General features: G+C 47.0%; 1 protein-coding gene and 1 non-coding gene across 7 annotated transcripts; one reads left to right on the forward strand and one right to left on the reverse strand.

Moving 5' to 3' along the window:
- Positions 1–18098: 18098 nt before the first annotated feature.
- On the reverse strand, positions 18099–216886 carry CHD6 (chromodomain helicase DNA binding protein 6). 6 transcript variants are annotated; one of them, XM_055140900.1, is made up of 40 exons: positions 216754–216886; positions 176147–176254; positions 168616–168723; positions 156144–156199; positions 155473–155541; positions 150107–150627; positions 137101–137248; positions 134599–134748; positions 121050–121112; positions 119688–119746; positions 118454–118571; positions 114117–114203; positions 113822–113956; positions 111381–111502; positions 110510–110753; positions 109259–109435; positions 108167–108310; positions 104602–104857; positions 103453–103663; positions 94679–94874; positions 76940–77104; positions 75372–75551; positions 74269–74379; positions 72075–72277; positions 71199–71398; positions 70179–70338; positions 63948–64037; positions 61878–61981; positions 56412–56541; positions 54809–54869; positions 42081–42141; positions 41232–41448; positions 39191–39399; positions 36208–37788; positions 31746–31927; positions 31110–31316; positions 29225–29677; positions 26981–27172; positions 26034–26153; positions 18099–21432 (listed from the first exon to the last, which is right to left on the reverse strand). In XM_055140900.1, exons 6-40 carry the CDS (start codon positions 150592–150594, stop codon positions 20527–20529), a joined length of 8130 nt encoding a protein of 2709 aa, XP_054996875.1. In that variant the 5' UTR covers positions 150595–150627; positions 155473–155541; positions 156144–156199; positions 168616–168723; positions 176147–176254; positions 216754–216886; the 3' UTR covers positions 18099–20526. The 6 variants fall into 6 exon arrangements, with proteins under 6 accessions (XP_054996875.1, XP_054996874.1, XP_054996873.1 ...); XM_055140899.1 differs by lacking the exon at positions 168616–168723; XM_055140898.1 differs by lacking the exon at positions 155473–155541.
- Positions 65146–65276, forward strand: LOC129405461 (small nucleolar RNA SNORA84). Its single transcript, XR_008630600.1, has one exon. It is a non-coding gene; the product is annotated as a small nucleolar RNA SNORA84 (small nucleolar RNA).
- Positions 216887–288358: the final 71472 nt, after the last annotated feature.

A 288358-nucleotide genomic window follows, 5' to 3' on the forward strand; every position in this document is an offset into this window, starting at 1 on the left:
CCCACCCCACCTGCCCCACCCTACCCCACCCGAATTAGTATCCGTTATAAAGGATGGGTTCCTTGGGCTAAAGAACTTGGGTATTTTTTGCCTTTTGGGGTCACACCTGGCTCTGCACAGGGGTTACTCCTGGCTCTGCACTCAGGAACCACTCCTGGCGGTGCTCAGGGGACCATATGGGATGCTGGGAATCGAACGCAAGTTGGCCGCATGCAAGGCAAACACCCTACCCGCAGGGCTATTGCTCCAGCCCCTAAAGAACTAGTTTAAGAGAGATAGAGTTAAACAATTTACCTTGTATGCAGCTGACCCTGGTTAATCCACAGCACCACCCCTGAGCCCCTGAGCACTGCCAGGAGTGATTCCTGAGCACAGAGTGAGGCAGAAGTGCTGAGCACCCTCGGGTGTGGCCTAATCTCCCCTCCAAACCTTCAAAAAAAAATAATGGGGGTAGGTTCCTAGAGGATGAGGAAGAAGAAGAAGAAGAAGAAGAAGAAGAAGAAGAAGAAGAAGAAGAAGAAGAAGAAGAAGAAGAAGAAGAAGAAGAAGAAGAAGAAGAAGAAGAAGAAGAAGAAGAAGAAGAAGAAGAAGAAGAAGAAGAAGAAGAAGAAGGAGAAGGAGAAGGAGAAGGAGAAGGAGGAGAAGGAGAAGGAGAAGGAGAAGGAGGAGAAGGAGGAGAGGAGGAGGGAGGAGGAGGAAGAAGAAGAGGAGGAGGAGGAAGAAGAAGAAGAAGAAGAAGAAGAAGAAGAAGAAGAAGAAGAAGAAGAAGAAGAAGAAGAAGAAGAAGAAGAAGAAGAAGAAGAAAAGAAGAAGGAGAAGGAGAAGAGAAGAAAGAGAAGGAGAAGGAGAAGGAGAAGGAGAGGAGGAGGAGGAGGAAGAAGAAGAAGAAGAAGAAGAAGAAGAAGAAGAAGAAGAAGAAGAAGGAGGAGGAGGAGGAGGAGGAGGAGGAGGAGGAGAAGAAGAGGAGGAAGAGGAAGAAGAAGAGGAGGAGGAGGAAGAAGAAGAGGAAGAAGAAGAAGAAGAAGAAGAAGAAGAAGAAGAAGAAGAAGGAGGAGGAGGAGGAGGAGGAGGAGGAGGAGGAGGAGGAGGAGGAGGAGGAGGAGGAGGAGGAGGAGGAGGAGGAGGAGAAGAAGAAGAAGAAGAAGAAGAAGAAGAAGAAGAAGAAGAAGAAGAAGAAGAAGAAGAAGAAGAAGAAGAAGAAGAAGAAGGAGGAGGGAGGAGGAGGAGGAGGAGAAAGAAGAGGAGGAAGAGGAAGAAGAAGAGGAGGAGGAGGAAGAAGAAGAGGAAGAAGAAGAAGAAGAAGAAGAAGAAGAAGAAGAAGAAGAAGAAGAAGAAGAAGAAGAAGAAGAAGAAGAAGGAGGAGGAGGAGGAGGAGGAGGAGGAGGAGGAGGAGGAGGAGGAGGAGGAGAAGAAGAAGAAGAAGAAGAAGAAGAAGAAGAAGAAGAAGAAGAAGAAGAAGAAGAAGAAGAAGAAGAAGAAGAAGAAGGAGAAGGAGGAGGAGGATGAGGAGGAGAAGCATAAGGAGAAGGAGAAGGAGAAGAAGAAGGAGGAGGAGGAGGAGGAGGAGGAGGAGGAGGAGATGAGATAAGCGTCCACTGTCCCGGAAGCAGAGGTGGCAAAGGAAGCTAGTTCCTGACCTGGCCCATCCGAGCACCTTGGAGACCGCGAGCAGAGCCCCGGGATGGCACTTCCGCCCTCGGTGGGAACCGTCATAATTGATCCTGGCAGCTTGTTGATTTGACTCGGCCTTCACCAGCCTGCCTCCCCCTAGTCTTGGCTTGGCACTGCAGGGAACACATTTTCTTCTCTTGGTGGCCTGGAAATCCACTCTGCGCTCCTGTCAGGAGAGAGGTCTGGCACCGAGGGCTGCCTGCCTGGCAGGGAGCTTGGCCTGCAAGTTGGAGCCTTTGCAAACACCCTGAACTCATTAGTTCACTGTCTTCAAGCGGCCCCTGGGGAAGGGATGATTAGGCTCATTTCCTGGGTGAGGAAAAGTGAGGATCAGAGAGGTTAAGTGACTTGCCCGAGGTCACACAGTGGGTAAAGATTCCAACTCCGTGCCCCTGACTGCCAAAATCAGTCAGTGTTGGGTTATTCCTAACCAAACATGAAACTTCCAGACGCTGTAGCCTCATGGGTTTGTCTGCAACTGGCTGAGATAAAAAAGAATGAACTACGGTTTTAATTTCATCTTGAAGAAACATTTTCATTTCTTTTAAAGTTTAGGCACCCTCATTTACAAAGCTGTTGAAAGAGTGTTTCAGGCATTTGCGGTCCCAGCTCCAAACCCACCGCGGGTGTCAGCGTCCCTACACCAATCACCCAAGTTTCCCTCCGTCTCCCCAACCGCCAAGTTAGCTTCCTTACAGGAGGTTTTGTGTGCTCTACACTTGGGGGTGAAGAGCTTTTTGAAGGGGTCCTGGAACTCCTCGGGGGTAGGGCTTGCTATGGAAGACCCTCTGTCACTGTTCAATAGGTGAAAGTGAGGTGACAGGAAATGATTCTTCTGCTATTCAAAGAAATTGTCCTGGGTTTGGGTAAGTAAGAGCACATGACTAGTACGTGTGAGGTCCTGAGTTCAGTTCCTGGCACCATGTGCTCACCTAACCCCCTCATTCACATCCCCAGAAACATGGGGTATAGCTCTGGCAGCTCTTGAGCACTGCCAGGTCAGGACCTTGTGTCACAGGAAGTGACCTTGGGTTCCCTGAGCACTGCTGGGAGTGGCCCCGATATAAAAATAAAAACAGGGGGCTGGAGCGATAGCACAGAGGGTAGGGCTTTTGCCTTACACGTGGCTGACCCGGGTTCAATTCCCAGCATCCCATTAGTCCCCTGAGCACCACCAGGAGTAATTCCTGAGTGCAGAGCCAGGAGTAACCCCTGTGCACCGCCAGGTGTGACCCCAAAACAATAAATAAATAAATAAATAAAATAAAAACGAAAGACCTGGGAGACTGCTCGGAGGGCTGGAACACATGCCTTGCATTCATGAGATGCCAGTTTGCCCCCTGCACCCTGTGACCCTCTGAGAACGGCCAAGGTGGCCGTCCTGGGCCCGAGCAGCATTGCATCCTTGGGTGGGCCGGAGCACTGAATTACCAGACATGCACAGCTGGGCTGAGTATCACAGGAAGTAGCCTGCCAGCACCCCCCGAGCACTGTTTAGGAGTCCTACCCACAGAAGAAAAAGAAAATAGATAGAGCCTGGTGAAACAAACTGCAGGATGTTGATACACTCGCACAGGGCACGGGGACACACAGGAACAAAGTCCTGAGTCATGGAGGGACATAAGTCAACCCATCAGAGTATCTGATGGATAAGCTAGAGACACGGAAGAGCATCTGCTGGGCGGCCCTCTTCACAGGCAATTCTGGCCATGGCAGACCGTGGGCATTATTTGTCTAGGGGCCACGGGAAGTACTGCAGAGGTGGTGGCTTCAAACACAGACATTAGTTTTCTCACAGTTTCAGAGGCTGGAAAGTCCAAGACAAAGGTGCTGGTGCAGAGACCGTCTCTTACGAGGCCTCCACGCATGTGTGTAACTGTGTCCTCATCCCCTCTTTTCAGGACACAGGCACTGCAGGTGAAAATCCCCCGGCCAGAGAAATAGTCCACTGGATAGGCCGTTTGCCTTGCACACGGCCGACCCAGGTTTGATCCCCGGCATCCCATATGGTCCCCCAAGCACTGTCAGGAGTAATTCCTGAGGGCAGAACAAGGAGCAACCCCTGAGGATTTCTGGGTGTGACCCCAAAAGCAAAAAAAAAAAAAAGTCCCCTTTCCCAATGACCAAATTTTTTTTTCTTTTTGGGTCACACCCGGCAATGCACAGGGGTTACCTCCTGGCTTTGCACTCAGGAGTTACTCCTGGTGGTGCTCAGGGGACCATATGGGATGCTGGGAATCGAACCCGGGTCGGCCACGTGCAAGGCAAAAGCCCTACCCGCTGTGCTATTGTGGGTAATATGACCAAAATTTTGATTCAGTCACATCTTTGCAGACTTTGTCCAAAAAAGTCACAAATAAACAGGATACAAGTAAATTATGTCCAAATTCTGAGCTCCTGGGGGCTAAGCCTTTAGCAGATGAAGCCGAGGAGAACTGCAACCCCTCGAGGTCTGTGGGGAGAATGACTGTGAGGTGGTGGTCTCTTGGAAGTGGTGGTCATGGCCGGTGGTCATGGCCGGTGTTCTGGGGCTCAGGGGGAGCTGCATGTAATGACAGGGCAAGTGTTTGTCAGATTTCCTGGATCTGTGCATGTGAGACCAGTGGATTTTGTTTTTGTTTTTGTTTTTTGGGTCACACCTGGCGATGCACAGGGGTTACTCCTGGCTCTGCATTCAGGAATTATCCCTGGCAGTGCTCAGGGGACCATATGGGATGCTGGGAATCAAATCAGGGTTGATTGCATGCAAGGCAAACGCCCTACCCGCTGTGCTATGGCTCCAGCCCCCAAGACCAGTGGATTTCAGGGCTGGGAGGTGGCTCAGTGGGAGAGCTCTTGCCTTGAAAGTGTGAGGTCTGGCCCTGGGTTTGACTCCTGGCATGGTGTGGTCCCCTGAACACAACCAGGAGAGAACCCTGAGCATAGCTGAGTGTGGCCCAAAGCCAGAAGGGGGGAGGAGGAGTATTTCATCGTATGACAATTTTTCCTAAAAGAAAATGGAAATTTTTTTTCCTTTTTGGGTTACAACTGAAACGATGCCCAGGGATTTCTCCTGGCTCTGTGCTCAGGAATTATTCCTGGCGGTGCTCAGGGGACCATATGGGATGCTGGGGATGGAAACTGGGTCGATCACATGTAAGGCAAATGCCCTACCTGCTGTACATCCCTTTGGCCCGAAAATGGAAAATATTGAACTCAGGTAATTCTGCACAAGTGTAATGTTTAGGGATGCGGGATGTCTCCAAGTGAGGAACGAAAGAGAAGCAGCTGTACGTTGACATCTGCAGAAACAAGGAGGTGGGTGGTCACTGTCCAGTTCATCCAACTTTTCCATATGTTTGAGGATTTTCCCAATAAAAAGTTGGAGGGCAGGTGGGATAAAGCTCGGGGGGAGAACTTGTGTCTAGCAGGGCCTTGAGTCTGACCCCAGAGTGTTACTGGGTGTAGTCCTAGAAACCCTGAAACACTGCCAGAAGTGGCCCCACATCTCCGTTCACTGGTTGTGATTTTATTTTTAAAGACATATTTGAGGGAAAGGAGTAAAAATAAGTTTCTTAGAAGACAGAGAGATAGAAAAGGGATTAACGTGCTTACCTTGCATACAGCTGACCCTGGTTTAATTCCTGGCACTGCATGAAGTCCTCTGAGCACTGCTAGGCATAATCCTTGAGCACAGAGCCAGGAGTAGTCCCTGAGCACTGTTAAGGATGCCCTTTCTAAAAAAGTAGCCCCTTGAAATCGATTTTTCAGGGGCCAGGGCAATAGTATAATGGATGGGGCATTTGTCTTGCATGTGGCCAACCAAGTTTGGCCTGGGCACCCTATATAATCTCCTGAGCCTGCCAGGAGTGAACCCTGAGCACTGAGCCAGGAGTAAGCCCTGAGGATGGCCAGGTGTGGCCCCAAACCAAAACTAAATAAATAAGTAAATAAAATTTACTTTTCATTTGCAAACGTTAGTCAGCCCGTTTTCACCACCCCTCACTGGAGACCACGTGACCTCCTGAAGGGGTATCACACGCCCTGGCCCCCTGTTGCACTCGGTATCCACTCTCCTGAGCCAGGGAGGAAGGGCGGGAGGATCATTTAAGAAAGGCTGACGGTGCCAGGGAGCTTGAGGGGTGAGCTGAGATATTCTGGCGAGGATTTCCAGGATGCTCCAACCCCCCAGCTCTGCTGGCTAGGATCCAGGGCTATCGAGAAGTGTTTTCTTCTCTGTTTTGAGTTTTTGGGCCACCCCCAGGAGTGCTCAGCAGTTACTCCCAGCTCATTGGGAGTGCTCCCAGGGGTGCTCCCTGGGGTGCTCAGGCAGCCCCCATGCTTCCAGGGATCTGACCTGGGCCTCCTGCACATGAAGCATGCTCTCCAGCCCTTTTATTTATTTATTTGCTTTTTGGGTCACACCCGGCGTTGCACAGGGGTTACTCCTGGCTCATGCACTCAGGAATCATGCCTGGCGGTGCTCGGGGGACCCTATGGGATGCTGGGAATTGAACCCGGGTCTGCTGCGTGCAAGACAAACACCCTATCCGCTGTGCTATCGCTCCAGCCCCTCTCCAGCCCGTTCAGCATCTCCCAGCTGCTCCCTAAACCATGATGGGGAAATCAGGCCCGGGGGGTATTTGGGGGTGGCATGGGCCTGTCGTGGAGTTGGGAGCACCTCGTAGGCAAGCAAGAACTGAATATTCGAAGGCAACTGGCAACACGCCTTCCCGGATGGGGCCCTCAGGTGACCGTGCAGTTGCCTGTCCGGCGGGGGAGCCTGTCCGAGCTGTCGCCGTCCCGCTTACCTCTGGCCTGGCCTGAGATCACTTGAGCACTGGGCCCAGGAGAGGCTGCTTGCTCTCCGGGCTCCTGCATTGCCAGGGCGAGGGCGTCTTGCCACATTCTTAGGCGAGAGCACATCCAAAACAATTTCTTTCTCTCAAACCTCGGCCCTAACGGGTTCCAGATGGCCATTTGTTATATAATGGGGCTTGTTTTAATAGCGTCAACTTCCAGATGTGCAGCCTGGAATCAAGAAGCCCATGGGCCCCCTGAGGACACAGAGAGCCAAGCCGAGAGCAGCCCGGGGGAGAGGGGCAGACGGGTGTGCAGAACCGGCCTGGCAGAGGGTCGAGCAGCACCGGCCCTCTGCCTGCTGCGCCTTTCACCTGGGGAGACGGGAGTCTCTGGGTCAGCCCCAATTCTGGGTCAAGACTCCCCGGGGTGGGGGTGAAATCACTGAAAGACCCCCCGAGGGGCATACTGGGGATGCCGAACTGCACCAGTGCCTGCTCCTGGCCTAAGCTGCACTGGCCTCACTGTCCTTGCATGTCCAAGGGGTGGGGAGTGGGGTGGAGAGGAAGAGTCTCAAGTCATCTTGAAGGGTCATCGTGGAGAATGTATGGAGGCGGGGACACACAGGGAGGAGGGACGTGTCGGGGGGTCCGGCTTTCTCCTTGGTCAGAGTGGAAAGCTCTGGTGGCGCCAGCAATCCCCACTGCCCCGCCCCCCCGCATCAAGCCCCCAGCAGGGAGAGAGCCAGTTCCCTGGGGAACTGGAACAGCACCAAGGAGGGGTGTACTCAGCACCCCCCAGACTGTTCCAGGACCTGCAGGTAGAATGCTGGCCACTGGCTGCACCACGGGAGGTCATAGGCTGCCCCCGGGTTCCCTCCCCTCCCTCTCCAGGGGCTGTGGCGCTAGTGATGGAGGGAATGAATGAGGGAGTCTGGTCTGGAAGAGCGCAGATTAGAGAACCAGGTGGAATCCCAGAGCCCGCAGCTCCCCACGCCTGGAGAACAGGACCACAACCTCCCGACCCACCCAGAGAAACGACACAATTCCAACGAACTTGCAATCAAATGCAGGGGATCCTAGTAGGAAGTGCAGGTCCGAGAAACAGGACAGGGGTTAAGGAGCTCACCATGCACGCAGCCGACCCCGGTTTGATCCCCAGCACTGCATGGAAAACCCCCGAAAAGAAGAAACGAAAGGAAAGTGTTCCTCACTCTGACCCCCTTCATATGCTGACATACCAACCCCTGGTGGGATGGTGCTGGGGGACTAGGACAGAGGTCGGAGGGAGCGGCTGTCTTCACAAATACTTCCAGACCCCCCCAGGGAGCCCCCTTGCTGCTTCCCATCACATTCGGGCAGCATGGGTGGTCAGACTGGGCCTTCCTCTGACTTCCATTGGCTTGAGAACCCCGTGAAGAAAGTCTGAGAGTGGACACTGCCCTCTCGGAGAGTTCTGATGTCTGTGTAAGGGCAGTGCTAAGAATTCACCCTCCTGGTGGATCGACGCCGCAGAGAGATGCAAACGCCACGGTGCCTGCACCGGAATAACAGCAGAGAACGCCCAGAGACAGACCCTGGGAGAGGAACTTGGAGGAAGTGCAGAGGGAAGGTTTTCTGGCGCCTGTGGGCAGAGGGTGTGGTGCCCCAGCCGAGCCAGAGAAGTGTTTCCCTAAGGCGGCTCCAACCTACCTTTCGTGGCACCTTTTCAGAAAATGTTGACATTGGGGGCCATAGCCAGAGTCCAGCAGGGAAGGTCCTTGCCTTGCACACAGCTGACCTGGGTTCAATCCCCAGCACCACATATGTTCCCTTGAGACTATCAGGAGTTACCCCCAAGCACCACCCTCCCCAAAAAAGGCATAAAAATGTCAACATTATCCTGTGTGTGTGGCTTCCTTTCTGGTTTTCTTTTTTTGTATATATTTCTGTATTTACGAGAAGCCTAAGAGCTGCTATAACACTGACCACCATTGAGTGTGCAGCCAACTCTGAGGGTGTCCTGCTGAATTGGTGGTCTTGGGGGAAAAGTTCTGAGCCATCCCGTTAGTTCTGTGATATTGGGATGGTCCCATCTCACCTCCTTTTCTTCCTCCTCAATTTTTTTTCTTGTTGGGTCACACCCCGCGATGCACAGGGGTTACTCCTGGCTCATGCACTCAGGAATCACTCCCAGAGGTGCTCAGGGGACCATATGGGTTGCTGGGAATCGAACCCAGGTGGGGCGCGTGCAAAGCAAACACCCTACCCGCTGTGCTATTGCTCCAGCATGTTCCTCCTCAATTTTTTAAGATGACAAAGTTAACTTTAAAAATAGAGTAGAGAGGGGCTGGAGTGATAGCACAGCGGATAGGGCATTTGCCTTGCACACAGCTGACCCGGGTTCAATTCCCAGCATCCCATATGGTCCCCTGAGCACCACCAGGAGTAATTCCTGAGTGCAGAGCCAGGAGTAACTCCTGTGCATCACCAGGTGTGATGCAAAAAGAAAAAAAAAATGGAGAAGAAGGTCCAGAGAGATAGTACGGCAGGTAAGGTGTCTGCCTTGCATGTAGCTGACCTGGGTTTGATTCCTGGCACCTCAGATGGTCCCCTGAGCCTGGGAGAACTGATTCCTGAATGCAGAGCCAGGAATAAAGTCCTGAGCACTGCCAGGTATGGCACCCGAACGCAAAAATAAATAAATAAATAAATAAACAAATAAATAGAGAAGAGAGGACTGAATTATGAACCAAGTTAAGGAGCCAGTTTGGGAATGACAGATTCCTGGACAAATAGACACCTGGCTAACAATCTGGAAAAAAAAAATAGATTCCTACCTCACAGTCAAATAACCCTCACATGGATGGCTTCAAGATTTAAAGGTTAGGAGTTAAAAACCAGAGAAGAACCCTAGCATTAACACAATTTCAGGATTTGGAGCCATTTTCGGCAAAGACATCAAAAGACCAGAGATGACTGGATTTGACGAGAACATATATTGTTTCTTTTCATCCAAACACAGTAAAAGTCTTACTGAAAAAATAAATAAAATACAGACAAGATGGCTAAATAACAAAGAATCAGGAATTTCAATCGAGAGAGTACTGAGCAAGAATTCCTGCCCATAGGTTTTTTTTTTTCCCCTCTCTCTTTTGTTGGTGGGGGGGGGGTTGGGGAGCCACCCTGGGTGGTGCTCGGGGGCTACTCCTGGCTCAGTGCTCAGCGTGGAGACCGGATGCCAGGGCTTTTGCACGGAGAGCACTGAGCTAGCCTCCAGCCCACTGCACTTTCTCGTATTTTCTCAGCCCAAAGACCGACACCAGTGGGTCTCCGAGGCAGGGCGAAGGTGGTGGGGCCTGGGGCTGAGCTAGAGGTTCATGGAACAAACTGGGGGGGGGGCAGTGCTCCTGGCACATGGTATGTGCTCCCTGGGGGAGGGGTTCCCCAGTTGCCCTGGCATCCACAATCCCAGCAGTGCCAGTTTCTCCAGTGGCCTGACTGAGGCACGCCCCACCCTGCAGAATTCTGGGGCTCCCTCTCCTTGGCCCACCCTCTCTCATCTCTGCCAAAGGGGGGCAGCATCTGCCCCTTCAGGGCTCGGCCCCAGGTACCCTCTTCTGCAAGACCTTCTGTCTCTCCCTCCTGCCCTGGCCCTTCACAGAGCAGCCCAAGGCCCCTCAGGACGAGGCTTTCCAGGGGCCCTGCTCGCTCGGGGCCTGGCCAGGGCTGGGGGCCGGCCAATACTGTGGAACCGTGAATTGTGGTGACGGGGTGTCTGAGTGGACCCCACCCCACGCCACCTGAGCTTTGGCCCCCATCACGCTAGTTCTGGAAACAGTGCCGTTTTCTCCAGAGCGAGGGCGCGAGCCCCAGTGAGCTAATCTGAGAAGTGCAGGACGAGCAGAAGCCCTGGCTGAGCCGGGCCAGCACAGCCTCCCGGGGGGCGTAGAGCCAGGCGGGCCTGACCTTGAGAGACCCACAGTCTGGGAGGAGGGGGGCGCTGAGGTGGGGAGAGCGATGACAGGGCTGGAAGTGAGAGCTGGGCCCGGGGAGCTGGAACGATGTGTGGCCCCCACCAGGTCTGCAGGGAGCCCCTGGACCCGAGCCCCCGGAACCAGAGGCTTGTGTGTTGCATGCACATGCTGGTCGGTTTCTGGAGCACAGTAGGGCCACAGAAGCTTGTTGACCAGCTCAGCAGACAGCGCCCTGGAACAGGCTGTGGAGACGGTGTGGATGTCACTTCCGCTGGCGTCCCTGGGCTAAGTTTCCTTGAGCTACGAAGATGAAGTGTTCCCACTGAAGAGGGGGCCGGCGGAGGGCCAGCTCGGAGGGAGCAGAGGACAGGGGCAGGGAGCTCTGAGCGCATGAGGGCCTGAGGCAAGGACCACCAGGTGGGGGCAACGAGCAGGAAGGGGGTGTTGGCAGCAGCGCCCCTCGGGATGAGCTCGGGATGGTGCGTGCCAGCCAGAGCAGACCCCGTGGACGGTGGGCACCTAGAAGCGGATTTGTTCTGGGCTTCGGGTGCTGGGGCAGAGGCTGGGACCAGGTGGTCCAAGCAGGGGTGTCTTGGAGCCAGGCCTTAGTCACAGGTTTCTAATCCCAGGGCCTGGCCTTGTCGCTTTCGAAAAAAAGCAAAACCCGAAACAAAGACGCCAGCCACTGGCACCAGGCGGGCACGGAGGCCAGGGCCAGAGCCTGCTCTCAGGCTGGGTCAGTGCGGGCCCCAGGGCCGGGAGGAGGTCGGAACTACGACGGGATGCTCTGGACACGGGGCAAAGGTGGGAACCGGCCTCTGGGCTCCCTGCAGCCAGTCGGTGCCCCAGGCGGGTGGCAGAGCCTGTTGGCATCCCGGCTCCCTCACCCTCCACGCCTGGCCCTGCCTGACCTTCCTCCCCCGGGGCGAGGAACCGCCTGGCGCTGATCCTGGAGAGCGCTGCAGCTGCTCTGCGGCCAGCCCAGCAGACAAAGGCGCTTTCTTTCCCGCGCAGGCCTGCTTGCAGGCGCCTGGAGCCCATCGCTGCGACGGAGGAAGCCGTTCCCGACGGGTGTGTATGTGTGTGTGTGTGTGCGTGCCTGCGCGCTGGGATATGTATATGTGGTGTGTAGGCGTGTGTTTGTGTAGAGTGTGTGTGAGTGATGTGCAGATGTGGTGCCGTGGTGTATAAAGGAGTGTGTGTGTGGTGAGTGTATACATGCGTGTGTTATGTATAGATGTACTGTTGTGTGTATGCACATATGTATGTACATGTGTAAACAAGTGTGTGTGCATAAGTGTGTATATGAGTATGTATTATGCATGTATCTCTGTGTGTGTGTGTGTGTGTGTGTGTGTGTGTGTGTGTGTGTGTGTGTGTGTGTGTCTTTCCCTGGCCCTGGGAGTTGAATTTTCAGGGAGTTCGGGGAGAGGGTGTTTGCACGTGTGTCTGTGTTTGTGTGGGTGTCTGTGTGTAAACATGTTACAGCATGCACAAGTCTGCAGTGTTAGGGGAGCCTGTGCCCATTTCTGTGTGTGCCAGCATCCGTCCGTACACGCTTTCGGCTTGCCCGAAGGCTGTTGAGCCACTCGGTGCCCAGTGTGTGGGGGGTGTTTTGTAGGTGGGTCTACCTGAGAAGCCCGGCCCAGCCCCTCTCCGCTCTAGCCAAGCCTCCCCACCCCCCACCCCCTACCCCCTCTCCTGTTCGGGGGCTCTGCAGCTTGCAAGGCCTCCCTAAGTACCCCCTCCCTTTTTTCCACCCCCGAATCCAGCCTCTGCATTTGTCTAGGAACAACCTGGCCCCTTTCAGCTCGGGGTGGAAGACAGGTTTGTACAGCTTGGCTTGGCTCGAATCCGTTCCCAAAGTTCTGTGGCTTCCAGCCAAACTCTTTGGAAAAAGGCTCTTGGGGAATCGCCTAACCGGAAGGTGGAAACACTGTTGAGGGGGCTTGGACCTGCGTTCTGAGCAGAAGTGGGGGCACCGGCCGGAGGGGGCCCTGAGCTTGGGGCTCAGACTGCAGAGGCTCCACCCCCAAGGACAGGGCACCCGCAGGTGTGGGTGACTCTGCCCCTGCAAATACAGCGGCAGAGTCCCACTGCCCGCAGAGAAGAGAAGCTTGCCCCAGGGAGGCCCCAAACCCGCTGCCCGCCACCCCCAACCTGCAGGGGTCTGGACTGCATGCCAGTGGGTGATGTCACTGGGCCCGGCGACCTTCAGCCAGCGCCCACCTGACGGGCTCTGGGCTCTGCGGGCTGGTTTCTTCCAGCCCCATTACCACACAGGCCGCTCCCCTGCACTTGGGGCCTCACGCTGAGGGTGTGGGTAAACGGAGGTCCTGGGGGTGAGAGTCCCTGTGGCTGGGATGCTCAGGGTACACTGTGGCCACTCTCACCGCCATGGGACATATGAACTGCAGTGGACCCCTGCGGAGCCTGACACTGAGCAGACAGGGCCCTCCCCTCCCCCCTTCCAGAACTCTCTGCTTGTGAGAGGCCGGGCTCTTACTGCTCCTTCATGTCTTTGCTAGCAGCTGCCAGCTGTGCCCAGAACTCACCGGGCCCAGTTCAGGCCGGAGCCCTTCTGCCCGGCTTCTTGGTGGGGCGTATTTGACAAGGGATGGGCGGCAGGGGTGGGGTGGGGTGATGTCCTCTACCCCGGGGCTTCGTTCAGGCCTGTCACCCACCATAAAGAGCTGCACCCCACCCTGGCCCCTGCCAGAGGATTTCACTGGGCCTTGGCAGCTACTCTGGCTCCCGCCTGCCTGGAAAGTTTGGGATCCGTGAATGGAAAAGCCAGGAGTGGAGCTGGAGTGAGATGGCGGGAAGGCGAGGGCGGGAGGGGGGTGTCAGGCGTTTCCCTGGTCTGGTCTCCTCCTGCTCAGCGCCAGGAAGGAGGTTTAACACCTCAGCAGGCCCGAGTCCTCCAGGCCCAGAGGCGCTGCCCCTCGTTCTGTTCTCGGGGAGCCCAGCGGTACGGGGGACAGAGAAGGGTCCACTGCCATGCAGAGGGCGTGGCCAGCAGGCACACTCACCCAGCTGGCGAGGGGACCAGGGCGGTGTTGCACAGTGTCTAGACTGTCCGGTACTGGGCCCCGCGCCTCCCTGTGGGGCCCATGGCCCACTGCGGGGACTGCCCTGGAGACTGTGACTGAGGCTGTCCCACTGACCCTGGCACCCTGCTGCTTTGGCAGGAGATTCCCAGGATGCAGGGACACTTCGGCCCGCTGGGCCTCCCACCTCTCCTCTGTGGGTGGCTGCCACTGGTCCACATGGTGGGACCAGTGGATGCTTAGGGTACACTAGTGCTACACTCTGTGCCCAGTCCCAGGTGCAGACAGATGGGGTCTTCCTTGCCCAGGGCAAAGAGCGAGGAGAGGGGGAAGGTGCTCGGCGGGCATGTGGCTGACCCCTGCTCGATCCCGGGTGCTACCAGGAGTGATCCCTGAGCACCACCCGCTCTATGGCCCCAAAATTCCCCCTATCCCTAACAAATAAAACTCCAGTGGGTGGCCTTGGCCCACACTGCCCCGGGGAACTGACCGGCTGGGCAGCAGCAGGGGCCCGACCACCTTCGCTGGCCTTCACAGGCTCATGAATGACCCCAGTGTCTTCAGTGCAACCCGCCTTGCTTCTTCAATTCCCTCTGGGTTTGGCCATTCAGGCAGGGGCAGAGGCCCAGCTCTCCACCCTGCCCACCCCTATGGAAGACACCCAGAGGGGTTCCCGTGTCCATCAGTCACGCCCCAGCCCCTGCCCCCCCCCAGTGTGTGGCTTGCACCTGGTGAACTGCACTTCTTTCAGTGGCGTCAGGGATGGGGCCTGGCGCCCCCACGTAGGCTCCACTGCCAACTCGCCCTCTGCCCTTCAGGCTCGGTGTGGGGCGGGGCTGGACAGTCGGTGCCAGAGCCCACGAGGTGTGGCTGGCAGAATCATCTCTCCCGGACTCCTGTCCTGGCGCCCTCTTGTACCCTCCACCTGTCAGGACCCACGGGGGCTCCTTCCCTGCCCCGGGTGCTCGTGAGGGGCCCACACCATACGCGCCGGTGAGGCTGGGTACAAAGCATCGGCCCCTTGGGGGTCTGCATGCCTCTGCCTGGGGCAGTCGGGGCACCACCCAACAGGTGCCACACGGGCGCAGGTCCCTGCTCCCAGCCCCACTGCAGAGAGCACTGTGCAGGCAGCTCCCCGGTTGGGCCGATGAGGAGATGCCTGCGGCCGGGACTCCCTCACCCCTGGAGGTGCCATCCTCTGGGAACCCACTGCCAGGCGGCCCCGCTGCTGCCCAGCCCCCACTGTCTGAGCACCTGGCGGGAACCTCACTAATGTCAGCCCCTTTTCCTGGGGTGGACTTCAGAGGTCAAGTCCACGGCCGCCCACTGAGCCTGTCTCCATGGCCTCTTCCCAGCCCATGGGTACTTCTGCCTCCTTCTGACCGGGTCCTCTTTCCTGAGCCGCTGCCCATTTGGGTCCTTGCTGGGAAAACAAAACCCCCAAAAAAACCCACCTTTTCTCTCTTACCCGCATTCTGTCCTCCTGGTTCTTTGGGCCCAAACCAGGGTGTGGGGAGGGGGTGGCAGGGCAGAGCAGCTCCAGACTTTTCCTTCAGGGAACCTCCCCCGGGCAGGCCCCAGACCCAGCGTGGCTCTGCGTGTCCTTGTCCCATTTGTCACCTTGTCCCATTTTCTCTCTTGCACATACCCGAGCAAATGTATGTCAGACTTAAGACCAAACCATGTTTGAGATCATTCGAAAGATTTTAACGTGACGGGGTTTCATGCTGAATGTTCGATTAAGACGGATGCTTCGGGAGGCGGCAGAAATAGCTCAGTGGGTTGGCGTGCAGGCTTTGCATGAGGGAGGCTCGGGTTCGAGTGCCAGCACTGTGTGGGCCCCTGAGCACTGAGCCTGGAGTAGTCTCTCAGCATTGGCAGGTATGGCCAAGCCATTAAAAACAAAACAAAAAACCTGGGGCTGGAGCGATAGCACAGCGGGGAGGGCATTTGCCTTGCACGCAGCCAACCTGGGTTCGATTCCCAGCATCCCATATGGTCCCTCAAGCACCGCCAGGAGTGATTCCTGAGTGCAGAGCTAGGAGTAACTCCTGAGCATCACTGGGTGTGACCCAAAAAGCAAAAAACCAAAAAAACCCAAACAACCCCCGCCCAAAAAACCCAACAAAACACCTCCGCAAACCCTGCCCCCACCCCCCGCCCCAAGCCCCAGATGCCCTAGGTCAAGGGTCAGCAAACTTTCTCTGCAAAGGGCCAGGCAATAAATATTCCACTGTGCGGGCCGTATGATCCTTCGCAGTGGTGGGAAAGGAGTCACAGGCCCTACCCAGAGGAGAGTGGCTGGACGCCAGCGTAACTTTCTAGATGGTGTCCACAACCCGAACTTGGCGTGGTTTTCATGGGTCAGTTCTTACGATTTGCCCCGCGTTTAAAAGACACAAAGGCTGTAGCCTGCACAAAACGGATGGTGCTCATTGCTTGCCCACTCTGCTCTGAGATGGGGTCCGAGACCCTGCCTCTAAACTCTTGTTCTTCCACGGACTGTCCCCCAGGCCAGGCCCTCACTAGAGACCCAGCCTCAGGGGCCGTGTGCGGGGGAAGGCATTGCAGTTGGGGGGGGGTTTCCCTCAGGGGAAGGCGGGGCCGGGCCTGCCGCTGGGAGGAGCTTCCCCACACCCTCAGGGCACTCAGGCTGGCGGGAGTAGGGATCTGTGGACACTGTCCAGCTGAGGGGAAGGGCCTTCACACTACGAAGCTGGACTGCAGCTTTGAAGGGGGATTTCCGGTGCTTATTCCAGTTCCTCCCTAACACCTAAGGGCAGTCAGGCGCGGCCTTTCTGGGAAGCTCATTTCTCACAGGCTCTCTCGTGCCTCAGTTTCCTCACGGCCCACCTTCTGAGCGTCCACCCCGGCTCCCAGTGAAGCTGGGCTTTACGGAAAGGTGGCCTGCCCAGACCTCAGACTGGTCAGCCTATGCCCTGGGCTCTCTGGGCCCCCGGCTGTCACCACTGGGTCACGGTGAGCCTCTCTGGACCTTGGTTCTCTCATTGGCAAATCGGGTTACTGTGGATTATTGTGGGTACTGAGCCTAGGGCCCTGAGATCCTGCCCTGCTTGGCCGTGAGCACAACTCAGGCAAGGTCCTCAGAGACGATGCAGGACGCCCGATCCAGTTTCAATTCCGGACCAAAACAGCTTTGGTGTCACTACGTGGCAATACTGCACGTTTGTACCTATCGGAAATTCCAATTTCGTGGGGTGTCACCTTCCCTGCTAAATCTCAGGTGGCTTCCCAGCCCCAGCAGTCTCGCCCGTCTCCCTGCCCCGAAGGTTCCTGTGGAAAGGGCTCCTCCTTTCCCGGGGGCAGGGCTGGAGGGGCCCGTCAGGCCACAATACCTGCATCCTGAGTGGCTCCGGGGAGCAGTCGTCCTGATTCCCCTGCATCCTCCACGGGACGATCTGATCTTTCTCTAGGGAGACAGGCACTCGTCACATCTCACTGGTGACTCAAATCTGAGCAGAGAGATGGCTCAAGTCCAAGAGCTGTGTGACACGTGACATTGGTCATTCCAATCCACTGCACCAACAAACCTACAGGTCATCATTATCACGGAGGCTGGGTCTTCCCTCTGTCTACACTGGGCCACTCCTGCACCTGTCCTCATACTCTGGTGCTGAGGAGAGGGAAGGGGAAGGAAAGATTTGGCTGAAACTCACTATTTAGGCATTTGTGGTAATGAACCCAACACAATGCTTTCCTAGGCGCCAATGACTCTGCTTTCCCCAGCGCCCATTTTACCGAAGGCGATTCAGTGGGTCTCCTAGGCCCCTAAAATGATACCTCAAAGCTGGTGGGCTCCTTCGGGCGGTGGGGTGGGGCAGGGGTGGAGGGAAACAGGCCTATCTCAGCGCTGACCGCTGACTCCTGAAAGCTCTACCATCTTCTGGAGTTTCCCGTAGGCAGACTGGACGCCAGGGTCCCTTTATCCCATTCCCAAGCCTCAGCGACAGGAGGCAGCTTGTGACGATCACATGCAAACACCAGCCCAACGCACTGGGCTCCTTGCGCTTCTCTGCCCCCTAACTAGGAAGGAGAATCTACTGGGTCTGAGTCAGGAGGAAAACTAGGCCTCCGCCACTTCCTCTGCAGGCCCCTTAGTCGGACTGGCCCGCTACGAAGCTCGTCCTACATCCTCCTTTGAAATGCTGTCGCCGCTGTGCCCTCCTCCAGGGAGCCTCTGCTCATCCACGGGCCCTCACGAGGAAGGTCTCCTCCCTGAGACCTTCCTGCTGGTTTCTGCAGTAATATCCGAGACAGCCCTCCTGCAGCGAGCAGTGATGTTTCCCAGAGCCACGGGAGACCACAAAGCTACTTCTGCGGCATTCCTGGGTTTGGGGGTGAGGAGCCTGTTCCCATCCCCAGCCACAGCCCACCAGGATGCAGAATACTCCCCCTTCATCAGTTCCACTGACCCCCATGGAAGCCCAACAAACGAGGCCCCCAAAGGGCGCCCAGCACACATGGGGCACCCAGGAGGGGCCGGGGGGCTCTCCCAGACCACACACAGGGCACTTACACGATGCCCAAGCAGCAGGGGGGAGTTTACGTGCCACTGAACCCCTCAAATACAAACTGGATTTTCAGTCTTTTTTTTTTTTTTTTTTGCTTGTTTAAATCCAGGATCAAGACCACAGACAATTTATTATGTAAGACATGGGGTGAAGAATGATCAAGAAAAGTTATGGCTGTGAGTGACATGGAATTAGATGAAAAGGCTCAAAGTTTGCTGAAGAGTTTAAATTTGGCTTTTGCTCTTGGTAATGTCAAAATAATCATAAGAAGCACTTATGCCTTACAGAGCAAATAATCCAGAGTGTCATTTTCATTTTGCAAACAGGGACACAATAGCAGTCAATTATAAGCCTAAACACCCAGAAAGTTAACATACAGGTTCAATAAGAGATAACAAGGGGTTTAGCATGCTGGTGGGTTTTTAAAATCAGATCCATATTGAACCCTGTGACCTACTGGAGGTTCTAAGCGGAACCTGGGAGAAGCAGCTTTTCCATACAAAACAACAACAGGACAACGAAGCACCCAGGCTCTGCCGGGTGTCTATAATACTCTTTTGCAGTAAGGCTTTCAAGATACATGAATTTTTATAGCATTTGTATTTTAAGGATTTAGGGCAAATACATTTTTTTCTTCTACTTAATAAAAAGAAAATTAGTACTTAAAAGGTTCAAAAATATATCGATCGAGTGATTTTTTTTACATAAATAAATTATATTGATTTTTTCTTTTTTTTTTCTTTTTTCTTTTTTTTTTTTTTTAGGATTTAACAGCTGAAAAAACCTTTCTGCTTCCACTGGAGGCAAAACTGAACAAAATGTTAGTTAAATAGAGAAAGCAGCATTTCTAAGAAATCTGTTGTCAGCATTATAGAACATCTATGCCACAAAGATGTCATTAAATAGGATTTGTTCAATCACGGGATTCTTACATGATCTGCTCTAGAAGTTCTGATTTGTATTTCTGATTCATAAAACTGGGGCTCCACTTTTTTTGAAAATACACTGATTTTTCTCGGTCACGATTTAACAGACTTCTTTGAGATGCTCATTTTTAACATTTACATAATTTATAATTCCAAATGTATAAAAGACAATGACAAAAGCATCATAAATAAATAATGGAAACTGAAATAGTTATGTCAAACTTTGGACCTTTCGATAAATTAGCAAAACCGTAACAGAAAAAAAAAGTAAAAAAAAAAATACAGTAAATTGTGACAACAAAAAAAAGTGAAGCCGGTCCTAGGAACGCTTCTAACGTTTCCAATGTCCTGCACAGCCCGGTGACAGCCCCCAGGACTCGGCCCTGAGCTGGTCTCGGGCCTCATAGCCTCGAACGTCGGTCTAGACTGGAGTCGGGGAGGGAGAGAACGTGTGTGGGGAGCTGGGAAGAAAGTGGGTGAACGTGGCTCTGGCGAAAGCGGGCTGGGGAAACAAACTGGATTTGATCATCTGAAATTCGGGCCCCATTGGATCAACAGAGGCAGGGAACGGAGGGCAGGAGAAACTTCACAGTCGCATTAAAAGAAGGTGGCACACGTGCTTTTTTGACACCCTCCGATAACTCCCGACAGAAGGACCCAGCGAGGGTCCAAAGGGCGAGCGACTTATTTTCCTGCAGGGCCCAGGGAGAGCCCCACTCTTGCCGAGGGAAAACAGGGAAGAAAAATCTGCTAGGCCCAGGTAGAGGGGCAGTGAGGGCAGGGTGCCAGCCCGTGCTGGTCAGCTCTGCAGCTTCGGCCCTGTGGCACGCAGCACTCCGCTGTGTAAAGCTTTCTCCTACCGAGGGTGACCCAGACTGCAGAGAGGGTAATGCACGGGTAGAAAATAATGTCTACTCAGTATTTCGTCTTGCTGCGGTGGGTGGGTGAGTGGGTGGTGGTGGGGGCTGGAAAAAAAAAATGTGAAGGGGGAAAAATCATGTTACTACCAGCGAGATTTTGTTTTATAAAGAAAGGAATAATATATGCATTTCAACCATTAGTTATATACTCTGTCTATACTACGCGTTTAGTAATCATGATAAAATAGGGAACTATTTCAACTGAAAAAATATGCACCAGCACTTTCTTTGTCTGTGCTTTTTGGTTTCCCCGTTACGTTAGTCCTGTTGAACACAGCTCATGGAAAAAGAGAGCTACTCTTTGTCCGTTTTCAGCCTTCAAAGGCAAATCCCTAGATAGCTTCCTTTTGCCATTTGTTTTTTTTTTTTCCCCCTCCTCGAGCGGGAAACTTGGGAGAGAAGGTGGGGAGGGCGTGTCACCAAGTACTGTATTAACTACGATCGCTGGAATGAACAACTGGATAACAGAATGAGAATCCTGTGCCTCCTAGACCAGGTCGACACTTGGCTAAATGAAGTGGCAAGACCCTGCGACTATTAAGGTCTGTTACCATAGTTCTCAGACAGGAAACCAGGTGGATAATCGTTACTGATGGGAACACAGGTTTGGATGAAGGTGAAGTGAGGGAAGTAACAAACCGCTATGGGATAAGAAACTTACAAGTCACAATGATTTCTTAAATGAAAAAGTTTCTAATTGGTGTCACTGTTGGAGTCTTTGGGGCCCCCTTCCCTGGCCTGGCACGCATGTTCTCGATCTGGGGCGGCAGGGGCCCTGGACTCGGGGCCGTTGGGGTCACTGCCCGCCTCCTTTTCGGACGCAGAAGCAGGCTCGGGGTTGGGGTGGTCCCCTTTCGTTTTCTTCTTCTTCCTCTTCTGGCTCTCTAGACCCACGATCTCCGAGTGTCTGGCCTGCTGCATGGCCGGCAGGGCCATGCCCATGCCAGGGGAGAGGAACATGGACGGGTAGATGAGTCCGGGGGACACTCCCGGGAGGAGGAACGGGTTAAAAGCCACAGGACTACTTGTAGTTATTGCGGGTTCCGACTGATCAGAAAACGGGCCAGGGCCGGGCTTGTCTGCGGCCAGTGCGTCCGTGCTCACGTCGTGACCAGCCGGCTTGTCCTCGGCGGCCTTCTCTGAGGCGGCCGTGCCACTTTTCGTTGTGCTTGACAGAGGTGCCGCCGCCGCCGCCGCTGGCCCAGCTGAGGAGCAGGTGGGGGCCATGGGCGCGTTGAGGAGGCCCCCCACGCCGAACATCTGGGGCACGGCGGCCATGCCCGGCAGCATCATGGGCAGCATGCTCAGGGTGCTCTTGACCTCCTCACCGGTGGGCATGGCGGCAAAGCCGGCTGGGAAGCCCACCAGACCCGTGAGCGGGATGCCAGGCATGTTCCGCATGTTCTGCAGCGCCACCAGGTCCATGCCGGCGATGAGCCCGTTCATGAACAGGGGCCCCATCCCCGAGGCCGAGTCCGCCACCATGGCCGGCGCCTTCAGGAGCTCGCTTCGAGGCCGCCGCCCCCTCCGGCGTGGACCCGCGTCCCGAAGAGCCGGCTCCGGCAGGGAGTGGTTGAACTTGTTTTCTGGGAGAAAGCCCTGGAAGAGGACAGAGAAACACAAGGTGCTGAGAGAGGGCTGCAGACGGGGGCGAGGGGGGGGCGGGGGGACTGGCCGGGGACACTACCCAGGGCGCTGCACCGGCCAGGCCTGGCCCTGGTCCACCAAGGACCCTCTCCTGGCTTGCTGCGCCCCAAGCCCTTTCTCCTGGAGGGCCTGGGACCGCCTGCACGACGCCTGCTTGGCTACTTCAAGATGCAGCGGCTGCCTGTAAGCGAGCTGGACACTCAAGGAGGAGGTGCAGGTCTCAGCGAGCCCTTGTGGCCGTGGTCCCCTGACCGGCCCTCTGCACTCCCTTCTCACGCTGAGAAGAAGTAGAGAGGTTTTTTTTGTTTGTTTTTGGTGGTGGGCACTTGGGGCCACACCTGGCCATGTTCACTGCTTACTCCGGGAGGCACTCGGGGGACCATATGGGATGCCGGGAACCCACACTGGCCACGGCGTGCAAGGCCCTAGCCACTGTACCACCTCCCTGGCACCATGCTGCTTTTAATCGAAGCAACAAGCAGAGCAGGTTTTGGAGCAGACAGGCCGAGTATCGACCGAGCTCGGAAATCCCCTGGCTGTGTGCCTCCACCAAGCCAGCTGACCTCTTGGCGTTCTGATATGAAGGGACACTGAAAGATAGATATGACGATGACGTGATGGTACTCAGGAAGGGGGGGGCTCCCCACCTGGGTGCACGAGCCCCACTCCCCCTGGCCACGAGCACTGACTTGACCTGTGAGTCTGCTGGGAAGGGAAGGCTTCTTTCCCCAAGGGAGATGATCTCGTGTCCCCCTGCTCCCTGGACAGCGGCCACCCAGGCCTTAGCACTGCACCTGTTTTCGGGTCAGCTGGTTCAGTTACAGAGAGACCAGGGGGCCAGTGAACTCGGTCAGCAGGTGGCGCGGAGGGGAACATGCTGCCCGGGGTGGGCTCATTGAGGGCCACACGCCCCGCCCTCGGGATGGGCTCAGGAGCTTCAGGGAGGGAGAACTTGCTCTCTGGGGCCCCACCGCCTGCTTATGACCCTGCAGCTGCCCATCACCCAGACTCTAGACGCCCAGGCCCGGGGGAAGGCTCTCCGGGGAGGAAACCATTCCCACAGGAGAGACTTCTGCCGGGACCCACGCTGCGGGACTGTACACCCCTTTCTTCTCCCCACGGATCAAGCCTGGCACCACGTGGCCACAGCACTCGGGGGGACACATGTCTGCTGCTCAGCGGCCCGTGTTCAAAGCACAGGGAGCACCTGGGGCAGTCCTGGGGAGTGAGCCTCCGTGACCCAGCTGGCGCTCCCCCCGCCTCTGCGGGGAACCAGGAGCACTGGCGAGGCCGAAGCAACTCCGAGTGGCTTCCAGGGACCTGCCGGAGCGTCAGGCCCCTGTGGGGACTGGAATGTGGAGTCCCAGGCAGGTCCAATAGTGGCTCCGTGGCTCGCCCCCCTTCGGGGTTCTTGCTCGGGCTAAGGCTGATCCTGCCTGCAGGTCTGCAGAGCGCAGCCGCACTCCTCAACAGAGCAAGACAGGAGGTGCGGGCCACACCGGGAGAAAGCAGAGCCCCCCGGGCAACTGCTCCCTCGAGCTCTGGGGACCAGTACCCGGGGAGCAACTCTGGCCTGGCTCCTGGTCCCAGAAACAGCAGGACTCCATGCACCAGGGGCAGTGCATTTCTTTCTGGAGCCCATCGACACCAACGGCCTCAATTCAGGAGTCTCAGTGCATTCCCGGCCCCCTGCTGGGCACCCCACACCCCCACCCAGGGCCTGGCAGAGGCCACCACAAGTCGACTGCAGTGCTTTCCTGCAGCCCACAAAGTTCCCTGCTAAGCCTCCCTGGAACGCTGCAGTGGGAGGGCAGAGTCAGTCTCAACAGGCTCTGCTGGGACAGAAACAAACCCAGGAACCAGGCCTCCGTCCTCCTCGAGAACCATCTGCTGGGAACTGCATGTGCTACTGGCCAGACGTAGCACCCAGCTCCCGGGGGCACTGGGGTCGGGGCCGGAGAGTCCCAGCCTGCCTTTCAGGGGACCCTTGCTCTCCCCTGGCCCTGGGGACTAAGTTCAAGTCACATTCCTCAGGCAGCGGGAGAAATGTCCCACCCTGTCTGTGCCGAGACCCACTGAGACGGAGAACGCCGGCCCTTGCAGAGCTGGGAACCTGCCCTTCAGAACCGGAGAGCAGGAGAGGGCCCCGGAGGTGAGAGTTCTCTTTCCATTCCCAGCAAAGAGGCGTGCTGGCAAAGGAAGTCAGCGTTCACCACTTCCTGCCCGGGGCAGGGGAGGGAGCGACTCCAGCTGGTGCCCACCCCGGCTAGGTGCCCCTTCCAGCTACTCGACGACCACACACAGTGGCGTAGTCAGACCTTGGCAGCTCTCCCTTGTGGTAATTACACCCTGGGAGCTAATCCGCTTCCTCTTCCAGGAGAGCCTGGGGCCAGGGCACCGCCAGCAAGGACAGGGAGATCCAGACATTCAAGCAACAGAGGCGGCGAAGCTGCTCTTTCCAGACCATTCCGTGGGCACTGCAGCCCAGGATGGCCGTCTTCAGGGGAGCACCGCAGCATCACCCCAGAGCCTGCACACTCTAACTCAGGCCCAAGTCCAGTGAGCAGACAGAGAAGCGGGCGGGGCCCTCTTCCTTCCTCCTCTCAGGAAGGTTAATCGGTCTCGCCAACAAATATTCACTGAGCAAGGCGAGATCCAACCAAAACCTGCGTGTGGATACCGGTTTTAAGACCCTAACAACAGGGCCGGAGAGAGTACAGAGCGAGGAAGGCACGAGCCTTGCATGCATGTAGCAGTTCAATCCCTGGGGCCACATAGGCGGCTCCTGTGTCAAGCTAGGAGCCCCCGCCCCCCAAAATTCTGCCTTCTGCTTTTGGGCCACCCCTCGCAGCACCCAGGTCGTACGCCTGGCTGGCTCTGTGCTCAGGGACTGCTCCTGGTGGGGCTGGGGAACCATTGGGGGGATGCCGGGGATTGAACCTGGGTAGGACCTGTGCACGGGAAATGCCCTCCCCGCTGTACTACCTCTCCAGCCCGTTCTGTTGTCTGTCTCTTGGAAGCCTGCTGTTAAGGACTGACCGCGCCGGTCTCAGCAGTTGTGAGTGCCTGTGCCCAGGGTAGCACAGCCTGCCGTGCTGTGGGGGGGGGGGGCGCTCCCCCCGGGGCCTGTACAAAGTCTCAGCCCATACACCCGGGGGCGGGGTCGCTCAGGAAAGGAGAGAGCAGCATAGCCTAGGGGCTCTCCCCTCCTCGACGTTAGGGTGCTGCGGGCCAGTCCAAAGAGGGAGACCAGTGCGCCCCCGCAGCTTCCACCTTTCTGCAGGAATGGGCCCCGGGAGGAGGGCCTGGGTCCACTGTGGGCTGGAGGCGGGTGGATACTGCAGGAGCGGTGAGGAAGCGGGCTTTTCGCCACCTCTGCCGGGGATCGAGGAGCATGCGTTTCCGGAGAACTCCAGGGAAGTTGTTAGACAGGAGAGAGGAGCGAGAAGTCCTTTCTCCTGCTTGGCCGAGGCTCCGAGGCCGGTGCTCAGACTACAGCAGAACAGGGCCGCGAGGTCTCTGCCGCACGGCTCAAGAGAAACGTCTGTGCTCGGATGAAAGGACAACGGGGGCAGCAGCTTGAAGAAAAGGGGCGGGAACGAGAGTTCTGCGTGGGCGCGTTTTCCCGCCGAGCTAGCCCCAGCCCTGCCCAGGCTGTGGCCCTGGGCGGCCCTCCCCGAGCTGCCCTGCTGTGCCGCCGAGGAGTCAGCAGGGAGCTCTGCACAGCAGGAGCCCCACGGCCTGGCTTCACTTGGGGGAGGAGGAATCGAGGGGCTGTGGCGGGTGGGTTTGGAGAGGTCAAGGCGAAACGCATGACGGGAAGAGGAAGGGCAGAAGGCAATGCGTCCCCAGGCTGGCGAGAGTTGCAGGCGCCCCAAAGTCCACCCCGTGGCTTCACAGGCCGGCCCAGAAGGGCCAGGGCCCGACAGGGTGCCGTGCGGACGCCCTGCCCAGGCAGAAGGGACGTCTGGAAGGTAAATGTTAACAGACCCCAGGCCAACGCGCTTGCGGTGGAAATGTTGTTACCGCCCCCTAGAGGTCCTACACTGTCGAGGCCGGGTTTGCACTCATCTGTAAACTATAATTAACTCAGATTTGTTACACTCGGAGTATTTTGCAGATGTCTTTGAAGTTTCTTCCAGGCGCATGATTCTATAATAGGAAAAGGGCCGAGCTCGGGCTCAGCTGTTTCCCATTGCCAGTGAGGATGGACTTGGAGGAAATGTCTTAAAACGGTAGCCAGAAAGACCAAGATTAGAAATGAAACTTCCTCAAACTGGTTTGTTCAACACTCAAAACGGAAGCTTGATGAGAGCGACGCTATCTTTTCCCTGGAATGCTCTGACAACGGGGGTGGGAAATTCAACTTGGGGAATGACCCGACCCGAGTACAGATAGCTTTGGCGGAAAAGGTCCAAGGCCCACGACCGGGGGACACCATATGCTGCTGAAGGTGGTGCCCCCAGTCACCTTCCCCTGTCCTGTCCTGTCCACTTGGCGCCCAGTCGCCACGTCCCTGGGGTGGGGATGGGGGGCACATCCCGCTCCCTTACCCTCAGTCCTGGCTCCTTGGGGACAGCAGGAACCCTCTCTTCCCCACTCAGGGAGCTGACGTCTAATTTTCCAGGTTCCTTACAGCGTGGTCTCCTCTGCTTTGGTTTGTCTGAAAAATTCTAGGAGGCAAATGGAAACCAGTATTACGAAACGGGGTCACAGTCTTCTGACGAGAGCGGGGCTTGTGGTCCAGGCTGCAGCTGCCTCGTCCACGCCCTCAGCAAGGCTCTCCGGGCAGCAGCATTTCTGCGGCGAGCAGAAGACAGGCCACTGGCCCCCCATGCCCCAGGGCCATTTCTCCCTCTCTTTCCCCTGTGACCCCACTACTGAGCTGTCCCACGGCGGTAGACACACTCTCCTTTTCTGGTGGGCCCCTAGCTGTCACGTCTCATTAATAAGTTGTCCCCCAGGGCAATGATGGTGGCAGGGGACAAGAGCAAATGAGAAGGAAACACCAAGGAAAGCCATCGGGGCCCAGGAAGACTGTGCCTGGGAGACGCCGGGCGGAGGCAGTGAGAGGCCTGGAGTAGCCCCAAGGCAGCAGCTGCCACACAAAGGGACTGGGACCCCCTCCCTGCAGAGCAGGACCACATCCACTTGGACAGAACACGGGTTGTCTGCATGAAGGCGGAGCGCGAGTGCAAACGGAAGGCCTGCTCCAGGCGTGCGTGCTGTTCTCTTATGGTGGTCCAGGGAGGAAGGGCAGAGCCCAGGCAAGGGCTGTCTTGAGATTCCACTTGTCTATTCTGTGCCCGCATTCTGATGGGGGCTCTTGTTTCTGATCCCAAAACGTTTCATCAGAATGGAGTTTTCCTCCTGAACCGTACAATAATATTCTCAGGTGTCTTCCCTGACTTGCCCTCCTGGACTCTCTCAGCACGGTCGACAGGGGGCTCCGAGCTTTCTGGAAAGAAGCACAGCTGTGGCCACCCCCACAAATACTTACTGCTCCAAATCCGGGGGCTTCCAGAGAGTAGTCGGCCTGCTGCCTCAGCCAGTCCAGCAGACTCTTGCTAGGAACGGGCTTCTCGGCCTGGGCGCTGGGGGCCGGGGCTGGCTCGGGGGCCAAGGGGGCAGGCACGGGACCCTCAGCGTGGGAGGCGCTCAGGGGGGCCTGTGCAGGGTCTTCGTGGACTTCCTGTATGAAGCAAGCACAAGGAAGCGCACTCAATCACGGCGGAACGAACTACAGCTTCTAAAAAAAGGCCACAGAGGTGGTCTCGGAATCTTTCCATCCACTCGCACCCTGTAATTACTCTGCTGGGGTGCTTGATTAAGAATCCTACACAAACCACTGAGCCACACATGTCAGCACTTAAGCGTGCTGGGTGTTCTCACCTGCGCACGCCCCTTCCCTTCTCGCCCCCTGGCAGAGGCTAATCCCACCCCATCTGTTCAGGCTCCAAGCACCCCTCCTTGCCAGCACCACTAACCGTCCCGGCAACACTGGCTGCCCGCCTCTGCGCGTCATCAAGGCACTCTGTTCACAGCCTTGAACGCAAGAGAAAACGCCACCCGGCAGTTGACTTCCCTCTTTCTCCCTCTCCTGTTCAAATACCTATCTTACTCAACTCCGGACAGCCAATGCCTGTAATGGGTCGACGGACAAAGTATAATGTTGGCGCTAAGTAAATTAAACTTCTGCAAAAGTTTGCAGGATTAGGCAGGGAAAGAACCTGCCACTTTAGCTTCCCAAATGACATACGGTATAGCTTAGCAATTGAGCTCACAGGCTCTAAGAGATCAGAGGATGTGGTTTGGATCCTACTTGGCCACTTATGTGTAGCATAATCTTGGGCAAATTATTTAAGATTTTAAATCTCACCTTGCTCATCGATAGTAACAGCACCCATTTTCATAGGATTGTTGGGAAGGTCAGATGGGATGAGCTTGTACAATCCTGAATACAATGCCTGGCACATAAAACTAAGCACTCAATGTCTTGGGGGTGGGGAGGGGGCACACTGGTGATGCTCAGACTTATTCCTGGCTCTGCACTCCTGGTTCAGCACCCCGGTGCTCAAGGGACCCAAGAGGGCGCTGGTGACTGAACGCAGTCAGCAGTCAGCAGTGTGCAAGGCAAGCACCCTCTCTGTGGTACCATCTCTCAAGCTCCACGGACTCAATAATTTTATTGAATGTTTACTCAACATTTTATGATTAAAAAATGACAAAACCAAAAAACATAATCCCTATTTTGGAGCTAGCTAAGTCAGTTTCCCAAGTTTATTTGGCCAACCACCAAATTTAAAAACAACAACAACACAGGGCTGGAGCAATAGCACAGCGGGTAGGGCATTTGCCTTGCACGCGGCCGACCCGGGTTCGAATCCCAGCATCCCATATGGTCCCCTGAGCACCGCCAGGGGTGATTCCTGAGTGCATGAGCCAGGAGTGATCCCTGTGCATCGCCGGGTGTGACCCAAAAAGCAAAAAAAACCCAAAAAACAAAAAAAAAACCACAACAACATACCAAGAAGTGTCCCCTGTTCACTTCTTTAAATGGTGCTATTTGCATCCCGTTCCCAGGGTGCAGTATCCCCCACTGGTCTAAGGGGAATCTCTGCTGGCCAGGTGTTCAACTTTTGATCTTTCCCGTTATTCACAACAATCTCCTCTGCAGGTAAAGGCTTTCAGCTGAATGCCTCTAAAACCAGAACTGTCCCCTATAGTCACTGCCGCCGTCCCACTGGACAGAGGAGTGACGCTCAGTGGACCCAGGAGTGACCCCTGGTCCTTCTCCCAAGCCCCAGGGCCAGAATAGCTAACCTGGGCAGTAACACCCAAACTTGCACCTGCCACCCAGCTCCAACATCAGGCACCAGTCTCTTAAACCCTGGAGAATCCGGGCTGTTTCTCTTGGAACGGTCGGCCCCGCTGGCTTGGTTCTCTGGGCTGCCATGCAGGTTTATGGGCTTTCATTTTTCAATTTTCTTTTTGGTTTTTGGGCCACACCTGGCAACGTTTGGGATTTACTACTGGCACTGCGCTCAGGGATCACTCCTGGCTGGGCCTGGGGGACCGTATGGGAAGCCGGGGATTGAACTGGGGTTCAACATAGACTTTTGAGAAGACTACTGGGATTGTAAGAAGAAAAGAGGGGCAGGGAAGGAGAAGAGCCCCAAACGTAAAGCTAGGAGGAAGAAGGGCTCGCCGGTCGGTGCTCTGACTGAACGGCCTCCATACCCACCAAGATTCCTGCCTGGAGTGTCTGCTCCTTCAGAAGGATGAGGTCCATGCCTCCCTCGACATGTCTCCGCCTCCCCCTCCGCCTCCTCAGGGCAGCGTCGTCTCTTCTGAGGCTTCCATTGACAATCTGCCCGGTCACAGGGTGGATCAGGCCGGCTTGGAGAATCCCAGATAAGTCCATACCGAGGGCTCCTTGAAGGGAACTGACGGCTCCAATCTTCGGGGTGCTGGCACTCACTGGGAAAGGAGACGTGCCTCCCGGGGACCCCTCTGACGTGCAGGAGAGGTCGATGGCCGACTCCCCATGCCAGCCATTGAGGATGATGGGGGGGTGTCCGTGGGTAGCAGAGAACTGTTCCAGGCTCCGGCCTTTCGCATCCCTGTCCACCTCAAACTCATAAGGACGCCTGTGTTTTTGTTCTTCCTTTGTGAATCCTGGACTCAGGAAGTTCTCCTGTAAACAGAGACAAGGCAAGAGGCGTCTGTGTGTGTGTGGGGGGGTCTAACTGCCACTTTGATGGCTGAAAGCCAGCTCCTTCTCTATGCTTTAATTCCCTACGCTACCATGATTTCTAATCAGCTTCTTATTCGTTGCTCTAGCTCAAGATTTCTCAAACCTAAGGACCAAACCACCTGGCTAGCAGGTTCCACTTTAGCGCGCTTGAGAATCTGCATTTGTAACTGGATTCCAGATGCTGCTGCTGAAGCCTCGAGTCCATCAACGGCATTTGGAATTATGAGACGAGAGTTTAGAGGATCTCAACCCCAGCTGGACATGGATGTCATTGCAGATTAGAAGGAAAAATGCAATACTCGGCCCCCAAGTCACACCAAGTGAATCAGAATCAGTAGCTTTTCGGGGGACACCAGTATCAGAGAGTCTAACAGTGTATCTCGAATTACGCTTGTTGAGTCGGAGAGACAACACAGGTGTTAAGGCACTTGCCTCGAACGCGGCCCATCTGGGTCAATCCCCGGCACCACGTATGGTCCCTCTGGGCAAAGCCAGGAGGGATTCCTGAGAGCAGAGCCATGAGTAGGCCCTGGGTACTTGCGGGTATGTCCCCCCAGACAAAAGCCAAAATGAAGTTTCGGGGTTCTGTTCTGGGGCTACACGCAGCAGTTCAGTGGGAACGGCAACTCCTGGCTCGGGGGGTCACTCCCAGTGTTGCTCAGACTGAACCAGGGGCTCCCATCTGCAAAACATATGCTCCAGCCTTCGGAGCCATCTCCCTGGCCCTACACAAAGAGTTTTAGACTCACAACGCATTCCAACTGTGATTTCCTTAACTCCCCTCAGCTGGCACTGTGCTAGCCGACCTCCACATGCTGAACGCTAATCCATCCCTGCCTCGCTCTCCTGATATATTAGTCATGAGTCCGGCCTGCCAATTCCACCCCGCGCCCCTTCCTTGCATTCACTCTGCCAATAACCTCTTCAAGAACCTGATCTCTTCATCAGACCACCACGTGGACCGCAGCCTCGGAGGCCCCTCCTAAGCCTTGTCTCCCGTGACCCATTGCAGCCCCGCCCACTGCGCGGCAAAAGCCCGCTTTGACCATCTGCCTGCTCCAAGGCCTTTTGCCTTGCTTGTGTCTGGGGCGCCACCTGGCAGTGGACAGGGCTCAGCTTGGTGCTGGGGACTGGACTGGGTGTCTGTCGCATGTCAGGAAAATACCTTAACCCCTGTGCTCTCTTGCCGACCCTGCTCCAAACTTTTAATAGCTCTCCACCGCTCCATGGGATCAAAATCTAAATTCCTCAATTCGTACTACTCTTGGCTTCAAAAGAGAAGGCTACCCGTCCAGAAAATATCTGCTGAATGAATGACCCAGTGAGAAAGGTGAAGTGTCACATCACCATTCTGTGTTTCTCATGCCCTCACCTTCGGGACCTGGGACGCCACGGCCGCGCCACCGCTGAAGCCGTGTTCTGAGGCCTCTGGCTCGGAAAGGCTGCTCCGAGAGCCGGCACTGCTGGTTAATGCAGGGGCGGGCAGCGTGCCTGAGGGTTCGTACTGCTGGCTGGAGGGCCACTTCCCCTTCAACACCACGTGGCAGATATTATCTAGGCGGTTGATTATCACGCGATCCTATTAAAAAAAAAAAAAAAAAAAGCAGAGCAATTCTGAGGAGTAAGTCCCACGTTACCAAACTCAGAGCCCTTGAGATCAAGAGCCAAGTTTTTTTTTTTTTTAACCAGAAGGAGCTAATTATGAAAGAGTACACTGAAATGTACTCACTCCATAATCCTTAAGATAAATTTCACAGTCAGAACAGCGAAAATTAAAGCCATAAGTGATGCAAATAATGGGAACAATCTGATACTTCTGTCTGACGGTCTCATTAGTTAAATGCCTTATCATTAGTGTTCGACTATTACACAGCTATTATCTTTGGAAGAATGGAAATATCCCCCTGTCTGAAGAAGGGTCTGTGAGTCAGAAACACTCTGAAATGTTCGCCTGGCGGGGTCCAAGCGGAGGGTGCGCGGGTTGGGGAACGCAGGCTCTGGGAGGTACCTTCGGCCACTCAGAGAAGGAATAGAGGGTCTTCTCTTGGAGCAGCTGAGCGATGGTGGGGGCGCGAGCCTCCTGGGGGTCGTCCCCGTCGCCTGTGATGCCTGATGCTGAGCTCTTGCTCTCCTCTTCCGAGTATTTCCCTGGGTAATCTGGGAGGAAAGGCAAACCAGGAGAAGCGTGACCTAGGAGATCAGAATAAAAATATTTAGATTCATTCCTTCTCCCCACCCAGGAGCCCCAGACTTGGCCTGAAGCACAGGGTCTCCAGGACAATACCGGCCACTGCTTGAGGGCCCCCGTCTTTCTTTTTTCTTGTCTTTTACCCCTGGCGGTAGTGGGGGAACCATATGGGATGCTGGAGATTGAACATGGGTCAGTTGTGTGTAAGGCAGATGCTCGCTCGACCCATGGTACTACTGCTCTGGCCCTTTGTATGGTTCTTTTAAACAAGTGTGCTGACACTAAATTCCTAATTTAAACAGTAATAATTACTGTAACTCCACTTTCTAGAAAAGGTGCATTGCGTTTGGAGCGATAGTACAGTGGCTAGCAAGGCAAGCTCCCAACCCTGGTTCTATTCTCCAACCCATATGGTCCCCTGAGGACCGCTAGGAGTAATTACTGATGGAGAGTCAGGAGTAAGGTCTGAGCAAAGCTGGGGGTGGCCCCCAAACAAACAAAAACATGCATCAATTAGGCTATGAAGACAAATCCTACTTAGGCTACCAAACTCATATGCGACAGCCTGCATCTTTGCTTCAGTATCACTGTCATCCCATTGTTCATTGATTTACGAGAGCGGGTACCAGTAACGTCTCCATTCGTCCCAGCCCTGAGATTCTAACAGCCTCTCCTTACTCGTTTTTCCCAACGACTGGAGGCTCTTTTCAGGGTCAGGGGAAGGAGGCTGATATTGTTACTGTATTTGGCATATCGAATACACCACAGGGAGCTTGCCAGCCAGGCTCTTCTGTACGGGTGGGATATTCTTGGTAGCTTGCTAGGCTCTCCGAGAGGCATACATGCATATTTCCTTTTATGATACTATGTCGCATAAAAAAATATAAAAAGAGAGAGAGCAACAGCTATGTTCATGGCTGACCCTGGCTCTGTGCTCAGGGAAAACTGCTGGTGGGATTCAGGGCCCACAAGGAGCCTCCAGGGATCAAACCAAGGTTGATGAAGTTCAAGGCAAGCACCTTACCTGTTGTACTATCTACCTAGCTGAACAAATTAATTTCTAACAGAAAATGTTGCTTAAAATCCACAATACTGAGGGGTTAAAGCACTTGTCTTGCATGCAGCTGACTCCTGTTCAATCCCTGGCATTGCACAGTTTCCAAGCAGCAGCAGGAGTGACCCCTAGGCACAGAGCCAAGCGTAAGCCCTGAGCACAGCCTGACAGATCCACTAAATAAAACTGACCACAGAGCCTTTGAGCACATGCCTAGCATGTGTGAGGCGCTCAGCCTGATGTCCTGCCCGAGCCCTGCTGGGTGTAAAGCTAGTTGCCCCTGGCCCCACTGTGGACGGCCCCTCCTCTAAGGCAGCCCTCTCGCTCACGCTGCAACCCTCACCAGAGCCCGGTGAACCCACTGCCTGTGCCCCGCTCAGCGAGGGAGCCCTCTCACCAAGAGCCTGCACCCCCCCCCCCCCCCCCGCAGCTTCCCTTCTTGGTGCTCAGCGGACCAACTGTGTCTTTCTGAATCACTGATTGTTTGGTGCAATTTCCTCCCTACCATGGTTCCGAAAGCCATGTGGGCTTCACAGCTCAACAACCCATGGTGCCAGTGTGGCTGGCCCGAGAACAGGCCTGGAGCAGCGGGGGCTCCCGGGTGAGGAAGTGAGTCCCTATTCCACTTCTCTGTCCTGATTCTAGCAAGGAGCTTAACCTGGATTCCAGACCCTCCCCAAGAAAGTGACGAATCACAATGACTAAAGCCAAGGGTGGAAGAATTGTCAGAGAAAGGGAAATTTAGGATCTACAGATCTGCAGTGCGCTTAGCTTCATCTCCTCCTCTTTCCTGTTTCTGGGGAGGAGCTGGCGGGGGCGGGGGTGGTGGAGAGGGCACTTCTTGGTTGGACCCTGTGCTGGATGGGGTGGGGCATGCAAAGGCCGATGGAACTCGGGGCCTGGTGCCCGGGCTCTCCACCCGTCCTGTGTAAGCTCTGTTCAGAGGAAGAGGTGCCGCTGTCTCATCCCTGGGCAGCCAAGTCCAGCGTCCGGCCAGGCAACAACAGGGGCTACTCCTGGCATGCAGCAGCTCCAGCCCCTCTGAGCTCCCGCCTGGCCCTGGCAGGAACTGTTAGGCTACTGCTTTCATGCTGATCATGACAAGGATTCAATGGAACTAATTTTGTTCACCCTATTCTCTTGGGTCAAACTTCAAATAACTGTTGGTAAGTTCAAAGCGATTTTAACTTACTCTGACTTAGGATCTCTAATCACTGTGTTTATACCTCTGCAGAGCCTTAAATAAAGCGTTTCAGGGGGCTGGAGTGATAGCACAGCGGGTAGGGCGTTTGCCTTGCATGCAGCTGACCCGGGTTCAATTCCCAGCATCCCATATGGTCCCCTGAGCACGGCCAGGAGTAATTCCTGAGTGCAGAGCCAAGAGTAACCCCTGTGCATCGCCAGATGTGACCCAAAAAGCAAAAAAAAAAAAAAAAAAGGCATCTCACAGTAACCTAGGCACTTAACTTCTGAGCTGGAGGGGGAAAGATACACCACCTAGGCTCTCACTCCCGGGGTACAGCAAGAACCAAAGCAAGGAAAAAGAAAGAACAGTGCCCACTGAGAACCCACCTCAGATTCTGACAACAGAACCATTACCAAGAAGGGAATCCTTGGTAGCTTGCTAGGCTTGATGGTGCGGTAACACTGTACCCCTAACACATGCATATTTATACAATGGAAACATTTACAATGTAAACCACTAACACCCGACAGGGACAAATGGAGATGTTACTGGCACCTGCTCGAGCAAATCAAAGATAACGGGAATACAAGTGAAGTGATATAAACCATTGTTACCTCAATTAAAACAACAACAACAACAACAACAACAACAACAAGAAAACATTCCTTCTAACTTGAGCCCCTAGATAAGACTTCCCTATGTAAAAAGATCAAATCTGGATCAGAAGGTACAGCAGGCAGGGCCCTTGACTGGCACAACAAGGGGTGGGTTAGATCTCTGGCATGACATATGATCCCCTGTTCCTGGCCAGGAGTGATCCCTGAGCACAGAGCCAGGAGTAAGCCCTGGGCATCCCCCCCCCCCCCCCGCGTGCTGACCCCTCCGAAAGATGAGCTCCACTTGCATTTTTGTGGAGCCAGTTGTTAACTATGTTATTTATTTGTTGTTATGGAAAGGAAGCCAATGAGAATGTGCCGGCATTGTATGAGGGGATTTCACTAATGTCATGAATGGGGCCACCACCTTTGCTCACCTTAATGATGACAAAAAGGTATATGCATTTGTGAAGAGTTCCTGGAAAATTTCTGGTGGATAACAGATGCCTGAGATCCCCAACCTGTCCCACTTACATCAGTTCGAAGTACCTCACCTAGTGGAAGGACCAATTATTTCCCCTTGCTGCTAAAGCCAGCATCTTCTGTAGAAAGCGAATTACCTGCCCAGCACCCAGGGTGGAAGTAGCCATGGGGCACGATCGCCTCCTGCCCGCCTCAGTTTTCAGGATAACTGCAGCTCATTCACTGCGGGCACTATTTTCAGCTTGGGTTTTAAGGATTTAAACAAATGCTTGACACCATAAAATGCTCAGCAGCACCCCCACCCACCCCACCCTGTGAGAACTGGCTGGTCTAAAAGGCCCCATGAGAATATTATGCAGCTGTTAGAAAAGATGAAATCATGAAATTTGCATAGAAGTGGATGGACATGGAGAGTACCACGCTAAGTGAAATGAGCCAAAGAGAGGGACAGACATAGAAGGACCGCACTCATTTGTGGAATATAAAGTAACAACAGGAGACTATCACCTAAGGATAGTAGAGATAAGGGCCAGGAGGATGGCTCCATGGCTTGGAAGCCAGTCTCACGTGCTGGGGGAAAGGGCAGCTGGGAGAGAGAAGGGACCACCAAGTAAATGATGCTCGAGGGCTCGCTCGGGATGGGAGATGCGTGCTGAAAGTAGACTATGGACCAAACATGATGGCCGCTTAGTACTTGTATTGCAAACCATAATGCCCAAAAAGACAGAGAAAGAGGGAATGTGCCTGCCACAGAGGCAGAGGGTGAGAAGGGTTGGGGATGGCGGGAGGGATACTGGGAACATCGGTGGTGAAGAACGGGCACGGGTGGAGGGATGGGTACTCGATCACTGTCTGACTGACACGTAATCATGGAAGTCTGTAAGTCTTAACTACATCTCACGGTGATTCATTAAATAAATAAATAAATAAAAATAAAACGCCCCACAACCACACACACCATACCTTGGCTATGGCAGTTTCCATCTCTCTCATAATCATCTTTGCTCTCGAAATCCATGTCTTCTGACTTGAGCTCGCTTCCTTCCGGGGGGTACGGAGGGAAACCCTTTTTGCCTTCGGCACTTTCTTTCCAAGGTTCCTTCAGAAGGTCAGCCTTCACTTTAAAGGGCTCCAAGGAAACGGCAGGGGACTCGCCCTCTGCCACAGGGTGGCTGGTCTGGCTTTTGTGCAGGTCTGGGCTATACGCCTTGGGTTTCTCCAGTTCGAACCCGTCACCATCGAAGCCCCGAGCCCACCGCTCCACGTGTTTGCAGGGACACTGATAGGCCGCGGGAGGGAAAGCATGCTGCGGCCCCGGGCCGAGGCTGAGCATGTCCGAGCTCCCTTTCTTGGCTTCACCGAGGGCAAAGTCGCGGCTCCTGTCCCCTGGCCCCCTCACTGCAGGCTCAGGGAGACGCAGAGCTTCAGGCCTGTCCCGGAGGCCTGCGGCCATGTCTAAGCTTTCCTCCTCGTTCTCCTCCTCCTCCTCCTCCTCGTCACTGTGGTTCTGACTCAAAGTCAATTTACTCTCTAAGCTTTTGCTCTCTATTAAGTCAATCAGCTGCTGCTCGGACGACAGGTTTCTTTTGGACTCGCAGACACTAAGACTGCACATGTCCACAAACCCACTCTCATTGCCTTGGTCCAAGGAAGGGGGAGCGAAGCATTTGGTTTCCAGCTGCCCAGTGCTCTCCGGCCGCGGCCGGCTTTCGTCGCAGCAGAGGTCCCCGTCCTTGGAGAGGGACATCAACAAATGCTTTCCATTTTTGAGGTTCATCTGAGCCACGCCTGCCTCCAAACTGCTCATGATGGAGGACCCTGAGGTGGCGTCTGCCTCGTGGCCGGCTGCAGGCTGGCAGTCCCCCTCACCGACGGCCGAGAGGGCCAGTGTGTCTTTCCGGGATTCTGGGTCAAGCCCTGGATTCTCCTGAAAAGAGCCCGGCTCCCGGCCGAGGGCCTTCTTACCGTACATGACACTCTCCAGGGACTCCGGCAGCAGACCGTCGTCGTGGCCGACGGAAATGACGTCCTGGACTTTCGAAATGAGGTTCTCGCAGGTCAGGTCGGCGAGGCTGCCCCCAGACAGCCCCAGGTCATCTCTGCCGTCGATTTTCACGAGATTCTCGGGCTCCCCTTCCAGGGCCTCCGAAGTCCTGCTCCCTGGGTGATAGGTGAGCGACTCGTACAGTTTGGAGTTGGTCTGATAGAGGCAGCAGAGGTCTGGCGCCTGGGGGTCGGGCCTCTTATGCTGCGCGTAGTTTCTGTAGGCGTCCAGGAAGGACAGCTGGGGGTCCGTCATGATGTAGTAGTCGGTGCGGTTCAGCCCGTGCTTGGCGGTGCCGATGAGCAGGTCGCGGTCGTGCTTCCCGCACTCCCACCAGACAGGGAGGTAGAGGCTGGGCCTGCACAGCTGCAGGCGCTCGTGCAGCTGAGGACACGTCAGCACCTGCTCTCGCACCTTCCGCAACAGTTCGATGCGGTACAAAGTTCTGGCAGCTCTCTCCTCGGGGATGGGTTCGACGTAGATGGTGGGATCTAGGGGGCCTGGAAAGGCAAGTGCGGAGCTGTCACTCAAGGGAGCACCCGGGCCCTCACTGTGCCCCCGAGCCCTCTCACGGTCTATCTCATCCCCTGGTTCCTCAGCATAGTAGTTTGGGGGGCAGATGGGGGTGGCGGTGGTGGTAGAGAGAGTGTGTGTGTGTGTGTGTGTGTGTGTGTGTGTGTGTGTGTGTGTGTGTGTGTGTGTGTGTGTGTGTGTGTGTGTGTGTGTGTGTGTGTGTGTGTGTGTGTGTGTGTGTGTGGTGTGTTCCCCAGCACAGCATTTGAGAGGGTGTGTGTGTGTGTGTGAGATCCCCCTGGTTCCTCAGCACAGCAGTGTATGTGTGTCTTTCTCTGCTAAACGAAGGGCTAAAAAAAGGAGACGTTCCTTTTCCCACAAAACGAGGCTAGACCAAGTGAGGGTGAAAGGAGAACAAACGGTTCCGCAGACAGTCCCCACACAATAGTAAACTGAGTCTTTGTGAGAATTCTCAAACACCACCACCCGCCCTGCCGTAAGGCTGACGGAGGCGGCTCAGAGAAGCCAACTTGCTCAAGGTGGTGGGAACAGAATTTAAATCTGGGTCATGTCAGCATTATTCGAAGGTCCAGATCTTTGACATTTATCTAGCTCCTTTGGCTTTAATTTTAAAAGGAAAAAATAAATAAATAAAAAAGAAAGAGCTGGGACATCTGTGCTTGCTGTCTTGCAGCCAGGACCCGCCAGTGTTTGTTTTAGCTTTCCTAAAACATAACCATACAACCCTGGTGCACGATCCATCTACAGATAGGAGGCTGAAGTGGGGAGCAAGAAAGAGTTTTGGAAAACTCCAACAAAAAAGCAATTTTCAAAGGTGTTAGCTACTAACTACATAGGTGCAAGTCAATGCATGAAAGAAAGAAAATGACTAAGATTTAACCTAACAAAGACTAAATCTCCCTATGACTTAAAGAAACAAAACAAAACTATTCTGGGAAAGGTAACAGCTCCACCTCAATATTTTTGTGAGGTTTAATCTGAATTTCAGCTTTTTGTCAGAGTGATGGCATTTTGGGAGTTTTTTTTTTTTTTTTGCTTTTTGGGTCACACCCGGTGATGCACAGGGGTCACTCCTGGCTCATGCACTCAGGAATCACCCCTGGCGGTGCTCAGGGGACCATATGGGATGCTGGGATTTGAACCCGGGTCAGCCGCGTGCAAGGCAAACGCCCTATCCGCTGTGCTATCACTCCAGCCCCAGTGGTTTTTTTTTTTTTTTTTTTCTTTAAATGAGGGAGATCCTGAGGATCGTCAAACCTACAGTCTTTCTGGGAATTCTGCAGCTAGACTCTGTTCTCCTAAGTGCAGCTAAAGCAACTCTCTCCCCTTCCTCGCCTCACGGGACTCTACCGACAGAGTCTTCCTCACCACCATCCATCCATGCAGGCAGGCGACAGACGTTTCGGCACATGGCTACAAAACTATAAAAATAATGTTCCAGGCTTTCGTCTGACTTCTTGTCCAAGCGTGAAATGATTCGGAACTGCGTCCAGTCGAAGGTTTTCTTCTCCTGGTCGTAAACAACGCCAAAGGAAGACACTGCTCTGCAGAAGTCTGCTTGCTCTCGTCTTGTCCACCTGAGATGGAACCAGACAGGGAGAGGGAGCGGTTTCACTCTTAAAGAACAAGCCAACCACGCTTATTCAGAGTCCAGCATGCTGAGAAAGAAGGAAGAGCCGATCTGTCTACTTTCCTGTGTGTGTGTGTGTGTGTGTGTGTGTTTTGTTTTTTTTTTGGTTTGTTTTGGGGCCAGACCCTGCAATGCTCAGGGATTACTCCTGCTTCAACACTCAGGAATTACTCCTGGCAGTGCTTGGGGACCATATGGGATGCCAGGGATCGAACCTGGGTTGGCTGCATGCAAGGCAAATGGAAAGGCTGTACTATCTCTCCAGCCCCTTACTGTTCATTTTTATTTAAGTTAAATTGGATTGAAAACCAATTTAAGACCATTTTAAAATCTTGCAAGGCTTTTTCCTTCTGGGTCTGATCTATTTGCTATCTCTTGATTCATCAACCTTAAAACAACGTACTTTCCTCTTGTGGGAGACAAAGATGTTGAAAATACTATATACATGCTTCACTATTTGGCCTTAGTTATTCCCCGCCTCTTGAGCAGAGAACCATGGAGGAAGCCCCAGACCGTTGAATTCACCTCAGCCTCTGGCCCAGAGAAGAGCCCCAGGTGCAGCCACTATAGGCTCGTCAGCTTTCCCCCTGGTGTTACACAGGCAAGTTGAACCTAGTGTCTTCTTGACACAAAGATTCTCTAGTTTTTACATCCTGCAGGGCAGAGACAATGACTTAAGGGCACCAGATTATTTATGAAGGGTTTTTGACAGGGTGTGGGCTGGAGTGATAGCACAGCGGTAGGGTGTTTGCCTTTCACGAGGCCGACCCGTGTTCAATTCCTCCGCCTCTCTCGGAGAGCCTGGCAAGGTACTGAGAGTATCGAGCTCCCACGCAGAGCCTGGCAAGCTACCCATGGTGTATTAGATGTGCCAAACACAGTAACAAATGTCTCACAATCGAGAGACGTTACTGGTGCCTGCTGGAACAAATTGATGAGCAACGGGATGACAGTTTGACAGGGTGCTCCCCACCCACAGAGGGAGTCCCATTTGCTGTGAGGTGGGGATGAGGGGTGGTGTCAATGGAAGAATGAGAAGCAGGGAAATGGGGGCTCTGAGAGTTCTTCTAAGAGGTTGGCTCAAACGGTTGGCGTGTGTTCACAGCATGCTGGAGTCCTGGGTTTGATCTCTGGCACAGTGCAGGCTACAGCCCCTGGATACTGCCTGCAAAGTATTTCTCAGAATCACCAAATTTCATACAGCCAGGAGTACAGAGAAATGAGTGAATTCATAAGGGGTCTTTTAACCTACTAGCTGCTACATCAGAAGACAGGTGGGACAAAGCGCTGCAGCTTTCCTGGTCTGTCCTGGGGGTCTCACACCTCACTAGTGCTGGCTTTCTGTGTCCAATTTTACCTCCATGCCCAGGTGGGCAAGTGACCACTTTATACTTTCCTTCTGAGCTGGCCCAGACTTTGTTCTCAAAGGCTTGGTAAGGGCTGGTAGTAAGAACAAGACAGCTTTAATGCACACTATTCACTCTGGCACTAAAAGCAGCACAGGTGGGCCAGCGTGGTGTCTGAAAACCACACCCCCAGAGACTGGGGTCCAACGGAGGGCAGTGGTTCCAGTTGGAAAATCGCAACTGTCTGGGCACTGCAGACAGGGACCCGAGCTCTCGTCACACACACAGCCAACACAGTACCGAGAGCCGGAGGGTGGGTTTAATGAGTGCTGGCGCCAACCTAACTTCAGAGGGAACATCAAATCCACTTGCGCTCCAGTGCTCACCTTCGCCCCGGATCCCATCTGCCCTGTAGGAGGCTCACGGCTCTTACCTCTTCTGGGCTTCCTTGTTGATAAGCTCCATCTCGGAGGTCCTCCTGAACATTTCTTCCTGGCCCCAGTACCCCTGGCTCCCTGGCCCCAGGATTTCAGGTCGACAGAGGTCCTTGCGGTTGCACCGCTGGTAAATGGTGACCAGACGCCGGAGACGAGCTGTGAGAGCAGACGGAACTGGCCAGGGCGATTTGTCTGAGTCGGAGCCATCCTGGGCTTCAAACATCAGTGAGGACATTAGTATTTACAAAGAGAACCCAAACAAAGGCGACTCAACAGCAGCCAGGGTACCTACTGCTCAACATAGGAAGGCTGCTTTGGTGTCACTCCAGGGTGCTGGGGGCTGTTATCTCAAATACAAGGGGGCCCTTCTGTGGCCTCAGCCCTGATCTGAAGACCCTGTGCTAAGGCAAGAGAAGACGCAGATGCTTTGGAGCCTTCTCCTGGCAAATCTGTGGGCTTGCGTGCAGCCGAGCCTTGTAAATGCCAACATCTTCCCGGAGTGTGAATTCAGAAAAGTAAAATAAACAAATCCAAATCCCCAACTTGAAAAAAAAAAAATCAAATAGATGGAAAAACTCGACCCCCTTTGCTCTCTCTGACTCCACCCTGATCCAGGAGAGTATTTCTTAAACTCCTGAACTCCAGTGGCAGCCGGGGGACTCCTGTTGCAGCCATGTGGAACAAAGTACCACATGTGATGTGACTCTAGCACAGAGTGAAGGCCAATTTACTCGGCTTTTTTAAAAGAGCTGCTCGAACAACCGGCATTCTATTGTACATGAACTCCAGAGTAACTACAACCTGGAGCCTTGTTTTTCTTTTGCCTTCAGAAGACACAGTCTCACCTGCCTGGCTGTCATCCTTCTTTTCACCAAAGATGCCATCACCTCCATCACTGGAGCTCTCCTGGGAAGACACGAAGCCATACGGTCAGCAAATGACACTGCGGACTGACCCCACACAGCCCGACACAGGAGGCGTCAACAGGAAGCCAGGCCACCTCTTCTGGCCCACAAGTACCTTAATGACCACAACCGCCCTGATAAAAAGAAAGATCTCTTCTCAAACACAAATGGGCCCTTCTGTAGTCACAGAACTCGCTTTGCAATTTTTTGTGGTTGTTGTTCTTGTTTTGGGGTCATGCCCGGTGATACTCAGGTATTACTCCTTGCTCTGTGCTCAGAGATCACTCCTGGTGGGCTTGGGGGACCATATGAGAGGATGAAAATCGAACCCGGGTCAACTGTGTACAAAGCAAATGCCCTATTTGCTATACTTCCACTCTGGCCCCCTGCTATGCAGTTTTTAAAAGAGCCAGAAAGCAGTTCACTTAAAATGAGCATTCTTTCCTGCCACCATGGGGAACGATTCTGTCTATAGAGAATTAGCTTAAAGAACCATCAGCTGGCATGCTCTGCCCAACAATTACAATTTACAAGCATTTTTTTTAAGCTGTGAATTTAAATATTTGCTTCACCATCACCACTTGCTATTTAATACTATCATCTCACAAATGCTGAGCCTGATTTTTTTTTCCCCCTGTGAGAAAGCATCATGCTTATGTTCATTATGGTTAGCTCACTTCACAGCAACAGACGCTATTTTCCTAAAACATGACTGCTCCAGACAGGAGACCTGATGGCTCAAAGCCCCAGGAATTTAAAATTAAAATCACGATCTGAGGCTTCCAGCAAATCTGGGGTAATATCACAGGCAGAGAGCTTATCCAAACGGGAGCATCTCTCAAGCTGGCTCTAATGGAACCCTTTCCTGGTCTCAGGCATGGAATTTTAAAAGCTCTGTATGTGTATAATGTGAACGTCTCACGGGTACAGGAGAGAGTGCTGTTTCTCAAGTAGACTCGAGCTTTTTCACAAGGGATCAATGTTCCTGATTCAAATCTTTCATTAATAGGGCGGGAGAACCCCAGTGAGTTAGAGCTTTGGCTTCGTTCGAGCACAAGGTCAGATTAGAATAAGGGTCAAATAGTTGTAGCAGCACACTGTTTCGTGTGTGTGCCTGCTCCTCAAATGAAAAATAAATCTCTTCTAATTATTTTTAAAGGACTAAATGATAAAAGAATAGGAAACACAATTAAATGTGTCCTGAGACTGATGTTTCTGCTCTGCTGCCTCCTAGACTAGCACATACCACATTATGGTTTTTTTTGTTTGTTTGTTTTATTGCTTTTTGGGTCACACCCAGTAATGCACAGGGGTTACTCCTGGCTCATGCACTCAGGAATTACTCCGGGCGGTGCTCAGAGGACCATATGGGATGCTGGGAATCAAACCCGGGTCGGCCGCATGCAAGGCAAACGCCCTACCTGCTGTGCTATCTCGATCCAGCCTCAAACATACCACACTATGAACGGTCAGCACGAACAGACACCCACAGCTAGCAACAGTCCAAAACACTGCCCTTGGCCTGGTGTCATGAAGAGCCTAACAGAGCAAACTCTGAAAAGATAAAGAGGAGCCGTGGTGCGTTTCCAGAGTGAACTAACTTCTCTTCCTAGCATACTGAGAATAGTTACCATCACTGAGATCTATGTGTTGGTAGCAAAACCCTTTATCTCAGTGGCTGAGAGTGTTGAGGACAGTGCTACATAGTCAGAATTGGAGAAGAAGAGCTTATTCTCCCCTCTTTGACTAAAACTGTTTCCAGCTATCTACTATCTAATGTCAGTGGATAACAGAAACACCTGCAGAGCTCCCAGACCACAGTATTCTAAGTAATAATTCCTTACTGAAAAACAACGAATTAGATCCGATCTCAGATAATTGGGAATCGAAAACTCAAATTACAGTGCTTACACATCTTTGGGAATAATGGGGAAACAAAGGAATTCACCTGCTCTCGCAGACAGGGACGGAAATCCAGAAAATTTAAACTCCAATAAAGCCTCTCGTCTCAGAGAGAAGCTCAAAGCAACTCTCCATGTAATGGTAATGGAAACAGAGCAATCAATGGAAGAAAAATTCAATCAGTTCAAGGATGAATTCATCTAGAGTATCAGAGAGTCTATACTAGTGGGACTGGGAGTTAAAGATATATAACAAAAAGCCACAGCAACAGAATTCAGGATGAAGAGACACAATATTAGCCATGAACAAAAATGAAATGGCAAAGAAAGGAAGAGTAAATCAATGGAAGAGAATGTAAGATTCCTACATAGCCATAGAGCCACAGAACCATGTAAGGATCTTACCCCCTATGTACTGTGGATGCCCTATGGATCTGGCCTCTCATTTCTTTTTTTCTTCTCTTTTTGGATCACACCTGGCAATGCTCAGGGGTTACTCCTTGCTCTGTATTCAGGAATTACTCTGGCAATGCTCAGGGAATCATATGGGATGCCGGAGACTGAACCTGTGTGTTGCCTGCATGCAAAGCAAACGCCCTACCCATAGTACTATTGCTCCGGCTGGCCCTGGCCCCTAGTTTTATTGGTGAGAAGCTGAATCCATTTCCTCTGAGATCAGGTACAACGCAAGGATGTCCACAGTCTCCACTTATATTTAACATACTATTAGAAGTCCTGGCTGCGGCAATCAGGCAAAAACAAAAGCAAAAACAAATCAAAGGGATCCAAATTGGAAAAGCAGTCAAATTATCATTATTTGCAGATGACATAATATACATAGAAGATCCTAAAAAATCCACAAAGAAAGTTCCTAGAAACAAACCAGTACAGCAAAGTAGCCAGTTACAAAGTCAATATACAAAAATTGGTCACATTTATATACATATTTTATGTACAAAGAATGAATCAGAGGAGAAAGTGATCAAGGAGTCTACCCCATTTTATTTATTTTATTTATTTATTTTTTTTGGGTCACACCCAGCGATGCACAGGGGTTACTCCTGGCTTTGCACTCAGGAATTACTCCTGGCAGTGCTTGGGGGATCATATGGGATGCCGGGGATTGAACCCAGGTTGGCCGCGTGCAAGGCAAATGCCCTACCCGCTTAAGAAAGAGACCGAAGAAGACCTTAGGAAATGAAAAAATATTCCATGCTTATAGACAGGAAGAATCAATACTGTTAAAATGACTATCCTACTTAAGCTAATATACAGATTCGATGAAATCCTTATCCAAATTCAGATGACATTCTTTAAGGACCCAGAAATAAAGTTTGTATAGAATCAGAAAAGACCGAGAACAGCCAAAGCCATAATAAAAATTAAGAAATTGGGGGGTATCTCATTACCTAATTTGTAACAATAAAGATAGTGATCAAAACTTTAAGGTATTAGAATAATGATAAGCCCTCTGATCAACGAGTCAGAATCAAATACCCAAGCACAAAACCCCTTATTTATGGACAGCTAATTTTCAATAAAGGCTGAGAACATTAAGTGGACTAAAGAAGAGTCTCTTCAGAAAATGGAGCTGGGAAAACTGGATAATTGTGTAAAAAAAATTAAAACCGGATCCATATCTCACACCTCATACAAAGGTCAATTCAAGGGGGATCAAAGACTTTGAGAGCGCAGATGGGGAAACTATAAAGTATACTGAGAAAAATATAGGCAGAATGTTCCAAGATTTGTACCTCAAGGTGTCTTCAGGGATATACCACTGGCAAAGACAACAGAATCAAAAATAAAGAAATGGGTGGATTGCACCAAATTAAAGAATTTCTGTGTGGCAAAAGAAACAAAGGCTAGGGGGTCAGAGCATCCCATATGGTCCCCCATGCACTGCCAGGAGTGGGTAGGGCATTTGCCTTGCACATGGCCAACCTGGGTTTGATCCTGGGCATCCCATATAGTGCCCCGAGCACCTCAGGAGTAATTTCTGAATGCAGAGGCAGAAGTAACCCCTCAGCATCACTGGGTGTGACCCAAAAAAGCAAAGGAAAAAAAAAAAGAAACAAAGACTAAGACTCAAAGACAGTTGTTTGTTTTGTTTTTTTGGGTCACACCTGGTGGTGTTCAAGGCTTACTCATTGCTCTGCACTCTGCACTCCTGACAGGCTCAAATGGCCATACGGGATGCCAGGATGGAACCTGGGTCAGCCAGATGCATGCAAGTGATCTACCCACTGTATTATTGCTCTGGCTCCCCAAAACAGCTAACGGAAGGGGAAAATATTCTCTCTCAACACATCAGATCAAGAGTTGATGTGTGGGATATATAAAGTGCTCACAGAGACTACCACCACCAAAAAATCCCTATCAAAAAATGGGGAGAGGAAATGAACAAACACTTCTCAGAGGAAGACAGATAGATGGTCAGTAGGCACATGAAAGCAGCATCATTTATCATTAGGGAAATCTAAATCAAGATGACAAAGAGATATCATCTCACATTGGTAAAAATGGCACATTATCAAAAGAGTAGAACAATCTGTATTGGTAGGGATGTAGTGAAAAAGAAATTCATCTACTGCTGGTGGGAATGTCTGGTTCAACTCTGTTGAAAACAGTATGAAGAGTTCTCCGTAAACTTAGAATTGAGTTGCTATTTGACCCAGCAATTCCACTTTTGGGCATGTACTCAGAACGCCCCCCTCCTGAGAAAAAAAAAAAAAAGCCCAACTAACAACCTCCCAAACACCCCAAAACATGCATTTGAAAAGACATATGCATACAATTATTCACTGCAGCACTTAGTACAATGGCTAGGCCATGGAATTAACCTAGGATCTCAATGACAGATAAATGGATTATACAGATGTAGTATGTGTATACAATGGAATACCAGCTGCAAGGAACGATCAAATTGTGCAATTTGCTGTGACCTGGTTGGAAGTGGAAAATACTATGTCAGGAAAAGATGGACAAACACAGGGTGATCTCACTTATTGGTGGTATACAGAATAATGGGATGAAGAAAGTGGGGATGCCTAGATCACCTTTGGCCCAAGAGTAAAGAGAGGAGGACAGAGAAGTAAAGAAATTGAGGAGGGAAGGAAGAATGTGAGATAGGGAAGTAAAGGGGGACCAGGGGTCAGGAGCTTCAGGTGTACTGCTGAGAGGGGAGAGAGGTAAAGCTGTATAACCAAAGCACAGACTTGGCTACACTGAAAACATGAGATTCATACAACTATGGAACTTTGAAATGTGCCTGTCAAGCTGGCAGGTGGGGGTGTGTGTGGTGAGGGGGTGGGGGAGCCAAGGAACACTGGTGAAGGGAAGCCGACGCTGGTGGTGGGACTGGTACTGGTGGAATATTGCATGCCTAAGACTCAACTATGGGTAACTTTGTAAATCGTGGTCATTTAATAATAAAGTTTTTTAAGAAATGTGTGCTCTTGGGGCTGGAGTGATAGCACAGAGGGTAGAGTGTTTGCCTTGCACGCGGCCGACCCGGGTTCAAATCCCAGCATCCCATATGGTCCCCTGAGCACCGCCAGGGGTGATTCCTGAGTGCATGAGCCAGGAGTGACCCCTGTGCATTGCTGGGTGTGACCCAAAAAGCAAAAAAAAAAAAAAAAGCAAAAAAAAAAAAGAAATGTGTGTTCTTAGGAAGACATTCTACCAGAGGGAAACAGCAGCCTACGGAAGCCCAGGTAAGTAAGCTGTCAAATACTGCAGTAAGTATTACCTACACTTTTTTCCCCCTTCCCATCCCCAAATGAACAAAAAATCCATCTCGCATAGGAGGCAACAGGCAGAGGGAGAGAGATGCTCCTGTCTAAGGCAACGCTACCTGAGGACGAACATCTAGCTCAGGCCTGACTGCGAAGGGTGAGCTCTAACCCTGCCCAGCAGAGCCTCTGCCCGGGGGCAGACACGCTGGCTGCACTGTCAGCAGCTATGAGCAAGCGGACGCCTTGCAAATGCCACTTCTCTCCAGGCTGTGGGGCCGTCCTTCCTCCTCTGAAAACAGGCAGGAGTGACTGTGAAGAGGGTGGCGGCGGCAGCACAGACTGCTTAGGCCTGGAAAGTTTCCTCTGTGCCCTTACTAAATGCTAGGGCCAATGCAGAAGGTGATGTGTGGTCTTCTTACACTTAGCCAAAACTGTCTCTTGGGTGTCACAGGAACTCGGCTAGGGTCAGACGCTCCAACGGCGGAAAAGAAGGAATTCCTTTTCTCTTTTTAAAATTTTACTGAATTACTGTGAGATAGTTACAAGCTTTCATGTCTGGGTTACAATCACACAATGATCACACACCCATCCCTCCACCAGTGCACATTCCCCACCACCAATATCCCGGGTATACCCCCCTTTCCCACCCTCCCCCTGCCTCCATGGCAGACAATATTCCCCATACTCTCTCTCTACTTTGGGGCATTATGGCTTGCAACACAGACACTGAGAGGTCATCATGTTTGGTCCATTATCTACTTTCAGCACACATCTCCCCTGACTGATTCCTCCAGCCATCATTTTCTTAGTGATCCCTTCTCTATTCCATCTGCCTTCTCCCCTCCACTCATGAAGCAGGCTTCCAGCTATGGGGCAGTCCCCCTGGCCCTTGTATCTACTGTCCTTGGGTGTCAGCCTCATGTGATGTTCATCTATGCTCCACAAATGAGAGCAGTCCTAAAAGAAGGAATTCTTACCCTTCTGGAGCTCTAGTCTGGCGCTGGTCTTCGAGACACAAGATTAAACATCAGCCATACTACATGACAAATTCTTCTTACTGTCATGGCCAATTCTGCTAGAATCAGACTAGTGGCTTGTATTTCATAATGAGGGATGCACTAGATAGGTCGGAAGGCTCCGTTCAGTGCTAAGATTCCTCCAGTCTATGGACTAGTTCCCATCTAGGACCACGCCTGATGGAAAGGAATTACCATAATTATGGCAAAAAAGGCTTTTCTTTTCCTTTTTCATTGGAGAGAGGTAGGGGTGTGTGTGTTTGTGTGTGTGTGTGTGTGTGTGTGTGTGTGTGTGTGCGCGCGCGCGTGCGCGAGTTGGGCTATCCTGGCAGTGCTCTGGAGGACCATTTTGTGATGCAAGGGATGTAACCAGCAATGTGCAAGGCAAGTGCCTTAACCCATGCACTATCCACCCCCTTTTTGTTTGACTCCCTGCCTTCTGGTCTGCCTGAGGACTGAGGTGGGGGATGGAGAAACCCCAGCCAGCATCTTTAGTGCAGAAGGTGAGGGGTGAGGGAGAAAAGAGCAGGTCTGGTCCAGATACTGGCTTTCTACACCTGCTTTTTTAGCTCATAGAAATATATTTATATTTATACTCTCCATAATTCACTTCAAAAATCTAGAAGCCATTCCTCAATCCATCTGCATTTCTGTTTGTTTTAGGGGCCACACTCAGTGATGCTCAGGGCTTACTTACACCTCTGTGCTCAGGAATCAGGGATATGGGATTCTGGGGATTGAACCAGGGCTGGCCACATGCAAGGCAAGTACCCTACCCTTTGTACTATCACTCCAGCACCTCCACCTGCGATTTTTTTTTCCTGCTTTTTTGGGTCATACCTGGCAATGCATAGGGGTTACTCCTGGCTCTGCACTCAGGAATTACTCCTGGCAGTACTCAGGGGACCATATGGGATGCTGGGAATTGAACCCGGGTTGGCTGTGTGCAAGGCAAATGCCCTACCCGCTGTGTTATTGCTCCAGCCCCATCCACCTGCAATTTAAAAAAAAATATTTATTTTGGTGGTGCTATATCCAGAGGTGATCAGGCATTACTCCTAGCTCTGTGCTCGGGGATCACTCAGTGGTGGTTGGGGGACATGTGGTGCCAGGGATAAAACCTGGGCTGTTCACGTGCAAGGCAAATGCCCTACCTGCTGTACTATCTGGCCCTTCTACTGCTTTTGATTATCGTTTACAGACTAGATTTTAGGGATCCTAAGAGCAATACAATTAACACAGGTATCAGTTTTGTTAATAATACAAAAGTGTTTCAGAGGCATTAAATCCTATAAAGAAACTGACTTCTTCGAAGGAAACAAGTTATTTTTACTGTAGCTGCAACAACTCAATGCCCAGATCTCTCCCAGCTGGAAGGCTGGTCAGTTCAGCATGTGAAGTTGAACACAAACAGCTTTGCTATTGGGGGGTAGTTGGGAGGTGGCCTGGTGGCTGCCTTCTCACAGGCGAGGCTGTTGTGAAGAGCGAGCAAGTATGTGCAGATGAAATACTGTCTACTTTATTGATGATAAAAAGAATACTTGAGAGAAAAAAAAATACTTCATTCTGACAGTCTTAATTCTGTCAACTCTCAGACTCTGAGTCTGAGAGTAAAAAAGTCCTTTCACTCTCATGGAACTGAGTCTCTTCAGCCCTCATGTGAGTGTTCGGGTCGTGAGATCTCCGGGGCTGAGTTGACACACTAAAGCAAACAGTGGCTGCAGCAAAAGGGCAGGGCTGAAAGACTAAGGCTGCGTGCAAGGATACACCACCACTGTCATTTCTTTTGGCATCTGAGTTGCTTCTATGGGAAAATACGCCCCATATTCCACACCATAAGCTCGACGAGGCTGGCAGAACTTGGGGCTTGTCAAGACCAAAACCCAATTTCCTTCAGGTCTAGGGTCTGAAGCTTATTTGCTTTCGCTTATCACTTCTTAATCCTCGAGGGGGGAGACCGAAATGTGTATTTGTGAAATAATTATCTTCTACTCGGGGAAAGTGATGTCATTGTTACTGTTAAAGAGAATCAGAGCTGAACGAAGCCAAAGTACACTTGAACCAACAGGGAAAAATCATTAACTTCTGGATGGTGCTCAGGAGAAGGGGAGAGATATCCTCTTAGCGGTGCTAGTTGGGGACAAAGCTGCAGTAAACCCCGGGACCCAGTATCCATTCTATTCTGATGGGCTCATTTGTCTCACTACTCAGGCAGCAAATGTGGTGAAATCGGTGCTGGGGCCCCAGGGTGGTTTCAGTCTGTTCATGCAGAGTTCCCGAAACCTCATTTGAAAACGCAACGCAGGCGGCTGCTCCCAAAAAACTACCCCGGTCCCTGGCCCTCAGTGCCAGGACATCGACTCCCCTCCCCCCTGCACATTATATGTAAGATAAATACGAGAAAACTCTGAAAAGGGAACAGAAAACAGACCAATTAAGAATCATCCTGGGACCTCAGAAAAGCCACAGTGGTGAGCAATAACCTGCTTTGGCTTTGTCTTGTTCGGACCTAAAGAAAATTATTAAAAGCAAAAAGTAAGGACCAGCAAGACAGCTCAACTGGAACACAGGCTCTGTGTGCAGGAGGTCTGGGTTCAATCCGTGAGCACCATTGGGAGCAGCCCCCGGGCAGGGCGGGAAAAGCCCCTGAAAACTGTCAGGTGTGGCCCCAATCCTCAACTTTCAATTTCTTTTTCCAAGTAACCCAGAGATAAGCAAGGAAAAAAAATAATTTAAAGGAAAAAAACAAACCCAACCCCAAATGGCATCTGAAGCCAAAGCACATCAATAACCACACTGAATATACAATCTGAACGCGTCAACTAGATCCTGGAGAGCAGCGATGTTAGAAAATGTGACCCAAATCCACCATCTTCAAATGATGGAAGTAGGCTGCAGGGAAAAAGGGTTGAAAAATTTGTATCATGCAGACATCAATCAATGGAAACCAGTAGTTACAAGATAAACTCAATAACGGGCCAGAGAAAGAAGTCGACCTGGAGTGATTCCAGCACCACATATGGTTCCCCAGCTCTTTCCAGGAGAATCCGAGCACAGAACTAGCATCGAGCTCTGAAGACAGCTGGGGGGGGGGGGCAAATTTATATTTATTTATTAATTATTAAAGTAACAGTTCTTTTTTTTTTTTTTTTTTTTTTGGGTCACACCCAGTGATGCACAGGGGTTACGCCTCGCTCTGCACTCAGTAATAACTCCTGGCGGTGCTCGGGGGACCATGTGGGATGCTGGGAATCAAACCTGAGTCAGCCGCGTGCAAGGCAAATGCCCTACCTGCTGTGCTATTGCTCCAGCCCCAACAGTTCTTTGTTTTTTAACTTAAAACCAAAACTCAATATAGTTAAGGTGTTCATTCTTCCTAATGTGACATAGGGGTTCAGTGCAATTTCTACAAAAATTTCACTAAGAATTTTTTTTAGCGGATAGATAAGATTACTGTAAAGGGCCAGAGAGAACTCAAAGGGCCGAGCGTATTCTTTGTACGGAGGTGGCCTAGGTTCTATCCCTACCATCACATAGTTCCTGAGTGTCACTGGTTATTGTGAGATTATTCTTGAAGGAAAGGAACAATAAAAACTAAAATAATTTTTTAAAAAAGATAAGTGGGGGAAGCAGCATGGTAGTATAGTAGGTAGGGCATTTGCCTTGTACACGGCCAACCTGGGTTTGATCCTGGGCATCCCATATAGTGCCCTGAGCTCCCCAGGAGTAATTCCTGAGTGCAGAGCCAGGAGTAACCCCTGAGCACTGCTGGATATCACCTAAAGAGCCAAAAAAAAAGGTATGCGGGAGGAATCAGTCTACCCACTCTTAAGACTGTATGCTACTGGCAAAACTAAGGATAATGGATATGGAACAGGAAGAGAAGCTAGAAATATGATTGCACAAATATGCCCAATTAACTTTTAAAGGAAGATGGCAGAATGTCGCTGCAGGAAGGACGTTTTTAAAAATAAATGGTTCTTGAGCAATTAGAGAGCAACAAGTTTGAAAAACAAAAGAACTTTGATCTAATTATCTCCACTTGCATGAAATCAAGACTTTGGTATCTGTAAGTAGGCAATTCTCAGACTTGACACCAAACAAACAAACAAACACCCAAAGAAAAACCCCAAACCAAAAAACCCACAACAATCCATAAAGAGAAAAATCAGTAAGTCTTAATACACCAAAAATAAGAACTTTTACTCTGTAAAAGACAATGTGAATAGGATAAAAAAAGACAACTACTTGGTTATAGGGTATATCTGCAAGCCATTTGTCTAAAAGCCTAGTTAGTATCTGGAATAGATAAAAAATATAAAACAAAACAAAACAACTATGAAGAAAATTAGCAGTAAAACAAAGAAAGAAAAAAATCAATTAGAAAATGGGCAAAAGGCATGAGAAAATGTATCACTAAAGACTCTCTACAGATGGCAAATAAGTACATGAAAAGATGTTCAACATCATTAGCACTAGGGAAATGCTAATTAAAAGCACAAAATACACCTTTCCAAATGCTTAAAATTAAACAATAGTGACAATACCAAAAGCTACCAAGAATGAAGAGATACTGGATTACTTATAGATTGCGGGTGGGAATATGAAATGGTACAGCCAGTCCAGAAAAACAGTTTGTGAATTCTGCCCAAAAGGTAAAACCTGCAACTACCATCTTACCCAGCAATTATTATTTATAAATATAAATTACTTTCATCCCCATGAAGAGAAAATGTATATCCATACAACATCGGTACGTGATGTTTATGCAAGTGTTAATAATAGACAAAAAGTGTGAAAAACTCTGATGTCCCCCATGGGATGAATGGTGGAATAAACTCTGGACATCCACCACTATTCAACAATCAACAGGACTGTGTTACTGACACAGACAACCAGGATAAGTCGTCAGGGAATTGTGCCAAGTGAAAAGAACCGATTCCCAAACATTACATTTGATTACATTTTTGTAATACAAAATGACAAATTACAGAAATGAACATATTCGTGATTACCAAGGATTACCAGAAGGTGAAGGCAGCAGGGGAGAGGGATGGGGCAGCAGCAGGCCTGGAGGGGTCTCCATGGACAGGGAGATGTCCACCATCCTGACTCAACCCATGCATCCCTGTGGTAACATTTTACATAGCTTTTAAGGTGGTCCTAAGGTGGGAAACCGGATACAAGGCAAACAGGACCCCTCTGTACTGTGTCTTACACCATGTAAATCAAATCACTGTCACTGTCATCCCGTTGCTCATCGATTTGCTTGAGCGGGCAACAGTAACATCTGCACTGTGAGACTTATTGTTACTGTTTTTGGCATATCAAATACGAAATGGGTAGCTTGCCAGGCTCTGCCATGCGGGTGAGACACTCTCGGTAGCTTGTCAGGCTCTCCAAGAGGGGCGGAGGAATCAAACCTGGGCCAGCTGTGTGCAAGGCAAATGCCCTACCCGCTGTGCTATTGCTCCAGCATGTAAATACCATGTGTAATCTAGCTATTTCAAAATGTAAAGTTTCGAGCGGGCACCAGTAACGTCTCTCATTGAGAGATTTATTGTTACTGTTTTTGGTATATCCAGTATGTACGGGTAGCTTGCCAGGCTCTGCCGTGCGGACTCAATACTCTCAAAGTTTAATCAGCATAAAAGAGCATGCTGACAACTATTACAACAAAATGCTGGGGAGAGTGAAATGGGATGGCAGTGACGCAAAACACCTTATTAAGGTGACTACCAAGTGACAGTACAGTGGGTAGGGCATTTGACTTGCATGCGGCTGACTCAGGTTCGATCCTGGGCATACCACATGATCCCCCGGGCACTGCCAAGAGTATTTTAGGAGTGCAAAGCCAGGAGTAACCCCTGAGCATTGTGGGGTGTGATGGGGAAAAAAAAAAGATTACCATGATGGGGATTTCTTTTTTTCCTGGGGCGTTTGCAGGGGAGTGAGAGATTTCTCACTTGATAGTACAGGTCTTGTGCGTCACCAACAAAGTACACCTGACTTACCATTTGTTTCTGGAGACCATCTATTTTGTCTTCAGCACTGTCTTCTTTATCCACGTTACCTCTAAATACAAGTTAAAAAAAAAAAAAAAGGATCACTCATCACCTAGGAACTTGCAACTAGGGTACTTACAGGAAAACCTCATAGATTACTGATCAAAGGGGTCATGGGTCCCTTCCTCCACGGCCCTCAACAACGTGGCTGCCCCAGTGTCCTCACTTCTATCAACAAAGACCTCCAGTCCATTGTAACTGTAGCCCTGGCCGGTTCAGAGGCTACCTGCTCAAGCTGGTGCCGTCAGAAAAAAATGGCACTAACAGCAAGTCTCACAATGGAGACATTACTGGTGCCCGCTCGAGCAAATCAATGAACAATGGGAGGACAGTGCTACAGGACAGTGCTACAGTGCTCCTGTCCATCACGAGTTATCTGAATATATGGCACTGATAATAGAAGGAAAGACTCCAGATACCGGAGATGATGCAATCCCTGAGGTGCCATGGCGACCCCAGCACCCAGAAGGTTTAGTTCTCTTCACTGGGAACCAGTTATATTTGCTGACCACCACTGCCCCAAGAGAGAGCTTGGGAGTGACAGCTGGGGAGAGGACTTAGGTCCTCTTCACCACCAGACACCTGTCTCGGGGTCTGCTGCCCAATATCCTCCCTCGTGAGCTCAGCCTCAGCGGCTGCCGATGCCTCATTTCCCTGATTCCGTTGACTTGGAAATCACCCTGGAGCAAATGTTGTCATGAGCAACAGACCAGAACCTTAAACAGGGAGCCACCCCGCAAAAACTTACGCCAATTATGCCAGAGCCCCGCACTGAACCTATGCAGTGTTCTCCCTGATTCAGAGAATACAACATTAGCATCACCAGTCACTTGGATCACACAAACAGCTCCTGGAATGTATCTTAATTGCCCTGAGCAAACACCGTGGGACAGAAAAAAGCATGGTAGCTAAAGTGTTGGTAGGAGAAAGGTGGAAAACAACATTCATTTCTATTTTCCAAATATATATTTTGAAGAATCATAGTTTGGGGCCATTATTTAGCTTGCCTGTGACTAGACACTCTGGGTATGCTTCCCATGAATAAACTAATCAAAGGGGGATACATCTACACTTTTTTTTTTGCATTCAACATGGACAATGTCTATTGCCATGGTCCTGAAGCAGCAGCTCCTAACTCCTGGTCCTTAAATAATGCTGGACTTCTCATCTGACGAAGATGAGCTTTTTCAAGACTTGGAAGCCTGTACTTGCTAGGTCTCTTCTTAGCTTTCTGTTAGTCAGAATCTTCCTTGAGAATCCTCTGACCAGAATAGAGAAGATGAGCCGGTTAAGGATCAGGTCACAAAGGTGGGTACACGTGGGGACCCAGGAAGGACATGAACTGGCATTTGGTGCAAAGCACTCACAGAGTCAAAGAAAAGGGCCAAGGCTTTGGAGGTGTAACCAAAGCAGCCTTTCTGGAAGGCAATTCTCACACAGCAGGACTTCAGGAAACGGTTGGGCCCCAATGCAGAGCTGTGGGGTTACGGCCTCACGTGGAGGTTTGGGCCCCAGGGACGCCACAACAAAGATGCCTGACCCAGCCTCTTACCGTTCAGGAATGTCTGCGCCTCCATCAGCAGCGCCCTGCTCTGCAGACAGGGACTTCTCGTCCGGCATTCCAACTTTCTCCAGGAAGCAAAGTGCTGGGTCGGCCCGCATGGCATTGTACCTCTCATACCCTGAGCAGGAGTAATGAGAAATGGCCGAGTTAGAATCAAACTCTCATTTGAGTCCTACGACAGTCACGTTGCTCCCTTATTATGCAAAACCAGAACGCAGGTCAGGTTAATCAGATTCAAAGATTCTTTGGCTAAAGTAGACATCTCTGAGATGTGCCACACGAACCCAAAATGAAAGTGTGTCCAATGGAGAGGCAGAGGTAGTGTGAGAATTCTTGTTTGTTCCTTTTGCATAGCAAAGGGAACAAGGCAAGCTGGTTTTGAAACTTCCCAAACTCCTCTCAATACTGGATGTCTTGTTATGCTCTAAATGGGGCCGGTTTTCTTACGGCGCAATTTTATCTGATGCACTAAAAAGTGAAGTTGAACAGTGATGGATGAAATATAAAGAACAAAAGGGGCTGGAGCAATAGCACAGCGGGTAGGGCGGTTGCCTTGCACATGGCCGACGTGGGTTCGATTCCCAGCATCCCATATGATCCCCCAAGCACCGCCAGGAGTAATTCCTGGGTGCAGAGCCAGGAGTAACCCCTGTGCACTGTGTATTGCCGGGTGTGACCCCCAAAAAGCAAAAAAGAACAAAAGGATGAAATATCAAGAGGACTGTGAGTGAATTAAATTAAAATGGACTGGTTGTTGCATTACTCACAAATTCGGTCTGAAATCCTAACCCAATTGGCCAGACCCAAGGAATTGCCTCTCAATAAATCTCCAAAGTCAACAACAGATGGGGCATTCTCTGCTTTGGTTTTTGGGCATCCCTAGCGGTGCTCTGGGTACCTATCATATGCGGTACTGGGGACTGAACCCAGGTCAGTCATGTACAAGAAAAGCACCCTATATGCTGTCTTGGACCTAGCTGGGGCATTTTTGATCCAGAAGATACCACAAAATGAGGCAAAAAAATGAAGGGGGAGGGGAACCTACTTTTCCTTTTTTTGGGGTCACACCGGTGATGCACAGGAGTTACTCCTGGCTCATACACTCAGGAATTACTTCTGGCAGTACTCTCGAGGGACCATATGGGATGCTGGGAATCGAACCCAGGTTGGCCGCGTGCAAGGCAAATAAATGCCCTACCCGCTGTGCTATCACTCCAGCCCCGGGAACCTACTTTTCTACTTCCACTTTTAAAAGTCAATGCATGAGAATGTTATTATGTTATCAAATCTAATATAATCTCAGGAGACAGGATCTGGTCTTGTGAATGACCCAAAACTACAGCCACGTTGAACTATTAGGAGGCAGGGAGGGAACTGATGCTGAATTATCTTCCTGTGCTGGCCTTAGCATCTAAAGGCCATTTCTCGCTGCGCAGTTTGTTCAGAGGCACCTGGGGACCAACCTGACTGGAACCTCCCGGGTAGTTGTCTGAATTGCCTTTTGTTCTAACGTCAGGGCTGGTGCAGTTCTATCTTTCATCCTGCAGGCCACGCCTGGTCCTTTTTCTCTGAGGAGCTGCTGGGCACTGCATCTTGAGATTCTAAACGCAAGCTCCTGCCTTCCCCATGACAGGTGCAGCCCACACAAAGACATGAGGAGAAACTGCGGTGCCTCAAGCCCTTTTTCACTCAGTCCTTCCCGTGGTTACTTGATTACCGTCTCTCTCGTGACTCCGTGGGTGCTGTAGGAACAGAACCCAGGTCTGTTTTCACTCATCATTATATGTTTAAAACCTAGCCCAGGGCCTGATAAGACACTGTACAAACTTGATTAACTGGATGAATCAGATTTGCCCAGGTTCTCTTCCAGTAAGCACTGCACGAAGGATTTTTCTTATGCTCTCCCTGTGTTCTGCCCCAATTCATGTCAAAACCGAAACTTCCTCTGTGCTTCTGCTGTCTGGGTGAGACTGGATGAGACTGGCTGACTGGCCTCCTCTCTACCGGTACCTCCCACACGAAGATAGGGGTTATCCTGCTTCTCTTCAGGCTCTTCAAGATGAGCTGGTAGACCAAAGACACACCCAGCTTCTGCCCAATCAGATTCACAAAACCTCTGTCAACAAACAGCTGTGTGTGTCTTAACAAAGAAGGGGTGGGGGAGAGGGTTACAAATGCCTCGAAGCAGGGAGGAGATCCTGGAGGACACGCCAATAGGATTCCAGCCCCATTCTCATTTGGACTCCAAATGGGCTTAGGAAGCCAACCACAGGTATTCATCGAAGGGAGTCTCAATGGAATCCAGTGTTTATTTTCCAACTGAGAGGGTTTGACCCCATCAGAGGGTGAGTCAGTCTGCAGGTGTGGCCAGGACTGTGTCCTCACTCTGAATATAGAGCCTGAATAACACTGGGATCCTCGTTGTAAAGGGAGCTCCTCATAAATGCTTCCTGGGGTGTTCTCCTGAGCCCTGACACTGCATACTAAGTGGGCCTCAACTGGTGACATGGGCAAAATCTGACTGGAACAGGTGACACACTGTCTCTTAACTGGATTCCGTTCTGCCGGGTTTACTTTAGCACTGTCGCCATATGATGCCGCGGCCTTTTCTGCAGAGTGCTGGGCTGCCGAAGAAAGAAAGTCTGTGAGTCCTGCTCCCACACACTTAGGGGACTTAAGACGGTGTCCTCTTTGCACGCGGCAATGTGTCCATGTGGAGCCTCGGCACCAGGTCCCAGAGCACACGTGAAGCAAGGTGTGGGGTCAGCCAGCTTCTCTGCATACATGCCAAGCTGGGATGCGTTGAACATGGTTGCCTCCGGCAGACTAATGTTCTCTGGGGTTTTTTCCAACCCGAGATTTAAAGCATGTTTTAGGGGCACTATGGCTCTGCATGTGAGCCGAGTTCTAGCCCTGCACCGTGAACACAGGAACCACATATTCCAATGAATTAGAATTCCATAAAATTTAAAAAACAGCTGTGGAAGTGAGAGAATGGGGCTTCAGACGCTTGCCTTACATGCGGCCGAACCCAGGTCAGTCTGTGGCCCTGAGACTGCCAGGTGTGGCTTTGAGGACCCCTGCAGACCACCACGACAGCCTGGGTGACACCTGGCACTGCAAAACCTGTGTGGCACATCCTCAGATCAATCACAACATTCCACATCCACCCCACTGGCTGAGAACCTCTGAGTGGGGGGGCCCGGGGCTCCTAAACAATACTTGGGAGCTCCACAGTAAACATACAGTTGCTTGGTTGTCAAAAGTCACATGTGGCAAGTGGTTTCTACAGTAGAGAGAGCAGAACTAGGGCATTTCAAGTAGTACAGGGAGGCCACTGGCGGCACTGTGGCCCCGTGTCCTGATGACGGGCTCTCAGCAGCACAGGTCCATCTTATGGGCCTGCGCTCACACACCCAACACCCGGGTTTGGATGGGGTTCCTCACTAATCTAGGTACTGGCCGGGTAAGCACACACCCTTGCATGATCTGCAGACACTGAACAACTGTGCCCGGGGGATATGTGCTAGAATGTGAAACTACTACAACAAGACTTACTGGGATACATTTCAGATGCTGGAGTCGAGAACTTACTCATGTAAGTGAGAATAAGCAGTATGTTGCAGTCAGCACTTTAAAATCATAAAGCAATCAATCACCACAAACTGACTTACTGATTTGTTTTCTGATAATTCCATGTGCTATATTCCTTTTAAGTTTCGTTGGAGCAAAAACTATGAAGTTTGTTATGTGTCTGCTGGGGACAGGCTAGGGAGGGGGAGGGAAACTGGGGACGTTGGGGAATGGAAGGTCACACTGGCGGTAGACTGGTGCTGGAACACAGTATACCTGAAACTGTATGACGAACAGCTCTGTTTTGGAGCCACACCCAGCAGTGCTCAGGGTTAACTCCTGGCTCTGCGCTCAGGTATCATTCCTGGTTGGCCCGGGGGACTACAGGGATGTCCAGGATTGAACCTGGGTGGGTCCACCATGCGCAAGGCAAGCCTCCTACCCACTTGACTACTGCTTTCGCCCAGTAACGGTGTTGTAATACAACTCTGCACGTAGGAATTACTCCTGATGGAATGCTGGGGTTCAAACCCAAGCTGGTCACGTGCAAGGCAAGCACCATACCAGCTGCTCTAAGGCTCTGGCCCTACCTGACGATGCACAGAGGTTACTCCTAGCTCTGCACTCAGGAATTACTCTTGGTGGTGCTCAGGGGACCATATGAGATGCTGGGAATTGAACCTTGGTCGGCTGTGTGCAAGGCAAATGCCCAACCTGCTGTGCTATCACTCCAGCCCCATTTGTTTATTTATTATTATTATCATTATTATTATTATTTTGCTTTTTGGGTCACACCCGGCAACAGACAGGGGTTATTCCTGGCTCTGCACTCAGAAATTACCCCTGGTGGTGCTCAGGAGACCATATGGGATGCTGGGAATTGAACCCGGGTCTGCTGAGTGCAAGGCAAACGCCCTACTCGCTGTGCTATTGCACCAGCCCCTTATTATTATTATTTTTTTTTTTAAAGAAAGTGGACCTTCTAAAGGCAGAGCATCAGTGAAAGTGGAACTGCATCAAGCATCTAGTATATACCAAATATGGTTCTAAACAATCTCAGTTTTTCTTCAAATTTTCTAGGCTATTTGGAAACTATCCCCATTACACAGGTGAGGATATAGATCGGAGAGGCTTAAAAGTTTACTAAGTGGCACAGCTGATAGAGGAAGCCAGGAATACCCAACTCTGCCCACTTTAAACTTGGATCTCCCAGTCTAAAAGTTCTGTCAATTCAGCAGGTGGGCAAAATGTGAATTGGGTGCAATTCAGTGTTTGTCATCTAGTCCTTCTAACACTCACTTCAACAACTGGCTGGAAAGCAAAAGGGGCAGAGGCCAAGTCAGAAATGAAGAAAACGGCACCTGTTAGCTTTTCTAAGCGACTCGAAGACCTCAGCTCCCTTTAGTTTCCCAGGTACCACATTAAAGAAAGAAAAGGTCCAGAAAACGTCTATTCTTAAATTTGTATGCAGCGGGGGGAAAGATAACAGGCCAGGAATATGCAGGTCATCCAGACTGACCGTAGAACTCTGCATGCATGGAAATGCTAACCACCTACCATTTCCCCCATCAGTCCTTCGCCCAAAGAAACCAAGAAACCCAGGGTGCTTAGGATATGACAACGGGTACCAGGTTGGAGCCTGTGAGACAGACCATCGCAGGCCCCTGAAGGCTCGTGAGGAAGACACACACCGAACAAGCTCTTTGAGGCCACCGTCACCATTTTAAGTTCTTCACGGATACAACCATCGTTGCAGTTTCCCAGCTCACACAGTCATAAGATGGAGTCTAAGAGGGCAGAGGGGAGGGTCTGCCTGCTGAGAGAGGCATGCGCAGGATGGGGATGTTCAGGAAAGGAACACACATTCCCTAGGATACATGCCGTGTTTGAACACTCCAATCAGGAGGGACTTATCGGCCTCGGCGTCCCACCAATCCACGGGGATCTCCACGTAGTCAATGTCGGGCAGAGGCACTTCCAGGTCCCTGCGGAGGAAGGGCACAGGCTCAAAGTTCCTTCCACACAGCCAGAAAACAACACCAGCGCTACTGACCAAACTCTCGTAGGAAGCCACGTCCCTTGCTGCATGTTTAGAGACAGAAATAACAAATGGAGGGGCTTGCAAGTCACGACAAAAGTCATCCATGAGTCATCTGAAGGTAAGGCTGTGCCCAACGGGAGGAGTCACGAGTGAGCACAGGCTGAAAATCCCAAGCACTATGTGAGAACAAGCACACCTGCACCGGCGCATGTGAAGCTATGAAAACAGACCGCCAGACGTGTGCTACGTGGTCTGCCGAGTCAAACTAGCCATGAACTGCATTTGCTCCTGGACACAGGGACAAGTGTCACTTGCCCCAGGGACTAGACAGGGGGAGAATTGGCAGATTTATAAATGCCACTGAGTCCTGAGTTTCTGTTCGATTTCTGACAGCCTTTTTTGGGTTCGTTTGTTTTTGGGGGTCCTCCTGGCTCCACTCTCAGTGTGCAGGACCATATGGTGTGTCCAGGATTGAACCCGAGTCAGCCACACGCTGGGCAGGTGCTTCTCCTACTGCCCTCTCACTACGTTCCCAATTTCTGTCAGCTTATGTGGGGCCGTAGCTCGTCTTCATTTATCGTCTCTGTAGTGTTACTCTCTGAAGTCCTCAGAGAATGTCTACCTGACAGAGTCTGTCTCCACCGCCCAGCTCCTGCGATGGTGCCTCTGCAGCACTGGAAGCTCTGTACTGTGGGAAGGTGTCCCTTGGCTTCAACCTTTTCAAGCCGTGGCCCCTGTCTGTCTCACTCCAGCGTCCACACCTCTGCTTAAGTTAGTACTTGTCATGGACCAACTGTCATTTCACTCCTCGCGGCAACTTTTCCATCATTGAATATTAAATCGCAGCAGGACCAGTGCGAGTCAGATTCATGAAAGCAGAACAAAGAACGGGAGAGGACAGGCAGTGCAGTGGGCTCACCCCCTCCAAAGGGACCTTTCTACCATTCATTTGTTCACCTGTCTAAGAAATCACATGGCAGGGAAAGAGCAAACTCAAGAGATCTCAAAGACGCTTCAGTTCTCTGCACGCAGACAACCCAAGAACTGAGCCGAAATGCCCGACCTCTCTGACCTTGCTAGAAGGATCAGGGACTACAGCAGGAAGGCCTAAGAGGGAATCAATGCATCTGCAGTGACCGATTCTCACTGCACACTGCTCCGTGGGCAGGGCCGCTTCAGAGTTGCTGCTATCACCAGTGCACCGTTAGTACCACCCAAGGGAAAGACAGACGAGAAACCGGGGTCCAGATCGTCTCAGTGCCAAGTTCAAAACAGCAACACTTCCGGTGTCCTCTGGAAATGAGCGCGGCTGAGCAGGGACAGAGCGAGCTGCAGGTCTGGGGAAGGGAAGAAGCGGCTGACCTGATGGACAGCCCACCGGTATGTCTAGCTGAGCCCCGCGGCCTCACTCCCTGACATCTTAGTCCGACTTTGGAACACTAACTCACAAACACTAAGACACAACAAAGCACAGAGCTCAGAAGCGGCTGTCCACGCAATTAGCAAATACAGAAGAACCATTCAAATGTGGGAGAGTACGAGGGTCTGTACTCATGGGTCCGAGAAACACTTCTCGGCTCTGCCCGTCAGAGCAAGTCTATCAAAGGACTATGTGCCCATTTGACCATGATTAGGAAAGCTAGCGAGGCGGCTGCCTTAAAACCAACTTGACAACACCACCAGATGGGAAAAACCCTTCTCCAAGACCAAAACACTCCTCTGAGCCTCTGTTTCCAAAACTGTTTTCTCCTCCATTTCACTTGTAGCGGATCTGACTTCCTCCACCGCCTACTCTACCACCCAGGGAACTCTCCACGGGTCTCCTGAACCTACGTGCTTCCCCCAGTTCGGCAAAAAGGACAGTTTCCAGCAATTCTTTACCCCTGGGAGCCGAGGCTGCCTTGTTTTACCTGGCAGGAGTTCCTTCAAATGCTTTATCGGCTGCTTCTCCCAGAATTTCCGCTTTAAGATAGTAGAGCATCCGGACACGAAGAAGTACCCTGTGAATGGCAAACACATAATATAAAATGCCAACATTTTAGAACCTAAAAGCTGCCTGTGTACTCCCGCGCCGGGCCCCAGGTTGACACCAGGAAAGTCTGTGGCCTGAGTGAGGCAGGGGAAAACCCTGAGTAGCAATGGCAGTCATCGGACTGCTTAGCCTGTTCCACACGGAGAAATGCCTCCACCATCATCCGGCAGGGGCCCGAAAACCCCAGGAGCAGCGGACCCCACCGTGCACCCGCCCCACCTCTTCCTGCCCACCCCACTGGCTACCATTTCCTCAGGCCCTGACTGCTCCGGGTGGCGGGAGCCGGGGAACAAGGTTGTGCTGCCCGGCGACCACCCAGCCCTCGGGGCTCTTTGCTCAGCCCCAGTTTATTGATGCCTGAGGCACACTGCGCAGCAACTCCACCTGCACACACAGGAATATTTAAAATCCTTCCTCAGGGCAAAACACTGGAGAACAATTGCGTCCTCTCAGTTCACCTGTGACTCTGTGGTTCGAGGACCACACTTAGGGTCTTCGGGAACCGCTCAGATAAAGCAGTTAAATGCTAGTTGTGCAGCTACTGTGTGCCCTGTTTTCATGCCAACCGGGACACCAACCTCCCATACTCCACACAAAATAAAGAAGTGAACCCTGCTCTTGGGACTGCTCATCTAACTGTGAAAGGTGAAAGCGGCAGAGGGAGAAAGGTAACAATGAGGGGCTGCGGGGAGGGAAGGCTCAGTGACCAAAAAAAAAAAAAAATTCCCCTGTGAGAATACAGAGAAGCCAATTACCTCTTGAACAAGATGCTGCTTGTTCAAGGCTAAGCTGCAAACAGGTTTCTGAGACTCATTGTAACTTGCTCACTGTGGGCCACGTGTAAAGGTGTGCCCTACCCTACAAAGTACGTGCTTTGGGGCCGGAGCGATAGTACAGTGGGCCGGGCACAAGCCTCGCACCACTCAGGTTAGATTCCTGGCACCCTCGAGTATGGTCCCCCGAGCACCACCCCCTATGCCCAGAATTCCAGGGGTGATCACTGAGGGCAAAGCCAGGAGTACGTCCTGCGCACCGCCAGGTGTGGTCTCCAAACAAAACAAAGATATAAGTCCATTGCCTTGTGGTTAGTGGATGCAGCTGTTCACGGTCAGCTTTCCAAAGGGAGAAGGGGCAGAGCAATTCTATAGTTTATGCATGAGGGCTGTTTTTCCTCAGTAGCCTCCACAGCTGGGCTGGAGCGATAGCACAGCGGTTGGGTGTTCGCCTTTCACGCGGCCGACCCGAGTTCGATTCCTCCGACCCTCTCTGAGAGCCTGGCAAGCTACCGAGAGTATCGAGCCCGTGCGGCAGAGCCTGGCAAGCTACCCGTATTGGATATGCCAAAAACAGTAACAATAAGTCTCTCAATGAGAGACATTACTGGTGCCCGCTCGAACAAATTGATGAGCAACGGGATGACAGTGACAGTGACAGCCTCCATAGCTCATCACAGAAACGGGGATGGGGAGGGAGGAGGTGGAAGAGAGTACAAGCCCATACACTGATGGAGGAACTCATCTCCACCTAGGCTGTTTAAAATGCCACTGGCCACAGACCGGTGCCAGTCTGCAGGTAAAGACAGATTGAAAACCAATGGCTGCTGCCTTTGTTCTCACTGCTGGTCTGTAGACTGGTATGGGTACCAGTCTGCAGGTGTAAAAGGGGTGAGGAACACAGGTTCAAATGATGCTCCTAATAGAGGATTATGGCCTCTCAACACCTTTATGGCAAACCACACCTAATTAGAGAGAACAAAAGGGAATACCCTGCCACAGTGGCGGGGTGGGGTGGGGGGAGATGGGATTGGGGGGGTGGGAGGGATGCTGGGTTTATTTGTGGTGGAGAATGGGCACTGGTGAAGGGATGGGTTCTCGAACTTTGTATGAGGGAAACATGAGCACGAAAATGTATAAATCTGTAACTGTACCCTCACGGTGATTCACTAATTAAAAAATAAATAAATTTAAAAAAATGTTACAGAGGATTGTGTAAGAATCTAAGAAAGCAGCTTCTTGGGGCTGGAGTGATAGCACAGCGGGTAGGGCGTTTGCCTTGCACGCAGCCAACCCGGGTTCAAATCCCAGCATCCCATATGGTCCCCTGAGCACCGCCAGGGGTAATTCCTGAGTGCAGAGCCAGGAGTAACCCCTGTGCATCGCCAGGTGTGACCCAAAAAGAAAAAAAAAAAAAAGCAGCTTCTTGGGTCTAGGCAGATGGTACCACTACAGTCTTCAGGTCCAGTGGCAACATGCAAATTTACACAAGCAATTTTTTTGAAAGCACAATTGGAACTTTCTAGATTTCCAACTTTTGATTTATCTACCTGATAGCAATAGCCAATGACTGTCTTAGGAAGAACCGGCATGAGGGTACTGGAGAGTTAATACAGGAATACTTGCACACCTGCCTGGCATGTGGTCAACCCCTGTTCAATCCCTGGTTCCATATGGTCCCTCAAACACCATCAGGGGTCACTCCTGGGCAGAGCCAGGAAAGGCCTCTTCGGCTCTTCCAGGTGGGGCCCAAAAACTAAAACCCAAACCAAAGAAGCAGAATTCCTCACTTCCAGCTCAGTCAGAGCAAGGCTTCCCGAAGATAAAAGATAGAGTCATTTCTGTTTCTCTAAAGAGAAGCAAATGTGTTGATACTTGGCAGTATCTGCAGCATGAGAACAGCATTTAAAGCCAATATTTTCCACTGATTCTCCGAATCAAATCACATCAATTCAGAAGACAGATGGGACAATTTCTCCTGAGCGGATGGTCCCCACAGTCATCTGAGCTGCAGGGCAGGGGAGCTGAAGATAGGTTTGGAACATACTGCTTTGGTCAAACAAAGCCCGTTCACAGTCTGAGTGCTAGTACGGCTTTTTATTTCATTTCTTTCTTAAGAGAAAAAAAAAAACCTGGTGATATGAAATATACTTCCAGAAAGTACATTCTGCTTTGCGTAAACACACAGTTTGATGAATATCTGCAAACTGAACACACATGTGAATCCAGCAGGCAGATAGGAAACAGAACATTCCCCAGAAGGCTCTCGGGATCCCCTTTTTACAGTTGTTATCCACACTCCTGGGCAGATCACCATCATCCTGACATCTTAGGGCTCAGATCTGCGGCAGATGTTTTTCAACTTTATTTTATTTTATTTTTTTGGTAATGGCCACGCCCAGTGGTGCCGAGGGCTGTGCAATGCGGAGGGGATCACGCATACCAGGAATGTTCCAGCACCTGAGCTATCGTCCTGACCCTGTTTTTAAACCTTCGAAAGTTCCTTTGATGATGGATGATCCATGCCTCTAATGCCATACAACTATTAGCAACAACGCCCTGGTTGCAGAGGTAGCAGTTCTACCCTCACTTTCTACGGGGGTGGAGGGGGTGGGGGGGGAGAGGTTAGATGGTTTACAGCGGGTAAATCATGCAGCCAGGATTTTCAGGGAGCTCTGTCCCAGGGTCCATCTTAGTCCTGATATGATACTGGACGGCAGAGTCCACACTTCCAGAAGCTGACAGTCCTTTCACATTATTCTTCTTTGTTGTGCCAGGGACAGAACCAGGACCCAAGATCCAAGGGTGAGAATTTCACAGAGGGAGATTTTGGACTCAATAAAGAGAAGGACAATGCATTAGAATCAGGACAACTGAATGAGCTTTGTGAAGAAAAGGGAAACTGCTATTATGCGGAGGCTGAAAGACGCCCTGCCAGGATCCCGCCCACAGACTCACTCTCAAAGACTAGGGGAGCTACAAGGCCCCCCCTGCTCCGGTTCTGGCTGGTTCTGGCTGAACTGAAGAGGACTTTGATCTTTGTTAGACTCAAATGAAAAAGCAACAGCCATCCTCAGAACCTGGGGAGGCGCTTTAATGCATTATTCTTTTGCTTTTGCTTCTTGGGCACTTTAATGCATTATTCTTTTGCTTTTGCTTTTTGGGTCACACCCGGTGATGCTCAGGGGGCTACTCCTGGCTCAGCATTCAGGAATCACTCCTGGCCGTGCACAGGGGACCATATGGGATGGCAGGGATCGAAACCATGTTGGCTGCACTAAGGTAAGGCAAATGCCCAACCCACTGTACTATCACTCCAGCCTGGCATCGTTCTTTAATTCCCAGGGCTCAGCACACACTCAGGAAAAATGGTCATTCTTGAGGCTGGGCTCCTCAGAGGTCAATACTTGGTTCTGCTCATCCTCTGTGATCAGCTCTGAAGGCGTCACTGGGAAGTTCTATGAAAACCTCTCCGGCTTCTCCCCGCCTCTAAGGCTTATAGGATCATGAAGCTGGCGGCTTTTTGCATTCCTTACTGCAGTTATGTCTTCCAAATTTAACCCCTTCTCCCCGATCTCACAGTGAGCACCCTAGTCTAGCCCTCCAGATCAGTGCTGATACTGCTTATATTAGGAGACAACTTCCCAGCTGGCTATTTGGTGCTAGATTCACCTAACTTTGCAAACCACTGTCACCGTTTTTGTAACAAAAAGAATCTGTCTCATCACATATCTCACTTGTTCATGAAATAAGGTTGTTCTTTACACAAGAGAGTCCTGTTCAGCCTGCTAGACAATGTCACCCGTCAGCAAGACCCTTACTAGCTGTTGCCCTCTCTGACCCCACAGGGACCCCAATTCAGTCCCATGAGCCTTACTCCCATGTCCAGCCCAGATTCTCCTAGCAAGAGGAGGTGCCCTCGACTTGGCGTCTACTATCTCCAAGGCACGTTGGTGTACAGCAGTTATTTTTTTCAATACTGGGAATGAGACCTATCTTCAAAGATTTAGAAAACATCAGAGGAAAGAATTAGACTTCATCTGTTTAAAGGGAAAAAAAAAACCCAACACGACCCAAGAACTACAGAACTGCTGACTCAGATTGATATTCTAGGGAAACAGGGTAAATCTAGCAAAACACCTTAATTTATAAGGTAATAACTTTATTATTGGATAATAATAAGTGTGCCTGGAGCAAGCAGATATCATTGGGCTGCACTAGCACGTGACAGGGACAAATGGAGACATTACGGGCACCCGCTCGAGCAAATCGATCAACAGGATGACAAGTGATACAATAACTTTATCATCATATTATTTTGCCTTTTGGGTCACACCCGGCAATGCTCAGGAGTTACTCCTGGCTGTGCACTCAGGAATTACTCCTGGCGGTGCTGGAAGGACCTTATGGGATGCCGGGGACGGAACCATGTTGGCCGTGTGCAAGGCAAATGCCCTGCCTGCCGTACTACCACTCTGGCCCCAAGGCAATAACTTTATAACCAGAAAAATAAGACAGCACTTTCCCCTGCCTGCCAGGGAGACTGGGGGTGGGGGAGATTCTTTTTTAACTCCCCATACCCCCCCACAGCCCCCCCCCTCCGGTTTTGGGATACAGCCTGTGGTGCTCACAAATTATTCCTGTCTCTGCGCAATGGGATCATCATTCCCGGCAGGGCTTGGGGAACCGTATGGGGTGCTGGGGATCGAGCCTGGATCGGCCGCGTGCAAGCAAGCGCCCTCCCTGTTGTATTATGGCTCCGGCCTCTGCAGGGGAAATTCCTGCTTGGCCTAGGAAGCTGAAGGAGATAGTTTTCAAGGGCACTTTGCATTCTGAGAAACCTGTACGGTGACACATGTGCAAACCATCACTGTCCTGTGCCTGAGTGGCCCAAACTGTCGGAAAAGGATCTTTGCAAGAAAAAGTTTCTTTTCCTAGCACTTTGTACCTCCCTGTGCCCCCGCCCCCCACTATCAGACTGGAGACATAAAGAATACCACCTCAAATGCATGCCTAGCAAACAGCTCCATGGCCACAGAACACTAGAAGAGGAAGCAACTTGGGGCAGGGGGCTGAGAGCAGAGGGAGAGTCCCGTGGGAGCACTGGATTCCTGGCTGGATTCCCGGGCGAAGCTGTGCTGGTGGAGTGGACAGTTGGGGTGGGGCTGGGTCCTGTCATGAAGAGCTCGAGAGGCTTCGGGCGAATGTGCTGACCTGGCCTGGACCACAAATCCCACCTTTCCGGCTCCTGCATGAGAGGGCAGGTGCACTGTGGTCCCCCCGTGTCCCTACCCATTGTCTGCGCAGACCAGGGAGGGCAAGGGGGGGACACTCACTTGTTGCAGTGCTGTTTGAGGTGCTTCTTGTAGCCGTCATCGTGCAAGACCACCTCAGGGTTGCAGGTGGCCAGCCAGTCGGCATTCTTGAGCTCCGGGAGCAGCAGCTGGTTCTTCGTCTTCTTCCCTTTCCTCCCTCTGGGGACTGGAGCGGACAAGCCTGAAACCGAGAGGCAGTGTAGCGCCAACGGAGGAGCTGGGTTGTATATGGTGGTCCTAGATCCCACCGCTCAGTCCATGCAGTGAATACGTCTGTGAAACGTGCCTGCTCCCTTCTTTAGTAAACCCCAGGACCGTCTGGGTCAGGCAGTAAGGATTTCTGGGGTACCCTGACCAGATCAACGAAGAGTAGTTTCAGGGGCTCACAACCGTGCTGGGGCGGGGCAGGAAGGATGACTGACCGGAAACCTTTAGGTCAGCTACGGCCAAGCGCAGGGAAGGGGAAGCACGACATGAGGAGGCCTGGACAGACAACAGGTGGCTCTGGTCAGACAGCCCAAGGCACCGACCACACCACACAGCACACAGGGCGAGCCCCCAGTTCAGAAGAACGCCTGTGATGCACCGGTGAGAGGACAAGACTGGCAGAGGGGAAACTTTAAGAGGCCCAGCTGACTTAAAACATCACAGGGAAGGGCAGGAGGAAAGGTACGGGGGGGGGGGGGGATGGGAGGGGGTGGGTGGGTAAGGTGCTTGCCTTGCACACAGCTGGCCCTAGTTCAGTCCCTGGAACTGCATTATGATCCCGTGAGCACTTCCAGGAGTGAGCCCTGAGCACCACTGGGTATGGCCTGAACACACATGTCCCTCCCTGTCTCCCCCGCCCTGTAAACCAAATCACAACGAATGCTCTGAGGAAGAACTGAGAGCATCGTCATCATGTGCCAGAGCCAACATTCTGGAATACATCCGAGACAGAGAGAGAGAAGCTCCCCCAAGCAGCAGCAGGGACCAACCTGGGAAGAGGGCTGGGAGCTCGCAGGGAGGGTGGTCCTCAGGCAGGGCCGGGCGGGTGCTCACCTGAGTGGTTCTGAAGGGTCTGGGCCTGCCCGTCTTTGGTAGGTGTGATGAGTTCCCAAATGAAGCTCTTGATCTTCTCGTCCCCTTTGTAATGCTTGACACAGTACACCAGCAGGGCACGGCAAATCATCTCCATGTCCTTCTCGTTCAGATGCCACTTGAACCGCCCGTGGGTCAGGATGTCCTTCCACCGGCCCCACCTGGAAGCAGACAGGAAGAAGGGTTTGTGGGGGAGAGGTAGGGATGGACGCCCTGAACACTGCAGGGCACGCCCCGGGGCCTTATTCTCCGCCGGGCCTACTGGTCTATTAGCTAAGAAAGGCCTTTGAGGACAGCAGCCTAGGACATGCCAGATGCCGCGATGGTGGCCTAAGTACTGGACGCGGAGCTTCACAGAGCCACTAGAATATTAAGAGGGAAGGAATGAAAATATTCGAAGTAGGGAATAAATTTGGAATCAAAACAGCCCCAGCTGCAGTATTCAAAAGCAATGGCTGCGAAGCCTTCTATTTCTCAAAGAGCCAGAGACTTGCACAAATCAGGCCTTAACTATAACATCTGTTGCGCTGACTCCTTATACATCCTTGGGGGACGAAGCAGGAAATCGGTACCAAGCAGCAAATTAGTAACAGAGATTTGTTGTGACAAGCAGATGAGAAAATCATGGCAGGTCTTCAATATGGCAGCAGAGCAGACCGTGACCACGGTTGACGGGGTGGGGGTGGGGGCGGGGGGGGGGAGGGTCATGGGACTCTGGCCCTAACAATCCGATCTCCATCAGCCCCCAGGATCCAGAGCATTGCACACGAGGACAAACCTCGGGACCGAAAACAAAGGGAACAAGGACCGAAGAAGGCGAAGGCAATCGACATCTACCCGAAGATGAGCAGGTTCTTCTCCACCCGGAAGCACTCGGCTCGGAGGTAGCGCCTGGTTTTGTCATTGAGGCGTCGGGATCTCGTGGGCCTCTCGTCAGAGTCACTGTCTAACTCAGAAAATTCCATGAGCTCATCCTCCTCGAAGGAGTTGTAGTGCTTGGTCTGCTTCCTCACACGAGGCCGGTCGATCACGAGGCTCTCCTGGAAACAGAGGAGACTGTCGGAAAGAAGCGCCCCTCTCTCTGACCCCGCGAGGCGCAACACGTCCCGCTGGCATCTTTGGGGAGCCCATCTCTCCCTCCAGCACACCTGCTGGGCTCCACGGGGAGGGTGGGGGCGGCCCTGGCGCTCTCTGGGCTGGCCTGGTTCCTAGCCCTCAGTGCTGCCCACTACCATCAGGTGTTTCTGCAGCCCTCCGGCAGGGGTCCGGGCAGACAGGGGCCCGGAGTGCCCGTCTACTCTGGAAAGAGCGGAGTGGGAGCCCCCGATGCCCTGCCAACATGCAGGGTAGCCTGTGCTCTGGAGACAGACGAGCTGCACAACCCCATCTGCTCGGCAGCTTCCTGGCGACCACCACAGTATTCCGCCGGCCTCCTTTCCGGCTGTCCTCCGGCATCGACTAGGAACCTTTGATCTTTCACCAAAGACATAAGCCCCAGCTCAGGAACCTCACTGCGTCCGGTTTCCCACCACCATCGCTGCTCTCCTACTTAGACTCGATCATGTCGGATACCCGCTCCCACCCCTCCGCCTCTGCCCAAAGACCGGCTCTGCATTATCCTCTGCAGCCCAGATACATTTCCAGTGCTCTGCTCCCTACCTGATGTTCCAACTACTTCACGCGGTTTCTACAGGGCAAGAGCATTTCCCTTCAACTGCCTGCCATGGGGTTAGGGTGAGGACTAGGATGGGGGGAGGGGGTTATACTGGGGACACTGGTGGTGGAAAGTGTGCATTGTTGGAGGGACAGGTGTTTGATCATTGTATGGCTAAATCTCGAACATAAACGCTTTGTAACTATATCTCATGGTGATTCACTTAAAAAGAAATAACATGGAGTTCATGCCCAATTTAATCAGCTTAATCAAGGGCTGAATAAATAGCAGTACTCCTACATTAAAAAAAAAGGGGGGGCTGGAGTGATAGCATAGTGGGTAGGGCATTTGCCTTGCATGAGGCCGATCCAGGTTCGATTCCCATGTGGTCCCCCACAAGATGGTGGTGAGTGCAGAGCCAGGAGTAACCCCTGTGTATCACTGGGTATGACCCCCCCCAAAAAAAAAAAAGTGTTTCCCTCCCTCTTCCCCACACTGTCCCACAGAGTGTCTTCTCCACTGATTACAGAACACTTATGAAAGGCCACCACAAGGGGCTAGAGAATAGCTCCCTAATATTTCCTGGTCCTATGGGAGAATTAAGCAAGCAATGGTGGATCCCACAGAAGATTAGTCAGGGCTGGTTACTGATTCAGTGAGACAGGAGAAGGGACTATCCCCAAGGTTTGTGGGTGCAGGAGAGCTCAATGTTCATCGGACAGGCATGCAGAGAGTGGGGTACAGGGCCAGAGAGCAGAGCCGAGAAGCTGACACTAAATGGGTACCTAACACTGGGACGCAACACTTAGAACGTAAGTCTCCAACTTGGTGAAGTGGGGCCCACCACCGCCTTTCTTCACGCAGCTGTGAAGTCAAGCACTGCCCAAAGGCACAGAGCCAGGGCGTCTGCAGAGCCACGTGCAAGACAAGCCCCGCATCCCGGGACTAGCTCTCCGGGTGCGACCCATCTCCCCTCGGCCTTGATCTAACTTCCTGAGTACCCTGCAGACCAGTATGTTCAATTAGCACTTTTATTTTCTAAGTTTTAAATTGCTTTTTGAGCCACACCTGGCTGTGCTCAGGGATCCCTCCCTGGGGGGACTGTATGGAGCGTCAGGGATCAAAGCTGGGTCAGTGGGTGCAAGGCAAGTGCTCCTGTACTACCTCTCCAGTACCCCCAATTGGCACTTTAAAGTTGTAACAGGTAACATTTTCTAAGTTGTGCATAAAGCATGTTTTTAAATTAGGTTACATATAACAATCTCATGTGAAAACTGAGGTCCAGGAATAAATAATGGCTTGAGATGTGTGGGACTTTGTGATCCTGTTAAATACCAGTGAAATGTTCAAGGCAGTAAAATATATGTAACATTGTACCTTTTCATTTTTTGCTTCAGTGTCCAGTTCAGCTATTTTGGCCCATTTCTGCCAAAAATTCGGGTCATCTAAGGAAATATCAGTTCTATTTCCCGAAGCCACAAAGCTAGCCTGTGAAGACAAGAGCCAGAAAACTGAGCTTGACAGAATACAAACTAGTAAGACACCTGTTATTTCACACACGCCAAGAAATCAAGTTTATTATCCATCTGCATTCTACACCAAGTCCTCTGAGAGCTTCCAAAATGAATGCAAAAGATCTCAAAGTGCTTTTTCTGTTTTTATTAAAAAACAAAAAACAAAAAAAAACCCCTCTAAAAATTGGTAAAGACACTGTAATTTTAGCTCACAGGATCTTTATGTGAAATTTAAACTTGGAAGCAGGCAGACAGTGACAATGTGTTACTTGATGTTCCTTGCAAAACAGGTTTATTCTTAAAACTTCACTAGACTTATATTTTTCTAATTTCAGTTCTCCAAACGTCTGCTCTGGGAAAGGCGCTGTGAGTTCACAGGGAAGAGGAATGCCTCTGACTGCCCTGCCGAAGCAGCGAGACTGATCCAACAGGTTTCCCAGCTCACAGGGCCTGTGGCCTAAGAAACTGAGAGTAACACTCTCGGGGTTGTTAGGGCGGGATCTGATGGGCTGAATTAAAATCCAGTGGCAGGAAGAGAAGAGGAAAGAGGCATCTCAGTGACAAGCCCAGAATCTTGCGTCAAGGCCGTCTGCCCATGAAACGAAGAGAGTACCGAGTGGGCTGGAGAGAAGGGTGCTCACTGGAATCTCAAAGCTCTGACACTGATTGTGCAGCACTGCGCAAGGGGACCAAGACTAACTCAGGCAGTCACCGTGAAGGGCAAACGGTGAAAACTGCCAAGTGAGGTGTCCGCCTGGCCTCTGAAGATCAATAACCAAAGATCAGAGGTTTGGGGAATTCTTTCTACTGTGTGGCTCGCTATCAGACTCATCAGACTCTCCTGAGAAACCGCGCCTCCAGACGGTCACGCAGAACAGATGCGCAGGAGACCATCTCAACAGCCGTGTCTAGAGACATGGAAGACTGCACCCGCCCTGACAAGGACCTGGGGAGAAGGTCCGGTACCTTGGCGAACGTGGACCCCTTCCCTTCCGACTGGATGGTGATGGTGTGCGTTCTCCGCTGCAGAATCTGGTCTATGTCCTCTTCACAGAACTTGGAGCCTTCATCTTCCTCATCCATTAGGGCACCATAGGCTCCCTTCCGGAGCAAGTCCTCTACCTCCATTTTTGACAGCTGCTGCACCTGGACAGGTCACCAAAGGCTACTCACAAAGTGGAAAGCGCACAGGAGAGAAACAGCCTCAAATGTGGCTTCTCTGATTCAGCACATAACTGTACAGGTCAGAAGGATAGCATGATCAAAAAGCTTTAGAAAACGAAAATCCAGAGACAAGGTACTCAGGGAGAACCAAGGGGAGGTGAAGCAGATCTGCCACAGGGAGCTCTGGAATAAAACCCAGCAAATGAGTCACGGCCACAACATTTTTGGGGACGGGGGTTATTACCAAATGTCATGAGCTATTAAAATTATGCACCACTGAAAAGGATATCTTTAATGTTTATGTTTTGGTTTGAAGCTGTATCTTTAAAAACCTCCAGATGTCCAAATGAGCGAAAGAATAATGACTTATTCATTATTAAATAAATGCATTAGTATTGGAAATGATGTCATCTCTTAACTAAAGAAAGGATTCCATGCCAAGTGTGATCTTCTCAATTGCTTGTTGAAAACAGGAAATGGAAGTTCAAAACACCCTTTCCTGGTTCTAATTAAGAATCTGGTTCTCTTTATTGAAATCACATAAGGGAATTCCATGACTCCCAGCTCTGGTAACTTGAAGGATTATACTTAGCAACACACGCAGGGCTAAAAGAATATGGAACATCTGGATAAAAGACAACTCACTTAAGTTTTAATTCCCAACCTTTGATGCTCTGAGCCCGGAGATTCAGGAGATAAGTCTGCTTTGTTTGCTCATGCTTTAAAATAACCTAAGAATTTTAGTTGTGATATTTTAACCCCATAGAAGGAAAATTTTTTTTCCTGGATTTTATTGACTAAAGTCTCAAGCTGATGATTTATTCATGTGTTTATTTATTCACCATGATATTCACCATTTAAAACTTTTAAGTCAAACATCTTTAAAATGCCAAATGCTGCTAGGGGCCTTGGAAGGTACAGATAAAACAGGTGACATCATACCTTCAAAGGCTGGAATAGGAGGTAGGACATGGTGAAAAATCACTATTTAGAGTTAAGAGCATATGATCTGCTGACTTCTTTGGCTGGGGGAGGGCTGGGTCACACGCACCAGTGCTGAGGGGTCGTTGCCTGCGGTGCCCAGGGACTGTGTGGTATGGGTAGCATTAATCAGGGTTGGTTGCTTGCGAAGCAAGCACCATATCTGGTCTAGATCTACCGATCTTTAATGGATGTAGTGAAGGCTCGGTTTATTGCATGCTGTGTAGCTCTATCACATTAACGGCTCCTCTGGACTCCCCGCGACTATTGGGACACCCCAACAGAGACACATGGGCTGATTCAGGTTAGTGAAAGTGACCGTGAAAGCAGCTCTATAGGAAGCAGGAATCCAGGGAAGAGGGGTGGCGTGACAAGTGCCTCCTACTCACTCCGTTGGTGCTGCCTTTGCGGTTGATGTCCTGAAGAACAGCCTTGTCCAGGCCCAGTTTTAGGCTGGCTTTGTCGAACATCTCTCGCTCATAGGAGTTCCGGGTAATGAGGCGATACACCTTCACGGCTTTGCTCTGGCCGATCCGGTGACAGCGGGCCTGAGCCTGGGAAGGAAGATCAGACGCACCGTCACCAAATATCAAGGCAGCAGCCCCAGAAATAGGAAAAGAATTAAGTTCCATGTGAAACGAGTGGCCAGCTTCAAGGTCACCGGCCACGGGCCTAATGTCGAGACAGCTGTTCTCTCAAGGTTGGTGGCCCCTTCAAGGCGCTTGCTTCTTCCCAACTACTGACCCAGGGACAAGCAGCGTTTCCTGTGCCCCCCAGCCTGTGGACTGAGCGTGGTGCCCACTCTCTGGATGCGAGCTCCTGCAAGCAGCACCACTTTCTACTTCTTTTACTCTGCTTCAGAAATGTTCACATAGGCAACAACGTAATGACCTCTTAAGGACAAAATCATACTCCACACTCATCCTAAGACTGTTAGAAGCAAATCTGAAGGCCTTTATAACTCATCCTTAGATACTTCGAAAGATAATTTTAGCAAAAGGTTACTAATTGTGATCCCCGGCACCACCAAAATAAATAAATAAAATAAAAATATATAAAGAAAACATTATTGCTACACTTCAAAAAACTTTTCTGTTTCTGGAGCACAGGACTTTGTTTCTGGAGCAGAGCTGTGCTCAGGACTTATGCCTGGCCCCGTGCTTGGGAACAACTCCCAGCAGAGCTCAGGGGACCAAAGCAGTCTCAGGGGTCAGAACCCGGGTGGGCTGCATGCAAGGCAAGTGTCTCACCTGTACTCTCTCTCCAGTTCCCCAAAAACTAACTCTTACGGCGGGAGAGTACAGGATGGGAGGCACTGACCCCGCATGCAGCCAAGCTTGGTCTGAATCCTTAGCATCACACAGTCCCTCAAGCAATATGGGGGTCACTACCGAGTACAGATGCAGGAGTCAACCCCAAGCACTAGATGTGGCCAAGTCCCTAGCCACATCCATTAAAAAAAAAAAAACTTCAGTACCAACTTTCTAATCAGTGTTCTAGTTTCCCTGCTAATCTCAAATATGTATATTTAAACTTGCCTGAATCATGGAGCCAGAGAGATAATACAGCAGGTAAGGGGCTTGCCTTATAAGTGGCTTCCTTTGGTTTGATCCCTACAACAATATATGGTCCCCAAGCACAATCAAGAGTGATCCCTGAGGGGCTGGAGCAATAGCACAATTAGTTTGATCCCGGGCACCCCATATGGTCCCCGAGCACTGCCAGGAGTAATTCCTGAGTGCAGAGCCAGGAGTGACCCCTGAGCATCCATCATCCTTAAGTGTGACCCACCCAAAAAGCTGGAAAAAAAAGAGTGATCCCTAAGTGCAAAGCTCTGCACACTGCCAGGTGGGGCCCAAACCAAAAGGAAAAGCAAACAAATTTGCCTGGATCAGGATATAAATAAGCCCCATAAATTGCAATTGGGTTGGTTAAGTTTCAAGTATCTCTTAATAGGTTCTCCCAGTCTTTAAGATTTCCTTTCGTTAACTGCAATTTATTTCAGGAGGAGATCAGATTCTCTGTCCTATAGTTTCTTACATCTGCATTTTATTGCCTGCGTTCTGGCTTGTCATTGAATATATCCCCTCTGTGTCTTGTACTGACTCTAAAATGGGAATTATACCTTAAACTTTGGTCCAATTATGATTTTTGCATAATGTCTGTCTGCATGGATAATCACTGTCTAGATCCATTATTTCATTAGCAGTTATAATCCCCTATTCAGTTTTTTTGCTACTCTGATACATACACAGTACAGATAGCAGACACAAGCTAGTTTCCAAAATAACATCCTCCAAAAGTGACCATTATTATTAGTTTTTAAGGAACACAACAAAACTATGTACTTAAATATATGCTAAATGGATTAAACATATGTGCTACATTTTAAATGGCATGATTGCTCAACTATGGCTTCTGGGAACCTCTCCAGGATAGGATCCGGACTTTTGTTTTTGTTTCTGGGCCATACCCAGAGGGCCCCAGGCCTACTCCTGGCTCTGGGCAACATACATGATGTCAGAGATGCAACCAAGAAGGGCTGTCTGTATGGAAGGCCTCACCACCTTGAACCATCTCTTTGGTCCCAGGAGCCGAGGTTCTCTCAACATGGACAAGTGGAAACCAGAAAGAGGAAGGCAGAATAAGCTCTGGTGATAGAATGGATCTAGAGGCATCTGTAAGTACCCAGGCGTGTGTGTTGGCCTCATGTGCTTGCACCTCTAGAAACACAGAAAGATATACAACAGGTCTGCGTTTATGTCAGGATATTCTATCAGAGATCACCCCTAGCTTTCTGGTATAATTTGTTATTTTTGTATTTTTGGGGGGTTTTGGGCTGCACCTTGAGATGCTCAGGGCCTACTTCTGGCTCTTGGGGATTACCTCTGGTGGGAATCAGAAAACCATATGGATGCTGGGGACCGAACCCAGGTTACTCACAAACACCCTACCTGTTGTACTATTGCTCCGGCCCCTGATAACATATTTCCTGCTCCTACTATATACATTCCTGACCCGGACCTAGATTCAATCATTATTTTTTCAAGGACTCCCAGTTTCTTTTACTGTAAACAGTAGAGAATATATTCTCAATACTCTTGGGGGGGCGCAGTATTACTAACATGTCCACTGTTTCTCAGTCTACTCGGGAGGCAAAAATATAAGTGCCTGTGTATGTTTAGTGTATACAATTATGTATATACATATGTCAAAATACACCGGTATGTTGAATTCAAACTTGACTATGGTACTTTTGCTTCATCAATCCTACATCTGTATCTGTTTTTAACCATGTTGAAAAGCTCAGTTCTCAACAGAGCCAGTCTCATTACTCATTTATCCCACAATGTATGTAACTGCTTCAGAAAAACCATATCATTATTCTCTCCTCCAAACATAATTACTAAAAACAATGTACGGTTTTGGTGTTTTGCCCCCCTCAGAGTTAAATCCCACTGAACATGCAGTCAAATTATAGAGCTATAAGTTTATAGAGCTATAAACCTATAGAATCGGTGTCTTTTCTGCAGTGTAGTATTAGTAATTCTGTAACTACACTTCTGTAACTACTTAATATAGGATTGGGCAAAGGAAAGGAAACAGGAACGAGAACTTCTCACTATGAAGAAGGAATTTACAAATATGAAAAGACAGAAAACTAACAGAAGTCTATGATGTTAGAATGGATCTGAGGATATCATATTGGTTAGATCTATATGCCCATGTATACATATGTCTGTATAAACAGATAGAGTAGATATGCTCATGTGTATTTTTTTATCTCGATGTTGCACACATGTGCATATATACACACATAAACATATGAAAGCATATTATATTGTATATAGATCTCTGGTCATGTTACTGGAAGAGCTAAAAAGCAAGAGCACTCCAAAACAAAGAATTTAACTCTCAGAGCTTGGTTTCTAAGTACCATTCTCTATAACAAAGAACTAAGGATGGCTAGACAAATGGTTTATTTCAGAGCTGGGGTAGACAAAGTATATACTCTGTTTTGTTTCCGTTTGGGGGGTTATACCTAATGATGCTCAGGGCTTACTCTTGGCTCTGTTCAAGGGGCTAGGTGTAGTGCTGGGAACAGAACTCTGGCTGCTTACAAGGCAAGAGCCCTATCCACTGTACTATCTCTCCAGCCCAAAGTATACAGACTGGAACCATGCTAGAACATAGGGAAGTACTCAAAGGATGATGGAAAACTCCAAAACAGAACTTTAAATGAAAATAGGCTTCCATCAGCTAAATTCAGGAATACAGGAATACTAACCTATAGTAAAAGAATGCAATCCACCAAATATAAAAAGAGTTTATAAATTTATACTGACATAAACTGGAAAAAAGGAGGAGAAACATTTTTGTTTGGGAAACCTAACAACAAATTAGAGTGAAAACAAGAAAAACACTACTTTGTGGGGCTAGAGAGACAGTACAGCGGGGTAGGTGCCTGCCTTACACGTAGCCAGTCCAGGTTCAATCCCTGGCACCGCATATGATCCCTGGAGTACTGGCAGGAATAATTCTTGAGTGCAAAGCCAGAGTTAGCCCTGAGCATTGCCAGGCATGGCCCCCGAAACAATAACAAAACAATAAGAAAATCACTACTTAGCAACAATCATAAGAGATTATGGATTTAGGCAAAAATAATCAATGGAAACTGACTAGTGAGATACTGTGGAATAGGGTATTATTACCATTACTATGATTTTGGTAGAATGCCAAATCCATCTGTGTCTGGGGCCAGTCCCTGCTCTTGGCATGGGGACAGCACTTGGCAGTGCTTGATGAGCATGTGGTATCAGGGACCAAACCCAGGCCTCCCACGTGCAAATCATGCACTCAGTCCATGAAGTTACCTTTCCAAAGCTACTTAAAGGGAAAAACTAACTTTATGGTGGAGAACCCTGGCACATACCACTAAGACATCAAAGTATATACTATCTAACGAATGACTGTGTTTCTCCTGGTGTACAGTGAGACAGACATATCATTTTGGTGATACTTCTAAATCTCCATCCAACCTCTGAAAAAATGCAAATGTAAACTGAGGCACAATCTATAAAACAATGGGTCTATACTCCTTATTTTCTGGTTCTTTTTTGGGCCACACCTCGCAGAGCAGAGCTCGGGGGTTACTCCAGGCTCTGCACTCAGGAATTACTCCAAGCAGTGCTCAAGGACCATACGGGATGTGGGGAATTGAACCTGGGTCAGTCACGTGTGAGGCAAACACCCTACCCACTGTACTGTCTCTCTAGCTCCAGGTCTATACGCTTTAAAAAACATCAATGTTGTCAAAGGAAAGTAAAGAGGGAGCATCTAACTAAAAAGATATGAACAATCAGTTGTGCTTGGTGATGCTTAGACTACTGGGGAAACTCTACAGCACTGTTTCTCAGTTTTATTTCAACAGCGGTCCCTTTCAGAATTTTTTTCTGTGGCCCCTGTCCTTCAGGTCAGACTCCGACCGGAGTCATGCCCATGAAAACCTGGGGCCCCTGCTGAGACACTGAAAGAGCACACAGGAGCCCTGGATACCAGTGGCCCCACGTGATCCCCCAAGCACTGTTGGTAGCAACCCTCCAAACACAGAGCTTGAGTGGCCCCTGAGCACGGCTGGGCATGGGCCCCTAAAACAAAAACTACTGAAAGAAATAATACAATTCAGATATGGACTGTGGATGGTAATTCTGAGAGCTACAGAAGTGCAAGTCCTTGAGGCTGGACAGAGCACAGCAGGCTGAGGCTCTCGCTTTGCATGCAGCTGACCTTTGTAAGCATCCCCAGTACCACATATGGGCGCCTGGGCACTGGAGTCTACTCTGGATAAAGGGGATACCGAAGCTGTGAAGTGAAATTACCTCGAATCTAAAAATAAGGCAGATGTTTAAAATAATCACTATTTTGGGATTCTGTTGTGCACTTGATGTCTAACTAGATTCTATGATTTCATTTTGCATTTTAAGAATGGAAATCTTCTCCAATAAATTCCAATTAAATGAGCTGAGAAAGGAAAAAAGAAAAGTCACTTTGCAAAATGTTATTCTGATTCTATTCTATGACAAATGAAAAAAAACAAAAAACAAAAAAAACCCCAACAAACCCACTGTACTCCAGTATCGTGTACTGGTAAATTTATTTTTCACAAATTGAACGAAGAAGTGAACATGCTGTTATGATAATGAGATCCAGGCTATTGCGGCTAGAGGATAAAAGCTGCAAACAAGGAAGCAGGGAAGGCGAAAGTGAGTTTTGTGGTGCTGAACTGGCCCAGAAATCTCACCACTGGTGGACAGACCCGAGCAAATACAGATGACGGCAGATGACAGCCTGGGTCTGTGTTTGTGACTACTTCCTCGCTCTTGCCACAAAAAGGGTCAGAAGCGACAGTAGTCCCGTAGCAGAGGGGCACAGAATGGCTTTCTAAATTCCATCCTTGAATTAAAGAAACGGAAAATCCTTGAAGAAACTGTGAGCTCCCTGGCCATGGCAGAAAACTGTGACGTGAATCTAAATACCCAGTGCTTCTAGAAAGGAGGAAAATGCTCAGGAGCTGATGGGAGATGGCAAGAGAAATTAAGCGCCAACTTGAAAGGCCTCCCAACAACTACCCGTGAGCAACAAATAATATGAGTCTTGAAACCACCTGTAAGACATCTCGAGTCCATCAGGACACAAACAAACAAACAGGACAGTTGTACATTCCTTATAGGATTTCAATCAGCAAATATAGGAATGACTGATACAGAAAACTACCACCAAGCAAATGCCATGGAAATAATTACTGAAGGCAAAAAACTACCTCTGGATGCTAAACTCAATGCGCAACAACAATATAATGAGAAACAGGATATCCGGTGTCTCAAACCATCTCCCAAAATACTATTTGAAAGGTATAAAGTTTTCAATGGAGACACCTTCGAATGGAAAGCCCCTCATCTGCCAAGTCATAACATCTCAAGTTACAAGAGCCACGAGACCAGGCACCCCACCAGGATGTACTCAGATGGGCGTGGCATCTCAGCTCACCTCTTTTTGCCCAAAACGCACAACCTTGAATCTGGGCATGAGAAAACTCAGGCAAACACAAACGGGGGCTATTTTAGAAGTCACAGTTCCAAAAGAGAGTGACAAAAGAGGGGCTCAAAGTTAGAAGGCTGACTCCTGACAGAAACATAACACACTGGGAGGAAATGAGGGCTCCAGGGCTTACCAGACCATGGTAAGACATAGTGGTGACATGAAAGGACCCTAAAAATCTGTCCTCTGTCACAATGGTTACTGAAGTTTAAAATGATTTCAGCATGTAAAGTTTTCTTTTGTTTTGCTTTTTTGCTTTTTGGGTCACACCCAGCTATGCTCTGGGGTTACTCCTGGCTCTGCACTCAGGAATTATTCCTGGCAGTGCTTGGGGGACCATATGGAATGCCGGGATTGAACCCAGGTCAGTCGTGTGCAAGGCAAATACCTTACCCACTGTACTATCGTTCAGGCCTCAGCATGTAAAGTTTTTAACAGTGAATTTTGTTTAAAAATTCTATAAATACTGAGAATGATTCAAGTCAAATATTTTATCTACTTTTTTAATTTTTTTTTCTTTACAGGGGGCTCACCAAGTGATGCTCAGGGGGGTTACCCTGGTAGTGCTCAGGGGACCGGGACTGAACTGGGATTGGCCGTGTGCAAGGCAAGTGCCTTACCTGATGTACCATCTCTCTGGCCCCATCAAGTCAACTATTTTTAAAAGGCATCTTCAGTCTCTGTCACTTTCTGTCTCTGTCACTTCTATCCTATTCCCTTACTTCCTCTATAAGCAACCATTTAAAATTAAAGGTTTTACCTCCAATCTTCCCCTTGAAGGTAAGACATGCTCAGGATACAGCTGTGCTCACAGCTTTTTAGATAAATGCTAAGTATACATATAGTAGAGCATAGCATACTACACACAGCTTTTCCACTGTTGCTTCTTTTTAAAGCAAAACAATATATTCAGGAGATGATTTCACAGAAGTACGTAAAAATATATTTCTCACTCTTATATGCGAGTTGGAGAGACTATAGTTGAGTCAATCAGTCCTCCACTGCTGTACAACTGAACTGTTTGTCATGCCTTCTTCCGGTGTCTTGAGTTAGGGTAATATTATTGGAAAAAAGAGTTTATGAATCCTCTTGCATATGAAGCAGGTGAGGAACAGAGGGAGAGTGCAGCAGGAAAGGCATTCATTTGCCTACAATGGTCCAACTTCAATCCCTGGTACCACATATGGGCCACTGAGCATCACCAGGAGTGATTCCTGAGTGCAGAGCTAGGGGGACGGCCCGAGCACAGCTGGGTGTGGCAAAAAAGCAAGTAAGATCAAGGAAGCAACCAAAGTAAGAAACGAGGCTTACGGACAGATCAAACTGCAGAAACTGGTGGTCATAGATAATGACATTAGTTTTCTTTTTCTGGCTCAAGTATGAGAAGGGAGGTGGAAGTTCCGATGAACAGAGGTGGGCAGCAGACCCCACTCACTGTCCTCACAGTCTCCGCTGTCCTTTTCTCCTCATGACAGGACCCTTTTTCTTGCATAAGGCAGTGTGAAACTAAAGCCGTTTCCAGAAACCCAGGGTGGGTAAGGAAATACAGTTCAATGACGTGCAGATGGCTGGGGTTATCTGGAAAACTGTTGCATCAGGCCTACCTTCCTGAACATTCTAGCTTGGGCCCAAGAGAACGTAAGCCCCCTTTGCTGGGAAGCTGTCGGAGAAAACAGGAGAAACCCAGGATGCTAAGGACATGAGTTCTGGGCCACCCATCTCTGGCCCCTGAACTGAGAAAAGCAAAGTTCTGTTGAGGGCCTGTCACAATCAGGAGATAAATTTAAACGGCCAAGATGACTTGTTATCTGAAAGATAACAGGGCGAGTCTCATCACACACTTGTCATTTTACCATCAAATCTCACACGTTATTTTCCTATGAAAACTCACCCATAACACAAGTGAGAGAGAGGAACATATAGACCAAGGGTGTGACTGAGATGCAGTCCAAACGAGATGTTAGCAAAAGTATATACACAAAAACTTCTGAGTAAGCCAGAAGTGAAGGGCCCATTTGGTGAAAGCCCCCATCTGGGGGCAATTATCTAGTCCCAATGCTTTTCTGTATGGTCTGCAGACTCACGGCTCTTTTTCATGCTATAAATTTGAGGTGAACAAAGGCTCAAGGGAAACAAGTAATAATGTTCAGAAAATTGAAAAACAACAATATAAACAGGGATAGATCTGAGGGACTGCAATGAGAACCTGAGTGACTCAATTTCCTGAATCAGGGCAGTTTTCAGATGGATTATGGCCCTCAATTTAGCACTGTATTGTCAGCCTGAAGCCCAAAATGTGGCAAAGCTTCTTAGAGTATCTTTATGATCATGTGACAATGCACACAGTACAAAGAACGAGTGTACTACTGATACCTCTCTCGTCCCTTCCGCTACTTTTCCATTACTCGATTACGTTATTCTTTTCTTTTTAAGAAAACATCGTCTCCTGGTGCAGTCTACACCAGGTATCAGCAGAGTGGGCGACCATGCGGTGCCAGGCACTTGCCCTGGCCACCCTCACGCAAAAGCATGTGCCTGAGTTATTTATCTTTCTAGTCTTCTATTGTTTTTGTTGTTATTTGTTTTTTGCTTTTTGGGTCTATTTACCTTCTGAGTTATTTATCTTTCTAGTCTTCTATTTTTTTTTCTTTTTGGGTCACACCCAGCAATGCACAGGGGTTACTCCTGGAGGTGCTCAGGGGACCATATGGGATGCTGGGAATCGAACCCGGGTTGGCAGCGTGCAAGGCAAACACCCTACCCGCTGTGTTATCGCTCCAGCCCCCTTCTGATTGTATTTTTAAAGTATACATTCTCTAATGTTTTAGAACACAATGGTTTCTTAATGAAAATCTCTATAATCAGAGAAGTAAAAAAATTTTATAGCCGGGGAGACAGTGGTTGCGGAGCGTATGCCCTGCCCACGTGGGCCCCGGGGATAATCCCAGGCTCCTGAGCACTGTCAGCTTAACCCTGAAAGCCTCCAAGCCTTGCTGGGGTGCCCCTGGTCCATCCCAGCTGACAAAGGAGTCATTCCTGGGGGCTCCTGGCAAGATTTCGGGAGAGGTTTTCCTCCCTCCAAATTACCTAGAGCCCCACCCAAACCCACTGATTTTTGGCAAGCTGGTACAATTTTCCAGCCCATTATCTACGCACAAATATTTCATTTCAACCTCAGCAAATTTCCATTTCTCCTGGCACTTGAGAAGTCTGCATCAACAAACCACCTCATCAAGCCGAGGGGAGCCGGGGGCCACATGGGGCGAGCTGGGAGCCCGTGCAAGCTGCCAGCCTGATGATCCACCTCCGTGGCAGGTCTACTATCTGGAATCTCAGATTTCCATCCCAGGTCCATTCCTTGGGGCACGGCTGCATTCCTTACCATGCAAATGTCGAGAACTGGCACAGATACCTGCCCACTGAACGCCTGTGGGCATCCACTCATTATCCCACACCAAAGCCCCCAGTACTCCTGCTTCCCGGGGGCCCAGCCTGGTGTCTGGCCCAGTTTAGGTGTGGGTCAGTCAGCCAAAAGCTGCTGCCGTGAGAGCAGGAAGGGGAGAAGAGTGGACGGCAAGGTGACAGGGGGGCGTTGGGACAGCAGGAAAAGGAGCAGGGAGTGAATGAGAGAGGACACTGGGAAGAGAGGCAGGAGAGCGCTGAGAATGACCGCTGGGACGGGCTATGTGGCCACCGTCACTCCTCCTCTGATGGCCATGCTGTTTATTCCTTCTTCCTCCACAACACTCTTCCTCCTGATTTAGTTTAGGATCCTTCCCCTCGCTTTCAACTCTGCTCTGAAGTCACTCGGAGAAGCCTTTCTAGCCCTCCCCTGAGTCAGGGGACCACCCCCTCCCATTCTTTTCCTCTTCTACTTTATTTCTTGGTAATAAGAATCACTATGTAAAGTTATCCCTCCCCCCCGCCGCACCCCCCTTCCCGGCCACATCATCATACTAAAATCCAGAGCTTTGTGGCAGCATCAACTGTCTCGAATGACAATGTCTCTCTCCAGAACATCAAACAATACCTGTGACTCAGCAAAGATGCACCCAAGAACTGGACTCGGCTTTCCTTTTTTTGGGGGAGATGGGGGGGGTGAAGGAGGGGTGTGCTGACGCACTGCCTGCCTTAACCTGGGCGTCATGGAAAACCCACGTACCCCCCTGATGTGATGGAACAACCAGGCTGGCATCTCACTCTGCTGGGCCTCCCCAACGAAGGCTTTCCCTGAGAAAAGCCGAGGTGACAACTCGGTATTTCTCACACACACACACACACACACACACACACACACACACACACACACACACACACACACACACACACACACACACACACACACACACACACACACACACACACACACACACACGCTGGCATCTCACTCTGCTGGGCCTCCCCAACGAAGGCTTTCCCTGAGAAAAGCCGAGGTGACAACTCGGTATTTCTCACTCACTCACACACACACACACACACACACACACACACGCGCGCGCGCGCGCACGCACACACACACACACACACACACACACGGGGAGGGTCTGGGGCAGGGAGAGGAGCTCCTGGCTGCTGGCTGAAGGGAACACGGTGAGGCGTCACAGCACCAGCATCGTCTTCCTGAGCCCTAGGGAACTGCACCTTCACTATCCTGGACGGGGCGCAGGGCTGACCAGGGCACTGTGCTGCGAGGCTGCCATTAGCCCTAGTCGCCGTCCACGACACTCAGAGACCATCTGCTCCAGGGGATCCAGTCTGAACCCTCCGGCCCCCTCCCTCCATGCCCAAAGCATGTCCGACCTGAACGGGGCGATACAAGGTACACTTGGTACAAGGCATACTCCAAACCTGACCTTTGCTCCTGCCCCTCTGGCTTGCGGAAGGCAGAAAGTGTGTCCCCGGCAGGCGAGCCACCAGGGCTGCTGGTGCTCTGCAGACACACTGGCGGCTCTGAGAATGGAGAGGAAAGCCCGAGGAAGGCAGGCGGAGGCTCCAGGGTGTGAGTGGAGCTAAGCCAGCCTCCCCACTAATTAACCCTCACACCTGAATCCCCCACTGGACTCCTGCCTCTATGTCTTAATTGCTTCAGATCTCATCAAGGGAGGGAGGAATACAATTTATGGGACTAATACAACCAAAGGGAAAAGTATGTGACATTCAATGTTATTCATTATTCCTTTAGCAAAGACCTGGATAAAAAAAAAGGGGAGGGGAACAACAGGTACGAACTGGGCGGCTCGGGAACGGAGAAGAGAAAAAAAAAAGAAAAAGAAAAAAAAAGAGTTATGTACTTAGAGTAGTGGGACCTCCTATCTCTTCATTCTAAGCAATGGAAAACTAATTATCAAATGCTTCCTTGGCAGTAGGGCTGTCTTGTCTGGGGGGAAACTCCAACAACAATAGTGAGTTTTGTGCTGAAATATGGAATGTAATCAAGGTAAAGAGAATATGAAGTGAAATTCATCAGTTACACAGGTCGGGGGTGGGGGGCGGGGGTGGGATGTTACTGGGGTTTTTGGTGGTGGAATATGGGCACTGGTGAAGGGACGGGTGTTTGAGTATTGTATAACTGAGACATAAGCCTGAGAACTTTGTAACTTTCCACATGGTGATTCAATAAAATAACACACACACACACACACACACACACACACACACACACACACACACACACACAGGGAGTCTCTCTAGCAAGTCTTAAGTCTTTAATTCTGGCCCCAAAGCACAGAAACCGGGCAAAAAAAAAAAATCAGCAGTGCAGCCTGAGCGTCCTCAAGTCCTAGGGAAGCACCTGGAAAGGGGACGGGGCTCCCCCACCGGCTGCCTTTGCAGAAGGGGCTGCTCTGGGGCCTGCTCAGGGCTCGGCCCTCGTCCCTGGGCAGGCTGCTTCTCACTCAAGGCGCCTGTCCAGGATGACGGGGGAAACAGCCTGTCCGGGCAGTTGGTGCTCTTCTGGGGTGGTCTGACCGGGATGCTTGGAGGCCACAGCAAACCTCTGCGGAATCCACAAGCCCACGGGGAGCACGTTCTCTGACACGTGAGCTGGGGTGGGGCTGAGGCTTTTCCCCACATCTATGATCTTTCCACAGGGTTCTCTTTCCCACACCTGTGTACACGGCTCCATCCACTCCCACAGTCACAGTCATCTTCCGATGAAAATGCAGGCCTCTCGCCTTGAGTATGCATTATGGCTCTTCAAAAATCTTATGTAACTGCAGATGACCGAACACTTCTCATTTACCAAACAGTCAACGATGGGCAAATAATAGACTGTGGGTGATGTACACGCCGGAGTAGCAGGACCGTCTGATTAAACTCTTTAATCTGGGGGCTGGAGCGATAGCACAGCGGGGAGGGCATTTGCCTTTGCCTTGCACGCGGCCAACCTGGGTTCAAATCCCAGCATCCCATATGGTCCCCTGAGCACCGCCAGGAGTAATTCCTGAGTGCAGAGCCAGGAGTAACCCCTGTGCATTGCCGGGTGTGACCCAAAAGGCAAAAAAAAAAAAAAAAAAAAATTCTTTCCTCTGTTGCAGTTAAGAATGCATCTCAGGGCTGGAAAGAGAGTGTAGTGGCTGGGGTGCTTGCGTTGTGTACTCTGAGTGCAGGTGGTGTGGCCCCAAAACAACAGCAGCAAAACTCTAAACCAACCGAGAACGCAGCTCACCCATTTCACAGCTGATTTCGCTGAGCCCTGAGAACCACACGATGATCTTTGGGATTCTGTCTCTAAACTCTTTTCGACAGCTTATTTGTAGCACCTGGACACGAGGGCAAATGGCCGCAAGGACGTGTGCTGGGAGCAGTGTTCTCTGGGTGGTCTCCAGCCCCCGCTCTGCTCCCACATCAGGCGAGCACAGAACCTCGGTCTCCGCTCTGTCTCTGCGGAAGAACCTGGACCCCTCGCCCTCCCGCTGCAGCATCTTTACAGCCCACTAACCTCTCTCCAGAACTAGTGACCTAACTCCCTGCTACCAAAGTACACTCCTGGGGCTGGAGCAATAGCACAGCGGGGAGGGCGTTTGCCTTGCACGGGGCCAACCCGGGTTTGAATCCCAGCATCCCATATGGTCCCCTGAGCACCGCCAGGAGTAATTCCTGAGTGCAGAGCCAGGAGTAACCCCTGTGCATCACCGGGTGTGACCCTCCCCCCACCAAAAAAAAGACATTCCTCCAGTGTGGGCAGACACTTCAAAATAAGGGGCTGGGCGGGATTCCCCTCTTCTAGCCCGTGTCCTCACGTGAACATGTCTCTCGCTGGTTTCTATGCTTGCTTGCTCTTTTAGGCTCGTGTCCTATATTTCCTGAACATGTATCTCCTGAGCATGTATTTCTTTCTTCACTCCTTTTCACGTGGAAGTTTCATCCAACAAAATTTATCTTGTTTCACTATTTCACCGCCTCTTAAAATTCTTTTTTGCGAAGGCGAAGGACCAGGAAGGCTGGCGCCGAGGTTAGGAATGAGTTCCTTTTCCGACGAAGAGCAATTCCTCATTGCATCCCGCGTCTGAGTAATCGGGTCACGGGGATCATTCCTCGTGCCATGTAGCAGAACAAGTGCAGTTCGGGTGCGGCTGTTGAACGGCTGCCTCGTGGGGCTCACACAGGACGTAAAGACCTGTGTTCTGTAAGCGCTCACAGCCAACGTGCCGAGTTCTGACCCAAGCGCTGTTGAGCAGACGTGGGAGCACTCTTCTTGAGTCTGCTTCCCTTCTTGCTCCTCACTTCACCGAGCCATGGGCAACAGGAATTCACAGAAACTTTCCTGCTGGGTCTTTGGGTCTTACCTGGAGGTGCTCAGGGCTCACTTCTGGCTCTACGCTCAGGAAACGCTACTGGCAGGCTCGGGGGACTATCCAGGGCACAAGGCACAAACCCAGATTTGACACATGCAAGGCTAGCACTGTATCTGCGGTACTATCCCTCCAGCCTCCCCACAGCCCTTCTCTGGGTCATTTTTAGCCTGATAAAATTTCCATGACATAGAGTTCACTGCCTTAAGTACTAAAAAATACATAACAGAAAGGGTAGTTTGTAAGTTATAAAACTTCAAAAACAACTAAAAAGAGCAGACATCAGTGGCAGAGAACTGGGAAGTAGTCCGTTTGGAAGAGAGGAGTAGGGGAACTGACTGGACCTGGGAGTTGGCAATGCCATCCATCCTCACCGGGGTCCTCATTTACCTTCGGTGGCATCTCACAGCCCCCACCCCGGAGCACCCGAGTGTGGTAGAATTTGTTTCCTCATTCAGGTGGAGTGTGGCAGAAGTTCAGAAATGGACTCAGCATACGAAAGACCTCGATACTCTTCAATTTTGGTTTGGGATTATACCGGTATTCCTGTATCTCTTCCCATTCCCCAGAAAGGGACACTAAAAACAGCTATTCTGGAAGCTTTTCCCTTCTTCTCCCCAGACTCGAATTCAGGATAGTTCCATCTGGCTGCTCTGCATACAAATCAATGACCCTGATGAATTCACCTTACCCACAAGCCCCGACGCCTTCCATTTCTGGCACTGCGCCTATGCAATTACTAGTACTATCTAGCCTTCACTCACAGGCCTCTGGTCATATCCTGTCTCCAAAGGTCTTCAAATGCCAGCCCCATATTTCTAATTCCCCTCCTGGAAATTCTTGCAGATGTGGTCAGATAACATGGTTTCAAATTGCCCATTCAATTTTGGTCCCTTCTATTATGATACATGGTGAACACTGCAAAGCAGAACAAAACTTTACAGCAAAGACCATAAGCTCTTCTGCCCTGAAGTCAGCAGACTTCTGGAACTGTGCATGTTTTAGGTCTGGACCACGAAGTCTCTACTATATACAAGTGGGCATGATGTATTTTGAAACAACGACTTAAAAACGAGAATGCTAGACTATGCACAATAGTTTCCCGCCCCTGGACCTAGTATTGCAATTCTAATTAGATGTGCTGGTCAAATGTTTGTGCTTTAACTGCTGACAATGTTAATCTGTTTAAAATTGGTCATTTTAAAATTGGTTCTTTTAGGGGCTGGAGCAATAGTATAGCAGGTAGGGTGTTTGCCTTGTACACGGCCAACCCGGGTTCGATTCTCAGCATCCCATATGGTCCCCTGAGCACCACCAGGAGTAATTCCTGAGTGCATGAGCTAGGAGTAACCCCATGCATCGCCAGGTGTGACCCAAAAAGAAAAAAAGAAAAAAACTGGTTCTTTTAAAACTGGTGTTTCACTGTAGCAATTCTTTCATCCAAGTATCACCTCACTAGTACGAATCCCAATAAAAATTGGTCCTCTCCCTAATTTTCCTTTGAGTTAAAAGAACCACAATGCCACACAATTTCTCTTAGGGTGAATTCCCCCTCTTCTGGATTTTTTTTTTTTTGACTTTTTGGGTCACACCCGGCAATGCACAGGGGTTACTCCTGGCTCTGCACTCAGGAATTACCCCTGGTAGTGCTCAGGGGACCATATGGGATTCTGGGAATAGAACCTGGGTCGGCCGCATGCAAGGCAAACGCCCTCCCCGCTGTGCTATTGCTCCAGTTCCTCTTCTGGGTTTTTGCTAGTTGCTACCAACCTGATTACTTAAAGCGCACTAACTTTTGAAGAGTAGTCTGCTTTCTCTCTAAAAAAGAAAGCTCATTATACAAAAACCACAATACAAGGATATTTCTGCGGGAGTTGGGCAGGAAAGGTCAAGTAGCCATCAGTTTTGACTCCACTCCCTGTGTCCTGCTGCTTGCAGTGACTCCCTCTCGGTGGTTTCTTCAATGTGAGACAAGTGCCTCTAAACTTCTATCACCTGTATCATGAAAAAGCTTGTGTCTATTTGGCTTTTGATTCTAATAGAGGTCACACCCATAGGTGTCAGGGGGCCACGTCGTGCCAGGGATCAAACTGGCTATGCACTCGCTAAACGTGTGCTCTACCCCTGGGGCTGTCTCCCTGACTCCAAAAAAGGCTTTGAGCTGCCCCTCACCCTTCCGACTGCATGCTTCCAAGATAATATTAGGCAAATGCACCAAGCTAGAGGAATACTCACTCAATGCTCTACCTTTTAGCCACATCCCTGGCCTTGAAGAATAAATACTCAGGATAAAAATCATCGCTGGTGCCAGAGAGATGGTACAGTTTTCACGAGGCGGGGCACTTGCCTTGCATGCGCCCAAATCAGGTTCGATTCTTGACCCCACCTGGTCCCCGGGGCATGGCCAGGAGTATCTCTATGCATAGGGCCAGGAGTAAAGTCCCGAGCACTGCCAAGTGTGGCCCCCAAAACAACAACAACAAGACCATTACTAATGACAGTGGTTATAAACCAAAATTTGACAGTCTCTTGACAAGTTAGAGCCTTTTTAAATGGATTTATTTCCCAATCTAGCTACAACTGTTAGTATTTTCACTCTGAAATGGGGTTGCTCAAGAACTCTGAATCAGAAGCTTTTTGGTTCATGCATGCTTTTTAAGATGTATCAACTCCAATCTTTGTAATAACATTCTGACGTCCCGTTATTTGGTTTGGTTAAAATCAGAAAAGACAATCTTCAAATCCACTTCGGTGGGCACACACGAACTGTAATCTTCTATAAGGCGTGGACGGCGGCAGACCTGGAGGGTCCGCCTGCCTTCCCTGCCTGTGCAAGGCACCCCCTGCTCAGTGCCAAGACACTAACGGTTCAGGACACAAGACAGCCTACTGACCAAGTGAAAACTGCCAGAATCAATCTATACATCAAGAATCAGAAAACCAGCCAACTAGACATTTTGTTTACTCTGATACAAATAAATTGTTCTATTCTCTACTCGGGGGCTACGACTCTGCAGTACGAGTTGAACAAAAGTGAAAGGGAAGAAACAGTCTTGTTAATGGGAGTGACTATTCATTGGGCTGCGGACCCTGCCCGAGACCCCCTGCCTGCCCTCTGCAGGACACCAGGCCACGGGAGAAATCTGACAGGTCCTCACCAGCCAAGTCAGGCCCTGTCACAACGTCCCGGAATTCAGGGCCCCCCCTGAGGCAAACAGCAATCATCCTGATGGTTACCTGCAAGTCATTTTGCGGGTTCCAGTCTGAATCAAATATGATGCAGGTATCGGCAGCTGTGAGATTGATCCCCAGGCCTCCCGCTCTGGTGCACAGGAGAAAGACAAAGCGGTCTGAGTCTGGCTTACAGAACCGGTCGATGGCTGCCTGGCGCAGGTTTCCCCGTACTCGCCCATCGATCCGCTCATAGGTGTATCTGAGGGGACCCAAACGAACGAGAGCCCAGGTGTTAATCATGACTGCAAAAAAGAGAACGGCAAACAACACAACACGCTGCGGACGGCCTTAAATCCCACTCTTGCGAATTTGGACCGAAAGTCTCCCCCACTCTCATATATATATACACATACATGCAGCAGGGATGACACCTAGGACAGAACTGCAAAATGTCCCCACCCCCGAAACAGCAACCAAACGAAGCGTCACGCCAGCCATAAACTCAGGAGCACAAGACAGTACTATTGACGTAAAGCATCAACTCCCGTGACCCAAGAAATTTAGTCTGGTTCCCCCAGTGTTTACTTGCACGAAGTCTAATAACACCAGCAAGCAAAGGGAAGCCTCAACCACCTGCATCCCCCTGCCCCCCAAACCCTTAGCAGTGCTTGTCACAGGAGGCAGAGGCAGGTCCAGCTGCTCTTGGAGCAAGTGAGAGCAGGAAGCAGTTTGGCCTTCAGCAAGCCCTTCTGCCTCCTGGCTGGTGTTTTCTGACCTAACAGTTCCTCCAAGGTTTAGAGGTATACAACAAGTTTATAGCTGAGTTTATATGTCTCTGGGCAGTATACTGCCAATGAAACAGGAACAAATCATAAGAAAGGTTTTGAGTTGTTGTCAGGGAAACAGAATAATTTTTAGAGGAAAATGCAGTGAAGAAATTAATAAAGCTGAAGATCATGAAGAAGGTCTGTGTTTTGGAACGTTGAGCAGTAAGGGTGGACTCGTTCATTAACGGTGGGGCTATATAAACTGGCTCAGCCTCCATAGAAAGCAGAATGAAGACATCTCAAAAACTGAAAAAAGAACTATTGTATGTTCCCAACAATTCCAGTCCTTGGTATCTATCCCAAGAGCACAAAAACAGAAAATTCAAAAACATACATGCACGCCCGTGTTCACTGCAGTGCTATTCAGTGTCCCAAATCTGGAAACTAGCCAAGTGCTCTGTGACACGGGGGTAGATAAGATGTGTACATGGATGCACAATGAAATACTACTCAGCTATAAGAAAAGATGAACTTCTGTTGCATCACAGAAGAGGCTGTCACTTAAGGAAGTCAGAAGGAGCAAGACCACTAACACATGACCTGACTCAGATGTGGGATATACAGAATACAAGGGAATAGGCAGTATCTAATAAAAATGAATCCTTACACTATAACCACAGGACTGTGGTGACCAAGGGGTGGTGGCATGGACAGGAAGGGTCCTGCAGACACGAGTGTCCTGAGTGATATGGTACTTTGGTGGTGGATATGGATTGGTCAACAACGTACCTTTAGAACACAAACATTTACACTCTTATGAAAAAACACTGTTACCTCAGTCATAATACTGATAATATGTTTATGTGAAAGAAACAAAGTCAAAAAGCACATTTGATAGCAGGGGACAAAGGAAAGGGAGGAAAAATTGAAAGTGCTCTGGGCCACACAGTTACCTGTTCCCCCACTGAGAAAACACCAGTGCTACCTATGAAACAAGCAACTAATGCAATTAAAGTGTCGAAGCAGTTTGGACAGCAACCAAGTCTTATTCATTCTTCAATAACAAATGAATGACAAAAGTGACACTGTCCAATTTATGACCAACAAAAACTAACTGGCACAGTAAACAGAAACACTGAGAAGAAGGGAAAAAAGTCATTCTAAACCTAAGAACATGAATCCTGACAAAAAAATGCTATCAGTAGCCCAGAGAACAGGTAGTGCAGGAAATGAGACCTCCGAAACATTAGATAAATAGCTGGAACGAGAATAAAGAAGGGCATTAAAGGGATGATGGCTCGCAAGGGATGGCTCCATAAACTAAACTGGCTCAGGGCCACAGCGACAGTACAGCAGACAAGGCACTTGCCTAGCATGTGGCTGACCCAAGTTCAATCCTTGGCACCCCAGATGGCTCCCCAGCACCGCCAGGAGTGATTCGTGAATACAGAGCCGGGGTAACCCCGGGTGTGGCCCAAGAATAAAAACAAAACAAAAACTAAACTGGGCTTGATATTCCTGACTATCCAGAGAAAAAGGGAAAAAAAATCAAGTAAAATAATTCCCCCCCAAACCCAGACCTACTCAGTGTAAGTGAGGGGAGCAAAGAAAGAACTGAGACTGAAAATCATGTCTTCCTCCACGAAGCCGCAGGAATCCACGCCAGGAATTACAGGCATAGATGCCAACTGAGACGAAAGCCTGTGGGCCAGATGCGAAGATAAAACAGGTAGTGCAACAGGCACAGATTTGTCACAGAGGCACAATCTTGTGTTGTAAGATAAAAAGCTGGGGGTCAGATGCAATTACCATGATTACCAACGACAGCTACGGGCAGCACTAACAGCCATCTCTGTGCCGGCACAGTGGTCCATGCTTTCTCACAACCCTCCCATGAAGTCAGACACTGTTAAAATTTGGGTCCATTTGATCATTCTACACTCTTAAGCAGTTCGCTTTATGGCCTTCATGTTGCCTCCTACATTTTTGTTTTTTTTGCTTTTTGGGTCACACCCAGCAATGCACAGGGGTCACTCCTGGCTCATGCACTCAGGAATCACCCCTGGTGGTGCTCAGGGGACCATATGGGATGCTGGGATTTGAACCCGGGTTGGCCGAGTGCAAGGCAAATGCCCTACCCGCTGTGCTATCGCTCCAGCCCCGCCTCCTACATTTAAACACAGCAGTCCAGAGAGATGTCCATAAAAACTTAGAAGGGAAAATTAGTAAATAAATTAGAGACCCTAAGAAACTTGTAACTCAGGTAGAAGCTGACAGCAGAAAGTAGAGGGACCTGCGTTCTGCGCATCTCCATGGGGCCCTCGCTGGAGTCTGCTGTGGCCTGTGATGTGGAGGCAGCAGCGCAGGGCTGAGATTAGATTCTGCAATTCACGGGCCAGAGAGATGATGCAGCAGGAGGCTGGGCACTTGCCTTGCATGCAACCAACATGGGTTAAATCCCTGGCATCCTGTACAGTCCCCTGCAGCCTGCCAGGGGTGATTCCGGGGTGCAGAGACAGAAGTGACCCCCGAGCACTGCTGGGGTGTGGCTCCCCCTCAAAAAAAGAAAAAAGACTCATTCAGCAATGGTGCTATGCCGTAGACATGTGAATGAGCATGACTGCAGGCAGAAAAGACTCAATGGTCTTCTTTATTTTTTTTTTCTTTTTGGGTCATACCTGGCGATACTCAGGGGTTACTCCTAGCTCTGCACTCAGGAATCACTCCTGGCAGTGCTCAGGGGACCATATGGGATGCTGGGATCAAACCCAGGTTGGCTGAGTGCAGAGCCCCACCTATTGTACTACCACTCTGGCCCCAACTTAATGTTCTTTGACAAAACCATCTACACCACCTGAAAGGAATTAGATTTCCAAGGATCTGTGCAAAGTGGACCCCAAACTAGTCTTAAGGAACAGGAGAAATCAATAGATAGTGATGATACAACTCAGCTGGCACCAGAGGAAAAAAATTGTGTAAGATGAGATGTGCTTTGTGAGCTCTGGTATAACAGCAGAAATTATACAGGATGATTCTAACAGTCTCATTGCATATTAAAATTCAGTTAAGTGCTCAGTCTTGAGGGAGTGTGCTTAATGTTTAAGATGTTTAAGAATAAATTTAAAAAAAAAAGATGTTTAAGAACACAAAACTTAAACATCCAATTCTAAAAAGAAAGAAAAACAACCAACCCAGAAGTGTTGGAGAGATCAAGAGTGGGTAGAGCACTTGCTTTGCATGAAGCTGACCCGGGTTCGATCCCCAGCATCCCATATTGTTTCCAAGCAACATCAGGAGTGATTCCTGAGTGCAAACAGGAGTAAGCCCTGGTTGTGCCCTGCCTCCAAATCCAATTATCAGAATTCTTTTGCTCTCTTCCCCTCCCAACCCCTTTCTGACCCAGATCCTTTAGCTATGCCATCATCTCTTGTGAGAGCATGCCATGAAATTAAATGGGAACAAAATCAAACTGACAGCTGGAGAGGCAAAGAGACTCAAGAACAAAGAAAATCTTAAGGATTAGTAAGTCTAAAGGAAGAAATCAAACATCGTGAAATTTTCTATGCGAAACATCAGTGCAGCAATTAACCCTCTGTGTCAACTGTACTTTAAACAGTTTGAAGCTAATTCTGAGTCACTTCCAACTATCAGTGAGAAGCAAGTGGCACCCAGGAAAAACTCTATGCTGGGGGAAGGGTGGGAGGAGGGATGAGTTTTGTCACAACAGGAAACGGTGACCTCAGCAGGCCAGAAGGAAAACAGACAACTTTCTAGTCTCCCAGCAATAACCAGCTGGTAAACACAAAAGGGAAATGATAAATCCCATTCACAATAGCTGTAAACCTATGAAATACTTGGGATAAAACCACGAGAGGTAAGTAGAACATGACACTAGGGCCACGCTGGTTGTTCCCCTGGTCCCCAGCACCTACAGAGTTAGGTAGAACCCCTACAGAACCACACGGGGTTCACACTGCATAATGCTTATCTGCTCAGTGTCGTAGAAAAGAAATGGGTGCAATGAGCAGTGTCGTGCTGTCTAATTCTGCAAAGGCATCAGTCCTATCCTAGGTAAAAGTTAATCAAAAGCCTAACAAATGGACACACACATAGAAACAAGAGACATGTAGTGTTTGTGCAAACGTATGTGCGCACATCACAAATATTGTGGTTGTGTATTTTGGCAGTGAGAGCTGTTGTTATCAGATATAGATTTAAAAAAGCCCTCTGAATTGCATCTCTAGTGTATATATGAGCAAAGGAATAAATCGAGATAATAGGAAGAACAGAAAACCGTCAGAATATCTTTAATGGGCAGTGTTTCATATGAAAAACTAATCAGAAAGTTGACAGAAAAATCAGACAAAACTGAAAATTCAACTAAATGCCAATTATAAAAATTATAGAAAGACTGACAAATTGGACTCAAGAACTTGATGTCAGACTTGAATCCATAAGGCACATAGAGGAAACAGGCAGATTTCTCTCTGACATTCAAGCTAACAGCATCCTCGAGGATGAAAACATGGGTAAACAAGCAACTGGAAGCAAAGATAAACAAATGGGACTACATTAAGAAGCTTCTGCACTTCAAAGGAAATTATGACCAGGATACCAAGAATGGGAGAAACTATTTACCCAAAACTTATCTGATAATGGGTTAATATCAAAGATATATAAGGCATTGGTAGAATTCTGCAGGAAAAAACAACCAAGCCAGGAAAAAAAAAAGTGGGGGAGAAGAGATGAACAGAAACTTTTTTAAAGAAGAAATACAAATGCTACATGAAAAAATGCTTTACATCATTAAATATCAGGGAGATGCACATCAAAACAACCATGAGATACCAGCTCACGCACAGAGACCGGCACACATCAAAAAGAACAAGGAACAACCAGCACTGGTGTGGATGCGGGAGAAAGGAACACTCATTCACTGTGTGGGAATGTTGAGTGGTCCAGACTTTTGGGAAAACAATATGGACATTCCTTTAAAAATCTAGGAACTGAGCTTCCATTTGATTCAGCAACTCCATTTCTTAAAATACACCCTAAGATTCCATTCCCCCATTTCCCAAACTGGATCGAGGCATTTGCACCCCTGTGTTCCTTGCAGCACTATCCACAACTATCAAATCTGGATAAAACCCACGTGTCCAAGAATAGATGACTGGATAAAGAAACTATGCCACATCTACACAATGGAATATTACTTGGTCGTAAGAAAAGATAGTCGTGAAATTTGCTGCTACATGGAGACCTGGAGGGTATCATGCTGAGTGAAGTTAGGCAGAGGGAGAGAGACTGACACAGACTCTCACAGGCAGGATTTAAGGAATCATAATGGGGGAATAAGGAATACCCAAAGACAGCGGAAATGAAGAACAGGAGAGCTGGTATTCAGCAGGAAACATGCCACATGAGGGGGCTGGGGGACAGGACAGGATGGGGGCAATGTCTATGGTGGAGGGGAGCATTCACCAGGAGGAGGGGGTTGCTGAATGGGGGTAAAGTGTTGTGTACGAAACCCTATTGGCAATAATACTGTAAACTAGTGTAAATACTTATTTAAAAAAAAAAAGCGCCTCTCATAAAAGCAGGCTGAGGCACTGGAGAAGGAATAGGAGTTGAAACATTGTATGCCTGAAATCCGACCACGAATCACTTTTCTAGAGAACAATGTTGAAATATGTATTTTTAAAAAAATGTACACAATTTAATCTTATGGAAATACTTTAAAAACATTCACAGGGTCCAGAGCAATAATTCAGTGGGTGCAGCGCTTGCCCTGCATGCGGCTGACCTGGGAGCCATCCTTGGCGCCACAAGTGGTCACTGTCAGGAGTAATCCCTGAACCCAGAGCCATAGTAAGCCCTCCCGGAGCACTGCTGGGTGTGGCCCCCAAACAAAATAAAGCAAAACCATTAACCAACAGGCTTTCTTTATAAGCCGTGCTCTTCATTGAACACAGAGCTTACTGGCTTGCTTTTTCCAACTCTGGAGAAGCCCTTGTTCTCTCTCAAACATGGATTTCTCCCTTGCATCAACCAATCAACAAATAATAAAAAATATTCGCAAAGAATGTAAAGGGCTATTTTTCAAGAGTTTTTACAAAGCAGAAAAACTGAAAGCAAGCTATAAGACAATACAGACCATCAAATTTAGAGAAAACTGAATGAAGTTTGTAATACATTAAATTAAAATGAGCGACAAAGTAGAAAGTAGAATATGATCGCAATTGAAACAAGTAATGCACGCATGCACAAAAAAAAAAAAAACTAAGAAGCATGAAGTATGAATTAGAACTCTGAGCTGGTGTTGCCTGACTGAGGCTACACATGCTCACATTTTCAAAGTAAACTATATTATAATACCTAAGTAATTTGAAAACAAAATGAATAAAGGAAAGGGGGAAAAGGCACGAAAAAAATAGAGACAATTACACTTAACAGAAGTCTGTTAGGGGTTAATTGGAGTGTTCTTTATAAAAAAAAAAAAAAAAAACAACCTACAAGCTATGGACCGGATTGATAGTAGAGTGGGCAGGGTGCTTATCTTGCATGTGCTGAGCTGGGTTTGATCCCCAGCATCCCATATGGTTCCCCGAGCCTGTAAGGAGTGATCTCTGGGTGCAGTCCAGGAGTAAGCCCTGAGCACTGCCAGTGTGGCTCAAATCAAGCAAAAATGAAAACAGTTTGAAGAGTAAGATCACATATTCACAAGAAGTAAATCTTTTGGCAGTCGGCTCAAGTATAAAAATATTTTTACTAGTTTCAATTATTTGTTAAAGCTTTCTGAAAAGAAATCAAAGATCTGAAGAATTCTTTACATAAAAGTCTCTGGGGATGAGTGATGGTACAGCGGGTGGGGTGTTTGCCTTGCATGGTGGCTGACCTGGGTTCCATCCCCAGCACCTCAGGTGGTTCCCCAAATACTGCCAGCAGTGATATCCAGAGCCAGGAGTAATCCCTGAGCATCACCGGGTGTGACCCCAAACCAGAAATAAATAAATAAAATGTCCAATATAAGAATCTGAGTTATGTGGGTCTTATCTGATTTGGAGAACTATTTATATAACGTTAAAATGATAGCATATCCAATAGTTCAATCTGTCATACCTTTAACATTCTATTAATAAGTTACTTTTAAGAGCAAACAGATCCTAAAGGATAAAATTAAGACCACTGAAATTTGCTGTGTTTTCAATACATAAAAACAAAGTTATTTACATTTAGTTGTGTCTAGACTAAGACTAATGGTTTTGATGAAGAGTCATAGAAAAAGTGGCTCCCAGGATTGCCTTTTTCTGCCTTGCACTGTAGGGATTGAACTCAGGGCCTCACACATGCAAAAGCTCCATTGCTGAGTAGTATCCCCGTTGCCTGGTCTCTACCTTTTATCATTAAGAGCAAAATATGTAACACAATGGCTGGGAACATAAGGTAAAGAGCACCCGTACAGATTCCAAATCAGTTCCATTAATACCATACACTTTTCATCTGCAGAAGCATGAGGACAGTAAACTGGGATGTCACCGCCAGAGACAGGAAAGACTGTGAGGGTTTATGGAGGAAGGACAGTCTATCTCCTAATTCTTTTTCAGTGAGTGATCAGCTTATGTTCCCATTTGACGAAATTCTTTCATCATAAATTACACCACAGGTAAAATAGCAAATACATCTCTTCCCCAGTCTAACTGAACTGTTTCAAGAGAATATTAAGTAAAACACATAGAATTCTTGGTGATAAGATCACCCTGAATTTCAGCCGATCATTATGGTTAGATTCCTCCAGCAAGCTTGAGTGCAAGCACCCCGAAAGATGAAAGAAGTACAACCCATGCAAGCAGAGAGTCTGAGGCACAGCACCCCCTACCCCCCATGAGCACCCCAGCCATTGCAACAACGGCTGCCGCAGCAATGGAGGATGAGGAGAAGGTGGAGGGGATTCAAATAAGTAAGAATCCTCTCTCCCCGTCTGAACACCATGCTGTTGCTAGGGCATCATCTCTGAGCAGGTGAAGGGGTATCAGAGATAAGGACCTGCCGCAGCCCTGGCACAATGCTCACCTCCTCTGGATGAGGTAATCTTCCAGGATATCGAGGCAGCGCACCATCTGGGAGAAGATGAGCACTTTGTGGCCACCTGCAATCAGTTTAGGGAGCAGTTTATCAATCAGTACCAGCTTTCCGGCTGCCTGGATCATGGCCTGCAGCTGAAAGTCAGAGGCGTCAGGGCTGTGAGTTTTTCGGAAATCTTCCAGGATTTTCTCCTCTGCCCCTGAAAAGGAACGGGGTGGAAAAAAAAAAAAAACAACCAATGAGCGTGAAAGCCTCTCGCTGTGCAGATCCTTAGAGAAATGAGTGGATCCTCAGAGCCTGGACTAACAGTCTGATGAGGGGCTGCTGGATGTTTCCCTGCTCTTTCCCCCTGCTGAGGACTCTGACACAGCAAGAACATTCATCTCGCAGAGAACACGGGTGCTTTTCTGCTTTCCTGGGGCGCCCCACCAAGCAGAGGAAGGACCTGGGATGCCAAGTCCTAAGCTGACTCATGCAAGTCAAAAGAAACCCTCACAGGAAGCTCACAAGAAGGCACACCTCTTGACATATGCCTCTTGAGATCACAAAGACCAATGTTTAGCATATCCAAGTCATGCTTTGATTAAAAATTTTATAAGAAGGGAAAGTTTCTGGCAATTTCACTAACGAGTGGGTTAGCTGCCAGTGCCGTTTTAATTTCACTGCAGCATGGTCAGTTATTCAGCTAAGTGATGCATATCCCTGTCTCCAGGTGGAAGGTGAGCTGAACTCTTAAGCACATAAAGAACAACAGACTGATGAGTGAGTACCACCATTCGATAGGCAAAGTCGACAGAGGTAAATTTAAAACATGGCTGTGTACTCTTGAGTTGGATAGCTTACACAAATTCCCCGCTCCCACTCCCTCTTCCCTCTCTCATTCTTTGGGGCCACATTCAGCAGTGCTCAGGACTAACCTGGGCCTCCTGCAAGCTAAGTATGCCCTGGGCCTGCCGATTTCTCTCCAGACCCTCCATCAACCACTTAACACTTAAGTTTCATACTCTGTAAAAAGGTGAGAATGGGTAACGCAAGCACTCAATGAGAAAGCAATACAGAAGACCACCGAGTGTCACTGGCGCGTGTCAGCGGCCTCTCCAGCTGGACCCCGCGCAGTTCCCTGCCTCCCCTGCTCACCGTTGATCAGGTAGGGATGGTTACAGCACTTCCGCAGCTCCATCATGGTGTTGATGAGATTGGGCATGTTGTGCTGATTGGCTCCTTTGGTCAAGAAGGAAAAATTCTTCTCCAGGATGGCACGGTAGTATTTTTTTTGGATATTGGTCAACTCTACTTCAATGATTGTCTCTTGTTTGGGAGCAAGGTTCTTCTCCACGTCATCTTTCAGCCGCCGAAGCATCATTGGTTTTAAGATAGATTGCAATTTCTTTACCTGTCCAGGGAAATTTATGCGATCTGAAGAAATGAGACCCGTTCACCCCTCTCATCGTGATGTAATGGTTACTGGGGTGTTCCAACCCCGGTGACTCACTATAATTTCTTGAGCATCTAATCACAGCACTGTTGCACTAGACTAAACATAAGATCAGGGTTGATCCCTGAATACAGGGAACTTACTAGTGAGACTGAAGGTAAGTGGGATCTGGTTTTTAATTTACAAGAATTACTGAGAGCCTATGTGGCAATTTTAGAAGACAGAAAGGGAGAAAGAACAAAAGATGGTACGCAGTCTCTAGGATGGAAAAACAAATCTCCATCTCTAACACACACATATGTCAGCTATCACATGAGGGATTATGTTAGGGGGGTACCAGTGACAGGTTACAAAGGGAAGACTGATGCCGGAGGAGCAAAGTAAGAAGTAGAGATAATCCAGGGGTGAGCAAAGTAATCTGGTGGGTAACGGTGGTCCAAAGTTTTAAGTATGTTATAAAACATTATCGTTCTAGTAAACCCCAGGGATGTAATACACAACGTGGTGGCTACAGTTAAAATATTGTAAAACATACTGCAAAGCTGCTGATTACATCTTAAAAGTCCCATTACTTAAAAAAAAAAAATTGTGACTGTGTGATGTACATGAACTAGACTTACTGTGATAGTTATATTATAATGTGTACAGCTATCAAATCACCTTGTAGACCTGAAACTAATAAAATCGTTCATGTCAATCATACCCATCTGATACAGATTGCTCCTACATGTTTCACACAGCAACTGCAGCAATCATAATGCTGGGAGAGGGGGGTGTAGTCGTATGTAGAGAGTCAATGTTGTGGCAGTCCCCAGGACATGGTGAGGGATAGCAGTATATAGAGAGATAATGTTGTGGCAGCCCCCAGGACATGTCAGGGCAATCTTAAGTCTAACGGAGTCCTGACTATGATTTACTTGTACTTCAGTGAAGAGCCAGGTTCGGACAGCAAATTCTGCTCCCTTCAGTGCACTGTGCAAGATGATTTGTTCCCTTTTTCCAAGAAGACAAGCAGAGAGAGAGTCTAGGCACCCAGTGGGCCCCTGAACTAATAAACAAGATGTCAGTAAGGTTCTTAATGGCAAATAAAGGGGAATGCAAGGTCACAAGATCAAGTTTTAAGTCCTAAAGGACTGGTAAAAATTCTAAAGGATGGAGCCAGTGATATACAGCAGGCAGGGCACTTGCCTTGCAGATGGCTTTGATCCCTGGCATCCAAAATGGTCCTCCAAGCACAGCTAGGAGTGATCCCTGAGCACAGAGCCAGGAGTAACCCGAGTATTGCCAGGTGCAGCCCAAAACAAAAACCCCCAAATTTTAAGGGCTGGGGGAGGAGATCTGCATAAACAATTTATGGGCTGAGTCAAGGACTCCTGAAGAAATCTAAAATTCTTTTCAAAGAATGAGTCATTAGGGTTAATTACTGACTAAGCAGGCTTTACAGTAGTGAAGAACATGCTTTTCCGCAATTTTCATTTACTATAAAATATAGAAATCTGAGGTCTTGTTTTTCTCCTAACCCAACTCTTAACCTACCTAATTTTATGAGACCTTGATTTTACCATGATTCCTAGGAAACTAATCCCCCAAATGGTCAAGAAATTACTGTACTTAAGAACCCCAGGAGAAAAGACACAGCTAGGTAATTGTTAGACAGGGACAAATGCCAATCTGCCACGTGCTGGGTTCAGCCTTTGCCCTTCGCTTGGTTCCTACCTTGAATCATTTAGAGTACACTACATGCCAGACACTGTGCTGGTCAATACAACAAACACAACTTTGGAGAAGATGTGAGCCTTGTCCTCAAGGAGGTCATGGTCTAGGAAGAAGAAAAAATGCAAACCACAAAATAAGTGCAATGGGAGAAGAGGATGCATCTGTAACGGTCCACAAACAGAGAGGCTGGAGCTAGCTTTGCAAGGATCAACAGATACTGCAAATGGAGAGAAGTGGAACCAAGTTCGACTTCACTGCTTCCAAAGACTCACTTGACATAGAGGTCAAAAACAACAGACTGACACTACTGAATGTACTCTTGACATATGTTAGCAAAACTCCCCCAAACTTCAGTCCCAAATTCTCTGCACCAACCCACTCTCACACCACTGCTCGATTAATTTGGTAGAATAATTGTCATTCCTGCCACTGAAACCTTGCATTCCTTCTCTATTTCCCACCAAATTCTTGTAATGTGTCTTCTTCCAAGATCTTCCCATAATCTAACTTTGAACTCATCTGGCTTCATTGAACATCTGCACTGTTTCAATTCAACAAGATGATTTCCTGCTACTGAAGAAATTCCATGGCTGACTGACTTTGCTCTCCAACCATCACCCCCACTGGGCACCAAGCAATCTAAGCTCCACTGCCCCTCTCTCACTTGCTGAAAACTTATCCACCTACCAAGTACATTAAAAAAAAAAAATCTGGTGGTTTTGGGGGCCACACTCATTGATGCTCAGGTGTCACTCCTGGCTCTGCACTCAGGAATCACTCCTGGAGGTGCTTGGGGGACCATCTGGGATGCCGGGGATCGAACCTGGGTTGGTCATATGTAAGGCAAGTACTCTACTGTTGTACTATCGCTCTGGTCCCCCAAAGTCCATTTTTAAATAATATGCTGTTCATGGCATCATTCCTGATTCTTCAACAGGTGTGACCTTTCTTTTCTTCAAAGCACTTGTTTGTTCTTATGCATCCAATTTGGCTGGCTTATTTCCGAAACCCTCGTAAGAGATTTCTACTCAGAGTAAACAGATAGTTATTAATGCTTACTGTTCTGAATCACTTTTGAGTTCAATAAGCTAGATTCAGAACTAGATCTCTGAAAACAGGAAATCTGGTTGATCTGGACTTAGCAACTATTGTGGGTATCTCTTCTTCTCCACTACCTACAAATTGTGCTGTACAAGAAAATGAGACTGGGGACATGGTTTAGATTCGTAGGAGGAAGGGTGAGGGAAGCGGGGAAAAAAAAGTATCTTCATCTTTAACCCAGAATTATGAACAAAATCAGTGAAATTACATGTGAGATCATGAAGGCCTACAGGCCTGATTGATAAGGTTCTTCGGATGTTCGTTCACTTCTGGGAACCGCTGATAACCACACTACCCTCCTCAATACCAGCAAATTAATTCAAGGGTGTTCTGTTCATTTCTATCAGGAATGAGGGAAGTGACGACCTCTGTCCCCATGTGGCCTGTGCTTGTCTGGACGGTGAAGGGAAATCTCACGTGGCCTCTTCAATCCTCCAGGCCGCTCCTTACCTGTTCCTCTGTTTTCAAATCTCCAAACTCTTCCAAGAAAGCAGTCTCCGAAGGAAACTGTGACGGCTCCAGAAAATTCAGCAAGCTGAAGAGCTCCTCCACGGAGTTCTGCAAGGGCGTCCCGGTGAGCAGCACTTTGTGTTCCTGCGCAAACGAACAGGACGTGGTGAGCGGCGGCTGAGTCACTTGGACACACTGTCTGGGTAGGGAGAGGGAGCCAGAGCAGCCTGTGCCCGGACTCACTTTTCTGAGAAGACAGGGAGCCAGAATTTCATGGGGGGTAGTAAACAGATCGACCTTCCTCTCTCAATACTGACTCCAAGCTACAATTTCATGCTCATGAAAGCACCCACTCATCTATCCGTTCAGGAGGACCGAGGGCCTCCCCACACACTGGCCCTGCGCCACCCAGATTAGTTAGGATCCTGGCAGCAAACCAACAACTTACACTTCTAGGCCACAAATTCATGATATTTGACATTCCCCATGGGTTCCTATGGCAAAGGTCAAAAGATGACCCGAGTTCATAAACAAAAAGACAATCGAGATAACTGGGGGGGATATCGTTCTAAGGGCTAAAGAACGTGCCCAGCTCATACAGAACTCTGGGTTCAAACCCTGGGACTGCAACCACTGGGTGTTGCTTGGTGGACCCCCACCATGGCGGAGAAGCCCCAAAACCAAAAGAACAAAAACTAAAACCAAGACCCCAACCAACCACTTGACTGCTACACCATCACAGTGGTAGAGCACAGAAAGCAAATCAGAAAGGGAGAGAGCAAACAGACTGACTATTCACCAGCAAACTGTATGTTGGATGGCTCGAGAATGTTTCCTGTGGTACCAGAGAAGTGTAAAGGGATCAAAGCATTTGCCTCACATGCAGCCCAACCAGCTGGCTTGGACCCCCCCCTTGCCCACCCCCCACGGCACCCTAAATACCCTCAGGAGTGAACCCCGAGCACAGAGCCTGGAGTAAGCCCTAGGCACTGACAGGTATGGTCCTCAAACCAAAACAGAAGGGGGGATTGAAAAAAGCGCTTCTTCTAGAACAGCTAGAAGGAACCCGAAAGGAGTCGGAGACTCACTCACCAGGGCCATGAGTTTCAGGCCCTCCAGCAGCTTGCAGTTCCTGTTCTTCAGTCTGTGGGCTTCGTCGATTATCACACAGCTCCAGTGGATCTTCTTCAGCTCGGGGCAGTCTGCCAGGATCATCTCGAAGGTGGTGATGACAACATGGAACTTGAAGACTCCTGAAAGAGGGTTTCCCTGAGGAGGACAAACCAAAGGCAATGTTGTGTGCCATGGCTAATAAAATCCTGCTAACGGGGGACCAGCTGGATTGGAGGAGGCAGCATTACAAACGCAAGGGCTTGGGTTAGAAACCGGTCAACAATGCTCCTCTTCACTGCAGAAAAACAGGAGGACAGAAGACGGAACTCTTTTCACACTGATGGCATAGAAGCAAGGGAACATGTCCCCTTGCAGAGGTGAGAGAGATGAAGAGCAGGGAAGAGAACATGGACGTTTCCTGTTTCAGCTGCCATGAATGCTAAGGAGGACAGCTGTCAATCCATCCATTACCGTTCAGGAGTCGGTCTTGACCATGCCTTACTTTAACCCTGAGGGAAGCTTCCGTGCTACTTTTCAGATATGGCTGATTTTACTCTTCAACTTTGATCTGAGCAGGGTAGTGGCTCTAAGTAACCCGGAACAAGCACTCTACGACAGGTATATTGGCTCTCTGCAGTGTTGCTCTCGCACTTAAAGACTAGAGCTAGATCATGTTAGACTCCTTTCAAGTGCCTCTGTCTGCTGTCCAGAAGGCTCCTAGGAAGAGCATGGCTTTCCTGTGGCTGGATTCATTTCATTTTCAGTTTCATTATACGACCAGTACCCAGGACAAGCGAGTAAGTGTACTCGGCAAAGTGATCAGACTTACCAAAAACATTCAAAACAAACTAAGTCTACTGTATGTCTCACAATCGGAATGGCTGTTTTCCCTTTCTTCTTCCCTGTCAAGCCTATTCCTCTCCTCTCTAATCTCCCTGGCAGGAAATCATCCTCTGCAGACATCCTTTTTCTGTTTACTTTCTCCACTGAGTGAAGATAAACAATTCAGATAAAGTTTCATGCATCCCAAAGCAACGTCTCAAGTCAACTTAAAAAGTCAAATTTTCAGGGTCCTAACAAAGAAGATGTCTGTGAGTTATCCCTGCAATTCTCTGTCAAAAATTAAACTCCCGAGCAGGAGCAGAAAGCTTGCCTAATAGGACTCTCCAAACTAAGTCTCGGTAGCCAAAAGACGTGGGAACTCCTGTCCTGTGGCGCCAGTGGACTCACCTGTGCGTCCCTGTACACCATCTCGTACTGCTGGATCATCTGCCTGCTGATCTGGCTGCCGTGGTACACGATGGCATTCATCTCTGTCCACGTCCGGAACTCTCGCTCCCAGTTGGTGATGGTGGACAGAGGAGCGATGATGAGGAAAGGGCCATGGATTCCCCTGAGAAATATTTCTGAAAGGAATGTGATGGACTGGATAGTTTTCCCTAGGCCCATCTCATCAGCCAAAATACAGTTTTTTCTACAGAGAGGGGAAACAGAACAAAACAGATCATTCGTCACCGATCAGGAAAAAGGCAGCGAAGGCAACAACCAATAAGATGCTTCAGAAACACACCTTGACCCGCAAGGTCACCCATGAAGGCCTTATCTGCATTTTCCAGAAATATAACGGAGGAAATAAGCATTATTATTCCTACGCTTCCTACTTAAAAGGAGAAAATTCAAGCAACTTGTGAGAAACTAAATGAAACAAGTACATTAAATGTAACTCTAAACAGTTCATATGAGAGGGAGACGGGGCACAAAAGGGATCCGAGTCTTGCAAGCCTCGAGACAGGATCCAGGGGCTCTCACATGGGTCAAGTGTGGCCTTGGCAGTGCACACGGGGGCAGCTCACACCCGGCACCACAAACGACTCTGACCACACCGTGCCCTGTTAGTGTAATCCCCACCACGGAATACGACAAGTGTGAGCACCACAACCAAGCCTGTGTGAGACCCCCACTCTGGTCACAACATTATCATCAATGGAGGGAAGGGAAGGAGATAAAGAAGGGAAAAAACAAACAGTCTATTAAAAAAAAAAATCAGAAAAAGGAAAAAAAAAGAAACCGTGATGGTAGTAGGACTGTCCTGCTCTCTCACCTGTTATACCAGTTAAAAAGAAGCCAGTTCATTCCCTCCAGCTGGTACTCCCGGAGCTGGTTACTGTTCTTATACTCTCGAGACTTCTCCAGTTTCTGCCAGGAGTCTGAAGCAGGCCGCTCCTAGTGGAAAAAGCAGAGAGCGAAATACACAGAGAACAGTGTTTCAGAAGCACTGAATGAACAGAGAAAGAATCATAAGGAGGGAGGTGAGACATCTCAAAACACTGCCCTGAAGACTAGCGTCAATCTTGGTCATGACTTTCTAGAGATCACTAAATCAAACTAAAACAGCTCTACAAAAATTTACAAGTTATTTATTAATGAATATATGAAACAGACCTACCTAAAATCTTGGTATGTGTTACTATCTTAGTTAGACTCTTAGCTGTCACTCCCATTTATGCTGCAGTATTAGTAAATTACAAGCATCAATATTAGTCATTTGTTTCTACAGAAATAATTTCCTTTAGTTATTTCTGTGTGCCTATGGGCGTAAGCTCAGAAAAGTATAGAATTCAAACATTTTGTCAACTAGTGAGGACATAAGATAAAGTCTATATAATCAAAAGTACAAGTATCTTAAATTTTCCGTAAGTACAACAGAACAAAATAGTTGCAGCATCTTATCTACTTTCCCCCATATTAAAACATCAATTTCTAAATCTGATCTTCACTGACATATACGTCCTATCATATGCCATTCAAGCTCCAGTGTATCTAAAGAGCTACAGCTAATTTCTCAACATTCCACTGAACTATACTGCAAACAAAATGAAACAAAACCCTACAACAAAAAACCCAACCTTTTAAATATTTATTATTTTATGGGGAATTATTTAATAAAAATGTCTTCGCTATCTTTTCTTTTTACTCCATATAACCTAGAATCAATTTATCAAGCTTCTTACAATCGCATTGGAATTTCAATCAATCTGAAGAAATTTTGTTTGCTTGTTTATTTGGGCTTGTGTAGGGTGCGGGGGGGGGGGGGGGGGGGGAATCACCCAGTAGTGCTCAGGAGCGACCCCTGGTGGTATTAAGGAGATCATATGGGAATTCAAACCAGGGTCAGTTGTGTGCAAGGCAAATACCTTATTTAAATCTTTAATTACTGGCACCTGTGGGTAGGATTCGTGTTGGAATACTGACTGCCTGTAACAAATAATCATGAACAACTTTGTAAACTATTGTGTTTAAATAAAGTCGAGGAAAGAAATTACTGGCACTTTCCCATCCAAAAATTTGTTTATGTTTGTTTTGTTTTGGGGCCACACCCAGCTATGCTCAGGGCTGGGTGCTCAGGGATCATTCCTGGCAAGCTTGGAGGGCCATTATGGGTGCTAGGGATCGAAGCTGGGTTGGCCCAGTACAAGGCAAACATCCTAACTGCTGTACATCACTCCGCCCCACATTCTGTATTTTTTGACATAGACATAGTTATTATGCCTACACATAAAATAAGCCCAAATCTGACACTTTTAAAGGTTTTAATAGCTAAAACAATAAAAGTTTCTTAGTTATACACTCAGTTATAAGAACTCTGAGATTGCAGCTTTTCTAAACAGCAATTTTAGTCTTTGGTAGTTCTGCTTTGGATTCCTCTTAAGTGCTACAACTATAGAAAACAATTTTTTAGCACAGGGCACTACAACCCATAGAGACTACTCAGATGACTTTGAAAGAATACAATTGATTCTTGGGGTATCCAAGAATTCTCTGTTTGCACAATCACAGTGACTCTTATTTCATGTTCTTCCTCAAAATTTCCTATTTTACCTAAAGGACCTTTTTATTTTTTTTTCTAAGCCAAAAAGCTTTCAGATATAAAATCTCTTTTTCATCAAGAATGGTAGAGTCATCTCTAAACTTCTAAGCCCAACATGCTTAAGATGCTCTCTTAAAAAAGTATTCAGGTTGGGGCTGGAGCAATAGCACAGCGGGTAGAGCGTTTGCCTTGCACGCGGCCGACCCGAGTTCGATTCCCAGCTTCCCATATGGTCCCCTGAACACCGCCAGGGATAATTCCCGAGTGCAGAGCCAGAAGTAACCCCTGTGCATCGACGGGTGTGATCCAAAAAAAAAAAAAGGAAAAAAAAAAGTATTCAGGTAAAGTACCACTTGGAACCAGTTCAGGAATACGGAAGACAGATGCTTCTTTTCTTCCGCGTGCCAGGCACTTCTTAGACCTATCTTACTGGCTCCTGACAACTCTGCACAAGAAACCTACTCTTAGCCCCTAGCGTCTGTAACATCACACACAGCCAAACAGTGCTCAAGCTGACCCGAGGGCTAGCAACGTTTGATGGGGGGAGAAAAACACCCTTATCTGCAGATGGGAGTGGCCAGAAACCTCTTGGGTGCACAGCTGACACCCAGGACTGCCAAGTTCATAAAATCACATGTTCCAAGAGGCGCCCAACAAAGACATGGGCGAATTACCACGTGCTTAATCTCAGGGAGAACTTGGAGAGACTCGAACTCCTTCACTTTGGCGGGATCCACATCTTCTTCGAGCTCCCACGTGCTTTCCTCGTAAGGCAGCGAGCACCACTTCACCAGGTAATGTGTCACCTCCTGGGGCAGACAGGAGAGAAATTTAGGTTCTTTCCACGAGAGCAACACCCTCAACTGCACGCTGGCTGCAAAATCACCCTGGGAGGGAACACACAGAGGCTGCTCCGACAGGTAACCAACAAAACTGAGGACAGGAGGGAGAACTGGAATCCACACCCACCTCTCCCGTCTCGGCATCCTTAGTGTGGGCCACCTCCAAGATGCGATCAACTTCGACATAGTCAGGGTTGAACAAGTCTTCATCAGGCTAATGCGAATAGAGGAGAATCATTAAGAAGTGTCGCCCCGCCCTCAAATGCAACACCCTGTTATTTGCTGTTCAAGTGACCACCCCAACACTGTGCCCTGACAGGAAGAGAGTGGAAGGGTTCGTCTGGCTAAAATCAAAGTCACCCCACAATCTTCTCTGTCCCCCACATCCTGCTCTCCATACGGACTCAACATAACAACCCGGCACAGCTCCCAGGAGGAGGCTAAGGCCCTGCTCCTGGCACCACACACGGTGCTGTGCGAAAGCCACTTGTTCCAAATAAAGTGGGAAGCGTGCAATCCCAGGGTTCCCCCCCCTTTAACTGCCATGGGGAGGAGGCACGGAGGAGCCTTTAAGTTACCGATAACATGCTGTTTCCTCATCTAGGTGGTTGTTCTGTAAAAAATTCACTAAGTTGTATCACTGGGATTCCTTTTATTCCGTGCATTGTGCTTTTAAAAGAGTACTTACCAAGGAGTAATGAACAACATTTAGAAATATTTAATGCCTACCTAGTGTAATGTAAAAGAGAGTCACACGCTGAAGTCTCAAAACCACTTTATGGAGTAGCTTGTACCATTGCTTTAAAGATGAGGAAACTGACACGGAGAGGGTAAGTGAGTTGTGTGACAAGGTCACAAGAGCTATGAGAACCAGATGCTGACAGCCAGGCCTTCTTACCCAGAAGACCCCTCCTGGTCTGCTGGAATGTTCTTTGCCCCTAGGCTGAAAAAGCGCTTTAGGGCTAACCAGATTTACCTTCTCAGCAATAGGACCAGATCTTTGGCATCCCTGACGAAGCTGCCCCAAGTCCCGGTGTTGAGACTTTACTGGCCTCTGTGACCTGACCCACTCCCAAGAGAGCGTTACCTCTGCTGCCTATGTAGTAGGACACTGAGGATTTTTTTTACATTGTAAATTTTACATAATTGTTAATTCATACCCCTGTAGATTTTAACTGACTCACTGATGTGAACTGTTTCTACTAGAGTGGCAATAAATAAGCGGATTCTCTTCTCTGTCTTGGCTTTTCAACATCTTTCTGGGGTTAAGGATATGGCTCAGAGGTAAAGTACATGCCTTGCACGTGGAGGACTCAGATTTGATCCTGACAACACATGTTCCTACCTATTTATGTTAAAGCGCTCCCTCTCGCACGCACACACGGACGCGCACACATGCACACCCACCTTCCCTATTTGGTTCTAGATAACGTCAGGTCTTCAGATGCCACATTTCCTGATCCCAGAGCGCCCAATTGTGGAGTAGTGATGCTCTGGAGTTACTTACGGCTAGCAGATATTCTGTGAGTGTACCACCATTAGGAGTTTCCCCTGAAGGAGAGAACACCGAGTCCAAAGACTCACATGCAAACGGCCCACACCATGCAGTGGGATGCAGTGAAAGCAGAACCTGTGCCCTGGCGGTCTGGTCGCAGTGCCCAGGCTCATGGCACTGTGGGGGCCACTTCCCACCTTTGCGATTAATCACTCAGTCACGCATCTGCCCCTTGCACACAACCACAATCTTTTGCATCTCCCACGAGGTCTAGAGCAAGGTACCAGCAGGTGTGTTCTATTGCTACAGCTAACACCTGTTACATCCTACTCTTGGCTCACAGTTAACTTGTAATTAATCTGGCAATAGCTTTTTGACCCATTAGGTAGGTCCAGTTATCTTCCCCATAACAAAACTGTGAAGACTGAAAATACACAATGTGGGACAGTGCAGTGGGCCAGGCCCTTGTCGTGCACGTGGTCTACCCTGGGTCAGCCCCGAGCACCACACACGGTCCTCCAAGCACTTCCAGGAAGGAGCTGACCCCTAAGCGCAGAGCCAAGTGTAACCCTTGAGCTGCATCAGGTAGGGCCCAAGGAAAAGAAAAACAAAGAGAAAAATATACAATGCATGACATTAGATTTACTTATTGTCATTATATTTCACTCAACAGCCTATCCAGGTAATGCTGAATTTTTATTTTGTCATTTTTTCTCCCACTTTTGGGTATCATTTACAGAAGGAATGAGGCATTAAAAAAAACCAAAAAAACAAAAACAACTCTACATGAGGCAGTAAGAATCACAGCATTTCAAGGCTGGGAATCGGCTTCCAGTTTCATTTAGGTGCTAGCTACCTCATAAGGCAGCTGGAGCATCAGAGAGGACAAAACTCTACTCAAAATGGATATTTCATAAGGATATTATTTACCCAAATTGTTAATAAAAACACTGAATAGATGATGGTCAGAGACAATGTAATAAGAACTATGACCCACTCTATTTCTTCCTTATTTCGTGGTATCCTCCAGTCTTGTCTAAAGTGTGTAATAGCCACGAGAGCTCAAACTCCTATTACGGTTCTATACAGTCTTACAGTTTCCTCTATTGCCAGCCTAAGGGAAAACAATCTCTCCCCAGAGAATAAAGAAACAAACACGCAGGGCTGTGTGGAGGAGCCTGGAAATCACTCTGCAGAAGGCGAGTGTGACAGGCCTCCCAAAGGAGCAACTGAGGCAAACCTGCCCTCCCGGCTGGGGCAGCCAAATGATGACTGAGCCTCAACAGAGACGGAAACACGGGGAACACATGAGCTCTGTCCGACCCAAAGAGCTTAAAATGGAAGAACAGACGTGTAAGCAAGTGACTGCATTGCAAATACTCGCTAAAATAGAGGCGTGAATAAAGTGTTCCAAGAAAAAAGGGAGGGGAACCAAAGGGGCTCCCAGACGGTTTTTTCCAACCGAGTCATCGTCCTCTCTGTCCCAGTTCCCTAACAGGGAGAGTGGCCTGGCGTGAGAAGAGCTCTTGGGTCTATAAGACAATCATGGTGAGTGCGAGGACTAACTCGAGAGCGAACTCTAGGGCTAACCAGGTCGGTACTGGGCCAAGAAAAACCCTGATACTATCCTGATACTATCCTACAACATGAATAAGGAATTGGCGAGTGCGTGCAGCAACTTATAAGAAACTAAGACATCTGCAGTGTACTCTTAAGGTATTTGTATGTACATTTTAAGAATGATTTTTATTTCTTTTCTTCAGTTTATTTGAAAAGAATTACTTATCATAAAAATAGGAAAAGTCTCCACGATCATAACTGAAAAAGCTGTTATGATATCAATGTTTTCATGTATATTTCTACACTATGGTGCATCCTTTCTCCTGCACCTTCCCCGGCCCCGTCTCTAATGGACTGTCCCAAGCACCGGGAGAGCCTGACCCTTTCTGCTGCCAACAGTTTACAACACTAGGTTATTTCTGCATTGCTAAAAATTCCTCAGGACTGTTTTTTTTTTTAACCACATGCCAAACATTACATTCTATTGAATAATATAGCATAATTTAACAATGTCTATAATTGAACACTCTGTTTTCAATTTAAGGCACAAAGATGTGCATAAATATTTCATGATTTCCTTAAAATTAATGGCAGAGTCGAACTTTAGGATAAAGAGCACGTAAGCTTTGAGACTCGGTGTCTGGCATACTGCTTTTCTCACAAGTCAGGCTGAGTCACGCGGACACCTAGAGCTGTTCCCGAGTGTCTATCCTTTACATCCTCATCAGCAATGGCCAACTCATAGCTTTAAAACTTTCAAACATCTGCTAAATAAAACCTTGAGTATCCCCTTTTAATCTGTGTTTTTTTGACTAGTGGAACTAGTCAATTATTACAGTAAAGGGTGGCCACTTCTCCCTTCTCTGAATTCTTGGTTTACCATTTTTTTCTAAGTAGATATTTGCATTTTTTATTAGTTCGAAGAGCATTTACATATTGGATAGTAATGTGTGCCATCTATGTGTTCATGTGTGTATGTATATGTATACATGTATAATTCAAAAGGTTATGTACACAATGTACATACATACTTTCTGATTTGCTTGTGGTAATTTTAAAAGTACAGATATTACACATTTGTTTAATATTCAAACCCACCAATTTGATATTCCTTTGGGGGTGTGAGAAGAAAAGAAGGCATTACGTGCACATTCCTCTTACCCGACTATTTACTAGAGTTCTACCCAAAAGGCACACCCTTACAAGCTTATTTTAGGGCTCGATCCTCACACCTTGAGGATGATCTGCTTTCTCTGGCTAAAATGTGGGCTGATTTTGCAGCACATTAGTGCACCCTGATCAACTTGACTTGAGAAACTGATCTGAGTGGACTTTCGATGCACAAAATGGAAACACCGTCTGAATGCTGCAAGAGCAGTGGTCAAAAGAGTCAGTAAACGTTGCTTCACCTCAGTAAAAATGTGCTTCATCTGGGCTTGTTTATTCCTAAATCGCTTGATCTTCTGTGCGATGCGAGGATCCTTTTCGAGCTCTTCCATTGTAGCCCATTTACAATGTAAGTAGGAACTAGCCAAAGACATATAAATTGTCAGACAAGCGTATAACTAGCAAATGAATGAACTTTAAAGGTGTTTCAGAGACAGGGTGACCCCCCAGCGCAGAAAGCAGTGTGGTGGTCTGTTGTGAATCTGATGGAGACTGGAATTAAAGGCTTTGCCCTCCAGGTGAAAACCAGAAAACAAAACTGTGTAATTTGAAGCAACTATCATTAAGCAGCTTCTAGAGAAACTCCTGGACGCAGAGGGAGGGAGGGCAAAATCTCATCAACAGACATTACTGGGCACACAGCAGAGAAGGAAAGAGATCTGCACCAAAGACTCCACATATACTAGAGGGGTAGAAGTATATGCTATATGCTATATACAAATACATGCTATGGTGGGTCTGTACCCTGGGTACAAATGAGAAATGCACAGAAATTTTTTTTAAAAAATATCAATCCTGGGGCTGGAGTGATAGCACAGCGGGTAGGGCGTTTGCCTTGCATACAGCCGACCCGGGTTCAATTCCCAGCATCCCATATGGTCCCCTAAGCACCGCCAGGAGTAATTCCTGAGTGCAGAGCCAGGAGTAACTCCTGAGCATCGCCGGGTGTGACCCAAAAAGCAAAAAAAAAAAAAAAACCAAAAAACCCAGCAACAACAAACAGACAAAACAATCCTGGGGGCGGGGGTGGTGGCTGGGATAGAAAAAGCACTTGTTTTGCATGCAATGACCCCAGTTAGATCCCTGGCACCACATATGGTTCCCTGAGCACCATCAGGAGTGACTGCTGAGCACAGAGCCGGCAAAAGCCCCTGAGCACTGCTGGGTGTGGCCCAAACGCCAATTCTCTATTCTCCTCCCCGCCCACCCCCCAAATAACAATCTTGGGGACAGACAGATCTATCACAGAATCTGAATCAAATGATTTGGAGTCGAGCAAAGGCTTCAGTACTTTTAAAAGGCACTCCAGGTGATTCTCTATGAAGCCAACGTTGAGTACTACGACCTAAGATGCACTAAAATCAATCAACATTGCCTTAAGGGCCATTACTGGAAAACACAGACGATAATGGGATGAGGGAAAGGCAGCTGAGTAATCTAAAAGCCAAGCACAAATAATACATTAAATACACGTACAAATTTCTGTACTTAACGTAGAAGAGTTCCAGGTCGAACGGTGGCTCTCCTGGGTGAACCTGTAATCACCAACAAGCAGTTAGCAGCCCAGCCCCCTTCAGGTTCCCCGACACGAAAGCTAAAAGGGAACAAGCAAATCAACACCTCCACCTGGAGGAGACGTTTCCAGAGACCTTTTCACGTCCCCAGGTCTCTCTGATAATTACTGGCCAGGCTTTCCACAGGCAAGCATAGAGCTAGAAGGTTCTTCACCTTACCCATTATCCATCCAGTGCCCTTCCAAAGTCCAGCTAGATCAGCACTCAGCTGATAAACCCACTCCTTCCTAAGGCCTCCGGGAGAGCCAGAAACTGAGTGGACAAAGGGATGTGGATCTCTGAGTCCTCCCCAATCCTTGGGCTGGAGCAGTGGGGGAGGCACTTGCCTTGCATGCAGCAGACCCCAGTTAGATCCTTGGCACCACCAGGTCCTCTAAGCACAGAAGGGCTAGCCCTGACCACTGCACCATTCTCAGGGGGAGACGGGGGGCCACAGCATCAGCCTGCAACACTACAGCTGCTCCTTTCCAGGGTAAGGGAAGCTACTCTCACTAACACCAGAAGTGAAGGAGTAAACTATGCTCTCACTGGCATTTAATTTTTCTTCAATCCAGGGATTTCCTGTAGGTGGCCCTGAGGCTATCTAAGGGAAGAAATGTAATGCTGAAGAAATCCCCGATATTTTCACTGAAATTCTTTTTTCCTCCCCTTTTTGCTATCTAATGAGTTTCAGTAGGCTACAGCAACTAAGGGATAAATACCTCTTCCAAGGATTACAAAGGGAAAAATCTGTTTGGCCATACTCAAATATTTAAGAATTTTTCTCTTGGGGTGAGGGATATAAGTGAGAGAGCAGGTGCCTGACTGGTGTGAGGCGCTGGGTTCAATCCCAATCACAGACCATGGCATCCGTGGCTTCCACCACTGGACACTGCCCACATCTTTAAAGCAAACAGAAATCTTACGTTGGGCCGGAGTGATAGAACAACAGGTAGGGCATTTGCCTTGCATGTGGCTGACCCGGGTTTGATCCCCAGCATCCCATATGGTTCCCCAAACACCGCTAGGAGTGATTCCTAAGTGCAGAGCCAGGAGTAACCCCTGAGCATCGCTGGGTATGACCCAAAAAGAAAAAAACAAAAACAAAAACTTATGCTTCACCATCTTCCTTGTGCTAAAAATAAAAGGTGACTATTCAGACAATATTACTGCCTCATGCTTATTGCTCCAGTCAAAAACAAACATTCCAACTTCCCCAATCAAGTAGCTGTTCAAAGAAGGCATAATCCTAGCAACATCAAAACTATAAACATAAGCCACCAACCTCCTGGACGGTCTTAGAGGCCAGGATCTTCTCAATGATGTTTGCGTCATCTTCTGGAGGTTCCTAGAGATGGGCATTAAGAAAGAAAAGAAAGCGACTGGTACCACAGAATCTAAGGAAGAATTCTGTAGGAAGTGCCACAACAGCTACTATTCCACCCTAAGATCAGCATGGCGTATTGAGTGTCCCCTCCTCATGCCAGTCACAAACTGGTCGGGAGAGCAGAGAGTCGTACCCATTAGGCACTATCCCCGTGAACAGCAGTTTCTCTGCCTTTCAGCCTCTGGAACTGCCAACAGGCGCTGCACTCAGTCCTCAAGAAGGCGGAACATCAATCTGCTTTAGAATCGAGCTTTCCAAAGTGGGTGATACCAACCCGAGACCTCAGAGGGTTAAGCATTCATTTAATCTGTTCATTTAAAGGCAGAATTCCAAGGGGCAGAGTGATTTTTTTCCTCCCATGAAGATGGGGTGGTAGAGCAAGTGAGTCTGTGAACCCCTGCCTTAACCTGACGAGACCCCAACTCTAGTACCTACCAGATACTGACTTGTGGCAGGTGAACTGACACCTTGGAGTTTCCAAATTATTGAAAGAGTTAATACATACTTCACTGGATTACTAGAAGGATGAACTGTACATGAGCAGTTTTATTTCAGTGGTTTCTTAGGTATCCAAATACCCTTCCAGTTACAGTCAGATCTAAAGCAGCGTGTGAAAAGAATACAGCGCTAACTCCCAAATGCACTACGATGGGTTCTTTTCTTTCCTGAAAAGGATGATTTCAGTTGCATCTGTCTTTCCGTTCACCCAGTGGAGTACTCAACTGTTCAAAGTCATGCCCAAACAAGAAGCCTCCCATTTTCTTTTTTTTGTTTTTTTTTTTTTCTTTTTGGGTCACACCCAGCAATGCACAGGGGTTACTCCTGGCTTTTCACTCAGGAATTACTCCTGGCGGTGCTTGGGGGACCATATGGGATGCCAGGGATCGAATCCAGGTCGGCCGTGTGCAAGGCAAATGCCCTACCCGCTGTGCTATCACTCCGACCCCAAGAAGCCTCCCATTTTCTAAAAATCTTTTATCAAGCTTTTCCCAGAAAAGTGAGAGTTTTGAAAACAAAGAAAAACCCCAAGCCCCAAAGCAACTGAGGACAGAGGGTAGAAAAGTATGGAAATCAACAGGCACTGACAAGCTCCCGAGGGTTACCAATCTGACTTTTCCTTCGACACATGGTGCTGTGCTGGGTGCCATACTGAGGATAATCCGAAATGGTGAGGTTTCTTCTCGATGCACAACACAAAGACCAGTGAACTGTACCGACCAGACAATGAAGGAAGGGACAGGAGTAGATACTGGGCTTTGTTTTTCTGCATGTTTCTTCTGCTTGATTCTTTTTTTCTTTTTTTTATTTTGCTTTTCAGGTCACACCTGGCGATGCACAGGGGTCACTCCTGGCTCTGCACTCAGGAATTACCCTTGGCGGTGCTCAGGGGACCATATGGGATGCTGGGAATTGAACGCAGGTCGGCCACGTACAAGGCAAACGCCCTACCCGCCCGCTGTGCTATCGCTCCAGCCCCTTCTGCTTGATTCTTAAGCACAAAGAGAGAAGGAGTTTGTAGAACTGCTGTCATCTCTCACAATAATGGAAACCTGAGGGCAGGGCTCTTGTTTCACTCACTGATGCTACAGGCCTAGGAAAGGTGCCCCCGGAGTCTAGAGGATGGACTAGAGGGAGGCCCCCGGTCCAACACCTGGTGCTTCCCATGAGCACCAAGCATGATCCCTATTATGTGGGAAATCCTAGCACCACCGAGAGGGAGGCGGAAGCAAGCGCCCCAACCGAAGGTTAAGATCCCCAGAGGGTATCACCCTCCGCCACCTGTGACTCCCACTCACTGCAGTGATAGCGACAGCAAAGGAACAGAGTATGATGTGGGGCTCTGAAAACCTCTTCAGCAACAATGCTGGAACCGTTAGCTACGTGTGAACAAAACATCAAAAACAAAGCCTTCCCTCTCTATTTCACACCATGCACAAAAGTTACATCAAGGTGGATTAAAGTAGTGAGATAATACAGCCAGTAGGGCACTTGCCTTGCACACAGCTGACCCAGGATCAATCCCCGCGACCTATATGATCCCCACAAGCACCACCAGGAGGGACTCCTGAGTGCAGAGCCAGGAGTAACCCCTGAGCAGCACCAGGTGTGGACTTCCAATATTTTTTTAAAATTGCAATCTAAGTTTTGTGGTGGCGCAACTTGTATAACCAAGATACTGAAAACAACCCAAATACCCAAGAACAGATAAGTATCACTGTCACTTTATCACTGTCATCCCATTACTCAACGATTTGCTCGAGTGGGCACCAGTAACGTCTCCATCATGAGACTTGTTGTTACTGTTTTTGGAATATCGAATACGACACAGGTAGCTTGCCAGGCTCTGCCGTGCGAGTGAGATACTTTTGGTAGCTTGCCGGGCTCTCCAAGAGGGGCAGAGAAATCGAACCCAGGTTGGCCTCGTGCAAGGCAAATGCCCTACCACTGTGCTATCACTCCAGCCCACCCAAGAACAAATGAGTAGGTGACAAAACTGTGGTGTACATATGCGCAATGGAATAATCCTCAACTATAGGATTCTGCCTCATAGAATCTGTCACAACAAATTTTGCATAATACCTTATAGTTGGAAGTTGAGAGTACCATGCAGAGTGAAGTCAGACAGAGAAGGACAAACAGAAATGATCTCTTGTATGTGGAATTCGAGAAACACAGTAAGGGAATAACATTTGGCCAACGGTAATACACCCTACAAGTCTGCCTGTGAACCTAAGTGGGATGGGAACCTGATACCCTAGTGGTAGATGCAGTGTTGGAGCCCTGAATGCTCAGATCCTAAAATTAAGAGCGCTGCAAATCAGTGTCTTGATAGAAATAGGAAAAAATAAATTTGAGTCATTACAGAGAACGTGTGGGCTGGAGCAATAGCACAGCGGTTGGGCATTCGCCTTTCACTCGGCCAATCCGAGTTCGATTCCTTCGCCCCTCTCGGAGAGCCCAGCAAGCTACCGAGAGTATTGAGCCCGCACGGCAGAGCCTGGCAAGCTACCCGTGTATATTGGATATGCCAAAAACAGTAACAATAAGTCTCTCAATGAGAGACGTTACTGGTGCCCGCTCGAACAAATTGATGAGCAACGGGATGACAGTGATGACAGTAACAGAGAACGTGTGCAGAATAATTACTTAAATAATAACAACTGAGTCCACTTCTGACATATCCTTCTGTCCATGTGACTAACCTCTTCATAAAGTTCCTCCTCAATTCACTTGCCCACTCTCTAAAACTGGATTTTTTTTTATTAGCAAGCGTTCTTTACATATTTCTGTGTAAGAATCCTTTGTTACATATATAAATTACAAACATTTCTACCAATGTATGTTTGGCTTGGCTTTCAATCTGTAAATGTGCCTTTTGATGAACAGAACAGCTATATAACAATCAATCTGTTATGTATTTATAACCTACTAAAAGAAGCTTGGTTGCCTCCAAGGTTATTCAGCATGCCTCATATGTAATTTTAAATAATACCATCTTTTGTTTTTTCAGTCTTTAAAATCCACTGTAAGTATACTCTATGCTTGCAGTACATCTCAATTCAAACTAGCACCATATCACATGCTAACAGCTACACCAAGCTAGTAGAAGTCATACTGAGTGAGCAGTGAAGTTTTCTTCTGCCCCAGTAGTCTATTTGTTCATATGGCCACATTACTTGTCTTCCATCAATATTTTTTAAAAGATATTCTGCTCTGGACTGGGGTGATAGCACAGCAGGTAGGGTGTTTGCCTTGCATGCAGCCGACCCTGGTTCGATTCCTCCATCCCTCTCGGAGAGCTTGGAAGCTACCAAGAGTATTCTCCCACATGACAGAGCCTGGCAAGCCACTTGTGGCATATTCGATATGCCAAAAACTGTTAACAACAAATCTCACAATGGAGACGTTACTGGTGCCCACTCGAGCAAATCAATGGACAGCAGGACGACAGTGCTACAGTGCTATTCTGCTCTAGAGACTAGAGATTAACATGGTGAGTAAGGCACCTGTCCTGCATGCTGCTGACTCAGGTTCGATCCCCAACACCACATTTGGTCCCATGAGCACCACCAGGAATGATCCCTGAGCACAGTAAGGTATAACCCCAGACTCCCAACAAGGTATAACCCCCAAACTCCCCCAACCAAATAAATACCGTGCTGAGATTTTTATGAGTGGATTATGAATGTCAACAATACTGAACACATTTACTTAAGTTTTATCAATTTCCTTAAGCAATGTAGAGGATCTATCTTTTGAGAGTGGCTATCAGAGTCTCTAATACTTTGATGTTATTATAAATGGCATTTTCAAGTTTCCTTTCTTGATTTCATGTTTCCAGTTTATTGAAAAATTAATTTTTTGGGTAGACTGTCTTGTATCCAATAAGTTAGTGAAATTTATTAATTCCAATGGTTTACAGAGTCTATTGGATTTTCTCTATCCATTGTGATTTCACCTGCAAATAATGAATCCTCTCTCTTTCTTCTCATTTTTATAAAATGTTCCCCCTTATTGTAGTAGTCAGTGTAATCTTGAATATAAATTGTGGAATCGTTTCCTTTCTCACAAATGGTAGAGAAAAGCATTCAATATTATACCACTTAATATATTAGCTGTCAGTTGTTATCTAGTAACTTTTAAGATGTTCTTTCAGCCTCTGATTTTCTGTAACTTAAGTCTCAGTGTGGTTTTCCTTTTCACGTTTTACCAGATTGTGAGTTAGCTGACTTTGAATCTATTGTTTGAACTCTACCAGTTTGTGGGAATTCATAGCATTTAAATGTATACCCAAACACTTCTCTATTCAATTTCTCCTCATGGTTAAGCAGACAGATATTAGTGCTTCTAATTATTTCTCAATTATCTCTCCTGCTTTGATGCTTTGATCTGTTGTAGCCCATTCTTTTTTCCTCTGTGCTTAATTTGGAATTTTACTATTGCTCTATTGTCAAGATATCTTATCTGCTACATCAATCTATTAAACTCAGCCAAAATGGTCTAAATTTTTTATTCTTTTTGGGTCACACCCGGCGATACACAGGGGTCACTCCTGGCTCTGCACTCAGGAATTACCCCTGGCGGTGCTCAGGGGAGCATATGGAATGCTGGGAATTGAACCCGGGTCGGCCACGTGCAAGGCAAACACCCTACCCACTGTGCTATCGCTCCAGCCCCCAAAAGGGCCTAAATTTTAAAAATTAAAATACTCCATTCTAGGGGCTAGGTACAAAAGGAAGTAGGACGCTTGTCTTGCACACGGCCCACCAGGGTTCAATCCCTGACATCCCAGTGGTCCTCCAAGCATTGCCAATAGTGATCTCTGAGTGCACAGCCAGGAGTAACCCCTGAGCATCACTGGGTGTGACCCCTAAACAAAAACAAAATAAAAATAAAATTCTCAGTTCAAGACATACTTTGATTACTTTTATATTAAATTCTGTTAGAATTCTTACTTTAAAACTCATTTGGTCCACCTTTTCCTCTATATTTTAAATCAAGTTTATCAGTTCTCTTGGGTTGGGGGAAAGCATCCAAGTGGTACTCGGGGAGCTCCCAGCAATTCACAGCCAATCAGGATGCTGCTGCTGAAAGGGACCAAGGATGTAGTGCTGCTCACGACCTGTGATGCTGAGGAACGGAGAAGGTTCGGGGCCATATGCAGTGATGCTGGAAGGACCACATGGGGCCAGTCATATGCCTTAAACTTCGCACTACCTCCTTGGACCCTATGATGAATTACTTTATTATTTTATTAATTTTGTTCATTAGCTCCAGGTGGCGCGCCTGATGATGTTCAGGGCTACTCCTGGCCTGGTGCTCGAGGAACTATGCAGTATACCAGGGATCCAACCCCGGCCTCCGTCATGCCTGCATGTGAAGCATGTGCTCCTCAGAGTGAGCGAGCCCTCCAGCTTACACGGGGAAAGTCTATTCCTAACTCCCCCTGGCTGCATCGTCTGGAGCCTGTTTCTACTATTTGCCTATTCTCTCTCTTTTTGTTTAGCTTCTTCAAAGGTCTAAATCTTTTTATTCTCTGTTGGATACTATGGTTAGAAGAGTTATAGTAGTTCTAAATAATATCATCACAAGAGCTTTCTCTTTTCCCCTGAAGAAATGAAAAGAGGGGGGTGGTCCTCTGGGCCAAGCAGAATAGGAACTGAACGTCCTAATAAGACTCGGTCCGTCTCCTACTCTAAGTCCCCTAGAGAGGAATGTCCAAGTCAAGAGGACAAATTCACTCTCATTTGCAGCGAGTTAGAACCCTCCCTCAGGAAGCGTTGTGTGTGTGGGACTTTGGTCTCCTGTATCATAGCACTGTGTGAGTCGCATCCTCTTCTGGCTAAGAATCGGGCTTCTTACCCTGAAATCTACATATGCAGCTCAGAGAAACTCTGGCTGCCCGATAGATTCATGTATCTAATTCTCAACACTTTCACTTGCATTCCTCTTTCTCTGAGATACTCGCATTTCTCTTTCTCTGAGGTACTTGGTACAGAAAATGGCCAAGCTCTAAACTCCTGACCTCCCAATTGGCCTTCCACCCTCTCCCTGCTGCCCCTGACTCCCCTCCCTGAGCACTGTGCTAAAGGGATTACGGCGTTCTGAGTCAGCTCTTCTCAAAGTGGGCATTAGTTACCATACGCCCTGGGTGCAACTGGGGTGGGGGGGCGCTGTTTGTTTGCTTAAAGAAGGTATATTTGCAGCGGGAGACTGAGTAATTATTATTTTTTTTCTGAAAAGGGAGCAGTAGGTCAAAACAAGTTTGGGAGCCTCTGTTCTAGGAACTCAATTACTCTCCTCTCTCCACAGTGCAGTTCCAATTAGCCAAGAAGTCTTGTTAGCTCCACCTTCAATAGGTGCCTAGAACCCAGCTCCTTCTCATCCATCCACTGCCTCTACCACCATGGCCCTATTTCCTTTTATTTTCTACCAGTGCCACAGCTTTTGGGTCACACCCGGTGATGCTCAGGATTACTCCTGGCTCTGCACTCAGGAATTACTCCTGGTGGTGCTCGGAGGGACCATATGGGATGACGGGGATCAAATCCGGGCTGGTCGCATGCAGGGCAAACGCCCTGCCTGCTATGCTATCGCTCTGGCCCCAGCCCACCTTCCTTTCTCACCCAGATTATAACCAGCTACCTTTCTTCACTTGTCTCCTAGCTCTCACTATTGCCCCACTATGCAGAACACTAACAACAGTCCCTTTTATTCTAGTATTTGGTGCTTAAAATGTGTACAGGTTCCTCTTCTCATTCGGAACCAAAGAAGGCTCAAAAGTCTACAACAATTACCCGAGAATACGCTACAACATCCTTTCGCACCGCCACCTTCGGATCGCCTCTCTTGCTCACATGCAGCGGGCATGCTTCTCCCTCAGGGACCGTGAACAGCGCAGCCTGTCCCTTGGTCTAGAGAGCTCCTCCTCCCTCCATCACTCCGTCCAGTGATTAGCTTCAATGTTATCTTTTTATTGAGGCCAACTGACTGTCCCAAATAAAATTACGACTCTCACTCCTTAATTCCACACCACTCTTACTCTGATGCTTTTTTCCATAGCACTTACAGCTATTAAACATCACATCGTTTTCTTGATTTATCACTAGTTTCCTCCTAATTTTTTTTTTTGTCCTTTGACAGTTTCTGTGGTGTTTTTTTTGTTTATTTTGTTTTTGTTTTTTTGATGGGGAGCAGTTGATGGGCAAGGGCTACTCCTGGAGGCACTCGGGGCTTATTCCTGGCTCTGTGCTCAGGCATCAGTCCTGGAGGCCCTGAGAGTACCATATGCAGGGATGAGACAAAATGAGGTCAGCAGATACAGGCAAGTCTCTCTCGCTCCTTCTGCTGAGCTTCCTGGCCTCTCACAGGGAGACCAGATGAGTAAGTGCTCGAGTCTCCACCAATCAGGGCAGGATTTTGTCTCTGTTTTCTCTTCTGCTTTCCAGTATCCAGAACAGCCACTGGAATATCAGGTGCTTAATAAATCTTCTTGAATAATATTAAGCTGTTTTTTTAGACTGGAGCAACAGCACAGCTGGTAGGGCGTTTGCCTTGCACGCGGCCGACCCAAGTTCAATTCCTCTGTCCCTCTCAGAGAGCCTGGCAAGCTACCGAGAGCATTCCGCCCGCATGGCAGAACCTGGCAAGCTACCCATGGTGTATTCAATATGCCAAAAACAGTAACAACAAGTCTTACAATTGAGACATTACTGGTGCCCATTCGAGCAAATCGATGAACAATGGGACGACAGTGCTACAATGCTAAGCTGTTTTTGCAATACAACATGCATGTATTGGTACAAAATAAGCACTATTGGTAGACAAAGCCAGTGCATTTGGGAAAATGAGGGGAGGCTTTGGAAATGAAGTCACGTCTGAATTAGATCTCTGTTCACCCATATTAAGACTTCTTTATTGCTGACTACTATTCCTAACTACTCCCAAGTCTCTATAAAAGAGATCAGCAAGCATTTACATGTACACACATGCTGAAAAGTTCTCATGACCAGACTGCTTCAAATAGGCTCTTACTTTCACCAACCACCAGGGATAGAAAATGCTTCTCATAATGGGATGTTGATCAGTTTTCAGGGAATTTAACTGAATCAAATCCAAGGTAATGCTAACTCATGGATGAAAAAGAATATAGTAAAGGATGGAGGAATTAAAATAGGCTTTACTCTACTCTAAAACAGTCTCAAATACAAATTAAGAAATTTGGGGTCAGAGCAATGAATAGTACAGTGGGTAGGGCATGAGTCTTGCATGAGGCTGACCCAAGTTCAATCCCTGACATCCCATATGGTCTCCCGAGCACTGCCAGAATTAATTCCTGAGTGTAGAGCCAGAAGTAACCCTTTTTTTGTTTGGTGGGTGTGGCGCCAAACAAAACAAAAAACTAAGGAATTTGAAATAAAATTTGATTTTGAGAAGTGAACAATAATATAAACAAACAAAAAATCAGTGCCAGAGCAATAGTACAATGGTCAGAGTGCTTGCCTTGGCATGTGGCTGACCTGTTTTCAATCTCAACACCACATATGGTTTTCCAAGCACTGCCAGGAGTAATCTCTGAGCACAGAGTCAGGAATAAACCCTAAATACTGCCAAGGATCACCCAAACACAAAACAAACAAAAATCAGTGGCTGTCATCAAAATAATAAGAACAGGTTTAGTCCACCCTAATAAAAAGATAGGGTGGGGGGGCTGGAGGACAGCGCAGCGGGTAGGGCGTTTGCCTTGCACGCAGCCGACCCGAGTTCGAATCCCAGCATCCCATATGGTCCCCTGAGCACCGCCAGGAGTAATTTCTGAGTGCAGAGCCAGGAGCAACTCCTGTGCATGGCCGGGTGTGACCCAAAAAGCAAAAAAAAGATAGGGTAGGAGTAGCATTTTCCTAAACAAAAATTGTGCATAAGTATGATCATGTGTGTATAAACACTCACTGTATACAGATACACACAGACATAAATGAAACTGCCTGCCAAACACACTTCCATAACAACCATCTGTTCCCAACTACTTGTATTTTCTCATATTATCCTGCAAAGTAGACCATTTTACTTTTTTTTTCTTCTTCCTCTTGGGTCACACCCAGCAATGCTCAGGGATCACTCTTGGCGGTGCTTGGGGAACTATATGGGATGCTGGGAATCGAACTCAGGTTGGCCACATGCAAGGCAAATGCCCTACTGCTGTGCTATCGCTCCCAGTCCCCAAAACAGACCATTTTTAATTCATTCACTTTCATGTCAAAGACATGAAATTTTCTCAGGAAATTTTTTCAGATCGATCCATCCCAACCTCAACTAATCATTTTGTTCTGTTTTGAAGCTAACCACAAGAGAGGTTCTAGCCACAAACAAATTCCTTCAATAATTATTTTAAACATGATTATTATATCTGTTTTGGTGATCTGTAATCAGTGGTCTTTACTACTGATTACGACAGTAGCTGTTGCAGGGGACCATGACTTGTGCCCCATATACTACATCTAACCATGAATGTGTGCTGTGACCCAAGCTAGTCCGTGCTGAATAAGCCCGTCTGAAGCCAGACTGCAATACAGGCTGGGACAGGGATCAACAAGCACAGAACAGGGCTGGATGTGATGGTTAAGACTTAGCACGGAGGGGCCAGAGAGATTGCATACTGGGTAGAGCACTTGCCTTGCACACAGCTCACCTGGGTTCAATTCTCAACACCCCACATGGTCCCCCAAGTCCTGCCAGGACTGATCCCTGAGCACTGGCAGGGCAGGTGCAGCCAAAGAGGGATGGAGGTAGATGACACAGAAAAGGAGAGAGGACAGAAGTGGTAGCTGGGCCTTTGTGGTACCAGCCACGTCCCTTTCTGGGCCCAAGCTGAACCATTAGAAAAACCTGGGGCCAACTGGAGAATGCTCCGGACCCCAGACCGGGCCAGCAACACCGGGGAGCCAGACGGAGGAGGTACAGCCCGTACGCCTTTTCCAGACGGAGCCCCAGTGACACTGAGCAGCAACTAACATGGCTCCGGGACGTGGGACTGGGACAACACAGCCGCGCGACCTTTTCTGAAAATGATAGCATACAATCTATTGATGCCATCCAGCATGTCTGACTGTTGGAGGAAAACTTCCAAATAATCATAGTGAGATTCCTGTTGAAAATTGAATGTAATCAAGTAAGGAAAGAATAAAGTGAAAAATGTCTGCCACACAGGCAGAAGGGAAGTGGGGGAGGGGGTAATCAGGAGTTTGGTGGTGGATCAAATATGAAAACTTTGTAACTGTATTTCACAGTGATTCAATAAAAAAATAATTAAAAAAAAAGAAAAAGAAAAAGCTGGGGCCAAGGACAGAAAGAAAAACCTCCTCCTCTTCCGTAAATTTTCTACGCCAAAAGATGCCTTGGGGACTAAATCCCAGATGAAATGAGCGGCTCTCAAGCCCTGCTTTGGCTTAGGAAGTTTCTGCTCACCCCTCCCCAGGATGCTCAGCACGAGACACAGGGACAGTGCAGCTGGCTTCGTTCCGCAGCCACGAGGGCTCTCGGGAGCACTGGTCCCTCACAGGCTGCCCGGCTGACCCTGCAGGCCAGGCCTGCCCAGCTCCGTAGCCCCAGGGCCACGGGCTGCTTCTCCAAATCCTCATCACCAAAACCACATGAACAACCTTCTTTTTATTTTTTGCTTCGATTTAGTAGCAATTTTTGTGGTAAAATAAATGCAGATTCAGATGCTCTCTTATGTTTCATAATAGATAAACCCTCTCTATTGTACCCTTACGGTGACAAAAAGAGCTTTGTTAAAATAGCATATAAAATGTCTTAAGTTATTTGTGTCAGATCTACTAAAACTGCCCTTCAGGTGCGAGGGGAGAAGTCATAACAACAGATGAAATACGGTTAATGACTGGGGCTATGCGGCCACTACGAGAAGATAGAATTCCTCAGCACCTTTTAACCATCAAACCAACCATCACATCTCCCAGGCAGGAAAACCAATTTCAAAGCAACAGAATCCTATCACCTCACGGCATCGTCTCAAGGGCTGTTCTTCACTGTTGGTGTGGGAAGAACGGTGGTGTCAGTCCAGCGAATCCCTATTCATTAGCACTCACTGCTTAGATAACCTTTTGCAAATGACATGAAACCAACCCTTATGTGGAATCCAGTCACTGCTCCACTGCTGCGCTGTAATTCTACGAGCGGGATAGAACTCGGGGAACCGCCTGAGTCTGTTTCTCAAGGACATGCAGCATGAAAAATACTGGAAGTCACATGAAGATTCTTTTTTTTTCGGGGGGGTCACACCCAGCAATGCTCAGGGGTTAATCCTGGCTTTGCACTCAGGAATTACTCCTGGCGGTGCTTGGGGGACCATATGGGATGCCGGGGATCGAACCCGGGTCGGCCGCGTGCAAGGCAAACGCCCTACCCGCTGTGCTATTGCTCCGGCCCCAGTCACACGAAGATTCTTTAAGAGGAGGTCTAAAGAGATGAAGCCTTCCTGGCTTCCACGAGCCACCTGGGTGCCCGGCAGCAACAACAGGCACCTATGAGTGTTGCTGTGACAAGGGCAGAGTGCGAGTCCTGCCATGTCAGCACCGATGACTGTGACAACAGAAGCCTGTGTCCCGGAGGTGCTGTTGGAAAGACGCTCTCCAGCACACGTAGCCTGCTCTTCCTCTGCTTCTGAGTTTCCTGCATGAGCTCCTTGGAAGAGCCTTCCTGCTTCACACATGGCACCCCGCTGCCTTTCTAGCTGGGCATCAGAGCCCTTTGCCATGACAGAGCTGCCAAGTGGAAGCCCAGACCATTAAGAACCGCCACCATGCTTCTCTGCTTGAACCCAGCAATGCCTGCTACCGCTCACGCCTCTGCAGTCAAGACACCAGTACCTGAGCCAGGAGCCCAGGTCCTGCATCACATCCTACAGCTCCGGACGCACCTCCCCTTATCACAATTATTAGCGCAGTTGTGCAGGTCTAACTAGTTCCCGGGACAAAGGGGCCATGGTGATACTCGGATGTGTATATCCCAGCACCTGGCCTTCGAGCATCGGGCTCTCAACACACGTTTATGAATGCAAGTTCCAACTATAATTTCCAGTTCTCATGATGGCGTACACTGAACAATCATTTACTATGTACCAGATTTTTATATTCTCATCAGAGAGACAAAAAAACAAAAATGAAATCAGTACACAATTACTAGTTGTAGTTGTTCTCTGTTCCTAAACGAAGAACCATCCATTAGGATGAGGTGAGGTGCAAGGGTCTACTTTAAGTAAGAATCAGGGAAGAAAGAGCAAGAGAGAGAGAGAGGGAGGGAGGGAGGGAGGAAGAGGGGGAGGGAGGGAGAGAGTGAAAGCCAGAGAGAGAGAGAGAGAGAGAGAGAATATGCAAAGCACTGATTATACCAAGTGGCCAACTACTCTATCCTGGTACTGCATTATGGTCCCCTGAGCATCTCCAGGAGCATTGTCAGGGGTGCCCCAACTTTCCACCCCACTCCCACCAAAAAAGAAAGAATTTGGACTTAGATGGTGGTGAAGGTACAATGATTGAGCAAAGCCATAAATGTTCACACTCCTGTAACCGCATTACCTAGGAACTATGTAGCACCTATAAACTATAATAAAAATAAACAGAGTCAGGAGAGACCATCTGAGGAGATGCCATTTCATCTGAGACTCTGGACATCGAGTGGCACATAAAGCAGGGAGAGCATTCCAGGGGGCAGGGGTAGCAGGTGAGAAGGAACTGCAAGTCTTCTGGCTGGAGTAATGAGAAATGGAGAGACGCCTCTTGTCTGAAAAACTAAGTGGGTGGATGGGACAGTGTGGTGACAAAGAGGGGCTAAAGCAGGCCTCAATTTTACTCTAAGTGCGGCAGCAGGGACCGATGGGGCTGTCTCCCCCGAGGCCAGCTCCCCCAACCCCCCGATCTAGAGCCCGTACCTCCGCCTGCCAGGCCAGTGTGGAAGCTGAGAGGGCCGATGTCCGGCCGGCCCCAAGAACAGCGATTGTTTCCCCATCGTCATCCACCACCTTGAAGTCCAGGTCCTCATTGTATTTTCTGCGCTTCACCTGCCGTCCAGAGCGTCTTTTCTGCAGGGCAGACACAGCCGTCAGAGAGAACTGCCCCAGAGTACTCTCCTGGAAACCCACTCGCGCGAAGGAGAACTGCTTCACCCAAGGAGGCCCCCTGCACAGAGGAAACACGGAGCTCGCTCCAAGGGCCATCTGGGTCAGAGAGATACTATGGGGGTTAGGCACCTGCTGTGCGCGCAGCCGACCCAGTTCAATCCCCCGGAACCGCATATGGTCCTCAAAGCATCACCAGGCCGGATGCCTGAGAACTGGGCAGGAGTAAGCCCCTGGGGTATGGCCTCAGAACAAAAACAAAAACAAAAACAAAGAAACAAAAAAAAAAACAAAGGGAACATTGGAGGGAGAGGAGCCAAAAGGTTGGGACCCCCTGAGAAGGGATTATCTCAGCTCCAGGGAAACGCAGATTGACACATCAAGGGCTTTCTGTTTTCTGACATCAGTTTCTGCCCCGGCAAGACAAGGCTGAAAAGCAAACCCCATCGTTTCTTGAGGAACCTTCCAGCAGCTGGAAGCTCTGCTTTTAGGACAATAAAAACACTGAAAAACAGGCTGATTTTTCTCCCCTTCTCATTTATCACATTTATCATGGATCATAAAACATCAAATAACAATGTCATTAGGACTCAGCTTAAGAATGTCACAACCCCCTCTGCCCCCCTTACATGCAGGAGGATAAAATAAGATTTGTGAGTCACCATCTAAAGCAGCAAGTCCCAAAGGGAGCGATGCGGTCCCCTACAGTGCTGGAGTGGGGTGGGAGCAGTCTCCGGGACAACTGGGGGCACTTTCTGCTCATTCATCTAAAGAAGGTAACTTCCAGGGGCTTACTGACTCATTCTCCCCCTCCCCCGCCGTGAAAAGGTGGCAACAGGCCAAGAAAAGTTTGGAAACTTCTGAGATTATAGATTCTCTTATAGTTAAGTAGCTTGTGAACTACACAGGCTGCGGCACGTAACCTAGTGAGCCAGTATTCTGTAATACAGCAGCTTGCGGGTTTCCCTCAACCAGGAAACGAGAGGGCTCTTCTCCACAGACACAGCCTAGCCCAGCAGGCTGCAGCCTGTTCACCCACCAGCTAGCTTGCACTCCAGCACCGACGCCTTATGAAACAAACAAGCCAAGTCTGACCTCCTTTTCACCTAACTGCTATCTTCTGGGTCTCTCTACTCCCCACCCCCACTCACTTCTTCACAATGTCACCTCTGGGACAATCTCACATCTGGGATTCTACATAGCACCCCACCCCCACCCAGCCAGCTGTCACCCTGTGCTGCCACAACCCGAGCACTTCTACAATCCCCCAACACCGCGGAGCAGCCCTGTGAACTGCCACTAACCGCATGTACCTACTCTGTGCCAGTCGGCATACCGAACAGGCACGAGTCCCGGTTGATAAACTGTGAGGAAAGAAGGGGAGCCCCCGCTCTGACACCCAGGGGCCGCCATTTCTCACCCTGGGCTGACACCTTCCTATAACGCCGATCCCCTAGAATTCCGAAGGGCTCCGATGACACTTGGAGGTGCAGGAAGTTGATCCTATTCTAAATGGTACCTGGCAAAGGTACCACCTGGGCAAGCTGGGGTCTAAGAACTCGTGGCCGAGAGCTTTTGCCTCCACTCAACAGGAGGAATTTCCTACGGAGGGCATGGGCACATTTGGGCAAAATTTGGGAAATCTCACTGAGGAGGGTGACACTTCATTTCCAGCGTTGGCAAACTTTCTTTACAATTGTGGCATGATGAACCCAGAAGCTGGCTTACCCAGCAAAGGGGACAATCGGCCCTCTCCGCCTCTCCCAGTTGGGTGCACCACTCCAGGCTGCCCACTCGCCCTCGCTCCAGCCCACCATCACACTGCTTTCCATGAGGGACACCACCACTAAAAAGCTGGGAGACGGGGCTGGAGCGGTAGCACAGCAGGGAGGGCGTTTGCCTTGCACGCAGCCAACCCGGGCTCGATCCCCGGCATCCCATATGGTCCCCTGAGCACCACCAGGAGTCATTCCTGAGTGCAGAGCCAGGAGTAACCCTTGCGCATCACCGGGTGTGACCCAAAAAAGCCAAAAATAAGAGAAGAATATATAGTTACAAAGGGGGTGATTAAAGCATTGAAAAAGCAATAATAATAATAATAATAATAATAAAAAGCTGGGTGATTATGAGGGTAAGAATGAGAGAGGCAATGGCTGTGGATCTATCGAGGCTCACCCACCAGAAGAGCAAAGGCCCAGCCCGGGTCTGTTCACAAGAGACGCAGGCTAGTGACAGGAATCAAGGAACACAGGGTCCGCCTCAGCACACTCCCACCCGCAACCGCGGTCTCCACCGCAGCTCCCGGTCACGCGGTACCTGGCTATCTGCAGACTCGGTGGATTCCTCAGCACTCCGCAGGGATGGGGTGGGCAGGCCCTGATCCAGCTCTAAGCTCTCCACGGTGCTTTCACTTTTCCTTTTGCCTTTCTTCTTTTTCTCCACCGGGGTTGGTCCTTGCTCCTTGCTACAAGAAGAAATTCAGAATGAAAACTGTTGGGCAGTTTTTAAGACTAAGATTTCTCATGTGATCAAAGTTACACTATCACAATCAAGAATTCTTGGGCCAGGGTAGATTTTAAGGGAGCATCCATCTGCATGAGTTTCATCCCAGAAAAGTACAGAAACATCTATGTGGTAAAGGTAGAATCCCCCATCACATTATTCTTCACTATGCCTATGATGAACACAGTAAAATAAAACAAGGGTTTTTTTTTTTTTAAATTTCTCAGAACTTCACTTTTATTCAATACAGATTCTTTCTAGGAAGATCAATTGCAGATACTAAAAATCAAATTTCAGTACTCCTTTAAGTTATAAAGGAAGAGACCTTTCCTTTATCTGTTATCACTTACTGAGATGCTCTGTGTGTAGGACTCAGAGTAAATGAAGAGCTCAAACACAGACATGCAGGCAGCCCCTGACAATGAAGATCTGAACATTATGACAAGCCTACAAATGAGCTAAGCCAAGAAACGGGCAGCTACTGAGATAGAAAATGTCCTCTGAAAAGTCTTTCTTGAGCTTCCTTGCTGACAAAACCTTGTATCTACTCCCAAATGCACTTCAACTGTGTTTATTTTAAGGCAATCAAACTCTGGTCCTTCACCAATTGGTCAGGAACTGCAAGATCAGGTTCAGAATGATAGCACTGAAATACAGCCCTCTGGTTTTCCCAGGAGTATTTGTTGAAGGGACGGTTCCTTTACACCTCCCTGATCTCTCCTACCAGAATCTTAAGATACTATAGAATATTAGCTGCTCAAGGAAGTTCTGTCTTCCTTGTCATGAGCAGTTTATGCCTTAAACAATCAGCATTCAATACATCTTTACTGGCTGGCTGGATGCATCAATGAATGCTAAAAGTTGTTTGTCATCGGCAAGATTTGGGAAAGTGAGCAAAGATATACAAAGTGTTGACAAAGACGAGAACAAAAACAAAATAAGAAGTATTGTTAGGAACAACAACAATAATAAGCAGTAGTATTAACATTAATAACACTAATAAATGTTAACATTAAGAAATGTTTTCCGGGACCAGAGATGTTACAGAGAGATGTTAAGACATTTGCCTTGCACGCAGCCAACATCAGTCTAATCCCTTGCCCCACTTGGTCCCCCCAACACCCTCCCAGCTTCTAAGCAAAAGTCAGAAGTAAGCCCTGAGCAATGCTGGGTGTGACCCCTAAACCAAATAAATAAATAAATAAATAAATTTATCGTCCTCATTTTTACCGAGAGCCTCAATTTTCAGGCTAGTTAAAGGTCTAGAAAATGTTTGAACTCCAGCTTGCTCCTAGCCACCACAGCACTCTGGGGAAAGGGAGAGAGCTAAGGGCACAGGGGGTGAAAGTCTTGTCTGTCCAGTGTCCAGTGATCGCAGGAGGCTGCAGAGCTGAGACGTCATCCTGTGTGGGAAATGTAATCCTGACAAGCCCAGGCGAGAGGGAATCAAGAACTCAGCTAGAAAGCACTGACGAAACCTCAAAGGGGGAAATGACCTGAAAGACCCAACAGAGGTAGAACCAGGGCGTCCCGAGAAGGAAACCCAAGTAACAGAACTGAGGAGGGAAAAGCTGAGGATGTTGGTATCTTTCATGGTGGACGTTACTGGCAGGGGCTGGCCTGGTGTGTAGAGGGGTGACCCAGCAGCGCCATGAACATGGGGCAGGAATGCCAACCAGTGTTGACCGACCCTTGGCCAGCTGTCCCTGCCATCACTTATACTTTTGTTTCGGGGGGCACACCCAGCAATTTTCAGGGATGACTCCTGGAGGTGCTCAGGAGACCACAGGGGATGCCGGGGAGTCAAGCCAGGTCCACCATGTGCAAAGCAAGCACAGTGCTGTTGCCCCAGCCCCACCTGCCTGTAGTTTTAACCTTCACAGGCCCCCAAGCACAGGAACAAAAGCTGAGCCGACCATTAGGATTCCCCACTCCAGAAAACAGGTTGACCAATGCACCAGGAAAAGTTCTTGATAAAAATTATTTGGCGTTCGGGGGAGGATGCACTGGAGGGGACTGGAGCAGTAGTACAGCAGTAGGGAACGTGTCTTGCATGTGGCGACGTGGGATCGATCCCCGGAATATCACATGGTCCCCCAAGCAATGCCAGGAGTAATTTCTGAGTACAGAGCCAGGAGTAAGCCCTGAGCATTGCTAGGTACAGCCCCAAGCCCCCAAATAAGCCAGTTATTTTGGTCCACGTGGATAGCTTAGGGATTGGGCTATACACACAAGGCACATGCAAAACTCCAAGTTTGATCCCAGACACCTCGTGGCCCCCCATCCTCATACTGCCAGGTGTGGCCCCCAAGCACTGCCATAATAAACTGCATTCAGCCTCATGAGCCAAATATCAACTGGCAGCGGCCCTGGACCCCTATGGGCAGTGCTTAAGAACATCTGCCCCCGACCCCCAAGAAACACAGGGAAAAAACTGGTTCACCGTGAGGAAATGAAACTAAAAAGGATCTTGCCACTTAAAGGATTCTACCTTTTGAGACAAGAATGGCACTCTGAGGCACAAAGGGGGGAAAACTCCTGCTCAGAACCAGACTCTTGGGGAGACGCTTTGACAATTTACAACTTTCACAGGACTCTCCAGGTAGAAGTGGTCCAGGTTGAGAACTCTGGGGCCTTCACTGACTGGGGCCGGGCAGATTCCCCTTTCTGCCTGGAGGCACAAGCAGCCACATATGCGGCCACATGACACCTCAAAACGTCATGGTAATTTTATCGTCCACCCCATAGGATGGGAAAGCTACAGAGAAGCAGGCTGCCATACCCGACACCGTCCAATATAGTGGCCCAACTCCACAGCTGTACCTCATCCAACTGCCAAGCCAGCAAACTGCTCTAGGTCTGTGGGTCTCCTACAGCACAGCCGCATAGGTGGCCATGCCACCCCTCAAAGCGTCATAGTAATTTCATTGTCCAACCAGTAGGATCACAGCCAATCTGATGGGAAAGCTGCACAGAAGACCCCCAAGCTTAATGAGCCTAAACAATGACCCAGAAGGCTCACCTAGCACCAGCCAGCACATGGGTCCTCAATGACGTTAGTAATAGTGTGACGTGCAACAATTGTCACAGATTGACAACTTCTGATCTAAGGTTTGGTAATTCCATTTGCCTTTGTGATGTAACAAACAATAATAAATAAATGTTTGTGCCTGTGAGGAGGAAGGCTGGGGTGGTGGGTGGGAAATTGGGGACACTGGCGGAGGGAAGGTCACACTAGTGGTGGGACTGGTGTTGGAACAGTGAAGGCCTGAAACAACTGTATTATGAATAACTTGGCAAATCGTGGTTTTCTAATAAACATTATTTTTTAAAAATTAAAAATAAGAGTTTCACAAAAACATTATCAAATGTTACATTCATTCTCACTGAGGAAGCTGTACAACAAGTTCTAGTTGACAAAGCACTATGGTCTATAACTGTTGTAAATTATAGTTTACAAGGCACTATGGTTTGTGTCTCAACTGCTGTAAATGACCCTCACATCCCAGATTAAGACAAAGGTGTAAAGGCAGCAGAGAGCATCAGAGCACAAGCAACGTTTAGTTCACCTAACTCAGACTCTGCTTCTCAAACTAAGTCAGGTTCCCTGACTCTTAAGGTTTGTGTCTGTTTGGATAAACGTAAAAACTTCAAGTCTTCTTGAATGTTATTTGAAGGCCAATCTCAAAACAATGAACAAAAGAAGTAGCAACAAATCATTCATTCTAAAGACTCAAATGCAGAAAAAATATTCACAAATCCATTCAAAAATCTTGTTGATGGTGTTTGATGTTGATCTCTTATCTGCTCTAATACAATCAGAGAAAAGACTGATTCCAAGGCAAAATAAAAAAGATATGATCCCCAAACAACTGATGTCAGAAAGGAAATATTTGTACGAATGAGGAGGGCATGCTAGAAGACACAGTAGTCAGCAAGAAAAGTTCTTATTGGTTCAAAATAGGGACCTAGAGCACCCAGGTAAATGAGGACAGTAATAAATTATGAGTCACCGATGACAACAGGAATCCCTATTAGTGACAGACGAGCAGAGAGACAGCAAATGAGGGGAAAAAAAGAGATGCCTCTAACTAAATAACCCAAATAATAAAATGTAGACAAAACTCACTTTGTAGATGCAGCAGGGAAAAATTGGGTAAAAGTTCAAAAATCACAGGGGAGGGATGTTGACTCTAAAGAAAATAATATGAAGAGGAGCAAAATATTTGTAGAATTGTAGTACCTATACACAGGATGTTGTCAGGTAGAAACAAATGAAAGCAGTAATTTGGCAATGCTTATATAAGAAAATGGCCTTACTTTTGGGCTAGACACTGAAATGTTTAAGGGTGAAAGCTATGACGTATGAATATAACTTATTTTCAGATGGCTCAGGAAAAAACCCACAAGAATCAACAAATTAATTTGTATGTGTATGTATATATAAATATTATTTTAAAATTAGAATATAAATTATAAAATAAATACATTGCATTAATATAAACTAATTATATGAATTATATATTAGATATGAACTATAACAATATAAATTAATACATATGTATATGGAGAGAGAGAGATTCTACATCTGACATAGACACTGTCCAAAACCTTTTGTTGATATAAGTCTCCTAAATTGCCCCAATTTCTTTCTTGCCTTTTTGTTGAATTCTTTTAGTTTGGGCAAATGTTTTAAATTTGTATTCATTCTTTCTCATTCGCTAACCCTTCCCATTCCGCAATCCATTCTTGGTTGGCAGACAACTATCTTCTTGAACTTAAGGATGTGAAATTGGGGATGTCTTTTCTTTGAATTGAGGACAGTGGTTCTATTCTTTCCTTTTTCCTGATTCTTTGCTGCTTATTTTCCTCCATGGTCTTGTGACCCCTGGTGGGCTACTCCAATTTACAAAGAACTGGTTTGTAGTATTGATGGCAGGAACTCCGTCTCCAAACAGACCCCCTCCACACACACACAGGAAGTCCTGCATGGCCCATGGCTGCACTCTCTCCCCTTTGAAGGCTCACGCAGGGAAGGCAGAGAAGCTGGGGCCCTTCTGTCCCTTCTTGGGATGCCATTCTCCAAGTGAGAGCACCAGACCCTCCCCTCGGGCAAATGACACAATCCCTGTAGTCTGTTTCTATCGTGGAGCTACAGCAGCCAGTGTTCTGGGACTACTCCCGGCTCAGGGGTCCCGCCTGGCACTGCTGGAGGACCCTGTGGTGCAAGAGGTCCAAAACAGCCTCAGGCATGCTAAGCAGGAGCCGGGACCGTTGAACTCCCTCTCCCGCCCTTGAGGTCCTGAGAGTAACTTCCCACCTTTGGCTTAGAACTGACACAACCACTCCGCAGAGGCCCTAGACTCATGCCCTACCCCCCGCCCCACCCCTCCAGCCTGCTCCCCAGCCTGTGAGGGGGAAGCAGTTGCACCTGCGCTGCAAAAACAGCACCTACAGGGGCTGGAGCGATAGCACAGCAGGTAGGGTGTTTGCCTTGCACACAGCAGACCTGGGTTTGATTCCCAGTATCCCATATGGTCCCCCGAGCAACACAACCCCTGTGCATTGCCGGGTGTGACTCCCCCCCCCAAAAAAAAAACAAAAAAAAAGGGGCTGGAGTGATAGCACAGTGGGCAGTACATTTGCCTTGCATGCGGCCGACCTGGGTTCAATTCCCAGCATCCCATATGGCCCCCTGAGCATGGCCAGGGGTGATTCCTGAGTGCAGAGCCAGGAGTAACCCCTGTGCATTGCTGGGTATGACCCAAAAAGCAAAAAAACAAAACAAAACAAAAAACCCAGCACTGACAGACGTGTGCTCGGAGCTGCACTCCCCCTCAACATTTACCGATCGGCAGAATACTACTGGACTTCAGGCCCCGGAAAGCAAGTGATGCCTCATGGCTCTGCACCTACGGATCACTCCTGATGGGACTCGGGGGAGTATGAACCGTGTCAGGGATGCAACCCAGACTGACCGTGGGTAAGGAAAGCGCCCTACCCACTACACTAACTCTCCGGCTCAGCACCTCTCAGTGCTCAAGATATTCTTCCCCTCTGTTCTTCTCGTCACGCCATCAAGATTCAGGAAGGAAGCGGGGAAGAGAAGATGAGCGTGGGCTGCCATCGGAGAGCTGAAAGCCCCCAAAGAACGCCAACTCCAATGCCTCCTCACAGTCCTGGCTGCCAGTCTTTCCTCATCTACTACTTCCTTTCAAACCAGACTCAGCCTTCATCTCTCTCAAGGGTCTCCTAAGGGCCAGACTGAAACACTCTAAACCTTCACCATCTTTTCAAAATTCGGCATGTAGTTAGAGCAGGTTCTTTCATTTGTCGGTATCTTTGCTTGTATTTTTGAGCACTATGCAAAGCTGATTTTGGAACCCTTGCAAGCTTTTCGATATAGACTCATACTTCTCTTTCCTCCACAATGCACTCCGAAGTAACCAGGGCACTAAAAAACATACTCAATAAATAACCTGATTCAGCATTTACTGTATCACTGTTATCCCATTGCTCATGGATTTGCTCGAGCGGGCACCAGTAACGTCTCCATTGTGAGGCTTGTTGTTACTGTTTTTGGCATATCGAATACGCCACAGGTAGGTTGTCAGGCTCTACCGATACTCTTGGTAGCTCACCGGGCTCTCCGAGAGGGGCGGAGGAATCGAATGGGGGTCGGTCATGTGCAAGGCGAACTCGCCCTACCCGCTGCCCTGCTGCGCCATCGCTCCAGCCCGAGCATTCACTAGTAGTTACTAATTCTTTTTTTTTAAATTTCTTACTGTTTAATTTTTTTAATTTATTATTTTTATTAATTAGTGAGTCACCATGAGGGTACAGCAACAGATTTACACATTTCCATACTTGAGTTTCCCTCATACAATGTTCGAGCACCCCTTCCTCCACCAGTGTCCATTCTCCACCACAGTGAACCCAGTATCCCTCCCACCTCCCGATCCCATCCCCCCTGCCTCTGTGGCAGGGCATTCCCTTTTGTTCTCTCTCTCTCTCCTTTTGGGTGTTGTGGTCTGCAATAGGGGTATTGAGTGGCCATCGTGTTCAATCTATAGTAGTTACTAACTCTTAGCAATGCTTCCGCTCTTTTTGGTTTATGGTCCACACGTGTTGCTCAGGGCTTACTCCTGATCACGTTCAGGAATTCCTTCTGGCAGGGCCTGAAGGACTATGTTGGTGCTGGGGATCGAAAGCAGGCTGGCTGCGTTCAAGGCAAACACCTGCCCACGGTACTACTGGTCTGGCCCCAGGAACTGCTTCTTCTTAAGTTGTGTATAAAATAAACCCCAACTTAGAAAGCCCTGGCGGCTACTAAGGGAAGGTATTTTGAGTGCTTTTAGAAGCACAGCAAAGGTAACTGATTCCAAATCTTCGGAGATGGATCTCTGCCGTTACCATTCAGATTTATTCCTTAATATAAAACCTAGTGGCTTCCACGGTCTCTACTGAGAATGCATGCAAGTCTTTATAGCCATCTTTCTTCAATCAATGATCAGAATGTAAAAATAGCTTTCCCAACAGAAAGAAGCCTGTCTGTGTACATTCTCGGGGCTCAGCCCAGCCTCAATGAAGACGTGCACCAAACAGAAACAGTGGACAGCTCCAAGCAGCAGAGCAAACGGCCCTGGTGTGATCCACGGTACGCCATGGCCCCCAGCTGAGCTGACTGTACCTCAGAGTGGCCCCCAAGCCCCCAAGCAATGCTGGGGAGGCCCCCATTTAAAAAACAGCAGGTGACTGACCTTTACGGAGTGGGGCAGAGCTAAGCGGATGGAATTTTACTGCCCTTTCTGTACCACAGGAAGTCTTGGGCCTGACCTTTCTACCAGTGACCACCAAAAAATAAAAAACACCTGTTTTTAAATATGAACTCTTTCTTCCAGAAAGATATCCAACTCATTGGATTTGGGAGCAAATTCTGCTTCGGGTTGACAGAGCCAAACAAACCAAATGGAGGGAAACGCTAAGGCTAAGGCACAGACACGGCCCAGCCACCACAGACATTTCTCTCTCTTTACATTCCGGGCAGATGGTACCTGAAAATGCTCACTCGGCTCTGATGGAAAAAGACAGGGCAACCCCCGGGGCTGCCCACCACCTCCTCCTCCAAGGCCCGGTCAGAGCAGCAGGCGGCCCAAGACGCACGGCACGGCCGCCCCAGCTCGGCCCGCCAGCCGCGCTCCAGGGCCAAGGGGCTGCTTTCACTCAAGGCTGCTGCCTGGAAGGGAAACAGGAAATCCACAGGCACACAGGATCATGCCATGCAGAATCTGCCGCTAAGGACGGGACCCACGGTATCACGTGATGTTCCCAAGTGAGAAATTTCTCTCCCAGCTGGGAAAATTGCAGACTCCCTGAGGAAGTGGCACGGTGCTTTTGTGCATTTCCCCCAGGCCCTCGTCAGCATGATGACCCCAGACGACCTACACCTGCCCACTTCCCTGGTCCTACTGCTGCAGCTACAGTCCCTCCCCGGCTTGCACAGTGCATCTCCCTCCCCAAAGCACGAAACAGAACTCACTGCTATAAACAGCATCTGAGAAAAGAAAACTCTGCTTGGCCCTCTCATCTGTTTAAGATGGGAGACATGCTCAATTATTTATTTACTGCCTCAGATGCCAAGATAAAAAGCCAAAATGTGGGGCAGGAAAGAAGGTGTCTGCCTTGCGCGTAGCCTACCCAGATTCAATCCTTGGTATCCATATGGTCCCCCAAGCCCTGCCAGGACTGATCCCTGAACGCAGAGCCAGGAGTAAGCCCTGAGCACTGCCAGGTGTGACCTCCCAAATTAAAAACACTCTAAATGTTGGCACCCCCTTGGTCTAAGAAGAAGGTCTAGAGAAGACGACCATCGACCACAACAACCAATTTCTTGAACACTGGAACCTCCCCCTCTTTCAACTTCCAACCTGCTACAACAGAAAAGAGGTACCAAGCATGGAAAAAAAAGTGTATTTTCCACATAAGCCAGGAGTCAAATAGTCCAGTAGAGCCCATTAGCTTTCTGTGCCTTGGACAAGCTACCTAAAAATTTCTCATCTTTGGTTATAAAGCAGAGAACCACCTATCTTAGATGGTTGTGTTTTCAAGGTGAAGAGCTCAATCTGCTTCCTAAATTCTAAGGAAAACTACAGAATTATATATTTGCAGGAAATAAACTGCATGCTAAAATATAGGTTTTATATACACGTACTATTACACAATCTGATTTTTTGTTGCAGACAGCAGTCACACATTCGTGAACACAGAGGAGTTTACAATGCAGAAATAGCCTGCTGAAGCAGGAAATGGACAAGACTGGGCACTGGAGGGCTGAGTCAATGTTATCTCTGCAAACAAGTCTGTGACACTAGCACACTCGTCTGGAGCAGCTCTCTGGAGCTGGACTTACACTCAGATCTGAAGAAAGGATGGGATACATTTCTAAGCAATGCAAAGAAACGAGTTAAGTACCTTTAAAGGCTAAGGAGACCTGAGGCTGGAGTGATAGCACAGCAGGTAGGGCGTTTGCCTTGCACGCTGCCGACCCGGATTCGATTCCCAGCATCCCATACGGCCCCCTGAGCAAGGCCAGGGGTGATTCCTCAGTGCAGAGCCAGGAGTGACCCCTGAGCATCGCTGGGTGTGACCCAAAAAGCAAAAAATAAAATCTTTAAAGGCTAAGGAGACCTATGCAGCCTGGAGTCTGTTTTAGGGAGGGGAAAGTGGGGAGAGGCAGACCCTAAGGAGGTGGCAAAAAAGAGAGAAAAGAAATAATGGATTTTGTCCTGAGCAGTACAATCAAATTTCTAAGGAGGAATAAAACATTAATGGGAATTATTATTATTATTATTACTCCTATATTCTTATGAGAAAAATTATGTATTACTCTCGTGCAAAGAACAAAACTAAAAACATATTTTGAAGTGTCAGAGTGATAGTACAGCAGGGAGGGTGTTTGCCTTGCACGTGGCTAACCTGGGTTAAATCTCTGGCATTCCATATGGCCCTCCAGCACCGCCAAGAGTAATTCCTGAGTGCAGAGCCAGGAGTAACCCCTGAGCATCGCTGGGTATGACCCCCAATTCAAAAACAAAACAAAACAAGACACACGATATTTTGAGGCCTTCTCCAGAACATTCTCATTTCTTTGCCTCAGAACCTACCAGACAGGTGAGATTTGGCAAAGGTCCAGACAACACAGGCCAGGAGAAGCAGGATTGCAATCGTGGCAGATAAACCCAATCAACCCAACCAAGGATTTAACAAGAACCATGACTGGGCCACAAATCAATGAACTTCTTCAGCCCACTCAATCAGTAAGAAAGCTGGCCCTGTGGATTAGATTGCAACTGCCTTGAAACTAAGAGGTAAGAAATTTACCACCACTAAAACATAAAGAAACAATGTGCTTCAGAGAGGTGACCTGGTGACAGCCAACACGATGGCCCAAATGAGGGGTAAAGGGTAGAAGTCCTGGAAACAGCTTTTGGGGCTCCTGCAAAACCTTAAGTGCTCAGTGAATCCTGTGTTTCCATCAAGTATCATGCAGGATCTAATCAATACCTGCTCAAGTCAAAGTCTGGATGTAAATCACTCTGCACAGCAGTAAACTGAAAACAAAAAAAATTCATAAAGAATTATATATGTGTGTATGAGTGTGAATACAACATACATATATATAATATATATATATATATATATATATATATATATATATATAATGTCCTTTTAGCACTATTCCTGCTGACCAGTAGGATCTTTAACTGAAGGACCAGAACTATTGTCTAAATATATGGAGGACATGAGATGAAAAGTCCACCAGTTAAGACCTGGGTTATACAGAAGATTCTAGTACGCTAAAAGCTAACCTCGAAAAGATTAGGGCCCAAATCCAAATTCAGAGAAAGCCTCATGTGACTTGTCAATATGCGGAACTGACGACTAGAGATAATCAGTCCCATTTCCCAACATCCTCTCACAAGGTACTTGAGACTAAATTTGTAAGTCTCAGGAGCTTCTATGTTAGCAGCCCTGATGGGCCTGGGAGAGCCAAGGGCAGAAGGAAGGCATGCTTTGTGCAAAGGAGCCCCAAGTTGGGTCTCTGGTACCACACGGTCCCCCAAACACCAGACTTTGGAGAAGCACCACTGAACACGGCCCCCAAACAAAAACTTAAATAGCAGTAACAAACAGTTTTTCAGCTCCACCTAAATTTTACATAAAATAATAAAGTTCCCTTAATAGTAGACTCCCAGCTTGTTTTATGAAATGCCTCCCCAAATGGAATTTATGGTCGTAGCTACTCATTGCCTTGTTTCAGAGCCCGGCAAATCAATAAAGCCATTAGACATCAGAAATCAACAGCCAAAGTGAACTCAAGATACTTTTGGCTTTCTCCTGCCTTCTCTACACGAACAGAACTCCCTGCTAGAGCTCTGAAATTCTCCTTTAGTTACCATCAGTTTAAAACACTGTCTTTAAGAATTCCTCTTTGGTTTCTATAAGAACGAAAAGAATTCACTCCACTAGCTCTAATTCTCTTCCTTCACACAAAGTGTTACCCTGAAGAACCACTCCAACTTCTCCAGAAACTGGAAGATGAAAGTTATTGAAAAAAAAAAAAAAAACCCAGGAACTCCTAAGGACAGGGGGAGCGGGTGTGGGGCACTTTGATGATGGAAAAGGTGCAGTTAACTCTGTACATCGAAACCATTAATGTGAGGGCTATTCTAATGCTGTTACTTAAACCACAATTTAAAGAGAAGACGGTGCTAGGACGGCATCCTCCTTCCCATTACACCATCAGAAATCTGAGCACACTGGGTAGGATCACCAGGAAACCAAGTGTGAACACTTCACTCATCAGTCAGAATCCCGGGTGTAATCCTCTGACTGTCAGAGGGAAGGAGTACCAGAAGCTTTGACTTGGATCTGCAAACTACCCACCTGGTCCCAACAAACAGTCCTTCTAAAATGGAACTTAACTATACAAGAAAGTCAAAGCGGCCGAGCCTGCTTCAGACCTCGCCTCTCTCCCTGAAACGTGTTTCTCCCCCGTGTCTGACCTGGTATAGGTTTCCTGGCCCCGTTATTTTGCTTCGTTAGCATCTCTACCAAGCTCTGCATTTTTATGGGTATCCCTGGTCTATATTCTAGCACTGCACTGAGATTTTGGAAACTTAAATTCTTCTGAAGCATAGAGAGGTCATCTATTATATGCAATGTTTTCTTTAAATGAATCAATGAATGGATGAAAAATTAAATATTCTGAACAAAGAAAAAAGACAAAAAAACCCAAAACATGGCATTTGCATGCAGAAGACAAATCCTTTACGGTCTGCCCCCTCTCTGGGCCGTGGGATCTGCACTCATCTATCTCATGTCCCGACAAGTCTCCTCTGGCCTCATCAGTCAACACTTCTTGAGCGCCTGCCTGCTCACGTGTCAGGAGCTGGAGTCGGTAGTGATGGAGAGAGACAGCCGGACATGAGACAGTTCTTTCTCCCCAGAGCTGTGCACACCCCTGGCTTTCCCTGGGCCCCCACTTCTCCTGCCCGGATAGTCTACGCTGCTGCAGAGGGAAAAAAAAAATACTGCCCTCCACAGCCACATTGATGCTCTCATCCCCCGGCCCTTGTCACGCTCCTCTACCTGACTCTCCCAATTTCTCAAGAGGCAAGGTGACAAATGGCAAGACCCGTACTACTCAAGGCTGTCCTGCTCCTATTAGAAAGTACGTTCTGCCTGGGCAGGAAGCCACAGAGTCGTGTTCTGGAGGCTGAGGCAAGGGTCGGGCCGAAGCAGGGAGAGGGGCACCCACCTGGCCTTCTTGGACTTTGTCCGGGCCGAGGAGTCCGTGCCGCTCCTCTTCTCTTTGGCCTCCTTGGAGCCCGAGGCCTCGCGAGGCTTCCGAGCTTTCTTGGCTCCGTCCTTCTGCTTGGGCTCCTTGGGCTCCTTGGCTGTCTTGGGCTCCTTGGCCTTCCTGGGTTCCTTTGGCTCTCTAGGCTCGCGCTTCCTCTTTGGCTTGGGCTCCCTGTCCTTGCTCCCCTTCGCTGCCCCCTCTTGCTCTCCGGGATCCTTTTTCTTCCGTTTCTTCTTCACGCCGGTGCCACCGCCTCCACTGTCCTCCAGTCCATTGTGGGATGTCATTTTCCGGGGGAAAAGGGTCTCGGCGTCCTCCTCGGCAGCATACAGGTCCCTCTGGGGCAAACAGTGGCTGGCGACATCCTCGGTTTTCTCTTCCTGATCGGTGCTTCCGTCACATGGGGAGGGGGATTTGTAGTCAAAATTGACAGAGGCATCAGACATTGGGGAATGATTCAGATCTTTTAAATTTGACAACTGCAAAAGAGAGGAAAACAACCTTATTACCCTTCCATGGCATGCTTTATAATAAGCATGTATGTGAATGCACAAATCTGTGTGATCCTACCTGCTAGACTTAGGGATATCGGTATATATGTCCCTAAGGATATAGCAAAAGGGATACACATTATTTGCATTTAGAACTATATTAAGCACATTATTAAATAAATTGTGTAAACATCTGTAGGATTTCTGTCTCAGCTACATGTATCTGAAACATACATTAAGTTCCGGGTCTAGAAGATCTCACTCCATGCCTAGAAAAGGCCACAGAAGTAGACTGTTCTAGAAAACACTTCTAGATACGTCACTAACAGACACAAACTCCTAGGCACTGCTGGACCCAGAACGACCATCTGTCGGCACAGAATCTCTTATCCGAACATGCTCATGAATGAAGGCACTATCGGCTATTGCTGAAGTTTTAAGGATTGAGGTTCAACTCAGTGTGCCACTTTATTTTCCCAAATCTTTGCTCTTACATATTAAAAAGCAGTTTCGGCCTTTCAGCTGGTCTTACTATCCATAAGAAAACATGAATCACTTAAAACTACTTTTTTGGCCACAGCAATAGTATAACAGGGAGGGCACTTGCTTTCCATGAGGCTGACCCAGGATCGATCCTTGGCACCCCATCTGGCCCTGTGAGCTCTGCTAGGAGAGATCCCGGAGCACAGAGCCAGGTGTAATCCCTGAGTACTGCTGGTATTCTCTTGTATGTTCAACGAATTTAACCAGGACTCAATACCAAATAACCTCTGATCTTTTGCAAAAACTAACCATGTATCCAGAAGGATGCTTACAGTATGAGACTACTAGGAAAGCTGTCACAGATGCTGAAAGCATCTCTGGAAAGGGGCATTTCAAAGCTGCTTTGAGCACTGCCAAGTAAAGGCACAGGCTCCCAAAGTGAACACTTTTAAGGAAACATTCCTTTGGAAGCAACAGTTACATCTCATATCATTTGGTCTGGTGTCATACAATGGATTTGTCATTTTACCTCCATACTGAAGTTTGCAATCATCAGATAACAACATGGTGAGACGACATACTCTACTGTGCTTGGAACAAAAAACTGAAAGATAGTCTGGGATGGACCCACAGGCATTCCAAGGAAGACAGTCAGGATCCCAAGGGCTAGGAAAGAGCATCATCTGCGAGCAGTCTGCTCTCCTCATCAGAGGTCAGCACGTGGGAAAGGGAGTGCACACTTGCCCAGAGACACTGTTTCCTGACAAGGTTCTGGCTGGCTGACCTGTGCTTTGGACCCCCAGCCCACCCTGGGTGCGAGGGAGGACTGTGTATTTCCCCTTTTCTCCAGTTCCTTTCTTTCCTAGTCTGATACTCCATAACACCGAGAATCCCAAGAGAAAAAAGATAAAAGAATTTTTTTTTTAAAGATCTTAATTATAAGTCAAGTTCAGCCTTGGGAAGCATGCCTAAATCCAGAGAGATGTGGTCAGTTTGACAGAACTCACTACTTTAAAGAAAAAACTGAAAAAAAAAAAAAAAAACCCTCAGTGTGAGTACTTCACTGCTGTTTCGGTATTGCATATGGCTGAGGAAAAGGAGAAATTAACACCACGTACGAGAAGTTAAAAGTCAAATACAAGAAAATAGTTAAGATGATTAACAGTATGATTTTTAAAATAAAAAGGAAAAGAAACTGCAAGTCAAGGAGAAGGACAGAACTCACGAAGAAGGCAGGCAGGTGGATATCAGTTGTGCTAACTGCTGTACAATCATTATGTAATAATCACAGCAGTAATTACACTTACTGCACACAGACATGGTCAGAATTATGTAAGGCAAGTTTGTGGTATCTGTAATCCTGACTGCAATCCTACAAGACTGGTGTAAAGATATTTATCATGCATATGAAAGATGATTGAAGTTGAGTGATGTGTTCAACACCTACATCTAATAAATGGAGTGCTGAGATCTGCCCCAAAGCTGCTGCTCACTGCACTGGCACTTTATGACATCCTTGGGAAGCCTAATTATGACCAGGCCAGAAGGATCTGACTTGGGTAGAAATGTTAAAGGTGAAAGCACAAGAAAGTTCAGATCATCTTTTAGGAAACTTAACATATACCAACCTGACGTCCCAGCAATTCCACTCCCGAAAATCAGAGGTGGGTGTCTAGCCTGATTCTCATTTTACAGACAACATAATCAGTTCAAAATAATGAAGCCATTCATCAAGGCTACATCCTACGGAGTGGGAGAGCTAAAAAACCCTTCAGGGAGAAGAAGGAAAGTACTCAGTACCTGTCTTTTTTTTTCTTTTTTTAATTTTTTAATGAATCACTGTGGGTAACAGTTACAGACTTACAGATTTTTGTGCTTACGTTTCAGTCATACAATGATTGAGTGCCCATCCCTTCACCAGTGCCTGTTCTCCACCAATGTTCACAGTAACCCCCCCCACCCCCCACCCCCCCGCCTCTGTGACAGGCACATTCCCTTTTACTCACTCTCTCCTTTAGGGTGTTGCGGTCTGCAATGCAAGTATTGAATGGCCATCATGCATACTTTCGGCACCCATATGCCATCCCGAGCGGGCCCTCAAAATACCCTATACTTGATGGTCCCTTCTCTAGCTGAGCTGTATTTTCCCCCAGCTTGTGAAGCCGGCTTCCAAGCCATGGAGCAAACCTCCTGGTACTTATCTCTACTATCCTTGGGTGTTAGTTTCCCATTCTAGTACCTGTCTTGTTTTAGAAACCAAGTTTTATTCCTAAACCACTATGACTTCAAGCAAACTGAAAACCCAGTAATTCAATTTCCTAATCTGCGGAAGTGGAGTGATGTTTGTTCTAGTGATCCAAGTCAGGAGGAAGTTCCCCTAAAAAATTCTTGTGCCAAACACATGTTCACTAGATAATAAGACTGAAAAGGATTACTGTGTCCCTTCCCTTCTGGGCTCACCTATAATCTAACCCTAATTATGGACTACCACAACAGACCCCGGGACCAGAACTGAGACCATCTTGGGCCCGTACCACTGCCACCTGCAAAGGTCTAGGCAATGCCTCGGTGAAACAGGTCTACATAGAAAAGGAATGTGGAAGGGCCAGTGGATAGGGTACTGAGTTTGCATGCAACTGACCAGGGTGCAATACCCAAAACCTGTTATGGTCCCCTGAGATTCACTAAGAGTGATTACTGAGCACAGAATCAGGAATAAGCCCTAAACACTGCCAGGTGTGACCAGAAAACCAAAACAGGAATGTGGAGCCGCGGAGATAGTATAGTAGGCAGAGTGCTTGCCTGACACGATGCCAACCCAAATTCAATCCCTGGCACCAACCCAATTTGGTCCCCAAAGGCCCTCTGGGAATGATCCCTGAGTGCAGAGCCAGAAGTAAGACTTGAGCACGGCTGGGTGTGACGTCTCCAAGGATAAGGCTGAATTTATCTAAAATCACATAGCTACGTAGTAGAGTTAGTTTCAATCCTGCCCATCTGAAATCAACTCCCTAGTGCAAATGCATTCCAGAGCATGCACAATGCCACTCTCTCCCCACATGCAAAACTGAAGTCTGGCAGATTTTAGCCTGGTTGTGATTTTCTGTTTTCCTGCTCTAAGCTCCCTGCAGTTCAGTAGTCAGGACAACCTATCACCTGTAAATACTAAGAGAGGAGCTGGACCAACACCCCCTGACACGCTCTTCTATGTATCTGACTTGCTCCTTAAAACATTATTAAGGAGTTTATTAAGGTTATTAACTTCATAACAAAAACTCCACCCTGCTCATTAACATTACTGAGGATTACAATGAAAAGCCACCTTGCCAAGGCTGCATTGTAACTCGAAGGCATGCCAACGTCTTCCTATGAACTGGCAAAAATCTCAAAAGAAACCCAAACTCAGGGCCAAAGAGGAGACAGAAGGTGGAGCACCCACGTACTCTTGGGTGTGGCCCCAACAACACCTCCCCACAGACAAAGAAGCCAAAACCCACTCTGGAGTTACGTTAGTAAAGACTGTCACTGTCAACTGTCACTGTCACTATCACTGTCATCCCGTTGCTCATCAATTTGCTCGAGCGGGTACCAGTAATGTCTCCATCATGAGACTTCTTGCTACTGTTTTTGGCATATGGAATACGCCACGCGTAACTTGCCAGGCTCTGCCGTGTGGGCGAGATACTCTCGGTAGCTTGCTGGGCTCTCCGAGAGGGGCGGAGAAATCGAACCCGGGTCGGCTGCATGCAAGGCAAACGCCCTACCGCTGTGCTATCGCTCCAGCCCATTAGTAAAGAAGAATTAAATAATCAGATGTGCAAATTGTTTAAAGGAAAATAAGCCTGCCCGTGTATCATAAATGACAGCAATTCCAAGAGCCTGGGGTGCTCGCTAGTGTTGAGGAACAGTGACATTAGAAGGATGTACTATCGTCTACACAGAGTGATAGATAATCCACCTTTCTGAGGAACCAAGAAGGTTCTCCTCCATTCTGCTAAACTAGGTAGCAATGGAAGCTCTTGGACACACAGTTGTGCCCACCAGTCTGAGGCATCCCCGGTAGAATGTCCTGGCAGACCGAAAGAACTAGATTCTAAACAGTGTTTGTCCACCAGCTGATGCTTCTGAGAGTTAGAAAGTGAGAGGAATCCATGTGTAGACGACACTTAGTCACTGTGATTCCTGCAGAGAACTGGCAGTCAATGAGGCAACTATTTCCCCCAAACAAATTCCTTCGTTTTAGTTTCACAAAGACTAACCCAGTAGGAATCGACCAGTGTTCCCCCTTCCTCTGCCTACTCAGTGCACCTCGGGATTGGAACAGAGAAGAAAGAGGCTGGATCCACCCACCCAGTTTGCACAGGGTTCCGGTGAAGGGGAGGAATTCACATCTCTCCGTTACCACGTGGGCAATCAGTTCTGCAAAAGGAAAACCAATCCATCAGAGAGAGCTACTTCACCTCGCTGAGCCATGCTGGCCAGGATGCCTGGTTCCCTGGAATATGTCACCGCCCAACATACAGAATGTGACAGAGATCCTTGGAGGATGGGTCACACAGGCCAAAGGTTTTGTCACCTCTTCTCCTCATCCAGAAACTAAAGTCAAACTGTTGGTGTTTATATTCTTCCCACAAGCTACCTATATTCTCTGAGGAAGCTTCCACAAAGTGATATAAATAAAAGTTTTATTAACGAGTGTGTTTAACTATCCAAATATTCAAATTATTCAAAATATTCAAATTATTTTAAATAAATTGATCACATCCCTCATTCATAAAACTTAGAACTGTTCCAGGGGAGAAAAAGTAACTATTATTGTTATGGAGCTAAGCTGAGTCTAAGTTAAACTCCCGCAAGTCGTTCAAAACACAGTTAGTCTTTTGGTGACCACATGGCAAAGAGGACGGAAGCAAAGCAGCAGGGTAACTATGAGAAGTAAGTCAAAATTGCCGATGTCTTTTCTTGTTATTAAAGAACAAAAAAATAAAAAGCACTAGTACATGCAGGATACAATCACTTACCTGCTTCTCTTTCTTCTGTATTTTCATTATCATCTATTGAAGGAAGGTACTAATTTCTGTAAAACATAAAAGGCAAATATGATGATAAAATCCAAAACATTTGGACTAGCTCAGGAGTAACTGTGATACACAAGGCGCACAGGGAACGGATGGTTGAAGGACAGGTACAGACACCTGTAACCAGCAGTCTTCTATGCCGACAACCCGAAGAGCCTCAAGCCCATTGAACGCCATCCCAAGTCCTACAATTTACAACTCCTGATGGGGTGGAATCAGATACAACTTTGTCAGCAAAACAAATTACCAAAGATGCCGGCATATTTAATCACAAAGGAAAAGAAGAGGTACCAAAAATAATGATATAGAGAGGGACAAAGATTACCCCCTCACTCTGGGGGTAAGTGTGAAGAAAACCAGTAAAGGATATCTGCAACTGATAAACCAAAACATACACAAAAAAACAATGAAGAGCTGAGTTCAGAGCAGTTCTCCTGAGGGAGTCAGACACTGGGATGACAGGATGAGTCTCTAGCATTTTTCATTTGCTCTTGCAGTGTTTGATATTTTAAAACAACGGGCATAGAAATATTTGACAAAGCTCATCCTATTCATAATTCAAACAAATTTTTATATGACAAGTTCACCTGTATACACCCTGGGATTGAACCTCTGTCCCCACCCAAACCATGACACCATCAAAGGCAGAACTTTTCTCATAAATGACTTCTGAGAACCACAGAGTAAGAGCAATTGTCTCTGGTGCCCTGTAAGTGCCCTATTGTGTAGGGGAAGAGAGAAACGCCTCAGCTCTCACACTCTCACCGCTCTCCTACACAAACGGTGGGCACAGAGATCTCAGCTCAGTGTCTGGGCCGAGATGCAAACACTGCGAATTTAATGTTTACCTTGATTCTTTGGACATCCGGAGAGCTGCGCATGGCCGCTCCCTCAGGAAACCACCCCAGAGGCACGTCCTCCTCCTCACGTTCCTAAGAGTTTCCCACCCATGCACCAAGGCAATGTAGAGCCATCCCGTTTTCTAAGTGACATCAAGGAGTGTGTGTATGACGCGAACAGAAACACGAGCTGTGTCTAATCTCCATCATTCTTGGGGCCACAATTAGAGGCTATCAATTTAACACTTGTCCACGTAAGTCCCCGACCCCCTCCCCCTGGAGCACAGTCCCTTCCATTCCCCCCTACCCCTACCCTGAGCCCAGGTCAGAGGCATTTCCTATGAAAGGATTGTAAAACGTTACCAGGATATTGTTAAAGGACACAGGGCCATGGAGGTAGCAAAGTGACAAGTAGGCACAGTCAAGAGCAGAAGGGATGGCGCAGAAAAGAACTGGCCAAAGCAGGAAAAGAGGTATGAATCGTCAAGAATGTTCCAAAGAATCACTCTGAGGAATTAGCATTTGGTGAATATCAAGCATTTGGTGGATATTAGCATTTGGGGAACATCATATCAAGAAAAATAGCACAGTGGGTAGGGCTCCTGCCTTGCACATGGCATCCAGGTTCAATCCCCAGCACCACTGTGGTCCCCCTAAGAGTAATCCCTGAGTGCAGAGCCAGGAGTGATCCCTGAGCACAGCCAGGCTTGGCCCAAAGAAGAAAAACAAAACAAAAAAGGGAATGTTACCTCTAATCTAATAATAATAAAGAGGCAGTTCTAGGTAAATTTTGTTAGTATAATTTATCTCATTTACCTCTCAAATTCAATTGACTAGACAAGAAAACCAATACACTAGCCAATCACTAAAAGCCACAAATCCTCTTATGTACTTAAATAAAAATTATACCCAACAAAATGAATTCATTAAAAAATATTCCAATGGCAATAAAAATTCTTCTTAATATTAAAAATATATAATGTAATAGATATATCAAAAAAACATAACTTCCAGCTGAGTTAGAATTAAAATTAACATTGGGGCCAGAGCAACAGTACAGCTGGTAAGATGCTTGCCTTGCTCGCAGCTGTCTTGGGATCATTCTCCCAGCACCACCATGAGTGACCCAGAGTGCAGAGCCAGGAGTAAGCCCTGAGCACCACCAGTGTGGCCCAAAAACAAACAAACAAACAAACAAACAAAAAAGGAATTCAAGTTAGCAAGATCCAACACTGCCAGGAATGTGGCGAAAACATCCAACAAATCACTGCTAGTGGCACGCTTGTTTCGAAAGTCACTGGAACGAGCGATGATTCCCTGGACCTGTCTCCTGAAGTGTGCCCAGGCAGCACACCACAAAATACATGACCTTGGGGGCTGGAGCGATAGCACAGCGGGTAGGGCGTTTGCCTTGCACGCGGCCGACCCGGGTTCAAATCCCAGCATCCCATATGGTCCCCTGAGCACTGCCAGGAGTGATTCCTGAGTGCAGAGCCAGGAGTAACCTCTGTGCATCGCCAGGTGTGACCCGAAAAGCAAAAAAAAAAAAAAGAAAGAAAGAAAAAACATGACCTGTCCCAATATTTTATTTGCCCAATTCACTTTTAGGAATCCATCGCAAGGAAGTGAGTCATCAGGAAATAAACCTAGGCCTGGGTGGAAGCTCAGGGGATGAAATAGGACAATCCGAGCTGGACAGATTGTAGAGGGGTTAATATGCTTGCCTTGCATGAGGCTGACCCTGGTTCAATCAGACACAGACACACAGACACACAGACACACACACACAGACACACACACACAGACACACACACACACACACACACACACACACACCCCAAAATGCTGGACAGACTGTAGAGGGGTTAATATGCTTGCCTTGCATGAGGCTGACCCTGGTTCAATCACACACACACACACACACCACCACCCCCAAAATGTAAAAGCCCACCACAGTGCAGCCTGAGCCAGGGAAGACAAAGGGGATCAGGGAAGCACACGTTCTCTTAGAGCAGAGCAGATGCAAGAAGGCTGCCTAGCGCACACCGGGAAGGCAGGGGAGGCAGTGAGGCTGACCCAAGTAAGGCTTGGATACAGTTACGGAGCCAAGAGAGAAGACCTGAAGGAAAAGAGGAGGCTGCAAGATTATAGCCCAATCAGCCCAATTCACAAGCCACTGTCACTGCACCTCCGCCCATATTCACAGAAAAGCCCACCCCGTTCTGGAAGAGGAGGAGGTGGCGGCAGCGGCGGTGGCAGAAGGGTGATGAAATCCCAGTGAGTGGGAGTAGTGTTAGAAAAACCGCTCTAGTTCACTGAATGCTATCTTGGGCCAACACTCGTATCACGCCTGCGAAATCACGTACACACCTTGATGGGCTGTCACGCGCAGACACTCTGCCACCCCACAGGTAACAGTTGCCATCCACGACAGAACAGGTGTTCAATAAGCACTCCTGGCTTTGACTTCCCCAAATAGTGCCACCTAATTTACAAAGCATTCTCTAAACACCATTCTTACCCCTTAACTCTGGGGGGCGGGGAGAGGGGGACTGCAATCTTTTTCTAAGGTTTCATTTTAAGCAGCAGGAGTAGATGAAAAGACACATCGAGGCATCCTAGCAAGGCTGGAAACAGTATGAAGTCGCTCTTGCTGTGCTGTCATCAGTCAATAATTGCGGTTAGATTCTTTTGGCTCAGTAGAGAACAAGTCAAACAGTAACGTCAGTGTCCCACCATTTAATCAGAAACACAATGCAGACATACTCTGGAATTCCTTACTGTGTGGGCAAATCAGCACAAATAAAATGTATCACTTCTGAATTATCTGAAGACTGGTTTGACCCTGCTCTCCTATGAATGTAGCATTTAATTACCGTCACAGAAAGATAAACTGTATCAAAAGTTAACAATCGAAAAAAATTCCATTCCCTCTTATGTTCTCTATCCTAACAATGCCTCTATTATGAAAAAACAGGTGCCAGGTTTCAATAAAAACATTTTGAAAGGTTGTTTTTCTTTCTTCTTCCACCCCACTGCTGCTGTCTACCCCTCCATCTCTCTCTCTCTCTCTCTCTCTCTCTCTCTCTCTCTCTCTCTCTCACTCTCTCTCTCTCTCTCTCTCTCTCTCTCTCTCTCTCTCCCTCCCTCCCTCCCTCCCTCCCTCCCTCCCAAAATTCTGCATATTTTCTTCCAAAATTCTCCAACGGAGTTTTGGGACTGTGCCATTTTCAGGCTCCTCAGAACTGTGCTAGTGAAACTGAAAATCATAAAAACCGGGACCAGAAAAATAGTACAGCAGCACTTGCCTCTCACACAGCTGATCCGGGCTGGTCTCCAGGCACCACGGTTGGTCCCCTGAGCACCGCCAGGAGTGATTCCAGAGCAGAGAGCCAGGAGTAAGCCCCAAGCACAGCAGGGTGTGGCCAGGAAACAGAAAGGACCCCTGTCAGGGTCCTTTGTATTCAGAGATCACAAAAGCCACAACTCGGGACAAGGACAGAGCCCCCCCCTCCTTGCTGCTAACAGCACCCCTCCTTTCCATCAGGCACGTGGGGACAAAAAGTATGTGTGAGGCAAGTTTAAAAATAAGACACAGCTTTGGTTTTTCACAATGAACAAGTATTTATAATCTCTCCACACCCACCCTTCACGCCGAGGTGGGTTCCTAGGAAGCACGCGGAGGACGGCAGGCACCAAGGCGGCTCTCCCAGGTGCTTACAGGGTGGGGGCCCCAGAGGGGCACCGTTGGTGCTGTAACTCGGGAGAGCTCACCAGGAAGGCAGAGACATCTTGGGGAGCCTCACTTCGGCGAGACCTCTATCCAAGCACCTCTTCAAACCTCCGTTGGGAGAGCAAGGTCTCAACACCCCACCTGGGGGGGCGGAAACGGACTCACTCTCCTCCACAAACTGGAGGCACTTGTCTTGTCTTTGGCTGGGTTTGACGGAATCTTCAGAAGTTAACCGCAAGGCTCAGGGGAACCAAAACACCGGGTGTGAATCCAGCGTCTGGCCGGGACCGCAAGTCAAACCTCCCCTGGCCTGGACCTGCGGGTGCAGAGGACAGCGGCTGCCCACTGCGCAGTCAGGAGGACGGGAAGAGCTGGGACCCAGCAGTGTCCCCTGGGGAACATGAGCCCTGTGGGTGTCCCTTGGGCGTCACGGGAGACTGACCCTCTCCTCTGCGGCCAGTCAGGCTGTCTGTCGGAGTTTGGTGTGTTCAGTGTGGAATAAAATCTGGGTGCGGGGTTGGGGCTGGAGTCATAGCACAGCGGGGAGGGCGTTTGCCTTGCACACCGCTGACCCGGGTTCAATCCCCAGCATCCCATATGGCTCCTCGATCACTGCCAAAAATAATTCCTGAGTACAGAGCCAGGAGTAACCCCTGAGCATCACTGGGTGTGACACCCTCTTCCCCCCGCCCAAAAAAAAAAAAACCAACAAAACAAAACGGGGTGTGGGACAGGTGAGTGGGCGGAAGTGTTCAGGCCGTGAAAGTCCGTGGCCCAGGCCCACCCACACCCCAGCCAGGCTCTCCACCGCTCTGTCAGGGGCAGCCCGAGGGGCTCAGGGTGACCTGTTATCTCTTAGCTTGGGCTTCCTCACACCTACGCAGAGTTCCTATCTCTGGTAACGATCTCAAAGTTCAAAGTGCATTTTTTTTCTTGTTCACCAAGATATTAGATATTAGGGACATGCCCTTCAAAGCAAATGTCCTATCACTTTCTTTCACTTTTATTTTAATAATTATAGCTTAGGTCCCCGTGGCATATTGGGTATGCCAAAAACAGTAACAAGTCTCACAATGGACATGTTACTGGTGCCTGCTCGAGCAAATCGATGAGTAATGGGATGACAGCGACAGTGACAGTGACAGCTTAGGTCACATGCTTACAATACTGTTAACTTTTATGGTTCTGAGGTACACAGTTACCATGGAGTGGGGGGTGGGGGGAGGGTCCAGGAATTAAAGAAGCAGCTGATCACAACTGCTCCTGGCTTCTCCCTCTGGGCAGTTGTGAACTATCAAAGTTTTTCCTCCTCTCCTCTAGGCAGCAGAGGGATTTTATTTAACATGGGGGTGGGGGGTCTCAGTTGCCTCAGACTCTGGATTGCTTTGCTCCTGGTTGGCTCTTCCCCATCCACTCATGCTTCCCACCCCCCACACCCCACCCCCAGCATCATCTGATGTGTGACAGCTTGCCCTAACCACCCTCTGGAAAACAGCACCCGTCCTCTCAACTCTCACCATGATTTAGCTTCTTCCTGGCCCTCCTTACTACCTGACATTCCATTATGTCTAGAAGATTACAGGCATGTTGTCTTATCTGCCACTTCGTCTTGTTCCTGCTGTACTTCCAGAGTTGGGGAAGTCACACTGAGACCCTGCATGACCTCCAGCGCACCACCTGAAGGGACTACCACCACCATCCCACCTCGCCCTCCGCCCTCCTGCACAAAACTGGGAGTTGCCCCTGAGCACGGTGGCCAACCCCCACAGAAGTCAGTAAAAAAGCGTTTGAATAGAAGAATAAATCCCTCTTAACACTAAACCTCTTTCTTTCTCTTCCCAACACGGACAACAAAAAACGTTCAACTACCCTAAAATAGAGCAACCCCCCCACACAGCAGGAATCTCACTTCCCTCAGAAAGCTGCTCCCGAAAGCCTTCCTTCCCAGGAGCTGGTCTTGGCAAAGGAGTGCTGGTTACCAAAGACAATTTTGTTTTGTGTGTGTGTGTGTGTGTGTGTGTGTGAGAGAGAGAGAGAGAGAGAGAGAGAGAGAGAGAGAGAGAGAGAGAGAGGGAGGGACAGGGAGGGAGAGAGGGAAAGAGAGAGTGCGTTTGTGTTGTTTGTTGTGGGGGAGGGATTGTGTTCTGTGGTTGCGTTCTGTATCCACAACCAGGTGGCACATGGGGTGAAAGGGATCAAACCCAGGCCAGGCAAGAGTGCTACTCATTGGACTATCTAGCATCCAGTGGGCTTTTCTTCCCTGCAGAAATCCTGGCAGCCTTTTTTTTTTTTTAAACTTTATTTTATATTATTATTTTTTAAAATTTATTTTTGGCTCATTTTGGGTCACATCCAGTGATGCTCAGGGGCTACTCCTGGCTATGCACTCAGGAATTACTCCTGGCGGTGCTCGGGGAACCATGTGGGATGCCGGGGACTGAGCCCAGATTGGCCGAGTGCAAGGCAAATGCCCTCCCCGCTGTACTATCGCTCCGGACTCCTCCTGGCAGCCTTCAATGGGAAAGACAACTTCCTCCTCAAAAGGTTCTCTGGATCCCGGGCACCACATATGGTGCAAACACTGCCAGGAGTAGCCCCTGAGCGTGGAGCCAGAGTAAGCCCTAAGAACCGCCAGGTGTGGCCCAAATACCAATACCACCCCAAAATTCTCTAACAGGTCACTTGGAGGCCCATGTCTGCTGACCGCCCCTCCCTCCCCCACGCCCCAGTAGGCTTCCAAAACTCGAGTTGCTCGGCTCCTCACAGCAAAAGCTAGTGTCCCCAATGTCCGACACTCCCGTAGTCACACTCCTAGATACTAGACTTAACTCCCAAACTTCATCTCAATAACAGCTATGAAAGTCTAAATCCAAGCTTTCTTTTGTGGCCTACAAATGGGTATATCCAATCACATTCTGGTCAGTCCCCACAGGAATCCCCAAAACCAAAACAAAACTGAACAACACTACCTTTATGCATATACAAATCCACAAAACCTGTCACTGGCCCACAATTCACTCATCCTTGGTTCCTTTTCTCTTCCATCTCTCTTCAGCCTTTAAGTCTTTGAATATCTTGGCTACTTTCCAGTCCACTTTTTTCAGTTTTTCCTCATTATTTGTTTCTTGTAAACCTGAAATAGCCTTAAAATGACTCTACTCTTTATGCACTTGCCTTGTACACACCTGACCCAGGTCCAACCTCCAACATTCCATATGATCCCATGAGCACCAGCAGGAGTAATTTCTGAGTGCAGAGCCAGGAGTAACACCTAAGCACTGATGGGTGTGTGTCCCCACCGCCACCACACACACGCGTGCGTGCGCGCGCGCACACACACACACACAGACACACACACACACACACACACACAAAAGTATATAAAAGATCAGGGGCTGGAAAAAGAGTAGAGGGCACTTGGCCTGACATACAGTTGACTCCAATCAATCCCAGGCACTCTAGGTCCCCTAGATCTCCCAGAAGTGATACCTGAGCAAGGAGTAAACCCTAAGCACATCCAGGTGTGGCCCAAATTTTTTAAAAAGCAGCATATGCAAAACCTTTGAGTCTTCAGGGGGAAAAAAACTGAAATTAAAAATTAAAATTCCTCATAACACAGAGCACTGCATAAGGGATCTGCTATCTGATCCTGGTCAAGTGCTCTGCCATCTTACATCATCATCCATCCACCCATCCCAACACTTGCCGATCCTGAAACCAGCCTGCTTGGTTCATTTATACTGTTGAGCTAAACCTCCGTGTGGAAAATCCACTGCCCTTTCTGCTCTGGTCTCTGAGCCTTCAGAGCTCAGCTCATGGTGCCATGTTTTCCACGGTGCTAGCCAACTTCTCAACACCCTACGAGCATCTGTGGGAAGCATGAAAACTAGAGCAGCAGTATCCACACAACCTCACCTCTTCCCTGCTGGTACACACCTCAGCTGTAGGCAACCAAGCAGCCTTTGGGAAGAAACTCTGTTCTGCAATCTAGAGTCCAGCGCCTGATTCTGGACTCTCAAACACCTGCATAATAAATGAGTGAATAAGCAGAAAACTATAGAAAAAGTTGTGAGCTCCACCTTCTTAAGTGGCCACCTCTTTTTTCCCCTCCCCTTTCCTGTTTAGTCTATCCTATTCCCATAAAAGCTCTCAGCATTCCTTGTTCACACTTTTTCTGGGCCCATGAGATGGCTCAAAGGGCTGTGGTGCCTATTTTGCATGCTGACACCCTGGGTTCACGGCACAGTTCCCTGAAAATTACAGGGAGCACTTCCCAAGCACCACACTGGGCACAGTCCCAAAGCAGAGCCAAACATGATCCAAACATGAAACAAAAAACCCCACCTCTTCAGAGGAATATATTTACTAAGCATAAGGATTTGGGAGCAAAGCCAGAGAGATAGTAGAGCGGGAAGGGTGCATGCATTGTATGCAGTCAACCCACATCCAATTCTTGGAAGAAGAGAGGACAGAGGGCGGAGGAAGAAGGGGGAGGGAAGAGGGAGTCAAGAATTATTATTATTATTAATATAATAATTATTATTATCCTGTTGATCATCAATTTGCTTGAGCGGTCTCAGTAATGTCTCCATTCGTCCTAGCCCTGAGATTTTTTTTTTTTTGGCTTTTTTTTTAATCTATCACTTTTTTTTTAAATTTATTTACTAGTGAGTCACAGTGAGGGTACAGTTACAGATTTATACATTTTTGTGCTCATGTTTCCCTCATACAAAGTTCGAGAACACATCCCTTCACCAGTGCCCATTCTCCACCACCAATAAACCCAGCATCCCTCCCGCCTAACCTCTTCCCCCCCACCCCAGGGTCTTCCCTTTCGTTCTCTCTCTCTAATTAGGTGTTGTGATTTGCAATAAAGGCTTTGAGTGGCCATTGTATTCAGTCTCTAGTCTACATTCAGCATACTGGCGTTCTAGCCCTGAGATTTTAGAAGCCTCTCTTTACTCATCCTTCCCAACAGTGCCCATTGGAGGCTCTTTCAGGGTCAGGGATATGAGACCCATCATTGTTACTGGCTTTGGCATATGAATACGCCACGGGGAGCTTGCCAAGCTCTGCCCATGCGGGCAGGATATTCTCAGTAGCTTGCCGGGCTCTCCGATATATATATATATTTATATACATATAAACTCTCTATGATTTGTTGCCTACTGACTGAATTCCATCAAATATGGTGTGGTAATTATGGAAAATGGTTAGTGAGCATAAATTAGAATAATTCAGATCAGTTCTAGAGATCTTTATATAAAAACAAGAAAGTTCAAACAATACAAAACCTTAAAAATAGTAACAGTCCCATAACTGCACTCCTTCAACTTTGAGAGGCCCTTTCCAGAGAAAATCTTTTAATCTCTAGCTATTTCTTGCTGCCACTTTGCATCATGTTCCTAAAAAAATTTTTTAAAAAATTTTTAAAAAATCCTACTGCTGCTAATTTTGTAATTTTGTAACCCTAATACTGTCAACTTTTGAACATTTCCACTGGCTTCCTCCTATGGAACAGGAGTTGGCAGATATTTTTATAAAAGGCCAGATAATAAATATTGTAGCCTCTGTTGGCCATATGGTCTATCTCTGTGGCAACTATTCAATTCTGCTGCTATAACACAAAAACAGCCATAGACAATATGCCAACAAATCAGTCCGGCTGTGTTCCAATAAAACTTTATTTACCAAAGCAGGTAGTCCGCTGCTACGGAAGATGAAACATTAGCATCGCAATATAGATATTACCACCATTCCTGATTCAACCAATATGTAATTCATAATTAAGCCATAAACGCTACTGCTAAAGGTTTATGTACTTTTCCCTTAAGGACAATAAATATCTTACTTTACAATGTTTTGCTTTCTATGAATTGCTAACTTATGTCGAATGTCCCCCCCACCCACCCCCAGTCCTAAAACTGTTCCATCCTTTCCCGCTGAGGCTCCTGAATCTGCTGCAGTCACCTCTTTGACTCCTAAACTGCTTCCAAGCTCCCCTCCTGGGAGTTCTCCCCATTTTCCTGGCAATCACTTCCCTTTGTCCCCATCAAGGATGGACTCTGGTTCTTCTCTTTGTCATTCGCTCTCAGGAGTGAGCTGAGACAACCACTAACTCCCTAGGAATCCATGAACAAGAGGCAAGTTTCGGAGCTCTCCAAATAAAAATACATTTCCTGTCTCCCGTGATAATTTGGTGGCGAATGGAAACTGATTTCCCCTGAGCACTGTAAGAGCACCGCGCCGCTGTCCTGTCCCTTCCGCCATGTGGCAAAGAACCTGAGCCATCCTGTCCCCTCATCATCTCTGCGTAAGCTCTCTTTTTTCCTGGAAAGCTTTACAGGCTCATCTATTTTCATCCACGAGACTGGGCGTCAGGAGGTGGATTATTTCACAACCTGAAAACTCTGGTCTCAGTTCTAAGAAATCCTCTTGTGTTATTTCTTCCTAAGTCCTTGCCTGCCGTTTTAATGAAACTCCTATTACTGCATCTGAACATCTGACCTGTCACGGGCAGTACTTTTCGGTTTTCTCTCTCATAAAATAAATAGCTTTTCTGAGAAACTTCCCCAACTTTATCTTCCAACCTTTCTTTTTAACAGCTAATATTCGAACATCCAATAATTCATTTTTGTGTGTGCACCAGTATCTTTGTTATTTTATCTCATAATTTATACCAACTACCAGACATTGAAATGGCATTCAAATGGTCACTCTTTCCACTCAAAGATCTCAGTCGGGCAAGGAATATAGCTCAGCAGTAGAGCACCTGTGCTGTATGAGCGAACTCCTGGGTTCAAACTCCAACACTAACATACATACACCATAAACACACACACACAGACACACACACACACCCCTATCATATGGCAAAAACATTTTTGTACAACTGAAATATTCAAGCTGGTGTGACAAAATGTTTCTTTAACAAGGCCCAAGCACTGCGTATCACTGAGAATAGCCCCTGGCTTGCTGGGGGGCCACCCTCCCCCCCAAAAAAAAAGATGACCAGGAATTCAAGATCCTCATTTGTTTCAACTACTATTCTATATCTAATGTGTAGAATAGGATTTGGTGAATGAATAAATTAAATACATTAATATTAGACATGGACTCCACCAATGGTGGGTCAAAAACAACGGCTCAGATGGGTATAAGAGAAATATGCAAGACTTGGGATAGAAACCTTTCTCTCTCTCTCTTGGGGCCAGAGCTCATTTAGACCCACCTTGCAAACAGAAAGTCATGAGTCAATCTCCAAAACCACCACAGGGTGCTGAGCTAATCCTGACAGCTCTGCTGTGTCATCTGGCAGTTCCGCTGTCTGCAACCCCCAGTGCCTCAAGAGATTTCTGGCTGCACCAAAACAAGCAAGAAAGGTGCCAGCGTGCTGGCCAGGCTGAGCGCAAGCGCCCCTGGGAGCCCTGACAAACAGTACAGCCAGCATGCGCATGAGCGCCACAACTAACATGCGCCAGAGTGACAAGAAAGGAGTGCGGCCAAGTGTGATGTGAGCCCTGGTCATCAGAACAGCCCCTTCAACAACAAAGGCGAGGACTGGCTGGGTGGCACTGTGAACAGCGCACTGCCAAGTAGTGGTCCCTTAGAACTGCTGGGTATGCAAAACCCCTTCATGAACAAATAAACTAAGAACAGAAACAGAGTAAGAATAAACTTATCCTAATAATAATTCCGAAAATAGAGCAAGAATTCTTATTCTAAAAATACCTTTCTGATTCTAAGAAAACTAAGCCTATGTTAGTCTTAGTCAATTCCAGTTCTTGACAAGTACTCCAAGAACACAAACAACAGTAATTCAGAAGAACATGTGCACACCTACCTGCTGTGCTAAGAGGAGCAGCCAGGACACGGGAACAACCCGAATGCCCGAGGACGGAGGATGGAACAAAGCAGCTATGATGGATAGACACAGCACAACACCATGCAACTGTGAGAAAAGATAAAATACTGCCGTTTGCTCCAATTTGAATAGACCTAGAGGCACCATGTTAAGTGAAATGAGTCTTAGGGAGAAGCAGAAACACCAGTGAGGAGATTCAATAAATACCAGATGACTGCACTCATCTGTGGCACAAAGAAAAACAAATAAGGGAACAGACAACATCAAATGAAGACAAACCCTTGGCCTTTAAATACAAAACTAAAATTAACACAGTAGTAGTGGAAAAAGAGTTAGGAAGAAGAAAGAGGAGACCCAGAGATGACATAAAGATAGTCAGAGAGTCTGGGCACTCTGGTGGTACCTGGGGGGCCAGTAACTTTGCTCATCAAGACTATTTTACATGTTACCTCACTACAATAAAAATACACATAAACAAAAATAGCAACGATGCTTTTACTATATTTAATATTTAATTTATATTTAAATGAACTCTATTTAATTTATATTCTCTATAACTAGCCGGCGATGCACAGGGGTTACTCCTGGCTCTGCACTCAGGAATTACCCCTGGCGGTGCTCAGGGGACCATATGAAATGCTGGGAATCGAACCCTGGTCGGCCTTGTGCAAGGCAAACGCCCTACCCTCTGTGCTATTGCTCCAGCCCCAGAAAGTCTCTTGCCCGCACGCCTGTTTGTCTTCCCCGGGGCCCCTCGGAGGGAATGGGCTCCAGCTTCCCTCCCCACCCCGAGCAGAGTTCCTGGCGGCCGAAGACCACCGGAACCTAGCCACAGCCATGCTCAAGGACCCTCTCCACATGTTCAGACAGGCCTCACACATGAAGGTACTGGCAGAGGAACCCAGGTGTGTGTAATCCCATCAACGGTCAACATCCAGAGACTTAAAAGCAAGCTCCCAGAAGCACGCGGCCGCGCTATATTTTATAACCTACTTTTCCTTTTGGGAGAAACTCGCAAGCTACTGAGAGCTTCCTGCCCACATGGAACAGCCTCGCAAGCTTCCCATGGTGTATCTATATGCCAAAGCCAGTAACCAGCTGGATCTCATTCCCCTGACCCTGAAAGGGCCTCCTATGCAGCATCATAGGGAAGGCCGAGAAGAGAGAGGCTTCTAAAATCCCAGGGATAGGACGAATGTAGAGGTTACTGAGACCGCTCGAGCAACTCGACAATCAACAGGATTTCGTGATCGTGATAACTAGCATCATATTAATGTTATTCCTGCTATGCTGCTCTATGTGATAGTGTAAAGATGAAATGGCAGAAAGATTTAAACTAAGGTAACTCTGTCTCTGTGGATTAGAAACATTCCAACATTCCAACAAGGTTATATGTACAAATCAGAACTGGATGGGACCATTGAGACCAAACAGCCAAATACTTTTATTTCAATAATGAATGAAACACATGCATAATACAAGAGAAATATCAATTCAAAATCCAAATTCATCTCTTCAGTCAGAGAAAATCGTTTTAACTTCTAATCTGGTGATAAAAATCAACTTGGTTGGTAAGAATCACTATTAGAACTATTTATTCTTCGTAGAGGCAGCCAAAAGCAAGAGGCCAGACACTATCAGAGCTATCAAATACCACACTGTCAAGTAAAGCCTAACTGTACTTTTTGTTATCCGACCTAAAAGTCAAAGATCCTATCTGCAGACATAGAAATGAAGAAACCAATCTCTTGACAGCCAAGCCCACTAAGATCAGTCTTCAAAACTCGAGCTATAGCGTTGGGGATGTGGTTCAGTGTAGAGTACATGTCTTGCATGTATGAGGATCTAGGTTTGATTCTCAGCACTGAGCCCCCCCCCCCCCGCCCGCCCCCGATAGCTTTGCATGCAGCCAGCACTGGGCTAAATCGCTGGCAGCACACAGCCCTTGAGCACTGCCAGAGCTCCAAGCACAGAGCCCTCCCAAGGCCAGCCCTCCCCCAATACATACACACAAACACTAACAAAGCTCAATGTTAAGTCTGTAGGAAGGGGCAGGGGAAAGCGTAATAAATGATACTCCATATTATTTCAAGAACCTTCACCAGTAACACAAGGCCATTTAATAATTATGCTTTAAAACTTAGTCCTATAATAAGCCCCATCCCACTTGGGAGTTCCTTTTCTTTTCTTCTCTACTTTACAATAAACTTTTCTACTTTCTAAAAAATTTAAATACACACACACACACACACACACATACACTTTAAAGTCTTTTGTCTTTTATACAAACTGAATGTGTGTGTGGGGGTCGGGGAGAGTATTGATAATTATACTTTAATGCCTTTTGTGTTTTGTGGAAACGTGCATGTGTGTGTGTGTGTGTGTGTGTGTGTGTGTGTGTGTGTGTGTGTGTGTGTGTGTGTGTGTAGGAGGAGGAGTTGAAAGGGAGAGGTTTTAGAGACCATAAGGAAGGGAGGTGGGTACACTGGTGATGGGTGTGGTGTTAGAATCAAGTACACGAGAACAATCATGAGCAATATTGTAAAGCACAGTACCTCAATCAATAAAAAAAATTATATTAAAAAATTTTCTTCTAGTGGGGCTGGAGGAATAGCACAGCGGGTAGGGCGTTTGCTTTGCACGCGGCCGACCCGGGTTCGATTCCCAGCATCCCATAAGGTCCCCTGAGCATCGCCAGGGGTGATTCCTGAGTGCAGAGCCAGGAGTAACCCCTGTGCATCGCCGTATGTGACCCAACAAGCAAAAAAAATAAAAAATTTACTTCTAGAATAAAAATGTTTTAGAAAGCTATGCAACTTCACGAATATATTAAAAGTCACTGAACTATTTTTTAAAATGCCGTTTGTGACACTTTTGAAAAACATAATGCTTATAAGCTTGATAAAAAACACCTAGATTCTGAACACAAGGGTAATGGGATTTGTACCACTTATTCAATCTTCCTAAGTGTCGGTTTTTTCCTTTGTAGAATGGACACCAAAAGCATCTTTTGGGAGAAGAGATGGATGAGTTCTATCCATCCAAGGCAGAGAAGACTGAAGCACAGTGAAGGAGAAAATATAAGTTCAGATCAGGCCATTCTTTTCACTTAAGATGACAAAACATAAGAGGTGAAGTTGTCAGATGATTGCCCAAAAGTTCACAATTAATTGCTCAGAAGTACAAGAATTACATTTCCCTGGTTCTGATTCAGACTTCTTAACAGTACATCAAGTGGCCTTGTAGATAAGAGAAAATAGCAAACGTGTAGGTCAGGATTTGAAGATTTTGTTTGGGGAACTCGGAGAATAGGCAGAGGTTAGAAAGATGTCTCAAAAAAAAAAAAAGATGTCTAAGTGAATCACAACAGTCTAGAGAAAAAGTGAGGGGAGCTCTTGTGGGGGGGGAAATAACAGCTGGAACAGAGGACTGATTTTTGACCCAGCTCTGGGTCACTTAGGAACTAACTACAAGAGCTTGATAAAACTAACATCCAATAGGACCCCTTAAGTACATTATAGCCTCCAATCGTTGGGAAAGATGAGTAAGGAGAGGCTGCTAAAAATCTCAGGGCTGGGACGAATGGAAACACTACTGATGCCCACTCAAGTAAATCGATGAACAGGATGACAGTGACAGTGATAGACAAGATGGATAGACCTTTCAGATAGTATCTGAAGAAATAAAATAATTCATATCACTGTGTCACTGTCATCTGTTGCTCATTAATTTGCTCGGGCGGGCACCAGTAACGTCTCCATTGAGAGACTTGTTACTGTTTTTGGCATATAGAATACACTTCGGGTGGCTTGCCAAGCTTTGCCGTGCAGGCGAGATACTCTTAGTAGCTTACAGGGCTCTCCAAGAGGGGCAGAGAAATCAAACCCGAGTCGGCCTCGTGCAAGGCAAATGCCCTACCTGCTGTGCTATCGCTCCAGCGATAATAATTCATAATTCATAAGACAAACAAATAAAATCTTAAGAAACATAACTAACCAATTGTTTAAATTCTTTATATGCACAATAGTCTTCCAATTCAATTCTGAATTATTAAAACTGGTTTTAGAGTAACTGATAGTAAGGAACTAATTAAACCTACTTAGATAGCTATCCAAGACAATGGTAAACAAACTAAACACACTGAAAGAACTTTAAAAGACAAGAATCAGCAATCTTTACCTTAACATAAATTATGAGAGAAAAATCGCCTATTTGTGATCATCTAGGATCAGCATTCCGTTCCCACAGACAGGAGGAGAGCTGGCTCATGTATGAGATCTATAACCTAAAAACATCAACTAAATCTGTGGAATTCTTACACTAAGAGACGGTCTTCTCTCCTACTTCTATAATTCTGGTGAGGTAAAATCAATGTCAAAACAACCCCTTCCCCTTACTGTTTAAAAGCAACCAATTCTATTTCTGACACAAAGTCCCTTCCGTTCAGGTTTTCGGGCAGAAATCCTGGAGCATCTTCCCCCTCTCCACTCATCTGCACTCTCCTCAGGACCTGAGACTTCCCATTGGATACAAACTGAGAAGGAATGTTTTTCCAAAAATTGCTCGGTTCTTAATCTTCTTCCACCCTCAAGTCCCCATGAAAAGGGGGCGGGGGCGGGGGGTAGAGCAAATAAATACTACAGCAGGCAGGGTGCTTGCCTTGCACACGGCTGAGCCCGGCACCCCGAAGGGTTCCCCAGAGCCCACCAGGAGTGATTGATCCCTGGGTGCAGAACCAGGAGTAAGCCCTGAATACAGCTAGACATGAACCCAACTTTTAAAAACTCTTTAATAGGGTTCAGAGGAACAGTACAGTAGGCAGAGCACTCCTAGGAGTGATCCCCGAGTGCAGAGGAGCCAGGAGGAATCCCTGAGCATTGGCAGGTTTGACTTGCCCCCCAATATTTAAAAATAAAAACTGCTTTAAAAGAGGGTACTGTCCTAAATACACAGAGCCAGTCTGTGGAGGAAGACATTACATCAAGCTGCTGCACGATGTGACGAGAGATCAGTTTTAGAAGCTCTTCTTGCCAAAGCAAGAATAGTCAGGCTTGAATAACGGGGAGGCTGGTGCGGCAACAGGTACCGTTGGCCTATGAGACCCTCCCATGCCCCCACTCCCGGAGTCCAGAGCCCACCTCGGGCTAAGTAAGACACTGAGTAACACAATCTATATTATATGTGGATCACCTAATTTGTCTAACAAACTGGCATAAATAAATGTGGTCAACTTCACATTAATATTCTATTAGCAAACAAGATGTTAAAACTACTGACTCCTAAAAAATTAGTTAAGGCTATTTTCAGACTGGCATGTATCACTCATTTGTACCACGGGTTATTTATTCAGATCATTCGTCTTTTCAGACTGATTTATACCAGAGTAATTTATATCACTGATCTTTTCAGAGTTTTCAGACTGGCATCTATTATTCGTCTATATCACTGATCTGAGAATTCACCCCACAATGAGCAAGAGAATCACAGACAAGAGACTGTTGGTTTAGCCGATAAATAGCGTCAATTTCAAGATCAAAATACAACCATTTTTAAGCATAAATTTAATTTTACACTTACCATCTCCCAACTTACATTGGTAAGAAAATAAGCACTAACCAAGTGACTATATGGAATAAATTTATAAATGAAAGGCCCACTAGCTAGTTCCACCACTATACTACTTCCTCTTTTTACCCCGTGTGTCCCGAAGTGGGCAATAACAGCCCTACCCCACCCCCATCCCCGATAGGGGTACTCATAGTCTTGGGTGCAACTGGGGGTTAGGAAGGGGCACTTTGTTCTTTTGAGGAGAGTAGATTTGCAGGAGGCACTGAGTCTATTGTTTTCCCCCTGAAAGAGAGAGAGTAGGAAAAATAGGCTTGGAAACTTCTGCATAGTTTACCCTCGAAATAACTTAAGGGTTAAAAATATTAGGAAACTTTTGCATGGGAGTCACTAGGTTCTCAGCCCTTCCTCTTAGAGGCTTGTGGTCCTGCCCTGGCCCATGACTCTTACAATGACATCAGTCGTTCAGATCGAGATCCTACAGATGAGATTACTAACTCTGTATGCAGAAATGGGTTAATTCCAAATCTATACTGTCACTTTAACAACGAATGAGCTTTAAACAGCTCATTCGAGTCTATAATTCACTGCATTTTATCCAGAGTAATGCTGAAGTCCCTTTGCTTTCTATGGACTGAACTCCTATCTAGATTCTGAATCCTCCTCGTAGATCCAGGTTCAATTCTCAATCTGGTGGCAACCTTTGATTCTGCCCTCAAGAGTTACCTACTCGTGACCAAACCACAGTGCTGAGGGACTGGAGTGATAGTACAGCTAAGGCATTTGCTTGCACACAGTTGACGTGGGTTCAATCCCCCACATCCCATATGGTCTCCCAAACCCACCAGAGCCTGGAATACGCTCTGAGCACCACCACTTGTAACCCAAAAACCAGAAAGAGAAAAAGAGAAAAGCCACTGTACGGAGCTGCTTTTGCCTGCTGCTGAGTGAAAGTCACACCGAATCTCCTATCACCACCAATTTCTGAAACAAATGTCTATAGTTCCTATTAATAACTCTTACATGGGAGTTACTATTGCAGGCTTCCAAAAACCTGAGCCAGGAAAATACAGGATCTGGTGACTCATCAACTGCTATAAGAAGGGTATACCGTGACGAAGCGAAAGCAAAGACAATGCTTATGAGAGCAGTGATATTTAACTGAGACGAAGAACAAATACAGAAAGGCCATCACACAGACAGACAGACAGACAGACACACACACACACACACACAAAACACCACACACACACACACACACACACACACACACACACACACACAGAGGCTTTCATTCAAAAGGCTTGGTAAGGATGGTGGCAGCATAAGGAAGTAAAGTTACTGTACAGAAAGTGTAAGTATTAACAACTTTTATTCCAAATGAAAAAGACAGTCTGAAAATTCTTTTTCCTCTAAATTAATCTGGTTTTTTAAACACCAAGCTAAACAACCTTCAAAAAGGTTTCAAGAAATGAGAGAGGGCTCAGATTGAAGAGTCAGTAAAGGGGGTGAGGCACTTGTTTTGCATCCTGCCAACCCCAGTCCAATCGCAGGCCAACATAAATGGTCTCTTGAGCACTGCCAGGACTGATCCGCGCCCAGAGCCAGGAGTTAACCCTGACACTACTAGGTATGGTCCCAAAACAAAAAGGGAAGGGGGTGCTGAGATGCTCAGCAGTACTTTATATTCCCCTTCTCTAGATTGGATCTTATTTTTTTTAAGTATTAACTCTTAGAATCAGGCCACAACAGTGCTAACTTGTCTAGTCACGTAGCATTTTTTAAAATCGTGTACCTTTTCCCAAACTGAAAGCACCCGTGGAACCAACAACCACATCCCACGACAGAGCAGTATTAGTACTAGAAAAGTCCCTGCATGCTCCTTTCTGACCACTGCTCTTACTCCACTGGCTTCCAAACAAACTAGTTTTGCTTGCTTCTGTACCTTACAAAAGCGGAATCACACAGTGTGCACTTATATCCATATCGGGGTCCAAGTTTGCCCTTCAGTGCCTGCGCTGTGACAATGCACTGGACTCGGTCAGCATTTCCCCTGCGGAGAGAGAGGAGAGAGAGCACAATGTTAAGCTTGGTCAGCAGAGGGCACTGGAGGGACACGGGCGGTGGAAGGGAACTTGTCTTTTGGGCTCAAGAGTACAGGGCTGGGCTGGGTAACTCAGTGGCTGGGTACTTGCCGTGCTTGTGTGAGGCCTGGGTTCAAGCCCCAGAACTGCCCCAGCGGAGCAGAACACCATACCTTTTGCTAGCTCTCATCCTTTCTTTTTTTTTTTTTTTTTCGCTTTTTGGGGTCACACCCAGCGATGCACAGGGGTTACTCCTGGCTCTGCACTCAGGAATTACTCCTGGCAGTGCTTGGGGGACCCTATGGGATGCCGGGGATCGAACCCGGGTCGGCCGTGTGCAAGGCAAACGCCCTACCCGCTGTGCTATTGCTCTGGCCCCTAGCTCTCATCCTTTCCACATCCACCAATAGAGAGAGAGCCACAAACGTGATGGCACCCGGCCCAACGGCACGAACAGTTGCCTCTTTCTCAAAGATGACCTAGAACAGCACTTCTAACCCGGAAAACAGTTAGAAATACCACAAGGCACCCAGGATATGCCAACAGCCAAGATAAAAATCATATAAATGTGGGAGAATCAACCCCAGGGGACTAGGGGGTCAACCAGCAGGATGGGTGGACCACAGGAGTCCTGAGAGGGAAACACAGGAGGGAGACTAGATTTGGAAAAGGTCTGAGAAACGCTGGTCGAGAAGCTTTAATCCACTGAGAACTTACCTAGACATCTCAATAAAGCACTCGGCCCACACTTTTTTCTTTCTCTAGCATAAATATATATTCGAATATTTACTAGCATTATTTAGTATCCTATATTTTCTGCTCTCTTATGACCCTTCTCCACTCTGTATCCTTCTTAATTTGCAAAGTCACAGATGAACTAAAATACTTTTTGATGGCTAAAATACTTTTATAGCAAAAATACTTTCATAGCAACACTTGTAAATATCCATCTGAAATCAAAAGTCTAGTTGTTGGTTAAAGCTTGCCTTAGCCAAAGGCATATTTATTAAAGGGTGAAAAAAAAGACAAAAATGGCATGGATCAGTGTCCTTCTGAGCACCACCATCGTACCAGACACAGTGAAGCAGCAGAGGAATTGAGAATGGCATTTATATTGCTTCTTGGGTGACAACTGGCAATGCACAGGGGTTACTCTTGGCTTTGCACTCAGGAATTTCTCCTGCAGTGTTCATGGGACCATATGGAATGCTGGGACTCGAACCCAGGTCGGCCACGTGCTAGGCGAACGCCCTACCCACTGTACTATCGCTCCAGTCCTGGGAATGGCATGTTAGTGGGAGAAATTATAACTGAGAATTTCCCCAACCTAGGGATCAAGTCATTTACCCAGACACAAGAAGCTCACAGAGTTCCAAATAAAATAAACTCAAAAGAATACCTAGATACACTGCAATTAAGATGGCAAAAGCCAAATATAGATAGAATCTCAACAACATCAAGAGCAAAGCAAAAAAAAAAAAAATTACTTAGAACCGTCCATGAGACTGGCCACAGATTTATCAAACAAAATCCTACAGGTCAGATGGGAATGAAATAAGCACCCAAACAAAAATACTCTACCCAGCTAGATTTCCATTCACATTCAAAGGAGTTTTGCACAAAGGTTTACATCAACCGCTAAGGAGTACCAAACCATCACTTGGAGATCTCTAAGAGATCTTTAAGGGCACAGAAGTCCTACCTGGCAAACAAAGATACTTACAACACGAAATGCTAGAAAGGAAGCGAGAACTATCAGGGCCCAGCATAAAGATCTTAAGGCTCATTGCTTTGATCTTAAGAGGGAGTATAAACCTGGAACTCTAGAGGTAAACCACATGGCTTTCTATGGGCAAACATACTTAAAAAGCACAAACAAAAAGAGGAAAATGGAACCTAACCACTTCATTAAAGGCAGGTATCACAATACAAGGCAAGTAAATAAAACAAGGTCAATGTAACAAAGACTAGCTGCTGAAAAACCCAGAATCCATATAAAAAGATGGTCAATACATGTCCATTATTTCAATAATTTCACAATATCAATGGCTGAAACTCACCAATCAAAAGGCGAATTAGACATTTGAAATCTAACCTCTACTGCTGCTTATAAGAGACATACCTGAATAGTCATGACAAAAACAAGCTAAAGCAAAAGACTGGAAAATAATCTTACAGGCAGTCACCTTAAAAAGACTGGTGGAAAAAAAAAGAGACCTGAACAATAGTTCAGTGGGTAGGGCATTTGCCTAGCACACAGCCAACCTGGGTTCGATACCCAGTATTCCACATGGTCCCCGGAGCCCCACCAGGACCAATCCCTGAGCACAGAGCAAGGAATAAGTTGTGAGCACCACTGTGGCCCAAAAACAAAAAAAAAGGTGGGGACTGGATGGGGGAAGACCCTTCTGTTGGCCAGAAGACAGTACAATAGGTAAGGCGCTTGCCTTGCCTGCAGCAAACGCAGGTCCCATTCCCAACACTCAGCATCCCATATGGTCCCATATCCTGTCCTGAGCACAGAACTAGGAGTAGGTCCTGAGCACCACTGGATGCAACCGCCGCCCCGCCCCCCCCCACACACAAAAAAGTACTAAGAGAGATGGACGTTAATAGAATGATCAAGGGAGGGACTCTATACATCAAGACTTGACACTCAGTAACATATGCACATGGGAATGGGAGGTAGTACAGTGCTCAGGGAGCACGCCTGACCAGCTCACATGCCAATCAGGTTTAACTCCATAGTCCCTGAGCACTACAGGGTGCAGCCCTGTAGGCACCTGAGCAGCACCAGGCACTGCAGGGCCCCAGCAGCATTGCAACCTCACGCTCTTGTGTGAGTCCGGGTTGGCAGAGAACTATTGGTGGGTACCCCAAGCTTCTCGAGCACTGCTTGGGAGAACCCCCTCCAAAAAACAGAAACAGATATGCATCAAAGGAGCATCAAAATATGTAAAACAGAGGCTCATAAATAAATCTCAAAAGAGATCAGCAAGCTGCAGAGAAGTCTCCAAACCCTGCGCCAGGCTGAGTCTCGTACCCAGGGCACCCTGGGTGGAGGGCTCACTCGCCCCAACAGACCCCCAGCAGCTGAACACCTCTAGACCCCAATCGCAGCCATGCTCGTGCCAGTCACACACATGAACTACCTCCTAACAAACATAAAGGAAAACCGAGTCAACAATGCAAGGAATAGTTACCATCTCTCACTGTTGCTTACATACATCAATCAGACAGAAGGAAAAAACCCAAAAAACCAACAACCACATAAGAAACCAGTGGCCTTAAAGAGAAAACATGGAGAGTAAGTCCTGAGCACTGCCAACACCCAAAAACACGAGAAAGGGGTTGGGGAGGGAAGAGAGAAGAAGCGGGGAGGGATAGGTGGGGGAGAGGGAGGGAAAGAGAGGGAGGGGAATACTGGGCATAATAGGTAATAGAGATGTCCAATTCTATTATGAAATTCATTCCCCAAAAGCTGAGCAAACATTCTTCTCCAGTATACATGGGTCATTATCCAGGACAGATTAGATGCTGAATCAAAATCAAGTCTCCATAAAATCAAGAAGATAGAAATCATACCCAGTATCTTCTTAGATCACAATGCTTTGAAGGTAGAAATAAATACAAACAGAAAACTGGAGAAAACTCAAAACTCTTGGAAGCAGAACAATTCACTTCACTATTGAGCAACTTCAGGTGAGAGAAAGTTAAAAAAAAAAAAAGATTCCTAGTTACAAATGAAAATGAATACACAGGCTACCAGAACACAAGGGATACAGCAAAAAGTGGTACTAAGAGCAAAGCTCATAGCAATAGAGGCATTTATAAGGAAACAAGGACACAAATAAACAACCTAACCTCACATCTCAGAAACTAGAACAACAAAGGGAGCCCAAAGTAGAAAGAGGGAAATAATAAAAATCATATTAGAAATCAATAATATAAACCCAGAAACACAATGCCAAAAAATTCATGTAGCCAAGAGGTTTTTTAAAGACTAAACAAGACCAACAAAGCTATAGCTAGACTCAAAGGAAAGGGGGGCAGGGTGGGGTGGGGGTGGGGAGCTGAACCTCTAAGGGAGCAGAATCACCTGATCATACGAATGAGTTTCACAGAAATGGAGACAGTATTCAAAGTTCTCCCCCAAACAAAAGTCCAAATCCCAATAGGATGACTAGGGAGTTCTTCCAAGGCTTCCAAGAGGATATGCTATCCATCCTTCTCAAGCTCTTCCAGAAAGTGTAAAGAATAGAAATCCTTCCAAATAATTACACAAGACCAAAATTACCCTGGTACTAAAAGCAGACCGAGACATCACTAAAATATAAAATTTCACATCAATTTCCCTAATGAACACAAATGCAAAATCCTCACCAAAATCTTAGCAAGCCAAATAATCATACATTAAGCAGGTTACACACCCTGATCAAGGGGATTTATCTCAGGGATGCAAGGACATTTAATATATACAAATCATATACAAATCAATTAAGTGCTATAACACATTAGTGAAAGGAAAGAAAACCCACATGATCATATCAATAGATGCAAAGAAAGCATTAGACATGATTAAACATTCATTTATCGTTAATAAAAATGACTAAGTGGACAGAGATAGAAGGAACTTACCTCCATATAATAAAGGCCATATGTCACATACCATAGCTAACATACTCAATGATGAAAACCTGAAAGACTTGGTGAAAAATTCTTAAGGTCCTGTGCAAGACAAGGAACTTTAAACTGCCCATTAATAGTAATCATAGAATTGGAAGTCTCAGCCATAGCAATTAGGCAAGAAAGAGGGTAAGGCATCTGCCTTGCATGCAGCTGATCTGGGTTTGATTCCTGGCATCCCATATGGACCCCCAAGCACCGCCAGAAGTAACCCCTGAGTATCACCGGGTATGATCCAAAAACCAAAAAAGAAATAAAGAAAAACATGATTTACAGGCTCGGGAATAACCTCATCCAGAAATGAATCTGTTCAAAAACTCAGGTATGCAGGTTTTGTGACCGAAATCTCCAAGCTCTCACAAAATCAGGGATGGGCTACCTCTCCCCATTTCCTTGTTCTTCCGGGAGCCTGGTGATCATGCACGTAACTGCCTCTGGTTCCATATAAGCTCATTCGGCCATGATCCAGAGACTCACAAAATAATCTTGGAAGAGATCAACAAGCTGTAGAGATGCTAACAGACCCCAAAGTCACCATTCAATTAAAAATGTAACTCCAGGGGCTTGAGCAATAGCACAGTGGGTAAGGCCTTGCACGCGGCCGACCTGGGTTCGATTCCCAGCATCCCATATGGTCCCCTGAGCACCGCCAGGAGTAATTCCTGAGTGCATGAGTCAGGAGTAACCCCTGTGCATCTCTGGGTGTGACCAAAAAACAAACAACAACAAAAAAATGTAACTCCATCTATATCACCCCACTCAAACTTTTAGAATTCCTGGAGCACACGGCTGCATTCACAGTCATGAGACGTATCAATATTCTATAACACTGATATACCAGGCGTAGAACACCACACTGGATGGAATTTAAAGTACTAGGCAGCCAACCTAAATTAAGAAAGTATTAACACACAAGGCTTAACCTGTAACAATCACCGGTTAGTAATCTCTTGTACAAGGGTCTAATGAGTCCAGGGTGAGACACACAACAATCTTCACACACTTTTTTCTAAGGAAATCTTTTTTGTTCATTTTTAGCAAATTATTTATAATAAGCAATATAAAATATATTATTTAGGGCTTGCTATTGGGGCAGACTTGGATGGCAGTTGGAAAAAAATGGAAATAACATTAGTAGGAACGTGTAATGGTAGTCGGGTTGGTGTTGGAATGTTGAAATGTCATAAATCATTGTGGGCAACTTTATAAAAATAAAGTAAAATTTTTTAAAAAGCAGAAAAGAAAAGAAAAAAATGATTTAAGGGGCGGGCGGGGTTGGGGGAAGCAAGCACACAGGAGGATTCAAACTGGAAAAAAAGTCAAACTATTACCAGATGATGTGATACTGTACATAGGAGAAACTCTAAAGACCCTTCCGCAAAATCCCTAGAATAAGCAAGGTGGGCTACAGAAACACACACACACACAATCTTTTATTTTTTGACATGTTAAAAATATTAAGAGAAAGAAACTCTTTACAAATCCTATTTGTGATGATATCAATAAAACAAGTATCTAGGAATCAATTTAAGAATCAAAAAGGAAGTAAAGGATTTTACTAAGAACTGTAAATCACTCGTGAAAAAGATGAAAGATACAGGGAAATGTAAACATGTACCTTGTCATGAATTTGAAGAATATAGTTAAAATGATCATCTTTCCCAAAGCACTACAGATTCAATACAATCCCAATCAAAACACCAATGGTATTCTTCAAGGATATACAACAAGTATTTCCTAATTTTTTTCTAAATTTGTACAGTTTAACTCCCAGAATACTCAAAGCAATTCTGAGGAAAAATGACACAGTACTGAAATAAAAATTTTCAGCCCAATGGAATAAAATTAATATACCAGAGGCAAATCCTCGAAGGTACAGATAGTTCATTTATGACAAACAGGTTACCTTGGGATAATAGCCAACCCAGGTTTGATCCCTGAACACAGAGCCAGGAGTCAGCCCTGAGCACCACTCAGTATGGCCAGAAAACCAAACCAAACAATAAAACAAGACAATAAAGAACCATTCCTGAGCAGTCAATGTTTTAAAAATCCTACAGCTCTAGACTTTAGTATATATAGTGATTATACACCAAGAGGGGTAAGACTATGGAAAATGTATCCTGCAAAAATATGTTCTCTATTTTACTGAGTTCCCCATTCTCTGTGTGAGTAAGAAAGCTGTATTTTGACCATAAAAGAAAAATCAAATCATTTTTCCTTTCAAGAAAAATATACCAAAATGAAAAAAGCTGCACAGAAGTCAGGAAGATGATTCATGAAATCTGTTTCTGTTAGAAGGCATGAACATTTTTTCTAAAATAATTTTTCTCCTTGAAGAAAACCTCTGAATTTGGGGCAATTAATCATGCATAATGACTTCCAAAATTACATACAGCATCAATATTTTAATCCATAAACATAAGGAAATTAAGTCCATCATCCCTCTTACACCAGGACAATCAATTCCTTGAGGCCCTTCCCATTAAATTTTACCAGAGGCACACCTAGAAGCTTTCTGCTTCAAATACAGACTAAAGTACTAGAGCGCTCATGGGCAGCACAGACACTAAGAGCGGAGCGACCGAGACTAGCATAGGCCCTGAGCAAGGATGACATGCAAATTCGAAGTGTTCCATATTCTCAGCAGATACTATCAATATTTTTTTTAAAGATACTAAATAAATTAATCTCATCCAGTTCCTGATCTGAAGAAACATTATTACTTTTACATAACTTTTTTTGTGGGGTGGGTGGGGGTGGGAGCGAGGGAGGGGTGGGGGGTAGTGGATTTCTAATCAAACTGGAAGGCGCGCAGGACTCCTTCCAGGGCAGGTGCTTGGGAGCTGCTCCTGATGGTGCTCAAAGGACCATAAGAAGCCAGAAACCAAAAACAAGTTTCCATCATGCAAAGCATGCGTGCGCTCTTGAGCCATGTCCCTGCCCAATTTTCAATAACTGATACCACTATCAATAATATCCAACCATTCAAACCATTTGATTGTTAATAATGTTCAGAATCTTGAGGATCTACTCTCTTTTCAGAAAGGGAGTAGATCCTCAAGATTCTGAGGATATTAGTCTCTCACTGGACCAACAAAGAACTAGCACAAAGCAAATACAAATATCCTAGAGAAAAGGTAGGGCCTTCCTTTGTGGAAGAACATGACCATTTAAATTATTCACTTCCCATCTGGTGTGACATTTGGTAGCAATAATAAATTCACTTGTTAAAAACAGAATGAGAGAAGGCAAAAGGTAACAATCATTTAACAGTTGTTAAAAACATGAGGCATTACCTTAAAAGTTTTTTAAAAATCATTTAGCAAGAGACAGCAGAGACTTGGAACAATGCAGTCTACAGTGCCTCCTTGCTCTGCTTCTATAACATGACTACTATTTGTTATTGTTGGAGAACATGAAAAATTGTTTTTGTGGGATTGATTATTACATAGCTATCTTCTGCAAAAATAACCTGGAACTGTGTCACTAAGATCTGGGTGATTGTTCATAAAGCAAGTGATTTGAACTAGCAAAATGGTCCAAAGGCCAAAACAGTTTTATACACTGTGTGATCTGACTGTAACCTCAAGCTACCTGAGGTTTCCCTTGTGTCCCTTCCATCATTCTGATCTCGTAAGTCGCTCTATCCCTGATGAAGAGACAGACTGTTTCTGCTTCCACAAGATCAGGTTAAGAGATAAAAAAAACCAGGTAATACCTTCCCAAATGGAAACCCCTGCATTAGTGCCTCCAAAGGAATATTATATGCGTGTATATACATATAAGCCTAGCTCTATATACGCACCCAAGTAAGTAAAAGTGTGCAAATGTCTGTTACATATGTAAGTGTCTACAAATGTAAAATAAGAAATTACTGACATACAAATAAAGTACCTTATCCTACAGGGCTGGTATCCTCCAGTATCCTTGATACTTTAGTAATAATGAAGATACCACAAAATTCACTACTGTTCTGCTAAAAGCATGAGTTCTGGCTTCAAACTCTTTTGGTCCAAATCTATCCCTTGACACTCATTAGCTACTGGACCAGGGCAAACCACTTAATATCTTATAATCAAGAGCAAATCGCCTTGGTTGGCTCATACATAAAACAGGAATAGTAATCATGTGAGGATTAAATAAATTAGTACATGCAATTTACAAGGTACTGTGTCTAGCACATAGAAATTATCATATACATCAAATATTATCATCTATCTTTTTTATTACAGGGGGAAAAAATGTATCCACAGGGGCTAGGAATGTGACTTAAGTGGTAAATATCACTGCACCCCCAGGCATGGCATAACAAGGTTATGTGTAAGCACCACGATTAAGAGTACAAACCCCAAGAAGATCGCAACCAGGCACCAGGCATGCAGATGCTTCCACCAACCGCCCCCGCCCTGCCCTTGTCACAGCAAAAACAAAGAGAGCAGAGATATAACCATTCAGAGGTGGAGAACTGCCCTGTGGCCCCCAGTCACACAGAGTGACCTTAGCCCTTTGAACAGTGCTAGATGTGGGGCTCAGAACAAGAAAGAAAGATACACAAACCTGGAAAATTACAGGTTATCAGAATGTCACCCCATGGGGAGCAAATCAATTTGACAAGAGTTTTAATGTCATTAAGAACCTGCCATCTTAATATATACAAAGTAGAACATTAGCATGCAAACAAGCAAGACTAGGAGAAGAAATGATTCTTTTAGAATCATTAACCGTCCTTCCAAAATCAAACTAGAAGAAAGAGAAAATTTGACCAGACTAATATAAGCACAGAAATCCAAACAGGAACCAAAAGTTTCCCTTAGAGAAGTCCTGGGCTGGAGAGAGAGAACTGAGGTGAGAAAGAACACTTGCCACATAATGCCGTCAACCCTGGTTCCAATCCCCACATATGGCCGGTCTCCTGAGCACTATCAGCCGGTGGATCAAAAATAAACAGACTGAATAAGATCAGAAGTCCTGGACCAGGGGCTAGGGAGATAGCGCAAAGACCCGGCATGGACCCGGCCAGAGGTTCAGTCCCTGGCACAGCACACCCTAACATGCTGGGGATAGCCTTCAGCACCTGATAGCCTGATAGCACTGCTGGGGATCCCCCCGCCCCCCGGAAAAAAGCTCAACCAACCAACCAAGTCCCAGGACCATTCTACAAAAGTTTATAATGACAAAACTTACAGAACTATTATTACCCATTAGGCTAACACTCAAACTCCAAAACATCAGAGAAGGAGAAAGAATCCTAACACATTCTGCAGGGTCAGTGCCCCTCTAATTCTCAAAACAGAAAAAAGGTCAGCATGGAAAGAAGAAAACTACAAACTGATTTTCTCTGATGAATACAGATGCAAAAACCCTGGCGAAAGGATCTAACAACTATGGAATCATTCACCATGACCAAGACGGAATACACAAATGTTGCAAGGATGGTTCAATATACATGAAAAGGGCAATATACCACATCAACAAAAAATAAGAAATTTCATGATCATGTACCAAAAAACATTAAAAAAGAAACTGACCAGAATCTCTACTTTGAGATCAATTTTAACCATTTATGACAGAAACATTCAATAAATCCAGATTAGAAGAACCATAACTAACGTACTATTTAACAAGCAAGCAGCTAACATCATACTCCATGGTAAAAAACTAAAAACTTGGGGCTGGAGTAATAGCACAGCGGGGCCAACCCGGGTTTGATTTCCAGAATCCCATATGGTCCCCTGAGCACCACCAGGAGTGATTCCTGAGTGCAGAGCCAGGAGTAACACCTTTGCATCGCCGGGTGTGACCCAAAAAGCAAAAAAAAAAAAAAAAAAAAAAAGGAAACATCACATTTCTTGACTTTACACTAGAATGCTAAAATAATTTTTTAAAGAATAGGAATAGAAGCATATAGGCTGATAGGGTAGAGAGCCCAGAAGTAGACTCATATATCTAATCGACAATAAAGGAGCCAGATTTATATATACAGTGAAGAAAATTAAAACATCCTCGGGTCCGGAGTGATAGCACAGTGGAAGGGCGTTTGCCTTGCACACGGCCAACCTGGGTTCAATCCCTGGCATCCCATATGGTCCCCCGAGCACCGCCAGGAGTAATTCCTGAGTGCAGAGCCAGGAGTAACCCCTGAGCAATGCTGGGTGTGACCCCCCAAAAAAATATATCCTCAATAGCTGAGAGTGGGAAAAATAAGACAGCCATAGGCAGAAGAAGATGACACTAAGGGCTAGAGAGACAGTTCAGTAGGTAAAGCACTTGGACAGCTGCCCTGGGTCAATTCCCCAACCACAAGTGGTCACTGAGCCTCTGCAGGAGCCATGAGGAAGTCCTGACTCCTCGAGTGAGGTGTGGTCCAAAAAATAAACCCAAAATACGTAAGGATTTGTTGTATTATTCGATCTACTTTTGTGTAAGCTTTAAAAATTTGGTTACCTTTTTTTCTTTTCTCTTTTTGGTTTTTAGGTCATTCCGGGTGGTGGTCCTGACTCTGTTCTCAGGAATTACTCCTGAAGGGCCTGGGGAATCCTCTGCTGGTACAGGAGTTGAACCTGGCTGGCTGTGTGCAAGGCAAACACCTTACTTACTATGATATCGCTCAAGCCCCAAATTTTCAGTCTTTTTTTTTAAAAAAAAAGTTTTAAAGGCCAGGGGAAAGAGGCAGAAATTCATAACCCAATTGAATCTGGCAGCAATCCATCAGGTATGAAAAACTTCAGAAAGCCTATGTATGTAAAATAAACACAAAAACAGCTGACACCAGCGGCCTCAAAATACTCTATGTAAGACACTTTGGCCAGATTGCTTTTGTCAGCAGAAAGTGTCTCTACCACATGCCCACAGCTTTCCGAGGGGCAATGTTCTGTTATGAAGGGGTAAGCAAGGTGTCTTGAGACCACACTAACTCTTCCAGTCTTTCTACCCTGAAACTGTTACTCACACACACACACACACACACACACACACACACACGCTCTTACATGGGGGCACATAGATTTCTAGGACTTTGGCAGTTTGCCTCTTTTTTTGTTTGTTTTGTTTCTGGGCCACACCAAACAATGCTCAGAGGTTACCTCTAGCTCTGCATTCAGGAATTACTCCTTTCGGTTATATTTATATGGGATGCCAGGGATTGAACCCCAAGAGGCCTTGTGCAAGGCAAGCATTCCACCTGCTGGAGTATCTCTCCAGCCCCGAGTAGTTTGTCTCTTTATGTTTTTCAGTTTCTCCAGTATTCATTCAAATATTGTTATACAAGCTAGAGAAATGCCCCCCAAAAACACTGATGAAAAAAAAACTTTTTCAAGAAACATTCCATTTTCTAATCCTATCTCCAAAGCCATAAGTCATGCCTTGTCCTTGGTAGCACTGTAGCACTGTCATTCCGCTGTTCATCGATTTGCTCAAGCGGGCACCAGGAACATCTCCATTGTGAGACTTGTTATTTGGCATATCGAATACGCTACGGGTAGCTTGCCAGGCTCTGCCGTGTGGGCAGGATACTCTTCGGTAGCTTGCTGGGCTCTCCGAGAGGAACGGAGGAATCGAACCTGGGTTGGCCGAGAGCAAGGCAAACACCCTACCCACTGTGCTATTGCTCCAATTCTTGGAATCGTAGTTAAAATATTAAGTTAGTGGGTGGTGGGAAGGATATGGGAACATTGGTGGTAGAGAATGGGCACTGGTGGAGGAATGGGTACTCGATCATTGTATGACTGAAACGTAAGCACAAAAGTTTGTAAGTCTGTAACTGTACCTCACAGTGATTCATTTAAAAAAATAAATAAATTTTTAAAAAAATATTAAGTTAATAAATCATAGAACTGGAGGTCAAATATAATAATCACCTATTTCATCCCAAAGCTTCAAATACATACATACATAATTAGTGCCCCACATATAAGAGTCACTGTCACTGTCATCCTGTTGCTGATCGATTTTGTTCGAGCGGGCACCAGTAACGTCTCTCATTGAGAGACTTACTGTTACTGTTTTTCGCATATCCAATACGCACAGGTAGCTTGCAGTATTCTACTAAATTTATGGAAGAGTACTTAACTATTCAAAGGTCCTAATACCAATCTAACAGAAAGGTTCAGTAGTACAGGCACAGAGAATTAAAGAATTCTCTTTGGGCTAGGAAGGGCGAGAGTGCATGCTTTGCATGCAGGAACGCTAGGTTTTTTTGTTTTTTTTTTTAAATTTATTTATTTTTAATTAGAGAATCACCGTGAGGGTACAGTTACAGATTTATACACTTTTGTGCTTATACTTCCCTCATACAAAGTTTGGGAACCCATCCCTTCACCAGTGCCCATTCTCCACCACCCGTAAACCCAGTGTCCCTCCCACCCTCCCCAATCCCATCTCCCCCCCACCCCACCCTGCCACTGTGGCAAGGCATTCCCTTCTGTTTTCTCTCTCTAATTAGCTGTTGTGGTTTGCAATAAAGGTGTTGAGTGGCCGCTGTGCTCAGTCTCTAGCCCTCATTCAGCCCGCAACTCCCTTCCCCCACATGGCCTTCGACTACAATGTAGTTGGTGATCGCTTCTCTGAGTTGACCTTTCCCCGGAACGTGAGGCCAGCCTCGAAGCCATGGAGTCAACCTCCTGGTACTTATTTCTACAGTTCTTGGGTGTTAGTCTCCCACTCTGTTATTCTACATACCATAGATGAGTGCAATCTTTCTATGTCTGTCTCTCTCTTTCTGACTCATTTCACTCAGCATGAAACTTTTCATGCCCATCCACTTGACTACAAAATTCTTGACCTCCTTTTTTCTAACAGCTGCATAGTATTCCATTGTATAGATGTACCAAAGTTTCCTCAACCAGTCATCCGTTCTGGGGCATTCGGGTTTTTTCCAGATTCTGGCTATTGTAAACAGTGCTGCGATGAACATACATGTGCAGATGTTGTTTCGATTGTACTTTTTTGCCTCTCTGGGATATATTCCCAGCAGTGGTATTGCTGGGTCAAATGGGAATTCAATATCTAATTTTTTGAGAGTCGTCCAAATTGTTTTCCAGAAGGGCTGAACCAGTCGGCATTCCCACCAGCAGTGAAGAAGGGTCCCTTTCTCCCCACATCCTCTCCAACAGCGGTTGCTTTTGTTCTTTTGGATGTGTGCTAGTCTCTGTGGTGTGAGGTGGTATCTCAAAGTTGTTTTGATCTGCATCTCTCTGATGATTAGTGATGCAGAGCACTTTTTCATAGGAACGCTAGGTTTGATCCCAGAGTCATAGGGGATTCTGCTGAGTGTGACAACTCCCACCCCCCAAAAAAAGAACAAAACCCAAAAACCCTAAAATACAATAATTCTCTTTGATCTGGTAACTGTTCTTGTTCGATAGGAAAAATAACATATTCAAAATATTGTATCTTATTGAGCAATATTTACCCAGCAGCAATAATTTACCCAAATATTTGTCAGTTTATCTGCCAAATATTTCTAATAACTCTCACCAAGGTACAATCATAATTCTGTGGTATCCTCTGAGCATTAGTTATCTATTAAACAAGATTTATTCAATAGCTGGTAAAGAGGAAGAAACTATGAAATTAAACGTGCAGAGGTAAAGATGGATACAGTTTTCACAAGTAACTGAAAATGAACTGCAAGATAAAGTACCCTGAGTCCTAGGAAAGTTGATTTGAAAAATCTAATTCTGTATTGATCTTATTGCCCTGGGAACAAGGAACATTATTGCTAGGGTAAAGAGAAGGTACAACATTACATTACTGTAGCAAGGTAGAAATTAATTAGCTCTGCTCTCTTTCTGCTGTTAATAACCTGAGCAAAGGTTACTTAATAAGTACAGAAGTAGTTATATTTATACACATGCAGACAGATGGTTTTCAGATAGAAGTCCTACTGAAAGAACTCGGCTTCTAAGAACTTAAAATTGGATTTGCCTTTCTAGTATTTCTAATAAGAAATGGCAACATGGTACCTAACATTTACTGCAATGTGTTTCTTTTTTTGTTTGTTTTAGAAGGTTCTCCCCCCCACCACCATTAATCTGGTTCTGGGGCCAATCCAGCAATGCTCACTCCTAGTGGGGCTAAGGGAATGATATGGGATGCCAGAGATCAAACCCAGGCCGATCCCAGCCAAGGCAGTGCCTTACCTGCTGTACTCTCTCCGGCCCTTGCACTGTTTCTTCATCATTCTAATACAGTTGGTACTGTTATTATTCTCATTGTACAGATGAAACGGAGATAATACAGTGGGTAGAGTGCATATGTCCAGCATATGGCAGACCAGGTTTGGTCCTTAGCCCCCAAGCACTGCTAGAAGTGATCCCTGAGTAATGCCAGTATGATTTAAAAAAAAAAAAACAAAAAAACACCCACAGGCAAAGAAAGCAAAAGCAGAAATAAGCAAATGGGATATCAAACTAAAAATCGTCTCGTGATAGGATGTTGTAACAATCACTGTCACTATCATCCCGTTTCTCATCAATTTGTTAGAGCGGGCACCAGTAACATCTCTCATTGTGAGACTTACAGTACTGCATGTATAAAACTTATTAAAATAAATCATTCAAAGATTTTTTTAATATAAGTTAATAATAAAATGATGGGGAAAGATATGCCATTCAAATATTAATCAAAAGAAAGCCAGAGAGACTACATTAATATCAAAACACACTTCATCAGAACAAATATTAAAACAGATCCAGAGTCACTCACACTGTGATGAAGGGGTTAATTCATAAAGAAGATGTAACACTTCAATATTAATGCACCTGGCAATCAGCTTTGAAGCACCTAAAGCCAATACAGACAGAACTGAATGCAGAAATACATCTATAATTATAGCAGGAAATTCCACACTCCTCTTTCAGTAATACATAAAGCAAAAAACATTCAGATCATATGAATAACACTATCAGCCAATCTGAACGAACTAACATTTCCAGAGCACATTATCAGAGCAGAATGTTCTTTTGAGGTGCCCACAGAACATGCACCAATATATACACTCCTGGACAGAAACGAAGCTCAACAGACATAAATGCCCTGCCTGCAATACACTCTCTCCAACCACAAAGGACCTAAAATTATACCTAGTATATTTTCTGATTCTAAAGGAACTAAATTTAAATCATTAAACAGAAAGATAGCTGCAAAATGGAAACAAAATACTTCTAACCCCTTCAGATCAAAAAAGCAAGTTATATATGAAATTAGAAAATATATGAATAAAGGGCCGGAGACCTATTACCGGCACTAAAAATGCTTGCCTTGCATGTGGACAACCCTGATTTGATGACGTCCCCTGACCACCAACAAGGGTCACTCCTGAGCACACCCCCCCACACACACACACAAAGAAAATACCTGAATAAGCATCAAAACACAACATCTGAAAGTTCATGAAATACAGTTTAAGTACTGCTGAAGGAAAAGTTTACAGTGCTAAAGGATTATATCAGAGAAGAAAAAACTCAGATCAATTAAGTTTGCAGTTTAAGAAATTACAACAAAATAAACTCAAAGCAAGAAGAAATCTTAAAATACATAAATTTGTACTATTATGATTCAAAAAGGAGACATCACCAAATATCCCAGAAACAATAAAAAGATAATGTAACTTTACATTAGCAAAGTAACTCAGATAAGTAAATTCCTCAACAGCTTAAAGTGGGGCCAAAGAGCTCTTTCAAGGGGGTTGGGGCACATGTTTTGAACACAGAAGACCTAGGTTCAACCCCAAGCACCACTTGATCCACCAAAGACCACCAGAAGTGACCCCTGAGCACTGAACCAGAAGAAGCCTCTGAGCATCATCAGCTGTGGCACCATAAATAAATAAATAAATAAATAGCCTGAGTGGTAGAGCAAGTATCTGCCCTGTATGAAGTTCTGAGTTTGATCCCTGCGTGCATGTCTGCCTGATTCCCAATCAACCTGAAAATCAGATCCTGTTGCTGCAGGGATCTGAAGACACAGAGATGCTTCATACCCGTGCATAAGCTGGTGCCATCAGTCACTTTGTAATGCCTAGACACCTAATAATCCTGACAATGAGAAAATAAAAGAGTCATCTCCTCTATCACATACATCAAAAACCATTTTCACCCCTAACAGTTGACCCAACTGACCTAACAGTTGACTCACTGTCCGAATCACGTGTCTGACGGATCTCCTAGATTAGATGGCAGGAACTTACACGTCTTTGATCCCAGGCCCTTGCAGAGCAACCAGTCTGTCCTTTAAACTGTACCAGAAGGGGCTGGAGCAATAACACAGCGGGTAGGGCGTTTGCCTTACACGCGGCCAACCCGGGTTCGATTCCCAGCATCCCATATGGTCTCCTGAGCAACGCCAGGGGTAATTCCTGAGTGCAGAACCGGGACTAAACCTTGAGCATCACCACGTGTGACCCAAAAAGCAAAAAGAAAAAAAAAATTAAAAAACGAACTGTGTACCAGGTAACATTGAACTCCATGCCCTACTCTCAACAGCATAAGCAACGTGATTATTCCAGGTCTCTTTCTGAAGCATGATAGTAATCAGCGCTCTCCAACAATCGGCATGAATCTCAATCATAATGTTGAGCAAACAAGCCAGACACAATGCAGGCATTAAAGAAAAGGTGCATAAGAGAACCCTCTGTGGTGCTGGAAACATTCTCTAGACTGACTTGAAATTGGCGGTTACACAGGTATAAACACATGGGGAAATTCATCAAGTAGTATATTTGAGATCTGCGCCTTTTCTTAACTGCAAATTAAATTTCAAAAGCTCCAGGGCTGGAATAATAGCACAGCAGGTAGGGCGTTTACCTTACATGTGGCCGACCAGGGTTCAATTCCCAGCATCCCATATGGTCCTCCAGCACTGCCAGGAGTAATTCCTGAGTGCATGAGCCAGGAGTAACCCCTGTGCGTTGCTGGGTATGACCCAAAAAGAAAACAAAACAAAAAAATTTCAAAAGCTCCCACCCAAAAAAATGTCAGTGATTAATACATATATGTCCATGGGGCTGGAGTGACAGCACAGCGGGTAGGGCGTTTGCTTTGCACGTAGCCAACCTGGGTTCGATTCCCAGCATCCCATATGGTCCCCTGAGCACCGCCAGGGGTAATTTCTGAGTTCATGAGCCAGGAGTGACCTCTGTGCATCACTGGCTGTGACCCAAAAAGGAAAAAAAAAAGACAATACATATGTGTCGATGCCTGAGTGCCTCAACACCTTCTGAACAGTAATCATCAGTGAACTATATTCATAAAAAAGAGGGGTGGGCTTAGAGCTTAGAAAGCCAATCATAATCAATGCCATGGGTGGGAGCGAGGCTCCAAGGACATCAACACCCCATTATACAAAGAGGAAATTCACTTCTGCCGAGAACTGCAGTGCGCCTGCGGGGCTCCATGGCTAGCATTGCTCCTTCCCACATTGATCCCTGGGACAATTCCTTGCCGGCTGACACAGGGACCAAGGCACAATCCCCAGTCAACAGAGGGTCCATGGCCTGATCCCTAGCTGACATAAGGTCCCCTCAGGGCATTTCAAGACAGTAGGATTTAAAAAAGGGAAATCTGTAACGGAAAATTTGATTACATTAAAAATCTAGACACACTGGAAATATCAGAAGGTGAAATCTTTGTCCATGCTGCTAGCAATATTCACTTCATTATTTGATTATGCGATTGTCGACCTACCTGGAAAATTCCTACTTAAACCAAACTCCTGTTTATCCTCCATGGGAATAGAGCAACCACCCAGCAGATGGGGTGCTTGCACATACCAACCTGGCTTTGATCCCTGACATCCCATATTGTCCCCAGAGCATCACCAGGAATAACTCCTAAGTGCATAACCAAGAGTACGGGTATGGTACGAGCACGCGCGCACGCACATACACACACACAGAGGTGTCAAGATACTAACTCTTCTGGGAAATACTTCCTAATCTCCCTCCCGCCCCCCTCCACCTCCTTCCGTGTTTCTTCCACTGTTCTACTTAACTGCTTCAATACAATTCAATATTGCTCACATCTACTTCCTGCCACCCCTGTTCACATCTGCCACCCCAACATTAAGTGTGTGGCAAGGAGTTTCAAAAGCATACCAATGTCTGTTGAACGGAGTTGAAATATGATTACTACCGGACAAGCCCTCCCTTTTAAACGTCCAACTCCAGAGTCCTAAAATAAGTGGTATTTCCCAGATAGGGCACAATCTGTACTCAAGAAGAGGGAGTGAAAAAACTATAAATATTCTCTAGGACAATGTTATTTTTAGTATTGTGGTTACCAGTCCCTCAAGGAGTCACTCAGAGTGGCAACCGGGAGGCTAAATGACTTCCATGAAGGCGACGGGGCGGCGTCAGAGGAGCTGCTCGGAGAGCGGCACCAACGGAGCCAGAGGCGGGCTTGCTCACTCCAGGGCAGGGCCTCCAGTGCTCTGCACGCACGTTCCACGGAAGAACGAGCTACAGCAGGAACCAAACAAGTTCCTTTACCTCCTCAGGCCTCAGTGTTTCCTCATTAGTGAAATACGGGTAACAGAATAGAAATCCATGCTATTTTAAAGGGCTGAATAAGAGATGAATGACAAAATGCTTAGGATTAGGGTCAGGGAGATGGCTCAAAGGTTGGAGCACATGTCTTGGACAGGCATGAGGTCAGGCTCAATCCCCAGTGCTCCATGCCCAGAGTCAGGTTCAGTGCCCCAGCCCCCAAAACGCTTCACCAGACATCACCAGGTCCAAGACAGAGGAGTGACCCCTAGGGCCCCAAGAAAAGCCGGAGAGCTAGCACTCCCCAACCCCCCGCCCCACCCGCAAATTGTGAACTACTTACAGGATTAAATAGCAAGTATTCAATCAATGTTTGTTCGGATTATTCTGTTGCTGAGATGAGCATCTCGGCCTAGCCTATTCCTGCCAGGCCCTGGCACTGAAGTCTCTGGATCCTTCTACCCCTGGCTTCCGTGCCTGTACACCCAATTCCCCACAACTAAGTGTAAGATATCCTCTGACCGTGAAGGAAAACACGTCCACCAAGCAAAGCTACACCTCATTCTTTTTTCTTTCTTTTTTTTTTTTTTTTTTTTGCTTTTTGGGTCACACCCGGTGATGCACAGGGATTACCCCTGGCGGTGCTCAGGGGACCATATGGGATGCTGGGAATCGAACCCGGGTCGGCCGCATGCAAGGCAAACGCCCTACCCGCTGTGCTATTGCTCCAGCCCCGCTACACCTCACTCTTTCAGCTGGCGGTGGCTGATGCGGGTAGTGCCACCCGCTTCGGGTGTGATGAAATAGCCAAGGGGGAGAGTGTCGGTGCAATCGAGGGGGTACTTCCATTATTTCACTTGAAGAAGGTAGATTTCCAGAGGAACACGGAGTAACTGTGTTTCTGGGAAAGGGGGCAGTAGGCCACACAAGCCGGGGAGCTTTAGACGCTCTTTCATCAAACGACACTCTGAGGTTTTTCCCTGCCTTTTGCAACCTTGACTACCTTCAAACTGCCACTGTCCTCACATAGGCCAGACTCCTGCAGTCAGATTCCTGGTGGCAGATCAAACACACACACCCCTCCAGCCACTCAATTATTCTCATGGATAAACCCAGTTCAAAAATGCAATTTCAAGAATGCCAGACTTTACTATCTAATGTCAAACTGAGCTTCCTCCTTCTAACACCCCACCCCATCTCTTTCTCGGGGGTGGGGGGGGGTGGATGAGGTGGCAACACAAATCACCTTCCGGGGGACAGTTCTTTGGTTATCACTAGTGTTTTTTACCTGTAGACTTTTTTATAAGCTCACAGGAGCTCTCGACTGCCCTGAGCTCTCCAGTCAGGCCGCATCCCATTAGAAGTGCCAGTTTGCTGAAGCTTAAGGACATTTATTAAGACAAAGGCCAAAGACTGCAGGGAGAGCACTGAGGCTCAGGAAACAACTCAGCCCGCCTCTCCTCCTCACTCTCTAGTAGGTGCTGGGTAGTCTCTGGACCTGCTAATGAGCCTACATCTGCTGTTCTGATAGCCGTCACCTGCTGTTGAGTCTATGTATAAAAACCAATGTTATTTTGAAGATTAAAAAAACAGAGAGGAGGGGCTGGAGCGATAGCACAGTGGGTAGGGCGTTTGCCTTGCATGCGGCCGACCTGGGTTCGATTCCCAGCATCCCATATGGTCCCCCGAGCACTGCCAGGAGTAATTCCTGAGTGCAAAGCCAGGAGTGACCCCTGAGCATGGCCGGTGTGACCCAAAAGAAAAAAAACTAAAACACAGGGAGGAGTGTGTGGCTGCCTGGAGACATCTCATACTCTACGCCACTGATGTACCAAGAGTAACACACCACATTTGATAGGTTGTAATGCAGAAGGCAACCGATCTAGATCAAATATATTACAAGCACACAACGTTCAACCTGTAACAAGTTAGTGATCTCTTACACAGGGGCTTAATGACTCCAAGTGAGATACAACAATTCTCATACAATTTCCTCTAAGGAAACCTTTTTGGATCTTTTTAGCGGATTATTCATAACACACAACACAAAATAAAATAAATTTAGGATCTGCCTTTGGGGCAGGTTTGGATGGTGGAAGGAAAATTCGAAGTAATGGTGGGAAGGAAGGTGTAATGGTGGTGGGACTGGTGTTAGAATATCGAATATAATAAATTATTGTGAGTAACTTTTAAAAAAATTAAAAATTAAAAACACAGAGGGGCTGAAGCAATAGTATAAGCAGGAAGGGCTTTAGCTTTGGGCGCGCAAGTAGTAAGAATACTAAGTATTAAAAAATTTGAAGTATTGGGGCTGAACCGATAGTACAGAAAGTAGAGTGTTTGCCTTGCCCGTGACTCAGCTAGATTCAATCCCCAGCATCCCAAAGGGTTCCCCGAGCAAGCCAGGAGTGGTCCTTGAGCACAGAGCCAGGAGTAAGCCTTGAACATCACCGGATATAGCCCCAAAACAAAAAAACATACAAAACACCATTTGATATCTAGGCAGGGAAAGTAGATCAATGTAGTACACAAGCCTGCCAAGTATGAGATCTTATGGTCAATTTCAAGTAAAAATAGTAAAAAGTAATGGTGATGATGATGAAACTTTGTGTTAGGACCCACCACACAGTCTCCTGAGAACTGTCCGAATAAAACCAGATGTGGCCCAAAACAAACAAACAAACAAAAACCCCTCTGATTTCCATGACTGTATATGCTAGGCACAATACAGTGGTATCACTGTAAACTGTGGTCACAAGAAGATGACAAAGGTAAAGAAAAAGCAGATTCTGGCCGGCTTAGTTTCTAGGTATATAAGATTATCTCCACCTCACAAAGGCATTTGCCTTGCATGCAGCCGATCCAGGTTCGATTCCTTTGTCCCTCTTGGAGAGCCCGGTAAGCTACCAAGAGGATCCCGCCCACACAGCAGAGCCTGGCAAGCTACCCGTGGCGTATTCAATATGCCAAAAACAGTAACAAGTCTCACCATGGAGACATTACTGGTGCCCGCTCGGGCAAATCGATGAGCAATGGGATGACAATGACTGTGACATTAAAACATGCATTTATTTTCTTTCTTTCCTTTTTCTCTTCTTTCTTTTTTCCCTTATCCTTTTCTCTTTCTCTCTCTTAATTTTTGTTTTTGTTTTCATTTATGGATCACACCCAGCAATGTTCAGGACTTACTCCTGGCTCTGCACTCAGGGATCACTCCTGGCAAGGCTCAGGGTACCATATGGGGTACAAACCTGTCACTGTCATCCCGTTGCTCACTATTTGTTCAAGCGGGCATCAGTAATGTCTCTCACTGAGAGACTTATTGTTAAGTTATATGTTTTTGGCATATCCAATATGCACGGGTAGCTTGCCAGGCTCTGCCGCACGGGCTTGATACTCTCGGTAGCTTGCCAGGCTCTCCGAGAGGGGCGGAGGAATCGAACTCGGGTTGGCCGCGTGAAAGGCGAATGCCCAACCGCTGTGCTATCGCTCCAGCCCACAAACCTGTACTGTCCATCATAAAGGGCAATGGCCCTAGCCACTGTATCATCTCTCCAGTCCCAAAACATACTACTTTAATGGGGCAATGGGGCAATGCCACCCAAAGGGAATTAAAAAAAAATTCTTAGTATTAAAAATAACTTCCATGCTTTGCATTAAGTAGACATGCACAGCGTACAGAGAGAGGTATATTGTGTATCTCTAATAGTAAAATTCCATGGGTAGGTAGGGATAATACCAAAAACACTTTAGGGGCCAGCAATACAAAATGACAGAGAATAAAGAAGTAACAAAAATAATTAATAGCATCTCCAAATACTATCCTCAGAACAAGAGACAGCACCACCAAGGGTTGGAGTATGAGCACTGCATGCTTGGAGCCCCAGGCTCTACACGGGCACTGCATGGCCCCAGCACCAAGCTGCGGTAAGCCCTAAGCACTGCTGGACGTGTCCCCTGCAACCCCTCCAAAAAGGGGGGAGTGGGGAAATGCCCTCCCTACTTACAAATACACTTACTAGGCAAAGAGAAATATCTGATGTGCACAAACCAAGTCAGTCCCTCACCACTGTGATGTTTCTACATTGCAAACAGATTAACAGAATTTATACTAACAGCTGCTATTTTTAAGGTTTACTTCCACATGTTGCCATCCACATTATTTTAAAGGTTATACTAGCACTTATGGGTTTTTACATAAAGGCTGAAAATCAACAACAAACATATGTGCTAATAAGGACAGTATAAAGGAACTAATAAGCCCATATGCAGACTTACTGCTTTAATTATCAAATTTTAAATTTCTAGGGCCGGAGCTATAGCACAGCAGGTAGGGCATTTGCCTTGCATGCGACCAACCCAGGTTTGATCCCTGGCACCCGATATGGTCCCCAAGCACCGCCAGGAGTAACTCCTGAGTGAAGAGCCAGGAGTAACCCCTGAGCATCGCTGGATATGACCCAAAAAGAAAAAAAAAATTCAATTTCTAAATCTTTAATCAGAATTATGAGGCAGAAAAAATGATCACCAAGAATGTTTTATTTTCATCCACTCTCTCACCTAAGGGACTTTCTATTTAAAAACAGGAAAGATGCAAAAAGCACAAGCACTTAGTATTTGACTATGAATACACTTGAACAAAAGAAAACTGACTTTAAAATAAAGCAATGCCAGGGGCTGGAACGGTAGCACAGTGGGTAGGGCATTTGCCTTGCACGCAGCCAACCTGGGTTCAATTCCCAGCATCCCATATGGTCTCCCGAGCACTGCCAGGAGTAATTCCTGAGTGCATGAGCCAGGAGTAACCCCTGAGCATCTCAGGATATGACCCAAAAAGAAAAAATAAATAAGTAAAAAATAAAATAAAGCAATGCCAGGGCCAAAAAAATACTACCAGGGTTAGACACTGCCTTACATACGGCTGACCCCAGTATGGTCCCTAACACCACTATGGTCCCTGAGTGATCCCTGAGCACAGAGACAGGAATAAGTCTTAAATACCACCAGGTGACCCAAAACCCACAAAGGAAAAAAAAAAAATTACCAAGCATAACAATAACAGAAAAAAAAAGAAAGCTGACTTTAATTGAAGCAAACATTTACTGAGGTTCAACTATGGACTTGTACAACGATGTACATACACAGTACACAGAAGCAACAACTCTGGAGAATTGCAGAGTATAAAGATGGTCTTTATATCCATGGGGGCGGGGGCCGGTGTCACAATTTTGTTGGAGTAGGCAAACACAGAAAAATAGAGGGAAAATAAAAGGCTGTCCATCCCACTTTTCCCCTGTCCCACTCAAGAGTCTCAACTGAAAGATTTATCTCCTACCTGGCCTCGGCAACTTCCTCTTTTCTTTTTGGGGAGTCTTTTCTTTTTGGGGAGGAGGGTAGAGGCTCCCAGGCAGTGCTCAGGGCCCAACCCAGCAATATTCAGCCAACCTGTCCAACTGGTCAAGACAGGGCCTGGGTAAGGGGTAAGTGCTCAGGTTGAGTGGTGCTGAGGACCCCATGAGGGACACACCCACCAGTGTTCAGGGGCCTCCAGGGTGCCCAGACGGTACGTGGTACCAGGGATTGATCTTGGAGCCTCATGCATGCAGGCTTGCACCCTGAGCCCTGCAAGTGCCTCATAATTCATTAACCTGTTGTCAGGCCTCTCTAATCCACTGGTTCTCCAACTTGGGTTTCACAATGAGAAGTTTTACCTAGAAGTTCACAGAAATCTAGTACACAGGTCCCGTTTCAAGATAATCTGATGATATTCTGTCCAAGGTGTATGGTTCGAAGTCTGCCTCCAGGCCAGGGGGAGAGGGTAGTTGGGACCTAGAAGGGACCATTACAACAATAATGGAAGGGATTGCTCTGGACTGGAGACGTGTGCTGAAAGTGGGCAAACAACCAAACTTGATGGCTTCACAGGATCTGTAGTGCAAAGGATAATGCCCCAAAGGAGAGAGAGAGAGGGAGGGGGGAGCAGAGGAGGAGAGGGTGAGAGGAAGAGAGGTAAAGAGAAAGAGGAGGGGGGTAGGGAGGAGAGAGAGGGAGAAGAGGGGAGAGGGAGGGGGAGAGAGAGAAGAAAAGTATCTGTCATAGAGGCAGGCTGGGAGGGGGATGGGGGACAGGAGGGATTTCTGGAGACACTGGTGGTGGGAAATGTGCACTGGTGGAGGGATGGGCGTTGGAACATTGTATGACTGAAATTCAACCATGAAAGCTTTGTAACTGTATCTCACAAGAAGGTGATTCAGTTTAAAAAAAAAAAAAAAAGTTGTCCAGGGTGTGAGTTGAAGTTCACAAGGTGATTCTAGTATCTATAAAATTAGAGCAACATTGTTCTAAGCCAACCTCTGATATTTAACCAGAGAATATTAACATACTCTTTGCAATAAAAAACCTCTGATGATTCCTCACTGGACAATGCTAAATTCCTTACATAGTTTCAAAATATTGCAACATCTCCATCACTCCTCCGGCTCACCATACACCAGGATCCCAAGCCACTCCATTAGGGCCACAATGAACTTGAAATTTGCCCCACCGTCACAGAACGCTTCCTGTGCATTAAGACTCGCCAAACCCATAGACACCAACCCCAGTCTCTGATTTTTCAACTCCAAATCAACTTTCAAGAACCACTTTAAGGACCAAGGAGGGGGCTCTAAGGGCTAGAGTCCATATTATGCATACATGGGAGCCCCCAATTCTAGCCCAAACAGCCCATGATCCACTGAGCACTATCAGATATGTCCCCCACCCACCCACCCACCCACCCACCCACCAAAAAAAAAAAAACCCATTTAAAAGTCTCTCCTCAAAAACCCTAACCTTGGAGCTGGGGCAATAGCACAGCGGGTAAGGCGTTTGCCTTGCACTCGGAAGATCAGGGTTCGATTCCCAGCATCCCATATGGTCTCCTGAGCACCGCCAGGAGTGATTCCTGAGTGCAGAGCCAGGGGTAACCCCTGTGCATTGCCGGTGTGACCCAAAAAGAAAGAAAGAAAATAAAAAGCCCTAACCAAATACCTGCCCTACCCAATATGCTAATAATAAAACTTTGGGCATAGTTCTAACTTCATATGTATCATGCTAATTGCAAGAGGCAGGTTACACATCTGTCTTCTAACACACTGGGCTTTCCTCAGGGGCAAAGACTGTGTATCTATCCTCAAGTTCCCAGTGCCCTGCAATGGATTTGAAACAAAAAAAAAATTCAGTAATTGTCTGCTAAGTAAATGGGCATCAAATACTTGTGAAATAAGTGAGGAACAAGTGAGGAGAAAGAAAGAAAAAAAGACAAAGGTACAGCATCAAAAAAAAAAAAAAATGCCAAATTAGTTACACAAGCAAAAACGGTCCCAGACATGCAGAGGAAAGAAAGTGTTTCTGGCAGATACAGAGGGAAAGCCACACAAAGACATTAGAAATGGGTCTCAATTTTTTTCTCAAAGGAAAGAAAGTATCTGAAAATGCTCACAAGAGAAGCCTGAGCACGGAAAACAGCTGCACAAGAAAAAGCCACAGCAACTCTGCCTTGGTTTCCTCAAAAGATACCCTGGAAAAAAAAATTCTTTAGGAATTAATCATGCTTTATTTTTCTTCTCGGTCCTCATCGCTACTTGATAATTATGCATCTGTGTGTTCAGACACTCACTGAAATATAAGCTCCACAAATGAGGAACTTCATTTTATTTACTACTGCATTTTCGGGGCTGACATCAGTGCGCAGAAGATGCATTTGCTGACTAGAGAGAAGACCTAGTTATTACGGGCCTCTCAACACTTCCTTTCACTGCAGAGCTTCTCCCGGACACTTGCCTCTCATCCCAAACCTTCCTGTCAACCCCCACAAACGCCCTGACTCAAAGGCCTCTCGACAGTTCACTCACTCCTCCGCTAAACTTTTTTTCTTTCTTCATCTTGGCGATCTTATCATAGACCAGTGTGATCTCTGTACAGGTCTTATACAAATCTGATTTCTTGTTTATACCGTTATTTCGAGGGTCAACAATAAGCCATGTTACTTCACCTATTATACAGTCAGCCAGGTACAGTTTGATAGTAATTCCTACTGAATAAAATAAAAAAATTTTTTGGCTTTTTGGGTCACACCCAGCGATGCACTCCTGGCTCTGTACTCAGGAATCACCCTGGCGGTACTCAGGGGGCCATATGGGATGCTGGGAATCAAACCCGGGTCGGCCACATGCAAGGCAAACGCCTCTATCACTCCAGCCCCTAAAATAAAAAAAAATTTTAAAGGTATTAAATCTTTACTATCTTAATATTAAACATTACAAAGACTGGCAGTAACTTCTCTCTACTTATACTGTCCTGTGATACCTGATTCTTTTAAATTGAAATATCCAGGAGCCGGAGCTAGAGTCCAGCAGGAAGGGTGTCTGCCTTGCATGCAGCTGACCTGGGTTCTATCCCCAGCAACCTATACAGTCCCCCGAGTTCTCCAAGAGTGATCCTTGAGTGCAGTCAGGAACATACCCTGACCAATTCCAGCTGTCGCCCAAAATTCAAATCATAATCAGAATAAATTTAAATTTAAATATCCAGGGCCAGGGAGAGAGCTCAAAGAGCTTGAATGCATGATTTTTTTTAATTGACTGAAGTTCTGTGATTTACAATACTATGAGAGAATTATAGTATTGAGATTATAATTAATGAGAATTTCTTGTGCACATAATTCCAGCCCCACACCCCTCACCACTGAGTGCACGCTTGGCAGGCAGGAGGCCCAGGGTTTGACCCCAGCACCACATGGTCCCCAGGGCACCAGTGGCAGTGGCCCAAGAACTAAAAAGAATACAATGTATAATACACAACACATTCAAGCCAAGCACTGGTTTAAGACTTTATACCAATCCTCTAAATAATCAGATGAGTAAGCATTATCTCCACTTTCCAGGTGAGAAAAACAAGGCTTAGAGCAATTTACACAACCACCAAGTGTCAGAGTGATGATTCAAACTCATGCAGTCCAGCAGCAGAACCCTAACCACCCTCCACACACACATGTACGCACCCCAGGGCCTTTCTGATTTCTAGGCGGTCTCCTACACAGAAGGCCAACTGTGGCTGAAACTACCTTCGAGCCATTTACAGACGTGAGCGAGAATATTTAATTAAGAAACTATCCTCACCACATGAAAAATGAAATTAAAGGCAATAAAAGTAGGTAACAGGTGACAGAAAAGGAATGGATATTTTTGCAACATAGCATTAGGAAAGAAAAAAATGCTAAGCATCACTCTTAGACCCAGAATTTCAAAAGCATCTATACGGGATGGAACAAAGGTTTAGAACAAAGCATCTATAAGGGATGGAAAAGACTTTGATATGCAATTATTATCAGCACAACCCGAACTCTACACATTATAGTACTCAGGATAGCCAGAGAACAGAAGCAAAATACACAATTTAAGAACACAGAAATTAAACTGCCTGGGATACTAGTTCTACAATGGTGGGTAAAGAATAGTCCCTCTGTTTCAGTGTTCTCACTGCCAAAACATGCTAATAGCACTTAGCCACAAGAATCAATAATAATAATTCATGTGCATTCATCAAGTTTGACTTAGTTATACTGCAATTAAAACCCAGCAGTTTAAACATAAGCTCTCTGGGGCCAGAGCCTCAGCAAAGTACAGCAGATAAGGGTATTTTGTCTTGCATGCAGCCAACCTGGGTTCCAACCCCAGCATCCCATATGGTCCTCTGTGCACCGCCAGGAGTAATTCCTGAGAGCAGAGCCAGAAGTAAGCCTTGGCCACTGCCAAGTGTGGTCCAAAAACAAACCGAAACATCAGTAAGGGAACACACACACACACACACACACACACACACACACACACACACACACACACACACACACACACACACACACACACACACACACACACACACACACACACACACACACACACACACACACCCCCATCTTTCTGGAAGTGTCACACATCAGTTCTGCTTAAAAGTATCAATATCTGAAGCAAGTCACACAATCTTACTCAAATCCAGGTGATAGAGAAGTATGATCTTACCCTGTATTTAGAGGAGAATCAGAATATTGGTGACCAGTCCCAACAATCACCACACCGTCAGAGCCAAGAGTCCCAGCAACTACCCAGCAAACAAGCACTGCAGGAGTCAGTATGACCGTGCTCTCGGGAAGGTTTGGGGGAAGCAGGTTCTAATAGGCATATTCTAATAAGTTATAATGCTGAATGAATAAACATGGGGAAAAAATAAAATCTATTATGCCCATTATTTGCAATAAAGTAAAGGTGAATTTAAAAGTATTTCTCAATGACATAATGGAGAGACATGCCAAGACATTTCTAGTAAGCGAAAAATAGTAAACAAGAGTTACCAAAATAGTACCACAAGCCTTTTACCAAGATATAAGAGAAGGACCTGCCAAAATGTTTCTAATAAACAAGACATAGTAAACAAGAGTTACCAAAATAGTAGCATTCACTCTTGCCGATTTAAGACATGTAAAATTTCATTGATAGTCCTAACTGTAAGATTTTAGAGAACATACAAATACTATGCAGTCTTTCACAAATTTCATTTTTATCTCTCAATTTAATTTCGCTTCATCTATTCCTTCCCCCCTAGAAATCATCCAATGAGGATTTTCAGGACTCTAAACATCAGTCAGAAAAAGTCTTACTTAGTAAACAGGAGGAATTCTACTCCAGAGTGGGCCACCCCCAACATTAGAACCACACAAAGTAGTTTCCTGACTCCTTCCCATCAACCAAAAAACTGGACAAAACTGAACAAGATGCCCTCTGACACACATGCCCCACTCCCAACTCTACTGTGCAATCGTGAGAAGCCATAAAGATGCCTGGACTCAGAATCTAGCAAAGATGACTTATGAAGGGCATCATAATTCTTTCATCTTAAACTAGAAATACAGGCCACAACCTCTCTGCTATAATGTAGCAACAAATTCAAAAATGAACATGGGTGGGGGGGCAGTAAGGCCAGATGGTATGGTGCTTGCTTTGCACCCAGTTGACCTGGCTTCAATCCCCAGCATCCCACAGAGATGCCTGAGCCCCAACAGGAGTGATCCCTGAATACAGAGCCAAGAGTTAGTCCTGAACACAGCTGGGTGTGACCCCCACCCCCCAAAAAAAGAAATCCCAAATAAGTATATAAATAAAAAGGGCTTGGGGCTGGAGAGATAGCACAGTGGGTAAAGCCCTTACCTTGCACACTGACATTCCCAGTTTCACCCATAGCACCACACACAGTCCCTAAGCATTGCTAAAAATTCCTGAGCACTGAGCCAGGAGCAAACCCTATGCACTACCAGATGTTCCTCCCAACCTACCCAAAAAAGTAAGCTTTTTCCTAACATAAGGGTGCTGCCAGACACTGGTTCAAATCCCAGCACAGCAAATGGTCTCCTGAGCACCACTAGGTAGGGTCCCTGAGCACCAAGTCAAGTCTGGACCTGAGAACCACCAGGTATACAGTTCAAAACACAACCTAATCAAAACAAAAAATTATTTTTAAAAGCTTTGATACTATATGTGGATCTTCTTTCACTCCTATAATCATGTTTCCTTCCACTTGCTAACCATAAAAAATTTTTACTTTGCATTTTTAATTAAATTTTTAATATTAGAATCTACACTACTCTTGATTTTAAAACTTTAAATTTTGAAGTGTCAGTAGATGGGATGAGGACTGAGAAGCAAATATAACCCTAAATGACCAAATTAATCCTTTATTTAACAAACCAATTTTTAAATACACTAGAGTAAAGGTTCAATGGATAAGACTAAATTTTTCAAGGAAAATTTCAAAAACAGATTACAGGCAAATTATATTTTGGAAATGCCCATGTCCCAAGTTGGGATATCTAATTCCTTCTTTACTTTCTGAGGTTCCTTTATTTTTTCTCTCCTTTCCTCTTTCCTAAATAAAAGTATTCTACTTCAAAAAAGAAAAAAAGAAAAAAGAAAGGAGAGAGAGAGAGAGAGAAAATACATTTAAACACCAAACAACCATACTGTAAATAAGCTGATAAACCAGAAATGTTTTGCAGAAGGAAATTCTCCATTAACTACTTTAGAGTAATGACAGCCTTCATTTACCTGTGTTTTATGCTAGAACTGGAGAACTATAATACTGCACTTAAAGTTGTCTTGTCTTAAATCTTCATATGAAAAGGGGGGGGGGGAAATACCCTCTTGGAAATCATTTTGAAGACATAAAACAGGTTAGTCACAGCCATGTAGTGTTATAAGGTCTAGCTGGAACCTTGCTATCTGAAAACCTTATGAGACACTGATCTAAATTTATTTCCTGATTCTACTATTTTTTTAAACACTAAACCAACTTTTTTTTTTTTTTTTTCTTTTTGGGTCACACTGGGCGATGCACAGGGGTTACTCCTAGCTCTGCACTCAGGAATTACCCCTGGCGGTACTCAGAGGACCATACAGGATGCTGGGAATTGAACCCGAGCCGGCTGCGTGCAAGGCAAACGCCCTACCTGCTGTGCTATCACTCCAGCCCCACTAAACCAACTTTTAGACAAAAATAAATAGATAAACATAAGTGGGCAGGTAGTGCCAAGTTTTACTAAGTAATTTGCTAAGTTTCATTTTAGACTAAAATATATCTTGTCTCATATTGCATCTTCCTTTCTAAGTAAAGACAAAAATAAGTAAAAACAAAACACTTTTGCCCCAAGGAGATAAAGGATCCTAAAAGGTCTGAAATCAATCTGATTAGTCTTATGCAGATAATTTTCAATTAACTAGTGTTAAATAAAATTTTAGTTAAAAGTTTTAGTTCCTCAGTCCAAACAGTCACCTCTTAAGGCCAAGAGAGATAGTAGAGCAGGTAAGGCATATGCATTGCACACAGCTGACCTGGGTTCGACCAAGGTTACCACATGTGGTCCTGGAACCGCCCCCCCATGGCTGGTATAGATGAACTCTGGGAAGAGACTGGCACTGCCATTCTAACTGCCTGACATGCAAGTTGCTTCAGCTTGCTGCAAAACAAAAACTATAAGTAATTTTAGCTATAAGTAAATGAAGGTATATTTTTATACTTTTCATTTTTGTCGTAAATTCAAAAATCCTCTTCAATTTCTTTCAATCAACAAGAATAGGAACTAATGCAGATTTTTCATATAAGTAATGTGGTCACTGTTACTGTCATCCCGTTGCTCATCGATTTATTCGAACGGGCACCAGTAACATCTCTCATTGTGAGACTTATTGTTAGTGTTTTTGGCATACCCAATATGCCACGGGTAGCTTGCCAGGCTCTGCCATGCGGGCACAATATTCTCAGCAGCTTGCCAGGCTCTCCGGGAGTGGCAGAGGAATCGAACATGGGTTAGATGCATGAAAGGTGAACGCCCTACCGCTGTGCTATCGCTCCAGCCCAAGTAATGTGGTATAAATACTAAATGTAATCAATGTGAACAACCTTATGAAAATAAAATTAAAAAAAAAAAAACAAGAATTGTGCCTGGCATTAAAATAATATTAAATAAAGTGCTGCATAGAAAAAAAAATAATAATGTGGTATAACATAGACTTTCAAAACTCCAGGGCTGTGCAGAAACAGAGCAGATAGGGGGCTAATCTTGCATGTGTTGATGCAGGTTCGATTCCCCATCCTGCCATGTCCCCTAAGTAGGAGTGAGGCCCAGTGCCCAGAGCCAGAAGAAAGCCCTGAGCACACCCAGGTGTGCCCAACACCCCCCAGCCCCTCCCAAAAAAAAGCACCTTTTAAAACCCAAAAAACTTCTAAAAAACCAGAGTATCTGTACAAGGCTTCTGTCCTAAGTATTTTATTTCAGATGTTTGAAAGTGGGTACAAAAATCTGGATATCTAACAAGTCCTAAGCTAATGCTGACATTACTAAGCTGTTATCTTAAGTGTTACTGTCAATGTACAAAGACCTAGGTTTATTTCTCCCCAATCCATCCTGGATCAACACCTTTAAAAAAGACAATAGAGGGGCTGGAGCAATGGCACAGCAGGTAGGGTGTTTGCCTTGCAGCCGGCTGGCCGACCCCGGGTTCGATTCCCAGCATCCCATATGGTCCCCTGAGCACCGCCAGGAGTGATTCCTGAGTGCAGAGCCAGGAGTAACCCCTGTGCATCACCAGGTGTGACCCAAAAAGCAAAAAAAAAAAAAAAAGACAACAGAAAAAATGAATTACCAGTAATGGAAAGTTTTAAACAAGAACTACATCATAAACTTAACTCTCTTAAGAGTTTCAATTGACAAATCATTTCCCGCAAAAGTGCTATAAAAACATTCAAATGCTTCCTTTCATATTCTGTTTTCACAGAAAGACTTAGACAGGTAACTAATATGCAGAGATCTAATTCTGAGTAGCCCTTACTTTGAAGAGCTTACTATTAAAACAGTTAGCAATTATCTTTTTAGAGCTAGTTATTAATGATCTCTTTCATATCCTCTATCATCTCAATATATTTTTACAAGTCAACACAAAGCTGCTCATTTCTTTAAGCAGAACACCCCAGGCGCCTTAAAATGGTATCCGTTTTGCTTAGGCAGATGGACTAAAGGCGAGACCCCAGGCTCTAACAGTCTTGTAACTGCCCTCCTGCTTCCCATTCGAGTCCTAACCCTCACCAAGCTGCCCAGGGCATAGGCATGAAATAGTGTAACAAGTGTAACTACTAGGCACAAGCGATTTCTGAACATGCCCATGGCCTGGCTGCTACCTGAAAGGACTCCCCAAACAACGGCCAACAGATCCAGGCTGGCAGGATGTAAGACTTGCTATTGGGGTGTGGAGACAGGGGGAGAAGTCCCAACAAAATCAACTTAACAAGCAAAAGATTTTTTTTCACAACCAAAATAACTGGGTTGCTTTGGGTTTTTGGGGCTTTGGGTTATTTTTTTTGGGGGGGGGAATATGTCAATGCAATATCATGTTTGCATTTGAGTGGGAAGAGACGGACAGTTGGTTGCGTGGGGTGAAGTGAATAACGGGATTCCTGTGACCATCACAAAAAGCAATAAATTGGCTTCATATAATTATGTACCCATAAACAAAACTGGACAGCTATTATTATTGGGGAGCTTACAGACTATTCAAGACCCCCCTCCCAGGGCCCTAACTTCTGGAGCAAAAATCCTCAACCTACACAGGTAGGAATAAAGGGCAGTTAGGCCTTCTTTTAACCTGAAGTCTGACCTTTTATATAAAGACAATCTTAGAGTTTAAAAAAACAAACAAATAAAAAAAACTAAAACAAAACCCTTTGTCACATAATATACAGTATCTAAAATTAAAAATTTCTTGACAAAATACATTTATCCATAAAATTAGGTCAGTGAATGCATCGTATTAAGGATCTTTAATAACAGTGAAGCAAAACAGAAATCATTTACTTTTTAGGAAAAGTAAAATATGTACCTATCACTTATTCTTGTATCTGAAGTTACTAAGATTTTTTTACTTTCTGAATTTCCCTAAAATTTTCAAATACTGTTGTGTTGTTTAGGGGAAGATGGTTTTGTTTGCTTGTTTTCTAGGTTTTTGGGTGACGCTCATTTTAGGTTTTTGGCTCTGCACTCAGGACTCACTGCTGCTGGGACTAAGAACTACACGGGACACTGGGGACTGATGCTGGATTAGTCAAATTCAAGGCAAACAAACGCCCTATCGCTGTACTATCACTCCAGCCCCCAAGTTTGGGGGTCTTTTCCCGAAATATTGTACAATTTGACTTCCTTTTTGTTGTTCTGTTTTGTTCTGGGGGGGGCATACCTGGCAGTGCTAAGGGTAGACTCCTGGCTCTGTGCTCAGATACCACTCTTAGCTGGGCTCATTGAACCATATGGGATATTGGGGCCGAAATCCGGGTCAGGTGCGTACAGGGCAAGTGCCTTACCCGCTGTGCCATCAATCCAGTGCCTCAAATACTTCTAGTGTATTAAGTTCCTCGGAAATAATAGACAACAGCATGATGGAAATTCAACTCTGGGGGCTGGGGATGTGGCTCAGTAGCAGAGTGCAAGCCTTGAAGGTGTCAAGCCCTGGATTCAATCTCCAGCACTGCGCTTAAAAAAAATGGAACTAATGGAGTGATGCTGAAGATAGAACAGTGGAGAGACCTGCACTGTATGTGGAAGACCAGGGCTTGATACCCGAATCTCAGAGGGTCCCCTAATCCCACAGGAGTGACCCTGGCCACAGAACCAGGAAAGAGCCCTGAGTACTGCTGTATATAGCCCAAAAACAGTAAGGGGGGGGGGATGTCTGTAAGCTAAAAATCAAGTTTTATACATGCTGCAAGTTTTCAATTCTTCAGTATGACTATAAAGAAAAATCATCAATTAAAATTAAAATTCCTCAAAATAGAAGCTCTTTATGCCATATACATTTAGTAAAAGCTGACAACATAAAGAAAATATAGGGGGGCTGGAGCGATAGCACAGCGAGTAGGGCGTTTGCCTTGCACTCGGTCGACCCGGGTTCGATTCCCAGCATCCCATATGGTCCCCTGAGCACCGCCAGGAGTGATTTCTGAGTGCAGAGCCAGGAGTGACTCCTGTGCATCACCAGGTGTGACCCAAAAAGGGAAAAAAAAAAAAAAAGAATAAATATAGGATAAAGAATCATTACAAATTACACATCAAACAAACAAACAAACAAAAAAACCACAACCAGGAGGGCCAGGATGTGGCTGGTGCCTTGCATCCGTGAGACTCTGAGTTCCAAACACCTCCAGCAATGCCCAGGTTAGCCCACGTGGCACCCAAACACCACTGGGTACTGTCATGGCCCCAGCCCACCCACAGCACTGACAGCAGTGTGTCCCCACACCACCAAGAAAAATGACACATTATCACTGAATTTTAGGCCAATAGTTTAGTCCAGAAATGGAAACAGGGATGGAAATTTTAAAATAACTCCATTATACTACCTTCAGGACTTTTATGGAAGTAGCAGAATTTCTTATGACGGTATCGTCGCCTCCCCGAGACGGAGAGAAGGAAAGAACGCTGTGGCAAGGGCAAGGCCACGCAGCCTGTGTCCTCCGGGAGGGACGGCCATCACGCAGGCGGCTCTGCCTGACCGCCTGAGCTCTCTAGGAGGCCCTCCTGCACTCTGCAGGCAGCCGGGAAAGGACCCTCCCTGAGTTTCAGCTCCCTCCCTCACAGGAAAGAGGGCTTTACACGAAGATGTAAAGGTGGACACGTGTCTCAGCAGAGTGTCTTAGTGACCCCGTGCCACACCACTACAGCCACAGCACACATCGTCACAGCACGCTGCAGCTGTGTGTTTGACTAGGGGAGGGGCGTGGGGGAAGCCGAATACACAGAATACACACCGCACCCTGAAGGGCTGAGTCCTTGCAGCACGGGGAATCCATCGGGCCTCCCCCTCCTCCTGCCCCTCCTCCTTAGAGCAAGGGCTCCAGCCCTTTGACTTGCCTCCCCAGGGGGCCCACCCACCCTTGAGCTTTTTAAGAAATCCTTAGAGAAGGTGGTTGGTAAAACCCTCCAGATGATCTGAGTTCAAATCCTGCCTTGCCCTTACTCACTCAGAGGCCTTGAATAAATTACCCCACTTCTTTAAACTGTAGTCCAGCCTCCTGAAGTGGCTATAAAAACAGGCTTTTGTTTTTGTTTTTGTTTTTATCTCGGTGGCCCCAGCCTCTGACTGCGTGCGAGACACACACCAGGCATTCGTGCAGTCCTGGCTCTGCCTGCTTCCCTCACAAGCAAGTCCCATTTACTGCAAACAAAAAAATGTTCCCTAGGGAACAGATATCTAAGCCCGAGCTATTACTTTATGTACTTCAAAGAGTTTTTCAATGTAATAACCTGGTACAGAACACAGGCAGTTCCAGGGAAGTCACAGATTTTCACCTGAATTAAACTAAATGGTTTGCATTAAGGGTAGAATTTAAAAAAAAAAATACTGCATATTAACTAAAAATAAGACTATTTCAAACCTTGCTATACTCAGGAGGGACTGGAGGAAAAGAAGGAAAGGAAAAGTCTTCCTGGTTGGTTTAGATATTATCACTGTCCCAGTTACCAGGACTGTCTTATGAGATCTTATGGCAGGTACCAAACCAAAATTCCATGGGCTGTTTAAAAGGGTTCCAAGGGACTAGAGAGAGTACAGAGAATAAGGTGTTTACCTCGCACATGGTGAACCCAGGTTCAATGCCAGCACCCTATGGGATCCCCCCAGTCCAAGATCATCAGGGGAATGATCCCTGAGCACAGCCAGGTGTGGCCCCAAAACAAACAACCAAGGGTTCAGGACCCGTGAGGTCCAGGAGTGCAGACAGAGGGTCACTTCACCGCCAAGTCTTTCCATGAAAGGTGAAAAGCAGAGACACCTACAGGGAGAATCAAACAAGCCTGGGGCTGTGGACCCCTGGCTCAGGGTTGAGCAGGGGAAGGCAGAATTCCTCAGGGGCAAAGGCACACTTCCAAGAAAACCTGAAAAGTTCTTTGAAACTTCAGGGAATCCAGGAGCTCTCCAAGACACAGCCCCAGGGCCTGTTGTTTCGGAAAGGCAGTGAAACAATGACAAATCAGAACAAGTTTCTCCTTAGATAGGATTTGGCTTCTCCCGTTCCTTGGCATTTGGAAGTTATAAGAAAGTAAATCAATAAACACCAAGAGGGAAAAACACCCAAACACCCTCCCACAGATCGTGCAGAGAAGCAGCAAATTTGGCCATGGCTCTCCCTTTGCTTCCACGTCTTTCAATGTCCTGTGTGGTTTGTCTGAAGTCACACACCAATAATTTTAGAGACACCCCCCCCCCATTGTACTACTGAAAAAATGAAAAATAAAACTGACTGTAAAAACAGAAAATTTTAAGTTGTGATCAAAGTCTAAATATTGAAGACGGTTTTGGGTTTTGTTTTTTTGGCTTCGGGGGGGTCACACAGGGTTCCTCAGGGGTTACTCTTGGCTCTACACACAGGAATTACTCCTGGCAGTACTGGAGGGGGGAGTGGGGAAGAGGGGATGCCAGGGAGCAAATCCAGGTCAGCCCCGTGCAAGGCAAATGCCCTACCTGCTGCTCTATCACTTCGGCCCTAAATACCGAAAAAGTCTGCAGTGCTTTAACAAGAAGAAAGCCCACCGTAAAAAGGATAGAAATAGCTGCAGTAAAAAAAGACTGGTGATGCGCTATCAGCCGGCTGAGAAACAACTCAAGATAGACCTGGGCTCTGCACCGCCAGACTACTATCAGCATCTCTTGTCTGGTTACTCTAACTTTGCCCCAGAGCAAAGTTAGCCAAAACAAATTACAAGACTAGCTCTAAATAGTTCATTAATCAAATTTCCCTCCGGCGTGGGTTTTTTGTTTGGGGGGCCACAGCCGGGGTGCTTAGGGTTTACTTCTGGTGCTGCACCCAGGGAAACCATATGTGGTGCCAAGGATCGAACTGGGGTGGTCTGCATGCAAGGCAGGTGCCCTACCTGCTGTACCGTCAGGGCTCCAGCCTCTCAAGAAAAAAAAAAAAAAAAAGTTTTAATTCATCCAAATTCATCATTTGGGAAATCTTCCCAAGAACAGGAAAAACTTCTAGATTTAATCATTTTCCCAAGCTTGAACAGCTTATACTAAACCACCTGCTGTGTCTGGCATAAACCACGTTACTGAATATTTGTGCCTAATCATTTTATTACACACAGATCCCAAACCTTTCTACCGCCAGGGTCACAAAGTTCACAAAAACTATCTCCTTCATGTAGCCAACCTAATCTTACAATTTGGCCTGCCTCACGGTCAACTGGTCGGGATATCGCTGCCAGTAAGGAAAAGAGCCACAGGGAGCTTTAGGAGTATGGCACTAGGGTCTTCCTAAGAGTCACAATCAGACTCCCCCAAAAAAGTAGGACGAAATGTAAGGCCTCCTGGGATGGCATTCCTGTTAACCATTTGAGAAATAGCAGACGTCTCGGGCAATACGGCTGGCCCTCTGAAAAATTGCCTAACATTTTACATGTGCGTTTTCTGTTCCCAGATCTGATACATTAGAAACGACGAGTCGGTTTTTATTGTGGTTATTTTTTTGGGGGGGTGAGGGGGGGCAAGATGAACATGGCGCACACACAAAGCTCAAAGATGCCCAGAAGATGCCAAAGATTCATTAGAAACCGTGGCCAGATCACAGATGCTTCATAAACCCTAATTTGGAGAACAAGGGCCTCCAAGTTCAAAATTGAATTTATACTGCCTTATTAGATCGCGCAATGCCGCAACTGCATGCACATCCGTCATAACTGAAAACTAGGAATACTTTATGTACACAAATAAGTGCCGGCTTATGTATTTTTAATTGGATCAAATAAAACCCAAGCTGCAAACAAACTCAAATTTCAATTACCTCCCTAGTGAGGGGATTTCCTGATAGCGTCTTTAAAAAAAAAAAAAAAAACCCAAAAAAAAAAAAAACCGTAGCTGCCAAGCCTCTGCACATTTGACAAGACCGGCCCCTGGAAACTGAGGATCCACAGACTCCGTTACTTCTCAACAGCGCAGGAAATCAGTACCCCGAGGTTTTCTCTCGCTCTCTCTTTTCCCCCCTTCCAACTCAAATATGCAATCCAAATAACGCACAAAACTTGGCGGTGGGGTTGCTGGCCACCTCCGGGGTTGCAATTTTCGGGGCGAGTGCGCGCTAGTGCGTAAGAAGGGGGGCGGAGGAGGCGCGCGCTCCGAGGACGCGCCGGGGCCCCCCGCCCCCTCCCGGAGCAGCAGCCTGGCACCAGCCCACCCTCCTCCACCCCTGCAAACAGACGCAGGACGCCAATCGAGCAACTTCTCCGCGGGGGCGGCGGGGCGAACAGCGGTCACGCGAGCCCCCGCGCGCCGCAGAAGGGCCAGGGGGGTCCCTTGCCCCGGGGAGGGGGGGGCTGCCGCGCGCCCCGCCCCCAGCCCTCCTGGCCCAGGACCGGGGGCTGCCCGCACCCGCGGCCCGCAGCGGCGCACTCCCAAGGACGGCCGCCCGGACCGAGCGCGGCCTCGGCGGGAGCGGGGCGCGGCGGAGGCCGGACCCAGCGTCAGGCCTCAGGCCGCCGCCTGTGCTCCGCCAGGCCGCCAGCCCGCTCGGACCCCGGCGCAGCCGGGCCTCGGCGCCGCCGCAGCCCCTCATCCCGGCTCCATTCATAGGGGCGCCCAGCCCGGCCGGCGGGGCGGGGCCAGCGACCCGCGGACAGGGCAGGCCCGCCGAGGCCGGGAAGGAAAATAAAAAGTTAAGAGAAGAACTTACCTAAAATGGCTCCTGCAGCAGCCAAAATACAAACAGCTATTATTTGGTGAAGTTTAGCTCAGACACCCTGCAAGGACACCCTAACGCAGCTCGGGCCCGCCTTCCCGGCCACGCCATTGGGCCCCGCCGGCCCAAAACACAGACTCATTGGCAAGCCGGGCCGCCGCTCAGGCAGAAGCCCATTTCAAGCTTGCTTGCAGAAGCGAGTGATGGGCTCGCTCCATTGTGCTCGTATTTGCATGGATGTGATCGCGGCTCTGATTGGCCGCAGCCGGGCACGTCCCGCCCCCCTGCCTCGCGCCCCCCGCCTAGGAGACGCCGAGGCGCGCGGCCCCGCCCCCTGGGACAGAGCTCCGGGCCACGGGGGCGGGGCGGGGCCGGGGTCCTGCGGGCCGAGGGGGCGGGGCGGGGTCCCGCACGCCGCAGACCGCAGGCTGGGGGCGGGGACCGGGAGCGCGCGGACCGGACGGGGCCGGGGGTTGGGGGGCGGGGGGGGCAGCGACTGGGCCTGCAGGTGGTGGTCTCCCAGGTAGCGGGGCTGGCCTTCTGCAAGACCCGGGGCTGGCGTTCCCCAGAGTGCGAAAAGACGTGGCTGGGGGTCTCGCGTTCGCAAAGATTTGTTTTCCTCCAAGGCGAGGTTCGGTGGACAGATGCGGGAAACGGAGAGGGTCCCGCAGGTCGGGAAGAGATGCCAAGAAGCCTTAGCGGAGAGCCAAGAAACCCCCACGCTTTTTCTCCAGCCGCATCTCCAGCTGCCCCTCCTGGCTCCCTGCACTGGACAGGCTGCTTCCCAGGACCCTTGCGCGCCCTGGGAGTTCTCAGCCCCAAGGATCCTGCAGCGCATAGGATATCCCTCCGAAAAATAATCAGGTGTTGAGCTCTTGGTGTGTTGATGTTCAGTCAGGCCTCTCTCCCCCCACCTCCGTGGTAGCATCCTCAAGGACATGCCCGGGCATGGCAGAGATTCATCTCATTGTTTAGCAATCTTTAACTCGTTCGTTAGTAACTAATTTTTGAGTGCCCACCAAGTACCAGGCATTGATCTGAGGCAGGGGAGACGATGGTCAGTAGGACAAAGGCCTGTGTCCTGTGAAAGAGGCCTGCTACGGGAAAGACAATAAACACAGGAGCAGGTTGGGACAAATATTACCAAGAAAATAGATGGAGACTAGAAGGGAGGAAGTATGCCCTGCCTGGCTGAATACTTCCTAGGATTGATCCTCACCCTGAACTAGCAGTCACCTGCCTCTCTTACCCACTGTCTGCACCCGGTGCGGTGTTTCTTGAGCTCCTAGTAAAAAACTGATTGGATTGTAACATAGTAGCTACACTTGCCTCAGAGTGGAATGCTCTGACACCTGAGGGTTCCAAGAGCAGTTTTATGGAAGAGCAGGTTTATTGAAGACAAACACGGTTTCAGTTGGACAGGGTTCCAGTAATGATTTAACAGAGGCACCAGAAAGGGGTATTTTAAAAAAAAAATAACAACCACAGGGGTCAGTTTTATTATTTAGTATTTATTAGGAGTAGGGCTGGAGCAATAACACAGAGGATAGGGCGTTTGCCTTGCATGCAGCGAACCTGGGTTCGATTCCTCTGTGCCTCTCGGAGAGCCCGACAAGCTACCAAGAGTATCCCACCCGCACAGCAGAGCCTGGCAAACTACCCATGGTGTATTTGACATGCCAAAAACAGTAACAACAAGTCTCACCATGGAGATAGTACTGGTGCCCACTCGAGCAAATCGATGAGCAATGGGGCTGAGAGTGACAGTGATATTAGGAGTGGGGTATTTGCATACTCAGCGGTGCTAGGGGATTACTCCTTGGTGTGTCTGGGATGCTAGGGATGGAACTTGTTGGGTCAGCTGTATGCAAGGCCAGCAAATACCTTGACACCATGCTGTTTCTCCCCTGGAGAGAAACTATTTTTGCTTCTTTAAAACCCCTGTGATCCTATGGTTTTCAGTCTGTAGCCCAAACTGCTGAGAAGCTCTTGAGTTCTTAACAGATGTAAGAGATTTCTTGGGTCCCAAATGCAGGCCTTTGCCACCTGCCTGCCTCACCTGTGCCTTGCGCTCCTCTAACCGAAGCCCGAAAGGGATGCCTGAAGTGCCTTTGTTCCTGAAACAAACATTTCTAAAGCACCAGTTAGGTTCCAGGGATTGGTCTCGCTACAAGAGATGCAGCTGGGATCTTGTGGAGGACACGGCCTCAGAGACTTCTAGTCCTGTGAAGCTGCTGGCAAGCTAGTTGGCAGAGAGCTGCCTTCCCCCGCTCTGCTTCACAGGGGTATTAACTTGCCATCTTGAACCAGCTGCTTTAGGGGCTGAGGCTGGACCAGGCACCTGGAGCCTAAAACTCTCAGCCTGAGCTCCTGGGGCTCAGATCAAGGCACTTTTGTTTCTGGAAAGGGCCTGGGAGCGAGGCTATATCGAAGACAGCCCTGATGACTCTAATTATGAGTGTCAAGGAGCTTTCCCTTCGCACAACCGAGTCTCTCCCACAGAAAAAGAAATAAGGAAGGAGGTGGCGAAGGAAGGGGGAGTCCAGATAGAGAGGCCTGCTTATGCCAAGTCACAGAAGCAAGAAGCAGCCTTGGGAGGTAGGAAGGCAGGAGGGAGGAAAGAATAGACTGTCAGCAATTCCTGTTCTTCGGGGGGGGGTCATATTCGTAAGTGCTGGAGGGGACAGACATGGCCCAGCAGTGCTCAGGGGCCGTGAGAGCTATACCCAGCACTGCTGATGGTGGTATGTAGCACTTGGAGCAAATCAAGAGCCTTGCACACGCTAGGCATGTTGCTCTCCCACCCACTGTCACTGTCACTGTCATCCCGTTGCTCATCGATTTGCTCGAGTGGGCACCAGTAACGTCTCCATCGTGAGACTTGTTGTTACTGTTTTTGGCATATCGAATACACCACGGGTAACTTGCCCGGAGAAGACAATAGACCAGGGTGTGGACAGACAGTCCAGCAGGCAGGGCACTTATCTTGTATGCAGCCAACCCAGGATTGATCCCCAGCACCCCACAGGGAATCCCAACAAAGTCTTGAGCACAGTCAGGAATAAGCCATGGGCACCACTGGGTGTGGCCCCAAAACCATAATATAGTATGTATGAAGTTAAAAAACAGAAACATAAATGTTATGTCACTAAACAAACAAAACAAAGATAAGTACTGATTGATTCACAAGTGAGTAGTATGAATAACAAGAAGGCAGCAGATTGACCTTTAGAGTCAAATCTCCAGAACTGAATGGGGTTAGTGGAAGCTGATCCTTAAGACACTTTCCTGGTGTCTAGGGATGTGAGGGGAAGCACTGGAGGAGACATAAAAGCTGAGTGGCTTTTAGCTGTACCCCTTCATGGACCTGTCTTAGCCTGGGTTCTCCAGAACGCAGAGCCTGGCTCTCTAAGTCAGAAGGGAAGGCAAAAGGAGTAAGGGAGAGAGGAAGGAAGGGCCAATAAATACCAGAAGGGTTATTTCACCTTTGCTAAGTGGGACTCATTTCTCCTCAAGAGATTATATGTTGAGAAGCTACATAAACTCTAAGCTGGAAGGAAAAGGGGGGAAATTTATTAACTCTTCTTGTATTGGCTGAAATTTCATTCCAATTATTCACACACTGATGCCAGTAGAGTTAGGTCCCAACACTCAGTATCAAGAAGCATGCAGAAGGACCAAGAGGTACAGTCCTATCAGAGTGCTGCTTCCTGAAGTCAAATGTAGCCACAGAAGCTTCTGGAACAAGAGGTGGTTGACACAAGAGGTTCTCAAGATCTGATACCCAGAGGCTACAAGTAATGCACATTTGTTTAGTACTATATGGTAGGTATTTATTCATAAAGGGCGCCAGAAGAGCACTCCTTAGCAGCTCAGAAGGACTTTCACTGGTTCTGGAACTTTCTGATAACATTGTAAATAGGAATTTCATGCTGTCTTCCTGTCGATATTTATTTGTTTTTAGTTTTCTTTTTTTTTTTTATTAGACAGTAAGCTTCTTCACTGTTCTTTATGTACCCATTTATTTTATCAGACTATGTTATCAAACCATTTCCTTTTCCTCCTAGGTTCACAGCAAAACTATGTTTCTCAGTAATCAGGTAGGTCCAAGTGACTGAGCCCTAAAAACGGAATCTAGAGGGCAGTGATTGATAGATACATACCACTGCTAGACAACCGCTATGACTTTTTATGTGTTTATCTTGGTCTTTTCCTCATCAGCCAGCCAGTTGTAAAAATATCCTATGTAGAGCTTAGTGTCCTCAGAAACTGACAGTGGAATCAGCCTGGGTCCCTGATCCCTTGTGCTTACCTACACTGGGCAATGCTATGAGGAGAAATAAATTGTCATTGTGTCAAATCCCTGAAACATGAAGGATGACTGTTTCAGCCATTAGCGCACTCCGACTAATATAGCATTTGTCTAACTTCGCTGAATTCTTTGCCCCTCAGGGCAGGCATCATGTTTATTTGGCTCTATAACTCCAGTGCTTGTGCAATGCCTGACACATAGTAGGAATTGCTCAAACTATGAATGGGTGTGAATGAGTTCATACCTAAGCTTAGTCTTAAAGGATAAGAGGTAGCATGCCAAGCAAGGTGGCAGTTAGGAAATGTCTAATGTTGAATGTGTGTAGACTAGTGAAACCAGGGAGAAGATATTCGAGTCTTAGTAGTAAAAAACAAGTCTCACAACGGAGACATTACTGGTGCCTGCTCGAGCAAATCAATGAGCAATGGGATGACAGTGACAGTGACAGCAGTAAAAATGGTTCATGATCTGAGAGAGATGGCCAGCATAAGGTTAGAAAAAAAGGCAAGGACCAGATCACATGTCTTACTCATTCCCTGAAGGAGTTTGAATTTCATCTACAGGAACCATTTAGGGCACTTAAATAGGAATATGACATCATTAGGTTTAAGAAATAATTCTCAGGGCCAGAGTGATAGCACAGTAGGTAGGGTGTTTGCTTGCATGTGGCCAACCCGGGTTTGATCCCCGGCATTCCATATGGTCCCCTGAGCAGCACCAGGAGTAATTCCTGAGTGCAGAACCAGGAGTAAGCCCTGAGCATCACCAGGTGTGACCTAAAGAGCCAACGGGGAGGGAAAAAAAGGGGGGAAAAGAAAGAGTTTTCTAGGGGCTGTGAGATACTATAGTGAGTAGGACACATGCCTTGCATGCAGCGAATCCAGATTCGATCTCTGGAACCCCAGATGATTCCCCTGCACCGCCAAAAGTGATCCCTAAGTGCAGAGCCAGGAGTAAGCCCTGAACATGGCTGGTGGTAGCCCCCAAACAAAATAAAACTAAAAGAAGCTCACTAGTAGTGGAGAAGGGTGGATTAAATAAAGGGTGAGGCAAAAATTAGACCTTTGAAAACAACATTGTCCTTGGCCCCAAGTTATTTCTTCTTCATTAAAGAGGTTTGAGGATTAGTTGATTTAGGAAGTTGTGCTCTAGCCTTTCTCATTGCTTTATTAGCATATGTAAAACTCTGAGAATTCTTGCACTAATAGATGTTAAACTTGTTTTGGTTTTGGGTTTTTTGCCACACTTGCAGGGAGATAAGCCCCATCTCAGAACGTGTAGGTCACTTTTGGTGCTGGGGAATATGCAGTGCCCGGGATTGAACCTGCATGCAAAAGTTGTGCTCTAGGGGCTGGAGAAATAGTATAGCGGATAGGGCACTTGCCTTGCATGCATCCTACCAGTTCCATCCCTAGCATCCCATAAGGTCCCCTGAGCATCACCAGGAGTAATTCCTGAGCAGTGCCAGGTGTGGCCCCAAAACAAAATAAAACATGTGATCTCGGCCTGTTTAGCTGAGTTTCCAGTTCTGTTAAGCTTTTAAATGATAGTTCTCAAAATTATTTGACCCCAGAACCATCTTTTTTACTTAATATTTATCAAAACTGGTACAGACACACCTAAGGATATTACAGGTTTGTTTCTAAATCACTGCAATGAAACAAGTGTTGTGATAAATGTGTCCATGCTCTTAAATTTCCCAGTGCATATGGAAATGTATGCTTTCAAGACACTGAAGCCTCTTATGAGTGCAGTTGCATTATATCTAAGTAAACAATGTACATGCCTTAATTAAATGTGGTCCAGAAACACAATGTGAGCACCTACTGCTGGAAAAATGGTGCAGACAGGCTGCTGGGCGCAGGCTTGCCACAAACATTAAATTTGTTAAAAAGCAATATCTTGGAAGCACAATAAAATGAGGCATGCCTGTATTGGAGGCATTTTTATTTTGTTTTGCATAAAAGAAATCTGAGGTGCAACAGTCTAAAAGTGGCTTGGTAGATCTGTACATTCTAAGGGTCCAGGCCTCCATATTTTTGTTACTATCCTTATCTATAGTTCTCAGGGTTAATTCATGGCCCTCAATGGCTGTTGGAGCACCTGTCCTTGGAAGAAAAAAAGGAGAGGCAAAATGGAAAAGGTGAAGCTGAATCATGTCCCTTAAATAGCCTTCCTAGAATTACTGCACAATGCTTCTGCTTACATCATGTTGGCCAGAGCTTGTCCTATGGCCACGTCAAGCCACAAAGAAGGTTGGGAAATAGAGCACTTTATTTTGCTTGCCTGTAGTGCCAACTTAAAAACTGAGGTTTTTGCTACTAAAGAATAGAGAAATTCAACTAGTGGTCTCTGATACAATATCCCACGGAAATCACATCCTAATTTATCATAAACTAAGATAAAATGAGAAGAAAGGAAACTGATTTTCTTAAACTCTGTTTGGGGACCATATCCAGTGATAATCAGCTGCTACTTCCACCTCAGTGCTGGTGTAGAGAGGTCACTCCCAGCAGTGTTTGGGGGAACCACATGATGCCAGGGGATGGAACCTGGGGCTCCTACATGCAAAGCATGTGCTCCAACCCATTGAACTATCTCTCCAGCTTTTTTAATATTTAGGGGGCTGGAGAGATAGTACCTCAGGCATAGTTCTTGCCTTCAATCCCTAGTACCCCATATGGTCCTCCAAAGCACGCTAAGAGTGGTGCCTGAGCACAAAGCCAGGAATAAGTGCCTGAGCATCACTGAGTCACTGTCACTGTCACTGTCATCCCATTGCTCATCGATTTGTTCGAGCGGGCACCAGTAACATCTCTCATTGAGAGACTTATTGTTACTGTTTTTGGCATATCCAATACGCACGGGTAGCTTGCCAGGCTCTGCCTCGAGGGCTCTATACTCTCGGTAGCTTGCCAGGCTCTCCAAGAGGGGCGGAGGAATTGAACTCGGGTCGGCAGCATGAAAGGCGAACGCCCAACCGCTGTGCTATTGCTCCAGCCCCATCACTGAGTATGACCACAAAAAACTATATTTATATACATATAATCAGGTTATTATCTTTTTGTTTGTTTGGGGGCCACACCTGGTAATGCTCAGGGGTTACTCCTGTCTCTGCACTCAGGGTTCACTCCTGGTGGTGCATAGGAGATCATATGGGGTCAGGGATTGAACATGCAAAGCAAGTGCCCTATCTACTGTACTATCACTTCAGCCACACCTAAATCAGGTTATTACAAAGGTATAATTCATGCACAAATTGTCTTCTACAGATATTCAATGGGAAAATATTTAATGTTTTTGTGCAGCTCTCACCACAATCCACTTCTTTTAGGTGTTTTAGGTTTTTTGGGGGGTTTTGTATATTTTTTTACTTTCTGGGTCACACCTGGTGATGCTCAGGGGTTACTCCTGGCCCTGCACTCAGGTATCACTCCTGGTGGTGCTCAGGGGACCATGTGGGATGCTGGGTATCAAACCCGGATTGGCCATGTGCAAGACAAATGCCCTACCCTCTGTACTATGGCTCTGCCCCTCCAATCCAGTTTTAAACCATTTCTGTCTCTCACCAGAGTTCCTTTCTTCCCTTTGCCTTCAATGCTTACTCTTACATCTAGGCCCAGGCAAACATGTACTTTCTTTTTCTTTCTGTATTTTTATCTTTCGTAGAAACTGCATATATATAGAATAATACAGATACACTCTTTTGTGTCAGGCTTATTTCACAATGTCTTTGAGATTCATGTATGTGGTTAGAACCTACTGATGGTTCACTTTCTTTTGTTACTTAATAGAGTTCTATTGTATACCCATTTCACCTTATATTTGTTTTTATTTTTGTTTGTTGGGGCCATACCTGTTCAGGGGTTACACTTGGCACTTCATTCAGGAATTACTTCTGGCAGTGCTCAGGGGACCATATGGGATACCAGGGATCAGACCCAGGTTAGCCACATGCAAGATAAGCAACCTACCTGCTGTACTATCCATTCTCCCTTCTGTTTATCTACTCACCAACTGATGGGCCTTTGGACTATTTCCACCTTAGGAATGTCATGAATAACACTGCTATGAACATTCACATTTACATTCAAGTCTTTGTGTGGACAAATGTTTTACTTTCTCTTGTGTAGATACCTAAAGAAGCTTGGTTAAAATGAAACACATTCAGGGGCCAGAGAAATAGTACAGGAATTTACATTTGACCTTGCATGCTGCGGACCCGGTTTCTATTCCTGGTTCCTCATGGTCCCCCAAGCACCACTGGGAGCATCCTGCAAAGTCAAAATTGCAAGTATACCTCCAACACCACTGGGTGTGTCCCCCGCCACACCGGAAAACTAAATTTAAGAACAAGAGAAATAGTACAGGGGTTAAAGCATTTTATTTGCATGACTGGGCCCAGTGTGATCCCCGGCACCACATACAGCCCCAGCACTGCCAGGAACAGCCCCTCAGCACAGAGCCAAGAGTAAACCCTGAGCACCTGCAGGTGTGATCCAACCTAAGCAAAAACTAACTCAATTCATTTGTCGAAAGGACCTTTATCAATGCATTGGGCAGTCCTGGGTACCAGAGATAGCATAACATCAGGGGTAACATCACAGCAGTGAAAAGGTCCTCAAGGAGTGGCACAAGGTGCTGTGGAAGCCTGTTCTGGGAGGATCTCCGTCAGTCAGAGAGATCAGAAAAACTGAGGTCTACAGTATGGAAGAACTTACTACCTCAGTGCGGTTGCCCTTCAAAGTAATACATTTATGGGGACATGCACTTCTTTTCTTTTTTTTCCTTTTCTTTTCTTTTCTTTTCTTTTCTTTTCTTTTCTTTTCTTTTCTTTTCTTTTCTCTTCTCTTCTTTCTTTTCTTTTCTCTTCTCTTCTTTCTCTTCTCTTCTTTCTCTTCTCTTCTCTTCTTTCTCTTCTCTTCTCTTCTCTTCTCTTCTCTTCTCTTCTCTTCTCTTCTCTTCTCTTCTCTTCTCTTCTCTTCTCTTCTCTTCTTTTCCTCTTTTCTTTTCTTCTTTTTCCCTCCCCTTCCCTTCCGTTTGTGATGATTGCTAGTGTGAGTGTATGTTCTGATTGTAATGCTCACCCAAGATTACACATTTCAGTTGTGGCATTCACACACCTGCTCGCCAGAGATTACACCAGGGCCACAGTGTCCGCACACTTAATTGTTATGCTCACAGTGGGTCACACGCTTTGGCTGTGGTGCTCATACACACCAGACTGTGGTGCAGCAGAGAGTTGTGGTGCCAAGGGTCTCACAGGTGTCCAGATGGGCTGTGATCAGCATATGTGAGCAGCAGCAAGTGCTGAACCCACATCCTAATGTTTGCAAGGTGGGTGCTTTTGCCCCCAAGCCATCCCATGCCCTCATACACTTAGGCTCTTGCCAACAATTCTGAGACAGTTTGTAGGCGTTTGGTTCAGATAAAATCCCTGTGTTGTAACCTCTCAGACTTCTTTTTTGTTTGTTTTCTGATTAGACCAAAGCCAATATAAGAAGCTGCAGAAGAAAATCAACTGTATCCCTTCAGAATCACATCTCACTTACTGCCGGAAAATGGTATTCCCCAGCCAGATCACGAACCTTATTCCCCAGAGATGACTGTGAGTAGTTTGTGGTGCTTGTGCAGAGAGTAGCTATAAAAGAAGGAAAGTGGACATCAGTGTTATTCTCATTCTCAGCCCCCAAACTGGATGCAGTAATTTGCCACTGAGAAGTTCCCGAAAGTGACCCACAGTATTGAGATATAGCTGCCAGTGAAGTGAAGAATGGACCAAACATGATGACCTCTCAGTGTCTGTGTTGCAAGCCATAATGCCCAAAAGTAGAGAGAGAGTATGGGGAATATTGTCTGCCATAGAGGCAGGGGGAGGGCGGGAAAGGGGGGGTATACCCGGGATATTGGTGGTGGGGAATGTGCACTGGTGTTTGATCATTGTGAGATTGTAACCCAAACATGAAAGCTTGTAACTATCTCACAGTGATTCGATAAGATAAAATAAAATAAAATAAAATAAAATAAAATAAAATAAAATAAAATAAAAGAATGTGTGTAATGTCTCTATGCCTAGGACAAACCTGGACATGACTTGTTAAGCCCACGGGCCTCGGGGGCTGGTATATCTGGTTCGAAGCCCACTGGTGGTGTCAGGAAACTCACAGATCCCTGAATTCTGATGAAAGGTCTGTTCTGTGATTCAGTGGTTCATATGACCTACCTAGCATGTAGTAAATGTGCAACCAACAGTTAATTGCCTCTTTATCATGACATCCTTTCTCTGATCCTCATTTTCCCATGTCCCATGCAGAACTTCCTGCCTTCTCTTGGCGTTGCTCTGAGTGAAGTAGCTTCATTGCATTGATTTGTCTGAAGTCAAGCTCTGTTCTTGCCTGTGGCCTGAGGGGCCTTCTTCTGTTCTTTAGAGTTCCTTCTGCTGACATGTGATCTCTAGCCCTTCTATATTAATCATAGTGGTTAAACGCTTAATGAGCTGCAAAGCTCTCACCCACAGTCACTCACAACTACGCTTTTGATTTTATTGTTGTTGGACTTTTGGAGGGGTCACACGCAGAGGTACTGGGTGAGTATGGGGATAGTTCTGGAGGTGCCTGGGGACCCTAGAGTGCCGGGGATCAAACCCAGTTCTTCTATATTTACTCAGTCCCTTGAGTTCTCCTCAGTCCCTAGTCCTTTGATTTTTCTTAAATCTTGGTTTATACATATGAATGACTGTTCACTTTCAGTAACTGTGATTTATGGAAAGTCACACTTCAAATGTTCCTGGGAAGGATTTTTTAAAATACATTGGTCACCCTATTCTGAAACAGCTCCATAAATCCTTCGTTCTCATTCAGCAGTGTACCTTCCTATAGCAACACAATTTTAACTGTAAAAACTTCTTAACCCCAGACTTGTTACCAGGCCTCAAGTTATTCTGGAATCCTCTCCCTTATGTATGCAATTCATATCAAATCAAATCAGCATTACTGACCAACTTAGGAGACTACCATCTGCAAATTAAAAAGAAAAAAAAAAAGCAACGATTTTTTTTTTTTTAATTTAGGGGTGGGTTCACACCCGGTGATACTCAGGAGTTTCTCCTGGCTCTGAACTCAGGAATCACTCCTGGCAGTGCTCGGGGGACCATATGGGATCCTGGGAATTGGACCTCGGTTGGCTGTGTGCAAGGCAAATGCCCTACCCTCTGTACTACTGCTCCAGCCCCAAGCAACACTGTTTTAGACTTAAGGAATAAAGCACTACTCTTTTTATTTATTTATTCATTATTTAATTAAATTTTTTAAAAAATTGGATAGCATACAAGAATATTTTATTTTATTTTATTTATTTGCTTTTTGGGTCACATCCAATGATGCTCAGAGGTTATTTCTGGCTTTGCACTCAGGGATCACACCTGGTGGTGTGGGGACCATAGGGGATGCTGGGAATCGAACCTGGGTCAGCTGTGTGCAGGGCAAACACCCTACCTGCTGTGCTATTGCTCCAGCCCCAAGAATCTTTTATTTTAAATAAGCTGATGAGTAAGTTTATTTCTATTTTCAATCTTGATTGCCCCTTGTCATATAACATAATATATTTACAGAGCACTGCTCTTTTTCTTCCTTCCTTTTTTTTTTTTTTTTTGGCTTTTTGGGTCATGCCCAGCCATGCTCAGGGGTTACTCCTGGCTATGCAACTCAGGAATTACTCTTGGCAGGAGCACTGCTCATTTTAAAATGATCTCCATGCTGGGATTTAAAGTCTTATGTTGCTCCCTTCTCTAAAAAGTAAGACTGATTTGTGTAATCAAGAAGTCATTACCGAAATGATTAGACTAGGGTCAGAGTGATAGTACAGAGAGTAGGATGCTTGCTTTGCATGTAGCTGACTGAGATTTGATCCCCAGCATCCCATAGGGTGCCACACACCCAACAGGAGAGATCCCTGAGTGCAAAGCTAGGAGTAAGCCCAGAGCACTGCCAAAAACAAACAAAAAAACAAACCAAAACAAAAAAAAAAAACCAAAATGACCAGACTAGAGAGAGAGATAGGTCAATGGACTGAGTGTTTGCTTTGCATATGGGATGCCTGGGACCAATCCCTAGCATCACATGATTCCCCCAGCATGGATGACGATCTCTGAGCCCATGAGTACCATTGGCTCAATATGGCCCAAAATATAAAACACAGTATGACTTCCAAGGCAAGGCATACTTAGTATGAGGGATCGTTTGCATCTGCCTTGCCTTCTGGGATCTTTTGCAATGGGAAAGCAAGTTGACATTATGAGAATCCTCAGCAGCACCATTGAAAATTCAATGTGAGAAGCCTGAGGTCTCTTGTCAATCTGTATGAAGGGGCCACATTGGAATGGGTCCTCCAGCCCTGGTAAAGTTTTTAATGAAATTACATCCCTGAGCTTTGTCTTGAGGCTAACCTCTTGAGAGACCCTTTTATTTTTATTTATTTATTTTTTAACTTAAATGTAAGCGTTTATTTCTCACTATTTGGAGGAACTGATAAGTCTAAGGCTAAGAATTTGATTAAGTCTAAGATCAACCCCATGGGAGAAACCCTTTTAACCACCTAATTAAGCCACTCTCCAATTTCTGATTTACAAAAACTATGTGAAATCATTCATGTTTATTATTACAGATTCTTAGCTTGGTGGCACAACAACAGATAATAAATAAGATACTTAGAATTTCCTAGATGACACTCATTATTTATTTTCTGATATGTAAAGCATGCTTGATCATTGTATAAGCTTGCCCACATTTTAAGTGTTTTCTCAACATACAGTCTGCATTCAGATATTTAAAATGGCTTCATTGCTCATTTCAGTTCCACTCAGAAAACAGGTATTGACTACCTGTTCTATAACCTATTAGTAATAGAAAATACAGATAAATCATTAGCAATTTGAACCAGACTGATAATGGTAAGCTGCATTTACCCATCTAGTTCCATTTGTTATAAATTATTCTTAAGCTTCTATTGCTGTAGGTGAAACTCTGGATGCAAGAAAGTCCAATTCCAACTGCTCTTTTGGAGATTATTTTGGGACCACACCCAGTGGTACTCAAGGCTTACTCCTGGCTTTTCGATCAGGGATCACTCCTGGCAAGCTCAGGGACCATAAGGGGTGCTGGGGATCGAACCAGGTCAACCACATGCAAGACCAGCACCCTACCTGCTGTACTATCACTCCCGGCCCCTTCAATAGCTTTTCTATAGATGTATTGCCTTCCAAATTCATATACTAAAATCTTTCATAATGCGATGACTTTTATAAGGGTTTTTTTAGTGGGTTACAAAATTTTGAGGTAGGAGACCACATGAATGCAGCTAAGGTCCTTATAAAACAGACCTTAGTGAGTTCCTTTGCTGCTTCTGCCTTGTGAGGGACAAATGAGAAATGACGATGAACATGAACTAGACACTATTTACTGGCACCTTGATCTGGGCTCATTGTCTTTGGAACCATGAGAAATAAATGTTGCTTAAGACACCTTCTCCCTCTCACCCCCCTCCCTCTCTCTCTCTTTTCTCTCTCTCTCTCTCTCTATATATATATAATACATAATATATTTCCTACATATATCTACACACATGCATATATACACACTTACATGTATATATTTATAACAGCCCAGATGGAATAATATGCATTTCGTTTGCTTTTTCCTGGAATTCTAGAACATTCTAGAAGGTAATCAAATTGTAGAGAAGAATGTCCCTCTAGTAAATAAACAAAGGACAGTTACATTGATAATTCAAGTTGGTTAATATTTGTCAAACACAAGTACCAGGCCCTGTTCGTTCTGTTTTATGTACATTGATTTGATTTTCAGGAGGCATACCCTCCTATACAGTTGGTAAAACTCAGGTATATCACTGGAAAGAAGGTAGTAGAACCTTGAGCTATTGCCATCTTTCTTTATTAGCCATAGGACCAAAGGATGAACTTGGCACTGACTGCTATCCCCACTGAAATTCATCTCAGTGACTTGGGTTCCCTGGGCTCTTGATTCAGGTAACACAAGTAAAAACAAAGTTTTGATCTTATAGAAGGAAAAGTGAAAAGAAAGCAGGTCAAAAAAGACATACAAACAAAAATATCCTCACGACTGCACTGCACCGCACTGTCATCCTGTTGCTCATCGATTTGCTTGAGCGGGCACCAGTAACGTCTCCATTGTGCAATTTGTTGTTACTGTTTTTGGCTTATCGAATGAATACGCCACGGGTAGCTTGCCAGGCTCTGCCATGCGGGCGGGATACTCTCCGTAGCTTTCTGGGCTCTCCGAGAGGGGTAGAGGAATCGAACCCAGGTCGGCTGCATGCAAGGCACACACCCTACCCACTGTGCTATTGCTCCAGTCTATCCTCAGGACATAGATAAATATATGTGTCTTAATGTTCACTGGATACAGAAATGAAAATAACTCTTCCTGGGTGGTATTGATGGGTGCACACAGTTTGAAGGTCTCTAGTACACTTACAAGTAGTTTAGATGGTCATTTCTGTGTTATATACATTTATTTTATTATTTTTTTTTGTTTTTTAGGCTACACCAAGCTGTGTTCAGGAATCATTCCTGGCAAGACTGGAGAACCATAATTTATGCTCAGATTCAAAACTGGGTCAGCCACAGCATTAAACCTTGGTTAAGGCAAGTGCCTTCCCTACTGTACTATTTCTTTGTCCCATTTTTAGGTATTTTATTACAATAAAAAGTGAGGGGCAAGATGGGGAGACTAGATGAATAACTACAACTTCAGTTGATTGGCTTGGTTGAAAACAGTGGCTCTCAAAATGTAGTTCCTGAACCAACAGCAGCATCTGGGAACTGGGTTCAATGCCATATTCTTGGGCAACAACTCAAGCCAGCTAAGGGAAACAGTTTAGGGGGAGAGCAGCATGTTCGGGTCTGAGATATATTAAGTTAGGGGACATAGTTTGGCAAAATATAGGTTGTATATGTAACTCCCAAACCTAATGCCCTCTTGGTGTAGTGCCAGTCCTGAAGTCTGAAAACAATAGTAACTTTTCCTCATTCCAGCCCAAAGGAAATTCAACCATCCATTCCACATAGCATGGAATAATGCAAGAATCTTTCACATGCCTAAGATGCACCCAGTCAGTTGAGATTTCTGGGGTCGGGTGGGGGTTACCCACATAATCTAACTTGAAGATGTAGATGAAATGCCTACTTTGTTGGATGAGATCAATTTTGGGAAAAGACTGGAAAAGATCAGAAGGGTGGGGGTAAGTGGAACCCTACCCCTGGTGATTCTCGGGGATTACTCTTGGCCCTGCACTCAGGGATCATTCCTGGAGGGGTTTGAGAGAATATATGGGGTGCTGGGAATCGAACCCGGGCACATGCAAGGCAAGTGCCCTACCTGCTATATTACCTCACCGGCCCAACATAGCTAAACTCTTTGTGTATTATTTATACATGTCTTAGTGATGGTAAGTACCCATATCTACACGTCAGTGGCTCACTTTGTTCCAGCAACAGTGCCTTCAAAATCTTTTATCTTGATAGGATATTACGACTGCTGAGGAATGACACATCCAATATCAGACTGCCAAATGGTCATAGGGAATTACAAGGACATGTCCCTCTCCATCAGTTTTTAAAATGTTCTTTTGACTAAGGTTCTGACTTTCCAACTACAGCACACTTGCTATTAAATCTTTCTTGGGAAATTTTGATGAAGTGTGTCCTATGCCCCAAAGGGCTCATTTTAAGCTCCATGAAGAAGAATCAGCACATGTGGGTCACCCAGCACATGGACCGTATCTGCAGATGTCTGGTCTACCAAGCCTGACTCCAGCAACTTCATCTCCATTGAAAGGTGAGCCCGTCATGAAACCAGTTTTCATGTAGCTGTGCTTGGTTCTCAGTGGTCTTTTTTTTTTTTTTTTTTTTTTTTTTTTTTTTTGCTTTTTGGGTCACACCTGGCGATGCACAGGGGTTACTCCTGGCTATGCACTCAGGAATCACCCCTGGCCGTGCTCAGGGGACCATATGGGATGCTGGGATTTGAACCCGGGTCGGCCGCGTGCAAGGCAAACGCCCTACCTGCTGTGCTATCTCTCCAGCCCTGGTCTTTTTTTTTTTCTAATTTTTTTTTCTTTTTGGGTCACACCCGGAGATGCACAGGGGTTACTCCTGGCTCTGCACTCAGGAATTACTCCTGGCAGTGCTCAGGGAACCATAGGGGATGCTGGGATTCGAACCCTGATTGGCTGCATGCGAGGCAAACGCCCTACCCGCTGTGCTATTGCTCCAGCCCCTCAGTGGTCTTGTCTTGATGGGTGTGCAGCTAGTGATTTGTCACGGATCATGGAGAAAGTTCCACCACCTAAAGTAATTTCCTCTGAACAAATAAATAAGTGACAACAGCTATTCTTATAGTAATGTCATTCCTCTTCATCTGTATTCTGATATGCTCTCCTGGACACAGAGCAGGAAGTGACCTTTTAGCTGCTCTCTGGGAATGTCACACAGCCCACAGCTCCCATATCTGTGTCTCGGCCTGTGGTAGAGACCATTACAAGCTCTGACAACTACAAATTGTGGTGGAGTTTGTGACTGAGTGGTGATTGTATAGTTATTGCTATTCATGCTTCTGAATCAGTAGTAGATATCTTTTCCCATTTTATTAATAGTAGCTCTGAGGGGAAAGGACAGTGCAGGGAACCCTTGTGGTTAAAAATAAATTAAGGGGGCTGGACTGATAGCACAGCAGATAAGGTGTTTGCCTTGCATGCGGTCAATCTGGGTTCGATTCCCAGCATATGGTCCCCTGAGTACCGCCAGGGGTAATTCCTGAGTGCAGAGTCAGGAGTAACCCCTGTGCATCGCCAGGTGTGACCCAAAAAGCAAAAAAAAAAAAAATCTAAAGGGGTGGAGAGATGGTACAGTGGATAGGGTGTTTGCCTTGCAAGCAACTGACCCAGGTTTGATTGTGGCATCCCATATGGTCCCCGAGCATTTCTAGGAGTGATTCCTGAGTGCCAAGCCAGGAGTCACTCCTGAGCACTGCCAGGTGTGGCCCAAAGCCCAAAAACAAACCAACAAATAAGTAAATATAAAAATAAAATTTTTGTTATTGTAAAGGCAATGTTTTGTTGCTGGTTTTGCTTTTATTTTTTGGTTGTTTGGTTTGGTTTGGGGCCACACCCAGTGATGCTCAGGGCTTACTCCTGGCTCTGTGTTCAGAGGTCACTCCTGGAGGGGCTTTGGAGACCAATGGGATGCTGAGGATTGAATTTGGACCTGCTGCATGCAAGGCAAGCGCTCTGCCCACTGTACTATCTCTCCGGTCCCTAATGGCAATATTTGAGAATTTTAATTGGCTTTTAAATTTCAAGATACTTTTGTGACCATCACACACAAATATTTGTAGTACTATTTGTAGTACTATTTGTCTGACTTCCCAGGACGTAAAAATAAACCTAGACTGTGAAGTGTTAAGAGTTTTATCCAAACCACACTGGGGAGAGGTGTTTGTGGGGGGCGTGCCTTGGGAGGCTGCAGTATAGTTAAAAGATTAGAGACAAAGAATGTAAAGATATCTTATGAATGACTGTAGTCAGGTAGTTGTATAATGTATAAATTGACCTGTGAGTGATCGGTGAATGAATAGGTATTCAAATGGATAAATGGAGTTAATGAAATTAAGATAGATGGCTGCTAGGGCAGTCTAAATGGATGGTAGACAAGTGGTTAGGTAGGTAAGTGGATATATATATGTTATATGTGTACATATATATAACATATATGTTAACAAGGACGATGGGGTAGAAGGAAAGAAGGAAGGAAAGAAGGAAGGAAGGAAGGAAGGAAAGAAGGAAGGAAGGAAAGAAGGAAGGAAGGAAGGAAGGAAGGAAGGAAAGAAGGAAGGAAGGAAGGAAGGAAGGAAGGAAGGAAGGAAGGAAGGAAGGAAGGAAGGAAGGAAACAGATATGTGGATGAGTAATGGATGAACAAATTTTTTTTCTTTTTTTTTTCTTTTTGGGTCACACCCAGCGATGCTCAGGGGTTACTCCTCGCTTTGCACTCAGGAATTACTCCTGGCGGTGCTTGGGGGACCATATGGGATGCCGGGGATCGAACCTGGGTCAGCCGCGTGCAAGGCAAACGCCCTACCCGCTGTGCTATCACTCCAGCCCCTGGTTGAACAAATTTAAGGATTCTTAGATAACCACAAACATGAACTAATGAATGAATGGATGACTAAATGCATGAACGGGTAAATTTTATGGCAGAGAGAATAATAGCCTTCAAAGATAGTCATATCTTAATCCCTGAGACTTGTGATTATGTTAGAATATGTAGCGAAAGAGTATTAGGATTGCTAAACCTCTGACCTTGAAACAGGTGGATTTTTCTGGGTCGCCTGGGTGTGCCCAATGTAGTCACAAATATTCTTATGAAAAGAGCGCAGGAAGGACAGAACCAGAGAGATTTGAACATGCTACACTGCTCAGGTTTTTTGTGCAGTGTCAAGGATGAACCCAGGGACTCAGATACGCAGGACATGTGCTCTAAGCTGAGCTGCGTATCCCCAGCCAACTTCTTGCTGAGTTTAAAGTTACAGAAAAGAGACCTGAGTCCAGGACTGTAGATGAGCTTGGCAAGCTAGGAGAGCAAGAAGCAGATTCCCGCTGGGGTTTCCAGAAAGACTGCAGCTCTAACACTTCAATTTTAACCCTCTCAGGGCCATTTTGTCCTTCTGAACTCTGGAACCATCGGATCAAACTTGTGTTGTTCTAAGCCACTAAGTCGGTGCTAAGCTCAATGGACTGAGTACATGGTTGACTAAGGAGGTCCAGATTTGAATCTCCATACTACATGTGCCCTGCTTGCTGAGCATGGCTAAGAACCATGGCCCCCTATGAGCACAGAGCTGGAAGTAGCCGCCAAGTACTACTGAGTACAGCACTGAAAAATAGAAACAAAACAGCTAACAAATATCATCATCATCATCATCATCATCATCCCATTGATCGTGGAATTACTCGAGCAGTCTCAGTAACATTTCCATTTGTCCAAGCCCTGAGATTTTATTTTTTTAATTATAATTATTATTATTTGGGGGGGTGCGTCACACGCGGTGATGCACAGGGGTCACTCCTGGCTCATGTAGTCAGGAATCACTCCTGGCGGTGCTCAGCGGACCATATGGGAAGCTGGGATTCGAACCCTGTTAGGTTGCGTGCAAGGCAAGTGCCCTACACGCTGCGCTATCACTCCAGCCCCAAGCCTTGAGATCTTAGAAGCCTCTCTCTACTCGTCCTTCCAACGATGCTAACAAATATATTCACAAATAAATCAAGGGATAGAAGATAGATGCTTGGCCAACTAAATAGATAGATGATAAATGGATAAACCACAAATAGATGGTTGGTGAGTGGATGAATGGAAGGATGGTTAAATAAGATAATTCTGGCCTTTTCTGCCGCCGCGCGAGATCGACCCCAGAGGCAACTGAACTACTTTGGACACGAGCAGCGTCCCCAAAATGCCTCCAAACTGTGTGCTCGGAGCTACTGGCCCAGGCGCCGCCAGCGGGGTATGGTCTTTTCTCTCTCAACTCTTTCTTTTTGAACGCAGCGAGGCAACAGCCGGTTTTTAGACTATGCAGGAAGCTCGGGAAAGCCGATGGGGCGGGACTTCCGGATCCGCCCTGTGCCGATATTTAAGCACAGAGCCATGTGGGGACGCTCCTTTCTGCCGCCGCGCGAGATCGACCCCGGAGGCAACTGAACCACTTTGGACACGAGCAGCGCCCCCAAAATGCCTCCAAACTGTGTGCTCAGAGCTACTGGCCCAGGCGTCGCCAGCAAGTGATGCAATTACCAAAAGAATTTTCCCTGGACTTCATATAGAAATCCAAAAACCACGCTGCTGAGACCTAATATCTCTTGATTGTCAGCAACGTGTAAATGTTCCTTTTTAGCAGGGCTTACTGTGGGGGGAAACTCCAAACAATAGTACTGAGTTTTTTGTCGAAGGGTAAAAGATTGTAGTGATAGAATTTTAGGCAGAATTTTCCCTGGACTTTATATAGAAACCCAAAACCGCGTGGCCTCTGCCGTGGCTGCTCGACCTAATGTCATCTAATCATCAGCAATATGAAATGGTTCCTTTGTAACGGGTTGGACTTTGGGGGGAGCATAATAGGGTTAAAGTTTGTAGTGACGTGTAATTTCTGGCTGTACTTTCCCTGGACTTTATGCAGAAATTCAAAGCCGCGAGGCCACTGCCATGGCCGTGCGACCTAATGTCATTTAATCATCACCAATATGAAATGGTTCCTTTTTAACGGGTCGGACTTTGGTGGGAAATCCTAACAAGAATAGTAAGTCTTTTGCTGAAATATTGAAGGCAATCAAAGTGGTAGCCATCTCTATAGACTGAACTAAGCCATATCCCCACGCCGGCTGAGAAGAAATATCCTTCTTTCTCGGGAAGAAACGTGGCGTGGCGTTAACCATAGTATGATGTCCATTAAGTGGACACGGACCTGGTGGCGTGGGAATGGGATACAAGGGAATAAATTATTATGTACTTGGAACAGCGGGAAGCTGGTGGAATCTCGAGCCGGGGCCGATACCAGTGTACTACTTTTGGTTCCAGAAACTGCTTGCAGACATTCTACCAGACTATCAACTAAGCCAGAGCCCCACGCCGGCTGATGACGGGAAATAACCATCTTTTTCGTTTTTTTTTCCCCTTTGTCAGGCAGCGTGGTGATTACTAAACAGGCGTGAACTCGGTGGCTCGGGACGAGGGGGGGAAAAAAATAGAAAAGTTATGTAACAAACAGCGGGACTTAATATCTCTACATTCTCAGCAATGGAGAGCTATCAAATGCTTCCTTGACAGTAGGACTGTCTTTTCTTTTTTTGGGGGAAACCCTAGCAACAATAGTGAGTTATGTGTTGAAACATGGACTGTAACCAAGATAAAGCGTAAATGAAGTGAAACTTATCACTTACAAGGGTGGGGACTGGGGGGGCGGGAGGGGGCGGGAGGTATAATGGGGTGGTTGGTGATGGAATATGGGCACGGGTGAAGGGAAGGGTGTTTGAGTATTGTATAACTGACATAATCCTGAGAACTATGTAACCCTCCACATGGTGATTCAATAAAATTTAAATTAAAAAAAAAGATATAATTCTGGTTGTTTGGAGGAAGATATGACTTGTTTCTCTAGGGCTGGATCTAGAAGACAGCAGGTGAGGCAGACCCAGTTTCCATCCCTGGCACCACATATGGTTCCCCTGAATCCACCATGGACACAGAGCCGAGAGTAAGCCCTGAGCACAGCGAAGCAGAACAAATTAAACTCGTTTCTTCTAAAGCCAAAAACAAACCAAACTTCTGTCTATAGTCTACACACTTTGACCCCAAATGTATGGGGTTTTCCTCTTGTGGAGGAGCTCTGGCACCTTCTGAAGTTAGTGTAGCCCCCACAAATGAAGGGGCAGTCCTCACAAGACTGCTCCCTACCTCAGAATTCAATCCCATGTGCCCATGTGCTGTGTCCCAGGTTACCCATCCTTTTCTCTATCTTGTCTACAAATTGGTAGGGGGTGGGGGTGCAAAGACCTTTCTACAACTCTATTTGGCTCACATAACTTAGGGAAATGCCTTACCTATGTCGACATGCTTATTATAAAAGATATGCATGAACAACCAAGTGAAGAGTTGTCTGGGGAGACTTCTAGAACAGTGCTGATGCAGGAAGTTTTGTCCCTGCGGAGTTTGAAGGTATACTACCTTCTGGGTTTTTTTTTTTTTTTTGCTTTTTGGGTCACACCCAGCGATGCACAGGGGTCACTCCTGGCTCTGCACTCAGGAATTAACCCTGGCGATGCTCAGGGGACCATATGGGATGCTGGAAATCGAACCTGGGTTGGCCACGTGCAAGGCAAACGCCCTACCTACTGTACTATCACTCCAGTCCCCCTTCTGGGTATTTTAATGACCTCACTAATCTTCGAATCTCTCTGAATCCCATAATTTAAGGATTTTTATGGAAGGTTTCAAATGTAGGCAGAGGCTGAAAACAAGGCTGAAAGTTTCAAGCTCCTAATTTGGGGGGTTTGTTTTCGGGTTTGTGTTCAGGGCTTACTCCAGCTCTGTGCTTAAGGATCTTTCCTGGTGGTGCTTGGGGAACCATTTGGGGTGCTGGGGATTGAACCTAGATCAACTGCCTGCAAGGTTACACCCTGCCTACTGTATTATATCTTTGGGCTCTAAGCTCTTAATTTTTGCTTGTGTTTTTCAATCACCCTCCCTATCCTAAAGCTCTTAGTAACTCCCTAGAATCACCTCTTTAGAACAAAATATGATCTTACTACTTGGTAATTTCAGGGGATTTATAAACTTTGTATAAAACTTTCTTTTTTGTTGTTGTTGTTTTGTTTTTTGGCCTTTTGGGTCATACCCAGCGATGCTCAGGAGTTACTCCTGGCTCATGCACTCAGGAGTTACTCCTGGCGGTGCTTGGGGGACCATACGGGATGCTGGGATTTGAACCCGGGTTGGCCGCATGCAAGGCAAACACCCTACCTGCTGTGCTATCGCTCCAGCCCCTGTATAAAACTTTCTGAACACAACACTGCATCACTCAGGAAATAACTAATGTCTTAGGAGCTCTGAGTCAAGAACCAGGGAACCAGGGTTAAGGATAAGTATATATTTCTTATTATGGCACAAAGTTATAAATAACTTAATACATCAGAAAATAGATGAATCTGTGGGTAAATAAATGGATAACTAGGTGAATAGATAGACAGATAAATGGATACATAAATACACAGAGACATAGAATGTGGGTATATGTCTAGAACATGGATAGATAAATGGTTGTCTTATGAATGGGCAGATAGATACCCATTATTGGTGGTTGATGATTAAATAGGTACATGAATATGTACATAAATGAAGAGATACTTGGTTGAAGATCTATTTGGATAGATAGGAACTTGCAAGTATATATTTATGAATAAGCAAATAAACTTTGCTTAAAAGCAGAAGTATTATCTTTGACCTGAAATGTCATTAGAAAAGTGAACATCAAAGAATGGGAGTTAGTGTCTGGAGACATTTAATAAAGTGGGTAGAGTGCTTGCCTTGCATGCAGTCAACCTGGGTTCACTCCCTGGCACCTCATATGGTTCCTCAAGCACCACCAGGAATGATTTCTGAGTACAGAGGCAGGAATAAGCCCTGAGCATAGATGGGTGTGACCAAAAAAAAAAAAAAAGCTAAAAGGTACACATTTATATGCACTGATCCTGCGCTAATCCTGTATCCACCAGGATGAATCATTTCAAACAAGATACTTTCACACTTGGTGGTGGCTGTGTCTCAAATGTGATACTCTTTCATCCAGTAATTAACTTCTGCTCACTCCAGCCTCACAGAGCAAACATTGCTTTCTCGGGGAAATCTTACTTAATATGCTCTTGTAGGATTGTATAGCTTTCTTTTAGAGTTCTTGCTAAATTTTCCATCTCCCTTGCATTTGAATGCTCGTGTGATTAGTTTCTGTCTCCTTTGCTAAACAGTGAGCTTCACATGGACAAGAATCTATCCCCATTTTCTCCCCATCACTTAAATCAACCCTGGCATATTAGAAAATGCCTTTTAGGGGCTGGAGCAATAGCACAGCGCGTAGGGCGTTTGCCTTGCACGAGGCCGACCTGGGTTCGATTCCCAGCATCCCATATGGTCCCCTGAGCACCGCCAGGAGTAATTCCTGAGTGCAGAGCCAGGAGTAACCCCTGTGCATCGTCAGGTGTGACCCAAAAAGTTAAAAAAAAAAAAGCGCCTTTTAATTTTTTTTTTTTTGCAAGTACTTCCCCCCACCCCCACCCTGGATAAATTGAAACCATCCTGTGGCACTCCTACTTAAATAATCAGAAAAAAATCTTGTCCTGTTTCTGGGGCCTTCTTGATACCAAAGTGATTTAGTCCACCTGGAAAAAAAAAATGGAGTCTTTGACAAGGATAGTACTTCTTTGAAAGGAGAGTGTGTTATCTACAAACAGAGCCTCCATCTCTGGGCCAGTCCATCTGTCTCTGCCTTGGCTCAGATCCTCTTCACCCAGCCGCCTCTTTGATTTAGACCTGATGCAGCTATCTCCAACCCTCGGCACCAGCTCTCACTCTGCTCCTGCCCTGCCCCGGGGCTCACGGCTTCAGAAGCCACATCTCCTCCCGACTAGAACCGCTCTGTCACTGATCAGCCTCCTTCCCTCTCATCTCCAGTTTCCCTTTGATCTCTCCACTCATCTGCTAGACTTCAGTGTGAGTTTTGTGATCTACTCTTCTATACCCCCCTGCACAAGAGGATCTGCAAGAAAGACACTCGGCTACTGGCTCTGCAAGGACTCCCAGGGTGCCCTTGAGTGGGCTGCATTCCGTCTTTGAGGCTGTTCTGTAATCCACGCGAGAGCAGCAATAAATCTACGTCCTGGAGTGGTTGTGGAGATCAAACCAGAGGATATAAATGAAGCTTCTAGCACTGTGACTGGCAACAGGAAGAGATGATCAATTATTCATTTCCCTCCTTTTCTCCCTGCTCTCTCTCTCTCTCTCTCTCTCCCTCTCTCTCTCTCCCCTCTCCTCCTGTCAGTTTTCTGCTTTTCAGTCAACAGAACAAGTTATAGTCCACATAAAACTAGTGCTATATAAAACAAAACTACACCGTGTTTTACTACGTAAAACAAAACTACACTGTGAATTGTTTTCCAAATAATTCAATCATAGCCACGTTGGTTGTATAGTGGTGAGCATAGATGCCTTCCAAATAATTCAATTATAGACCGGTCAATTTTTAGCTACTTGAGTCTTACTAAACCATTTGAAACTGGTAAATAAGTTTTCTATGTTCACATTGAGAAAACGCAGAGCAAAATCAATAGTCTAGAGAGGAGTAAGTGATGCCCGCGGGGTCCCCTGGTGACAAGTGAAATGGGGAGGAGAGAGGCGGGGCAGCCTGGGGAAGGGAATCTGTCAGTTTCTCTCCACCTCTGCCCTCTTGGGGAATCGCTGGAGAAATCTAGGACTGAAGAGTGCGCTGTGAGCCTTGCTCTTTGCAGGAAGGGAAAGTCAAATCTTACCCAGTGTTTTGGATTGGTTGCCTCTGTCTCTCAGAAAAGAACTTCAAGAAGAGGCAAGCAAAGAAGCATAAGAGGTTTTATTTGGAAGGGGTGTGTGTGTGTGGTCTGTGTGTGTGTGTGTGTGTGTGTGTGTGTGTGTGTGTGTGTGTGTGTGTGTACAGTGAGAGAGAGAGAGAGGCACTCAAGAGATTTCAGGGTGGTGAGAAATGTACACTGGCGGAAGGAGGAACCCCAATCATGAACATCTTTGTTGCTGTGTATCTCCCAGTGACTCCGTTGAGAGAGAGAGGGGAGGGGCCTTCTCCAGAGTGGAGAGAGCCCCGGTACCCATCCATCAAGGTATGAAGGGACACGTGCTGTACTCAGGTAGCATATGCACACATGCCCGTTGTTCAAGTTGGCTTAAATTCTCCCAAGCCGCCCCACATGGGGCTTTCTATCTAGGTAAGAGCATGTTGCTAGGGTGGTTGCCAAGGGGAAGAATTGGGTGCAGTTGATAGAGTCTTCTTTGAAATTCCTTTCCTGACACTCCCGTTGCGTCTCTTGGAGGGGGGTCCAGCCTTCTCAGGGTCTGTGCTGACCCAGGTCAAGGTCTTATCAGGCTCTAGTTCCTGTGCTCACCAGGTGGGCTTTTTTGTTTTCTTTTTTCAGCAGCCTTAGGACTAGTTGGTTTTATTACTTCCCAAGAACTCATTGCTATGGGGAGGTCTTTTCCTATCTACCTGTCTGCCCGCTTCAGTAGGAAATGGCATTTTCCTTGAGGTCTAAGGCCCCTTATCAAATATATCAACCTATCGCTATTTATTTTGGCCAGGGATAAAAAAAAAATCCCTTTATATTTCAAATTGAATGCAGCTGCCATGCAGCTAGTGACAAAATGGAAGCTCACGTTTTCTATTTTTTTTTCCTTTTTTTTTTTTTTTTTTTGCTTTTTGGGACACACCCAGCGATGCACAGGGATTACTCCTGGCTCTGCACTCAGGAATTACCCCTGGCGGTGCTCGGGGGACCCTATGGGATGCTGGGAATCGAACCGGGCCGGTCATGTGCAAGGCAAACACCCTACCCTCTATGCTATTGCTCCAGCCCCAGAAGCTCATATTTTCTCAGAAGGCTTTGGCACTAGGTCCCAGTGTGCTACCCATAAGGCACTCACATGCATGATTAGCGCTGGAGAGGGAAAATTCCCAAAGAAATAAGAAATTAGTGGAAAGAGAGTTAGCAACTAATTTTTGGAATAGTGAGAGCCCGCGAACAACACACGCATCACTCCCTTCCACGCCCGCGGGCGTTTGTATTTTTTACAGGCAAGGAAGCAGATTCCTGCTGGGGTTTCCAGAAAGACTGCAGCTCTAACACTCCAATTTTAACCCTCTAAGGGCCATTTTGTCCTTCTGAACTCTAGAACCATAGGATCAAACCTATGTTGTTTTAAGCCACTAAATCTTGCACACGGCTGACACGGGTTCGATTCCTCCGCCCCTCTCAGAAAACCCGGCAAGCTACCTCGAGTATCTCCCCAGCACAGCAGAGCTACCCATGGCGTATTCAATATGCCAAAAACAGTAACAAGTCTCACGATGGAGACATAACTGGTGCTCGCTCGAGCGAATCGATGAGCAACGGGATGACAGTGACAATGACAGTGCTAGTGACAGTGAGATAATTAGGCAGCAGCGAAGATCTAAAGGGAGCTTGGGCAATAAAAAAATAAATTATCTAGCATCTGCCTGTGGCAGGCAGGCTTGAGTGGTGGTGGGATTCGAATTAATGGTGACGATAAGGTGTAATGTTAAAATACTAAATGAAATCAATGCGAACAAACTTATGAAAATGAATTTAAAAACTAAAAAAAGAGTAAAACAAACAAACCAAAAAGTGTGATAGGAGAGAAGTTAGTTTGCAAGCTAACACAGCAAGATTCCGTATTTCTGTTGTGGCAAACAAATTAACTTTCAAGCAAAAATAAAATAAAATAAAATAAAATAAAGGGAGCTAGAGGAACCAGGGAGATAGTACAGGGGTTCAAGCACTTGCCTTGTAGGCAGGTGGCCTTTGATCTATCCCCAGCACCACATATGGTCCCCTGAGCACTACCAAGGGCCCCTCGAGAGTACAGAGCCCCTAAACACCTACTGGGTGTGACCCAACCCATCCCAATAAATAAACCAATGAAGGGAGCTTTGGATTTAAAGGGCACAAAAGCATTAAGGTCAAGGTTAAAGTTCTGAGGTTAGTAAAATCAATCCTGATTCCATCGTCAGTGCCGGCATAAGGTCTCCCGAGCACTGTCAGGAGTGATCTCTGAGCACAGAACGAGCAGGAAGCCTCAACCACTGCCAGACATGACCCCAAACCAAACAAACTAAAAGCAAAATAAAACAAAAATCAAGCTTGGGTCATTGCCAGTGTCACAAACACAAGCACAGAGAGAAGCTGACGGTGCAGACCTGAGCAGCACCACTTCCTGGCTTTGTAACTTCATCTCTCCCGGCCTACAAATTAGCAAGCAGTATTGTTTACATATAAGAAATATTATGAGTATTATATAGTCCATTAAATATGCCGGAGAATATTGCCACATTTAATTAGAGGGTCGGTGTGATTACTAGTTATTAGTTCTGAGTTTTCTGGTATTTTCACCTTCACAACCTTAAAAAAAATGTTTTAAATTGAATCACAGTGAGATACACAGTTACAAGGCTGTTCGTTATTGGATTTCAGTTATATAATGTTCCAACAGCCATCTCTCGTGTATATTTCCCAGCACCAATGTCCCCAATTTCCCTCCTGCCTCTCCCGCCACCCCTAACCACATGCCTCTGTGGCAGGCTCTCTCTCTCTCTCTCTCTCTCTCTCTCTCTCTGTCTCTCTCTCTCTCCCTCTCTCTCTCCCTCTCTCTCTCCCTCTCTTTCTCTCTCTCTCCTCTCTCTCTCTCTCTCTCTCTCTCTCTCTCTCCCTCTCTCTCTCTCTCTCTTTCTCTCTCTCTCCTTTTGGGCATCATAATTTGTAATACAGATAGTATTATAAAGGTATCATGTATAGCTCTATTTACTTTCAACACTCAGCTCTTGTCCAGAATAATCATTTCTGTTATTTTCATACTAGTCCCTTCTCCAAACTTCCCTTTGCCTCCGCACACTTGTGGCAAGCTTCCAACCATTTACCTGTCCTCCTGGCCCCTGTTTTACCTGGACTTGGACATTAGTCTCATACATTTTTTTTACATATATGCCACAAATGAGTGCAGTCATTCTATATCTGTTCCTCTCCATTTGAATCATTTCACTCAGCATGATACTCTCCATGTCCATTCATTTATAAGCAAATCTCATTACTTCATTTTTCCTAACAACATAGTATTCCATTGTATAGATGTACCATAGTTTCTTTATCCAGTTGCCTGTTCTCAGACACTCAGTTATTTCCAGATTCTAGCTATTGAAACTTCACAACTTTTAATTGAGAAAGGTACTGCATTTCATGCATAAATGTCATAAATTTTTTTTTTTTTTTGCTTTTGGGGTCACACCTGGCGATGCACAGGGGTTACTCCTGGCTCTGCACTCAGGAATTACCCCTGGCGGTGCTCAGGGGACCATATGGGATGCTGGGATTCGAACCCGGGTTGGCCGCGTGCAAGGCAAACGCCCTACCCGCTGTGCTATCACTCCAGCCCCTAAATGTCATAAATTTTATCCCTATATAGGTGTATATATATATTACAATAAAAGGAGAATACAACCATTATATAAAGCTCTGTGTGTGTGCATGTGCCAGCATTATTTTAAAACACAGTGATGATTATGAAATACAGTACTTGTACCACTGTGGGAATGTTGGGTATTCTCATCAAGAAAAGAAGGTAAGATGAACATTTCTTTTCTATTTTGAGGGGAGGCAGTGGTTGTTGAGTCACACCCAGTAGTGCTTAGGGGACTATTCCTGACACTGTGCTCAGAGGTTACTTTTGGCAGTGCTGGAGGACCATATATTGTTCCAGGGATCAAACTGGCATCAGTCATGCACAAGGCAAGTATCTTTTTAAAAAAATTTTTTTATTGAATCACCATGAGATAGAGCAATAAAAAATCTGTTCATGATTGCATTTTAGTCATACAATGTTCCAAGACCCATCACTTTATCTGTATAATTTCCCAGCACCAATGGCCCCAGTTCCCTCCCAACCCTTCAAGCCACCCCCCACCCCAGCCTGCCTCTATGGCAGGCACCACTCTTATCTCTCTCTCTCTCTCTCTCTCTCTCTCTCTCTCTCTCTCTCTCTCTCTCTCTCTCTCTCTCTCTCTCTCTCTCTCTCATTTTAGGCATTATGGTTTAAGGCAAGTATCTTGACCCCTATACTATCTCTCAGGCCCTCCTCTCAGGCCTGTGTCTTCACAAGTTTTAAAATAATGAAATGGCATTGTCAAAAAAGATAGAAGCAAGATAGTACTACATTCTTGGGACCGGAGCAATTGTACAGTGGGGAAGGCATTTGCCTTGCACACAGCCAACATGGGTTCGATCCCTGACATCCCATATGATCCCCTGAGCTTTGCCAGGCGTAACTCAAGAGTGCAGAGCCAGGTATAACCCCTGAGCGTTGCTGGGTGTGACCCCGAAAAAAAGCCCCCCTCAAAAAATAAAACCTTTTTTTTTTTTTGAGGAGGCACACCCAGCTGTACTGTACTCAGGATTTACTTCTGGCTCTATTTTACTCAGGGATCACTCCTGGCAGGCTTAGGAGACCACATGGGTGGCTGGCCTAGTTAGATCCGGCATGGAGGAACTCCGGAGCGTTACCTGGACTGATCCCCGAGCACAGAGCCAAAGGAGCCCCTGTGCATTGTTGGGTGTGGCTCAACACCTGCTCCCCCCAGCCTGTCTGAAGCAATATGGCAGCCAGAAGGTTAACATCTGACTGGGGGTGTGGGTTAGCAATAGAGCACTTGCCTTGCGTTTTCTTCAGCCCTCCGCACTGCAATAAAATGGACTGGAGAGAATGCTCCAAGACTAGACTCCACACTAGCCTTGAGGAGCCCTGGATTTCATCTCCAGCACCTCTTGGTTCCCTGAGTACTGCCAGGGGGCGCAGGGGCTACTCCTGACTCTGGGCTCAGGGATCACTCCTGGTGGTACTGCGGAACCACATGAAGCTCAGGAGACAGAGCTGGGGTTGGCAAGCACCTTCACTTCTGCCCTACGTCTCTGGCCTCTCCCGAGGCTTCCTGAGCCGGCGTTGTAAGTGAGAAGCACAAGGGAATTCCCTTTTACCCATTGCTCCTCGGGTGCCAGAGTCTTTCTCAAAAATGATCTCACTGCCCCTCTCAACATTCTTAAGAAACAGGTGCTCTTGTCCCTGCGGCTGGCGGCTCGAGTGTTGACCTAACTTGTTCCAGGACACAGCTACCAAGGGGATGTAACCAAATCCAGATTCTTTCCTCCCCGCCACGCAGGTGCCTTTCCCAGAAGACGTCTTCCTGCCGCTTTCTCCTCTCTACTTGGCTACATCATCTGGGGGTTCAGCTGCAGGCTTAGCCCCAGCTCCTGCCTGGGAACAAATCAACAGAAATCATGAATAGGTTCTTAGTCATTCTGTGCCTTGGAACCCAAGTCCTTGAGTGTCCACCAAATTGCAATTCTCTCTTCTCTCTTTTTTTTTTCTTTTTGGATCACACCAGGTGATGCACAGGGGTTACTCCTGGCTCTGCATTCAGGAATTACCCCTGGCGGTGCTCAAGGGACCATATGGGATGTTGGGAATCGAACCCGGGTTGGCCGCGTGCAAGGCAAACGCCCTACACGCTGTGCTATTTCTCCAGCCCCTCTCTTCTCTTCTTACCCCAGTATCCCTGTTCCCCCAAGGCCAGGCCAAGTCTGCTGTCTATACCTGAAAGAAGAAACCAAACAGGAACCAGCCGTCATCCATCTCCCCTACTTAAGAGGGGGGTTTGCAATTTAACAGGGCCCCGGCCTAGAGTGAGGGGTGATTCTGACTTTCCTCATAGCACAGACGTAAGAGTACAGCCTTTTTTTCTGTATTAGGATACTGCAGCTTCAGCATTTGAGGTCACCTTCTCACAAGCACCCAATGCACCAGGCCCATCTAACCACCTGCAGGGCCCAGCCCGGCTTTGTGGTAGAATCCCTTCATGCCAATATTCGCCTGTCTCTTTTCTACCCTTACACCCTTCACATACCAATTTGTTCCCACTATGAAGGAGCCCCAGAACCACATTCCTCTCTGAAGGATGTCCACATCCTTGATTGTAGAAAGGCAGAGCTTAATCCAGCCCTCTCTGCTTCCCTGAGCTGACCACTTCCCTAGCTTGGATTGTTTTCCTTCACTTTCTCTTATATGTCTGGAATGCCCCCCACCCCCCATCAAACCCATACAGGGGTTTCCTCTAGGGTAGGGGCCATGCTCACTCATCTCCGCATCGCTAGTGCCCAGCCCGGAATGAAGGGTGGATAACGATGCTTCTAAGCCTGAGATCCTGCCTGGCCTGTTTCCACATAGACAAGCATCAGGTCCTGTGTTAGAGTTCACTGGGACTTGTTGGAATCATTTCCTTCCTCTCCCAAATTTCTCTGGAGACTGGCTCCCATTTCAGTCTTGCTCCCAGGGCCTGATATACCTATTTGCGTTGTCTCCCCTGCCAACTGGGCTTCCCACAACCAATTCTGGCAGTTTGGTGAAAGAGTCTTAGAGCCTGGACTTTAGGGAGACTCCTACAAACCTCCGACACCCTTTTCGAGCTGGCTGAGTTTCCTTAGCCCCTGCTGTATTCCCAGGATAAGTTCAGGAGCTGACCTAGACTTCCGGCCGTCTCCCTGGTCTAACAGGTACAAGGCCAGGCCTCTTCTTGACCATAAGACTTGAGCTTTGGTTCCAACTTTATCCTCCCCTATCGTTCAGGGCCTCTCCTGTACCACTGCAAGCTTGTCAGGAGGCAAATCAGCTGAGTCACTCCTGGGCCAGGAATCCTGCGGCATGACAAGGGAGGAACCAACAGAGCAAGAGGAAATTAGCTCATTCCACAGAGAAGCACTTAGAGCAGTCAGGCAGCCTGAAGGCCGCGGCCAGGAGTCCTGAGCCTTCCTCCTCAGGGGCTCTGCCACTCTTTGGAGGGAAGTGCCCTTGGGCCCAAGCCTCTAGGCCCGTTCCCATCCAAGGCATCTCAGGCACAAAGGACAGACCAAAGACACCTCCCTCCCCCGCCCCTTGTCTCCAGTACCTTCGGTTTTGCATCTTCTTCAAGATGAGCTGCTGGACCGGGGGAGGGAGACTAATGAGGGACCCAGTGTCTGGAACGTCTCTGAGAAGGAGGTCTGAGGGTCATGCTAGGCTGATCTTTCTAAGTTGGCCAGCTCTGATGAGAACTAACTGTCATTACTCCTGGTGGGGAGTATTCCTGCTCCAACGAATCAGGACCTTAGGGAAAGTATCTGTTTCTCTGCTTGGTCATCTGGACATAAATTTCTCCTCCTCCTCCTCATCCTTCTCCTCCTCGTCCTCCTCCTCCTTGTTCTCCTCCTCCCATCCTTCTCCTCCTTATCCTTGTCCTCGTCCTCCTCGTCCTCGTCCTCCTCCTCCTCCTCCTTCTCTTCTCTTTCTCCTCCTTTTCTTCCCCCACCTCTCTTCTTCATTTTGGAAAAGGTTTTATTTAGAAAGAGTGAAATGGGGGCCAGAGAGATAGTACAGTGGGTAAAGTCTTTCCTTGCACACATCTGTTTGATTTCCCAGCTGGTCTCCTGAGGCTACCAGGAATGATAACTGAGCACAGAGCCAGGAGTAAGCTCTGAACACTGCCAGGTGTGGCCCCTCAAGAAAATCAACCAACCAAATGGGAAAAAACAAAACAAAACAGTGGGACCAAAGTGATAATACAGTGGGTAGGGTGCTTATCTTGCACACAGCCAATCCAGGTTTAATCCCCAGCACTCTAGATGGTCCCCCGAACCCACCAGGAGTGATCCCTGAGTGCAGAGCCAGGAGTAACCCCTGAGCACTGCTGGGTGAGGTCCCAAAACCCGATTGTAGGCCAATTTGAACAGCAAAGTATGGCTTTAAAATTCCTTGAAGTTCTCCAAGCTTTTTATCTTGTGTGCCTTGCTCTTTGGACATCTAACTTCAGATCGGAGTAAGGTGAAAACTTAGCCTCCAGTTTGCCGTGAATACACTCTCGCCCTCCAGACAAAGTGCTGGGCCTGAAACAAGTCAGTAGTCATGCTAACTTGAGGCAGAAAGAGTTCTTCCCACTGAGCCACTAACCCTGAACAAGCAAATGTTCAAGTCCCAAGAGAAAGTGAGTTATGCTTTTTTCAAAGATTTGGAAGATGGAATAGTTATAGCAGAAGTCGGTCTAGGTCTCAGTGAATCCTCCTAATCACGTTGTTCCCATGTGGGACTGAACTCACTGCAGCTGGCAATCCTGGCCGGGAGAGCTCTAAGCTGAGAGACCTGGAAGGTGTGCTAGGTGTTAGCTGTATAAAAAGACATAGGCCAGATGTGATATGTCTCACATATCAGGCCTCCCTAATATGCCAGGACTGGGTGCATCAAAGTAACTGAAGTTGGTTGCATATATTTGAAAAGATAAACCAAGGATATGATGGAGGGGGTTGGAGAGATAGTTCAGTGGGTAGAGCATTTTGCCTTGCACTAGGCTGACCAGGGTTTAATCCCCAGCATCCCATATGATATCCCAAGCAGTGCCAGGAGAGATTCCAAGTGCCAGAGCCAGGAGTAACCCCTGAAAATTACTGGATGTGGCCCCAAAACAACAACAACAAGTCTCTGGTGCAGTTAGATGAGCCAAGAAAAACAGATTCATTTGATGAGATGCTACTGATATAATTTGAGTTGGGGACAGACATGATGATGCTCTATTTTTGTTTATTGGGTATTTTTAAATTTATTTTTTCCACACTTGACCATGCTCAGGGATTACTCCTAGCTCTGCACTCAGGGATCAGTCCTGGCAGGCTTGGGGGATTGTATGTGATACTGGGATCAAATATGTGTCAGCTGCGTGCAAAGCAAGCATCCTAACCACTGTACTATCTCTCCCACCCAGAGGACATTGGATTTTATTTTATTTTTAATTAATTTCATTTTCTAATCAAACTACGATGAATTACAAAATTACTCATGATTAAGTTTCAGGTTTACAGTGTTCTCACACCATTCCCTTCACCAGTGACCACTTCCCTCCACCAGTGTCCTAGCCTCCCTCCTTCTGGGATTGTGTCTTAAGAGAAGCAACTGACTTTTGTGAGAATGTGAGTTCTGTGGGGGAAAAGCTTTGTTTTGCTCAGTTATGTAGTGAGTAATTTGGTGTAGCATCAACACCCAACACACTGTGGGTATTCAGTAAACAATTGCAAAACTGATGACTGCGCAGTAAACAATATCACTGTATCACTGTCATCCCATTGTTCATCGATTTACTCCAGTGGGTGCCAGTTACGTCTCCATTCATCCCAGCCCTAAAATTTTAGCAGCCTCTCCTTACTCGTTTTTCCCAACGATTGGAGGCTCTTTCAGGTCAGGGGAATGAGACCTGTTATTGTTACTGGTTTTGGCATGTTGAATATGCCACAGGGTGCTTGCCAGGCTCTGCTGTGCAGGCAGGATACTCTCGGTAGCTTGCCAGGCTCTCCAAAAGGTGTATATATATACATATTTCCCTGTATGATGATGTCTTGCGTGGCTGCTTTGCAGCTGTGTGGTCCAGGAATATGTTCACTCATGCGTGAGGCTCTGTCCAAGCGTGTGGAAAGCGGCCTAGAGCATGGCAGCAGTTGGGTAGTGGAGGTCGGCTGCCGGGGCTGGGTCCCTTGGGGCAGGGAGAGCTCTCACCTGCCTCTCTCTGGGGTGCCCTGAGTGGAGACAGGCTGACACGGAGTCCGGTGGCATGGTTATGGGGGCCTCATTTTATGCTCCCTTCCAGAAGAAGCAGCCTTGAGTTCTGGAGGGCAGCCTATGAAGAAATTATCTGGCACTGGCAGGAGGTGGTTTATGAGTAAAAAATAGCATCTCCAAATTGTCAGTTAGGAGGTGACAATATGATTACAGGGTTCTGAACTATGATGGTGATGGCTGTGGACATAGAGAGAATGACCGGATTCCTAGGATTTTTGGAAGCTACAAGACATTTCCTGTGGGGTCAGAGTGATAGTACAGCAGTTAGGGTCTTTGTCTTGCGTGCGGCTGACCCGGGTTCGATCCCCGGCATCCTATATGGTCCCCCAAGCACTGCCAGATTAATTCCTGAGTGCAGACCCAGGAGCAACCCCTGAGCATCACTAGGTGTGACCCAAAAATAAATAAATAAATAAATAAATAAATAAATAAATAAATAGATAAAGAAGATTTTTTTAAAAAAAAAGAAAAAGAAAAAACTTTATTAAAAAATAAAAGATTTCCTGCTCATAGAGTTGTAACCAAGTGAATGGGAGAAGCGGGAGATCAGGGATGATCCTGATTTCTAACTGAGATAAATGAGTGAGTGGAGTGGGGTGCTGGGGTGCCTGGATATGAGGGACTAGAGCAGCCCCAGATGGAGAAGGTAGCCATCCGAGGGTGTGTCACTCCCCCCATCCTGCTCCTTCACACCACAACTGAGGTTCCCTGGATCGGGTGGGCGGTTAGGACTCAAGAAGCCTATAGGCGTTCCCTCATGGCCTGGACAATGCAGTCCTGACTTCTCCCCAGATTCCCCAGTTTTGTTGTCTTTTCTTCTATTATTTTTGTTCTTGGGCCACACCCAGCTATGCTCAGGGCTTACTCCTATCTCTGTACTCAGGGATTATCCCTGGCAGACTCAGGGGACCATATGGGGTACCAGGAATTGAACCTGGGACAGCCATGTGCAAGGCAAGTACTCTACCTGTTGTACTATCCCTCCAGCCCCTTGTTGTCCATTCTTGAAGAAAAGAGGCTCAGAGGATGGCAAAATAGTGAAGCTAACAAATTCTATGCAGGAGGGGCCGAAAAGAAAGCTCAGTGGGCTGAGCACATGCTTTGTGGACAGAAGGCCTGGACTGGGTCCCCGGCACGATATGGTCCCTCAAATACTCCTGGGAACAACTCCTGAGCACAGAGCCAGGAGTAACCTTCGAATAACCCTGGGTGTGCATCCCTATAAAAAATAGGTTTTGTTTAGGAAACATGAGGGAGAAGAAAGAGAAGAGTGCCATAAAATAAAGGTACCACCACACCTCAACCTAGCCTGCAGCCGACTTACGGGAGTGGAGGGCAACTCACAAATCTCAAGGATGAGGCACATCCAGAGTAGCAAGGTGCTGGGGCCAGAGAGGTAGTTCAGGGGCCAAGGTGCTTGCCTTGCGTGTTGCCGACTGGGGTTCAATCTCTGGGACTCCAGATGGTCCCCCAAGACTGCCAGGACTAATCCCTGAGTGCAGAACCAGGAATAAGCCCTGCGCACAACCAGGTTCCCCCCCACCATAACAAACAGAAATCATAAAACAAACAAAATAGAGTAAAGAGTGGTGAGCAAATCTGAGACAAGATGGATGGAGAGTGTGCTATAAAGGGAGAGAGCGACACACCCAGAATGAACCCCTGGGGACAAGCTCCAGGCAAGTGGAGTGTGTGCTGCTACCTTCCTAAAAGCTGGTCTTATTATTATTATTATTATTTGCTTTTTGGGTCACACCCAGCGATGCTCAGGGGTCACTCCTGGCTCATGCACTCAGGAATTAATCCTGGCGGTGCTCAGGGGACCATATGGGATGCTGGGAATCGAACCCGGGTCAGCTGCGTGCACGGCAAATGCCCTACCCGCTATGCTATCACTCCAGCCCCATCAAAGCTGGTCTTATCTCAGATGTTTCCCGGCTACCCCCTTGGGGCCTTGTCTAGGAAGGATCCACCCCTGGGTGGGCTTTGCTGGATGCTTCACCGATGTGGGCTGGTTCTGACATTATGAAATTCACCTGACACTCATTGCCCGAACCTCTCACTTTCCCTTCTCTTCAGAGGAGTAATTTTGGGGTTAAAGATGAACAAAATCATGTGCAAGACATTAAATTTGGGGGACCTGACTGATAGTACAGAGGTTAAGGAACTTGTCGTGCATATGGCTGATCCCATTTCATTTTATTTTATATTTTTCAGTTTTCAGCTTTCTCCCAAGGGCCTATTCTCATCATTATTGATCTCTTCAGGGTCAAGTCCAAGGTGGAGTTTACTAGAAGATAATCAGTGTACATCTTAGCTATTAAGAATGTGGGTAATCTGGGGCCGGAGGAATAGTATAGTGGGGAAGGCGTTTGTCTAGCACATGGCCAACCTGGGTTCAATCCCCAGCATCCTATATGATCCCCCACACACTGCCAGGAGTGATTCCTGAGTGCTGAGCCAGGAGTAATCCCCGAGCATCACCAGGTATGACCTGCAAACAAACAAAAATCCTATGGGTAATCTGGACATATCATCATATAGGGAAATATGTATATACATATGCCTCTCGGAGAGCCTAGCAAGCTACCAAGAGTTTCCTGCCCGCATGGAAGAGCCTGGAAAGTTCCCTGTGGTGTACTTGATATGCCAAATGCAGTAACAATAACAGGTCTCATTCCCCTGACCCTGAAAAAAGCCTCCAATCATTGGGAAAAACAAGTAAGGAGAGGCTGCTAAAATCTCAGGGCTGGGACAAATGGAGACATTACTGGCACCCGCTCAAGTAAATCGATGAACAATGGGATGACAGTGATGCAGTGATTTTTCAGCTGACCCCATTTAATTTTATTATTATTTTTGTTTGTTTGGTTTTGGGCTACACCCAGTGTGGTTCAAGGGTTACTCCTGGCTTTGTATTCGGGAATCACTCCTGGAAAGTTCTGGGGACCATATAGGGTACCAGGGATTGAACCCGGGTTGGCCACTTACAAAGCAAACACCCTGTACTCTCTCCAGCCCCTGCTGACCCCACTTTAATCCCCAGAACAGTATATGGTCCTCTGAGTACCACCAGGCATGATTTCCTGAGCACAGAACCAGGAGCAAGCCCTGAGCACAGCCAAGTGTGACACCATACCCCCACCCCCCACCCACCCAAGAAAAAAATGACATTGAATTTTCGGTGTCTGTGGCACATGAGAAGTTCATGTCCAGAGAGGATCCCGGGGAGCAAGCCCAAGAGGACTATGGGTGGAGCTTCAGCAATCTCCCTGGAGAGCAGTGCTCTGGGGTTGATGCCAGCCAAGGACGCTAGGACTGGGCAGTTCCATGGCACAGCTCCTGGCTCTGTCTCTGTCCTTGACTGTGAAATTAATCATTTATGCATTAGGAGCTGGAGAGATAGTACAGCGGGGGAAGGTGTTTGCCTTGCACGGAGCCAAGCTGGATTCCATCCTTGACACTATGTATGGTCCCCTGAGCACTGCCAGGAGTGATCCCTGAGGGCAGAGCCTGGAGTAAGGTCTAAGCACAGCTGGGTGCTCCTCCCCCACTCCAACCAATAAAAGTATGCAGTAAATGAAGAGTACCTCCTCCGGACCCTGTTCTGAGGTTGGCCCTGCCCTGACCCATTCTCAAGCTCACCCTTTTGTGAGCTTGAGAATGAATGCAGGGAGGATGGCCAACACAGCTTTTACTTTTACGGAGCTGGAGCCTCCACACTGCACCAGATCGTCTTTCTCCGAGTTATGTAAGCTAGAATAGAAAGCAGGAGTCCCTTTTTAATATAACACAGCTTAGTAAAAATTGAGCCCTCAGACACTTACTGATATTGCTTTTCTAGTTAAAACCAAAAGTTCGATGAAAACTAATGGTCTTGCAACGTGTTTATTCTTCTCATTCTGACAATTCCTTATATAAGAAAAAGAATCCTGTTTTGTCATTGTGCTGCCTGCACGTCATCGCGCCCCTCCCATTTCTCCCGGCTCTGATGTGAAGCCAGCTTGTCTTACAGTCACAGGCGGCCGGGAAATAAACTCCGAGAAGGCAGGGGGTGGGGAGGAACTGAGGGATTTGTTACCAAGTCACCCAACAGCCACGGCTCTGTTCTCTGGCTTCTCCCGGGCTTTAAGTTGTGGATACAGGGAGCTCGTACCCCTTCTGCCAGTGAAACTGGACTGGGGGGGTTATTGCATGCCTTCTCCCTATGAGTGCACTATGAGTACAACAACTTGTCTTCAACAGATGTGGTATAGAAGGGAACAGGTATGTGGATCATAATGAGAACATGGTCAAGACACAGAGCTTTTTTTGAAGTACAAATGACTTTTTCTTTTTTCTTTTCTTTTTGGGTCATACTGACAATGCTCAGGGACTACACCTGGAAGTTCTCCTGGCAGTGCTTGGGGGACCATATGCGATGCCAGGGGTCAAACCTGGGTTGACCCCATGCAAGGCAAATGCCCTCCCTGCTGTACTATTGGCCCTGAGACGTTTCTATTTTGTGTGATACTATCTACCTTCAACAAGAAACTAAAACAGTGAGCATATTTACAACTTTTAGCCAATTGATGAGCAACGGGATGAAAGTGATATCAGTGTCATCCCATTGCTCATTGATTTGCTCGATCGGGCACCAGTAACGTCTGCATTGTGAGACTTGTTACTGTTTTTGGCATATCAAATATACCATGGGCAGCTTGCCAGGCCCTGCCATGGGGGCAAGATACTCTCGGTAGCTTGCCTGGCTCTCCGAGAGGGGCAGAGGAATCAAACCCTGGTCGGCTGCATGCAAGGCGAATGCCCTACCCAATGCGCTATTGCTCCAGCCCTCATATATATATATATATATATATATATATATATATATATATATGCATATATATTTGAAGTGTGACTTAAGTGCTAACTTCATTTAGTTCGAGAAATGAAACAATACCCTAACAAATGCCGTTTAAAGGTGGAGACGTGTGCTGTCTTAGGGGTGTTCTAGACAAAGGGGTGCCTCTTTGTCCTTCCCCTACTTTGCTTGTCAGAGTGGGGCTGATGCTGCTGGCTCCTCTCTCTGGCTTGCAGCTAAGTGAAGCGTGGGGGACCCTGTTGCCGCAGAAGGAGAGGAGAACCCAAGTGTCCTGCCGCTCTTAGCTGTGGGCTTAGGCAACTTCCGCCAGACTGTACATCTCTGACCTGGCACAAGCCCAGCTTGCCCAGGAACATTAAATCCTGGGCCCCAAGAGTGCCACCATCCTTTCCCCAGCTTTTTTAATTATTATTATTATTTTTTGAGCCCCAGCCAGTGCTCTGGGCTTACCCCTGGCTCTGCACTCAGAGATCACTCCTGGTGGGGCTTGGGGAGCCATATGTGGTGCTGGGGATTGAACTGGGGTCAGCCATGTGCAAGGCAAGTGCCTTACCCACTGTACTGTCTCTCGGACCCCAACCACCCTTTCTTTTGTCCCTCCAGTGTAGGGCTGGTCGTGGCTTCCGGTTAGTAAACGTTGATGTCCTCTGCTTAGCTTCTCAGTTTTTTCACTACCATGTAAACCAAGTGTTTGCTTTCAGTTCCCTCTGGCAAGTACTTTGAATGGTTCTGTTTTCCTGGTCAAGCACTGCCTTTCTTTGGGTAATATTAATAGAGAAGGATAATAGGTTTGTTTTGGTTTTGCTTTTGGTTTCTGGGCTTCCATTTCTGTGCTCAGCGTCCATCCCTGGCAGTTCTCTAAGGACCAAATGCAGTGCCAGGGATGAAACCAGAGTCAGACATGTGCAAGGCAGGTGTCTTAACCCTGTACTTTTGCTGGTGTGAGCTGTGAGTGAACAGAGAGAGAGAGAGAGAGAGAGAGAGAGAGAGCGCTCAGGATAGGATAGTGAGTTTATTAAAGGCTCAGCGCTGAGGACGCTAAGTCAGAAGAGAAAGAGACTCAGAGCCCTGTTTGTTGAGAGGGTCTCTCTTTTACCCTCTAAAGGTGGGCTACAATCTATGTACTGTAATAAGTAAATAAGAGGTAATAAGTAAAAAGAAAAGCAATCAATGCATCGTTCCCACATGGGATGGCCTTCAGGTGCTCAAAGAAAAAGTCAGTGTCAGTATCTCGTCAATTTTTGGTGCGATCTTCAGGTACCATCTCCTGTGCCCTCCCATAAATCTGTCGAGTCCAGTGTGCTCCCATCAATATGGTGGGCTGCTGGGCCCTTAACTTGGTTAATTAGGGTCATAAAATGAATGTTTCTCCCTCCCTTCTCTTGTTTAACTTAGGGGGTCAGTTTGGTTTCCCAGTCCCTATCACGTTTCTTAATTTTTCATTATAGTTTCATAATTCTCGTTACTTACAGCTTCTTATTTATGTCTCTCTAGGTCTGGAGAAGGATCACTGGATTAACACTCTCGTTTTTTAAATTTTTGTTTGGAGTGGGGGGTGCACCCAGCTGTGCTCTGGGCTTACTCCTGGCTCTGCACTCAGGAACCACTCCTGATGGGGCTTGAGGGACCATACGGAGAGCCAGGGATGGAACCCAGGTCAATCACGTGCAAGGCAAGTGTCCTGCTGGCTGAATTATCTTTCTGGCACCAGACACCTTTGGTTTTCAAACTGAGATGTCAACTTTCTGGAGGTAATGAAGAATTTAGTTCGAGAAATGAAACAATACCCTACAAGCTGCTGTTTGTCTGGTCTTGTGGCAGTGGGTGAACTTAAGTTTTCCTGGGTCTTTAAATAAAGAGGGATAGGTGGGTCTTGATTGTGGGTTGAAGGGGTTGTTTCAGGACAAGAACGAACACACAAGCAACAAAAGGTGACGGACAGGCCATTCCTGTGGCATCAGGTAGTGTTCTTTGGTGGCAAGCAATAGACAGACTTGGGCTATCTTTTGTTTGTTTGTTTGTTTGTAGTGGCAGGGATTGAACCCAGGACCTCACACATGCCAATCAAATGCTCTACCCTTGAGCCATATCCCTGACCCCAGGCTTGGGTTATGTTAAGTAACAAAGGATTTATTGGAAGATTAAAGGAAAAGTCAGGGGCTGGAGCAATAGCACAGCGGGTAGGGCATTTGCCTTGCACACGCCGACCTGGGTTTGATTCCCAGCATTCCATATGGTCCCCTGAGCACCGCCAGGAATAATTCCTGAGTGCAGAGCCAAGGAGTAACCCCTGTGCATAGCCAGGTGTGACCCAAAAAGCAAAATAAATAAATAAATGAATAAAGGAAAAGTCAATGGCTCTGAACACTAGTCCTAAAAGGAGAAATAGTAATTCTGTAGCTGGCCTCACAGGACTCATAGTCAGCCATGCAGCACATGGGCTAGTTTCAAACAGGGTTTAAAAAAAAAGAAGTGTTAAATATTGTAAAATATAAACTAAGGGCTGAATCAGCAGCTTTATGAAATCTCAAGCATGTGGGTAGAAAATCCAGTAGTGTCTTTGGGAAAGTTGACTGGAGTAGCTTTAGTACCCAGTAATCACTTTTTGAGGGACCATACCCTGCAATCAATGCTCAGGGTTACTCCTGGTTCTGCACTCAGAAATCATTCCTGGTGGTGCTGTGGGGATCATATGGGATGCTGGGGGATCAAAACCAGGCCATCCTGTGCAAGGAAAGCAACTTAACCCCTGTGTTGTCACTCTGTTCCCCTAGTAATTACTTTTGTCTTTAGATCATTGAGCTGGAGGTAGAGACATAGCGGAGTGATGTGGATTGGATCAAGACTGTCTAGCGCTCAATCAACCCAAAGGCATGAAGGCTTTTGAAATACAGGATCCACCTGAGGAGTCTGGAAAACCTCTGAGATGCAGAATTCTAAGCCCAGAGCCTGTCTGGACCCCCTGGGAAGAGAAGCTCCAACAACAGGAACAAAGACTAAGAATATCTGAGAAGACCATCAGCCCGCTCCAAGCTCTTCTCCTTGACAATCCTAGCAACAGACTTTGGGGGCAGTGCAGGAAAGTATAGAAAAATCAACTTGACTGAGCAATGATGTGCACTTCTGCAGTCTGGGGTCACCCACATCTCTGCCTAAGATGGATGTAGGTGAGCCCGATGATGGCTCACGTGAGTCGGGAGGAGAGAAAAACAGTCACTTTCTCTCGATCCGCCTCTGCCACCAGGGACCCAGGGTTAATGGGTTCTTGTCTCGATCGCAGAAAAGAGTTTCACGAGTAGACAAGCAGTGAAGTAAAACAGATTTTATTTGGAGGGTTTTTGCAATTGTGGGAGAGAGAGAGAGAGAGAGAGAGAGAGAGAGAGAGAGAGAGAGAGAGAGAGTAAAGCACTCAAGAGAAAACGTGGGCTTCTCCAAGGACAGAGAGAGCCCTTACACACACCCCAGCATTAGACACAAAAGCATGAAAGTCCACATCTCAAGAGGAGATGCGGTGCCACATGTGCTCAGCCACATGGGCACAAGCAGCACACGAGCTCAGGCAGCACATGCATGCTGTTCCTTTGTTCAAGGTGGCTTTTATAGGCTCTTCCTGGGCTGTCTTGATTCTGAACATTCTGGAGTCTTCTGGGGCTGAATCCCTAAAATTAATCGGATTAAGGGAGAGGTCAGAGGGTTTGAGGAACTTCTTGGGGAGGGGTCCAATGTCCCCAGGGTCCTCCACTGAAGATCTTATCAGGTCTGTTTTCAGTATCCACAGAGAGGATCAGCCTTAGAATTTTTGTTGACCTAAATTTCATTGCCTAGGGCCTTTCCCTGTCTAACTGCCTACATCAAGATGTGTCCCATTCTTTCCTTCACTTTCTGGTGCACTTTCTCCATCTTGGGGGTTCAGCCACAGCTCGATTAGAATGTGTTCTTGACTGTCTCCACTCTGGAGAAGATGCCCATGTTCTCTCTTGAGCCTGTAACCCTCTCTCCTCTCGTATTTCCCAATTATTATTCATTTCCTTCCTGAAATTCTTTTTTTCCGCAAGGGTAGGCAACAGACCAGAGAAGGGAAAGAACCAGGGAAGAGGTGAGGATTGATTTTCCTTTTCCTGTAAAGAGCAATTCCTTGCTGCAGCCAGAGCCCATGACTCCCAGAGGAAACCTTGGGTGGATGAATAAGTTCCCATGATGTGCAAACTGGGACTCGACTTGGTGCAGTGTGACAACTGTGGCAGGGAGCTCGTCAGATGCAAAAACTGCGCCATGTAGGTGCTCGTAAAAGGCAAAAGCCTTCATCAGTGTTCTCCCAGACACTTCCCAGGTGACCGAGCTGAATGAAAAGGAAGGCGGTAGACTCCCCGCCTCGCCCCCACCTCTCTTCTCCCCACTTCACATGAGTCACCTGCAACAATTCTACTCATTTAAAATCCAGCAAGGGGAACCAGAGCCATAGGACAGAGGGTAGGGCATTTGCCTTGCATGCAGCTGACCCAGGTTTGATTCCCAACATCTCATATGGTCCCCCAAGCACTGCCAGGTCCCCTGAGCACCACCAGGAATAATTCCTGAGTGCAGAGCCAGGAGTAACCCCTGAGCATCACCAGGTGTGACCCCAAAAAGAAAAAAACATTGGGCTGGAGTGATAGTACAGCGGGTAGGGCGTTTGCCTTGCACGCGGCCGACCCAGGTTCGATTCCCAGCAACCCATATGGTCCCCTGAGTACCGCCAGGGATAATTCCTGAGTACAGAGCCAGGAGTAACCCCTGTGCAGAGCCAGGTGTGACCCAAAAAGCAAAAAAAAAAAAGAAAAGAAAAAAGAAAAAGCAAAAAAAAGAAAAAACATATAGTCAAGGAAGGCAGGGAAAAGCATTTGATTAGCTCAGGTGGATAAAGTGCTCATGAAAAGAGCAGGATACCAAGGCCAAGTGCACTGTCCGGAAAGTTTTCCCCTCCAAGAGAGCAGGTAGATTTGCACCCTGAGGTCATAGTGAGAATATAAAGTAGGAAGTGAAAAAGTGGTTCCCAAAGGAAGAATCTCCTCTAGCCAGAACTCCAACCAAAAACAAAAATGGAGACCAGTCTGAAGTGAGTGGAGCTGGGAGCACTGGCTGGGGAGCAGAAGGTACACTTCTCCACCTTTGAGCTGTCTGCAGCTGCCTGCTTCCACACAAGGTGGGGCCTGGCAGGACGCTCTTCCAACCAGCCAGTCCTCAGGGTAGATGAGGTGTGCTGATGACAGATTCCCAGAAAGGAGGCCCAGAGGGTAGGGCTGGGGCCTGTTTCCTTTGCTCCTTCATCCCACACTGAACTATTGTTTGTTTGTACTCGAGTCTCCTAGCATAGTTGTTTAGCACCTATCAAAGCTCCTGGAAGCCAAATCCTTCTGAAGAAACACCCGAGGGCCTGGATTACTCAACGAACCCTCACTCTTTGTTTTTGTGCTACAAAAAAAACACAGACTAGGAGTAAACAGGGCTACAGCTATAGCACAGTGGCAGGGCGTTTGCTTTGCGTGTGGCCGACTGGGTTCGATTCCTCTGCCCCTCTCGGAGAGCCTGGCAAGCTAACGAGAGTATCCCGCCTGCACAGCAGAGCCAAAAACAGTAATAGCAAGTCTCACAATGGAGATGTTACTGGTGTCTGCTCGAGCAAATCAATGAACAACGGGATGACAGTGACAGTGACAGGAGTAAACTAAGTTTACTCCTAGTTCTATGCTCAGGGATCATTCTTGATGGGGCTTGAGGGACTAGATGGGATGCTATTGTATTGAACCTTGATCAAGCACTTTAGCTCACGGTACTATCCTCATTCATTGGCAGAGGTTTCAGAAAGAGTTTTGCTGGGATCAGAGTCCTGCCTGGCATAAGCTATGTTCACCGGTAGTCTGTTTATGTCTCTGTGAAACTGTTGGGTTTGCCAATCAGGCATCTGTTGGCATGAGGCTATGAGGGCCTTCCGGGACAAAAATTCTCCCTAAAGAAGAGGGAACCTGGGAACAAGTGAAGACATCACACTGAATAACTCCAAATTTGGGGAGGGGGCACTTCCGGTCAGATGGAGTATCCACTGGACACGTGGACACATACATAGCTCAGTTTAAGGAGTAAGAAATACAGAAATTAGAATACACACTGGAGAAGTGAAGCTATAGGAGTCGGGGAACTAGACCTGTGAGGCTAGTGTTGCATCTCAGTCCAGATGTGGTCTTGGGTGGGCTTCCGGGGCATGACACCTGGGGCAGCTCAGCACTGGTGGCTGTCGTCTGCGGGAGACCATTTGCCCGGCCTCGTGGCTGCAGCAGAAGGATGGCTGGCGCCAAAGAGGAATGTCTGACTCAGGCTAACTTCCCATTCTTGTTAATACACACAGCTGAGACCCCTGAACCCTGGGTCTCTGACTGAACCGGCCTCCCCACAGCCTGGAATTGGAGTTTGCAGCTGGGGGCAGGGCCATCCTCATACAAATCTGCTGGAGGAAGAGTTTTTCCCGTCAGAGGGGGCTGGGGATCATAAGAAAGGGGATCACTACACCTCCCCAGCTGAACCCCCATCGGTGTCACTTAAAAAAGATTCTGATCGGCTTCAGCATGGCAGGCAAACTGCCCTGGAGATGCCGCAGCTGGTATCTGCGTTCACGTTACAGACGCTCGGAGTCTCAAAGGCTGAGTGAGGATACAATCGGTCTTTGCCTCCTCCCTTTCCCCTCTCTCTCTTTCCCTCCGTGTTTCTTCCACCATTTCAGGAGCAACCCCGAGGAGCCTCTCCTTGCACAGGAGCCGACAGGCCTTCAGGGAGGGGACGCCTTCAGGGAGGGGACCTGTGCAGATCGCAAGAGTATTTTGTCCTTGTTGCTTTTTTTTTTTTTTTTTAAAGCTGAGCTGAGCCCACAGGTTTGCTGCCTGCTCAGCAGGACAAAGAGAAGAGGGAGGAAGGAGCCAAGTAGGCCAGAAGAAAGGGGAACACCAAAGGCTCTCAGAGTGGGAGGAGACTTCGCAGGAGCCCATGGGCTGGGAGGGGACATTGCCCAAAGCCTGTGCTGTTTCCACTGTCCAGATGGCATCCTCCGCCCTGCAAAACAAGCAACAGACAATACAAGTGGATGCTTAGAAATACACGGGGGAGCCACTGCGAAGTGATGCCTCAGGCCTCGCTGCTAAAACCTTCAACAGAGGAAATTGGACCTTATTGGAGAGTAACTGCCCCCCGGTTGTGCCGGCCTCAGGTTCATTTGAATACTCTATTTACGGGGCCGGAGTGATAGCACAGCGGGTAGGGCGTTTGCCTTGCACGCGGCCGACCCGGGTTCGATCCCCAGCACCCCATATGGTCCCCCAAGCACCGCCAGGAGTAATTCCTGAGTGCAAAGCCAGGAGTAACCCCTGAGCATCGCTGGGTGTGACCCAAAAAAGAAAAAAAAAAAAAAAAAAATGAATACTCTATTTACATTGTTAACCAGCTATATTTGCACAACGAGAACGTCCACCTGCTTGTGATTTACTTAAGGCACACGCTGTATTTACATGGTTTAGACCAGAGTAAGGAAACAGGTTATACCAGTTTGGGGCTGGAAAGAATGGAAACTCACTTGGAAAGTTCGTCTTGATTTCCCAGACCCACTGCCCTTGTGCCAGGTGCTGGCACAAAGTACAGTATCCAGCGTCTCTGATACAATGTGCTAGACCTTGGTTGAAGATCTCACCAGAGCCCAGGGGAGTCTATATTATTAGCATCTTGTCAGTTTTTGTTAATTTATTATCACTTTACAATATTACAGAATGTTTACAATCTATTTACAGAGGTATAGCTTAACACCTCTAGATAGGCAGAATTCATCATACCCACTACCAAAGTTCCAGTCGTCCCATTACCCAAAAGGCCCCATCACTTATGCCCTTCACCCATTCCATTTCTCTTCCGGTAACCACCAGAGTTTTCAGTGAGACTAGGAGTTAATTTTTTTTTTTTTGGTCATTTTTTTTTCCTTTTTGGGTCACACCCGGCAATGCACAGGGGTTACTCCTGGCTCTGCACTCAGGAATTATCCCTGGCAGTGCTCAGGGGATCATATGGGATGCTGGGAATCGAACCTGGGTTAGCACATGCAAGGCAAATACCCTACCTGCTGTGCTATTGCTCCAGCCCCAAAGCAAGTTTTTGTTTTTTGTTTTTTTTTTTTTGCTTTATGGGTCACACCTGGCAATGCAGTGGGGTTACTCCTGGCTCTGCACTCAGGAATCACCCCTGGCAGTGCTCAAAGGACCATATGGGATCCTGGGAATCGAACCTGGGTCGGCCGTATGTAAGGCAAACGCCCTACCTGTTGTACTATTGCTCCAGTCCCAAGCAAGTTCTTTTTAAAATTTTTTATTTATTTATTTATTTATTTATTTGCTTTTTGGGTCATACCCGGCGACGCACAGGGGTTACTCCTGGCTTTGCACTCAGGAATTACTCCTGGTGGTGCTCAGGGGACCATATGGGATGCTGAGGATCGAACCGGGGACGGCAGTATGCAAGGCAAATGCCCTACCCACTGTGCTATCGATCCAGCCCCAGCAAGGTCTTTTTTAATTGAATAAAACTTTCTTAGAAATTTGTGAGAGGAGAGAAATGGGAAAAGAGCTCAAGAGAGAACCCGGGCTTCTCCAGAGTGTATATAAGCAAGCAAGGAAGCATCTGATGTAGGTAGGCAGGCAGAGAGGGAAGGCCCCTCCCAAGGCAAAGGCAAAGATCCCCTGTGAAAAAATAGCCCCGAAGTAGCAAGAGCCTGATAAGACCCTCAGCAGAAAAGCAGGAAAAAAATAGGAACTGTAGCCTGATAAGACCCTCGGCAGAAAAGAGGAAATAAACAACAAGAACAACAAAACTGGAGGCTGGACCCGTACAGAATTGATGAACTTCGTCAAAGAGGAGGACACAATTAAGGACTTGAAAGAGATTCACCAGAAACTTCAAAACTGTTCCTGCGATATAATACCTAATCAATCCCCACCTCTGTCAGGAACCTCCAGACTAAGGCATGCTTAGGAACATACGTATAAAACCCACTGGGAATAAAGGCCATTTCAAGGCTTCTCTTGGGGAAGCCCGCACTCTCCCTTGAGTGTTTCACTTTTTCTCTCTCTCCTCCCAATCAAACCTCCAAATAAAATCGGTTTTACTTCACTGCTTGTCTACTCCTGACATTCTTTTCTGTGAGGTGAGACAAGAACCCAGAAAACCCTGAGTCTCCTTTTCTGTAATTTGGGAATAAATTTGACTGAAAAAAAAAATGGTTATTAGCCTGTGTGTGAAAAAAAAAAAAAAAACCCAGAAAACCCTGGTTAAGGCCTGGGAGTGGCCTCTTCTTTCCTGCAAAGAGCAAATCCTCCGGGGCTGGAGCGATAAACAGGATAAACAGCGGGTAGGGCGTTTGCCTTGCACGGGGCCGACCCGGGTTCGATTCTCAGCATCCCATATGGTCTCTTGAGGCACTGCCAGGGGTAATTCCTGAGTGCAGAGCCAGGAGTGACCCCTGAGCGTTGCCGGGTGTGACCCAAAAAGAAAAAGAAAGAAAGAAAGAAAGAAAGAAAGAAAGAAAGAAAGAAAGAAAGAAAGAAAGAAAGAAAGAAAGAAAGAAAGAAAGAGAGAGAGAGAGAGAGAGAGAAAGAAAAAAAGAAAGAAAGAAAGAAAAAAGAAAGAAAGAAAGAAAGAAAGAAAGAAAGAAAGAAAGAAAGAAAGAAAGAAAGAAAGAAAGAAAGAAAGAAAGAAAGAAAGAAAGAAAATCTTCGCTCCAACCTGAGTCCCGTGGCTCCCCGAGAAATCGGGTGGCGGGGATCAATCCCATACTGGGAAGATCAAGCAGACTTCAGGTGTGGCCTGATGGTCACCTAGGTGGGCTGGCGGGGTTCAGGCCCGTGCTGAGCAGGGGCTCATCACAGATTTTACCAGTCCTAGTCTTCCCAGCGGGACCTGGTGTCGGAGGTGGATGGGGAAAAAGTGACCGTCTTTCTCCTCCCTGCTTCATATAAGTCGCCAGTGGGACCCACTGACATCACATAGAGACAGCAAGCGAAATACATCTTCAAGGAAGAATGCAGACCTGAAGAGCAAGCCAGGAGTTAATTTTGTATGTGTGCCATTTTCAAAAGTTGGGCTTTTTTGGGGAGCACAGGGGTGGGGCGGGGGTGGTTAGATAGGTGTGTGCTGGGATCGAACTTAAGGTCTTGCTTGTGTCCTACCACTGAGCCAGATCCCTGATTCTTTGCCATTTTCTTTGCTTTAGATATTGATATTCCACACAGAAGTGAAGCAGTATGGTAACTGTCTTTCTTGAACATGCCTGGTCTTACCTATCATTCTCATTTTTTGTTTTTGCCAAAAATTGGCGGTTCTGTTCTGGGGTCACATGTGTTGGTAGTCCCAAGAACCACATATGGTGCCAGAGGTTGAATGTATGCAACTGGGGTTGAATGTATGCAAGGCAAGTGTCTTTGATTATTATTGTGTGTGTGTGTGTGTGTGTGTGTGTGTGTGTGTGCTGTTGTTTGTTTACATTTGGTGCCAGGGGTTGAACGTATGCCACTGGAGTTGAATGCATGCAAGGCAAGGCAAGTGTCTTTGATTTTTTTTTTTTTTTGGTGTTTGTTTGGGGAGGTTCACATCTGGCAGTGCTCAAGTCTTATTCCCGGCTTTGTGCTTGGGGGAGTCACTCATAGCAGTGCTCCAGGATTGAACCCCGGTTGTCCATGTACAGTTCAAATGCCTTACCTTCTGTGCTCTCTCTCCAGCCCCCCAGACAAGTGTCTTATCCCCGTACTATCTCTCCAGCCCCTGTTGTGGGATTTCAGTTTGACAGGACTGGGACAAAACGATGCCCACCACAAAGCTTTAGAAGCAAGATTTATTCACACGGGTCAGCTGCAGTGGAGTTCAGAGCAGGCAAAGCAGGGAATTTATACTTCGTTAGCCCCCACATCACTGTCATCACGTTGCTCATCAATTTGTTCGAGCGGGCACCAGTAACGTCTCTCATTGAGAAACTTATTGTTACTGTTTTTGGCATATCCAATATGCACGGGTAGCTTGCCAGGCTCTGCCGTACGGGCGGGATACTCTCGGTAGCTTGCTGGGCTCTCTGAGAGGGGCGGAGGAATCAAACACGGGTCGGCTGCGTGAAAGGCGAAAGACCAACCGCTGCGCTATCGCTCCAGCCCTAGCTCCCACAGACTCATTGGAATGCCCCTTTGAAAAACAAAGTCAAAGGCCTGGGACAGCTGTCCTGGGGAGGATTGGGCAAGAGGTTAGGAGATAGGGCGCTGGCGAGAAAGTCCCTATGATAAGGGAAACAAATGGCTGGGGGATGGAGGAAGGGGGATCGCTGGAGCCCGCCGGACAGAGCTTCCAGCAGCTTATCTCAGAGTCAGGACTCTCCTGGCCACCGCATCTCTGCCCCAGCCCTTTACTGCCACAGCCAATAGGTGTGCCGTGCCAATTCCCAGCCTTGGAGGGGGAAGTCAGCCTGTGCCTGCTTCTGTACTGTCTGTCCTTCCACACAAAGGCCCTGGGTTCAAGAGGGGAGGTTGAACAGTGCTCACAACCTTTCCCAGATTCTTTCTAAAATAAAAGCACAGAAATTTTTTATTACTTTGTTTATTAATTTATGTAGGTTTGGGGACCGTACCCTGTGGTGCTCAGGGCTTACTCCTGACTCTACGTTAAGTGAACGCATCTGACAGTAGTTGGGGGACCCTGTGGGGGTGCTGGGGGGTCAAACCCTGGTTGGCCACCTGTAAGGCAAGCACCCTACCCATTGTACTGTCTACTTGACACCAGATGTCATTGGTTTTTGATATTTGCTGCGAAAATTAATTTTTAGGGCTGGAGAGATAGTATAGAGGTTAAGGCACTTGCCTTATACGCCACCAACCCAGGTACAATCCCTAGCACCCCATATGGTCCCCTGAACCTACCAGGAGTGATCCTTGAGCACAGAGCAAGGAGTAAACCCTGAGCCAGGTATGACCTAAAAACAAACAAATATTTTGTAAGGAGCTTGTTTTAGGTCCTCTTCAGAGTCTTTGAGACTAGAGTCACATGATTTTTGGGGGATACTTTAATTATTTTTAATAATTGTAATTATTTAATAATAAGCTTTCTATCTATTCATTCTGCATTTTTTAATTTCTTAGGATTCATTTTGTTTTTTTTAACCTCCTAATCGGGGTTTGCATTTCCCTGCCACTGTCTATTTCTTCTTATTTGCTTGTGGTGGGAGAGTGAGTTTGGACTACACCCAGCAGTGCTCAGACGCGAATCCTGGCTCTGCACTCAGCGATCACTCTGGTAGTGCTCAGGGGGACCAGAGGCAGTGCCAGGATCAATCCTGGATTGGCTGCTTGCAAGACGAGCCCCGCAAGCCCTGTCTCTCTGACCACCCCCAGCTCTCTTCTTTTAGTTCTTCAGATTTTCTCATTTCTGTCTCACTCCCACACCAGGTCTGGGCAGGGACCCGCAGGGAGTCTGGATTGGAGAGAGCAGAGACCCGTCTCCAGGAAGACGGTGATAGTCACCCTCCTGTGTGGGGTGAACTGTGGGTGTTGGGAGGAGGGGCTGGGGGCGAGGGGGGAGACCTCTATTGACTCTTGGAGGACCCTCTGCAGCCCCCCCTGTCCAAGCCCCTGGTAAGCTTTGTCATCCTCCAGTCGATCTTTTCCATCCCAAACCTACACTGGAGGTGATGGGGGGTTGGGGGGGGCTTGGGATAAAAGATGACCTGTGGAACCCATCATATGAATGCATCCCTCAAAAGCCACCTTTGCCACTGACCATCCCTTGAGAACTGGATTCCCTGGGAGCCCCGTAAGCTCCAGTTTAAACTCTCCTTCCCCCCGAGCTGTGCCTGGGTCGGAGGCAGGGATCAAGCCGGCGGACCCTTATGACAGGTTGGGGATTTACAGCTCTTCGGGAACACGGGCCAGAGAGATTTTTGTTGGGCCTCAGGTGACACTCTGCGGCCTTGGCCTTGCTGTGTCCTGGGATGCCAGAGGACTTGTTTCCTTAGCAACGCTAATCATGTGACAGGAACACACAGAGATCCGAAGATGTTGCTTAGCAACTGTGCTGCACCTGCTGGGGCTCTGGGCCAGCAGCTTGGGCCAGGGAGCCTGGCTTTGAACTTGGAAACTCCCATCAAAGCTGACAAAAGGAGGAAGACCTAATTGGGGCAGACTGAGGTTTGGCCTTGGGCTGTCACAGGGGTAGCAGAGGTACAGTGGGGAAGGTGAGGCAGAGAGGTCTGGCGAAGTCGAGGCACGTGGGAAGTGAAGGCTGGTTAGAAAGAGCCGGGCTGGACAGGGGGAATGATGGTGAGCTACGGGGACTGTTCTTAGCCTGACCACCTGGGAGAGCATGCTCATCTCAGCACACAGGCTGGCAGAATCCTCAGAAGGGATACTGCTGGCTTGGGACCCAACTCGGCAGACTTCTGAGAGACTTGAATCAAGCCCGAACATCTGGTCCCTGAGAGTCAGTCCAAGGAGAGTTTGTCTCTTTAGGAAAGAGAGATTCGGGGGGTTGCAGAGACAGTGCGGGGTATTAGGTATTTAGCATGCATGAGGCCAATCCAGGTTTGATCCCTGGCATTGCGTATGGGCATAGGGTCCTCCTAGCACCTCTAGGGGTCACTCCTGAGCACAGACCCGGAGAAGAGTAGCCCCTGAGCATCACAGGGTGTGAACGCGCCCCCCACCCCACCCCAATACAAAAAAGGAAGCAGAGCTCTCAGAACGTGGCTTGGCAATCTCAGGACAAGGGAAGCTTTGCATGGCTTATGGTGGCCTCCCTACCAGCGAGCACTTTCTCTCTCTCCCCCTCCCTCCCTCTCTCTCTCTCTCTGGCTTTCTCAGGGCCCGGTAGATTAATTGGTAGGCAGTGGTGGTGTCACATTGCTCAGATTTTAATCCAGCTTCCTCCCCCAAGGGCAAAGGACTGAAATTTCTATTTTTCTATCTGTGTAATAGGAACGATAAGAATCACCACCTCATGGATCAGTGTTAAATGAGTCAACTCATGTAAAAGTGAGAGGCTGGAGAGATCAGGCAGCAGGCAGAGCCAATTTACCTAGTTTGATCCCCGGCATCCTACATAGTTTACTGAGCACCGACAAGAGTAATTCCTGAGTGCAGAGTCAGGAGTAACCCCTGAGTACTGCTGGGTGTTCCTGACCCCCACAACACACACACACAAGAAAGAAAGAAAGAAAGAAAGAAAGAAAGAAAGAAAGAAAGAAAGAAAGAAAGAAAGAAAGAAAGAAAGAAAGAAAGAAAGAAAGAAAGAAAGAAAGAAAGAAAGAAAGAAAGAGAGACAAAGAAAGAAAGAAAGAGAGACAAAGAAAAAAGAAAGAGAGAGAGATAAAGAAAAAAAGAAAGAAAGAGAGAGACAGACAGAGAGACAAAAAGAAAGAAAGAAAGAAAGAAAGAAAGAAAGAAAGAAAGAGAGACAAAGAAAAAAGAAAGAGAGAGATAAAGAAAAAAAGAGAGAGACAGACAGACAGAAAGAAAGAAAGAAAGGAAGAAAGAAAGAAAAAAAAGAAAGAAAGAAAGAAAGAAAGAAAGAAAGAAAGAAAGAAAGAAAGAAAGAAAGAAAGAAAGAAAGGAAGGAAGGAAGGAAGGAAGGAAGGAAGGAAAAACTAATTTCTTGGCACTTAATAAGTGCTCAGTAAAATTATCATGATCAATAGGTCTCAGCCCTCATATCACCCCTCCCCCCCGCCCGCATTGCCCAGGAAGCAGTTTCTATGACCAGTCTTTGATCTCTCTTGATTCCCTTCGGAGACCATGACAGTAGAGAGCGACAAGAATTCTAGCTTTCCTGCATTTGCAGATGGAAAGAACATGCTTCCGTCCCCTGTGGATGTTGCTGAGGGTTTGAATATCCTTGCCCTCCTGATTTTGTTCAGTGCATCGAGTATTCCTGCTCAATTTCTCCCAATAGCTCTATAGCATCCTCTTGATGCTGCTGAGAAAATGAAATGTGTAGCATGTCTCTTTAAAAGGCTCTCAGAGCATGGCGCTGAGAGTCTAACTGCAGTCTCAGTCTTTGCCTCAGCAGAACCAAGTGACCCTGCACAATTGCCTTGACCCGTGGCCCATCTTGGGTTCCGTGTCTGTAGTACACGATAATAGTGATTTGACCCCACATTTTTTTGTTGCTGTTGTTGTTGTTGTTGGTCACACTCAGTGATACTCAGGGGTTACTCCTGGTTCTGCACGCAAAAATTACTCCTGGTGGCGCTCAGGGGAACATATGGAATGCCGGGGATCGAACCTGGATCCAACACTTGCAAGATAAATGCCTGCTGTACAATACCTCAGGTACAGCAGGTATAATAGCTCTTGCCTCAGCCCACATCTCTCAGGGGAGTCTTGTCTGGTTCTTGTTTTGTTTTGTGTCACACCCAGTGGTGCTCAGGGTTAGTCTGGGAGCCAGTAACAAGCCCTGAGCATGAGTCCTGGTGGGACTGGGGGACCCTGTGCGGTGGTTGGGCTTGAACCTGGTCTGGCCGGGCACAAGACAAGTGCCCTACCTCATGTAGAATTTCCCTGGCCCTGGCTCTCCATAAATGTCAGCCGTATGCATGTGTGTTGACAGCCACACAGAGGAGGCAGGATTTTCTCTCTCTGAGACTCAACAACTTCAGGAGCCAAAGTGACAATGTGTGGAACGGGGGATGCCAGTTTCACACTGGGCCCTCGCAGGGTGGAGGCAGCTGGTGGTTGAAGTGGCCTGTCTCCGCCCCAGCTGGTGCTGGCGGCTGCAATGGCAGCATTGCCCTCTGGGGTCCAGAACAATCACTGTGTCTCTCGGGTGCCCGGGGACACCCAGCCTACCTGCCTCAGGTGTGCTTTCCCTGCAACCCCCCCCCCCCCATCTTCCAGCAACTCGGGGGCCCTGGACCTCTCGGGCTCTCCCTCCAAGCCTCGCTTCCTCCTTTCTCGGTGGAGCTTCTTCCCCAGATGACCCCACAGCTGCGTCTGTCTAAAATTAGCCGGATCCTGCATTTGACTCTGATAATTAATTACCCAAATGGAGAAAATTGAATAGTTAACTGGTTCACAGGAAGATAATTAGCTTTTCTGAGCCCCTGTTACAGGCAAATAAAGAGGAGGATTGTTTTTCAATTGCCTTTATTAAAGGGAGTCCCTCTCACCCAGAGGCTCTGCCCCAGAGGGCTTCACGGGTGGTGCTCCAACAGAGAGAGAGAGAGAGAGAGAGAGAGAGAGAGAGAGAGAGAGAGAGCGAGAGCAAGAGCGAGAGAAAGCGAGAGAACGAGAGTGAGAGCGAGAGAGAGGGAGAGAGGGAGAGAGAGGGAGAAAGGGAGAAAGGGAGAGAGAGAGGGAGAGAGGGAGAGAGAGAGAGGGAGAAAGGGAGAAAGGGAGTGAGAGGAAGAGGGAGAGGGAGAGAGAGAGAGGGAGAGGGAGAGGGAGAGAGGGGAGAGAGAGAGGGAGAGGGAGAGAGAGAGGGAGAGGGAGAGAGAGGGAGAGGGAGAGGGAGGGAGAGGGAGAGGGAGAGGGAGAGAGGGAGGGAGAGGGAGAGGGAGGGAGAGAGAGAGTGCTGGGGCAGCATGTACAGCACAGGCTTCTAACTCTTGCAGACAGGTTGGAAACCCCCACTCCCTCCTTCCGGAACCACACCGTGTTAGCACCTCCTTTTATTAGTATGCGACTGTGGATTTTGATGCTGCCTCTGTGAGACTGTTTTTGTCATCTGAATGTGCATTCGGATGGATACCTCCTCTGGTTTTGTAAGCACGGAGCCATACACTATTTGGCAAATGCTGGCTTCTTTGCTCGCTCGTTGACAAAGTCATTGATGAAGGGTTCATTGGTTGGAAGCTGTTTTGCCTTAGATCAGCATCCTTCTTGCTACCATCACAATGCCACGCGTCTCTCTGGGAAACAGAACAGATTCTATCAGCGGGTGCGACCTAGGGATCATTAAAAGCAAGATGAAATCAAGCATCCTCTGCTGACTGATGTAGGGCCTATTGGACAGGGAATACTTGAGGTTTTCTCCAGTGTACTGAATGTGTATTCCCTGTACTCCTGCTATGGGCTCTGCCTTATGGTCCTAGCTCTGAGTTACCATGTGGTAACCCACCCACCCCCCGCCCCACCCCACCCCCTGCCCTCAACAGCAAGTTCCGACCAACTGTCTCTTAAGTACAATATCTCAGTCAGTCTCTGCCTACTAGTTTTAAAAACTTCATTGGCAGGGTGGAGAGATAATGTAGGGGTTAAGACTCTTGCCTTGTTTTCAGCCAATCTGGGCTCTTTCACCTTTGATTTTTTTTTAGTTTAGTTTTATTTTATTTTCTTAATTTTTTTAATTGAATCACCATGTGGAAAGTTACAAAGCTTTTAGGTTTAAGTCTCAGTTATATAATGCTCGAACACCCATCCCTTCACCAGTGCACATATTCCACCACCAAGAATCACAGTATACCTCCCCCCCATCTCTCCAGCCCTCCACCCCGCCTGTGTAACTGATAAATTTCACTTTACTTTGATTACATTCAATATTTCAACAAAAAACCTCACTATTATTGTTTGAAGTTTCTCCCTTCAAAGTCGGACCTGCTGAAAAGGAAGCATTTGATAATTTGTTTTCCATTGCTGAGAATGAAGAGATATGAGATCCAGCAGCCGCAATAGAGGCTGCACGGTTTTGGATTTCTGTATTTTAGTATTTTAGTAACTAAGTCCAGAGAAATTTCTGCCAGAAATTGCATCATTGCAAGCTTGTACTTTATATTCCACATATGAGTGCAATCTTTCTAGGTCTGTCTCTTTCTTTCTGACTCATTTCACTCGACATGATACTTTCCATGTTGATCCACTTATATGAAAATTTCATGACTTCATCTTTTCTGACAGCTGCATAGTATTCCACTGTGTAGATGTACCAAAGTTTCTTTAACCAGTCATCTGTTTTTGGGCACTCAGTTTTTTTCCAGATTGTGGCTATTGTAAACAGTGCTGCAATGAACATAGAAATGCAGAAGTCATTTCTACTATATCTTTTTGCCTCTCCAGGATATATTCCCAAGAGTGGTATTGCTGGGTCAAATGGAAGCTCAATTTCTAATTTTTTGAGAATCGTCCATATTGTTTTCCAAAAGGGCTGAACCAGTCGGCATTCCCACCAGCAGTGAAGGAGAGTCCCTTTTTCCCCACATCCACGCCAACACCGGTTGCTTTTGGTTTTTTGGGATGTGTTTCTGGACCACACCTGGTTGTGCCCAGAGCTTACTCCTAGCTCTGTACTCAGGGATCACTCCTGCTGGGCCTTGGGAAATTGTATCGGATGCCAGAGATCGAACCTGGGCTAGCTGTGTGCAAGACAAGTATCCTATCCATTATACTTTTGCTCTAGCCCCTGGACCTGGGTTCTCTTCCTGGCACCACTTATGGTTCCCTGAACCCCACCAGAAGTCATCCCTGAGCACAGAGCCAGGAGTAAACTCACACACACTCACACTCACACACACACAATGTTATTGCTTCCTCCCATGCCCAGCCCTATCCGCTGTATCTGTCCTGACAGCTCTGGTATGGAGAAATATAGAGAAAGGCCCTGGCTCCAGGTTGCCTGAGCTTGAATTCAGCTTGGGCATTTACAGTACTAGTTACTGTACTGGTGTCTGTAGTCCCCCTGGAATAAAAATGGGGCGTATGCCAGTAGAATCTTCTTCATAAAGTTATTATGACTAAAAGCACAGAGAATGTTCACAGCAATGCTTGGAACTTATAAGTACTCCCAAAGTGCTATTTATTATTAGAACCATCACTACCATCATCACCTCTATTGTCCAGTCCTGACACTTGATGAGGGCAAAGACTGCAGGTAGGAGAGTAGATGGAGAAAGTCAGGATCGGACATTTGCCTGTCGGTGTTCTCAAAGTGGAAAAATCTCACTGACAACAGGATCATCTGCACAGGAAGATTAACTTCGATTTATTTTAATTTTGTTGTGGGATCTGAGGGTTGGTTTACACCCAGTGGTGCTCAGGGATTGGCCCTGTGTGTAGGGTCACTCCTGGTGGTGCTCAGCATGAGGCGAGGCATATGTGGAACCAGGGACTGAACTTGGGTCAGCCACATGCAAGCTGTGAGCCTCATTCCTGGCATTATCTCCAGATCAGGAAAGATTAACTTTTGGTTATGTCACTGTCATTGTCGCTGTCATCCCGTTGCTCATTGATTTGCTCGAGTGGGGCACTAGTAACGTCTCCTTCGTGAGACTTGTTGTTATGTTTTTGGCAAATCGAATACACCATGGATTGCTTGCCAGGCTCTGCCGTGTGGGTGGGATACTCTTGGTAGCTTGCTGGGCTCTCCAAGAGGGGCAGAGGAATCAAACCCAGGTTGGCTGCATGCAAGGTGAACGCCCTACCCTCTGTGCTATCGATCCAGCCCTTTTGGCTATGATTTTTTTTTTTTTAATTTTGGGCAGACCAGTGGTGCTCATAATTTACTCCTGGCTCTGCACTCAGAGATCATTTCTGGTGAGGTTTGGGAGACCATTTTGGATATTTGAGATCGAACCCGGGTCAGTTGTGTGCAAGGCAAGTGCCCTACCCTGCTATACTATCACTCTGACCCCACTGGATAATAATTTTAGTTAAAACAATTTTATTACAGCATCATGATTTACAAAGTTGCTCAAAATACAGTTGTTTTAGACATCTAGTGTTCTAAGATCGCCAGTGTCATTTTTCACATTCTTATAGGCGAGTCCACCTTACTCTCATTTCCACTCAAAACCCCAATTCCTCCTCCAAACACGATTAGAAAAGGACTTGAGTAAACATCCCTATGCCCACGTACCCCCTCACATTTCCTCCCTACAAACACACCGTCATATCTCCTGTCTTCACCGTGATAATAGACAAACTGCCTGTGTTCTTTCCCAAGGCCAACCTTTTGCTTATTGCTCGGGTCCTTCTTTCTTGCTTATTCAAGGGCATCACTGCAGCAATTTGCCCTCTCTCTTGCGTCATCATTTTTTTTCTCTGCTGGAATATTCCCATCAGCATAAAGCAGGCTTTTATTTCCTCATTGTAAAAAAAGCAAAGCAAAAAGCTCTTGATCTAACAATCCTTCCAGCTATGACCTTATTGTTTTGTGTCCCTTTTTAGCAAAATATATTAAAAGAAATGGTTGTTCCTATCCCCTCCTCACTGCATCCACTCCCACTGGGCTTTCACACTCAACACTTAGCCAAAACTGAGGGGCTGCTGAGCCCCATGGTTAGTTCTTGGAGGTCATCGTGCTTAACCAGGAAGCAAAGAGGACTTACCTGGTTAAATAATTTTTCCTTCTAAGCTGTAGCTGAATTCTATGTTTTTTTGGCGGGGAGGGGCCACACTCATTGATGCTCTGGGGTTACTCCTGGTTCTGCACTCAGGAATTACTCCTGGCGGTGCTTTGAGGACCATATGGGATGCTGGAGATTGAACCCAGGTCAACCATGTGCAAGGCAAGCACCCTACTCACTTTACTATTGCTCTACCCTCTTCCCTTTTTTTAATCCTATGTTCTAAATTTATTTGTATTTAGACATGGCCACAGAACCAGGATTTGGCGAGTAGTTATGGGGAGAAGACATGGATACAACTTCCAGGTGTGGCTCAGAAATGTTTCACTGAATATCTGGTCCTGTAGATCCATTCTTCACCCCCTTCACTCTACTCTGTTCAGGGGGATCCTAACTGGGAGAACCTGGCAAACTACCGAGAGTTACTTGCTCACATGGGAGAACCTCGCAAAATCCCCATGGTGTATTAATATGCCAAAACCAGTAACAAGCTGGGTCTCATTCCCCTGACCCTGAAAGAGCCTCCAAGGCAGCATCACTGGGAAGGATGAGTAGAGAGAGGTTTCTAAAATCTCAGGGCTAGGACAAATGGAGACGTTACTGAGACCGCTCAAGAAATTCGACGATCAATGGGATGATGATGATGATGATGATGAAATGTATCCTTTAGTTCTTGCCAGACTCTTTCCAGTCTACTTCCTATGTAACATTTTCATCTCCCACTGCCATTTTCTGTGGGGCGGGAGGGCAGGAACACCTGAGTAATGTTGGAAGCCTCATGTTGAAGGACTGAGCTTTGCTCAACTTGGACCCCAAGTTTTGGAGTTGAGACTTCCTTCTTCCTTCTTTGCATCCTTCTCCTCTGCTGCTGAATCCACTTAGCATGAGTGAGAATAAACTTAGATTGTTCTGTGGCCACGAAGAGGAGATGTAGCTATTACAGCAATGAGTTCCACGCATGCAACCTGTCTGTGGTGCTTGGCACAGACAATGATTCTCTGCTTCTAAAAATACCTTCTGTGTCTAGCTCTCATGGCATCACATTCTTGTTGCATTCCTTCTTCTATTTCAGCGCCTTCTTCTCTTAGTCTTCTTTGCTTTTTTTTGTTTTTTATTTACATCCTCATCTCAATAGTGCACTTTTGTAGGCTCAGCCTATAGCTTTTTGTTTATCTCCAGTTATTTTGTGGTGACCTCATATTGTCTCTGGTTTCAAACACTCAAATTTTTGGTTTTGCTTGTTTTAGGGTCATACCTGATCTGCTTTCAGACTACTCCATACTTGGAGGTTGTTCCTGGCATCACTCAGGCCTCTTCCTAGGTCCGTGTTTGAGGATGTATCTGGTGGTGCTCAGGGATCCAACTTGGGTCTTCAGCATGCAAAACATGTACTCTGAAATTTAAATCTCTCATGAACTCTTGGCTTGTATATCCAACTACCTGCTCAACATCCTCCTTTAGATTTCTAGTATCTCAAATATAACACGTCCCAAAGTTAAATCCCAGGCCCTCTCATAACCTTTTCTTCTCAGTTATTAGCAACTCCAGGCTTCCTGATGCTCTGACCAAACACCTTAGAATCACCTTTGACCCATACAAATCTTCCTTCACTCTATCTCCTGTTTGCAGGCAAATCCCATTAGGTCTGGCTTCAAAATATACACAGAGAAGCCGGAGAGAGAGTAGAGTGGGTAAAGCATTTGCCTTGCACATACCTGACCTGAGTTTGATCCTTGGCATTCCACAGGGTCCCCTGGGCACTGTCAGGAGGGAGTTTAGAGCCAGGAGTAGCCCCTGAGCATTGCCATGTGTGACCCAAAACTGAAAAAAAAAGAGAAAAAAACCCCAAATATATTCAGAATATGATCAAGTTCCTGTACCTCCATTATCTTCACAACAGGGTACCTGTGAAACTTCGATGAAAAGGGTAGAAAATATGGGTGTGAACCCCCATGGCCGTGTCATAAGTCCTAGCCTTGAAAGAGTTTGAATGTGTAGACTTCCAAACCCTTTTCCCCCATACCCATCCAAACTTTCCTGGTTCCCTTGTCAAATGCAGATCTACAGACTGAACTCTTTTTCTTTCTTTTTTTTTTTTTTTTGCTTTTTTTGGGTCACACTCCAGCCTCTAGACCAAACTCTTTTTAAAAAACAAAAGCATGGGGCTGGAGCAATAGCACAGCGTGTAGGGCATTTGCCTTGCATGCAGCCAACCCGAGTTCGATTCCCAGCATCCCACATGGTCCCCTGAGCACTGCCAGGGGTAATTCCTGAGTGCAGAGCCAGGAGTAACCCCTGTGCATCACCAGGTGTGACCCAAGAAGAGAAAAACACACACACACACAAAAAAAAAACCAAAACCGAAACACCTCATTTACCTCAGTAGACACCCAACAGGCAACATTCACCAGAAGAGTGGGATTAATGGAGTCAGGAGAGATAGGGGAGAGTGCGTCATACGGTCCCCCCAGTCCCACCAGGAGCGATCTCTGAGCATAGGACTGGAGTTAGCCCTGAGCACAGCTGAGTAGTGTGTAGCCCCTCATTGCCACCCCCATGAAAGAAAGAAAGAGAGGGAGGAAGGGAGAGAGAGAGAGAGAGAGAGAGAGAGAGAGAGAGAGAGAGAGAGAGAGAGAGAGAGAGAGAGAGAGAGAGAGAGAGAGAGAGAGAGAGAGAGAATAGAATCAGCAAGCAGGCTCCAGGGTGGGAAAATCAGCAGTTTTAAGAAAATGGAGGGGCAGAGTGATAGTACAGAGAGTAAGGTTCTTGCCTTGCGTGCAACCAACCCGGGTTCAATCCCTGGCACTCCTTATGATCCTCCAGGTCCACCAGGAGTGATCCCTGAGCACAGAGCCAGTAGTAAGACCTGAACGCTGCTGAACTGCTGCCACCCTCCACCACCTGCAACCTCAAAACATGGTTTATGGGTCCTTTGCTGAGTTCTGATTCTCCAGGGCAAAACAGAATTTCTCCCTAAGAACCACAGGAAAAGATTTCTTCTCAGGTAGAGATTCTACCAACCAAAGGGTGGATCAAAGGATGGGTCATGGCCCTGGCAGCTCACTTGGAAAGACTAAGCGAAGCTTTACTGACTCTCAGTAATGTATATTTTTTGGGGGGACTGTCACACTTGGTAGTGCTGGGGGCCACTCCTGACATGTATATATGAGATACACACCTATGTATATATGTATATATACATATCTGTATATATACATATATATTTGTATATATGCATATATCTCTCTATCTTGGACTGGAGCGATAGCACAGCAGGTAGGGCATTTGCCTTGCACGCGGCCGACCCGGGTTTGATTCCTCCTCCCCTCTCAGACAGCCCAGCAAGCTACCGAGAGTATCTCGCTCAGACGGCAGAGCCTGGCAAGCTACCATGGCATATTGGATATGCCAAAAACAGTAACAACAAGTCTCACAATGGAGATGTTACTGATGCCCACTCGAGCAAATTGATGAGCAATGGGATGACAGTGATACAGTAATACAGTGATATCTATCTATCTATCTATCTATCTATCTATCTATCTATCTATCTATCTATCTATCTATCTATCTATCCATCTATCTTCCCTAACTACCCATGGTCTCCAAGCTGAAGTACAAATTTCTTAGCATGGCTCTTCTCAGCCATCTGAAATGCTTTCAAGGTCTCCTGGATACTAGGAAAGCTGAACCAACAAATATTTGCACAGAAAGTACCCTCAGGCTTGGCTTACTCTCAACACTTCTTTCCTGTGTCTTCTGCCTCACTGCTAAAATACTACTGCTTTACATTATCAATGACCTTTCTGCTATAAAATCTAAAATGTGCACACACATACGTGTGTGTATGTGTGTGTGTTTGTGGGTGTGTGCTTATTCCTGGCTCTGCATTCAGGGATCCCTCTTGGTGGTGCTTGGAGGACCTTATGGGGTGCCCAGGATCGAATCTGGGTCAGCTGTGTTCAAGGCAAGTGCCTTACTTCTGGGTTTTTTATTTGTTTGTTTGTTTGTTTGTTTTTTCTTTTTGGGTCATACCCAGTGACTCACAGGGGTTACTCCTGGCTCATGCACTGAAGGAAGTACTCCTGGCCTTGCTTGGGAGACCATATGGGATGCTGGGAGTCGAACCCAGGTTGGCCGCATGAAAGGCAAACTGCCCTTTCTGGGTTTTATACCTGGCATTTCATGGCCTCTTCCTGTACCTAGCACTGTGAGATATGACCCCCACAACCATTTCTAAAATTAAAATTTTCAAAAATTTAAATTTTCTCAGTTTATGAGAGTCCCATGAAATTTTTTTGATTTGCATAAAGTGATCTTATTATATAAAAAAAATCTGAAACCTATTAAGAGATCGAAATTTTGTATTACCAGATATGATTAATCAACTAGGAAAAAGAGGAGCCAGAGCAATAGTGCCGTGGCTAGGTCACTTGCCTGGCACTCTGCTGACACGGGTTTAATCCTGGGCACCAAGTCTAGCTTCCTTGACCCTACTGGGAGTAAGCTCTGAGCTCAGAGCTAGGAGTAGGCTCTGAGTAAAGCCAGGAGTAGCCCAAAAACAGACAAACAAAAAGACAAGGAAAAGCAAACTGTGGTAGCAACATTTACAACATCTACTAGTCCAAGCTGTTGCTGGTGGGACTACGGAGTAACGGTGCTCTCGTTCTTTGCTGATGGGAGTTTAAGTGCTGTGCAGGCTCTCTGGAAAGCAATCTCACAATATCTATTAAAAATTAAAGTTCAGGGGCCAGGGACATAGCACAGCAGGTACAGTATTTGCCTTGCATGTGGCTGACCTGTTTGATCTCTGGGTTCTCATATGGTCCCCTGAGCATCACTAAGAATAATTCCTGAGTGAATTATTAGTGGATAATAATTATATATAAGTCTCTCAATGAGAGACGTTACTGGTGCCCACTCGAGCAAATCGATATATAATAATTATATATTACATAATATACAACAACATTAATACAATAATATTAATAACATAACAATATAGATTAATATTAATAATTTAATATAACAACAGAATTATAATTATATAATAATCATTATATTATAATTATTTTATTACTCGAGCAATAATAATTCACTAATTCACTAATTCCTGAGTGAATTATTAGTCTCGAATAACCCCTGGTTTTTGATGTAGTCGAGGGGAAAGAAAAGAAAGAAAGAAAGAAAGAAAGAAAGAAAGAAAGAAAGAAAGAAAGAAAGAAAGAAAGAAAGAGTACATCACACCCTTCATCAAGTTAGTTTCTAGGTTCTATCCCTTAACAGCTCAACAACATACAAGAATTTGCTTATTGTCTCATTGGGAAAGTTGGAGAAAGCCAAGAAATGAAGCAAATGGCTTATAATGGAAGGATGGGGTAGTAAATTTTGGTACTTTTTGAAGCCATCAAAACCCAAAATTCTGGCTGAGGATAACAGGATGGAAGTATTTTTCCTCCCGCAAAACAATGACAAGAGCTGGTGAGATGGAGTTTACTTGCCTTGCATGGAACTGCCTCCAGTTCCACTCCCAGCACCGCATATGGTTCCCTGAGCACTGTCAGGAGTGATCCCTGAGCACAAAGTCAGGAGTAAACCCTGAACATACCCTAGTGTGCCCCCCCCATCCCCAGACAATGACAGAAGTTTATATAAAACTTACATGAGTATTTATTTAGGTCTGAACATAATTATATAAACATGGAGAAATTATGAAAAGTTATTATAATAGGATTATACTGACCTGGACTGGAGTGATAGCACAACGGGTAGGGTGTTTGCCTTGTATGCGGCCGACCCAGGTTCGATTCATCCATCGCTCTCGGAGAGCCCAACAAGCTACCGAGAGCACCCCGCCCTCATGGCAGAGCCTGGCAAGCTACCCATGGCATATTCAATATGCCAAAAAACAGTAACAAGTCTCACAATGGAGACATTACTGGTGCCCGCTCGAGCAAATCGATAAACAACTAGATAACCGCTACAGTGCTATACTGACCTATGAGGGGAAAATACCCTAAACAACAGTGTTGTAAAAGAGAGAGAGAGAGAGAGAGAGAGAGAGAGAGAGAGAGAGAGAGAGAGAGAGAGAGCGTGGTTCTCACTCATGTAAAGGGAAAGGCTCAGATGTAGGCAATGGAAACCGTCCTCTCTTTTAAGGAAACCTGGCTCTTTCCAGCTCTGTTGACTTTCATCTTCTAATAATACTTCATTCAGCCTCTCATCCTCTGAATCCAGCCTACCTATCCACGTCCTCATCATTCATATCGTCAGCAGAAGGATTCAGGAAAGGCTTAAGCGGGGGAAGGTATATCTGGGATTTGTCTCTCTCTCTCTTTTTTTTTTTGTCTTTTTGGGTCACACCCGGCGATGCACAGGGGTCACTCCTGGCTCTGCACTCAGAAATCACCCCTGGCCGTGCTCAGGGGACCATATGGGATGCTGGGAATCGAACCCGGGTCGGCCGCGTGCAAGGCAAATGCCCTACCCGCTGTGCTATTGCTCCAGCCCTGGGATTTGTCTCTCAAGAAATGATTTTAGATGCAGCAACAAAACACGTTCACTAGTCAAAGCTTGGTCACAGGCAAACATCTATCGCTGCAAGGGAGAGGGGGACATGGGGTCTTTTTATGCAGATAGGAGCCCATCTAAAATTTATTTATTGGAGCTGCAGCGATAGCACAGCGGGTGGGGCGTTTGCCTTGCACGCGGCCGACCCAGGTTCAATTCCCAGCATCCCATATGGTCCCCTGAGCACTGCCAGGGGTGATTCCTGAGTGCAGAGCCAGGAGTAACCCCTGTGCATTGCTGGGTGTGACCCAAAAAGAAAAAAAATATTTATTTATTAATTTATTTTTGCCTCAGGTGGGATATGGGGTGGTGCTTGGGGGTCACCACTTGGCTGTGTTTGGGGGATGGTGCAGTGCCAAACCTCCTGTCAGGACCTCACACTGCAATGCATGTGCTCTATCTACAACCTCAGCCGCACCCCTGGCCTCCTCTGGAGAGTTACTTAATTCTTCATTCAGGCTTTCTTCCAGATGACTTTAGAATCAATCTTTCAAGTACCAAAACAATTCCACAAGGATTTTGATTGAAGTCATGTTAAATCTGTCAGATAATTCAGGAAAAAGAAACAATTTTATTCCAAGAAATATGGTAAGTATGTTTCACTCGCCTTTTTTAGGTATCTTTTTCTCTCTTTAGGAAAATTTAAAAAAATGGACATACAAGCCATGAGTTTTCTGTTTGTTTGCTTTTGGGACACACCTCGTGATGCTCAGGGGTTTCTCCTGGCTTTCTGCTCAGGGATCACTCCTGGCTGTGCAATGCTCCTTGGGCTTTGTGATGTTGGGAGTTAGTCGGGTGATACCAGGCTATGTTTGGAGGTGCCAAACCCGGTGCCAAACACCAGGTACTGCACCCGGTGATGCTTAGAGAACCGAGTGGTGCCAAGAACTGAACTGGGTTGAGCACATGTGCTCTAACTACTGTCCTTCCTGGCTTCTGCTTTTTTTTTACTCTATACTCTCCGACCGCTGGACTAGAGCTATTACTGACTGGATTCCACGGGATGTCAAAAGACCATGTGGCCACCCACCTACGAGATGGTCAGACTTCTTCATCAAAACCCTGAATGAATGGGTTTTGAGGCTCTTCGTGTTCCTGGAGCGAGCAGATACCATTGGGCTACACTAGCATGCGACAGGAATGAATGGAGACATTACTGGCATCCGCTCGAGCAAATTGAAGATCAACGGGATGACAAGTGACACAAGTGATACTCTCCTATATACACACACATATTTATCATTTTGAGGGAGTGTTCTAGAGCTTAAACCTGGGGTCTCATGCATGTGAAGTGTGTGCTCTGCCATGAAGCAATCAGTATCTCAGCCCTACCTAATGCCCATCCCTTTTATTATTTATTGGCATTGCTCTGGGGTTTCCGAGACATTTTGATTAATGACAATAATTGTGAGCATCTCACGGAATGGAAACACCTTAGGGGCAGTGCTTTGCCATTTTGCTTACTGCTCTTGGCTGCTGATCAAACGAAGAAAAGCACCCTTAGTACTTTGCTTACTAAGATGCTTTTCGTCACCGTCATTATCATGATCTGGAATGGATGCTGAACTTTTGTTGATGCATTTTTGACATCTATTGAAGAATCATATGCTTTTATTCCTTATGCCCTCTGATGTTACAGAATGCTTGACTTAACATACGTTTGGATTTTAAATTTTGTTTCGTTTTAAGGCCACATCTGGTGGTGCTCTGGGCTTACTCCTGGCTCTGTGCTCAGGGATCATACCTGGCAGTGCTTGGGAGACCGAATGTAGAGCCAGGAACGGAACCCTGGTTGGACATGTGCAAATCAAGCACCTTACCCACTATACTATCTCTCGGGCCTAAACTTCCCTTCCCTTGGGGGCTGGAGCGATAGCACAGCGGGTAGGGAGTTTGCCTTGCATGCGGCCAACCCAGGTTCAAATCCCGGTATCCCATATGGTCCCCTGAGCACCGCCAAGAGTGATTCCTGAGTGCAGAGCCAGGAGTGGCCCCTGTGCATCGCCAGGTGTGACCCAAAAAGAAAAAATATACATATACCTAAACTTCCCTTTCTTCCCCTCCCCTCCCCACTCCTTCTTGTTCTCCCCTCCCTCTTCCCTTCTGCACCCTTTTTCCTCCCCTTCTCTTCTCTTACCTTTGGGCCATACCACACCTGACCTGGCTGTGCTCAGTGGCCATACCTGGCTCTGTGTTCAGGTTTGCTCCTGGTCATGTCTGAGGGACCATGTAGCGCTGGGGATTGAACCTGAACCTCCAGCAGAGTTTAGAGTGGCCACCCCCAGTGAGACCGCCCAACAGTGCTGCCAGTTCAATGCCAGGGCCCAAAGATGTGATGTGTGTGGCTTAGGCTTTGTGGTGCCAGAGACCACCAGGACAACCGTGGCTGTGCGTGAAGACCTCCAGGGCTATCCCTGGTGATGCCACGGAGGCCGTGCTGGGAGGTGAAGCTGGGTCTGGCACATGCTAGGCGCATGTCTTAACTGTTCTACTATTTCTCGGCCTCAATTTATTTCTAAAAAATTATTTATTACCGGTTTTAATACTACAGATACAGACACTAAGCACTCTAAACTCTGCTGGAGATTCAGGTTCAATCCCCAGCGCTACATGGTCCCTCAGACATGACCAGGAACAAACCTGAACACAGAGCCAGGTATGGCCAGTGGGCACAGCCAGGTCAGGTGTGGTATGGCCCAATACTTCAGGGGTATTGTTTCACACCTCTATTTGTGTGTAAGATTCATCATAACTGCTACCAAAATTCTAGTGTCATTTTTGTCAAAATGATCCCACCACCCACCCATTCTGAACATAAATTTTTCTTCCCCCCCCCTTTTTTTGGTGTGGGAGTGGCTACACCTGGTGTTGCTTAGGAGTCCTCCTGACTCTGTGCTTAGGGATCTTTCCTGGGGTTCTCATGGGCCATATGTGATACCAGAGACCAAACCCAGGTTGACCATGTGCAAGGCAAACACACCGCCCACTGTCCTATTGCTCCAGCCCAAATTTCTTTCTTTTTCTTTCCTTTTTTTCCTCTTCAGGTCACATCCAGTGGTGCTCTGGCACTATTCCAGGATTAGTGCTTATGGTACTACGTGATACCAGAGATGAATTCTGTGGCTCCCACATGCAAAGCACATGCTCCAGTCCTTAGAGACTTCTCAGTGTCGCAGCAGAGATTTTTTGTTGTTGAACCCATCATTCTTCCTGGGATAAACAAACATTGCTTGATCATGGTCCAAAATTATTCTAATACAAGACTGGGTACAACTGGGTAATATTTTATTTAAGACTTTCCTCTCTCTAAGTTCCCAGTTAGAGTTTTGCATTATAAAATGCATTGCCTTTCTGTGTTATAAGTTAGATATTTTTCTATACTAGTTTTAGCACAGCAGTAAGGCATTTGCCTTGCACGGCGCAGCTGACCCGGGTTTGGTTTCTCCGCCCCTCTTGGAGAGCCTGGCAAGCTACTGAGAGTATCTCGCCTGCACGGCAGAGCCTGGCAAGTTACCCGTGGCATATTCAATATGCCAAAAACAGTAACAACAAGTCTCAAAAAAAAATGGAGACGTTACTGGTACCCGCTCGAGCAAATCGATGAGCAACGGGATGACAGTGACAGTTTAAGTAACACAGAAGTGATATTTGAAAATATGATTTCCTAGAATTCATTCGTAAAACCATATGGGGCACTGTTTCTTGGTGGCATAGATTTTTTGCAATCTTTTTCCATTTTATTAATGTATTTTGGCATGTTTTGGCATGTAGATTCTTTAGAATCAATTTTAGGAATTTATACTTTCAATAAAAAACACTATTTTAGGTACAATTTACCCAGTGATGCACAGGGATTACTCCTGGCTCTGCACTCAGGAATCACTCCTGGCGGTGCTCAAGGAACCATATGGGATGCTGGGAATCGAACCCAGGTCTGCTACATGCAAGGCAAATGCCCTACCCACTGTACTATAGCTCCAGCCCCTCTTTCTCCATTTTTGCGGTGCTCAGGGATCATTCCTGGCAAGCTTGGGGAGCCAAAAGGGTGCAGGAATTGACTTCTGGTCAGCCACAGGCAAGACAAGAGTCCTACATGCTATGCTATTGCTCTGCCTTCTCTTGCTAATACAGTTTTTTCTTTCTTATTTATTTATTTTTGCTTTTTGGGTCACAGCCAGAGATGCTCAGGGGGGTATTCCTGGCTCTTCACTCAGAAATTACTCCTCAGGGGACCATATGGGATGCCGGGGATTGAATCCAGGGTGGCCACATGCCAGGCAAAAGCCTTCCCCACTGTATTATCACTTTGGCCCCACGAATAGATTTCCTTGTCTTCCTTAACCCCCTACTTTTTTTCAGGGGCGGTCTACACCCAGTGGTGTCAGGGGACCAT

This window comes from Sorex araneus, chromosome 5, assembly GCF_027595985.1.
Source record: "Sorex araneus isolate mSorAra2 chromosome 5, mSorAra2.pri, whole genome shotgun sequence".
Lineage (NCBI taxonomy): Eukaryota > Metazoa > Chordata > Mammalia > Eulipotyphla > Soricidae > Sorex > Sorex araneus.

Excerpts from the sequence above, each read along its gene's own strand:
- CHD6 (XM_055140897.1), bottom strand. The coding sequence starts at position 156,176 with ATGATAATGAAAATACAGAAGAAAGAGAAGCAG. Across the intron at positions 119,747-121,049 it reads CCTCTAAGACCGTCCAGGAG|GTTCACCCAGGAGAGCCACC; the intron begins GTTGGTGGCTTA and ends TGGTGATTACAG. Across the intron at positions 42,142-54,808 it reads ATGGTCTCCAGAAACAAATG|GAGAGCTCCAGTGATGGAGG; the intron begins GTAAGTCAGGTG and ends GTGTCTTCCCAG.